Below are 288,358 nucleotides of genomic sequence, written 5' to 3' on the forward strand. Positions count from 1 at the left end.
TTCAGCAGCTGCAAATGCACAAACCTAAACCATGCAATAATGACAAAATGAGGGGTGAGGAAGTACCATTATCAGTAGCTCAGACCATGGAGAAAAGGGGAAGAATTTATTTATAAATGTATGCAAAAATGTGTCGGAATAGAATGAATCAAGAAGTAAAAACAGCTATAGCACCCCATTCTGCATGTCTTGATGCTGAAACAGCAAAGCATGGCTATGGCACTTTAAAATATTAGTTTAGCTGATGATTTTATCCAAAGGAACATACAAATAACAAACTTATGTACAATTGTCTCTAGATATGTACAAAGGGGGCACCCTGCAGTTAAGTGCCTTTGTAATGGTCACACAGGAAGTGAGTGGTGTGGTTTTAACAAGTAACCTTGTGGTTCACAGCCCTGTAGCTAGTAAGCCACACTGTCTGCAATACGTGTCACAGCACTTGCAAGCTGAGCAGCACCAGACAAGGTGCACTGGGTGAATGTTTGGAAACACTTGGAAGAGGAGTCTGGGTGGTACAGGAGTTAGTGTTGGATCTTCTTAACTCTAGTGACCCGGGTTCAATTCCCAATCTACTAATGGTCTGTAGAGAATTTCTCCATGCACGCTACTCAATCTTCTTCCCAATGCAGTCTGTTTTAGGTTGTCTTGGTGTTAACAACTGTGACTATGTGCTTTCAGTTTGCCCAGGGAACTACTGTCCCATCTAGGGGTAGTTACGGCTTGGTGCGGCTTCTTATAATGAATAAAGTGGTATTTTGTATAAGGGCCACAGAGTCTTTCCACATGTTGAACTTGCAAGGTACACACAATGATAACTCCACAGTCTTTTCTCATATTCACTATATGCCATTTGTAGGTCAGGGGGAGATTCTTTATACAGTAATTGCTAATTTGATTTCTCTACAATTGATATGGCTATGACTCTACATGCCGCTCTGTTTAAAAAAGAGACAGGTACCCAATCAAAATACTTTGTTACACAAACTTAGACATAACATTTATCTGCATGTTCCCCGGTTACAGAAGGTAGTAATCAGGGGATTAGTGGGGTATTCCCAGACTCAGGGAGGCTGATACATAGTGTTGTGCTGTTCAGTCTTTAAGATATAAAGCCTTTAAAAGTAAGCACTGCTACACCTCATTATGAAGGCAATTACTAACCAAAACCAAGTAACATTTTAATGTTTTCAGATCACATTGTGTGTGTGTATATGTAATTATGTATTTATTTATTTATTTAAAGGGTTTCTTTACAAAGTCAAATTTACCCCTGGGGACAAATAATGTTCTATCAAATGGTTAAAGACTGATATAGATGAACAAAGTTTGTTTGTTTATGTAGCATGTGTAAGGATGGTACATAGGTTAATATAAATCCAGTATAGGGTTACTATGTCAAACTAAGCTGTTGCTTCTGTGGACTTAATATGTTCTTTTCATGTCTGTGTAGGTTTTTCTCCCATCTGCCAAAAGATTTACAGATTAGAGTGGTTGGAGATTGTAATCTAAAGCTGTGTGAGTGTGTGTGGGCCCTATGATGAACTGGCACCATTTCATAAGCTGTTTGCTACTTAGCATGCAATTCTGCCAGAATAAGCCCACTGAATTGGGTTAAACAGGTTAAAGAATGCTCTGCTTTGTTTTGTTATGTAGAGCTTTAGCTTCTTCAGAGTTATGTTAAAACATGCCAAAAAGTTGAATTTTTTTTAACAAGAAAAAATGATATGTGTAACAGAAACATGCAAAAATGAAAACATCAACATAAATACAGTAGAAATGGTATGTCTAATGTCCACTGATATCTCATACGAATTTAGTAAATGTCCTCTGTGTGATAAGTTTTGAGACAGTTGCCAATACACAGCCGATGTAGCAATCAGTAAAGTAAAAGTATATTTCTTTACAAACTTTTCTTATAACATTTTTCTGTTGCTTGCACATGAAAGCGTAGAATGTCAGGGCCTGACCTTCATAATCAATGCACCTATTGTTTTTTTTGGCAGGCTAACTCAGCACAAGGCTTAGTGACTTACACATATCCCCTGGCAAGAATATTGACAGTTGCCACATTGTGAACAGTACTTAGGGGGCTAACATCTTGCTTATTCTTGCACTCTATCACAATTATTTTGCCCTTTATCAAGCAATGGTTAGTTTCAGTTCATTCTAAAACTGCATTTCAACTTTTCGTTTGCCAATGTGCAAGGCTCAGCCCAGCTCATGAATATTGATGAGCTACCTTAGAGAGGCTAAAAGCATAGAAATAGTCATGACTTTTTTTTAGCAGATGTTATTTCATCTGTTAAATGGGAGTAGAACACAGTCTCAAGCGATAGTCAGGCTTAAAAATATAAAGCAGATCATTACAAGCCACCCTGAGTCTGACTCATGGTTAACCGTAATTGCATACAATTACGAGCCTGAATCATGCTCATTAACACCAGGAGGTCAAGCAGTGACAGCTACCAGTTTTAGTGATTTTTGGAGAATCAAAACATGCCTAATCAATGACTGGTACAAATATCTACCTTTTATTTTATGGAGTATTTAGAGTAAACACTACCTCATAGTGCAGCAAATTGAACTTCTTAACACTAAAACTTGTGTCTTAATGCAGCAAATTTCACTTTGTACACATCTGAGTCATTTGGTCAACTACTCATATAAACGCAATATGCCCATTTTAGTTCATATCATGCTAAAATATTAAATTAGGGTTTAAAGAGAGACAAATAAGATCTAGTCACTGACTGAATTAAACACAACAAAAACTTCAGTTTTTTACATGGTAGTTTAGTCTGAATCCTGCAGTTGGTCACTTTGTATGGAGTTTGCTTATTCTCCCCATGTCTGTGTAGGTTTGCCTTCAGGTGGTTTGGTGTTCTTTTCACATCTTCAAGACGTGTGTATTAGGTTAACTGGACAATGTGGGTGAGTGTGGAGGGTGTGCATTTCCTATGATAAGACTTCCACCCCATTCCCATAGGATAGGAAGACTTTCTTCATGAATGGCTAGATGAAAGTATCCATTTGCAGCATATTTTCTTGCGTTGCTGTCTCATTGCTTCAGTTAACAGGCGGGTCACTGTTAAAAGTCTGCATGCCCCCCTTGTGAACATGCTCTGTTTTCTGTGCAAATTAAATTCATTGGTCACTTGAGCCAGTGTGGCTGTGTGCAAAGCATGCCCTGCTTAAAACTGGTGTCTGAAGTGGTGCTGGCTACTATTTAATTCTCCAAGCTGTTGAGATGGGCTCTGGCTCCACACAAACTTAAGATGAAGGCACAGGTTTAAAAAAAAAAAAAAACAGCACGTCCAAGCATTTACAATGTGTGTACATTACTCTTCATATTTCTGTTTAGAGCCTAAGTAATTTAAGTGACTTGCTCACATGATGTGTTATGAAACGGGGTGGAGATTCAAGCAGTGGCCCATGTGCTTTACAGCCCAAAGCATTAATGAGTACAATTTGATCAGACGTACCGTTGACTGCTTCTGCTTAAAGTTGTTTTCTCTCATCTGCCGATAATTTTCAATTTCTACAAAGGCTTCATCTTTGGCTTGCTTCAGGCGTTTCACTTTTCCTGCATGGGAAAACAAAAGTAGGAGTAAATGATAAAACACTTTACAATGTAAAGCAGGGCAGCGGCAGGTGGAGGAGGGTTCCTTTTTTTAAACCACTTATTTCCATTAAATCAAGTGCTGTTTCCTACCCTTTACAGTGCATGCAGCCAGCTTCCTCATTTTTTGTAGTGTGCAAGTCAATTTAAGAATGAAGCCTCTGATACAGCAATTAAAGGAAACTGTCATGACTTGCAAAGGTTTGAGGTATTATTGAGCTTTGCTGTATTTGTTTATATGTTAAATTACCCTTCCAGTGACATACCTTATTCTTTACCTTCTATTTCTTTCTATTTTGTAGCCATTTATATATAAAAATATGACAAGAGTGCAGTGTAGCTTTTAATGCGACAGATGGAGATCAGTTCTGGAGCACAGCAAATTTCACAAATGAGAGGAGCCCATTTAGTATGTTAGCCTTCATCAGCTAGCTAACAGCTAAGTTATCCAAACATCTCATCAAAATCATTTAGACAAGCATTAGTACAAAGCTGACTGCTCAGTCTGGATGCTGACACACTCGGAGGCACCTTACCTACTAAAAAATAAAGAAACGTGTGCTATACTTGGGGATAAATTACTATATAAAATACATAAAACAAGTCTGCTTGACTTTCAGTGCCCACTGTGCTGTGGATCTAGCTAATCAGGCATAAACATCTATGCTGATGCTTACGGTGGGGCAATGGCAAAAGCAGCTACCTCACAGCTTCAGTAGAGAGGGTTCAAGAAGCCAAGCCACTGTGTGCAGTATGCAAGTACTCCCAGAGTCTCAGTGAGTTTTTCTCTGGGTAATTTTCCTTTTCTCATCTCAAAAGAGAGCAAGGCCTTGTTTATTAAGAACATGTCCAGTTGTGGGAGTGTTAGCATGGCTTCATTGTTTCCTTGCTTTAGCCTGATATTACTGGGAAATGCTTAGGCTTTCTTTGACCCTAAATTATATAAACTGGGTATAAAACTAGATTGATTAATGGAGTAAGTCCATTACATTTTAAGTTATTAAACCACAAGGCTAGGGTTCAACCTCCATCTATGACCGACTGGTTGTCCAAATGTCTCACTTCACCAAACAGTTGTGTCAGTATCTAATACATTCTGCTATAAAGTTTGACTTATAAGCTGCACTAAACTACACAGGATTCTCAGGTCTGCTTAGTCCAATGCATTGTCATAGTGGGCCATGGCCTGAAAGGAAGGCAGGAAACTGCCACAGACCAAGTGTGTGCTGTTCTAGGACCTTGTGAGGATGCAGCTCCCATCACAACAGTTTAGTGGTAAAGTATGTGTACCCTCACCTGCTTTCCAGCCCAGAGGGGACTTGCTGAATATAATTAACTGCGCCCGGTTTGTCCTTAGTATTAGAAATAAAGATCTGGCACGTACCTGCAACCTTTCAGGTGAAGGGGTGTAGGACGATGTCAGCGGCCAACAAATGACGCGTCTTCGGAGGATTTTGGCCTGCATTTTGGGCGTCTCTCGTCTAAGGGCCCTCGGGGAGCTGAATGGGCCACCGCCCGTCCGTTTCTTTCGGAATCGCGTACTTGCTGCCGCTGGTTTAGAAGCGGCAAGACAGGGAAGTGCGGTAAGGTTTTATGAACTTCATTTTTGCGGCTTCTGTTGCCGGCTAAAGAGATACGTTTAGTGGGGCATAGGAAGCAGTTTGTAGATGTCGGTTATGTATACCTGAGCGCCATCTTGTGAACAGGTGAGCACACGCACGGGTGCGCGCGCGGTTAGAGCTCACTTGTTTGAAGGGGCCCGGTGCGCGTGACAGGGGAACGGGGGGACCTGGTCCCTTGTCAGCTGATGGCGGGAGAAACTTTATAAAAGCCTGTCGGGAATGTAGATGGGGAGAGAGAAAAAAAGCCGAGCAAATGGGAAGGATGTCCAGGTTGGGTTACGGAAACGAGCTGTTTTTAATCTTTTCTTTTTTTCTTTTCTTTTTCCTCTCTCCTTTTTTTGGGCTGCAGCAGATAGGCTGGATATCTTTTATGGCAAAAAACTTCACTAACCTCTGATCTTTAGTAAAAGGGATTACAAGAGAGCTTGTTAGGGACTGAATATGCCGGGAGCGAAATATTCAGACAAGATGATAATTATATATATATATATAATTATATATATATATATATATATAATTAGTACGTTTTAAAGGCAATTTAACTTTTTTTCCACCATTTTAGAAAGTGCACTTTTTGGAACTTATTTTATGTAGTTGCACAATAAATTGCACCTTTTTTTCCAAATCGCAGCACTGTGTCCCCGTCTCTTACATTTCCACTTACCTCGGTCCCTCTATCAAGGACCTGGGGTCTGCGTAATTTATCTGTTAAGGACTCAAGGACCTGACAGATCTGTGCACACTCCGAGGGGGGCAATTGGTCAACAGTTAACCAGCGGTGATGCTAGCCAGGGTGCGGGAGGAAAATCCTGGGCTAAAACAGCATTCACGTGCTAGGGGAGTTTTCAGAGTTCCCACTTGTGACTCACTTTCATCTTCTCATTCTGGTTGGATTTTTGGGAGGAAAACAAGGTTTCTGTTGATTTGCAGCTTGAGTAACATAAAAAGCAATTAAAGATAAACTTTATTATTGTTTTTAATAAATATTAAACTAAATGCATTAGAGGTGTATTTTGGTACTCCAAATCTAGATCAATTGCAAAAATGTCTCTAAGAGCTGACCAGGTATTTTAATTAGTTTTTAAAATTTTATATTATCAAATGAGATGAAAGGACAGCATTAAGTCACAACTCATGGATTTCAAGTAATATTTTCTGGCCACTCCCACTTCAAAGGGCCTGTCCATCCAGAAAACCTGAGTATTCTCTCTACTAATCTGAACTTGGCATAAAGAACAGCATCACCCAGAAAATATAATTTAAAAGGATGGTTTGGAGATTCTCCTGCCTTGTGCCCTGTGTTGGCTGGGATTGGCCCCAGCAGACCCCCGTGACCCTGTGTTCGGATTCAGCGGGTTGGAAAATGGATGGATGGTTTGGAGATTCCAAATAAACACTGTCAGATAAACTTAACATTGATTATACAGACTGCCTTATGCTCATACCAGTCTATTCGCCCATCTGGTTTAATGTGTAAAGGGGATGAAAAATAAGGCTCATGAAGCGTTTTCCCTGTTTAAAAAAGGTGCATATCTCTCATTGTTTGTGTAGCAGATCAAGTAAAAGAAATGCAGTTATTAAATTTAGTGTGTACAATCATTTTAATCAACTAGGAGGGTGTTTAAGTCCATTCAGACTAGGTTAAAACTCTTCTCTAAGTTTCTGTTCACCTGAGGTTCCTCAATAATAGTCTAACTTGTAAACAAATAAGCGCAGCCCCCAAAAAACATAACCAACATCAGGATTAGCCTTGCTGTCTGCTACCACTCATTTTCCTCAAGACTTGAAGCCTGGTCCTCGTACTCTTAGCACTGCTGCAGACAAGACCCACGAGTGATCACACTAGTTCAGCAGAATAACACCTTCAGCAACTGAAGCTGCTGGCATCCTTGTTAACTGCGGAAACATTGGCAACTGTGCAGTAACGGTTTCACACATGAAGCTCAGGCAAACTATTAATACACTAGTACTCAGATGAGTTTATTCAGTAAATGTATTTTAATACTCAGATATTGCACATTTTAAAGTAAGGTAAATATACTCAATCACTGTTGTCTTGAGGACTAGCATTTAAAGAAAGTGAAAGGTATCTAACTTTTGTACAAGTTACACATTGTCACTCATACTATACAATATATACAGTAGTGCTGGGTGGTATGACCTAAATTCTATATCACGGAATTTTTCAAAATTATACCGGTTTCATGGTATTGGACGGTATTTTTTTTCCAATGCATGAGTGGATATTAACCACATTTTCCACTGTAATTACTGGCTAAGAATAATCTATTCCACTGTCATGAGAATTGTACATTGTACAAAAAAATGTTTAATGTGCACACAAATATTAATACAGGTTTGCATGGCCCCATAAAGTGATAGTTTTCAAGGGGGTGGCACTAATAAAGAGAAGGAATCACATTGCATGACAGATGCATGTCTTATGATGCCTACAGCTTCTGTGAAATTAAAACTAGTTATAAACTTAGACCACGGATTGTTCAGAACTTAAAAAAAATATTCATTATACATGTTTAATTATGCCATCCATTCAGGGTTGCACACATCTAAGCAAGCATTGTGTGTGAGGCAGGAGCAAATCCTGAACAGTGCGCCAGCACATCGCAGGGTGAATACGAGCAATACATATACTAGCAGGGTCAATATAGCATAACAAAACCCCACATCCTACATGACTTTGAAAAAAACTGAAGCACGCTGAGTAAACCCACCAGAAATACATGCAAATTCAAGGCAGGGAACACCCGGGACCCCCTTGCTGCGACGCAGCAGTGCACCCTCCACTCCACCGTGCCCCCACATGATTAATACATGCTTTAATGCATTTCATCATGAAAATGATATCAAGTATTTATCTTAGCATTCTAAATGTTCAGGGAGCAGGAATATCATGAAATTAATGTGTTTTGTGTGGTGCTCGCTGCCTGCGCTTCCTCTTAGTTCAAGAAGAAGTCAGTTTAAGAAGCACGTAGTGATTAACATGGCTTCAGGAACACTTAACACAAAGCATTTAATGTGCTACATAACTTATGATGGGTTTGAGAAAATCTAGTAAATAAAATATTAATTTTAAGATGAAGTTTAGTTTTCGATGTTCTACATTAATGACAAATTACAAGAATAAAGTCAACATGTCGACTTTAATCTCGACAGAAACGGTGAGAATAAAGTCAACATGTCGACTTTATTCTTGTCATAAGCTTCGAGATTAAAGTGGAAATGTCGAGAATAAATTCAACATGTCGTCACACTATTACACAGTACCCAGGTACATTACACAGTATTGAAAAAAAAAAAAAAATAAAACAAGTATAACTTAGCTTGCAGTATTATCCAGTAGTATAAAAACAGTATTTACACATTTGAACATAATGGTCCACATCCGACCTTTTAAATCCAAAGTATCTCCAGACAACAGACACGGCTCCCTTTTTCGGCAAAAGTTGTTCTGTGTCATCATGTTCAACTTTATCGCCTGCTACAGCTTCAGTTTTAGAATGTTCTCTGTCCATTTTCACCATTCAATACCTCCACTAACACATGTACTCTGTTGCATGCGTGTTTATCGGTGCAGCAGTGAAAAAGGTCCCCCTTTAAACAGTTTCCTGCTCCGCCACGTTCCGAACGTTGTTTAGGCTATTTAAACTGGTGTTGCGGTATAAGAAAAATCCATATCGTAACAAAAATAAAAAAACATTTTTTGGTATGAACCGATATGCCGCCCAGCACTAATATACAGCATGCCTACATGCTCGTTGCATGCATAACAAATTTTCATTAGTCAACAAGTGCCTGTAATTCACTCACACAGAATTTTGGCATTTGTCAGCAGCATTAGAAGGCTCCTAATATAAACTGTAAACCTACACAATACTGTATAAGCACACACATACACAGATGGGTTCAGTGATGAAGCACATACATAGATCCTTCAGCTACTCTATGTTTCTATCTTTGTATAGAGTACATAAATTAAAAATTTGCTTTTCAAAAAATAGTTTTATGCTTTTACAATAATCTGTATTTTTTAATAGATAGATAGGTAGACTGGTCACAAGGCTGTTGGAAAAGGTTGCTGCCTACATAGCACCTGGAAGGATAATATAATACATAAACTCTTAATCGAAATCACATAAAAATGAACAGATCAAAAGTTAAATCCTTTCATTCTTTTTCATGTTAAAAAATAATAATCTAACATTACATTCCCAAACTCTCCTACTCCAATTCAGAGTTACGGCTGGCCAGACCATAACGCAACAGCATAGGTCACCAGTAAATTGTAGCGCCCAATCATGCAGTCCCGCAACCACCCACTAATAGGGCCAATTTATAATCACTGTTAACCTTGGTTTTCTGTAATATCTTCTAGCTGTGTGACTGAAAACGTAGACATGCACTTAAGTCAGAAGTGGCTGACTTGAAATAAGAATAATACCCTAGCTATCCAAGAGCAATCTGCATGTAAAAAGCTGTACTGTTTCTTACTTTTTTTGGCTTCATCAAGCTTCTCCTTCGCTTTCTTCTCTGCTTGCAGAAGGTGCTGAATTCCATGTGACTTGCTGGCCATTTTGTCTCTGCAAGATCACAGTGATCAACTGAAGGTGCATACTGCCTTCTATTTATTTATGTGTAGACAATACTGAGTTTATCCTACAAACACAAAACAAAATATTTTTTCCCTTGTAAAGAAACTGGAGCAATCTGGAAAAATCAGCTTCACAAATAGAGCACATGGGAGAAGGGGGTGGGAATGTTGCACTGAATGGGTGGCCACTGACTCACATTTAACAGTGAACCATCTGCACTGGTGTGATCTACGCTGGAAAAAACTGCCCTTTGACAATCAGCTCTCATATCAGGTCACAGAACCACAACAAAGCAGAATTAGACTGGGCCAGGTGAGCAGTCTCAGGTAGCTATGGGACTCACTGAGCATTCACATACTGCACATTCTCTCACTTCAAAGAGAAATACAAAAAAAGGATGGCAACCAAAGAAAATCAATCGCTTCTCTTAACATTTTGCATCTACTACAATGACACAGGTCAAACCTGCAGTCCATTCTCATGAATACTGGCAAACTTAATCGGGAACCAACCAGTTCAGGAAATGCTTTGAATAAATACACAGGTGGAATGTATTCAAATGAACCAAAAGTTCTTCCATTTATGCATTTTTTCACTCCGCTCTATCCATTGTACATTTCTAGAGCAGTCTGAATCTGTTCTATTCCATCCAAAGAAGTGATTGTATTAAAATGAAAACACAAACCAGGCAGTTACATAAATTAAGCACATGGGTGCTTGGAATAGGAGGATAAGCTCCAAGTCCAGCTCATGTGACCTGGCTTGAGGTAGCACAGTTACACTCCGCATTAATGTAAGATATTTTACATTGTGCCTTTCATATCTACACATTCTGTTCACAGTGTATTGAATGTAGAACCATTGATACCTATCTATACTGTATAACGTATTGTAATGTATTTTATATGATACCTGTAACATCTATCTATCTATCTATCTATCTATCTATCTATCTATCTATCTATCTATCTATCTATCTATCTATCTATCTATCTATCTATCTATCTATCTATCTATCTATCTAAATAAATAATATAGTGCCTTTCATATCTGTCTATTGGGAAGCACAGCTAATAGGAATAAAATATATGAGCAAAACATTTCATTCTATGAATAAAGAAATGGTTATTTGAACAGTTTAAAGCAAAAAAGCACTGACAAAAGTCTGCAGGTATGTCAGAATCTCAACCTCACTTACAATTATACTGTGGGGCTCTTTATAGCTGTGACTCTGGATAGAAATCTTTTCATTGCAGAGTTAGGTTTCCCTCATTAATCATTAAACAGCAGTTCCAGCTCCTTTTATACAAATCCTTGAGCTATTCTTGACCACACTGCACTTACTGCTACCTGGTACATCCCTGAGAAAAGATCTGTCTGTCTGTCTGTCATATAGTGCCTTGTCTGTCTGTCTATTCTGACCAGAAGGGCACCACTGAGCCCCTAAACTCCGAGACACAACTACAAGATGTTTTTTTTATTGTACAGTACCTTCACAGACGTCCAGATTCTCTTCCACAATAGTGCAATACAATATGTTTTCTTTTCTCCTTCCACACCTCCTGCATAGTCTCATACACTCTCCTCCTGACTCTGATTGCTCTATAGGAGAAGACTCACTCCTTTTATGCGGGACCTGGCAGTACTTCCAGTGCCACAGCATTGCACCTTGTGAGTAGTTCTAGGTCATGCGAAAGTCCCTGAAAGAAGTGGCAAGGTTCCTCATGGCCCCCAGGATCCTCAAAAACGCAGTCAACTTTGGTAGTTCCACCGGTGGGATTCTTCCACCAGGTGTTCAAGGAGAACACATAATCCTGGTCCACAGACACCTTCTGTTCTTCTGAGCAGGTGTCCCAGTCAAGATGTCAGGCCATGTTTATCCTTCCATTATGGCCTCCCTTCCAGACAAGGAACCATCATCCATTGAGGTCAGGACACAATTTTACATGACAACAGAATCGCGTGAGGGTACAAGTTGAGTGCAATATCATGATACTGTGTGAATCCCAATATTCTTCCTACATACCTTCCCACTAAACAAAGAAAGACCTTTTCCCTCTTTTGAAGTTAGATGACTCACAGTCAGACTGAGACAATTAGTCAGCAGTGCAGCTTTTTTAGAGATGAATATTAAAACAGACTGGAAAAGACTCCAATTTATACAGTAATTGTATGGGTTGTGTTTTCTAACTTAGTGCTTTTTGACTAACATCATGGTGAGCTAAACTCATCATTGATAGATAAGCTGAAACAATCAAGGACCGCTGTTGGAACACTATTGCTGGATCCACTAAATCCATAGCTCTATCACTGCTAACATGTTGTAGGTTTGCAGTTTATTGTTTTGTCACATTCATGTCGTCAGTTTTTTTTTGTATTTTTATTTGGCCAATTCATACAAAAATCTTTTAGAACAAAGAAACAGTACATTTCCTTCTGATTGAAGGTCAAATAAGTTAACCTTTGCTATTCAAACACACTCTCCTGATGTTTTAAAATTAACTCGTTTTACAATAAAAAAATAAACAAGCATATCGGATGTGGGCTTTTAATTCAGAAAAGTTAAGGGAAATTAAAACAGGCATATAAAATGTGCATTCCCAAACTAAAACTTGATTTGCTTCTCCAAGCCACAGGTTTTAGGAATAAATTTGTACAGCGATTGTCCATACTAAAATTGGATAAGAACATGCATATTGTCCATTGACAAACACATATAATTCAAAAGAAGATATTACAAGTGTAGATTCTAAATTACTATAAAGTGATGTTGCCTTCACATACAGTATTATAATATGCTTGTTATCAATCTGCAAGTGATAGATTAGCATACATGTTGCGGTATCAGTTAAATAGTACAGATTATTAAACAATGAAACAGAAATAAGTCTACAGAAGACATCCACCATTAAATGCAGATGAATATTTGTGGGCTAACCAATTAAACTTTATTTTTTGGATAGCATTTTATGTTGCTTAGCACTACTTTTCTGCATGCTTAATAAAGAGCCTGTCGATTGTGACTTCTGTGAAAGGAGAAATGGGTGACATGTTGTGTTTTGTGTTCCCTATGCAGGCAGATCCCCCAATTGCTAACTTCACTCTTATGTCTCAAGTACATGACACTGAGGTGGAGTTTTGCAGTGCGGTATATTTTGGCTGAATTTTCAGAAGTAGCTTGCTTTTATCTTTATCTCCCATCTATCAACTAGATAAAAGTTGAACATGTAAGACTAAACGTAACAAATCCTTTACAGAATAAGTCCTCTTGTTGTAAGATTTTACATAAATCTAATTCTGGGTGGTTTCTCTAAGGAAACACTTTTATATTGATCCTTTCAGAGAGTGATTTATGTTAACAAGTCAGTGAATACCATTCAAATTAAGCACATTTCTGTTCTTTTCAGTTTCTTGTCTTTCATTAATAGTTTAATAGAGTAAATGTGGATTATATCATTAGTGTATCTATTTTCTGAACTCCCATATTCCATTTTAGACAGGAATGCTTGAGCACAACATAGGAACCAACCTAGGCAAGGGCACTAAGTCCATCCTCAAGTAAAACAAGTCAGTTGCTTTATTGTTGCATGGCTAAAAAACAATGGGGGCGGCACGGTGGCGCAGTGGTAGCACTGCTGCCTCGCAGTAAGGAGACCTGGATTCGCTTCTCAGGTCCTCCCTGCGTGGAGTTTACATGTTCTCCCCATGTCTGCGTGGGTTTCCTCTGGGTGCTCTGGTTTCCTCCCACAGTCCAAAGACATGCAGGTTAGGTTTATTGGCGATCCAAAATTGTCCCTAGTTTGTGCTTGGTGTGTGTACCCTGCAGTGGGCTGGTGCCCTGCCTGGGGTTTGTTTCCTGCCTTGCGCCCTGTGTTGGTGCCCCGTGACCCTGTAGATAGGATATAGCGGGATGGATGAAAGATAATGGAATTGTTTTTTATTTCGAATGCCCTAAGTAAAGTAAGCAAGTATACACACTGGGCCACTAAATTAGGTCCACCTGCTCTTTAATGCAAATTGCCTGCTTCTTCAAATAGCCAGTTATGTGCCTGCAGCACAATCTGTAAAGCATGCAGCCATTGTCAGGACGACACAACAGTGGTGGGTCTCATTCGAGGTGACGGGCAGGGGGATTACAGAGAGGAGGTGAAGTCATTTGTGGAATGGTGTGATAAAAACAATCTGATACTGAATGTCGAAAAAACAAAAGAACTGGTGATCGACTTCAGGAAGAAACAGCTGATACACATCCCGGTCTACATTAAGAATACTGCTGTGGAAATTGTGCAGTCTACTAAGTTCCTGGGAGTTAATGTGACGAACAACCTCACCTGGTCCCTGCACACCTCCTCCGTCATCAAGAAAGCTCACCAGCGCTTGATATTTCTGCGGAGGCTAAAGAGGGCCCATCTCAGTAAGTCAGTCCTCACCACTTTTTACAGAGGGACCATAGAGAGCGTGCTAACCAGCAGCAGCTCTCTGTGGCAGGAGAGCTGCAGTGCTTCGGACTGGAAAGCACTGAGGAAAGTGGTGAGGGCTGCGGAGAGGATCATTGGAGCCCCGTTGCCAAATGTCCAAGATTTGGCAAAACAACGCTGTCTGGCCAGAGCTGTGCGGATTTCTAGAGACCCTACTTATCCTGCCTCTGAACTCTTTTCCCTCATGCCCTCAAGCAGAAGGTACCGCAGCCTGAAATGTAGAACTACCAGGTTTAAAAACAGTTTTTTTCCTACTGCCGTTCGTCTTTTAAATGAAGCATTTTAGTATTTTATTGTAGGCTGATTTTAACTATGTGTTTTTATTAATGTCTTGTGCATCGTATTTTCGTTTTGCAGCACATCTTGGATGTTCTGCTGAATGACAAATAAAATTGAATTGAATTGAATTGAATTGAAATTAGTTGTTTCTCAACCCAACATTGCAAATGCAGGATGCCTGATCTAAGCGACCCTGACCTTTGGATGATTTGTAATGCCGGCCATGGTAGAGTTAGCATCTCAGAAACAGTTGCCCTCATCTAATGTTCTGACTCTATTGTCTTCATAGTTTACAAAGAATGGAATGATAAGCAGAAAAAAAAACCTGTGACTTAAAGTTCATATTGGAATCAAAAGAGATCAGAGAAGGACAATCAAACATGTTCAGGTTAACATAAAAAAAACATAAATACTCAAATAAGAACTCTTCGAAACAGTGGTGTGCAGAGTGGCACCTCAGTACGTACAACAAGTCAGACCTTTAAGGGAATGGATAGCCTCCAGCGGCTAAGACAATGTGAGGTTCCACCAAACTGTGGTCCCAAAGTCTGTCTCTAGCATCATTTCAGGTTCCAGGTAATTTCTATGCTCCAGATCTGGCCACACCTTAAAGTTTATCACAATAGTAATTTTTAATAAATTCACTAAATATCATCTTTTAATTTTTTATTTAATAATATTATTTTTTTGGTGTGAGCTGAAGCTTACTTGAGCTCAAAGTAGGAAACAAAGTTGCTTAGGATGTAAATTGTTTGCAGGTGTCATGCACTAGTGCTTAGGTAAAGGCACCTCTTAAGATAAGCATTACCTCTCTTTGCCAAGAGGGGGAACGATTGCTAATGCATTCTCCAGTTTCCTCCACAGTTATGAAGCATGCTGAGAAGTCGAATAAGGTCACTTTCCCCATTTCCTGGAAGTCCTGCCTCTATTGGGCTCCACGATATATAAATCCTCCTGCCACCAGAAGATGGCATTCATTGTTGAAGCAGAGGGGACAGGAGACAGAGCTCCAGCTTTGTGAAAGCAGCTCAGCTGAGCACTTGTATCACCCAGCTGTGGCTGTTGATCTTTGAGTTTGTTTCTTGTTTATCATTTTGTTTTGTTTCTGCCATTTAAATGATGCTTGTTGTGAAGGTTCCCCAGCTCATTCCTTCCCTAATTTTGCAGTGTGTCACGGTAAACACACACACAACTGCTTTGGGCCAGCTTGGAGTTAACCCCTCTATTTCTGCCCAACATTGCAGTACACAACTTTGAATTAGAGAACGTGTCATTCCTAACAACTGCAGTTGCTGGGTTGCTTGTTGCCTTGACGATGTCAGATCACACCAATTGAAATCATAGGGGATTATGGATTTTTTATGCTTTAATTCTCCATTTTTGGCGGTTATATTGTTGTCTTTTTATTTTGTAATTGTGCAACATTCATTTCTTTTCTTTATTCCTTATTTTGTTTTAGTTCTGGGGGGTTTGGAAACTTTTCCCGTTATCACCAACATCATGTTGATTTATATGGATGCCAACATTTTGAGTGCTGTTGCTACGAACATTCTATGGAAGGTATGCAGTGCATGATGTCTCTCACACAATGATATAAAAGTCAGTGCCATTTACTTCTTGGTTGTCCAAGATTATGGATGCAATCAAAGACTTTTAGCATGTTATCTTGTATTCCTGAATTACTACTTTTGTTTTCAGCTCGTGATCATAATTATTTCTTTGTGTTTTGGTTTAGATATTCCGTTGCTTTGATCTGATGGTAAAGAACTTTGGCCTGAATAAAATAATGCTTCATTTTTTGCTTTCTTAATAATCAATTCTGTTGAGCTTATGTACCATCCTAATTTAAATTCTACACCTGGTTGTAGTCTTTTTAGAGTTTGTATGCTCTCCTTAAGTTGTTGAAGATTTTATTTCATGTCTGGTAGATGGACTGGCAACTCTAAACCAGACCCTTCTGAGTGTGTGTCTTTCTGATGGTCTCCTGCACTGTTTCCAGACATGTGCCCAGTGCTGCCCAGGAAAGGATGGCCCACCAAGACTCTGAACTAGATTAATCTGGTTTGAGAATGTATGTTTGTATGTCTATTAGTAGATAATTTACCTACTGTTACTTACTAGTAGTGTCTAACATCTAGCAATGAAAGGATTAAAAGGAAATACCCTATACATATTGTATAAGAATGGGTTGTAGAACTGAAGAACAACCTAATAATTTGGTGCTTTGAGAGAGAAGCTGGCAAGCCTGAAGAGTTTATTTAAATGTAAGTATAAGCCACCCACCCAAGTGACAGAATTTACTTTCTTTTGAAACAAACTTAAAAAGCTTGCCTGGAAGAGTCAGCTAACATACAAGTCCTAAATGTGCGAGAGTGCATTTGAGTTTGTGAGTGGAAAGTCACACAACTCATTTGTGAAGCATGTGACAAACACACACTTCGTACTTCTTGACTGCACAGTTCATCAATTTGTCATTCGTTGATGGTGTTAAGTGTGAGTATTAAGACCTCAAAAACTTCCTCCTACAATTTGCTAAAGCGATTATAAACAAAAATGCATCTGACAGAATAACAAAATGAAAGTGTTAGCCAGTGTCAAGAAAATGATATAACATTTTAAAGCTAAGGTTAGAGCTGTAGTTTTCATCAATGGTATGTGAGGAACATTCTCCATACTTTTTGAAAAGATTAATTTTTTCAAAACATTAAAATGGGTGGCTTGTGGCAATGACTGTCATTCACACATTTAATGTCATGATCAGCAAGTTTAGTATAGAAAAGAAAGAAGAGACCTACACCCATTTTAAAATTAGTTGTAAAAAACTGAAGTTAGAAATTAGCAGAAAGTCCCATCCCCTTATCTGATTAACATACGGCCACATCCAGTCATCTCTAAAAGACAAAGGTGGCCCTTTCCCTATCGTCCCTTAGGGCATACCTTACCTTACCTTCCTATTACACAAGGGAGTTATGGAGCTCTGAAAATTTTGTCCATGTATCTGAAACCCCATTTATGGCAATGGCGGTGGTAGCAACATTTTACCTAATTAATTTTAATATCTTACTTCAAGGAAAGAAATGTAGCTTGGACACTATAAAAGCTGAGAACTGAGAATTGAATTTTTAACAGCTAGTCATGATTAGTGCCATAATTATAGACTGCATTTAGCATAAACTAAACAACGTTTTCAATATTCCAGGTCCACATGGATTTGTGTTTTCTTCATTCTACGGTATGAGTCCTTAAGATCAGTCCTGGAGGGCCACAGTGGCTACAGGTTTGTATTCCTTCCCATTTTCTTAATTAGAAGCCAATTATGGATGTACAATTAATGACTACTCAAGCATCACTTGTGTTATGTTATTTTAGCTAACTTGTTTATTAAGATTCTCAGCTTTTAATTTCTTCTTTTATTTATAAGCAGTCCATTTACTGCTTTGTACAGGTTCTTGTTTTCTTAATTCCCTTCTACAGTATTTAGCAATGAAATACAAATGACAAAGGAGTCAGCGACTTACCATCTAATTTGGTCCAATTTATATCTGTGTGTGTTGGGACTGTTGTTTCTGTTGTAACACATTTTTTGAAAAAAAAAAAAGGAAGACAAACAAGCAAAGGAATGAGAACTGCTGATCTGCTCTGATCCTCAAATTACTTGGATGATATTCCTAGTATAGCCTGGTGTGACAGTGTTATGATTTGGTGTTTACATTTTGTATGGAGGTGTGTTTAGCTCCCTTCTCAATTTTAATGCCACATTGTGGATTTTTTCTGCCACAGATCTATATTCTGGTATGTATTTGTATTCCGCAGATACCACCTACACTTCTGAATAGGTCATCCACCTGAAGCTAAGCACTTTTGGTCTCGGCCAGTACTTGGCTGACAAACAATCTAAGAAAAGCTTGAATTGCTGCTAGGAAATGTAAATGTGTTAGTGAGGCCATCAGGAAGTGCTTACCTTGGGATCTGTGTTTGGATCATAATGCCCAAGTGTAATGACTGGGACACTGTGCTGTTAAAATTCTTTTGAATGAGAAATAAAACATAGGCCCCATAATCATCTCCTGTCCCTTATTGGCTACTGTCTGTCTCTCCCCTTCACCACCTAATAGCTAATGTGTGGTGAGCATACTGGCAGAAAAATGACTACAGTTGCATCAACCAGATGGATGCTACACATTAGTGGTTATTCAAGTGGCTCCCCACTCTATATGTAAAGTGCTTTGAGTTGGTTAGAAAAGTGTTATATAAAAGTAATTGATTACTGAAATAATCAGTCAATCAATTAAATAATTATCGACTTTATTTTTAGGTATTAATAAATTATTTTGTATCATTTTTATTATTTCACCTGTGGTGTTGCCATTTTGTGCCGCTATTATGAAAGACACAATGATGATTGCTACAAAGCTTGCTGCCGGTGCTTGCACAACTAACATCAACAAGGGACCACTATAAAGATCAATGCATTAGTTGCATTAGCATGCAAGCTTTGTGGATAATTAAATAAAAACATCTTTGTATGTGTGTATAGTGGTGCTATACACCTGACTTTTGGCTTCTGTTTCTTGGCTTACGATTTTTGATCAAAAGAAAGATAGTCTTGACTCTTGATTACAACTTCTGGCTTGCTTAACGTTTCCACTCCTGGGTTTTTCTTTCATTCTGTTTGCCTTTCCTAATGTTAGGCATAACTGGTAAAATGAAAGAAGTAACGAGCCTAAAATCTTAAGTAACACAGCCACTGCAGCCATCTAAGACCAATCCGGAGAATGTCTGTTGTAAAGTTAAGAGACACGCAGTCTGGTTAGCTGTCATTGCTAAATCAGTCTAGTCTAAGTGAACGTGTAATGGTGTTACAGTGTGCCCTGCCATGCTTGAAGCTTTAGGAAGATGCTTGTCACATTTAAATCTACTGAGATAATATTTTAATGAAAAGTTACTTTCATTTCAAAAATGTGTGAAAACATATGCAAATAATATTTTCATAGGTGATAATCATCATGTTAAAAAATAATTAAAGAAAAAGCCTAAGTGCTATACTTTTGAAAGAAAAAGAAAAAGAATCATAAATAAATGCTAATGGAGTCAATGCAAAAAAGAGCTGGGACATTGCTGTTCATGTATAATAGGGACCAAAAATGGAAGGATATAAATTTGATGAATTGAAGAAAAACATGAAACATATTTACTTTTTTTTCTCTATGCATCATGAAACTGAAGTTTAGCAGTGAAAGGACAAAGCAAAATTAAGAATGTGAAGAATTCTGTCACCAAACTGGTGTATACAACTTTCAGGGTGTCACAGAGGTTTTGAGTCTAGACAAGTTCACCTTGTCAATCTATGGACCCCAGTTTGATTCCAAGTTCTCTGTGAAATGTGCAATTTATCCCTGTGGATCTTCTCCAAGGTTTTCATTTGATAGATATTTCCAAACATTTTTGTCTATGGTAATAAATTGGTCCACTGGGTGCACAAGTGCCCTATGATGGAAAAATGCCCCATTTGCACCTGACACTGCCCCCAGTAAAGCTATAATGGGGCTTCAGAAAATGATGAATGGATAATACAGCCTGTGTTCAGAGTACCATTAAAAAGATAAAGAAAAGGCAATGCAAAAAAGTGGGTTAAAAAAATAACAAATGGGTTGGACTACAACTGAAGAAAGTCAGCCTGCATATGTAAACTGGTGCTCTAGTTCTACTTCCTGAGAAGACCCGGGAAGAAGCCGCACAGACTTCTTCAAAGGAAGGTACGACTAGCATCTGACATCATTCCCTGAAGCATGACAAGCTGATCGTGGTTAGAGTTTGGGTTGCACATAGAGGAAGCTGCACCCGTACTGATAAGCAGGCAAAGAAACGTACGTGCAAAATTTGGGTTATTTCAATAGAAATTTTTATTCAGAACAAGTCTTTTGTAGAAAATAACTTTTTGTTAAAAATTTTCCAATAGGACGCATGGTATTTTAAGAAGGAGTTTCCCAAAAATTTGGACGTGATGGGCATTTGTGGACTAAAGTTCGTGGCACTTTGTGTCGGACTGCTGAGTATTGTATATCAAGGTAAGTGTCAGAAGGCTTTCTTTTTGCTCTTAGACAGTCAAGCAGTCAGTTCATGTCTTTTATTAAAACTGCCGACACTAACATCTCTCAAGTGGCAACGTAGCAAGTGAAGATTCAGAGGTCTCAAAATTTGAGTCCTTCCTGAACATTACTGAACACTCTTCTGAGCTGTGCATTCATTAAAACTTTGTAAGGTTTGCCGGAACCACCTCCATGGTTGAACTCATTCTTTGTGATACTGTTTCAAATTTGACCTAGACTCGATTCAACAAAATAAAAATAAAAAGCAGCATAATTTTGATGTTGTCAAAATCCTCCATTATTTTAAGTAAAACAAACCTAATCACACACTCTTACCCCCAGGGTGAATACTAAAATAAAGATCAATGTCTAAATTTTTGCAGTAATGCCGAAAAGAACTTCACTACAAAGCACTCTGCCCAAAAGGTGGACAATATTGATGGTGACTAATGTGCACTTTTGGGATGATTGAAATATTTCTTTTTCTAATATTATGTTTCCGACTTAACAAGGGCCGACCACTCCCTGAGCCTCAAGTTCCTGTTTTAAGATTGCAGACTTTGTGCGATACAACTTTTACCTCACAAATTGTGCAACGTTTGTTCAATAAATTATTTTCCTAAATTCTACTGAAGAGGTGCTTCTCATGAAAATATCATTTGTCATAGGTTTATAGGGAGATTTATTTAATGTCTAGCTGTATCTATATTGAGTCCAGTGTGACGCATTTTAACTTTTGATTTGACACATGTGTGAAAGAACAAGAAACTGAATAAGAAAGATTTTTTGGCTCATTGAACAAAACAAAAAAAAAAAGAAAAACATGATATACTTGGTTATTAGGCCAATATAATGGTGTAGCCGTTAGTGATGCTACCTAATTGGTCTAAGGGTATAAATTATGATCCATGCACCATCTGTGCACAGTTTGTGCATTCTCTTCGAATTGGCCTGAGATTTACTTTCCTCTGGAGACTCTATTATGTGCTCATATTCTAAATATGTTTCTAACAAGCTAATTTGCAATTCTACATTGGTCAGGTATAAGGAAATGTGAGTGTGAATGCCACAGTGCCATACAATAGACTTACATTTCATTTGGTTCCCAAGTGGTGTTTGATCCTTTAAGGTTAGGGTCTACAGCAAAGCACAAGACAAAGCAGATTTATAAAATGAATGGATGGATAATTAGACCAGATCATCCATATCTGATCATAACTGCACTGAAAATGAAGGTGTACTTTTGTATAAAGTAACTACTTTAAATAAATAATTGTACATTTTTACAATAATCATAATAAGGGCTGATTTCTTCTAAAACCCATTAGTTGAGGTAGTATAATTTTCTCAATTAACATCATACATTGTACAATATATCGATTAAAGTAAATACTTTTGTGGTTGTAAGTGTATGTGGTGGGCTGGATTTCAGCTCCATGACATCTCTAAATTCAATTGAGATGTTTTCTAATGCTATTAGTTAAAACAATGTTTCTCAGTGAGAAGTGGTTTTCAACATTGCCTCATAGATTCAAGGACCTGGGTTCAATTTCAGTACTTAGAAAGACAGACAGTTTAATTTGTGACTCGAAGTAGGCACATGCTAAGTGAGTGTGGAAGGTGACAAGTGATAAGCAGATGTTCCATCCCAAGCTGGCACCTGCATCTTGCATCATTGTAATGGAAAAATAAGATAAAGTAAATACACAGATGGAGCTAAAAGGAAATTGACATAATTTAATCCTTTTATTCCTAACAAATCAGCCTGGTTGACTGCTTACATTACTTAATTGTTTTGTAATAGATACGCAATTAATTTGTTGACAAAATAAAATCTGTATCTTTGTGAAATTGCAGGTGCTTTATGAGAATAAAGGAATTATTTTCTGTTCAGCTTCTTTCCTGCCATATATATAATAACAATCACAGAAGAAATTGTTTATTCATAGTTTATTTATTTAAGAGGTGCTATATAGAGAAACATGAGGGAATCACACAGACATTGAACATTATGGCTGAGTAACATTATTTAAGATGGTGCATACACAGAAGTAGTCATTGCCAAAAAAAGGCATTTGTGCAGTATTTTAGTGTGCAAAAAATTTGATAGATAGATAGATGTTTATTAATTCTGTATTTCACATACACAGATACCAATTGTTATTTACGATGATGAGTGGTGTATTGTTTAACTCTGCCACCTCACAGATCAAGTGTCCTAGGTTAAAATCTTGTGTCTGGTCAGTTTCCATATTATCAAAGATGTGCAAATGCAGTGGACTGGTGACACCAAATTGTCCTATATGTGAGTGTGTGTGTGTGGGTGTGTGAATGTGAGTTGACCCTGTCCAGGGCCATTTCCTGCTTTTAACCCAGTGTTGCTAGAATGGGCTCAGCCCTCATTGAACCTAAGCTGGATTAAGCCATTTTGAGAGTGTTGCTATTTACATAGCGAATACTTTATCCAAAGTAACTCGCAAATAATAGAGCTGAGAACAAAAAAGGGAAAAACACATAAGTACCGCATTTCTTTTTTTAAACTTAAGTTCCTGTAAAGCAGGGATGATTTCATCATTCTGACTCTTTTAACTAGTACTTGATACTTTAAGAATTTTTGTCAATATATTTTACATTTATGTATGCTTTTTTTCTGCTTGCAGCATCACACTTTTACAAAAAATACATAAATCTGAAATTTTAAGACTTTAAGCAACTGTATAAGAAATTAGAAGAGTTTGATTTGACTGTTGGATTATGTTAGTTTGTTTCCACTATATTTGTTCACACTGCTTTGCAGCTTTAATTTTAACTCTCACAGTGTCTTATGCCTGCTATACGTGACATTTTCTAATTTCATTATTAAACCTTTTTTAACCCACACCTTTCCTTAATTTCCCCTTGCACGCATGCAGGCAACTCCCACGTCAACTGTTATTTGTGCAAGAGCTCGGCAGATGTAAACCATGATTGAATATGCAACTGATTGATTGAAAAGGTTACTACACTTCATGAAATAATAAAATAAAATAAATATCAGAAACACCTTTTCTGAACCTAAAACCACTTTTTCGTTATAGGTTGGCTAGAGAAGTGGAACTGATGCTGGTAGAATTAGTCATATAACAAGAAGTAAACATTTATTATTTAATGAAAAGACAAATCCTGAAGTGGGTGAGCGGCTTATAACCATATTGTCACTTCTTTACAATCCTAAAACAAATGTGTAAATTGGGATAAAATCCATTGATATGTGTAGAAAATTCATAATTATTAATAACAATGCTCCTGTGCATCGAGGGCAAGTACACATTTATAGAATTCCAAATAGCACCACTACAACCTTGATGAATTCTCCATGAACTCAATAATTTTCTTCAATATCATAAAGACACGCGTCTTAGGTTGAGTAACTGTTAAACTGTGCCTGGGTGTGTCCAGCAATGAACTGGTGCCCAAAGCAGGGTTGGTTTATGACTCACTTTTCTGGGATATTTACCGACTGCCAGCACCCCTACAGATGGACAAAATGGGGGTCAGTAAATGGATTGACAGATAAAACATAACTTTATGGAGTAACATTAACCAATGTTGGGAAATCAGAAAGCTATCGGTGGACCAGCAGCCTAGAGATTAAAGCTTTGAATTTTAGTCCATAAGGCCGCTGATTCTGTATCCATCTGTGTTATCTGAGTAAGTTAATTAATGATAGTGTGATTTATCTTAATCAATTTATTAGAAAACTATTTAGCTTGTAAAGAACCTTGGGGCAAAATTCCTTTCAGAAAGGCACTTTTTAAAATACACGGCGTTTAATTTCAAGAAATGATGTGTAGTATACTTTGTAATGAAACATCATGTGGTCTAACCTTAATCCAGCCCTAACAATAACCACTTTAGAAAATGTAGAAAATGTGAAAAAAGACATAAAAAAGTACAAAGTTTTGGATTCTGTTTTTTAATCATTATTGTAAACATGACAGTATACATTTTTGGACATTTTGGCTGTCAGCTTGAGTGCTCATAACTGCTTTTGCTATTATTGATTAACCTCTTAAACCTTCTAGGAGGCCCAGTAGAGACTTACTGATCTGAATCAATGTGACACATGAGGTTTATTCTGACTGACAAAAAAAATGAATGGACTCGGGTTAGAGTTTCCATCGTATATGGATTCTCATTTAGGTAAAGGGTTGATCAGTTAGCTTATAAGTTAACATGGTTAAATTATTTTCTGATAAAAATATAAAAAAAAATCTTTAATAATTCCAAGCTTTTTCTTAATAATGAGATAATTATTAAGCTGGCAGGATTAAAGCCGTGAACATGCTTATGTGTAACTTAATATATAGCATTTATATTTATACAGACTTAATCATACCGCAATTAAAATTATTGAATGTACAGTTATTATAAGAAGGAGATTCATGCTACCTGCGGTGGGTTGGCACCCTACCCAGGATTGGTTCCCTGCCTTGTGCCCTGTGTTTGCTGGGATTGGCTCCAGCAGACCCCCGTGACCCTGTGTTCGGATTTAGCGGGTTGGAAAATGGATGGATGGATTCATGCTACCACATAAACTTGAAAATCATTTTTAATAGATTTTATTAAAATGAAAACTTACAATGATATGACTTTTATGCTTGTATAAATCTAAAGCAAAAATGGAACAGAGGTATTTCACAAAGCACACGTTCACTGTTAGCTATGGTTGGCACAACCACATAGTGCTAAGAAATCAATCCATCAGGTGTACATGGAGGATTAGGAGAGATGAGCTGAGTTTGTTAACAATGCTTAGGGAACACAGAAACACCAACTGACCTTCAGATACCAGAATTCAACTCGTGAACGTGAGATGTTCAGGGCAGAGTGATATTTTATGAACATGGTCATAAAAGAAAAGAGCTGTACGCGATGAGTATCTTATCCTGACTGAGAATTGACTCTGGGCATTGGAACCCCAGTTATGCACAGCCAAGGTTTTTCAATGTAGAGTCACAGCAGGGTGGAGCCCATTGGTCACAAGTTGGGACCCAGCCCTGGAGACAGCATGAGTTCATATAGGTTATGTTGCACTCTGCAAACACTCATTCATACTAGAGCAGTTCAGAGAATCCCTGTAACCTAAGGTGTGTGAGCAAGGAAGTGTATGCTCCAGTTGGACATTAACCAGACTAGAAGTCAAACTCTGGTCCCAGGTCTGTAAGACAGCGTATTAAACCCTGCACCATTGTGCTACCCTGTGTAAAACAAAGAACTTACAAATTCTCCCATGATAACATATCATACCAGCATGTTTTAATTTGAGTAGCTTTCAGCTATTTTCTGTATATTAAAACTGAACAAATTCTCATTCACATTTTTTTCACAGTCCTACAGTATGAGAATACATATTGTGGTTTTCAATTACTAATAATGCATCAAACAATAATGACTACAGTATATATAGATAAGCTATTAATCAGTAACATAAACAAGACATTTTAGATGTACAAAGCAGTTTATATAACTCCTTGTAATGCTTCATACTGTTAATGGCATTATACAAAAAAATATGTCCAGCACACGAGTTTCCCACACAAAGCTGTGATTTTAGTAGTACCTTATTACAAGGTATTACAATTCTTTCATTTCATTCTGTATAAAAAGTATCTCATTGAAAGAAATTGTTCTTCCCCACATGTGCTGCAGTTGGAGCACAATAAAATAATTAATATTTACAAAGAGCATATATCTCTTGATATGCATTTATAATTCTAATAAGTTCACCAAATTTCATTTGGACTGAGTTATTTGTTTTTAATTTGTCGTGTTCACGGACTAAAATCCTAACACGCAGCCTGACAAAAAGACAGACCGACTTTACACTGAAAGTGTTTGACATTAAAGGGATGCCTACAATGTGTATGTCTTTTCAAAATTTGAAGTCATTATTTTGACATCATCAGGATACATTCCTTATATGTGAACTTACATTTTATATAGTATAATGATCTTTATGGCAAAAATCCACTTGCAGTGATTTTGTTCAAAATTAATAGGCTTGTAGAAGTTTACAGTGCCTATAAGGTGTGCCATATTTTATATTGATTGAGTATGAAGAGACAGTGAAAAGACATTAATGCAGAGTATTAAGATCTTTTTCAGAAATGCCTAAAATGTTTAAATCTGTTTAAAATTTAAAATCAAAGCTTTGATCTACCATAATATTTTCCTTATCTATCCACTGGAGAAAGATTGTTCAAAATTAGCAGTCTTCTACCGGTTTACATTGTTAATGTTCCATGCTTTATTTGGAGTGAGTGGATTGTTTTTGTGCTTTCATATCCATAGATTCATGTCCTGACACACACACATACATATAAGCATACATGTTTGAAGCATGTTCTGGGAACGCCTAAAATGGTAAATCTGTTCAGAAGCTAAAGTCAAAATTTTAAACCCATCACAATACTTTACTTAAATGACATATTAACCAACGATATACGTAGTTAGCAGTTGTAGAGCAAAAATCTACTGAAGCAATTTTGCTCAAAATTAATATGATTCTAGCAGTTTATGTGCAATGTTTTATCTGGACTTGGTGAGATGCTCTGACGCTATCATGTCCATGGTTTCACTGCCTGACAAACACACATACATGCATTCACTCCAACATCACTTTGAAAGTGTTTGAAACATGTTTGTGGATGCCTAGAATGGTAAATCTGTTGAGAACATGAGAAGAGAATCTGTTGAGAACGTGGCCCTATCTCAGTATTTTCCTATATATTAGGATAGTATTAACCTCCAGTATACTTAATTATCACTGTAGAGCAAAATCTATTGGAGCATTGTTACTGGCAAAAGAATAGGTTCCAAGCAGTTTATAGTTTTCGAGTTGTCCTGTCCACAAACTGACATCTTGACACACACAAACTGCACAGATGAAGACACATACAAGTGCAAAAAGTGCCTAAAAAGTTGGTCCAGTTGTGCCAAAGGAAGCTGAAAATATGTGCTTCCAACGACACTCAGAGAAAACATTTTTGTCCTTTGACAGTACTTTTCTTACTTTCTTCAACGGGGCATATTAATAGTTAGTTATCTGCTGATATTGTATCAACTTGAGGTCTTTATTTCATCTTACTAATCAGAGATTCACAATCCTCATATTGAATCATGAACCGTTGACAGGTGTATTTTATCCCAATTTCTGGTGACCTAAAACCTGGCCTGGGTCACTAAATCAGCCATCTCTGATCTGTTAAAGCAGGGGTGGGCAGTGTTGGTCCTGGATAACCACAATGTCTGCAGGTTTTTGTTTCAACCCCATTTCTCAATAAGAAGTCATTTATGGCTGGTGAAGCCATGATGATTCATTTTAGTGGTCTCACTTGTTAAGGTTCCTCTCCCTTAAATGCTTATTTCAGTCTTTAACAGCTGCATCCACTGTTTTTAATGGCTGCTTATTAGCAATATGATGCAAAAGACAAAGGAGTCAGCAGTTCTCCATCTAACTTGTTTCCATTTACACTTGTGTGGATTTATCATGCTCAATCTGGTTTAATAAAAACATTTATGAGAGGAATATGACAGACTGAAAATTATCCGCTTTAGGCTTCATAACATTTGGGTGATATCTTTGGAAAAAAAATATTTATGATATAAGAATCTAACATTGCAGACTAACAAGCCATAAAATTAAATAAGGTCTGATTGGCAAGGATTGGTTTCTAATTAAGCAATCGGGTTGGAACAAAAATGTACAGCCACTGCAGACATCCAGGACCAACATTGTCCACCCCTGGGTTAATTAACTCTCCTATTATACATATTTTGGTTACTTCTGAATTGTTTTGGAACATTCATTCTATTGGTAAAGCTTGTTCATACTTACTATATTAAAAGCAAACTTGGAGTCAGTAAACAGTTAATGGAATCTTCAACTCTAACAAGCTGGGTAACAATACTGTAATAAGTGCTGGCAATTATAAGGAGAACATTGCATTGTTTAATGTCCGACAATCTGAACAGAATCCTTAATTTTAATTAACAAAAATAATTTAATTTTTTGCAGAAAAGGAACAGAAATCATATTATCAAGTAAACATTAGTTAGATCTTGTTACACAGTGGAAAATAGCACTAAGCTAGTTCCTAAAACAAAGCATTACCTAAAACACGGCCTTACTTAAGCAATAGCTGGAGCATCACATGTCTCAATTTCCCAAAAGTTTCATCAAACAATTCACAATAATCTCAAATGCTTTGGGATGGCATTCATTATGAAGGGCAAATATAAAATAATGTTTATGGAGTGTTTGTTAAATAAGAATTTACATTGTCTCAAACAAAGGTAGAATGTCATCCTTTGTTAGGAAAGGCTCTACAAAGGCATTCATGTTAATCTCATATTCTTTGAAATAATTTATTGACAAAAATGTTTAATTTGGTGTTCACTAACAAAGGGGGATCTGAATAAGCTATACAAAATGTGTGCATTTATTCATCTCCCAGTTAAAAAAAAATAAGACTTTAGACTTCAAGCCATGAGGTTATAAGTTCAAGTCCTGCTACTAACACTGTCTCCAATTGGAAAACTAAAAGAAATATAACCAATTGTATCATAACTGTAGTAAGTTGCCTTGGATAAAGGCATCAGCCAAATAAGTAAAAAGAGTTAACGTTTATTTAAAATAATGTGGAGCTGCTCTTCCTGTATATGTACCAAATACGATGTCTGAAATACAGGATTTGATGTACGTATTTAATTAATGAGTAAAGGATCTCTGTTTGATAAACCATAATATTAACATGAATGCCTTGATTTTGAGATGGTATTGCATAAATAATGTTTTTAGTGTGTTTACTAAAGAAGAAACTATACAGTGTAGTGTAAAAATTGTGAGCACTGAAGGCTTTTAGATTTAGAGTAGGGTTAGTGTAGCTCTCAAGAGTTTTGGCAATGTCTTAAATGGCGCAATATAATCACATTTGGGGCATTTTTAAATTAAGAAAGTGTGTAACGGTTTGGCACGATGGCGAGTGTATGTTCCTCAAGTAATCAGCATTGTGAGTCCAATGTAATGAAATTTTGGGCAATTTTAACAAAACACAATGTGCAATAGAGTGGCATTGTGGTACAATAGGCAGCACTGCCGTCTGAGCATTTTGTGTCCCCAGCTCAATATAATCTATTTTGAACATTTTCATGAAAGGAAACTGTGCAATAGGTGTCATGGTAGCACAGTGGTTAGCATTGATGCCACAAATATCTAACATCCTGGGTGTGATACAATCAGGTTTTGACTATTTTGGCCCAAAGAGAGTATGCACTATGGTAGTACACTGGTTGTCACTGCTGCCTCAAAAATCCAATATCCTGGTTTTGATTTCTGCAAATGGTCATTTTCCATGTGGAGTTTGCATGTTCACATGTTTGTGTGTGATGCCCCCCTACATCTCTAAAGATATGCCTTAATAGGTTGATATGTTATTCCAAATTGCCCTGTGCGTATGACTGGCCCCACTGGTGGATTGCTACTCTGCCTTGCACCCAGGACTGCCAGAAAAGGCTGTTTCAAGAGGGTTTGACAATGTCAGGATATGTTTGCAGAACATTTAAAATTGCCATTAGAAAGGGAAATACATGGCACTAATGTCATGTGCCTTAGGTTAGTTTTCAATGTTAAAGGAGCTGTAGACAATGGAGTTTTTGGCGTATTTAATTAATAACAGTGGATCGGGACAGTGATGGAGTGGTTTGGCAGTGGTGGCTGTTGGGGAACAAAACTGCTCTGAGACAGGCTGAGAAAAAACGGTTAAGAGCAAAGGCCTAGCTCCAGGCAAATTTTTCATTTCAAAATTAAACATATTTATATTTAAACCAAATAAAACATAAACCTATAGCAGCCTAATCATACAGTATATATTTTTCTTTATTTCGGAGGTGGAGTGGCTTACGGTATTTCAAGGAATGGATTAAGACCCCACAAACTAGCTGGAGCCTCCCATGAAAGTTGATCTGAATTATCTGAACAGTAATGCAATTCACTTGTTAATTCCTGTAGAAAGAACTTTATAAATAAGGTTTGGTTCTTTTACTAAAAGAGAATGCTAATTACACAATTCTGAGATTAAGGCATTAGCATCAATACCATGTTGTCTGAGATGGTGTTAACTATGGATGACACTTCTTCAGAATTGTGAATTGCATGATTAATCTATTAGCTAAGCAATAACAGAAACACTCCCATTTTCTTCTTCGTATTAGAGGGGACTTTGAAAAAATATTAACATTTAAAGTGTAAAGGCACTGTATAAAATGCAACCTTTTTACTTTACTAGCATTTCTCTAATAATTGAAGCTCTGTAGTTCTTTTTTTCCAAGTAAGAAAGTGTGCAGTAGACTTATTAAACTTAATTCCAAACACTTTGGCATGCTGTTCACATTGATTGTTATTTACGAAAAGCTGAATGTTATTTTTGTAGATGTCTTATCCAAGTTGGCTTCTATAGAATAGGACTGACAGAATCACTCAAACTATTTATGTTCCTTCCTCTTATAGGAAAAAGATACCTGATCATATGGTTCAATGTAGCAAAATGGAGAGTTTTACTTCTCAACGTGATATTATTGTGGAAATGAGGGACAAAATGCACTTGCAGAGCTCTACTGGGACGAGGAGCTTGGTCTTGACAAAAACTATTGTGTGCTGTTATAACCACCATCTGCATGTGACTGTTACTGTAAATTGACTTAGTACAATAATCGAGGAGGGTTTTTCCCATTAGTGTTTTCTGGACTATTAGTAAGAGTGAAAGTCAGATTAAAGTAAGAAGTAGATATTATTTCTAGATTTTGTTTTTTTTTTTTACTTCTTTAGAATAGTCTGCACAACCTGCAGTTGTTTGAGCTAAAGAGGACCCCACATGGGCTTATTGTGTGAGGCTGCTGTGGTTAAGCCTACCTTAATAAAGCAGGTCATGAATATCTTAAAAGTGACTGTCATCTTTTCTCTACTCTGTTAATAGTATACACTTGGTCATTAAAAATGGATGCTGTCTCAAAATGTAATCATTTGTAAACATTTAACAAAACTGGGTTATCTTTGTTGCACATTTTTTTGAAAATCTGAAGATGCATTGTCACACATACAGTAAATATGTTTCAGTGTAAGCCATTTTTTTATTTCTGTAAGTATTGCAGGGAGAGGGAGCAGTCAGACAGACACCCAGCTTTCTACACAGTAAATGCACTTCTCTCCTTACTGTAAATGTGGCATTATAAGTCTTTATGCTTGCTTAGGGAGTTAGACAGACAGTGCTGGTGAGTGCATCTCTTAGTGTTCATATTCTTTTAAGATGTATATTTTAGGTATAGACATAAGAGCCAATTATTTTAACTTGCTTGGAGGGCCAGCATTTAAGGAAGTGGTCTCTTAAATGCAATGAGTCTGAATCCATTTTCAGAGAGTGAGTCACTTTACTTCCTGTTCGTGGTGCAAAACCGTGTTAAGACAGACAAAATGAAGAAAAAAAGGAAGTGACAGAGATGAAGATGGTAAAAATGGACAAGTACTTCTTCAAGTTAACTATAACATATTATAAAAGTGTAACACTGTCCAGTCCTTTCTGTCAGTTTATTAATTTCCTGATTATTAAACAAATCTGACAGGGACTTTTTCTGTTTAAGAGGACCATGTTGCTTTGTTATACTTTTCCAAATTTGCTGTATGTTATTTATCCCACTGTCCTATTTTGTGCATGTATTCTATTTTTAATGCATAGCTTCATAAAACCTTAAAAGCTTCACATATTAAAGCACTGAATACAAATGAACAAAGTGAATGAACACAGAAAGACTACCAAATTTTCTTCCTTACATGACAATCTGCTGCTTACCAATTTCAGGCTGGGTGTTCCCAATTATTTTTAAAAGTTTTAAAATATGTTTTGTTGCCAGTGAATAGTAACATCTATCCTTCCATCCATTTTTTAAACCCACATATCCTAAGCACGGTCCTGGGGATAAAAACAATATTGGTTAAATACAAACAATCAATATATATATATATATATATATATATATATATATATATATATATATATATATATATATATATATATATATATATATATATATATATATATATACAGTATAGCTAGAGATCCACAAAGGGAGAAAATGAGTCCCATATGTTTTCGTCTGTTCACATCAAACACCTACCCTGAGTTATTTATTAAAATATGCCCATATAGGAGTCGCCGAGACCTCAGCAGTCAACTCCAACTTGGTCCCTCATGGCACTTACCACTCCCTCCCTTATTATTGTGACGTGTCAGAAAGTATCGCATGCGTCCTGTCCAGATCTGATATCAAGATTTGTATTATAATGAAAATATAATATATAATATTTGTATTATTATTATTATTCCTCAAAGTTTTTACATTTTTCTGGAAGAATTAGAGATGGCTGAGAGGCAACTTTTCATCACCACTCAAAAATTGAAACAAACAATGGCAGAGCTGGAGATAGATATTTCATATCCTTCATCTGTACCGGACAGAACTGTGCTAGAAACATTAAATATTAATACTATCTATCTATCTATCTATCTATCTATCTATCTATCTATCTATCTATCTATCTATCTATCTATCTATCTATCTATCTATCTATCTATCTATCTGATCACATTGTTATTAAAAATGAAACAGCAGAAACAAAATTGACACAGCACAGTTTTGTTCAGAAAAGAATTCAATTACCAAAAATATGTCTACTGCTGCTTTCAACCCCGGCAAAAATTCCCAAACCAGCCCTGTAAATCATATAACAAAGAGCTTGATATTGTCAGAGGAAACTGTGGAACACAACAAATTTGGTTTCTTTTTTAATGTTTTCTGGCATATAAAAGTTTAACAGATTTGATGGCATTTAGAAATCAGTAATTTATTGCAAATTTCTTCAAACATATTTCAACACATTTTTCACAAAAAATGGATTTGTCTGATTTTGAAAAGTAGGGCCTCATTTATTTTACAAAAAAATAAAATAAACGTGAACAGAAGACTGATGCCAGATTAAATAAGAACTTTGATGAACAACATAATACAGGCCCTGGTAGAAAGGGAGTGGCCAAAATCACATAATTCAGTCTGTCAGCCTCAGAGGAGATTAAACAAGCAATTCAATTAAACGTGTGGAAAAAGCCTCAGGATAAATGATGTGGGTAGACTGAAATGCCAAGGGCTCCATTGCCTTTGAGAAGTTCAGGTGGAGACTCTAATTTTAAACAAATCTTTTGAATGTTAGAAATAGGGAGATAAGAAGCTAGGGAAGGTTTTTCTGTACCGGTTTAGAAGAGAGGCTGTCTGTATTGCATCACTTACTGCTGCATAGCAAGATCAATAGAAAGGCATCATTCAGTTTTAATAAGACATAAGACAAAATGCAGCACTAGTGAAAGGGAAAAGAGTGTTAGGTCAAAACATGGTGTTTGAAGTTTATTGTGGGCTAACAAATCTGCCTACCAACTCACTGCACTGTCAGGTACAAAAATCATTAATCAAATGCCATTTAGTTACTAGACTTCTATGCCTCTTTGCATGCCTTTTAGCCTGTGCTTGAGTTTATAAATGCAGGGTCACCTGCAGGTATCCTCAGTACAGATCACACTGTGAGCTCAGTCTACCTATAAAGCAATAGTGAGGCACATGGGTCACAAAGAGCCACATACACTGCTGGTTTTACTTATAATAAACTTCTAAATTCATAAGCCATGGTGAATGGAAGAAGTTGCTTAATGACATTGGTTACTCCTTAGCCTTAACATGTTTGAATGATTTTCAAGAGAACAGCAATTTGGCCCAACAAGTGTATCAATCCTATTCACTTAATTCCTCCAAACTGACAGCAATTCGAGTTTTGAAGGTCTGCAAGTACTGCTTTTTTCCACATTAGTTAGTAACTTGGTAACATGTGCCTGTAGCTCTATGTGTGAAGAAAATCTTTCTAATCATATGAATGTGCTAAAATCATGTTTTTGATCCAGAGTGGATTAGTATACCCAATACTTACATATTTTTCTCATTTCCTATTCTCTAAATATTTACCTATTACTGTCCTTTTGGAGGTTTATAGTTCTTTTGGGGGGTCATGTGTACAGAGTTCAGTGAAACTCTTACAAATGCTAATCAAAATGCAACACGTCACCACCTTTATGCTCAAAACACAAAGGTTTAAAGGTAACTAAAATAGATGGGCAGCTGCTGGCTACCTTTTTGTTTCCTTTTCATTTCTGAATGACTACTATCTAAGAAAAATAAACAATTAAGAAGTGTCACTTTTAACAAGTAAGATAACTTGAAAGGTGCAAAAAAAGTACAAATTACCACAAATTGAATATAGCATCCATAACAATGCCATGTGTATGCTTAAATTACATTGAGAAGGACAATTCATACTACTTTTAAATCGTAATGTTGTTGTCAGTGCAACGAGAGGAACCATGAAATTAATGATGTTGAATTAACATCAGAAGCTGGAAATGAATTTACTTACAGTGAATTAAAGTTTCAAAGTACTGAAGAATATCCATGAAAATAAGCCATGCTACTGCGGTGGGTTGGCACCCTGCCCAGGATTGTTTCCTGCCTTGTGCCCTGTGTTGGCTGGGATTGGCTCCAGCAGACCCCCATGACCCTGTGTTCGGATTCAGCGGGTTGGAAAATGGATGGATGGATGGAAGCCATGCTATCCCACTACAACATAGCCATTTTCTTCAGCACAATTATAGCATTATTTTAAAAAAAATAATAATGTGCAGTAGATCTCAGAGCATTTCAAGCAGTTAGTGTATAGTTTGTATTTGACAGAAAACATGTCCAGTCAGATTGGATAATAATTTAAAGAGCAGCAAAGGTAAGAAAATGTCTCCTTTTAGTTTAAGAGTTGTTTAAGCTGAATGTTGTGTTACATTATCATTTCAGATTATTAAAAACAAAAACAAATTAGGAGCCAAAGCTACTAAAATGCTCTAAAAAGCTTTAGGCAAAAAGCAAATATGCAATGCTTCATTTAGTCTATGAGAGGAAATAGAGAAGGTTAACAAGATGGGTATTTAGTTCCTTAAGAGACAGAAGACAAATTATGCAGCTCTTTTAGAGGCAGCCTAATTTGTTCTTAAGTTTTTATAGGTGCTGAACCTAAAATAATCTTGAGTTATACTTTTCTAACTATACCATCTAGTATGTGTTGTATTTATTACCATGTGTTAAGTACTAAAAAGCTGCTTTTTAATGTCTATTTTAATTTATTCTAACTATCTGCAACAGACTGACTGTTAAGCCGTGTTTCCTGTCTTGTACCCATTGCTATCAGGACAGATTCTCACCATGTGACCCTGAGTTGGATAAAGTGTGGTTTAAGAATGTGCTGTATGCATGCTGGTTACTTTATAGATTTATTTTACATCAATTAAAACAGGATGAACACATTTACAGATGTAGATAGATACTCTATATATTCAAATTAGAAGTTGTTCAGTTTTTATATAAAAACGTGTATATATGGAGCATATACTAACTTCTATAAAAACTTGTAATTTGTATAAAAACTTGTAATTATGGAGTTTTTAAAGTTTATCAGATACCTGCTTTGGGCCCTGAGTCAGAGAAACTGTTCAGGAGTAAAAAGATACTGCAGAGGTCCACAGGGATATGTATGCAAACCACCGACTTACAGTAAATGTGGTCAGATAGAGTATGCTGGAAGTGATAAAAGCAGATCTGAACAGTATATATGTACAGAATGATGTGTAATTTTATTTAATGCATCTGCTTCAAGTCAGTTTTAGAGTCTACATATATTTTACCATGATAAGCAGGGTAATTTGTACATAGTTACTAAATACAAATACTGTATCTGGCATTTCCTTCTTTTTATAATGTATATACTGTACTTCTTTTTCACATATCCTGGTCACAGATGGATATTGACAAGCCAGAAGGAGCAGTGCACTGTTCAGTACAACTGCATTACTGCTCCAGGATTTTGGTTTCAAATCTGTGGGAAATTTGCATGTTCTCCTTCATCTTCATTGTTTTTTTCTTGCCCTCTGGTTGCTGCTAACAATTTTTCTTAATTCATCTCAAGTCTCACTTACCTTAACACGAGTTGTTATATGTAGTGAATTGGCATCCTGTCTGGACGAGGTTAATGCCCTTTACCCAGGAACACTGCAACACTTCCTAACTGTTAGAGCCTAGTATGCATGGATTGGTACTTCTTCTGCAGTGTTCCTCAACACAGACACTCCACCGTGTAGGGTGATAAGCTCCACTGGTGTCCTTTTTCAGAAATCAGTGTGTGACTAAATACTGCCTCAACCTCATCATTAATTTTGCTGATGACACCACCATCACAGGCTTGATCATCAAGTACTTACAAAACAAAAGAATTGCCTTCTGACACAGTAGTGCCAGAGAAAACAATGTCAACCTTAATGTCAGCAAAACCAAGTAGCTGGTCACAGGTTTCAGGAAGCAAAAGGCAGGCTGATATACTCCCATTTATATTGGAAAAGACAGAGAACACTTTTACATTTCTTGGAGTAACCATCACTGATGACCTGAATTGGGCACAGTGGTGGCTATAGTCACTGACTACATAACATCTTGGCATTTCAGCTGCTTATGTAAGGATTGCAATTCATTGCAGAGGGTGGTGAAGGCAGTGCAGAATGTGTGTGGCACCCACCTGCCATCCATTTAGGATGAAGATAACACACAGTGTTAGTGTTAAGGTTGTGTCAGCATGCATATGTAAAGGAAATAATAAAAAGCTAAAGGCTACTGCCATGCTGAAAAGAAACAAAGGTAATAACACAATATGCTGCGTAGCAGTCATGAGTTGTGTGGGATATATATGTAACACACATTGACTTGAGAAATTGACATTGACATTGAGAAATGCAAGCAGCATTATTAATAGACCTCAACTATTCTGCACAACCAGTTTTCTCCGTCCTCTGTTGTGGCAAATGGGACAGGATCATTGGTGCATATGCCATACAATTCAGGATAAGTTTTAACTCAAATATAACTCAGTGGACATTCATAATGACAAATACACAAATACATGCCCTCCAATATAAATTGAATATTGTATATATTTGCTGCATTCAATGTCATATTGTATTCATTTCATAATTTTGGTCTGTTGTTGGTATTGTAATTCTGCCATGAGTCTGCTAGTAAGGATTTCATATACATGAAAATGAACTTAAAGACGGATAGACAATAAATATCAACTTTTTTGTCTCCATTCATCCAATTTCAGTGCCCATTTCAGAACTAGGTTGTGAAACTGAAAACTAATAAAGCAAAATTAGATCCAAAGCAGAAATCAGTCTTGGAGGGGATGCCAGTTCCATGTAGTACACACTCACACAGGGCCAAATAGGAGTTTCACAATTAACCTAAGCAGGCCATCAGAGAGATGTGGGTGGCACCAAAAGTACACTGAGCAAGCCTGCCATCTGGGGACAAAGTGTGTAAATGCCACACAGCGGGAAACCGGCTTGTGTATTGAAGCTTAGAGGCAGCAGTGCTGACCAGTGTGGCACAATTTTTTCTTACTTAAGGAAAAAGAGGTTGAGTGGTAAGATGGATAGAACACAATGGTCTATAGCAGGGGTCCTCAGTCACGGTCCTGGACGGCTGCAGGTTTTTGCTCCAACCCAGTTGCTTAATAAGAAGCACTTATTGCTCAAGTAACACTTCTGCTTCACTTTAGTTGTCTTGCTCGTTAAGATTTTGAACCCTTATTGCTTATTTTAGTCTTAAACAGTTGTTTTCTTTGTTTTAAAATTGCTCCTAATTGGCAATAACATGCAATGACAAAAGAAACCAGCATTTCTCCACTTAGCTTGTTACTATTTATACCTGTGTGTATTTATCATGCACTATTGGGTTTAATTAAAGAAGGAAAGTGAAGAGAAAAAAAGTGAAGGACTGAGAATTACTCCTCCATTTTAGCCTTCAAATCATTTGGATGATATCCTTAGAAAGGGGAAGAAAATCTAGGAAATGAGAATAAACTGACATGGCAGAGTTAAAGCACTAACAAGCCATGAAATTAAATTATTGGCAAGAATTGCTTTCTAATTAAGCAAGCGAGTTAGAATAAAAACCTGCAGCCACTGCGGCCCTCCAGGACTGTGATTGAGGACCTCTTCTATAGACCCCTCAGGTCTATAGAGATGAATCATCTAATTATTAAAATATATTAATGAAGTCATAGTATACAAATCACTGCTGATCTCTTTTGAATTTATGAAATTCTTTGAAAATACTTTATTACTTTCAAATAAAGTTTTAGAATGTTTTCATTAGTAAGTTAGTTGAAATACTGAAAAACTCCTTTTTCTCTATGTCATCATTTGGTTAATAAATGTTTCTTTATTACACAAATTGTAGATGCATTTGTTTTGTTGAGGTATGGTGGTACCATGGCGAGTATCACTGCCTTGGAAATCAAATGTCCCAGAGATATCCTGCATTTTATTGTCTGTGTGGAGTCTGTGCATTCCCCTTTTGCTGGCAGGAGATTTTACTCAGGGTTTTCTGTTTTTACTGCCACATCACCAAATATCCAAGTAATAGTTTAGTGGCGGACTTTAAATTGACCCCATGTGGGTGTTTACAAGAGCAGGCAAACAATGGAGTGGCACTCATTGCTTCATACTTGTCCTCTAGTCCCACATAGCCGTGAACTGGATCTGTTTTCTTGAATACAAGTTATTTTTAGATTATATTAGATTCGATTAGACATACTTTATTAATCCCCAAGGGGGAATTCAATCAATTCAGTTTATTGACATGGAGTTTTTATTATTGACTTAGCAGGCACTGTGACTTACAAATTACTCATTGTGGTGTTTTTTTTATTTTTATCATTCACATTAATATAAAGACATTCTCAACCCAACATGGGGTCTCAGGAGCTGGAACCTATTATATCAGCATTGGATACAAGGCAGGAAACAACCCTGGTAAGGCACTAGTCCATCACTTCAATCTAAATGTGCATATTTGTGCACTGGGAAGGTTAAGTGAGTGCTTCAGAATCCCTTTGTATGTTAGTAGTCAGTGTTGTGCATGAACTAGTTCAAAAGAGCACGTTCATTGAACAACCTCATTTTCCTAAGAACGGTGAATTTAACATAACATATTTGCAAGTGAAGTACTTGAATGTGAGCTAGTTCAGTTTTATGTGACATTCTGGATCTGGTTTAGGTCCAAATTAAATGTTTTGCCTTACCCTGTAATGTACGGGTGCAGCCGAATCCGAATACAGTATTTGGATAAACACAAATAGTAGATTTTTACAAATATTTCTTTTGTACGAATTTTTTGCCATTTATTTGTATTTGTAAAAAATAACATAAAATCAAATCAAAGGGACTGTCTGTGTCTGCCTACTTGTGCTTAAGTTGCACTCACCACTGACACGAGCAGGTGGTGAAGCTCTTCTTTCGCTTTTAGGAAAACGTTGTACTTCCCGAGGCCTCTTTATATTTTTCCCTGTTGGACATGCAATATGTGATACAAATTTTGACTGGCAGCGTAATACACCTACATGCAGGTTCCACAGTCACCATTTGTGTCACATGGTTAGAAATAGAGCGGTAATTTATATGTATACTTGCATCTATTTAATTTCTTTTTTGACCCGGGAGATATTAGCATATATGTTTATACGTGTTTGTTGCTGGGTACATAACTCAATAAAGTGTATTTAAATAAAAAGGACTTCAGAATTATTGTATTTTATTCAAGAACACTGTAATATCTCCTAATATAAGGCATGCAAAATTGAAAAAAGTAAACACATGGGTCATTTATTCTCACTCCTTAAAAATACAAAATGAACTGAACATGAAGTAGTTAAAAATTGAAATGGTGAACTATGAGCATGAATTTATTCATTTTAATCTGTGTGAACTGAACTTTGAGCTAGTTCTTGTGAGGTGTGAACTTGCACAACACTTTCAGTAGTGTTTGTGCTCTACTGCTCTACTCTTCAAAATTGTAGTCACTAGGTCACACTACTGACATTTTCCTTCTTGCTAACAAATCAAGGCAGCATTTTAAAGACATAGAGAACATCTCAGCATAGACAACAGAAGCAGCTTGTTGGTTAGCTATATATTCTTCTTACCATTCAAAGCAGGTTCTTCATTTTGAACATTAGAAAAATTTAAACGAGAACAGGCCCTGTCTTATCTACTTAAATTCCCCAAAATAATATCAAGTCGAGTTTTGAAGGTCCCTAAGGATCTGCTATCTACTACACTACATGGTAACTTATTCCATGTGTCTAACATTCTCAGTGTGAAGAAGAAATGTTCTGTTTGTGCAAAATTTACACTTAAGTTTCCAACTATGTCCCTGTGTTCTTGTTGAACTCCATCTTGCTCACATGGTCTGCCTTCTCTGTTTGAGAAACTGAATGCATTGTGCATGCTCATGAGAATGCTACATATAGTACAGCATAAAGAGTGTTAAACTGTACTTTGAAAAATATGCATGAATATTATAAATAAAAGAATCTACATTAAATCTTTTGTGGCTACTCATGAGTGTAAAATTAGACACATGATCATAGATGAAAAAGAGCTATTCTCACTTTATCTGCACTTCTCCTGTTTGGGTTAACCATGTTGTTGATCTAGATAAAGAGCTCACTGAATCAGAAGGAACTGTGCATTGGTTGGCATATATAGATTGTTTTATGTTTACTGAGTTATCTATCAACTTACAAAGCCATTTAATCTAAAACGTGGGATTTTTAAAAAAATTTTTTTTTATAACTTGGTGAAAATGAAATCTCTGAGAAGCACGTTGGGCATTGGCAGTCCACCCAAGGTTGCTTGCTCTCATCTACCCATGGCCGTGTTTCCCTAGACTCCTGACTAGAAGCACAGTGAAACTTGAAGTATTCCTCACAGTAGAATTATTTTTGATAGATGTCCACAGGGGTGGGTCGATGGTACAGTGGTAGTGCTGCTGCTTTCTCAGTAATGAGACCAGAGTTTGTGTCCTGGGTTCTCACAGTGTGTTTTCCTCATGTCTACACGAGTTCTTTCTGGGTGCTCCTGTTTCCTCCCACTGTCTAAAGACATGCAGCTTAGGTGAACTGGCAATGCTGAATTGCCCCTAGTGTGTGTTTGCTGTGTGTGTGTGTGTTTATTGTGTGTGTGTGTATTTGCCCTGCGACTGGTGCCCTGTCCAGAGACTGTTCCTGCCTTGTGCCCTGTGCTAGCTCAGATAGGCTCCAGCACCTTCCATGACCGTGGTCTAGATTATGTGGGTTAGAAAATTACATGATATGATGTGAACAGTAACTCGGTTTTAGCATACGGTAGGTATCATGATATTTAATTTATAACCCCACATAATCCAGTTAATGATCCTGGCAGCAAGCGGCACTATGCAGAAAACACTGTGAAATCAACACTAATTCATCACAGGTCCCACTCAGGCACACAGAAAGGGGTCTGTTTGGAATTACCAATTAACATAACACACCCACAAGTCTTTGGGGATAAAACAAGAATATGCCCTAACCAAGGCTTGTGTCCAGTGTGTCTGGGAATTAATCCAATGAATGTGACCATTTATTATCCAAATCACATTAATGGGATTAAGAAGGTTAAGAATTTTATGTGTTTCAACCAAATTCGGACATTCTCATCTGCTGTAGTAATCTGGCAAATCATGGGGATTCAGCATTTACAGTATCTTAATACTAACAAATTTTAATATAACTAGATAACACATGTCCATAACACAATTTGTATATATTCCTGTATGCAACATTTCCATCTGTTTTTCGTACATTTCTTCACTGCAAAAGATGAAATCCAAGCCAAGTGAAAAGTACCTAAATCATGACATCAAGTCTAATTTCCTTATTGTAAGAATTATTGACTTATCCAAAAATGTTTATTTACGATTATTTAGCTTATTATATGAAATCTTGTCAAGTAAATTTTGCTTACCCCTTTGGCAGATTTGTTTGCTAAATACAAGTAAAACAACACCCATTTAATGTATTTTTGCATATTCATTCAGAGTGTGGTGGGTGTGACAACATCTATTTTGGCAACATTAGGCACAGGATAGGAAGCAGTCCTGAAAGGCTATTAGCCCCAACAGCCACCTTTCATTAGATGTTTAACAGAAAGCATGTGTGTTTTTGTTTTATTTTATTTTATTTATTTTAATGATGTTTTTATTTGTTTCAGATAAATACATTACTGAAGAAGTTAAATAATATGTCATTCAAACATAAGCTTCAGTAAGGCAAAATTGCAAGTTTTAAAAACTCTGTTCAATCAAGACTACAAACAATCCCATATATGACTGAAACAATTAAAATATGTAATTATAAACCACACTAAAACTCCCATTCTTACCCAGAACAGAGGGCAAACTAATACTAAAATGAGAAAAACAGAGAAAAGGGAGGCATATTGTGTTACACGGCCTCTTGTTAAACAAAACAATAGGAGTTTAGCAGTGACACAGACAGGAGCTCAGCAAACGTAATTTAAAATAACATTAATTAAATCTTACCAAATTCTTAAGAAACTCCTCACAATTCCACATAAAGAAAATATGACTTTTTTTCTAGTTTTTCCTATTGAGTTATGGAGCGCACATTAGACTTCTTCCATTCGAGCAGAATTAATCAACATGCTACAAATGTAGTGCAGGAGATTGTGTTCCGTTTATCACCATATAGTCTAAGCTCATCTGAAGTAACTCCTTTAATATTTAATTATAGTGCAGCTTACCTGGAATAAAAACAATTTGTAAATAATAGTGTCAAAAGTCATAGATGTCTGTTTTTGGTGTATTTTTTTCATTCCAGGTAATCTGTACTGTAATGTATTTTGCAGTATTTTAACATAAAATATAACACAAAATATAAATAAATTATATTTTTTAAAAGTACAGAGTTATAAATTACTATATGATTAATAATATCATGTTAAAAGCAATTGAAAGAGTCATAACCCAGAAATTGTAGTTATTTTCAATTAGTCCACATTTTATATACAATACAACTTATTTTTGTATAGTGCTTTTCTCTGATTGCTGAGTTCTGTGAACAAATTCTTAGGTAAAATGCAAGTATAGATTATACTAATTATTAAATACAGAATTAGTACTTATTAAGATACAGACACACAAATAAAACAAAATAGAAACTGATTCATATAATTTGAAATCAACAATATCTATCCATTAATTAATTATTGGACATTGGACAGTTAGAAATAGAGGAGATTAAAATTGTAAGAGAGAAAATCAAAGAAAAAGTTAAACACAGTCATTGTCAGCTAATCAGCATAATATGCTAGCTGCCTACCCCCTGCTGGTCGTTCTATAATGGAGATTGTGCTGGGCAGTCCACTCTGATGACATAATCTTTCCAGTCAATAATACCAAATCTCCTTTATCTGAGATGGCTTTTCCATAGGCAGGAGAACAGCCTGACACAAAGTACCACAAAAGATACTAAGAAGAGAAACAAAATAGAAGAGGGATAGGAATGTTTTATAAATATTGTATTACTTATATCTTTGTACAAGTGACTAACAAACAGAAATGCAGTATGCATAGTTAGTCAGCAGCTCTAGTCAGGGTATTCTAAACTAAAGTTGTGAGTTTTCAGGCCGAAACTGAAGGGGCATCTCTTATAGTAGCAGGTAGATAATTCCACAGCATCTAAACCCTGTAACTACAGTAAAAGATTGATGTCCCGCTGTTATTTTATTAATCCTTGGAATCTAAAGTAGGTAGGCATCTTGAAATCTTAATGTGTGCATTGGTGTGTAAGTAGTGATAAGTACAGCTAACTAAGTAGGGTTTTGGCCATTTAAGGCTTTATATGTTAAAATTAGGATTTTGAGGATTCTGGTAATAATGCCATTAACAGTATGTAATATGACAAGGTTCAAGCACCATTATAATAGAGTATCAGATATAATCATCAATCCACACAATACAAAAGTGCTATGCATTTTCTTTAGAACACATTATTTTATATTGTGTGTGTGACTGTGTATGAGAGACTTGATTGTGTTTTGTTCTTTTAAATAAAAAACAAAATATGCTAAACACACAAATAGTAAAGCAAAGCTAACAACAGCAGAATCTTTTTATACATTTTAAAATGACTTTATATTTAGAGATAACAACTACCCAACATCCATCCATCCATCCAATTCCCAACCCGCTGAATCCGAACAGGGTCACGGGGGTCTGCTGGAGCCAATCCCAGCCAACACAGGGCACAAGGCAGGGAATCAATCCTGGGCAGGGTGCCAACCCACCGCAGGACACACACAAACACACCCACACACCAAGCACACACTAGGGCCAATTTAGAATCGCCAATCCACCTAACCTGCATGTCTTTGGACTGTGGGAGGAAACCGGAGCGCCCGGAGGAAACCCACGCAGACACGGGGAGAACATGCAAACTCCACGCAGGGAGGACCCGGGAAGCGAACCCAGGCCCCCAGATCTCCCAACTGCGAGGCAGCAGCGCTACCCACTGCGCCACCGTGCCGCCCACTACCCAACATTTATATTCTTAATAAGTTATAAAACACATTATATATCTTAAGAAGAAAGCAATGGTTTCCAGTTGTATTAACTTTGAACAGAAAGGTTTGCACATAATAAACTAATTAAAGTCTTAAATATTAAAAAAATCAGGTCACTACTGTTGACTCCATTGCAATGTTGCATCTAAAGATGTCAAAAGAAAGCAAAGCCATGGTGCCCTCAACAGATGATGTCCTAAATTGTTTCCCAGTATCTCTTATTGTTTTGGGACTGGGCCCATCCATTCCAATCTAAAGTACATTAGTGATATTGTGACAGAACACACCGTTCAGTCCAACAAGCTTGTCTATCTTATTCCCCTTGACTCTCCAAAATAATGTCAAGTCAACATTTGAAGACACCTAATGCCCTACGTTTTACCACATTACTTTGTCTTTTATTCCATGTATCTATGATTTTTTGCTTTAAGAAAACTTTCTAATATTTATGCATAATCTGTCCTTAACCAGTTTCCAGCCATGTCTCTGTGTTTTTGTTGCAGGATCTATTTTAAAGTAACATCTGGGATTCACTGCACTAGTTCCCTTCATAATTTTTAACACTTAATCTCTGTTTGCTTAAATTGAAAAGGATCAGCTCCTTCAATCTCTCCTAATAGCTCATACATTATTAGTCTAATCTGGACTTTATCTAGTGTTTCTGTGTCTTTTTTGTAAAAAGAGATCAAAGCTACACATAGTGCTCAAGATGATATAACTTAAGCATTGTCCTCCTTTACTTTTACTCTGCACATCAGACTATATAACCTAACATCCAGTTAGCCTTTGTAGTGGATTCTGTACACTGTCTTGTTGCATATAGTGACAAGTTTGTTGGCTTCTAGATCCCTCTCATAAGGTGTACTTTCAAGTTTCTCACTTTTCATTGTTTTTTCAGGTCTAATACTTTTACTTCCTACATATAACACCTTACATTTATTTACGTTAAATTTCATCTTCCATAAATCTGCCTACGCCAATATGCTGACCAGATCCCTCTGTAACAATTTAGCTGATTCTTCATTATCTGTCCTACCATCTAGTTTGGTATTATTTGCTTATTCCTGATTATACAATACTTTATATTAAAATAAAGATAATATAAAATTAGGCATATTGATTGCATAAATATATTAATTTAATCACCAAATTCCTCTTCAGACTACTTTGCCTGAGGAACCTGTATAATAAAATAATTTTTCAAAGATGCTTACACCACATCATAGTATATTATCAGAATCCTATAGGCTTTGCACCTAATCCATGTAATAGCAATTTAAAGAGTCTCATAGACTGAAAAATTAAAACTACATTCAAGGCCTCACATTTACACACAAAAGCCCTGCAGTAACACACATACAAAAAACAGACACTAACAATTAATTGATTTTGGAGCTAGGCAGCATAAAGTACCTTATAAAGGTTAATAGCATGTAACATTAAAAAGGCACTACATATTAAAAATGGTTATAATATAAACACAAAAAGTCAACTGGAATTGGCCTGTTTCTGAGGACAGAAGAGTCATGACTGAGTTGATGGACAACATGGGTTTTTAAAAGATGTACTGTAAATGATGAGGCAATATCAGTAAAGCGAGATGGAACAGGTGGGTCGTCATTGTGGATCTGAATATAAAGCCAAATGAAGCAGCAAAAGCAGACCTAGGAAAAAGGATCTAAAGAGAAGGAACTACAACAACAACAACAACATTTATTTATATAGCACATTTTCATACAAAAAGTAGCTCAAAGTGCTTTACATAATGAAGAAAAGAAAAATAAAAGACAAAATAAGAAATTAAAATAAGACAAGCCTCTGGGCATTCTACCTAACATAAATGAAATAGTCCTCTTTGTAGTTAGGGTTCTCATGGAGTCACTTGATGCTGATGGTCATACAGACTTCTGGCTTTTAATCCATCCATCATTGTTGGAACATCATGGTGCTTTGAGTAGATGCCACCACCAAAAAGATACCGGAAAAGGAACAGAAGAGAGAGTAGGGGTTAGTACAGATTTTAGAGCCACCATGAATAGTTATTCTAATGAATTGGATATACAGAGTATCAGGATTTAAATTACAGTAAAGTTACGAAAAGGCCATGTTAAAGTAATGTGTTTTCAGCAGTTTTTTAAAGTGCTCCACTGTATTAGCCTGGCGAATTCCTACTGGCAGGCTATTCCAGATTTTAGGTGCATAACAGCAGAAGGCCGCCTCACCACTTCTTTTAAGTTTTGCTCTTGGAATTCTAAGGAGACACTCAGTTGAGGATCTGAGGTTACGATTTGGAATATAAGACGTCAGACATTCCGATATATAAGATGGGGCGAGATTATTTAAGGCTTTATAAACCATAAGCAGAATTTTATAGTCAGTCCTGAATGACACAGGTAACCAGTGTAGTGACATCAAAACTGGAGAGATATGCTCAGATTTTCTTTTCCTGGTTAGGATTCTAGCAGCTGCATTCTGCACTAGTTGCAAACGATTTATGTCTTTTTTGGGTAGTCCTGAGAGGAGTACGTTACAGTAATCTAGTTGACTGAAAACAAACACGTGAACTAATTTCTCAGCATCTTTTAATGATATAAGAGGTCTAACTTTTGCTATGTTTCTTAAGTGAAAAAATGCTGTCCTAGTGATCTGATTAATATGCGATTTAAAATTTAGATTACAGTCAACAGTTACCCCTAAGCTTTTTACCTCCGTTTTGACTTTTAATCCTAATGCATCCAGTTTATTTCTAATAGCCTCATTGTATCCATTATTGCCAATCACTAAGATTTCAGTTTTCTCTTTATTTAACTTGAGAAAGTTACTATTCATCCATTCTGATATACAAGTTAGACATTGTGTTAGTGAATCAAGAGAATCGGGGTCATCAGGTGCAATTGATAAATACAGCTGTGTGTCATCAGCATAGCTGTGGTAGCTCACGTTGTGCCCTGAGATAATCTGACCTAATGGAAGCAAGTAGATTGAGAAGAGCAGCGGACCCAGGATAGAGCCTTGTGGAACACCATATGGAATATCATGTGTCTTTGAGTTGTAATTACCACAACTAACAAAGAATTTTCTCCCTGCCAGGTAGGATTCAAACCAATTTAAGACGATGCCAGAGAGGCCCACCCATTGACTAAGGCGATTTCTAAGAATATTATGGTCAATGGTGTCAAATGCGGCACTCAGATCTAAGAGGATGAGAACAGCTAAATGACCTCTGTCTGCATTTACCCGCAGATCATTTACTACTTTAACGAGTGCAGTTTCTGTGCTGTGATTTGTTCTAAAACCTGACTGAAATTTATCAAGAATAGCATGTTTATTGAGGTGCTCATTTAACTGCATAATGACTGCCTTCTCTAGAATTTTACTTAGGAAAGGCAGGTTAGAGAGGGGTCTTAAACTACTAAGCATTTGACAAAGTTTCAAAGCAGTAAGAAGGTCAGAGTTGTCTGACTTGTTTCATTTGCTTGTGTGAAAGGAAACGCCTTGACACAGGAAAAAGGTTTACTTGAATCATGGCAGGAACAGGAAGTGATATCATCATGGCCAAAACAGGAAGTGACATCATCGGGGCCGGAGTCAACATCATTGGGTCTAGGCAGAATTTCCCATGTTTGGTCTGCAGGAATAAAACAGAGGTTTCCTGCAGTCCACCACCCACTGGCTTGGTGTGGCTTCAATTGGACCTTTAAGCTGCCACGCATGACACTTGTTTTACATGTTTTAGTAGGCAATAGTCAAACGTTACAGATAGGATGCTAATATAACTCTTTCTCAGTGTGTAAATCTTTGAAAACCGAATAAAAAGGCAAATAATTTTGACAACAATATTTCAATCTGTGTTACTTTTATTTAGCAATTCTCAGAGTAAATACTAGCACAGGGAATTCTAAGCATTAAGATTGTTAATGTGTGCGCCACAGTAAACGGTGTCCTCTACAGGGCTGGTTTATTCCCCACACTTGATGCTGTTGGGACTGGCTCCTGATCTCTGTGACCCTATATGGGAGGCAAGGTTCAAAAAGAAAATGCATGGATGGAAATAGATAGAATGGTAACTGTAATACAATTGTGCACTGAATGTGGAAGGCAGCAGAATTCTGGATTTCTACCTTGTCACTATCAGGGGGTGCTCCATTGTCTCTGGGGGTACTTGGGTTTCCTTCCATATGTGAAAGATATATAACTAAATGGACGACTCTAAAACTTGCTTTTAAGAGTGAGAATGACCAGGAATTAACTGAAAACTCATTCCTAGTGCAGTTGAAATAGTCTCTTATCCTTTACAACCTGTGAAATTGAAGCAAAAGAATAAATAAAAGAATGATTGTAGGGCATTGAATGGAAGTGTCCTAAAAATTGTCTTGTGAAATAAATGAGATTGCTAAGGGCAATAATGATGACACAGGGTGGATAAAAAAACAGTTTATTCAATGAAAAAGGAAAAAAAAATTTAGACAAATAAGAGTTTTTCAAAAGAGTTTCACAATTATTCAAATATATTACCAATATAATTTGTTAATCTGTCTAGAGAATTACAGCAGCTTTTCTACTTCTAAGTGTACTGTATAGCAGGATTCAACAATGCACTGATGTAGGAGCATTTATTTAATTGTACCTGTTAAAGTAAGCTAATCATAGTAAGGTGGTTGTCAGTCAATCTATATTTGTTTAGCAACTTTAACAATGATTAGAATCACAAAACACCTTATAGCATATACAAGTAAACAACGTCAAGAACTAAAAACAATGAAGGAGATAAGAAGATCGTGCGTGGGAGATGAACTGGTTGCTCCTTTACAGGAAATGTGGTGGTGTTTATCATAATTGAGCTTGTTTAGTTGGGCACTGTGCCCTAGCAACTGAGGCCTTGGACTTGATTTAAACCTTGTGGTTGGCCCACTGTAATATATAAAGCCTCTTTGTGTTCGGAATGGTACAAATGCGTGTCACTACGAATTTACCATACACTAATGTGTAAAGTGCTTGTGGATAGCATTCTTCATGATAAAAAATCTTTAAAGTAGAAGAAAGTTGTACTGCCTCTTAGAATATTAGAATGTAAGCAATTTTGTAGGAACAGACATGTCATACTGTCAATCTAATTTAATCTATTGTGAGAGCAAAACAAATGTAAATGAAGTTATAAAGATATTCAGTATAAATCAAATGATAAGTTGGCCCCCTCTTTGACACTAGTAAGTCTTTTTTCTGTTGATCAGTGTCAAAAAGCCAATTAAATCCACTGTGATTCAATGTAAAAAAACAATAAAATGTGAAAACTCCCAGGGGGTGAATAATTTTTATAGGCACTACATCTACTTGGAGCAATTATAGGACATTGGATGTTTTTACACACACACACATATATATATATATATATATATATATATATATATATATATATATATATATATATATATATATATATATATATATATAATATATATTCATGTGGTCTTTGGGACTTCTTAACAGTTTTACTATATTTGTGAACTTGGAGAGGCATCAGCTAACTCTTAAGAACTGCCCAGTGCAGAGGACATGGACTCACTTGTGTTTGCTGCCCTACTGGCTTTCGTAAGAAGACACTGGTGATACCATATCTTAGCTGTATCACTGGCATATGAGTCCTATTTATCTTTGTCTCAAGAAAATATCTCCAGAAAGACAATGTTTTTGTTTCAACATTGTGTCTCTTCATCTGTGTTGTAGTTGTGCGGCGGCGTTTGTGGCACACATGACTTTCATAGAGAGAAGTGAGGTGCATGCAGGTGCCCTAAAATTTTAAAGTGCATGCATGCGCCATCTAGTAGCTGTGGTTGAGCGTGAGCAGAATGGACTGCTCTATACAAATACAGATCTTTCATTTATATATGTCTAATATCTATATATATATATATATATATATATATATATATATATATAAAAAATCCAACATCTGTATGTCTGTCCGCTTTTCATGAGAGAACTACTTAACAGATTTAGATCAGGTTTTTTTCTGCAATTTGAACATTCCGGTGATTTTGTGACTTCTCTCATCACGCTAAGTATCATAGTTTGTTTGGAGAAGCGGTTTATTTGTGCTAATCTGTGACAGAGACTGCGGGCCGAGGGGAGAGGCAAGCGTGACGTCAGGAGTGGGGAGCCGGGGAAGGCCCTCCTCACTCACGCGCCAGCCTATGTTCGAATCACTCTACCTCTGGCCATGTTTTGGGCTGGACCTTGCCTCCGCTTAGCTAGCAATAGTTGTTTGTTTATTGACTTTTAAAGTCTGTTCCTAGTGTATATATATAAATATATATATATATAGTTACCATATACACAGTAGTTGCATCACTTATAATATCACAAGGAACTGAATGTCATCACTTTTTTTCTCTGCAATTTTTGAGTAGTACTCGGATCTATCTATCTATCTATCTATCTATCTATCTATCTATCTATCTATCTATCTATCTATCTATCTATCTATCTATCTATCTATCTATCTATCTATCTATCTATCTATCTATCTATCTATCTATCTATCTATCTATTACCATTACCTTTACCCTTTTGTGTGCTGTAAAGCAGGGGTCCCCAACCCCTGGTCCGCGGCCTACTACCGGTCCGCAGCCGTCTGACAGCCGGGTCGTGAGAGAACTGCTGGCAACGGCGACTCACTCAGGCTTTTCAGAACGCTTGGCGGGCGGGGCTTTGCAGCGGTGCAGAGATAGGAGAGAGACCGAGGTGAGAGAGTATTACAACAAAGTATTTTTATGGTCCCGACAGTTTCCCCATATGACATGAGTCTATAGAAGTCACGTTACTACGAAGTACATTCAACAGATGCTTTCATTACAACGAAGTGACCTTGAAATGCTTGAACGAATCATCCACAGAGCAGTTAGATCTGTGGTCGCAGCTCAGTTGTGCACGTTTGCACAACGATCCCCAAACAGAAACATTGTAAAAAAATCTCTTTCTTCGAACTTTCCTCGTACAGTTTTTTTTTTTGCTGTTTTTGTTGTCTGTGGTTTTCAGTGATTCCTTTTGCTTATTGCTTGTCAACATTTGAAAAACATCCATTGGAATTTAACTCATTGTCACCCTCCTATAGAAACGGCAGACACGAAAGAAAGATAGCAGTGTTAATGTTTGTGATGTGCAATCTGTTGGAATGGCAAATGCAAAGCATATGTCTTTGTTATATGCAAGAAAAGAATAAAAATCTCAGGGTTGGAAACGTATGCGAACTGCTTAATAACTTTAATAATAATAGAAATGTTATGTAAATTGTGTATAAAACTGCCGTACCCTATATAGATAGATAGATAGATAGATAGATAGATAGATAGATAGATAGATAGATAGATAGATAGATAGATAGATAGATAGATAGATAGATAGATAGATAGATAGATAGAGTCCAGAAAATAGAGAGTGGAATTGTTCATTGCTAATCAATTATCCACTTCAATTTATATATGGTTTATACATGATTAGATTTTACTACAGCAACTGCTTCCCTAATTGTTCTATTTACTTTTAATCCCTGGTCACATGGGTACACCCTAACACCTGTTCTGCATTTAAAGAGTAACTTCTTGGCTGTTTAACCTCTTATAGAAATAATACATTTTATTTATATAGCACCTTTCCCATACTCTTGAACCTTGTGGGATCTTAATTGAGTAGTGAGAATGAACCTCAGCCTGTAATGATTGTCCCACATTTTAGGTTAGGTACACAGAAATTGTATGTTTCTCTGGCCCACAAGTCACTAGTGGCATAAACCCAAAACAATATTTGGGCCATTTTAAGACATAGCTCCAAGTGTTGGTAATATTACAAGCTGTAATAGACCTAGCGAAGTAGCTCTGACAACACCAAACTAGGAGTGGAAACCATACTCAGAGACATGTAGCCCTCTTAAGCACTCAATACATTTTTTAGCAGAAATTGCTAAACTGAGTTTACTTTCATGGCAAGATTAATTCTTAAAGAACAGTGCATACATAAAACTTGCATGAAAGTGCAAGCAACCACATTTTGATTCTTATGAGATATGTGCATTTTCCATTTTTTTACTGTTTGGATATCGCTATTGTGAGATTTATTTATATTTATCATTATTTTGGTTATATTAACGCCATTTTGTAGGTAGTTTTTCCCATGGGCGCCACCAATGTCTGTGTTATTTTCATGGACAAGGCTCTATTGTTATTGGCAGTGATGTCTATTGCTGGCCACATATATTTTAACATTGTTAGATGCTACATTGTAAAAGATACCCACAGCCTAGCATCCAAGTTTTGGATTTGCTATAAAAAAACACAAATTAGTGTTAGTTTGGGACAGGGTCATAAATTAATATTAGGATCTTTTGTTTCTTGATAACATTTTTGGTTTTGAATTTTGACAATAGCTTTTTCTGTTTTTTATGTTTTGACTTTTGGCTTAAGAAAGCCCTTCATTGCCATTTTTTAAAGTATAAAGTCCTTGTAATATGACCGAAGATTTATAAATGGCGAGTCCACAGGACTAAATTATATGTGAATTTAGGAATTTAAATCAGGGGATGACAAGGTATAAGCTGAACAACAGAAACCTAGTCAAATGTAAGGCAGGGCTCTGATCATGTAATTTTTTTACATCATGCATTAGAAAAAGATTGTGATATTAAAACTGTGGTCCAAAGGACAAAGCCAAAAAAATTAATTTCCATACCCAGCAAAAGTAATATTCTGAGGTATTTCTATGTTTATCATAAGGTTATAAAAGCTGGGATACAAACTGCTGCCCAATGCTACCTTAAGTTGTCACACTACAACAAACAACACCCAGGTGACTTCATCAAACACACCCTTTTGCCCAGTAATAGCAGACATTACCAGCAACATGGATGTGTTAATAAATCAAGCACACATAATGGCACTGACAATATAAAAAAAAATGAACCACAAAATGGTGACATCAAAATGACACTGTCATAAGACTGAATGCTAGTTAAATGAAAGATACAGTAGTTCATACAAAAATATCAAAGCAAAAGCATAATAATAAAGTTGGTCATAACACTCAGGACCAAGATGGTTATAAAATATCGCCTCTAGCCCTACCCTTAGCATGTGTACCTGGCCGGAAAACATTTAGATTTCATTTACAGACTATAATCAAATACAGACTGAAATAACATGGAAATTTTCAGTTTTTATCATTTAACATTTTTAAGAATAACAAAATGTTTAATAAATGGGAAGAGATGATTCAACTAACCAAGCTTTTCAGGCTTACTTATAACTAATGTATAACAATATCTGATCCAGATACTCTTAAAAGCTGTAAAGCTTTCTGCCTTAAGGTTCGTTGCAAATAGAATTTTTCCACTCCGATTTACAAAAATATATTATTCTGTTATTTAGAGGAAAAACACAGCTTCTGAAAAAAAGAAAACTGTCTACAGATACCAGACCCTCAGCACTTTAGTTTTCATACTAGTACATACAGTATGACAGACATTACTATTTATTATTGACAGAGGTTATAGTTGCTAAACCAGAAACAGAAAATAAAAGAAGAGTGGTTGGTATGATTTTAATTTTTGTTTAAAATTATTTTGTTATTAATTATCATGTTATTAGTATTACTATTTAATATAGGGTATTATTTTTGCTTCAATACCATTTACTGTTTCTTCATGATTGCAGATATGTTATTTTGGACAATGGACTGGTATCTAGAAACTTGACCATTGTTGTGTGTCATGCCATCACAATGAGTGTACCCGTATAGAAGACAGCGGTGCACATACATCAGTACCCAAGGTTCTGGCTAAACTAAATCACTTCATGAAGAATCATATGATTATTTCAAATATGAAAAACAGTGCTAGTGAATGTCTGGACCTGCTTTTGACTCATTTTTTTATTAACCTTTTCTGCCTTATGGTTTGGTCTTGGTTGCTGGTACTTTTCACCCTTTTTACTCCCACTTGTTTCCTCGACGACTCTTTTTCCTAGTCCTTTTAAAAATCTTCATATTGTGGTCTCTATTTGGGTTAAAATAGTGGTGGGGTTGATCAACTGGACAACATTTGTTAGAGGGCAGTAAAAGAGTAATAGCTGCGATATCTAATAGTCAGGAAGTAGAAATTGTTAAACACTTTTTATTCTTTTAAAAGATCAAGTCTTTCCCTCCCTTTATTTTATTTTAAATTCAGCACATCTCGTGCCCATAATGCATTGCTTTTATTAACAAAAAAAAGTAAAAAATGTAAATAAAAATGAATAACAATGAAAAAAATATTTTAAACATGCCAAAATGAATTAAAACACAGGTGGATCCTAAAACAGACAGACAAAATATCTCCCCATCTTCTGGACTTCTTCTTTGCACTACAAGGGTATTGGGGTCAAGGATGTTACCCAGGCTTGAATGCTGGACCATTGCAGTTTACGTTGTCACATACCTGGGCAGATTGGAGTCTCTAGTAAATTTAATATATACATCTTTGAGATGATCCTAAGAAAATTAAAGTAGAAAAGGGAGACTGAGCTAATGCCAGACAATGGCAATGGTGGAAGCTGATGCCAACTATTAAGTGTCATGGTTTTGCATGGATTTTGCCCTTGGCTTGTGTTTTTCAATTCTTTTGTATTCTGTCATTTCTTTCGGTTAATTTATCTTCCTTTTGTTATTTGTTAGTTATTTTTTTTAATGAATCATCTTTTGCTAAGCCTTTGCAATAGTTTAGCTATTTTCCTCTGGGTTCTGTTAATATTATAATTAAATCTCAAATTATTTTGATGGTTGTGCAGTCTGACCACAGTTAGTGTTACGATGACTCCAATATAAAAACAGACAAAAAGGCCTCAAAATTAACCAAAACTTGACCAAGACTTCACAGGTCTTCCTCAGAAACAGGCTTTATCCCAGGTACCCTGACCCCAAACTCAAATGGCAGGCTTTCTGGCCTGTACAGGCAGAAAATAAGGCCTAGTCTTTAAAGGTTCACAACTCTCAAGATAGTCAAAGATGCCATTCAAGGGAGTGGATAACTGTAAAACCTGTGGCTTGAAAAGACAAAGTAATGTAAATCATTTATTAAATAATAAGAGAAGGGATCTAGGCATAGAGGCTGAGGACATGCCCTTAACAGTGATGGCGTGGAGGCCCCTCCTCTTGGGGGGTTCCACCCATAAATTACAAGGAATGTATTAAAATAACATAGATACACAAAACAATCTTGCCAAATAACATTTAAATAGCACAATATTAAAAAAAGACGTATGGAATAAAAACAACACATTAAAAAATAATGATTCAAAAACATGACAATAAATAGGAAATTTAATATAAGCCAGGTAACAAACCTTCTGAAACATACAAAATAGGCTACAAGCCCCAAGTGGTGTGAACAGGCCACTCAACAAGCAGCAGGGGTCAGTATGTAATGTTAGACTTGTACGGAAATGCTGGGTTCTTTCCTGTGTTCATTTACTTCCCTTATTCTTTTGTGCTTTTGCCTTGTGGTCTTTCGATATCTTTTTTGGCTTTTAAAATTTTGGTTTGTTTCTGGATTAATTTTATATTACAGTTTTGGTTTTGTTGCTTGAATTTTTTTTTTTTTTTTTTACATTTTGCCTTTGTGTTTATTTTCTTTTTGTATTTTGTAGCCTTGTATTTCTAATGTATTATTGAATGTTATGTTCTTTTGGATTTTGTTTTGTGTTTGCTCTCTTGTTTCCTTATTGAAATCTCCTTTTGGCATAGACTTTAAGGCAAATCATAACACCAAGTTATGTCAGGCAATAGTGCTAACCACTGTACCATTAATTCTATTACTGTATTGTGAAGTAATCATGTATATGATCAATTTTTATTAAACTAATACGAAAATACATTTTAGTGAAAGCTGTAAAATACATCATTAAGAAAAACAGCCAGCCCACAGTACCATATAGCCAGGAAGTAAACTCAGAGGAAGGAGTGCAAAAGAAAATGAAGAAAAAAACTGTAGACATCAAAGAACACCTCCAGTGGATGATTTCTAAAAATCGGAAGACAGATAATCAGGGGATTTCCAACAAGAAGCTCAGGCTAACGTTGCAGTAATTTGACCCAAAGGGGGCAATCTCTGCTAGAATGAGGAAAGAGAAAAAACAGAAAGATCTAGGAAAAGGAAGACCAAAGGAGTAAAAAAGAATATCATAGCAGAGGATAGAATAAAGAAAGTGTGACAAAGCTTGCCAAAGGGGTGATACTTTAGGACATTCTCAATACATATGTCAAAAAGTGCCTAGGGAATTAGAAGAATGACAGGAAAGTTCCATAATGAAATAGTTATGGGGGTGAGTTGCAAGCAATGTTTAGATTTAAATTGGGTATGTTAATGATTTGCGTTTTAAGAAGCAGAAGTGATGTTCATGAAAATCAGGTCCCAGTGGAAAATTACATTCACAGACAGATAAGCCCTAGTGCTTAGAATAGTATATGTTGCTGAAACAGGTTTCACCTGAGAGGACAGAGAATGAAAGAAAGTTAAAATAGGTTTAGAAGGAAGTGAAGAAGACAGACCAACACCACAGAACCTGAGAAAAGACCAGATTTCAAAATATAAAAAAGATGGATGGAATAGAAAATATGGATCTCAGTGATTTGAATGTTCTGAGCTCTGTGTCATCAAAAATATCACCAAAAGCAGCAAAGTTGAATTGTGCCCAACCTTAAAATTCTTGGGACTAACTCCTATGTGGACACTATGGTTAATAAAGAGAGGTTTGGGAAAGAACCTAACCAAAGTACTGTTGTACCTTTCTCTAAACAGTCAGAACATATGAGATTAACAAGCCTATATTAATACAGTACATTGCTGTTCAAAAATTGACTGAAGTAAAGTAAGCCAGTGGAAGATATCAGTGGTGAATGAGTTTAATTTAAAAAAACAGAACTTATGGCTTCCAGGAAGTTCCAGCCAAAACTGAACATATTTAAAAGAAAATGCAGAACAATAAACAATATAGGATTTATAAAAAAAAAAGCAATTCAGGGGGGCTGTTGTATTGTACAATTCATTATTTTAAACATGCTACCATCTTTAGGACACAAGATCTTTGTTATTCTTTGTCAATGGTCGTGGTCTTCATTTTTAGGGAGTTACATTTCATCGTGGTGTCCATCTACCTTAACTCTTTTTGTTTTTACCTTTGGTGTTTTCAAGCATCAGTGCCTTCTTATGATGGGAATGGAATATGTAGCTTCAGCGTGACCCTAGATGATTACAGTGTGCAGTCAAAAGCAGACTCCTGAGTGTGTGGGTGCTACCCACGCAACTTCAGTTGTAACTGCAGACTCATCTGCCAGTACCACATCCTTGCACAGGGCAGATGACAAAGCATCACTGAACTTTGAAAAAGGTGGGCAACAGGAGAAAGTTGATCCATGTAATTTCAATCTGGGACAGATGCACTAAGTGAAGCATGAATATTGCCACCTTTAAGGTAGCAGTCAGCCCCTGACCAGCCTCAGAAGTGCTACCACCCACTCACCCTGCCAATGGAGTTACAGCACCTTGCAGGTTTCACCACACATGGAGGCTGGGGGATGATTTTGCTAAATAATGCAGTGCATGAAAAACGTTTCACTCTCGACTTCGATCAGCGCTTGCTCTCAAGTGCAGACAAAAAAAGCAATAAAAAGTAAATGTAGAGACAGAGCAACCACATCCTGTGACTGTATATTGTTCTTCATGTGCTCTTTTTTACATGAACAGGCAATGTTTCGTTTAACATCACAATGAGTAAATCTATGTCATAATATGCAACAAAGGAATACCACAAGTTGGCCGTGGACAGTGTAAGATGATAGCACCTTGTTTCTTGTGGAGATTTACCTCTGATGCCCAGCCCTGTGTATCTACAAGAATCTAAAAATAGCCAGTGCTAGATCTACCTCTCCTCCCTCATTCAATGATCAAGAGTCCTATCTTCAATTCTAAAGCTCAATCCTATGCGAAATTATGTTTCCTGTTTATACTCGGCGCTGATTTTTCCGGAAGCATCTATTTAACAATGTTTTAGCAAAAATGCATGCATTTAGCAGGTTGGGAGTTTATGACAAGATATATGACGTGTGGATTATGGAACATGAGTAACGTACTTTTTTGCATAGACATTTCTGATATTGTTTGCTATGATCCAGCATTATTCACCATAGAGTACCATTCCATTATAAACTTGTTACCTCTGTTCTCCATAAAAGATGAGATTAAAAAGTTTTCTCTGTTATCACTAAAAAGCACATGGGATAAGTAACATATAAAAAATATAATTTTTGGGTGGTTTGTTCCTTTAAGAACAAACAAAAGTAAAGAAAGATATAGAAAATCAGCCCCAAAGGTACATGAGCACAACACCTAACATAACTTCCTAAAACTCACTTAATCGAATTTAAGGATTTGGTGTTTGAGTCTGTCAAGGCAGCGCTGGAGCAGAGCAGTAACAATAGGCCATCACAGGGCCAAGCTGAATGAGCTCTCACCACAGTTTAATATTTGAATACTGCTGTGCACCGCTCGTCTACCACGTTATTTCTAAACATATTTGTAATAATTATAAATACATAGTGAGACATGGTTCTAAAAACAAGCACCTAGTTAAATTTAAGCATCAATTGCCAAAAATGAATTTAGTTCACTGCTGATTTTGACTTTACTTTTCATATTAGAGCCCTTTTTGTTTGCAGGAAAGAGAAAGAGGTGCCATCAGAGTCTGCTATTATTAATTTTGTATGCCATTATTTTGGGTTTGCTACTTTTTTTAATTATGTTGTAGCAAACTTTAAAATATACTCATGACAACACACAAACTCTACAGATACAGCTAATAATTTCATAACTGAAGTACTTTCCGTAGTTATAATTTGGTGTCTGATTATTGTATAAATTTAATGCCTCCCAAGTAATATACTGAGTAGAGGATTAAATAAAATAGTGGTATGTGTTATTGAATTTTGCTGACACTTTTATTCAAGGCACCTTACAAGTTCTGGTGATGTTATGATGGCACAGACAGATTGAGTGGTAATGTTGTTAAAGGCTAATGTCTTAAAGACTATACTTACCTTAGATAAAATACCTATACATGGTCTACCTGGCTAAAAATCGCACAGTTTGGTTAATTTATGTTGGGCTAGTAGGCCTTACATGCTAGACACTCGCTTAGCTTCCCTGCAAATACAAAAAACTTTAGTCTACTTCCTGCCGCCACACAGTTTAATGCAGCAAGTGGTCAGAGGTTCAGTTTGCAGGCTGATTTTCAACTGACCTCACCACTTATTCACCATCTTGTTCAGCTGGTGTACTCAAGCATCCTGCTTATTTTCAGTTCTCTGTCTAGTATGGCATAGTACAATTTTTATAAAGTGCATATTGACAGTTTAAGTCTGTGAATGTTAAACTACTTCAGGTGAACTGTTACATCTCCATAAACTCACTACAATAACTCAGCGAGGACGATGATTCGCCTGCTGGCAAATTCATGCTGTTGATATCTGCTTAGCTTGAAGTTAACTATTCAGGATGAATTATTTTCTAATTGCCTCAGGAATCACTGTCTTATCCCAAATGTTCATGTCATACAAGTGAAGATGTATATTTAGTTAAAAAGAGATTTTATTTTTTTATCTTCCTGTTTTTTTCCTTTGCCCTTTTCTGAAAAGTTGCTTCTTGAAAACCTGGCTATGGCAACAGAGAAACACCTTAATTTTTAAAAACGCAATTAAGGAGGCTGATGTTTCATTGTGGATCTGAGCTCTAATGCTCAAAGGTTTTGTTTGTTTATAGGAGATATTAAAGGCAAAAACTGTCAGGGTGTTTCAGGCAGAAATTTGTTAAAGGTTGAGCCTTAGAGAACATTCTAAATGAAACAACACAATGGCCAGTGTTAAATTAACTTGAACAGCGTTAAAGTAATCCTTAAAATTCTATAAATACAAATATTGTTTCCATATACTGTATATTTTACACTTTATGCATAAATTTAATACTGGTGATTTTTCTACACACAAGTAAGAGTGTTACAGTAATATAAGTAATTGAAGCAGACACCTACGCCAAGTTAGGCTCAGTTTTGTTGTTTATTAACAAAAGAATAGCAAACTGGGTGACAGATGATTGACACTGGTATAGATTTTGGTCTTTTTGACAGATAGAAGTTGCTTCAAGGAAGATGGGGGGAAAAATATCCCCTTGCTTCCTTCACTTTAATTCACACCTTCCCACATCTTAATTTTCACACTTAAAGTCTAACATCATTATTGAATTAAATGTTACACAGGTTGAAGATACTGAAATTCAAAAATACTGTTGCAGCTGTACATTAGTAAAGATGTTAAGCAAAATATTAGAGAAAAGAAAGTGCTGTTTTTACAATGTACACGTTGAATAGCATATACTGTATTGTATTATATTCAAACTTTATGTGGTGTGGTCCCCAGGGGATGTTGCAGCCGCCCAAACTACCAACATACAGACTCAGACACAAGTTCACTATTTACAAAGTCTTTTATTTGGTGTGAAACTTTTCCCAAAGTAAATGTTCTGAATCGTAAATAATTACTGTAAGTCTGCTATGGAATACACTGGTGTCCCATAAAGTGTTGGTTCCTGCCATGTGCCCCAGAGCCGTACTAGATTTGTTAGATTAATAATTTACCAGATTAAGGGGATCATGTTATTGTTTGGTTGATGTGCAGCATGCCCCATATTAAACTGACATCCATCCAGGACTGACTCCCGCTTTGTGTCCATTGCCACTTAGATATGTTCTTTTCCTACTATTCTGTTCTCTGTTGAGTAGAGATCTACACATTTATGGTTGCTCACCTTGTAGACAATGAGGGATAATGGCTAAGATGTGTGGAAATGCTGCCCTTTCATTACTTACAGCTAACTCTGGGTTGGATGCTACCATGCTTCAACTGATAAAGAAGGAAATATTACATATATTTAAAATTCAGATAAACAAACAGATAAATGTAAGAGTATACAACATTTAGGCAAAAATCCTAGGAGAAGAATGATTAACACAAAGGTTCAGAGCTAACTTTTAAAAAAATCATATAAAGCTGTAGTCAATGTATTCTTATGCAGCTAAACTGATTGTATCTGTGCCTACAATTAAACACAGCAGGCCTCAAGGCTGTTTCTTTGTGTGCAGTGTGAAATGATTCGAACAGACACCACAAAAAGATTTGGGCAGCCACCCCGAATACATGGAAAAATTGGCTGAAAAAAAGGCAAAATTAGCAAACAGGTCTTTACAGGTTCGAGTTCAAGACAGAACTGATTCATCAGACAAAACATCCATCCATTATCCAACCTGCTATATCTTAACTACAGGGTCACGGGGGTCTGCTGGAGCCAATCCCAGCCAACACAGGGCGCAAGGCAGGAAACAAACCCCGGGCAGGGCGCCAGCCCACCGCAGGGTGGGCACACACCCACACACCAAGCACACACTAGGGACAATTTAGAAATGCCAGTGCACCTAACCTGCATGTCTTTGGACTGTGGGAGGAAACCGGATGAATGGATGGGAGGATGTGACATCACTGAGACAGGAACCAAAAGTGATGTCATCAGGCCTGGAACCAGAGGTGATGTCATCGGGCCCAGAACCGGAAGTGATGTCCTTGGGACCAGGTGGAATTTCCTATGGTTGGTCAGCAGGGGGAGAAGAGAAAGGATCAGTGAGCTCTGCTATTCCTTGGCCCAGCATGGAATTACTCTCTTTTGAGCCCTTTAGCTGCCTCCCATGTGCACGTGTGTGACAGCAGCTATATTGAGGTAGCCACCCTGTCATTGAAGCAAAGACACTGAATGGAGCGTTGGTCGGCTGCTCAAGAATACTCATTGCCTGGCACCTCCTGGAGATAGACTTTTTAATTTTTCTTTAACTTTAACTGAAAAAAAATGTATATTGTGCCTTTCAAAGAGTGAACTATTAGAAGGAAACAAAATATATTTTATAGTGTCAAGATCAATTATATGTGATAAATTGCAAATAAACAAGCCAGAAAGAGCCTACATAAGTAAACATAAAATGATACATACATACATGGTGGAGATTAATAGTATAATGTAGCAGAATCACCATCAGCACAGTGAAATGGAGAATCAGATGCATGTACAGCCAATTAAGAACAAGTGGGAAAAGTTTTTAAACATGATATGGATATGACCCCTGGTGGAGTTTCATGCAGAAACATGTGGAAAACGTTCTTTAGAATAAAGAATCATATGTTTTAGGCCTATCAAAACTAAAAATACTTTTGGGAGAAGATCTATCTGATAGTGAAAGATGTATGATCATTGTAAATCCTCTTACAGCAGTGCTTGGAGTTATTTTAGGTGAATCTAGACTATCTAGTGAGTATGCTCAATTTGAAAAATCCTAACACATCCTCCATAACTCGATGGGAATATAATATATTATTTAAAACTGGAAAAAAATCACATTTTCTACACATGGAATTTGAAAAAAATTCATTAGTGTTATTCTAAAATAACTTTCCTGGTAGCTAATTTCCTAAACTCAGATTGTTTTAATTAATATGAGGGTGTATAACACATTGGGCCTTTTATTACTGTTTAGCTCTTGGGTTTTAATGTGATTTATGATTGCACATCTTAAACACTTTTGAGATATATGCGATTGATTATATTTCTGATTGAACAGACTTAAATATCTTAATTTTGTTTCACTGAAACTTATATTTTGTTATATTGTAGAAACTCTATTGTAATGTATATTTTTGGAACAAACAAAATAAATAGTATTTGGAATACTGAAGAAGAGTATCACATCTTTCACAGGGTGATATGAGGAAATTAATGATTTCAGATAATTTCGGATGTTAAAATTATTAGCATTAAAAGTCAGTAGCCGAGGTCTGAAATTAATTAAATGTAGGACAGTTAGCTGGTGAAGTCAAACCAGTTGATAAGTGGCCTGACTCAACCTGTAATTCATTCATTTCAAGGCAAAGTAGCTTTGATGGACATGTGGTGGCAGGCTTGTTGGCCAGATAACTGGCTGAACCCTCAGTTTTTCATATGGGCTGTACTATTCATTGTAATAGCAATCATATCATTACATGTACCAGGTAATGGCAACTACCCACTCAAGGGCAGGCACCTTGCATCTTTCCTGACCCCCAGAAAACAAGGGGAGAGGTGACATACTGCCATGCGTGATCTTGAGCTCTCAGTTGCGGAGTGTACCCAGATGCTTTTGAGTACAGTTGGTAGTGTCTTTATGCAACAGGTGGGAGGTTGCTCTACCAGCCAATGAAGTTCTATAGCATCATGATTACATATGTATGAGGTTGATTAGCATGCTCCATATATGGATGTTATAGGGTGGCATTCCAGGCACCTTCACATATGCTCATTTGCAGGTGATTGTAATGTATAAAAGGTAAATTATTAGGAATGTGTGTATACTAGGTTTTATAAATCTGATTTTTTTTGGCATACTCATTTTCCTGTTTTTTGGTGTTGCTTGAATCTATGCAAAGTTATTGGAAATGAGGTCCCAGTACTGAGTCACTTATACTGCCCATGCTCTGAATGCTGAAAAAAGTCACACATTTGTGTTTTTGAATTTATAAAATTTCTATATATACCCTGTGAATTTGTGTTGGAATTAGAAAGAAGAATATTGTATGTATAGCTTGGTCTCCCTGACAGCCTGTCATGAAAAAACAAGATTTAGAAAATGTTGAATAGATTCGTCAACATATATATAGTAGGGATGGGAATTGCTAAGGACTCTACTATATAAAATCATCATGTAACACAAATATTAGTATATTGTCTAATCCTAGCTCTGGGTGAATAATTTACAGACAGGCTGTTATTTTTATATTAAGCCTTTCCACAAATGATTACAATCCAATGGAGGAAAAATGCTTTCTTTTCTTCTGATTTAGTATTTTTAAAGAACATGGTGCAGTTCATGTCAAATTTACATTTCACATTTACCTCAAGCAGCAGGAGAAGTGTACAAGCGGGTACAAGTGGCTTGCTCATGCACCACTCCCAGTGTTTGACTACCTTGTATTGAGGATTCGCTTTGCTGTCAGGATCGGTTGTCAGGCGAATGAAACAGAAAAATATACAAAATATACAAGCTGAAGTGACATCTCTTAGAGTAAATTTGAAATAATAAACTAATCTGTAATTGAAGGAGCATATATTTATTTCAAAAGAGATGAGCATGCAAAATTGCCAATGCTTTTCAATGGGCGATTTTAAAATTGCAGAACTCTGTACAGTATTCTCTTTTCAGGATATTCCAACAAAAAAAGGACTTTCCTAACAAATTTGCTTGGAGAATAAGTGTGACAAATTTTAATAAAATTGGTCCCCTGGGAAGCAAGTTATTTTATGTAGACAGACAGATATTACTTGGAAGCACAACTAAAAATAATGAAATTATTCATAAAAAGTGCACATCTGCTAAAGAAAATTTTAAAAACTTTTTGTATCTATTCTAGGAAAGGCTTGCTCTCTTTAATTAGTTTACCATAATGCAATACATATTTATTATGTGGTGCTTATTAAATGAAATACAAAACTAATAATACACTCAAATAACATTGATACATTTCTGAGTTTCAGGATATAGTTACATGCATCAAATGTTTTGTAATTAATTGCTTTTATAAGTTTATTTATGTTTACATAAATATCTTTTGGCTGTTAGCACTACAGCTGGATGTAAAGATCAGCCCTTTCTTGAAATATATATTTGTGAATGGGAGTGGAAACTTTTTCTTAGCCAGTCTGAGTTTTATGGAGAAAAACTTAATTTCAGTAGACAGAATCAATTAATAATCTCATATGCAATAATAACCCGCACCACCCAAAGGTCTAAAAAACTGGCATCTTAAGACTTGTAACAGAATAAATGAAGAGCAATTTTGCTTTCTCAGTTCTGACACAGTAGTCTTGTTGGAATACTGAGTAGGTTCATTTAACAACCTAAAAGGTTTTCAACAGCTTACTGTTTTTTTAGTGAATTTGGTTGACTAAATGAGTTTGGGAAGTTTGGTTTTCACTAACACAAAATAGCGGTCTCAAACTTGCTTAATCAAGGAACGAGGGGGGCTGCAGCTTGCCTCAGCACTATGAGGGTGGGTCACTTTAGATTCAACAGGTAACCAAGTACACATTTCTGGAACAGTATATAGGACTACAACTAGTCCTTCTGCTTTTCCAAAGCAAAATATATATATATACTGTAATAGCAGAAATGTGTTTGTCAGTTATCACTTATTTATTATTTAGCTGATAAACATCCTCAAAGTTAGGGTGGTATTGGTGGCGGGTTGGGATTATTTTTTTTTTAACTGGCTTTCACATCTTACAGCCAGGTACACCAGGCAGGCTAATTCTGATACCTGGTATAATAACTTGGATTTGTTTTATTTAATTGAATCTCAGTGATGCATTTTGCCAGAATAACTGTATTCCTATATGGTAGATTGTCTTACTCAATAAGTTTGATTCTATTGTGCTTTCATAACACACCCTAGACCTTAATTAAAACAAAAAGACATTTTTGATGAGATACGGCTGTTTTGTTTAACATATATTAATTTTTTTTCTATTTACCAAATGTTAGCAGAACATTTTATGCTTTTTTATCTTCAATAGGCATAACCATTGTACACTTTTCCAGAAAATATAGTTGCATTGAGTGCATTTTAAAAGAAGGTGGTGCAACACAGTGAAGCTTCAAGACTTTGACTAATCAAAGGAACATCTACATTAAAGACCAGTCCTCAAATGCCAAGTAAAAAATAAAGCACTCCATTAGAGAAAGTGTTTCTGGTTTTGAGTTGTGTTTCTTTTATGGTTTTGACTGTGGTTTCATTACATTGATAAGAAATGAGAATAATAATGAAGTCCACAACCCAACCTTGCTAAATGTTCCCACCTATTCTCTTGTCTTCTAAACTGAAGTCTTTAAAATCTCTGCTACTCATAAACAAAGTAAATATATTGAGTATACTGTATATATATATATTCTTTGAGACTTCATGCCAAACATGTGATGCTTTTCCTCTAAAAAGTCTTCATTATGAGCATGACATTGAAGGTTGAGATTTTCCCTGTGTTAATGGTATTTATACTATTTAGCGACTTTTTAATGGTATCTGTAGTTCTCTGTGTGAAGTAATATTTCTACGTTATGTGTGAAATTTACTATCTTCCATCTGTGCTATTAGCTTGTTCAAGAGCTCAGGTGTAAACTGAAAAGATTCAGTTTCATCATTCTTTTCTCATTTTGCACAATCCTTTAATTACTCTACTTGCTCTTCTCTGAACTGTTCTACTGCTGTTATGTCCTTTTTTGTAATAGTGAGGCTGAAACATTATACAGTGTTTTAGAGGTGGTCTTAAATTGGTGGTATGCAAGTCAGCTATAGCTTTTCTTGAGTTTTACTCTACATATTCTTTTAGTGTTTCCCCTTCTTCTTCTGTTGTTCATTTCAACACACTGGTTGTGGACGGTGATGAGTCCACTGTGAAATACAGGTTCTAATTTTGTGCCATTTGACACCATCCATGCTACTTGTAATAATAATAACAAATCTTTGCATTTAATAGCGCTTTTTTCACTACTTAAAACGCTCAGCAATTGCAGGTTAAGGGTCTTGCTCAAGGGCCCAACAGAGCAGAGTCCCTATTGGCATTTGTGGGATTCGAACTGGCAACCTTCCCATTGCCAGTGCAGATCCCTAGCCTCAGAGCCACCACTCCGCTTTGTACAATGAATACACTCTAAACGTCACGCTTACCTTTTACAGGCAAGAACATACTGCCAGAGAAAAGTATGAATGGCTTACCTTCATAAGACTGGATGTTGTTAACCAAAATATAAATTGTAGATAACAGACAAAATAAAAGAATAATCAATTAACACAAGCTGAAAAGTAGAATTAGTTAAGCGTCACAACATTTTGGCTATATAGTCTTCATTACATGTGTAACCGAACAGGAAAAAGCAGGTTATATACTGTATATGTAAATAGGGAAGGACCGAACAATTGTACAGTGGATTAAAGAAATGAAAGAAAAGAGTAAGTGAAAAAAGCTGCCATTGGAGAAGATGAAGGGAGAGCTTAAATTGTTATTCAGTCATTAATAACTGGAGGAATACGTTATCCAAGGCTGAGAATGAGCTTAGCTTCTTTTATCTTTCTTTGAAAAATATATTTGAAACCATTGTGAAATAACACATGTCAGAGATCAGTGTGGTTGTGGTCAAGAGAGGCAAAATTTTCAACAATAGGTTTCATAAATTCTTTGTTGTTAAGTAGTTGAATGTGTTTCTTGAACTGATTTGTCATCCAACTCCATGTTTCACCTTTGTAGATGATGGGACATTTTCTATAAACAATAGAGTAAATAAGGTTTTTGCACTGGTATGGGCCTGTTGTTTATTTTTATACTTTCCATATACAATTGTATCTTTGTAACATATTTGAAAATGATATATACTGTAGCAGCTGCTGTTATAACACAGGACACACACAAACTCCTCCACCTTATCAGAGTTTTAAGTCTTGTTGATGCTGATATGTAGCCTTCCCTCCTTTCTGAAGTGGTGGAGTTTTTTTGATTGAAAGTTTACCTTATTGCAATCAAGAGAGGGGTCACTGTCACATTCTGCACTTTGGTAGCTGCAAGTCAACTTGATGTTTTTGAAACTGCTGTATCATTCATCTTTCCCATTCCAAAATAATCTAAGAAGGTTGGCCAACTGTAATCATCACCGCTAACTTGAACATTAAAATCTTTTAAGACAAACAGTGATTTCTGATGAGGTACTTCACTGATGAGTGCACTGAGATCTTCATAAAATTTGTCTTTGGCTTCCAAGGTAGAGGCTTAGTGTGGGCATGTAGGTGCTGATTTTGCTAACCAGATCCATAATGTTTGAAGCAGAATCATTAGCAGCATTTCTGTTTCACCAGTTTTTGGTATGATGGAGGCAATCAGTCTATTTCTTGTTGCAAACCACACAGTATGTTCTCTGATCTCCTGTGGTGGATTGGCCTGCCAAAAGAAGGGTAAAGTCTTTATCCAAAAAATTTTTGGAGGAAGTAAGCCATTTTTCCTGCAGAGCAACAATACCCATTTGTTGCCTACATAAACTATTATTGATGACACAGTCTTGCATATGTCACTTATCACTTGTTAGATCATCTGTACATCCAGGTGTCATATATCTTATGTTCCAAGTGCATATCCTGAGAACATGGAGTTTCTGAGATTGTTTTGTCTTAGCTGGTGTAAAGTTAGATATCCACCTGTCAAGTTCCACACACCTAGTAGAGCAAGTGGACCATGGTGGAGCAACACATAATTGACTGGGGACTGCCCAGCTTGAGGTGGGTGATAGTTGCCCAATGAGTTCAGAGAATCCTTCCCTCAGACGAAACCTCTAGAACCTCACTCACTCTACACCAGTGATCACATAGGCATAGAACTGGCAAAATGCTGCTTCCTGTGTTAATGCTGAAAAGCCAACAGATGGCACTTTTCTGAAAATTCACTTTAGTAAAAAAAAAAAACTCGCCCCCCAAAGTTACCTCTTGGGCTACAGTTTTGGTTTTCAAAATAGACTATGATCTGATCCAATCAAAGTCGAAAATGTGCAAAATTTTGTTGAGAAGATGTTTAGGCATTGAAGAAATCAAGTGATTAAGTGTTGCAGGTGTTAGTTTGTCCCATTCTTCCTGCAAGCAACGTTTTAGGTGCGCAACAGTACGGGGTCTTCGTTGACGCATTTTTCGTTTCAAAATGCGCCAAACATTCTCTATATGAGACAAATCAGGGCTGCAGGCAGGCCAGTCAAGCATCCGCACCCTCTTCTTACGCAGCCATGCCTTTGTTATGCGCGTAGTATGTGGTTTGGCATTGTCTTGCTGAAATAAGCATGGGCGTCCCTGGAAAAGACATCGTCTTGAAGGCAGCATTTGTTCCTCCAAAACTGAGATGTACTTCTCAGCATTGATGGTACCATCGCAGAAGTGCAAGTTACCTTTGACGAAGGCACTGACACAACCCCATACCATGACAGACCCTGGCTTTTGGACTTGTATCTGGTAACAGTCTGGATGGTCCTTTTCCTTCCTTGGTCCGCAGCACACGGTGTCCATTTCTTCCAAAAAAGATGTGAAAACCGATTCGTCTGACCACAATACGCATTTCCACTGCACAATGGACCATCCCAGATGCCTCCGAGCCCAGAGAAGTCGACGGTGCTTCTGGACACTATTTATGTAGGGCTTCCTTTTGGCACAGTACAGTTTTAGCTGGCATTTCCTAATGTAACTACGTACTGTAGTGCTTGAGAGTGACTTCCTGAAGTGGTCCTGAGCCTACGCAGTTATATCATTTATTGATGAATGACGGTTTTTAATGCAGTGCCGTCTGAGGGCTCGGAGATCACGGCCATTCAGTTTAGGCTTGCGCCCTTGGCCTTTGCGCACGGTAATTTCTCCAGATTCCCTGATTCTTTTCACTATGTTATGCACTGTAGAGGGAGAAATGCCCAAATCTCTTCCTGTCTGTCTTTGAGAAACGTTTTTCTTCATCATTTCAAAGATTTTTGCCCGCACTTGGTGGCAAACTGGCGATCCTCTGCCCATCTTTGCTCCTAAAGGAGTAGGCCTTTCCTCGATGCTGCTTTTGTACCGAATCATGATTGCAATCACCTATTAACATCACCAGTTTCAAATCACATCATTATTTAGTTATTATACCTCATTACTACCCCTTAATTGCCCCCATCCCAACTTTTTTTGAAATGTGTTGCAAGCCTGAATGGCAAGAATGGATATTTATTTACAAATCAAATGATGTTGACAAAAAAAAAATGAATTATTTTGTGTTCTTACTGTCTGCAATGAAATAAAATTTGAGGAGAATTTATAACTTGCTTTTTTCTTTTTTTATTCACATTTTCCACACTGTCCCAACCTTTTCTGATTTGGGGTTGTATTTGATTACAGTAACACATTTTCTGAATGCAAAATAAGAGAAGAACAAGTCTAGCTAATTAAATAATTAGATCATTAATAGTAAGACTAACCCATTGATATGTGAAATTGGCTTAAATGAAAGCTTGCAGACACATTTTGCAGCTATTTGTTTCAGCATTGCTGCATACAAGTCTGTATTTAGACTGTGCCTGCCATTGATTTTCACCTGTTGGCTCTTTTTGAAAACTATTATTGAATTCACCAACAGCAAGTGTCACTCACAGCTTGGGTATTTGTGAGCAAGGCGGCTATGCTTTCCAACCAAGAAGGATGCTTCTACCACATGTATGTAGCAGTTTTGAATTGTGTGGCTTATAGGCAATGGGTTTCATGAAAACAGAAATGGAATCAACAAAGGAACAGACATTTTCTAAAAGTTGTGGTAAAAACTAATTTTTATTTAATTGCATGGCATCTAAACAAGAAAGCCTTTACTTTGTCACACACATGATGAAAGAAACAAAAAATGAAAGACGTATCCACTTTCTGAAAATTTCACTGGGAAGTAAAGAACATGGTATAATACAACTGACTCTAACAAAATGAAAATCTCTAAGAGATTTTATACAAACTGTAACAACATGTTGAAACACCACCTGATACAAAAAAATACACTTAAGTTTCATAGCAACAGTTCAAGCAATGCATCAACTGCCATACACTCTAATGATAGAAACCCAATAACACATCAACTGCTACAGAAAATAGAAAATGTCATAGCACCAACTTTCAATAATAAGCAGAGCTCAGAGAAAATAGGCATACACTAAAGATGGATTGCTGTACAGTGTAACAGCTAGTTGTAATTGGGGTAACTTAAATTCTCAAATGACATAGAACTGAATGGTTTGCTCTCTTCCAACTTGTTATTGTATGAAAAAACTAAAATTGTTTTAACTTTGGGAAGCAATTTGGCTTAGTGTTTGCTGATCCCTACAGATTCAGTTTCTTCTTCTTCTTAAGTTTTACAATAGTTCACGTTCAGTTCTCGTCACTGACTCACTGCGTGACCCGGGTAAGTCACTTAACATATTGCAGAGTCTACTGTAGAAACCACTGCAATACTGTGTAGCATTACAGAAAAGTGCCAGCTAAATGTGCAGATAAATTAGATTTTTATGTTATCCAGATACGTATTTAAGGAGCTGATTTCTGTACTTGAAGCTTTACATCATTTCTGACAAATGGTGAGATGGTGGAATAAGCTGTTTTATCTTCTGCTCATTTTGCAAGAAAGTGCATGAACTGTTGTCATCACTGGCTTTTTGGCCCCCTATCTGTGTTGCTGGGAGCAACACATGGCAGTGCTCAGAGATTCATTATTTTTATGTTCAGAAATAGAATGCTAAGCAGTACAATGCAGTCACTGGACTTGTACTTATCTGCAACAATTTGGCAAAGATGGTACTCCGAAGTGTAACGCGAAAGTCATGTCTGTGTTTGGGGGAGACAAGATGAATGTAAAACAGCATGCACGTGGCAGCAAGTTTCATTTGTAAATAAAATTTTGTCAGTTGCTGAAATGTGCTCTCTATCTATCAAACACATTTTCTTCGTCTACTCGTTTCAATAACCTACCACCAACTCATTATTATCTGAGCCAAACCCTGACTGTCTGTAGGCAGAGGAACACTGTGGACTGAATTATACATGTCAATATTTAGTTATTGTTCTCAAAAAGAAGAATTGATGAAGTAACATGCTCTTTCTCCATTTTAGTCAGCAGAGCATATTCTTATTTCTGCTACTGCAAAATATCTAATTTCCTCTGATATTCTCAAAAAACATAATTTTTAATGAATGCAGTTTGATTTTTCTTGAAAGATATGAATCATAAAATGTAAATGTAAAATAGACAAACATTAAACAAAGCAAAAGAAAGACACAAAAAGAATGCATGCAGCACTGTTGGCTTGATCTTTTATAAAATAATCAAAGCCTTTCTTTGCCCCTCATAAGTTAAACATTCACTATGTCTTGCCATTTTATCAGAAATTCACATCATATACAAGTGGAAAATATATTAGGGAATCACATCCCAGTTTGCAAAATAAACCCAACTCCTTTGGCTTTTGCTAACCAAAAAAATAAGTCTTTGAATATCTTCTCTTATGCAACACATTTTTCCTTTAGTTACTATAGAGTATCTATCAGAACCAAAGAGGGTAAGTCAAAAAGTCAGATCTTCCATAACTGCTCATACATTTTCCAATGCTTTCCCAAATTGGAATATCTAGTAATTTGTCAAACATAATGGAAATGATTATTTCCAACAAATTTTGACTATGATAACAATCATCATTCTTCAGTTTTCTCATCATGTTGAGGGTTGCATGGGCAACCAGGTAAGCTGGGCTACCTGGCCACCATATCTCCACACCTTATTTTACCCCTTACTAGAAATTTCAGATACTCCCAGGTCAGCTGACATATATAATAATTCCACCTGACCTAGGTCTGTCCGTCCCTCTTTTCCTAGTGGGCCATATCTTGAACACATTATGAGGGTAGCTTTTTGTGCTTTAGCTTCCTCTCACAATGACCTACTGTATATGTAAGATAATTGGTGACATCAAATCACACTCATCTTTCTGCACAATGCGAGAGCCTTAAACACCTATACTCCTGAATGAACATTCCCCTGTGTTGTCATCTTACCAACCCAGAACCCAAGCAGAGTGTGCTATAGAGAGCTACCATTCCAAGAATCAAGTGCTATCCACCCAGCCAAATATTTAAAAAAATAGTTTTCTGAAAATTTGGACAGACTCAAGTGTGATTTCATATTTTGCTTTTAACACTGGCCTTCACTAGAATCAAGAGCAACCCATCCAAATTCAATATGGTAACATTCCGAGAATTTTTGAAATGATGCAAATCTTTTACCACATGCAAACATATTTAAAAGTAACTTAAACTGAAATAGAGCCTTTTCTAATGGTTGTAACTTTATGTGCTAAAGAGGAACTTGTAATTCACATTCGGGAAACTGCGGTTAAATGATGAAAAACAGTGAGCAGGCTGCTGCCATGGTAACCTTGTTACTACACCATTTAGAGAAAGAGAGCTTTTTAACCTCGGTTAACAACACCCTTTTCCTTTTGAGTTGAGTTCTCAAGTAAAATGAAGAAATAAACAGAAGCAGGATTAACCACAAGTGAGAGCATGGGTGCAAAAGTAATTGTGAGAATATGGCTCCATGTGTAGCCCATTTATACTTAAGTTTTTAGCATATAAAACTTTCTTTCTTCCTCTCTTCCAAAGTAATTTTAGTAATCATTTTTATTGATTGTTCCTATTTTTCCTTTTCCAACCAAAACATGATATCTCAAATAAGGCAGGATAAAATAGCTCAGCTTGCTCACAAAGAGTTACTATTTTAACTAACATGCATGATTTTAAAATGTTGCAGAACCACAGAGAAATGGAAACCTTTGTGATTGGGGATTCAGAAAAGTCTGCACACCCCAGATAATACACATAAACATGGGGAGGACATGAAAGCTGCACATAGACAATGACCAGGTGTGGATTCAAACCAAAGTTTCCTTTTTGATATTATACCTCATATATTAATACCAAGCATGGATTTCATCACAGCCTTAGTAGCTTATGTCATGTTCTGCTTGCTGTGGAGAACTCATAAAAAAAGAGGGAGGGAGTCCATGAACAAATGTTCATGGACACACAGTCTGTATCTAGGTTAGTTTGTTTTTACAGTAGATTTACTCCATGTTGTCAGCTGTGGCTGGTGCTTTCCTTGGCACTGCAGTCTTGCAGGTCCAGCACCATGGGTGTGAATGCCATAACTGTGTGGAGTTTTCACATTCTCCCAGTATCTGCATGTAGTTTTCTTCCTGTATCTCTAAAGATGTGCAGGTTAGATTAATTGGTGATTCTTAATTGGCCATGTGAGTGTGTATGGACTGGCCTACTGAAAAATACAAAATACAGAGTGTTACATTTCTAATTCTGGTGTTTCTCACAGTACAATAAAATATTAACTATCAGATGAATGCATTTCTACACCAGAAAAATGATGATTCTTGACACATGTTAGTAATAAGAAGAACACAGGAAACAGAATAACCAATTAAACTAGTAGTAATATTAGAAAAAAAAAACATATAATTTGGAATTTCCATGATTAATTCTTGTAGCAGTTCAATTTCTAGCAATAATCCTTCCAGTTTCTTTTTTCTCTTATTGTGAAGTTTTGTAAAATCTCTTGCAACTAGGAGTTGGTTTAAATTAAAGATTTGTAATTAGTGTGGCTGCAGTGGGCTGGTGCCCTGCCCGGGGTTTGTTTCCTGCCTTGCGCCCTGTGTTGGCTGGGATTGGCTCCAGCAGACCCCAGTGACCCTGCAATTAGGATATAGCGGGTTGGATGATGGATGGATGGATAATTAGTATGGACAGTATAGGGAGCCCTTGGTTAGTCGTGCTGCTACATAGCTCTAGAGCCTTGGGTTCAGGTCTTGGTCCAATAACTGCCTTTTTGAATGTTATATAATCTCCCTATATTCTTGTGAGTTTTCCTTGGGATACTCTAATTTCTTCACAAAAACACAAAAATAAAAAGTAGTTTGACTATCATCACTACTGTGACCATAGATAAAGGAATACACACCATTTTTCTTTAATATACATTATTTACCCCATGCAGTTTGTAGTGATTGCTAAGACATTTTAATGTCATGTTTTCATTTAGAATGGAGATAACAAAGGTTCTGAATATGGTGTCTATAGTGAGCAATTCTGGTCAACAGCAAACAACATCAAAAAGCGTCCATGAAAAAAATGTCATGTTACTTGTGCTGCATAATCTAAATGTCAACTCATTCATTAGTATGCTCATAACATCCCAAACACACAGATTTTTATTGAAATATTGTTAAATAAACCACTTCATGAATATGTTATTGTAAATGGAACGCACTCGGATGCAAACAAACATCTGAATTGTTCACCAGCTTTCCATCCTTACATTTATATTTGCAGTACTGAGCCAAAACTGGAGTACCCTGGGATTCCTTAGTGGCACTCTGTAAAAATGAACTGGTGCATTGACCTTCTGCTCATTGAAGCATCATGGACATGCACAAGTCTAAGACATATTCTTTTCCTGACAATGTTTTCACTTGATTTTCTTAAACTTTTAATCTTTAATTTTTAATGCATAATTTTGTATAATAGTAGATCTATTAATCAAAGCAAATATTTAACTATATCAGAGTTTTGACACTCACAGTATGTGGTTAAATGTCATGAGATATCTGTTGTCCAGAGTACCTAACCCTTTTTTATGGTGTTAATTTGTTAAGTAATGAACACTTACTAAGCACAACTAAAAGTGAAATTTCTTAACTTTCACTCATTCCTCTAGTATTGCATATGGGGATTTTAACAAGGGATTGCAGAGTTTTTTCATTGTGATGTTTATTCCTTCATATGTACTCCAAAATGCTTCTTTAATTAATTATTTTTTTATTTAAATACAAACAGTAGCATGGTTTGATAAGGAATAAAAATTTGAAAGCCTAAAATTTCAATACTATTAATTTACAAAAATTATACAGTTACATATGAATCCTGATCAAAAGAAGTAGGAAAATAACTCAAGTTAGATATGATTTCAAGTCAAAAATTAGAAAAATAAATCAAAGTCAGTTGTGAAGGTTGAGTGTTTTATGTTTTAAAGGTTCATTATTGTCAATGTTAGGTTTGAGTTTTGGTAAATGTAAGTGCAGAACTATTCCATATTTCAGCCTAGTCCTGGATTTATTTTTATGGATGGACTTTGGCTACTTTGACTGAAACAAAAGCTTTCAGATGTTGATTAATATTAATAACACTAAAACGTAATGTTAAATATGTGTATTTTATTAACAATAAACATAAAAAACAAACATATTAAACACCATAGCAATAGAAATCATGATATTACATAAATACAAGCACAAAATGAATTATTTTTCAGAATTAATAGCATCATATTGAAAAATTATATTTAAATAATAACAGAAAAGATTAAATAAACCATTATTAAACTTGAACCAGGGCAGCAACTCTGGTTGTACCATAACTAATGCCATATGCAGACACAACCCACTGGCATTTTCAGATGAAAACGTTCGCTGGCTCAGTGTACACACTTTTATCTAGTGGGACAAAGCAGTATTTCTGCTTTCAAACATAATCAGTCTTCCTTAACTTTGTCAGGTGGATTGCCCAGTAGGGTAAATGAGTGCGAGAAATTTCAGTTTTACCTTTTCTTATCACTGCTCACCAATTTCCTGTTTGCTTATCAAAATAATTGGCAGGTCTTTCTCCAATAAAATGTCTCAGTTCCTCAGGTTGTCAGCTTTCAAATAAGACCTAGAAAATATGAAACTTAACCCGCAGTAGTTCTGTTTACATTTATATAACATTTGTGCTAAAGATGTAGTGTGCCATCATGTCCCAAGCTGGACACTAATAGCATTGTCTTTTCAGCATTTTAAATATTTCAATTGTTTAAATATTTTTTCTAATTTATAATATTAAATTTCAGGTTTTGCTGCTTTAGAAAATCAAGACTGGTTGTGGGTCTCATTTAAATACATGTTGTCATTTTACTTTTGCTAAAGCTATTGTTTGAAAATGGAAATAGCAAATTTAGTTGAATTTTACTTGTATGAAGGCAGTAGAAATAAACCAAAATAACTCTTGAGCCCTGGTGTAAAGAGGCCTAGTCATTTCGGTGGCTGAAGGTTCAGCCCTGCTATTGCCTCACTCTGTGACCCTTATGCAGTAACATAATCATTCTGAGAGCATCAGTCATAAAATATTTTAAAAAGTGTAAGTTTTCACTTGTGATTTCTAAGTTTCTTTGAATCAACAAATAAAGAAAATCAATTTGGTTGCCTATAACAGAGATTTATGCATATTGAACACCTGTCTTACTTTAATTTTGCTAATTCTATTTTATGTGTCATTTAAGTTGCTGCATAAGAAATGCATACTTTTATGCATTTTATTTTTCAACAGGTTTCCCCCAAATAACAGATAAGATTATTTTCTGTTTGTAAAGCAAATATTCAGAATACCCCATCCAGGTCCCAGGGTGCTTGTGGGTAATGTTGCTATTACAGTCAGCTGAGAGAATTTTTACAGTAAATATTTTTTAAAAACTAGTTTTTATTTCTTTTGAAATCGACTTTATTCTAAATCTTTTCTGAATTTACAGGAAATTCTGACAATGGAGAAAATGACCAGAACGATAAAGGTAATGTTACTCTTACTTCAGACTCATTGGATAGATAGTGCTCTGTATGTGCTGTATGACAAGTCACTATTGCTATGTTTGAACAAAAATACCAGAGAACAAGAAGTTCCTACCTTCCCATTCTGTACTGATGAAAAAGATTGCAAGAGCTTCTGAAAGTGTGCAGATGAAAACTTTTACAAGAAAATGCAGATTGACAAAATATCTTTTTTTAAGCAGGTGTGGTAGTCAACATTCATTCTTCTTTGGTCTCAGAAACTGATATTTTGTGATGGAGGCTTTTTGGTATATATTAGAGCTTAACTGAACAATCAGATTAATAAACAAAAGCATTAATATCTATTTTAATAAACAAAGGGGTTTCTACTGATGTCTCACAGCTCCAGGTACTTGGATGTAAGTCCCTGTTTTGTCCCTCTCTATGTGGAGTATATACATTATCCACCAAGTCATTATGATTTTGTGATTATTTCAGTCTTCTTCTTTTGTTCATAGATAGATAATGCTTTATTTGGCTCAAGAGGAAATTTAGCTTTGCATTGTTTGACTGGCATTTCTGAAGTGACCTATGAAATGCATGAGTGTCAACTTATCTGTGGTAGATTTAGTTCCTGTCCTGCATTCAATATGACTGGTATATGCTTTACTACCCTGTGATGAAAGCTGTAGACTCAGCAATTGGATGGACCAATTGAAGTGCATACATGATCAAATATCAAATAAATACATGCAGTTGATATATGTGTATTTATTTGTTATGGTGATGTGTGATAAGAAAATTATATTAGGGGAATCTGAACATGACATGATATAAGAATGCAATTCCAAATTGAAAAACACTATGAAGTAATAAAGACATGATCAGAAGAAAGCGCAGCAGTGCTATAGGTAAGCCTTAATTGTACAAATCCCCTTTTTTCATTCTTATCTCATCCTGAACATAGACATGAAAGTATGTATGTCACTTGGTTCCTCTTCTGGAGCTGGAGCCATCTGATTATCATCTGACACCATAAGAGACAACCAAATGGATTTCAAAGATTCAAAGGAATTCAAAGAAAGCATTCCTTTGTTTTTCTGTAATGAAAGGCATTTTTATTTCATAGAAATGTAGTTTTCTCCCCAATTCTCATTTTTGTATTATATAGCATAATGTCATCATGTTTAAATGTAAAGAAATTTAAAACAAAAACCAAAGCAGGAACATTACTCTATATACTGTACGTAAAAGGAACACATTGGTGAATCGGTAAGTGATCCTGCCTCATAGCTCTATAAAACTTTCTTTGAATCATAGTACAACAATTATTTATGCAGTGCCTGCACAACCTCCATGAGTGTTTTCTCTGGGTACTCAGTTTGCTCCCACAAAGATAAAATGTGCATGCTTAGTGAACTTGTGAGTCTCCCTTAACCTGCTGTGGAAGTGTGCATGTGTGTGTGCGTGATCATGTGTGTCGTATTATTTTAACCTTTGCCTACTGTAAACTTCCAATGATGAAGCTGAAAAGCACAAACAAGCAAGCTGTTGCAGTATGACCTTCAAGAAACTGATGTGGCCATTCTCAGCAACTATTTCACGAGTGAAACAAGTTGTTATAATAGAGCTAAACATCAGAACAATAGACTGAAGTGTTATTGTGTTACTAAAGAGAGCTGACAATGCTGTCCAAACATTAACGAGCAGTAGAAGTCTCCCTAAATATAGTAATGTCCCTTTAACTCAACAGGTTTGTTCTCCATTTTTCACAAGTGCAAGGGAGAGCAACAATGTATTTTTAATGCCAGGAGGGGAATGGTCACTTTAGCAAATCTGCCACACTGTTACACTCGTATTAACAGCAGAATGTTTTGTGAAATGAGGTGAGGGAAATTGTCACACGGCTATATGATTACTATATATAGTACTTAGAAGTGATTTTGTTAAAATATGCATGAATTCAAGATAAATTCTTTTATTTGAAAAGGTCAAACACTATACAGCACAACATAATACTTCCTTGCAAGTATGCACTTATATAAGAAATCACACATTTATGAAATGCTATATTCAGGATAATATTATACCCCCAATAAATTTATCCTATTAGAAGGAAGATTTTTCAAAAAACGTGTTTCTTGAACCTCAGGTGAAGTATGTGAAACTTCCAGACTAAGACAGAAACAGAAACACACATAATGAGAAGTTGAATATATTTATGGATGTTAGGAACACAATAATATTTGTGCCATTTGGTTTTATTACATTTTTTGGATTATGTTTATTGCTATTTGTGTTTTGATCATTTTATTATTATTACATTAATTTTTTTTTGTTTGCTGTTTCTCTGAGGACATTACAACTTTCTGTATTGTTTTTCTTGGGTGCCACTACGTTTGTAACAATGGAATCTATTACTAGTTATGTGTACTGACAACACACAACATGGGATGTTATCATGTCACCTCTTATAGGGTGAAGGTACACTTGGTAATATGTTCCAACCTTTAGAAAGCATAGAAAACAGCCTGAGTAGGACTAGCATAGTTCTTCAACATTTCACAAAAATAAAAAAGTAATTAGAGATTTGGTTTTAACATCTTATTTTTGACTGTGAGTTTCAGATAACCACTTGCTTTAGGTTATTTTGTGACTCTTCATTCCTGTGCTTTTACCTGCCTAGTAAGAAAGAACACAGATAACTATGAAGAGTTGGGGCACCCCCAGGTAAACCCCCAGATATTGAAGTCATCAATCTTAAGGTCTGCAGAGAGAGGAAGAGATAAGGTATTAGTCAGCAGCGCCCTCTTGCGTTCTGGCAGGAAATTACCATTATCTGAACCTTTAAGCTGCCCCCAATGCGCACACACCTATAGATGAGTCAGTAAATTGTAAAAAAAAAAAAAAATTTATAACAGATATTATTTCAAAATGTTATTTTTGAAGACCATTTTTATTTCACAATGTGACTTTTCCGAATGACTTATTTCTAATGGCTTTTTTATTGCCAATGGTATTTATTTCAGAATACCTCTTTTCATGAAGGTTTTGTCACATATAAATCAAGACCAATGGTCTAAACTTGTTCATATTGGTTAATTGTTTGCTGTTGATTATTTTTGCCTGATTGTAGATGGTAGACTACTAAACACTTTTAGTGCTCCTTTTCTCACATTAAAACTGACAAAACATTAAGATAGTAAGAGTTGTGATAGCTAGTTTTACATACAAAATAAACTAAGAAAATTTACGATATTGTTACTGTACCAAGCAACTGGTGCATACTGTATATCAAATGAAAATAAACTGTGCATTAAAACCACAACAACCTAGTTACGTATTCTCATTGTTCAAGGTAAGTGCCTGGCAAAAGAAGACTCACTGCCATCTCACGCCGTCTCCCCTCTTGAACATAATACTAATGCCAGAATCTCTTATCGCCCCTTAACATTAATATTCTATCTCTCTTGCAATCTCCCCAATATTTCTTTCAGTTTCCCCAGTTCAGCAAGAATAACCCACAACTCCTGCATGAGGCTATTTATTCTCTCTCTGAAAGTCAATACCTATTGTCTTGAATGTTCTCAAAGCTTTTGGTATACAGAGGTTTCCTCCCTGCTCCGTTTTGAATCGGTTAGTGCCCCAGCAATCTGATGAACAGTGTGTTGGCCAAAATATGACTGTAGTTTAAAATGATCTGTTAATGTTCAAATGAACAAATGCTCTTAAATATTCACGTTGATAAAGAGGTCCCCAGTATTTTATGCTCAAATGAATGCTAAATCTGCGCAGAGGGCATCAGGGAGCTTTTCACCTAGAATTTCCAGCCTCGGAACATTCAGCAGGAATGTGTGCGCATGTGATTTCTGTATGGGCATTAACTGTATTGCCATGATGTTCTGTCAGTCCTAAATTTCTAATGACAACTAATGATAACTTCAACATCATCAGCATTTTCAGGAGCAATTCTGTGTGAGCATTTCCAATAGATTGTTAATTTGTCTTGGAACAGCCACATGTGTTGTATGATCTTTGTCTATTCAAACTAACCACTTGAACTTATAACTGCCACTGTGTATTTGCCAGTTGGAATTCAAGTACAAGTAGCTCTAGATCTTTTTGCAGCCTGCCTCCTACAATTATTGAAAATATAATCAACAGCAAATCATTAACCAAAAGAGAAAGGTTCAGCTAGGTGGTCTTTGTCTTGATAGACAAGTAATGAAACCATCATGAAAAGGCATTTTGAAATAAAGTGCATTGACATTAAATGAGCCATTTGGATATGTTACATTTGGAAAAGTCACATTGTGTCCAGTCAATCCAACTAATCCTTATTTCACTACATGTGAATGAAAATTGTGGATAGTGGTGTAATTTAATAAATGCATAGAACACAAAAGGCTGGCTAAGCGTGTAGTGGTTTATTTATCACCACTGAAAGTAAACAAGTCCTTTTTTGACTAACTGCACTTTGAATGTAATCTTAACATTGACTATATTGTTGAATTGGAATCTAAGAAAAAGATGTTTTTCTAATGTAGGATGGGCAACATGTATCAAAAGAAATATATAAACTTATTTCCACAACCCCATAAAATATGTGCAGAAAAAATCAATTTACTTAAAGTCTTTAAATTTCTTTCCGAATATACAAAGGTGTGGGGGTCCTTTAGAACATGTTGTCAACAAAACGGGGGACTCTTTATGCAAAATATCACACTTTGTCCAAATCTGGGATAGTCATGTACATAAAACTTAGTTATTTTAATTTAATCAACTTAATTTAACTAAGTAAGGGGTAAATGGGAATATCGCATTTTGAGGATTAGAAAAGTATCAATTCTGAGTAACATAAACATGAAATAAGTGAGTAATGACAACAGTCCCTGATACAGATTATGCTACTGTTGAAAGAAAATGTTTTGATTGGTTTGTTTCAACACAAATGAATTATATTAGTATGACATCTAAAGTACTAGGGTGTTGTACCGTGTTAGCCATTATGAATGTAGAGAAAAGCCAAGCAAAATGACACCTTTTATTGGCTATGTAGTAGCGGTACATGCTTGGCTTTTCTCTATGACATCTAAGAAATTTAAGTCAGTGTAGCTAGAAAAAGTTAAGTAATGCCAGCAAATATAACTACTTTAAACTAAAGTAACTTAAATACATAAATTGAACATTCTCAATAGTTCATTTTTTGAGTGGCATGTAATTATTTTATAATTGCCATTTTATTTATGTTATTTTGGTTCAAATGGTTTTCCATAGAGTATTCCTTTAATCTGTTACAAAGATGTTAGAATTAGGGAATCCATTCCCGGGCTCCTGATTACCGGGAGCCTGGGATTCCCGGACATTTTTCATTCCCGCATTCCCGGGAATGAAACTGGTATAATTCCCGGGAAAACGGAAACGGCAAAGCTCGCATATATAGCGTGTAATAGTGTAAAAATCAATCAAGAAATAACAGAGTTATAGTTGAAAATAATTAAGGAGGCGCCATTGCTGCAGCTTGCACTTCATCAGACCACAGCTTTGAACAGCAACTTGAAATTGCAATGTGTCAGTCTGTTGCTTCCGCATTATCTGTGCTAAGAAACTTGCCATCACAGAATGATGACAAAAAACTGGATGCATCAGTAAAAGCTGAAATGGCAGTGTTTCAGCTCAACAGCAAGCGCGGGCATTGTTTAGAACAAGTGTATCAGTATCTGATGATTGTGCCGCCTACTTCAGTAGGCGCATGGACGACCGCATGCTGGACACGTTAATAATAATAAATTACATTTATATAGTTTTCTCAGTACTCAAAGCACTATCCACACAGGGAGGAACCGGGAAGCGAACCTACAATCTTCCACAGTCTCCTTACTGCAAAGCAGCAGCTCTATTACTGCGCCACCTGTGAGGATGTTGTGCTTTCTATGCTCTTATTACCACAACTAAATATACATGTACTTCTATGACAGCATGAACTGCTTGTAGATAAGGTTAGTCTTTTATTTGTGTCAACATATTGCAGTAGGTTTATTAAAAATAAGTGTCAGTCGTTCTAAAACCGTTCACATGTGAGATGCCCGGGAGCCCGGGATTCCCGAGAATGAAATGTGGGATTCCCAAATTTCTGGGAATGGATTCCCTAGTTAGAATGTGATAACAATTTACCAGAGTGAGTGTGCTATTATAGAAAGTTCGGAAGTTATTACCATAGCACTAGTGAGCAGTAGAATCATCTCAGGCCACATGAGTATCCCTTTATTTCAGTAGGCTTAATACTCATTATTTCAGTCATAGTCCAAAACATTAGCAATTGCAAACCTCTTACAGTATTTTACTTGTTAAAGCCCATTAGTTTCAGCTGAGCTCTCTTCTTTGAAAAAGCCAAGTAAGTAAACCACTATAGCCTTTCAGTGCAGTGTCATGGATACATGAGAGTAGCATAAACATCTGATTCCCTCAGCTAAAACGTTTTTTAAAAGATGTACAAGGATTTCTATGTGTACTGAATTGGGAGTATTGATTAAAAACAAGGCTGCTACATATGTGAACTGTATGATTTCTGAATTATCAAGTGTGATGAATAAAGTAGATAATACCCATTTCTTTCATACTGGTAAACATAGTCATCGCTAAATTTTTCTCATTTCATTTTTACAGCAGTAACCACCTCACCTGCACTCTCCACTTCACTTTCAACCACAGCTAAATCTTCTGAAAAAGGTAAGGTGCACCCGCAAGCATAAACATGCAAAATAAAACTTACAACTTCATTCTGTCAAGGCTGGGAAATAGGACACTATGGATGCTACCTGTGGTGCTTTGATTATCAACGCAGATATAAGTTTAAATTTGGTCAGAGTCTAAGAAACCACAGGTGTTATGTTGGTGGTTCTTCTGATGTCACACCATCTTTTTAAGGTAGGGCTTCAGTGAAAACAGGATATGTTGGAACCTTGAGGAATCTTCAGTTACACATAAGCACCTTGTTCAAACTGGGTATTGCTTTCAGAGTTAATAGCTGACAGAGTACATTTGTTCTATTTATATTGTCTGATAATGTTGAAAATGCTGAGGCTCAGAGATCTCCTTAGTACCCTATTGTCAAAAGTGTACAGGCCATAGACAAAACACTACTTGAAATCAAATAATGTCACTGTGGAGCTAGTTTCTATTAGTGCTTACAGAGGCTGGGTATACTCATCGCAGATACTTTCACAGACATGCTATCAAGGTTGAGTGGAGTTACTAAATTACTGTACATTTGTACAACACATGGGTTGCTGTGTTTCCACATGCCCTCCAATGGGCTAGAGTCCTATGCATGATCAAAGTATGAATCCACTCCATATACTGACTCAGAACTAGACAGTAAAAATTTTAATGAAAGGGATCAGGAGATCAGAACATAGTCAAGAATTTTGCCACAGTCATCATGGAAGATGCAAACAAATCAATAGTCAAATTCAAAATGCAAGGCAAAATGAAAGGTCAAAAGAAACAAAGCAATTTAAATACAACAAAGTATTTTCACCACACCAGAACTCGTAAACGCAAGGGGTGTACAAAACGGTCTTAATGTAGTTATTTTGATGATGTCACGGATCACACATTTCTCAGTGGTTCTGCAATAGATTGCTTTGGTAATGGCCGACCTGACAGCTCCAGAAATTTTGGAACACAGAACAAAGCAAATATACTGTTGCAGCAAAATAACAATTCTACTTTTTCAATTTGAAACAAAATGAAAAACTAGTGTTATATTTTGATTTTTGATGTTCTAAACATCAAAAAATATATAGCGTGGTGCTTATTTGTATGACAGATAGGTGAGCCAGACCTTTTGTCCTATCTTAAAGATGGATGCTACCTTTCTCCAATAGTCCACAAACCATTTACTAGCAATTCCAGTTGTGCACTAGATGCCATATTATCATAACCACTTTGTATGTATTCGATCAAGAAAATATGAGTATGCCAAGAGAAAAAAAGGGTAACTTTTAAGACTGCAAAATAGAAGTCCTCATCTCTGAAAAAGAGGCATGCAAAAGAATTTTATTACCGTATATACTCGTGCATAAGTCGGGTCTTGAAACCCAAAAAATCAATCATTAAATCAGACCCGGACCTATATGCCCGTTCAAAAGTTATGGCGCTTAATTTTTTTTTTTTACATCTTCTTGCCTCCTCCCATCTTGCATCAGTTTCTCAGACACATTGAATTTTGTTGCAGCTGTGCAGTTACCAGTTTCTTTTGCCACTTCAATGACTTTTAATTTAAAAACAGCTTCATATATTCTTCTGATCGAACGCTCTATTGTAGATAAGGGATGCTGTTATGATAAAGGTGTATGAGGGTGGGAGATATAAAAAACACTAAGCAGTGCAAACATCGCTTTGGAATAGTCCGGGTATTCCCGTGTGGTCAGAAAGACACAATGCAAAAAAAAAAAAAGGCACTGTGCTCCGTGGTTACTCTCTCAGGTACGGAAGGGTATTAGGGCCACGGAGGAGAAAAAAAAAATATGGACACAGTGAAGAAAAGAGTATATGTCGAGAATAAAGTCGAAGATTGGAAGTCAGTTTAAGAAGCATGTACAGAGTAACATGTGTCAGGGAACACTTAACACAAAGCATTTAATGTGCTATATTACTTATGATGGGGTCTGAGAAAATCTAGTAAATTAAACATTGATTTTAAAATGACATTTATGATGTTCTACTTTAATGACAAAATAAACAATCAACACGTCGACTTTAATCTCAACATAAACATCAAGATTAAAGTGGAAATGTCGAGAACAAAGTTTTCTTCACTGTGTCTATATTTTTTTTCCTTCTCCGTGGCCCTGATATGCTTCAGTTCTCAGGTGGGCTTAAGCATATCATAATCTCTTGGACCAATAGAGCGAGTTTACCGCATTCGACTTATACGACCGACCGGAAATTATACGGTAAAATCAAGCCCCGACATCCATGGGAGAACTTAAACGCGAGTATATACGGTAATTGGTTTAAGTACGGGTGTCACCAGCAAATGAAAATATGCGGAACAGCAACAAGTTACTGCTGTCAAGAATGCAGTTAGCTCTACTAGCTGCATTAAAGTGTATTACAGAGAACTGGCGGAAATTGGATAAACCTGACTGTTTTAATTCTGGGTGAATTCCATCATATTGGAGCAAACAGAGACCTACTACAGTGTGTAAAAGAGACAGCATGGGGACTGGTCATCTGTGTGAATGAGGAATGTTGTAAAAGGGAGCATATTGTAGTAAAAACTAAACTTTGTAAATCAGACATTGAAATTCTTGCTGTTGGAATTCATCCAGGTTATTTGCTCAGAGAAATAAGTTACATGATCCTTATTAATGGCTATATTCCTCCTTTTGCAAATGGGGATTCTTAAACAGAAATGATTCAATCAGTTACCAACACTCTAATAATGAATCATTCTGACCCTGCAGTTATATGTAGTGACTTCAACCATGTGACTTTGAAACAAATGACTAACTTCCATCAATTTGTGCCATGTACCACTCAAGGAAAAACAAGCTTGCTCTGCTGTATTCAAATGTTAAAGGTGCATTTAATGTAAACCTGTGGCACTGGCAGCTTTGGGCAGATCTAACCACAATCTGATCCACCTACAACCCTTTATTAGATGGCCATCAGGTAGCACCAGGGCAGTTAAGAAATTGAGCATGGATACCGAAATGGCTCTGAATAATTGCTTCCAAAAAGCATTTTGGGAATAACGTATTAATCACATGCAGGAGATATCATGGGACTCATCACTGCATCACAGACTATATTAACTTCTGTGGCATAGACTGGGTATAATTACTGGACTCAAGCAATCCAGGGCTCAGGTGCTGGAAGGGAATTTAGACAAAGTTAACTCCCTGAACTTTTTTTTTTTTTAACATATTTTCCTTTTTGTTGTCACCACCATCTTCTCTCAATGAGCAGTATCCCCACATCATCCCTACAACATCAACATGTATACCAGTTCAATCGGTACAGCACATGATGAGTCCACTTCTGAGCATCGACTTTCATGGGGAGACGCCTGAGGAGCCTACACACAAGAAAATGGAATCCAGATGGAGTCAGTCTTTGAGTTCTTAAGACCTGTGAGAACTAGCTTTGTGCTATCCTCTGTTTCTGCCATGGAAATCAACCTTTATTTTTCCAGTTATAAAGACGTCAGACACCTCTTTACCTAATTATTTCAGACCAGTGGCAGTTACATCCCACATCATTAAGACTTTTGAGAGGCTTGACCTATACTATATGAGCCCTCTTGTGAAAGACCACTTGGACCTATTGTAGTTTTCCTGTCAAATAAAGATTAGAGTGGAAGATGCAATTATCTGTCTGATCCACAAGGCTTACTCCCACCTACACAAAACTGGCATCACTTTGTGAATTATCTCTATTAACGGGTAAGCTCAGAGATATGCAGATGGGTGAGCCTATGGAGTCCCGGATAATGGACTATCTTTTGGGAAGACCATAGTTTATGAGGCTCAAGAACGAAATTGCTTATGTGGATGTGAGCAACACTAGAGCACCACAACTAACAGTTCTGTCTCATTTTCTCTTCACCCTGTACACTTTGGACTATAAATACAACAACAGGTCACCTCTCTGCATCTCCTACACTAATGAGGTGTATTGTCAAGAGAGATGAGACAGAGTAGGGGAGTCAGGTAGGGAACTTTGTTTCTTGGTGCAGAAAGAATTGTCTGGAACATAATATCATAAAATCAAGGAACTGGTTATTGAATTTCACCACCCCAAAGAGCCTCTACATCTGTTCACTCGTTATTCAGGGAGCGAGCGTAGAGGTGGTGCACTGCTGCAACTACTTAATAATAATTCATTACATTTATGTAGCGTTTTTCTCAGTACTCAAAGCACTATCCACACAGGGAGGAACCGGGAAGCGAACCCACAATCTTCCACAGTCTACTTACTGAAAAGCAGCAGCACTACCACTGTGCCATCTATGAGGACCTAAAACGTATGCAAGGCCTCAGTGAGATACTTGGGGGTCCACATCAATGACAGGCTGTTCTGATCCTGTAATGCAGAGGAACTATACTAAGTTGACAACTTAGCTGACAAAAACAAAGCATACAACATAATTTACCTAGACTTTCAAAAAGCATTTGATATAGTCCCACACCAAAGATTAATTCTGAAACTAGACGCTGTAGGTGTCAGAGGTAACCTGCCAAACTGGATTTCTAGTATCTTTAAAATTGTCAAAATATTTTTTTTTCTTTCATTTTAATTGTTCTGAGATTTTAAGGAAAGAAGATCACTATAGTTGGCCCTAAAATGAATTCAAATGTGACATTTTCTTGTATGTTATGTTATTATGCACATCTTTGTGCTACTTTAATGCTAAAGGTTTACTGACTTAAAACTGGTACTGTTTATGTTTGATAATTTTAACATTGTGAAACACATTTTTCTTTTGTCTCTTGCTGACAAAAATGAGCAATGAAAGAGTATTAATAAGTGTGCTTCACGGCTCACTCCCCAAGTCTAAATACAGTAAAAATACAACTACAGTAGATATAGAGAATAATTAATAAATCCATTATCCTACTCAGAAAAATAGTGAGATAAAACTCCTCTTGTATAGTTACATTTTTTTTTTAATTTTAAAAAGAAAATTTAAATTTCACCTTTTTAAGAACATTCTGATCCACATCTGATTAATGTAACAGGTACTAAACAATGTCAGATTTGTAGGAATTAGGAGCAATGCCATGTAATGACTTAATATTAACTAATGGTGTGTGATATAGTTTGTGAAACTACTGCAAGTGAGCTTTTCAACAAACTCATTGGAGCTGGCTGTAAAGGATGTCAATTTATAACCCTATTTATGTGAAACTTTCTTACTGTGAAGATCAGTAGTCAATGCTGCCAACAGAAGCTAATTTCTGTTTATTTTCTTGTCATCTATTTTGATTTTGAAACTAACAGTTATGTGCTGGTCATTTTTTTAGGTGAAGTCACAGTGCAGCCATCACCCCCAAGCACCTCTTCTCAGAGTTCTCTACCCCCACACATTGCAGGCAATGTCACTCCTTCAAGCACGGACAGCAAGTTGATTGGTGTCATCAGTCACTCAACCAGTGCAGAAAGTAATGCAATGCATGTTTAAGGGATTTCATTGCTACTTTTCTGTGGCAAGAATTATGTGTTTAATTCTTTTCTAATGTATTCAGTTTGATTTTTAAAAAGTTGTTCTTGGCATATAGAGTTCTTCACAAGAGAAAAATACAAACTGTCCTAATGCAAAATAATTGATTTTTAAATGTAAATTCTTCCAGATTGTTGGTATAATGGCACAAATTGTACCTTTTTGTAATCTTTCAGCCTTACACTTGTTACACATGTTTGTTTGTCTTTTTTGGATGTGTGCAGTTTGTTCTGTCTCTCAAATATGTGTGTGTGTTGTGTTTCTTAAAATTCTAAATACACAGGTATGTATGAGACAGTATGCACTGTGATGGAGCACTATTCTGTCCAATGCTGGCTCCTGTGTTGCCCCCCAGTGCTGCTTGGCTCCTGTTTGCTTCGTAAAGGACTAATAAGATTTATAATGTGAATGCCTTTCTGGAAAAGTAAAGACAGAAAACGTAAGGAGTAACAAGATACAAAAAAATTAAAAAGCAAAAGATTTTTCAAACATATGTCATTCCTAAAACCACTTCATTGATTCTCAAAAATCAAACCAGACTATTTCCATTTGCATAGATATGTGCTATATCTACTCATATTTTTATGTCATTTAAATTACAAAAATGAAACCAGGATTCATACTCTATTTACAGTATGCACTTCAATAAAAGATAGACATTTATAGATGTTTATTCAAAACTTTTTGAAAATTTTAAAACCTTATTAAAATTATATTTATACTTTCAAATAATGTCATTTTGCCACAGCAACCGTTTTAACCATTTTGTAATAAAGGTTTAAGGTTGTAAAATATAAGTGGATTAACTCTTATTGAGGGTGCTGCAGAGAAGACTCCAAATCTCAAAAAACTCAAAGAGGGGCTCAGAAGTACCAAAAGAATGGCATTTTATTAATCGTATAAAATGCAAATGAGGGTTGAAACTCAGGGAGAGCATAAACAAAAAAATAAAAGAACACAATAAACCTAAAGCCCCTCTCGGCCTACCTGTACAGGTTATTCCCTGTCTATAAGGTGTGTTTCTAAAGCTCTTACCTGTTTCCCATACCACAGAAATACTCTCCTTTCCCACTTCCCTGAATCTTCTTTCATTACCGTTTCCTGATCTTCTTTTTGTCTGGCAAACCCCTACCTCTACTCCACACCCAACTCCCAGCACTTTAAACTTCTTGCCTGAAGCAGTTTCTAAGGTCTTTGCTGGGACTACTTATGAGTGCTTGAGTAATCATTAAGAATTAAGAATGCCCCATAGAATTCCTGGGTCATCCATAGAAAAGTCCCCCTGGTGGCCTGAGGTGCACCTGCAGTCATGAACAAATAATCTATACTGTAAGGGCCAGTCTCCTCTGCAGAGGGGAGTAATGCCATAGTATAAGGTCCCTTTCAACATTGCTGCTTACTGTCATTCAGAAGGACTACTAGATTATTATTACTGCCTGTTCTCCAGCCCCTTTCTTTTATCATGTAATCCCCAGTATAGTTATTTCTGGGGGTCATTCCATTTTTGCACACTTGGCATCTCTGACATGACTGTTCCAAAAGCTATTCCATCTAGGAGAATGTATGACTTGTTGCAGTCCAATTCTGTGGACTGAGTCTGAGCTTGAGATGTCTGCCCAGGCAGTTAAAGCTCATGTTTACTCAGCACCTTAAACTTGCAGGGGTCCCTTTTTTGGTTGGGGGCTTTTTGTGGAAATGTTTACTAATGAAGCTTTCCTTTTCTAATTACAGTACAAGTGCCTAAATTACATGAAAGCTAATAACTGTTCAACCAAAAATTATCCAGCTGTACATGAACAACATGAATGAAAAAATGACCTAAAATATTAAATTTAATTTTTAGACTGATTCACCTGTAATCTTAAAGAATTCTGTCAGTCATGACTTTCTTTAATAACAAGAGCATATTCAAAATAATCCTTTCTAATTGGGTGGGCAAAGCTAACTAACTGGATTCAGATTCAGAGAGTCGCCATCCATAATAAATAATTTGTTTGTTTTTTTTCTGAGTTTCAATACAAATAATTATCACTCAGTTGATTTGGTTTTGAATTTGAAATTAACAGCATGTTTTGGTCATTTTACAGGTGAAGATAAAGTACAGACATCACCCCCAAGCACCTCTTCTCAGAGTTCTTTTCCCACACACACTGAAGGACCTTTCACTCCTTCAAGCACTGAGAGCCAACCCACTGCTGCCATGAGTCACTCAACCACTAAAAAAAGTAATGTGATGCATATTTTAAAGGATTTCATTGCTACCTTTCTGTGTATAATCCCTTTCTAGCATGTGCAATTTGACTTAAGAAAAATGTTTTCTTGGTATGTACAGCTAATCACAAGAAAGTAATACAAACTCAAAATGAAAAATGATTGACTTTTAAATGTTCAGTTTTCAAAATTATTGGTATAATCACAAAACTGAACCTTGTGTAATATGTCAATCTATATACAGTATATCAAGTTCAACTGCACCTTTATTTGTATGTTACAAGTTTGGCCTTAAACTCTTGACTTCCTTTAGGATTTGTGCGGTTTCCACATTATTCCCCGTAATGTTTGTTGTCAGTCTCCAATACATGTTTATGTGTATTACATTTAGTAAAATACTACAAAACCTGGTACAGTATGGGTGAGTCAGTGTGCATTCTCATGGACAACCACTCCCTCCAGCACTGGTTCCTGTATTAGCACAGGTGCTGCTTGGCTCTCATTTACTTTGTAATGGACCAATTAAATTTAGAAAATGCTCACCTTTCATGACAAAAAAAAAATTCAGTACCTAAAATGAAAAAAATCACGTTAGCTATGACAATTAGTTTCCAATATTTACACATCAAATCAAACAGTGATCATTTCCATAGATATGTGGTATTTCTTCTTATAGTTTTTATGTCTTTTAAATTACAAAAAAACGTCACCAGGTTTCACCTATGTGAGTAAGTAAAATAATCCAGCCACTATATTTAAAACACTTCAATAAAAGAAAGAAATTTATAGATGTTCATTTAAAGTGTTTTGAACAACCTCCTAACTGGATTCATATTCAAAGAGTCAGAATCTATTAAAAGAACTTCTGTTTTTTTTAAATATAAACACTAATAATTATCACTCAGTCACTGTCTCAGATTAGTAAGGTAGCTAATTAAAGATGTAATTTAAATAGTATTTTTTTTTATTGTAACTGCAGCTGAGTGTAATCAAGATACAAATGACTATGAATATTGTGTTGCTGAATTAAACTTCTGAAAGACACATTAAAAATAAACCTAGTATGAACATGAAATAAGCCCATAGAGAATGGAACTATTATTATTTGTGGCAGAGAAACTAGAACCAGTGAATATCAAGGAAACAGACACTATTTCAAGGAAAGAGACAAAGAATAATCTTTTATAAGGCAAAAGTGAAAAAAACAAGGAAAAAGTCTTGAAAAAACAATCTCCAAAACTATAAAACTAGGAATCTTAGGCCAAACATGCTACATTTCTGGTCTAATAGCATCTCCCTGACTCTTAATGCAAAAATCTTTGTGAAAAAAGTTATCATTGATTCAATTTGTGGATTCTTGAAACAGCATAGTGCTAATTTTAAATAAGGTGACTCACAGATGTAAATAGAATAAACAAGAACTAATAATATGGTATCAACAGCTCCGAGTAACCATCAACAAAATGGTGGTGACCAAGCCAAAACACAAAACAGTGGTGTTCCATGAACAACAAGGAAGCAACAAGATGAAGTGCACCATTGCAGCGCCAAAGTTAAGACGAATCAAGTGTACTGAAAAACAAACAACCACCTCATAAGTCTGACTAAATTCTCAAGCCTGTGTGATCAAAAATATCAAAAGCAGTACTTCAGGTTAAAAGGAGCTGTGGAGATTAAAATATCATTTACAACATAAGCTAAATATTAATAAATTTTACATTTTCAGATAACATTAATCTTGTATGGTTACTATTTTCTGTACATAAAATATTATAAAGAAAATATGAAGTAGAACAGTTTTATCCAAATCTGATTCCTTTAGTACAAGCCAAAAACTGTAACCATTGCAGTAACTGGTAATTTAATGACTTATAAAATGTTTAATATTGATTATGTAAGTGCTGCTCATGGGTTTTTCAGGTTAGCTAGTTAGAGCATTGTCTAAAGGATACATGGAAAGTTATATTTTGGATGTCATATGCATGATTGCCTGTAATTTAATCAGTTTAAATTTACTAGGGAGGTTGAGCTGATTGCTCAGCCTGTATACTTACGTTATGTTTTCTAGTTTTTATTAAAGAAATTCATAGTCTTTTTTTTACCAATATTATGTGGAATTATATTAGTCAATATCAATTTCTTATTTTCAAGTTATATGTTTTTCTAAACAAATCTTTGCACTTACAATTTTTTCCATGCTAATCTTGAAAAGTAGAGAATTTTGTTAATACTTTCAGTCCACAGAGACAGTTAATTTGCATCTGTTTATAGCTGTCAAATTTAAAAGGATTGGTTATCTCATTAAACCAAGGTGAACGTTTTGTGCTCATAAGAATTACTTATGAACCCTTAGAAGTCACTTCAGTTTGTTTTGTCTGGCCCCTTCCATCTCACTGGTACAAGAAAATCCCCACATATGTTCAAGTCATCTTGATGTCTAGCTTTGGAAGACATCATGTTTTTCTGTCATTCCTCACTACTTTTGGTCCTATACACTGGAAATATTCTATTTTTAAACCATTGTTGGACCATATTTTGTGCAGGGAATTACACCTTTATGATTAAGAGTAAACCAATAGGTGTCTTCGGGAAAAATGATCAAGAGAGCTTGAAGCTGTGCCTGCCATATCAGCTGACCCAAGGGGCTCATGACCTAATGGGATACAAGGGGCAAAGTTACTTCTTTTCAGAAAACTTTAATAAGGCATGTGTCCATAATACAGGCCTGTTAAGTGTCATTTTATGCTATTTCAAAGTTGCTGATCACAAATATGATAATATTGTTGATATTTGAGTCTTTATTTGTGGTCCTACCCCTCAGAAGGTTAACAAAATAAGCATGTTGAGTATCATTTTCAGCTATCTCAAGGTCAGTGATTATAAATACTGTATAAAGTTAATTTGATTTTTTGATCCTTTACTAGGAATCTAGTCCTCTATGGACCTCTGTTATATAGTGGAAAATGGCAAATTTCTGTTATAATTGAGAATATTTAGATTTCAAAAATTTAAACTGAAGTATACGTCAAATATTTGACACAACCATTCTTGTTTATTCTGTACTTCTACCTCATGAAGTAAATCATTACATTTCTTATAAAAAACTCCAGATTAGGTGTGCTTATGCTAATTCAGACTTTTTCTCACTTTGACTTGTATTAAGATGAGCATCTTTATCTAAAGACTTTCATATATAAAGTTCATTTACAAGTTATATTTATTGGATATTTTGCCGATGTCAATTTATAATCCTTTTCAGTCATGTAAAACTTTGTTACAACTGTTATGAAAATCAATAGTCCATGCAGTCAACAGAATGGGATTTCTGTTCCTTTTCTGGACATATGTTTTGATTTTTTAAATTAACAGTATGTTTTGGTCAACTTTCAGGTGAAGTTACAGGGCAGATGTCACCCAACAACACCTCCTCTCAGAGTTCTCTTACCTCACGCACTAAAGGACCTGTCACTCCTTCAAGCACTGAGAGCAAACCTACTGCTGTCATCACTCCCTCACCCATTACAAAAAGTAACGTGATGTACCTTTTTAAAGGATTTCAGCGCTACTTGTCTGTGTTTAATGTTTTTCTAGTGTATGATTATTCAAACAAAAGTTTTTTTGATATATATATAGCTCTTCACAAGAGAAAATTTCATACTGTCCTAATGCAAAATAATTAATTTTATATGTAAAGCTTTCCACTCTGTTGGTATAATAACACAAATCCACCTTTTGTAATCTGTCACTCTTTACATTTTAATTTTATTTGCACCTTTTCTTCTATGTTACAAGTCTGGCCTTAAAATCTGGTCCTCTGTTTGAATGTAAGCAATTTGTACATTATGCCTGTCCTGTTTTTGTTTTTTGTTTCAGTTATGTGTGCATGTGTTTTGAGGTTATTAAAATTCCAAATAACCTGGTATGTGTGAGTCAGTGTGAACTGTAATGCATCACCAATCCGGTGTTGCTAACTGCATTGCCCCCAGTGCTACTCAGCTCCCATTAACTTTGTAATGGACCAATAAAATTTACAAAATGGATCGGTTCCTTTCATGAAAAATAAAGAAAAATATATAAAACTAATGGACTAATATGATTCAAAAACAATTGAAAATAAAAGCTGTTTGGGAATTCATTGCATTCTTTAAAACAATTCAGTAATTCCATATATTTATAAATCAAACGTTAGTGTTTTCATTTTCATAAATATGACCTCTATCGTCCCAGATTTTATTAATCTCAATTTCTAAAATAGCTCAGACACAATATTTAAATAATTTAAGTACTTAAATGAAAGAGACATGTGTACATGTATTTACTGTAAATTGCCTACATTATAGTTATATTGTAAAATAACTGTCAAAGAGTAGTTTATCACATTTTTGTTTATTAAACATTTTTGTAGCGGTGAAAATAAGAATGATTATAGAATGCAATAACATGTGTCAGTGAACTACATTATTTTTAAAATTACTTTACAATGTCATGCTTAAAAAAGTGCACAAATATTCTTGTGGTGGAACAAGAATAGACAGCAGATTCCAATTCATACGATGGGAAAATGGGATTGATTAATGTCCTACTATTAGTTATTGTTGTGGGAGGCCTTTGACTAAGTACAGTTCACATTTAACATTTATGAAAGAAATACACAATAGAGAGTTAAAATAAGCGTTTAATTCTCAAGGTTAAATTGTTGGCTTTTTGTAATTTCTCATAGTTATTGTGATGGTGCAGGTAGGCTTCTTGAACCTGCCACTGTCAATACTGTAACCGAGGTGAGCCTAGCAGGTAAAGACACATTCATCCAAACAAGCGTTAGGTGCATAAAGTGCTCAGTGCTTTTATTTAAAACCAAAGAAAACAATATTCCAAAGTGCAGTGCATCAAACGTTCAATCAATAAATAATCCACAAAATGAATTGCTGGTGGAGGTTTAACAATTCATAATGAATAAATATCCATAAAATGAGGTTAAAAAAAACAGTAAGCTGTCCTCTAAAATTCTAGACCCCTAGTGCATCCCTTTATAACCAACGTCTCTCTGGCTTATCCTATTTGGATCTTCCAGCACTGAGAGACATCATCCAACATGCGCATACAACCTTCAATTCCTGTTCATGCCCCTGCCACCCATCCCATGATATTCCACGGGGCACCACCGAACCTCTATTTCTTTGACTTACGCAGCCATCTCCAGCCTTGCAGGGGATGCCTTTCAGAGGCTCAGCAGGAGCAACTCTCAGCCCCCTTTTGAGCACTGGCCACACGCTGTATCCTTGAGGTTCATTTCCGTACTTTTCCATCGCACTGGTTCTTTCACTCTATCCCTTTTCGTTAACCTCCATTCTTTCTTTCCATCTCATCTTGTCATTGTTGGATGTTGACTATTTAAATTCCATATTTAGCATAATGGTTAACATTTAACCACTTCATTGGGACATTTACTCTAAGTTAAATATTTGCCATTTAAACAAGTAATTTCACATTTTGTACCTCTAAAACACACACATTTGAGAAAAAAGAGAGCATGTTTACATATGGCATGTTGTAAATATACAGTAAATGATGGTGCAAAAAACAGTGGCCTTCTGCACTTCATGCTGCTCATGTTGTTGAGTTACCAGAGGTAAATTAAAAAAATACAGTAAACCAATATGTTTTATTCAGATAGAGAGTCCACCTTTATGCCATTTTAAAGATTTACTTACTCTCATCAGAAACCCTGCTTGGGAAAAAAATGCAGTTGTAGGATTTATGTTTTCCCTATCTCAGTAAGTAGTTATAAATAATCAAAAGTATTTATGTGCACTTTCTTAGAAATTAACAGCTTGTTCCTGTCACCTTTCAGTTGCTCAAACTAAACCTACCACACTTGAAAACAACTCCTCTTAGAGTCTAGAACACTTAAGCACAGAAAGTAAAGTCTCCAATTCTTCACCCACAGAATCTACAACACCTACTATCACAGTTACCCAAATTCCAGGTCAATTATTACTGCTGCTTTGTTCATGTATGTGGTACATACAGTTTGGAAAACCTCATGTCAAAGACTGAAGGCATCATATGTTAACAGTCGAGAATGTCCATACTCTTGGACACTACATGAGTAATGAAATATGTAATCCTTCCCCCTCACTACTACTTCTTCTACTACCACCACCACCACAATATCTGCAAATAGCTGCACTTCCATTATTTCTTTTGTATTTATTTAAAATTTGCATATTTTTGCCTACTGTCATGTTGTTTTATAGCCCTAAATTGGCTGATTTTGTAAAGAAAAATAAAAATAAATTCACAATCAGTGAATATTCCCAAAGGGAATCTAGCACACATTCATGTGTTTATGGGAGAGGTATTTTGTTGAGTAGTAAATCTTCTGTAATGCAGTAGAATCACATTCAGCTGAATTCAATAAATAATCCACAAAATGAATTGCTGGTCGAGGTTAAAAATCCATAATAAATAAATATCCATAAAATGAGGTTAAAAAAAGCAGATGAATTGACAGATCTGTTGTAAAATAACAAATTGCACATTTTTGAAATAAGTGAGACAAGTTATGGCCCATTTCCTTTTCCAAAAGACACTAAGCAGTTTTCCAAATGTCTATATATATATAGTGAAGAAAACATTAGAGACAGCACACTCATAAAGATTTGGGGTGGAAGCCACGTATAATTGAAGGTCCAGAGCAGCCTTTCCAGACTGATACATTCAATAAATTAATTGAACAGAGGACAACAAGTCGGAATTTGAATTGATTTTTATAGTGAACTAGCAGGAAATTAGATACAGAGGGAATGCTGGGAAAATGGAAGTACGGAAATGATGTGGAAACGTGAAGCCCAAAGTGCAGTCATCAGGTGAGATCGGAAGTAATGCCTTTGTTATTGTGTGTGTGAGATCGTCTGCCAGTGTTCAAAATGGTGCATTTATTCTTGTTTTTCTGTTGAATAAGAGAGAGAAATAATATTGTCTTATACAAAACCCACTTTCTTTGTGTTATCACACTTCATTGAGCCCTACAGCTGCTCCCAAAGCCCACATGTGTGACAATATATATATATTGATTGGGAGAACTCCATGGTACCTGGGTCTCAACACTGTCTGTGGAGTTTTCCTCTTCCATTTTATCCACATGGATTTTCTGTAGATATTTTGTATTCCTGCATATCCCAAATGAAAGTTAAAATGTTTAATGTTGTAAACTGACCAAAGTATAAGGATGGAAGTGAGTTTGTTCTAAAGTTAATTCACGTCCAATTATGGCTTGGTTCCTGCTGGGATAGGTTTAGAGACTAAGCAGTGCAATGACTAAACAAATTAATGGAAAATCAAAATGAAAGATGTGACACACTAGATTTGACAGGTAAGTTCAAAGTCACTTTTGATTTTCCTATAATGCTAAAATGCAAAACACACACACTATTCACCTCTGCTTTCAGAGACAAGAGGTTGCCAACTAAACAATAAAACTGCCAGATATCTGCAACCTACTCTTGCCTTGACTTGCATTTAATATGTCAAAGTATCGTTCTGTTTATCTTTTAACTCATTTTCTCTTTGTTTTGGTTAATTTGCATATTTATATGCTTTGCCTTTCCTGCCAATCTTCCGCTCATGAGAACCAAAGTGTGCTAAAGGTGTTTCTTGTCCCAAGTGACAACTCTCTTACACACACACATACAAACACAGTATATAAACATATATAATATGCATTTGTATGTTTATTTATTTTTTGCTTTATATGTGTTTGTGTGTGTGAGGAGTTATTAAAAAAACATATTCTACAGTACTGATTTTGATCTAGAGAATAGTTATCAGTCATATCATAGTTATCAGTTATAGTTAACAGTTAATAGTTAGTAGGTAATATAGTTATATGGTTATAGTTAATATAGTTATCACACAGAATAATTATATAGTTATCAGTCATATTTAATATTTAATAGTTATAGATAATATAGTTATATAGTTTAATTAATATAGTTATATAGTTATCAGTCATAGAGAATAGTTATTAGTCAATTGAATCAATTCTTCATTAGCAATGAAATACAAGAAAAGCTTGTGGCCATTAATGTTGATTTCTGGAATGAAGCAACACTGTATCCAATGTTCCAAAGAGATTCTAAAGCTAATGAACTTTTATAACATTTTATAACTGGGCGTGAAACCTAGTTATATCAATATGATCAAACAACAATCAAAATAAAGGATGTATGGTAGTTCTCCAGCACATGTGATGTTAGAGCCAGTCATGGAAAACTCAAGTTAGATGTTGAAGGTGCTGTCCATATTCATTATTGGTCTTTAAAGCCCCATTTGTAGCTTTGGCATTTGTGGCAGTCAGTCATTGAAAAGTAGTGGGGAATGCTTTCGACTATCTTCTTTCTACTTCAAAATGATGTTTCTGTTCATACTGAATGGGCTATAAGGGCATCTTTGGAAAAATAGATCTAAAGACATATCAGAATGGTAACACTTTATAAAACTTTTCATTTCACTGGCCTAGAAAACTTTTGTGAATGTGATAACAAGTATATAAATGTTCACTGGGATAATGTTGAGAAGTAAATCAGGTTTTGTTTTACTGTTGTTTCTTTTAAGAGGCCAGACTTTTTTTTGTCACCACTTGTCTTTGTGTATGTGTGTGCGCTGTATTAATTTAAATGCATAATTATACATATCATACCTTTATATACTGTAAGTATACCCTATTGTAACAAGTGCAATATACTGTTTGACAACTTATTTTATATGAAATATATCATTTATGGTGATTTGTTTATTTTGAACATTTACATTTTTCCAGGTTTACATTTGGAAGCCTTATTTTTTGTTTATAACTTGCCCAAAGTTTACTGTATTCTAGTAACATACCAGTAATAAATAATATGGACAATTATCTTTTAGCGATATAAGGGATATGCGAAATAACTCTGAGAACTCACTTTTTCACAAAATAAGAAATTTAATGAAGGTAGCCTTAAAATATGTTAAATAATTGCTGTAATCAAAAGTGTTCATTCACATTGTAGTGATCAGCAACTCCAATTTTAAAGTTTTAATTGCATTAGCCCTTATTGTTTTAGCAACAGATTAAAGAAGGAATATATCATTAATAAATAAAAATGTTTTTTAGAACAATGCATAATTAAAAGGACATGCAAGAAGTGCAGTCACATAAAAATATAACACTTTGAAGAGTATGCTGTGCAAAGCTATAATTATTTAGTATGGGAGTGTGGGTAGCTGCTAATTAAGGTGATTTTAGCTATTGAAGATCTTGGAGGTAAAAATGTTTAGAAAACAAATGTTAGGTTACATCTGAACATCTACAGTATGCCCCATTCATTATCCTGTCATAAATCTGGCACTTCTTAGAAATATAAAATATTTAAAGGTTTTGCATTTTAAGGATTGTATTTTGTTATAACTATATTAAGCCTTATTAGAATGCTGTCTAATGCCTCTTTCTCTTTCTCAGATTCCACGGAGGACAAATGTGGTAAGTTTGATTCATTATTAAAATTCACATAAAAGATTAAAACTTATTAATGAGGAAATAATGTTCACTAAAGAAACAGTACAATCCAATTATCCACACTAAACAACCTCAAAAGACCTTAAAATACTTAAGAAAATCTGGCATATGAGTCTCAAAGCTCCAACATTTAGTCTGCTCAATGTCCTCAGGAATCTCACTTCTTGTACTTGCTACATGATTGGCTGGTGTACTGAACTAATCAAGTTTAATTTTGCAAACCACAAAGTTTCTGTGACCATTACATTCAAGTGTGCCATAAATCATAGTTACTGTATATCTTTATTTTAGAAATGCCATTTTTTTAAATATTAAGCATGCTACTGAAAGTCTAGACTAAATTTAATTCCCTTTGGGGAAAAAAGCAAGAACTGCAATGTTTTAGCTTTTGTTCTATCATCAGGCTTGTAGATCATTTCAGAGAACATCTAAGACTTCTTTAAACCTGTTGTAGGTTGTTCCCCATATCCTGATCATAGCCATATTGATCTGTCTTTCGGTGTTCTGTCATAGCAATACAGAGGCACAACCTAAAAGCGCCTCCCCTTAAACTCAATTCATATATTCCAGAAAAACTTTGTAACCACACGCTTTACCTACTCAAATGTTTCATACTCATTCTAATTTATAGCTTTTATCTCCAATGACTGCATTTGGTCTTCTCTGTTCCTCACTCACTTCTACATGTTTGCTTATTCCTCTTCAGGCAGTAAAATTTAGCATGAATATCTTGTTTGTTTTTGTTGTCATTGCCAGCAATAAATCCATGATCTTCAATAAATACACTGCACAACAATTTTTTTGAAAAGACTTGCTTCTTGAAAAGTCTTTGGTGATTGTGACAAGTACCTACTGGTATACACAAATATAGTTTTGGTTTTACTGCATCACGTAGGTACTCTGAGAAATAGACATTTATATGTTTACTGACAGTAATGTATTTAGTCACGTTTATGTTTCGCATAAGCTATTAAATTCAACAGAATTAAAAGTGTTTTGCTCCTGATTTTCATTTGTATTCAATGTCTGGTGCATCACGTTGCAGTGTCCAACAGTAGTCAGCAAGCATTGACGGATTCCAGTTGCCCTGGTATCATTTCTCCATCGTAGCAATGTCCTGGTTAAACCTTTCAGCATGTTCGTCACTGACAGCACCGAGATTTGCGGGGAAGAAGTCCAAGTGTGAGTGGAGAAAATTAATCTTGAGTGACATGTTGCACTTCATTGTCTTGTATGCTTTGAGAAGTTTGTCTACCAGCTGAATGTAGTTTGGGGCTCTGTAGTTGCCCAGAAAACTGTCAACAACGTCTTTGAAGGCTTTCCAGGCAATTTTTTCCGGCCCAACTAACTGATCTTCAAACTGCTTGTCACTCATAACATATCTGATCTGGGGGCCAACAAAATTGCCCTCTTTGATCTTGGCGTGAGTTATTCTTGGGAACATCTGTCTTAAATAACGAAAACTTTCACCTTCCTTGTTCAGTGCTTTCGCGAAATTCTTCATGAGTCCCAGTTTTATGTGAAGAGGAGGCAAAAATATCTTTGCCGGGTCGACAAGCGATTCATGTGCCACATTTTTCTGTCCTGGAACTAACTTTTTACAGAGTGGCCACTTCTGTCGAGAATAGTGCGACTCTTTGGCACGGCTGTGCCATTCACAGATGAAACAACTGTTCTTTGTATAGCCGAGCTGCAGTCCTAGAAACAGAGCAATACTGGACTTGCTTCAGCAACAGCTCCATATTCTCATATGTTTCTTTCATGTGTGCTGCATAGCCAACAGGTACTGAAGAATAAACATTGCAGTTGTGTAGCAGAACAGCTTTCAGGCTTAACATTGACGAATCAATGAAGAAACGCCACTCTTCCGGATTGTGATCACAACCCAAGGCTGAGAACAATCCTTCAATGTCACAACAGAAACAGAGACTGTCGACTTGTGCAAACAATTGAGTTATATCATGATGTCAGCCTCGAAATACAGAAATTTTCGTACCTGGTGACAGCAAACACCATTCCTGCAGTCACAAACCCATCAGCTCGGCTTTTGCTTTTGACAGACCCAAATCTCTGACCAAATCGTTCAATTCGGACAGTGTTATCAGATGTGGATCGCCTGATGAGCACAGTTCAAAATCCGGGTCAATGTCACTGTCAGTACCCTGAATTGCAGTTTCTTCATCTGGTTTGTCTCAGGTCCAATCCTCTGGTGGTTTTGGAATTAGAAGACTGGCGTCATGTGGCACGGGTCTCATTGCTGAAAGCAGATTACGATATTCAATTTACTTCTTGGCAGAGAAACCAGACAGATTAATCAAACAGAAGTAATAGTCATGTTACTCACATGGTCTTTCTGTTCTCGCCATATCATCAGAACAGCAAACGGCATCGTCTTTCGAGTACCTTTGAGGCAGGCTCTCAGACTGACAGCACATGTTGCACAGCAAATGTGAGGCGCCCATTCCTTGTCTTGATCACCAATTTTGCAGCCGGAATACAGATGATAAGCTTTCTTCACAAGAGCAGCCATCCAATGTCTCTGAGGCGCAAGTGTATATTCGCCACAGATATAGCAGAATGTATCGCGGCTGTTACGACATTGACAAGACATATCGCCCGACACCAAAATGTCTATAGCATCAAGCTTACTTGCTGTTATATTGCTACAGATACTATATTTTATTATACTGATACTATACATACACACTGACTATCTATATTAACCAAATGAGCAGGATCGGTGTATGCAAGCCACCTTTATAGCATGCTGAGACAGCGTCAAGCTCGTTCAGACCTGCCCAGGCTTGCCCAGGATGTCAACTTCCACAGAACAGCTTCCAACCTGGCCTGATTCCATGCCTGGACGTGCCCAGGTTGCACAATCCGTTGTTACTAAGTCACTTACAGGAGCGAAAATGTTTGGATACAAATATTAGAAAAAATCATGACAAAACTGAAGATTTCTCTGAAACAGTAAAACGTAAATTTTGATGTGATATTCGTGATCAGCACCCAAAAATCTATAAGAAACAACCAACAGTGTTTAAGAAGCAAAAACTTTGTTGTGCAGTGATATTAGAGGCAAACATTTGAAGTCATGTGGCCCTAAATATTTAATTTCTTAGAAACATTTTGAAATTCTTAGAAACATTTATCATGACTACATGTTTGGAAATCTTAAATTACGAAAATACTAATAAATGGTTTGTGATTGTTCAAATATCAAAAAAATTAATATTTGAAAAAGTGGAAGTAAAGAATGAAACACATACAGTTAGGTCCATAAATATTTGCACAGAGACAATTTTTTTCTATCTTTGGTTCTGTACATTACCACAATGAATTTTAAATGAAACAACTCAAATGAAGGGATTGTGTTAAAAAAATGCTTTAGTTGCCTCACATTTTTATGTAATCGTTTTGTTCACCCCACTGAATTAAAGCTGAAAGTCTGCACTTCAACTGCATCTGAGTTGTTTCATTTAAAATTCATTGTGGTAATGTACAGAACCAAAATTAGAAAAAAGTTGTCTCTGTCCAAATATTTATGGACCTAACTGTACTTAACAGTCTACTAAACAGAAATCAGTTCAGAAATATATTATAGCAACCCAGAGCCCATGGGTGTTAAAGGCAGAGAAATAGAATCAGCACATTACAAGGATAAGTAGCTGTGAAAATGACCATTGGTTTATTCAGTGGTGGGACCTGCTTCCACCTTTTACCGCAGCTCCTTAAAGGTCTTCTGCAGCCCTACATGCCCCCAATTGCTTTGTCCCTATGGATGTTCATACACACCACAGGCTTTGTCTCACTCCACTCACCTGGGGTCAGCATCTCCCACACTATCCGAGGCTCACCAGTGGTTACTCATCTAGGCCAATTAGCAGCAGGGAACCATATTGCAAAGTGCCTCTTGGCATCCACTGTAGGCTAACACCTCACCCCCCCCCCCCCCCTTCATGCGTTTCATAATCCTAATTTTATGTCCAACTTCTCCATTTACACCTGTCCCTTCTGACAATCCCCAGCTGCTTGAAGAATGTGTCTCTCTTAGGCTTGTATCCAGGGCAATACACTGCCCACCTCTCAAAACCCCTGTCCTCAAAGTTAATCCAAAGTCCATCTACCAGTATATTTAAGGGGTTCACAATCATCTGGTCTGCCTAGCCTGAAGTGAGCCTTGTGTGAGTGGTCGAGGGATCTGCCAGCATTAGTGTTAAAACAGTTCTTTGTATTTGATCATTAGCTGGTTCTTGACTCACTTATTCCACCAATGTAATGACTCCCTGTAAGAGACAGAATTATGGAATCAGCACTATATGCAAGACTGGTGGTCAATGGCCCTGAAAAAAACTATTGGTTTCTCCAGCAACTGTACCCATTAACTCCTTTTATGACTGCTCCTCTACACCACACAGGTCTTCTGGATTCCACCCTCCCCTGGTTAATGCCTCCCTGTGGCTGCAAATACATGACACCCCTCTCCCACCCAGAATCTCAGTTGCTCCTGACTCCATGAGCCGACAGAAAGCCAGGATCCACATTCCTGGTTTGTGACGGCCATGAACCCAGGCCAATAGAGTTTAGAAGTGGGTAGTTTAACAGTGCTCTGTCTATGGCCCACCCCCAATTAATTCAGTTCAAAAACATGTTTTTATGAGAAGCATTTAAAGATAGCCAAACCCATACTGACAATCCAGGTACCCAATGTACAATGTACAATAAAGCCTTGATGGCACAACTGTATTAACATGATAATGTCTGTATATAATGTACATTCTAATATAATGTGGATCCTTTGTGAAAAGCATTAGATTGTTATTTTTTTTTGTCTATCTTACTATAATTCTTCTTCTATATGTCTTGTGCATACTGTATATCTTTTTAATTATTTATTTATTTTTAATTCTACAGGCTATATCATTACATCTGGAAGTTATGCTGCATATATTACCTTCTTTAATTTATCAATCTCCAGTCCTTTGCCTAAAGTAGATCTTTCAGATGATAATGGGAATAAAGTACCTGCAAACTTACAACCTGATAGTAATAATAAATATAAGCTTCAATATCTTTCCCCTTGTTCTAAATATACAATCCATTCAATTGAAAACTGCACTTCTAAAAACTCTTCAAATACGTTTCAAACAGGTGGAATTGGTAAGTTTTTTTTATTATTTAGACTCATGTAATTTCTATCTATAATGTTCACATAATATTCAGTTCACTATCCTTCTTACCTATGAATTTTATCAGTTTTTAGCACTGTCTGCATTTCTTATCTCCTTTTTCTCTGCACCAAGAGTGAATTATATTTTTAAAGTTGACTTTGCCATTAACTTTAAAGGACTTTTACCATAATCCATGACTGCAGCCTACAATTCCATTATATGGTATACCAGTAAAGATATCTTTAGGAGGAAGCATTGTGATTTAGGACAAGCCAGTCAAGTATATTGCATAAAAAATAAATCAGTCAAAGACAAAAACATAAAGACTACTGAATTATATTTAGTATTCCCTTTTAGGTAGTTATTTCCGCTTTATTTATAAGCTTAAGATTACATCATTGCAGAACCAACCATTTTCTAAACCTGCTTATCCAAGGTAGGGTCACACATTGAGTTTAATACAGGGGTGTCTTAACTAAATTTTATTGAGGGCCAAAAATAACATTTTATATATAAATGTGGGCCATAATATATTAGCAAACATCCATCCATCCATCCATCCATTATCCAACCCGCTATATCCTAACTACAGGGTCACAGGGGTCTGCTGGAGACAATCCCAGCAAACACAGGGCGCAAGGCAGGAAACAAACCCCAGGCAGGGCACCGCAGAATTAGCAAACAACTACCACAAAATTTTCATTACAAAGGATACACACAGTTGCTTCTCTGCTCTTTACAATCATATTATAAAGACGAGAGAGTGCTAAAAAAGGAGAAACAGACTTAACAATTTATGTTGCTGATGGTGGCTGGCCCTGAAAAGGGCGATTGGTGTCTTCATGTTCAAACCTGCTATCTGCTTTGACCACTCGCAATGCTGCTCCAAAGTAATGTGGTTCAATGCTCTCCAAATTGTCTTGCCCTGTATCTGCTCATGCAAATCACGAGGTCGGCCTCACACTGCTCACCAGCTGTCAGTCACAACACCGCCTCTTTTCCTTCCTCCATGAATGTTTGTCAAGGCCAGGGTCTTACCCAAAGCTCACTGATTACCTTGCATCCTGGCCAATGGACTTTGGTAGCTTTACAGAAGACTTTAGTATGTCTTCTGTAAGTGTTTCTCTTAAGTGCTCTGTCCTCACCTACAATTTCCTTCATGAGACTGCCGTATATTTAGCATCATGCTACAACATTAAAGCTCTTTATGATAATAGGGCATGTCACCTTTTTTCTTTTTCTTTTTGTGTCATTAAGCATGGGAAGGTGCTATATAAATAAAATGTATTATTATTATTATTATGGTTATTATTATTATGAACAGCCAGTTCATGATAGTTGTGATTTGTAGACAAACACAAACAGATACTGGAGGTATATTTTAATGTCTGGTGGTAATGTAAATTGTATACTGATAAAATCTATATAAGAAATGCACTTTTTAAGGGGTTTATGAAAAAACTATACTGTCATCAAGACAGTTTGTATGACTTATAACTGCTTCAGAGTCCAGCCTTGCCCCTAGTCTTTTATTTTTAATGTCATTTTCCTCTATAGTCACATGACAGTGAGGATGTATGCTGTTGAAGTCCATCTGTAATGATTCAATGGATTCTAGATTATCTGTCAATCTACCTATCCTGGTATCATCTACAAACTTAACCAGCTTGTTATTTATATTCCTATCCAAATTATATGTTAATATTTAAAATAACAGTAGCCCTACAACTGAGCCCCGAGGGTCACCATTCTTACATTACCTAATTCTGATAAGGTTCCTCTCACCATAACCTTCTGCTTCCTTTGTCAGAGCTAATTCTTCACCCATCAACACACTACACCCTGAACTCATATCTCTTTTAGTTTAATGCCCAACCTCTTATGTGGGACCTTATTAAATAGTTTCTGAAAGTCAAGAAAAATAATATTGTATGCACCATGTTGATTGTATATGTTTGTTGCTTCCTCATAGAATTCTATCATATTAGTAAAACATGATCTCCCTTCTCTGAACCAATGCTGACTGTTCAGAAAAACTTCTGTACCTGCCATGTATTGCTCAATCTTATCCTTAATAATTCTGTCCATTAATTTACCTTTGAGGCATATTAAGCTTACTGGCCTATAGTTACTTGGATCTGCCCGGTCACTCTTTTTGTATAACGGGGTAATATTTTCCATTTTGCAGTCCTTCAGAATTTCCCCATTGTGCAGTGACTTCCTGAAAATATGTGTCAAGGGTTTATATATGTATTCACTAACCTTGTTAAGCACTCAAAGATAAATATGTTCTTGTCCTGGGGATTTGTTTGATTTCAGCCTATTTAATCTAAGCAGTACTTCTCCCTGTACAATTTACACATCTCTCACGACCTCCTTAGTATTCCCTGTTAAAACTGGGAGATTATCTAATTCCTCACATGTGAAGACATCAGAAAAATGTTAGGTTAGAGCATTTGCTATTTCACAATCTGTACTGTATATTTTAATTCCCCTATATTATTCCTGATAAACTTCACCTCCTCCTTGACTGTTCTTTTACTACTAAAATACTGAAAGAATCTCTTTGGGTCCTCTTTCATCTTATCTGCTATATTCCTTTGTAACTGCTTTTTAGCTTCCCTAATATCCTACTTGATGGTTGCCCTCATGTTCTAATATGCCCTACAATTCACATTGGAGTTATTAGTCTTATTTGCCTTATACAGCTGTTTTCTTCTTTTGCAGCTTCTTTTTCAACTTTTTATTAACCTAGTGCAGAGTTTTTTAAATTTACTATAAATTCCAAATTTAAGTATGTCCTGCATTATGTGTAAAACATTTTTAAACCTGCTCCACTGCTCCTCAACTGTCTCATATGACATATGCTATACATATTTATTTTTACACTATAGTTTAACCCTTCATGTACAATTCTAAACCTGGCCTATCCTAAACTTCCTGGACAACCATTCCATGGTTTAAACAAACCTACTCACATAATAATAATAATTCATTATATTTATATAGCGCTTTTCTGAGTACTCAAAGCACAATCCACAAAGGGAGGAACTGGGAAGCGAACCCACAATCTTCCACAGTCTCCTTAATGCAAAGCAACAACACTACCACTGCGCCACCTGTGAGGACATGTAACCCATCATGGCATATTCCAAAAGTAGTCCCAGTGCCCAATAAACCTATACCCTTCTATCCTACACCAAGATTTGAGCCAACATTTTAATCTCCTCATTCATAGATAGACTGGCGTGGATACATGTAAAACATGTATACTCATCCTGGCACCTAACTCTTTAAATTTGTATTGCAGAACTGATAGACTGGCCCTTATTTATGTCATTTGTTCCAACATGGACAATGATAACTGTATCCACCTCTGATTTGGCCAATGGTCTTTCCCTAGGGATGTCTCCCACTTGTGTACCTAGAAGGCAACACACTGTGCAAGACTTTCTATCTCTGGAGCAAACTTGCAATTCAATCCCCTTAATGACTGAGTCCCCCACTATTGCAACTTTTGACATGTCAGTTCCTTGGTTTAATGTCCTAAACAGTGTACACTCTTTGCCTTGCATCTACATGTGACTGTGACTCACCTATCTCTAACTTTCTGGTTTGGAGTTTCCTCCCGTGCCACCTTATTGTTGCACACCTTCTCCTTAAAGGACACCTGGGCCAAGTCTGCCAATTCTCTACTACAACGCAATCCAACCAATTCCTCCTCCAGTTCAACAACCCTGAGCTTAAGGTACTGGATCAGCTGACACTCTTCCCCATGTAGCCTTCAAGGAGTACTGACTTGTTCAAGCCACTCTTTATAAATTCCAACATCTAAAAGGACTTGCATTCTACTGGTCTCATTTTTAAATTTAGCTTTGAATTACTGAACTGCTCAAACCCTTTGTATTAAATTTACATGATTTAACATTAGATTAAAGAACTACAGCAGTTATTTAACACCTTCTCACTCCCTTATGCTCCCTTATGCTTCTGTAATACTCTCCCCCTTGATTGCCTGCTCTATGTCTTTCTTTCATGTTATTAAACATTACTTTCCATTGTCTATTTTTCTAACTTTGTGCCCCTCTTATTACTTTCTTACTTTGAAGCTCTCTGCTTACACCCTTTCCTATTAATGAACCCTTATGCTGTTGCCATCTTAACTGTGCTAACTTTCCTGCACACTAGAAAGTATTCTATCGAGTTAAACTTTTCACACTATTTCCTTCTTCCTTTCATCGTTCCTACTAAGAAAACTCACTTACTGAATATCCATCCATTTTCCAACCCGCTGAATCCGAACAAAGGGTCACGGGGTCTGCTGGAGCCAATCCCAGCCAACAAAGCAGGAACCAATCCTGGGCAGGGTGCCAACCCACCACGGGACACACACAAACACACCCACACACCAGGGACAATTTAGAATCGCCAATCCATCTAACCTGCATGTCTTTGGGAGGAAACCCACGCAGACACGGGGAGAACATGCAAACTCCACACAGGGAGGACCCGGGAAGCGAACCCAGGTCCCCCAACTGCGAGGCAGCAGTGCTACCCACTGCGCCGCCCTACTGAATATCCACTGCTAGTTATTTTTTTATTCACTTGTCTGTTTATACCACCGCTTGTCCCTGATCCTTGCTCCCTCGCTGGATGCCTTTCTACCTGACGTTAAGCCCCTCTCTTTACCACTTTTAAGTCAACCACCTACCTTTCCTTAAAATAAGTGCATTCTTCCTAAGGAATGAATGTGTATGACTTTGCTTTCTACTAGCGCTAGTGTGTAACTGTATGTAGTATCCTAGACAGACTTACTGTAAGTAAGCCATGTTACCCATCTGCATTTCCAGTTGATATCAGTAGGGGTGTTGCTATGCTACTCTGTTACATGGTTATCCTGGGAGTAGGTGGTGGTTTTGTCTGGTATAGGGGACAGGATGTTTTAATGAATGTGTGTACTGGGAGTGTGTCACACTCCTCAGCCTCCCCGGTAAGGTCTATTCAGGTGTGCTGGAGAAGAGAGTTCGGTCGATAGTCGAATCTCGGATTCAAGTGGAACACTGGACCATCTCTACACCCTGGCCAGGATCCTGGAGGGGCCATGGGAGTTTGCCCAACCAGTCCACTTGTGTTTTGTGGATTTGGAGAAGGTATTCGACAGTGTCCCTTGAAGCATCCTGTGGGGTGTGCTCCAAGAGTACGGGGTGCAAGGCTCGTTGTTACGAGCCATTCAGTCCCTGTACAGAAGGAGCAGGAGGTTGGTCCGCATTGCCGGTAATAAGTCGAGCTCGTTTCCTGTTGAGGTTGGACTCCGCCAGGGCTGCCCTTTGTCACTGATTCTGTTCATAAGTTTTATGGACAGAATTTCTAGGCACAGCCAAGGACCGGAGGGGGTCTGGTTCAGTAACCTCAGAATCTTGTCTCTGCTATTTTTTTACGGTTGACATGCTTTTGTTGGTTTCATTGGACAATGACCTCCAGCTCTCACTGGAGCGGTTCACAGCCGAGTGTGAAACGGCGGGGATGAGAGTCAGCACCTCTAAATCTGAGGCGATGGTTCTCTGCCGGAAAAGGGTGGAATGCTCTCTCCGGGTTGGGAACACATTACTGCCTCAAGTGGAGGAGTTCAAGTATTTCGGGGTCTTGTTTACGAGTGAGGGAAGAATGGAGTGAGAGGTTGACAGATGGATCGGTGTGGCATCCGCAGTAATGCGGGCTCTGCAATGGTCTGTTGTGATAAAGAGAGAGCTGAGCCAAAAGGCGAGGCTGTCGATTTACCAGTCGATCTACATTCCTACCCTCACCTATGGCCACGAGCTTTGGGTATTGACCAAAAGAGCAAGATCGCGGATACAAGCGGCCGCAATGAGTTTTCTCCTCAGGGTGGCTGGACTTTCCCTTAGAGATAGGGTGAGGAGTTCAGTTATCGAGAGACTCGGAGTAGAGTCGGTGCTCCTCTGCATTGAGAGGCGTCAGTTGAGGTGGTTCAGGCATCTGGTCAGGATGCCCCCTGGATGCCTCCCTAGGGGGGTGTTCCGGGCATGTCCCACTAGGAGAAGGCCACGGGGCAGACCCAGGACACGCTGGAGGGATTATATCTCCCGGCTGGTCTGGGAATGCCTCGGGGTCCCCCCAGAGGAGCTGGAGGAGGTGGCTGGGGAGAGGGAGGTCTGGGCTTCCCTGCTTAGGCTGTTGCCCCCGTGACCCGACTTCGGATAAGCGGTGGACAATGGATGGATGGATGGTGTACTGGAAGAGTTTAAGACCTTGTTCACATGTTATTGGATTTAATAAAATAATTAATTAATAATGCAGTCAGCAGGTGTCTGTCATTGCTATTTACACAAAAAGATACACTGTACATGTGCTATATGGGGCTCTATCTAATTATAACTTCTTCCCACTAAGAAATCACTGTTTCTTTTAACTATTTGTTGCTATGATGTGTAGCAGTAGAGGTTGTTATCGACCTCTCGAACCCTCAGGTACCACGCCAAACACGAGATAAATGTACAATTATTATTTATTTTATAATAATACTGTGCACTAAGCACCCTCCACTCCACACTACTCATACAATACACTACAATAATCACTACAATAACCAATCCTCCTCTCCCAGACACTTAGCCACCCTTCCTCCCAGCTCAGCTCAGTGTCTGGGCTTTCCCACAGTCCTTTTATACCCCCTGACCCAGAAGTGGTTCCTGTCCAACAATCCACAAGTCCTCATTACTTCCGGGTCAGAGTAAAAGTCCTTTTCTTCAACCTGGAAGCGCGTTGTTTCTCCTGTTCATGTGACCAGGACGTACTTCCAGGTTATAGGGCACATAGCAGTCTGAAAGCCTCCCTACAGTGGCTCTCGGTGGCCCCCATGGTATCCAGCAGGGCTGCGCATACAAACTACAAGGTCCATAAGGCCCTGCTGGAATTACGGGAATCTCAGTGCTGTTGGGAGAGCTCCACCTGGCAGCCTGGAGGTGTGGGCCGGAATATTTAGCCGGCCATCCATCACAGATGCCAGTTATCTGCTTATATACTTGCTGGTTTGTACAACTACTTTCTGCTCATCCTGCCCTGCTCCATGCTGTGCTTTACCTTGCAGATGCTACAGTTTTGAATACAAGAAGTGACCTTTCCAAACACTCAGATGCCTTTGCTCCTTTTTAATGGGAAAAAAAAGCTTTATCTTGTTATTTTAATTTTTTTATGTGATGGGATTTTGCTAGTGTAATTTTGTACTTAACTTTATTTTTAGAAAATACTTATCCTGACTAGACAGTTAACTTTTTCTTCTGTTTTTTTTTTTTTTTTTTTTTTAGATTATAACAACTTTAATTTGAACCATTCAGATGCTAAAAGTAAATCTATAAAAATGTGCTGCAACGTGCCACCCAAAGCAAAGCCATTTGTTAATCTAACATTAACATGCAGTGACCATCCTGAAACATATTCATTTAGTGACTCTGGCTGCTTTACGTGGGAGAACTTGGAGCTGTGTAAAAACTATTTCTTCACACTTAACATAATGAGTAAATGTGGGAATGAGATACAGAAGAGTGAGTCTTTACAACCAAAAGGTATTTATTGAGTATGTTTTTGTTTTGTTTTAAACAGTAAACGTGAAACAAGGCATAGTTGTTGCTTTAGCAGTTTTACAGATTATTTAATATATTTCATGAAAAAATAAACCAATCAATTTTAATAAAATATACTGTCTTCTACAGTAATATGGATCTATGTGTTCCTTTCAATTGATTTTTTTCTTTTTTGAATTTGAAGCGGTCAGAAACTTTACTAAAAAAATCAGTGGAAAAACTTCATATTTCTAGTTTTATTTAAGAAGTATTTTTGGAAAAATAAGTGGCAAGCTGATTTAGGGATGGTAATGCGGCCACTTATAGTCCAAGGACTTTGGTTCAATAATTGCCCTTATCATGCTTTGTGTAGATGTTACACCTTCTCTGTATTACTGTTTTTATTCCGGTTCCTTCCCAGATCTGAATGACATTAATATTAGTGGAGTTGATGTCTCTCATTTTGACAAGTGTTTGTGTGTACTCTATGTGTTTGGAGGTTTGCTCTGTAGTGGACTTGTGTTCCATGAAGGGTTGCTTACAACCATTTCTGCTAAGACAGAGTCTGACTCATTGTAGTGCTGTACTGTATAAAACAGATTCACAATATGGATGAATAGGTAGAATTCTGGAAGATACTTTTAAGGGAAATATGTATGAAAATAGACAACTGACTGAAGAGAGACTAGCCATACATTGTTTTAATAGAGCATTGGAACACCAAGACTCAAGTGAGTGGCTTTACTATGCCATGAGGTAGATTCTTTAAGTGTGTGGAAATTTAGGAGGGATATATTTTCTATTTTGATTGTAGTGATGAAAAATAATAACTTAAATTTATCTCCTGAAACTTCTATAAATACTTATTTTGGTTTCTACCCAGATGGAAATGATTCACCACCCAGAGCTGAATTTAAGGGATATGGCCAGGGTCATTGTCAGTGGACCTGAACAATTTCAATTGCACCCTACACCATAGCAGAGCACAAAGGACCCTTTACTGTGAAAAACACACATTCTGACCTATCCATTTCTTTTGTGTGTAACACATGTATTTATAAATATGTTCAGAAGAAGGTCAAGGATGACTCTTCACATCATGACATTGTTCAGTACTCGTGTATTATAACACCACCACTGAATCCAGATAGCGCTTGGAGAGAAATAAGCCCAATGACGATGACCCTTTCGATGTTATATTTAACAACATTAGAAACTTTGCAACAGAAGTAATGTTTCAAAAGCCATTAAAAATCAAATTTTACATATTCTTGTTTTGTTTTGTAAATAAACGAATGTAAAAAATGATGAAGTTTTTCTCTTGCCTGTGCCTGGGTTATAATGCACGAGTACTCATTTTTCTCATTGTTCAGTAGACAACTGCTCACATTCTTTACACCTCTTTATCTGCATTTTTAATAGTAATTATTATGTTATGGAAAATAACCTGACCATTGTAATCTCCCCTGTGACATTTTTAATGGACTGTTGTTGAAGAAACTTCATTTGCAATTAAATGATCAATAAATTCTCTGTCTATTTCAATTTAATGCGCAGACAGCACAACTAAGGCATTTAAACTTTACCTGACAATTTCCTTTGGCTGATGACGACTTCCCTCTTGATTATCTTACTGACTTCACTTGACTACCCTTTTCTTGTGAAACATCTTCAAGATGTGCTGTCTTTTTCATTGAAACTCATCAAATGTGTCCCAATAATCAGCCTTCTCTCCTTGTCCTCATTGTCATCGAGATCTCTTTCTTCTAACCTTGGAAACAGCATAATTAGCAATTGGGATAGCCCAGTAATTTTTTATAAATGTCCCAAGTATGAAGAAGCTTTTAAGTATTTAATTATCTCATTGAACTGTATGGAAGCACCTGCTTTTGATGTAATTTGTATCCCTCATTTACTCAGTGGCTTTCTTTATTTTTTCTATAACCTGTGCATTGGGATGTTTGTTCCGCACTTTATTGATTGATTGATTGATTTAATGAAAGGTCAATTCACGTTTTTTTTTAATTGAAACTCTTAACAGCAGCTTATTGTTTAGTTTCACGTAGGTTTAGTTATACTATTTACTTTAAAATACAAACTTTACAAAAAGCCATTAAAGATATTTTGATTTGCTAATACCTAAGATGTTTTAATTTTTCATGGACATCCTTCTAAAACCATTTAATCACAACACTTGGCCTACACTTCTTAAGATGTTTCATAATATCTCTTTCAGTTTTAGACCAAAGTCTAATAATAAATCTCTTCAGCCCTACTTTTCTAAAATAATAGTCCATTTTTCACATTTGCCCATATCTTATATCAGCATACAGATATAGTTTAACTGTAATCTACTGTAGTTTGTTTGCATGCATGTTGTCCTATTTTGTATATGTAGATGTAAAGAATGTATGAAGATATTTACTGTGAAAGGCACTATATAAATAATTATCAATAATCAAACACATCTTTATTCAAGCAAGCAATCACTTTTAATTAAAGGGGGCACCATGTCTTTTTGATACTCTAAGGCAATACACAAGAATTAATTAGTAACTTGCATCAGATTTTTTCTTTAACTTTTTGTATTTTGTCCATCATATAGCAGATGTAACTGAACTCATATTACAACAAAATGCAGATGATTCTTCAGTTACTCTTGAATGGAAGAATTTACCAGAAACCTGCAAAGATGTCCTCTTTGAATACAGCTATTCTGCAGGTAATGAATTTTTTGAGTTTCAATTCACTTGTTGTTGTCACATTTCCTTTTTCCAACAGTCTTGAAAAAGATCATAAGATACTTATACCTCTCCATTAAGGGCATTTGAAGTATTTGGACACAGCTCTCTCTGCATTCATATAGGGAATGAATAGCACACAACAGTGGCTGTGTTACCCAATATCCCTGCAGTACCTCCCATAATACATGTCCTCCCGCAATACATGTACTTACCATAGCCTACACATGTCAAGGAATAAAGTCATATGCTTTTTCCAAATCTACAAACACATCTAGACTTCATACTCACATACACCCTCCAGAAGGAAGAGCTGGTCAACTGTCTCACTGCCAGGATGGAATTCACATTGTTCCTCCTGTATCTTTGGCTCAAATTAGTGGCTGAGGAGTATGATCCCTTTGTTGTTAGAACACACTCTCTGGTCACCCTTCTGAAAAAAACTTTGGGATTACACTTATCTCATATGTATGTGAAAATATCTCTTATGTACAGGATATTTTCACATATGTACAAGATACTTACATGTAAATTCAAGATAAAGTTAGATTAAGAAATTACAAACGTGTGCTTCAGGACTACCTAATTATGACTTTATCAAGGCCACAGCACTTCAGTTTAATGTCACTTCTATCGCATGTAGCATAGTGATATAAAAAGCAGACAGGTGGGCTTTTATTTATTGAAGGAGTGTGGGATGGTTTAAGCACATGCTTTATGTTTACATTTAGCAGTTTGCACACTTGTACAGAGCACCTTAGGGACATGGTGTAATGTTTTTTCTGGGAAACACTTACTATCTTGTGCTCACCAGTATTTCAACATAGCTGCACTAAAAACATGATTTTTTTCCCTAAACAACACCTCATAACTTACTATCTTGTGCTCAGTACTTACCATAGCCTGGACACCAGGTACTTTAAGGTTGTACCAGAAAATATTTTGTGGGTGCTGCATACATTCAGATAAGCACCAAATGCCATTGTGTGCGACTGTATATCATTTACTAGAAATAGGACATATCACTTAACAGTTTGATGATTTACTCACACAGTTACACTCCCCAGAAATGGATTTTGGAGCGTCTTTTAGCTATTCATTCAAGCCCAGGTCATTGGATATTTGAAGCAGCAGAGCTAAACCACTGCACTAATGTGTAGTAAAAGGAAATGACATTAGTTAGGTAACCACTCACATCTACTTACTAGCTCACAGTCAATTTCTTCCTTCTAAGGGAATTCATATTTCACATATTGATTGCATGTAAAGTTTGTCTAGTCCAATGTGGGTACACTATCTTAATTATCTGGTAAACTTGGCACTCTCGCTTATCTAAACCATTGGACTGTGATATTTAACATGAATCTAAAGAGTTAAATCCAAATTGTGCTACTTTAATTCTCATCGTTTTCTGACAAGAGATATGCCCTTGTTATAAAGCCAAACTTGAATATCCTAATCAAATCCACTGGTAAACCTGGCACACTGGGTCATCTGAAGAAGCTGTGATTTTTAAAAGGAACAGCATAAAATTAAATTGTGTTGCGGCCATATTTATTTTATTGGTTAAGATAAAACCAAAGACAAAATGTTGCATGTTACTTCTATTATATACACTCACTGAGCAAATTCTTAGGACCACTGTCCTAATATTGGGTAGGGCCTCCTTGTGTTTTCAGTACAGACTCAATTATTTGTGGCTTGTGTTCTACCAGATGTTGGAAACATTAATTTGAGAGTTTGATCCAAGTTGAAATTACTACATCACGTATTTTCTGCAGATTTCTCAGCTTCATATCCATGCTGTAAATCTCCCATTCTATTGGATACCTGCTACAAGTTTCTACTTCAATCACAAAAACATGCATGTTAATTAGTAAATGTACATTGGCATCCATATAAGCAAGCAAAAGTGCACTTGTATTGTGCAAGTGATGCAGTGGCTCTCGATCCAGAGTTTGTTTCTGCATTTCATCATATGTTACTAGTACAGACTCTAGCCTACAGCAAACCTGTAATTAAAAATGTCAGCTTTGGGGGGCAAAATGGGGTGCAAGTTGTCTTGTAAGCTTCGTAGTTAGAGAACCAACATATTTTTATTCTATTTCCCCAGTTTTTCTCTGATTAAATCCAGCAATCTATTGTTTGTACATATTTTGCATGCTCCGTTTTCCTACCATATGCCCATAGATAAACAGGTTAGGTCAGCCAGCAACATCGACAGAGGGAAAACGCAACCCGATTAAGGAAAAAATATTTTTGTGAAATATCCACATTTACATGCACAAGTAATCCTCTGAAGTTCTCCTTTGTCAAAATGCTCCAACGTCACTGAACTGCACAACAAAACACTTAAAATGTCATCATCGACCAATGTAAATCAGAAAATAAGCATATCACATGTAGAAATTTTTTGTGTTTAATATATATGTTTAGTCAAACTGATGCTTTGCGACAATCTGTTTTGGACAGGTTTGGACTTTGTGGCTCCATTAGCATCAATCTGGATAAGGCCAGGCATTCTGCGCTCGTTTCAGTTCAGTACCTACTTCACAAAGGTGCAAACATCCTACACTGCCAATTTAAACCAGGACATCAAAATAAATTTAGAATCATTTCAATAATGTATTAACTGATATCTCTGTGTTTAAGTGCCAAATAAAAATATGAAAAAAATAAGAAGGATGTTTTAAATAAACAGCCTACTTGAATCCAACAACTTTTTTAAACGTGTCATTTAGTTAATGAACAAAGTAACCCAACACTTTGGAAAAAAGTCATTACTCCCTAATTAAATCAACCAAATTAAAGAGATATTTTGAGTCAACTAATTAAACATAAACAGTCCTGCTCAGTACAGGTCTTGATTATGTTTATCCTTACTGTGGCTCAGGTTGCCAGCACAAAGTACCACAATCACAGGACAGTGATGAAGAGATCGGAAATCTTTTAGTCTGGAAAGGGCTACAAAGTCATTTCTAAGGCTGTTTGACTCCACCAAACCACCATCAGAATCAGAATCTCCACAGACGAACACTTGAGGGAAGATTTACAGTAATCCCTCGCTACTTCGTGGTTCACTTTTCGCCGGATTCACGACTTCGCGGATTTTATATGTAAGCATATCTAAATATATAACGCGGATTTTTCGCTGCTTCCCGGGTTTCTGCAGACAATGCGTCTTTTTACTTCTGGTATTTGCTTCCTCAGTTGGTTTGCCCAGTTGATTTCATACAAGAGATGCTATTGGCGGATGGCTGAGAAGCTACCCAATCAGAGCACGCAGTTAAGTTCCTGTGTGCTGCTGATTGGCTCAGCGACGGAGTGCTGCATTAACCAGGAAGTCTCATCTCACTCATTCAAAATTAACGTGCTCTTGCTACTGCATTCAGGGGATTATCACCTTCAATCGTCATCATTTTTACTGCGTAGCATATTCATCACCATCATTGCGTCATATATAGCTACGTGTACTTCGCTATACAGTAAGTGTAAACTTATCTACCGATTTCATATTACTTAGCAGTTGTCCCTGTTATTAATAGAGTAAAAGGGTGGGTTGTAAACAATACAGGGAGGGTTTAAAAACGTCCAAATACACGTTAAATAATTAAATAAATATGGTGTCCCTACTTCGTGGAAATTCAGTTATCGCGGTCGGCCTTGGAACCTATCTCCCGCGATAAGTGAGGGATTACTGTACTACTGTTTCAGGTGGTTGGCCTACCAAAACTACTCCAAGGGCACTGTAGGAAAATCCTTTTTCTGGGAAATTTCAAAGGATCATACACAAAAAATGTATCCAAAGATCTGCAGGTTCTCTTTCCTTAGCAAAGGTCAACTCCCAAATCAGATAGGCACAGGGAAAATGTGCATTAATGGAAAGTATCAAGGCTAAAGTTGCTGTTAACTAGGAAAATAAAGCTTGTCTCTCCTTTTCCAGGACACATCTGTATGATCCTCCAAGCCATCAGAGAGAATTTGCACATGAAAATAGTCAAATGTGATCATATGACAATGTTCTTCTGCTTCTGTACCTGGCCAGGGTTAGGTGGGTTCCCTGACCACCAGGTGCTTGCCAGTGAATCCAGTCCTGAGGCCTGGCACTGTTTTTTAATGTGTACCATCATGAGGGTCATTGTGAACTGTTCTTTGTCTGACCTTTCAACATTAAATCTGTTCACCAAGGGATGTAGCTCTGAGAGTCTAAGGTGCACAACATCTCAAGGTGATGATCAAGGGTGGTCTAAAATAGCAATTATGAAATATTACATGAAGAAGTATGGTGATATTTATTTCAAAATTGACATTTTATTTATTTCACAACTGGCATTCTATTTTTTCTTTCGTCAAGGCTACTGAACAAAAAATATACATTTTTATGTGAAATGACCCATCTGATATAATTTTTTCATTACTTTATTTTATGTATTTATTTTTTTATATAGATCATTCTCAAATACAACGTGTAAATGAATCAAAAGTTACTATTTTTGATTTGGAATTATATAAGGAGTATAATTTCTCTGGATCAATCATCTATGGTATTAACAAAAGACAAATCAATGGGAGTTTCAAAACAACTTGTGGTGGTAGGTGTTAATTTTTAATTTTTTTTAAACATTATTTTAGAAAGGTGTGTAATACTTAAAATATTTGATAAGAAATGTAATTTGTTGTATACACTATATTCAATAAGAAAATTGTAGACACTGCAAATCTCAGACTGGAATAGTGGATTAAAGATTAAAAAGTATTTGTTTGCCCACAATGATGTGTTCTCCTTTTCCTCACCAGTGCATTAACTATAATACAGTAATAACATAAGGAGTTCATAATAGTTGTGTTTTATTAAAAGTAGTAGTTTTAGTCAGTTAGTCAGTAATTTTCCAACCCGTTATATCCTAACACAGGGTCACAGGGGGCCTGCTGGAGCCAGTCCCAGCTAACACAGGGCGCAAGGCAGGAACAAATCCCGGGCAGGGCGCCAGCCCACCGCAGGGCACACACACCAAGAACACACTAGGGACAATTTAGGATTGCCAATGCACCTAACCTGAATGTCCTTGGACTGTGGGAGAAAACCGGAGCACCCGGAGGAAACCCATGCAGACACGGGAAGAACATGCAAACTCCATGCAGGGAGGACCCGGGAAGCGAACCCAGGTCTCCTTACTGCGAGGCAGCAGCGCTACCACTATGCCACCATACTGCACTAGTAGTAGTTTTAATTTAACAATAAATACAATTCTATCTATCTATCTATCTATCTATCTATCTATCTATCTATCTATCTATCTATCTATCTATCTATCTATCTATCTATCTATCTATCTATCTATCTATCTATCTATCTATCTGAACAAATTTAATATAAAAGTTGAATGGACCTCAATTAATTAATAGAAACCAGATTTAAAGGCAGCAGAAGATTAAAAAATGAAAGCCTGAACTTGTGACAGCAACAGCCACTAACAGTATCCTGAATTGACTACTAATAGTGCAGATTACTGTACTGTATAAGATATTGTATTATTCATATCATGGACTGAACTAATAAGATTGGAAAATCATTGATTTATATTACAACGTTTGTCCTGGGTGTTTTATTGTGCTCACATTCATATTGGTCATTATGTGAGAGTCAATGCAAATGACACCGATTGTAAGCTATTTTATAAGTCTGCTGTTATTTTAGGCCCAACCTAACATATGTTAACATAATAAAAAGGATATTTGTTATAAAACACACAGTTCTAATCAAACTGACAGCTACATTAGTGTGTGTGTGTGTGTGTGGGTGTGTGTGTGTGTGTGAAAGATACAGTGGTGTGCAAAAGTATTCAATCCCCTTGAAAATCATCATAATTTTCTGCATGACAAAAGATTTGTACACATATTTATCCATTCAATATTTTTAAATGTGAACTCTTCAAGCTCAGAACGTGTGCGTGTATGCATCATGGCTGCCACACATTCCCAGCGTTCATTGGACACATCCTCTGAGCACATCCACAGAAATGAACATGACGCTTATGCGAGTTGCAGTATCAGGGGTAAGGGCGCAGTGTGTTCAAGCTGGAACGTGACGTCACAGTCTCTGTTTAGAGCAAGCCCCTTTGCAGATGGATCCTACAGGATCAATGTTTGTGCTTCAATGGTTAATGAATCATTCTATGTGGTAAAGTAAAATACTTTCGTGGTGCTTTTATATTCAAGAATCACATATTCCCCAACATAATGACACGATACATGTTAAAGTTCTCACATACCATCTTCTGTGCTGTCTTTTTTTTTTTTTTTTTTTGCATCTTCACAACAGCATCAGAATGTATGGCAGCATTTTTGAGCCACAGAGAAAAAAATAGGGACACAGTGAAAAGGTCTATCTTGTGATTAAAATGGAAATTTCAGCTTTAATCTCGAAATTTCCACTTTAAACCCATAGTTTGTTTTATTATTAAAGTAGGCCGTTGTAAATGTCATCTTAAAACCGACCCACTTGTTAATCGTTATGTGCTTCTGGGGCTCTCTCCTGAACAGACAGCAGTGGCAAGCAGCAATTGCCACACAGCACATTAAATTTTAAGATATTCCATCCCTATGTACATTTAGAATCCTTAGATTTATACTTAATAACACTTTCATGATGAAATGCATTAAAGTATGTATGTTACATTTTACAGATAATCATTAACTTCATTTAAATAATGAATACTGTTAATTACACATGTCAGGGCTGCATGGTGGCGGAGCTGTAGCACTGCTGCCTCACAGGGAATCACGTCCCTGGTCTTCCTTCCAAAGACATGAAAGTTTGGGGATTTAGTGACGCTAAAATGACGCTAGTGTATATGTATGCTTGTATTCACCTTGCGATGAGCTGATGCCCCGTTCAGGGATTGTTTCTGCCTCGCGCCTGATGCTTGCTGGAATGGGTGCATCCCTGGATTGATGGATGTAATCATTAAATATCCATCTTTTTCAGAGATATTGTGGCAAGGTGTCCTTGAAATTTAGTGGATGTTTCGGGCAATTCACAACACAGTGCAGCCAAATGTTTTCTCACCGTAATAATATGTCACACTGCCACCTGGTGGAATCTTCCAGATTTACGTAAAATACGCACACAAGTATAAACAATACAATGCTTGGTGTCAAGGAGAGCAATGCAGAAGGTTAGATGGTAGTGGATTTTTTGAAAAGGGTGGATGTGGCTGTGGTGAATACGTATTTTAAGAAGAGGGAGGAACACAGGGTGACGTACAAGAGTGGAGGGAGATGCACACAGGTAAATTATATCCTATGCAGGAGGGTCAGTCTGAAGGAGATTGGAGACTATAAAGTGGTGGCAGGGGAAGGCATAGTTAGGTAGCATAGGATGGTGGTCTGTAGGATGACATTGGATATCAAGAAGAGGAGAAGAATGAAGACAGAGCCAAGGATCAAATGGTGAAAGTTGAAAAAAAGACTGTAAGGTTGAGCTCAGGGAGGAGGTAAGAGAGGCAATGAGTGTCAGTGAAGAGTTACCAGACAGCTGGGCAAATACAACAGAAGTAGTAAGAGTGACATCTAGAAGGGAGTTTGGTGTGACATCTGGACAGAGGAAGGAGGATAAGTTAACCTGGTGGTGGAATGGGGGAGTACAGCAAAGTATATAGAGGAAGAGAATTTTTGAAGAAGAAGTGGGATAGTCAGAGAGATACAGAAAACAGAGAAGAGTACAAGGAGATAAGGTGTAAGATGAAGAAAGAGGGAGCAAAGGATAAAGAAAAATTGTATGATGAGGTGTATGAAAGGCTGGACACTAAGGAGGGAGAAAAGGATCTGTACCGATTGGCTAGACAGAGGGACCGAGCTAGGAAATATCTGCAGTAGGTTAGGTTGATAAAGGATAAAGATGGAAACATACTCACAAGTGAGGAGGGTGTGTTAAGCAGATGGAAAGAGTACTTTGAGTGGCTGATAAATGAAGAGAATGAGAGAGAGAGAAAGAGAGAGAGAAGGTTGGATGTTGAGGAATTAGTGAATCAGGAAGTGCAACAGATTAGCAAGGAGGATATAAGGGCAGCTATGAAGAGGATGAATAATGGAAAGACTATTGGTCAAGATGACATACTTGTGGAAGCATGGAGGTGTTTAGGAGAGATGGCAGTAGAGTTTTAACCAGATTGTTTAAACCAATCTTGGAAAGTGAGATAATGCCTGAGGAGTGGAGAAGAAATGTACTGGTATGGATTTTTAAGAATAAAGGGTATGTACAGAACTGTAGTAACTACAGGTCAGGTCAGGTCAGGCCAGGTTGGGGAACTTGCACTGGCACAGCTCATTGCCGCACCAAGCACATGATGAAACACCTTGGGATCCCAGCTGGCATCCCCCCAGGCAGAGACACAGTCCACGGTTCACATTTGCACTCGATAAGAACCCTCAGTGCTAGGATGCGGTCGATGGTAGACCTCTTAGGAGTAAAACCAGACTGCTCTGGTTGCTGGGAATAGAGCAAATGAATACGGATCCTATTGAGGATGACCCTAGCAAGGACCTTACCAGGCACAGAGAGCAGTGTTATCTCCCAGTAGTTGCCACAATCCAGGCAATCACCCTTCCCTTTCCAGATAGGGATGACAAGTCCTGTTTTACAGTCAGTTGGGATGATGTCAGTCTCCTAAATAGAAGCAAAGATTGCTTGCAATGCCAGGAAGTCAGCCTTACCACCAGCCTGGAGAAGTTCACCCCAGGTACCACAGATCCTTGCAGCCTTTCCTAACCTCAGCTGGTTCAGCACCTGCAATCTCAGTGAGATTGGGTGTTTCACAGCAAATTAGAGAATCAGCCTGAAGAACCATGTATCCAGAGATGTCCAATGTACTAGGCCAGAGGATCCACTTTAAACAGCTCCTAAAAGTTGCCAGCCCAGTGGGTCACAACTGCAGTGTCATCCGTAAGGACTGTTCCATAACCTGCCCTGACTGCGACCCTCCAAGGAACAGATTTGGATGTGCATAATACTTCAATTCCTGTGTAAGCAGGATGTGGGTCATTCACTCACAGATTCCTCTAACAAATGCTTCCTTATCTGCTCTCAAAGCCCTCCCAGCCATCCTTCTCAGTTCCCGGCACAGACCAGAGTGGCCATTACGCCATACACTGTGACTCCTTTCGATGTTATTCAGGGTACCCTGTGAGATGAAACATTTCCTTCTGGAAACACCAACACAACCCTGAGCAACCTTCACTGTCTTGTCATGGAAGGTCTCCTTGATCCCATTAATTAACAGTTGCACCCAAGTCTGCAAGTTCTTCACACGAACTGTGTGCAGACTCTTTAGAAACAGTCTGACCTTGGAGTTTGGCCAGGTCTAGCCTCATTCTCTTAGTAGGTGGTATCCTACTGGACCTAAACTGGGTCTTCAGAGTAGCAACAACAAGTCTGTGGTCTGAATTCACAAGACCAAAACTAGGCACTTCTGTAGACCCTGCAGTTCTATAGAAGCCTCCCACGAGGATGTGATCGATCTCCTTCACAGCACCACCAGTATTGAAGTACCCAGTCCAACCATGCAGCTCAGGGCACTGAAACCAGGATCCAGAATTCCGCAGCCCCTGATCTTTTGCAGAGTCATGGAACATGGAGTCACTTTCACCATGGTCTCCAGACCTATGGGGACCTATACAATCCTCATAGCCAGCCCTGTCAAAGCAAGTGGTTGCACTGAAGTCACCCATGACCAGAAGAGTGTCACCTTGCAGACACCCATCAACCAATGAGCATAGTTGTGAATGAAATGTCTCCTTTATCACTCACTGCAGTCAGAGCATACACTGAGACAACAGAGAAGGCACACAGAGTAGGTACTACTGTAGTAACTACAGAGGGATACAATTGATGAGCAACTGCATGAAGTTATGGGGAAGAGTAGTGGAAGCTAGGTTAAGAAGGGAGGTGATGATTAGTGAACAGCAGTATGGTTTCATGCCAGGAAAGAGCACTACAGATGCGATATTTGCTCTGAAGGTGTTGATGAAGAAGTATAGAGAAGGCCAAAAGGAGATGCATTTTGTCTTTGTGGACCTACAGAGGAGTTGGGGTATTTTATGAGGAAGTCGGGAGTGGCAGAGAAGTATATAAGAGTGGTAAAAGGTATGTACAAGGGAAGTGTGACAGGGCTGAGGTCTGCGGTAGGCGTGACAAATGCATTCATGGTAGAGGTGGGATTGCATCAGGGATCAGCTCTGAGCCCTTTCTTATTTGCAATAATGATGGACATGTTGACAGATGAGATTAGACAGGAATCCCTACGGACTATGATGTTTGCAGATGACATTAAGATCTGTAACGAGAATAGGGAGCAGTTTGAGGAGACCCTGGAGAGGTGGAGATATGCTGTAGAGAGGAGAGGAATAAAGATCAGTAGGAACAAGACAGAATACATGTGTGTAAATGAGATGGAGGTCAGAGGAATGGTGAGGATGCAGGGAGTAGAGCTGGCGAAGGTGGATGAGTTTAAATACTTGGGATCAACAGTACAGAGTAACGGGGAGCGTGGAAGAGAGGTGAAGTAGAGAGTGCAGGTAGGGTGGAGAAGAGTGTCAGGAATGATTTGTGATAGATTTGTACCAGCAAGAGTGAAAGAGAAAGGAATAGAAGGCGGTAGTGAGACCAGCTATGTTGTATGGGTTGGAGACGGTGGCACTGACCAAAAAACAGGAGACAGAGCTGGAGGTAGCAGAATTAAAGATATTAATATTTGCATTGGGAGTGACAAGGATGGACAGGATTAGACATGAGTACATTAGAGGGTCAGCTCAGGTTGGACGGTTGGGAGATAAAGTCAGAGAGGCGAGATTGCGTTGGTTTCGACATGTGCAGAGGAGAGATGCTGGGTATATTGGGAGAAGGATGATAAGGATGGAGCGGCCAGGTAAGAAAAAAAAAGAAAGGCCTAAGAGAAGGTTTCTTGATTTGGTGAGAGAGAACATGATAGTGGAGGGTGTAACGGAGCAAGATGCAGAGGACAGGAAGATATGGAAAAAAATGATCCTCTGTGGCAACCCCTAATGGGAGCAGCCGAAAGAAGAAGAAAAAGAAGATTTTAGCACCATTAAAGCTTTTCAATCTCCACTGCATGTAACTTGCTCATTATGTGTCCCATGCAACAACGTCCACCGAGCACAAGTATTAGATCTCTGAATGCAAAGCTCTGCTACAGTTATGTTGTTATGCCTGTGAGTTTTTGGAAGGTTTAGCTATAATGAACATGTTTGTCTTCTGCACGGATCATCATACCCTTATTTCTCTCATTGACCAGCACAAGCCTCAGTCCAATCCTCTTTATAATTACTGAAAACAGACAAAGACCTCTAAATTTCAAGGTCATTCCAAGGACTGATAAGGGATTGGCAGAGTTTGTTTCTCATTCAGATTCTGCAAATATGGTTTGCTGCCCTCTGCCAACACCAGAAGCTGAACTAACTCAGTCGCTGCATTATAGGCGGTGCATGCATTACAAGAACCACTTAACGCAAGTTTGGATGCTTATGTCAGTGAATGTTAAATGCTTTTGGCTTCCATATTTGTTTAACCATTTGACACCGTAATTTGTGTGTTGACATGATCCCGTCATTAGAATACACAACCCCACTATAATTCCTGCTGACCTGCATTTTAGCTCTCTTGCATGTGTACCTCCTAGGATGCTGTGAACGATGATGCTATAAAAGAGTCTAATATTCCAGAACTGAATGAAACATTGAAGTTCCACTCAGGAATGGTCAAGGTTATAAAGCACACGTCTGATCTTTTGCTAACGTCTAGTCTAGCCTTCTGCCCATGGCAAACAGACTTTTCCCCATGTATGTTTATCTCTGAGTCCAAAGATTTACAAGTTGGGTCACCTCATAGTTCTAAATTTGTTTACTGTGTGTGTTTGTAGGCAGGTGAGCTCTGAAAGAAAAGTTTTCAGCCTTGCATCTAATGCTTCCAGGATTGTCTGTGCCTACCCTAGACCCTGAATGAGATTACAAAGTTTTGAAAATTCTGCATTATTTTACATCATAAAATGGCATTCAAGCCTATTTAGCCCTCCTTTTCATACAGCACTCAAATGAAATGACTACTGAGTGACAAGATATGGTGCAAGGAGTAAATCATGGCATTTATGATGGTTGGGGAAGAGCTGCAGCTCTAATGTAAGTGTATAATTAGATACACCAGAGGTCCTTGCCATAGCCACAATATGTTCTACATTCTGCAAAAGTATACTTCATTTACAGGTGTTTCAGGGGAATGTCTCATATTATTTGTAACTTTCTAGTACACCTGAACACCCACAACAGAATGTTAGCCCTGTTGGACTGTTGCATTTATAGTGGCAATGTCAGGGGTGTGAGGGTTAGACATAGAGTGTTCATCTGGCAGCAGAAAATGGAGCTAAATGTTTGCTGCCCTGGTCATCAAGAAGTCTCTTGAGTTTCATTGCTTATTTTATTGAACGATTCAATTTTATGAAATGTACAAAAATCTTTTTTGTTTTTGCAGAGTCACGGCTAATAATCACAAATGAAACAACGAATAATTCAATCACATTAAAGGAAAATTTTCATACTAAGTACTGTGCAAAGTATAGTTTTACTTATGAATATAAATGTGGAACAGGTAAGTGTTAAACTATCATTTAAATGTGTTGTGCAGGCAGCAGCGTAGTTTCACAATGCTATGTGACTAGCATGAGGGAGTCTGACATTCACAAATCACATAGGATTACTAGAGACAGCAGTGCAAGAAAAGAGACATGTGTGAGTCTGCAAGTCCATCTCCGCAGGTGTAGCTGCTGGGGTCTTTCAGAGTGGTAATTTTTTCCTCCCCTCCTTACTAATTATTTGTCTGCCAAAGGGAAGAGAAGCATCCCTCTTAATACAGTTACTTTTTAGCTACACCAAAGTCACATTTTTTCACCTAATTATTGGCAGCATTTAAAAGTCTAGTGAGGTCTTTGTTTCCAAGTTTCCTATTCCAATTAATGAGACATTTATCAGTATCACAATAATTTCATGTTGAATATGCCAGCTATTTTCGAATTACAAGTCGAATTACAAATTTGGTCCTGACATGTCACACATCCAAACATTTGGTAAACAGGGTGATGAAAACAGATTTGCACAAGATTCTATATAAGAATAAGAATTTGGTCTGCGTAGGCCCATTCTCAACATTGTTTCCTAAGCCCTGCAATAGTACCTCTAATTTTTGGCAACATATGTGCCATTGCTTATCTCTTTTCATTTAATTAACATTCCAACATGTTTTTGAAATCATCAGAATTACTTATTCAATAATTTCCAAAACCTGCACATATGAAGTGTACAAATACAGTATGTTACTGATACTTGACAATTAAAATGTAATATTAATGTAAAAGAAAAAAACAACACAATTTGTATTAAATGGTCAAGCTCAGGACAGGTACTGTCCATCTGGAAAGCCTTGCAGCTGCACTGCATATAAGATAGGAGCAACAGCAGAAAATAAATAAATAAACAAAACCCATCTGGTTTTTAATTGCTAACTTTGCTGCTATGCTCAAGAACAGAATTTGTGTTTGACAAACAAGGTCCCTGACGGTTGAATTGGCCCTTACATATAGTGACCATTCAGAGATTTGTTGCATTGCTGTATTATATTTGTAGTTTTTTATAGGTCGACTAGCTGTGCTATGGGTTGAAATGTTAGCAACATAGACTTCAGCATGAATGTTTACGGTGCACCATGTATTGGAATGCATTTTGTAATGCATGAAGTAATAAAATGTGTTGCATGTGTCATTCCAACTGATGGCAGGTCATGAACATACAGTATGTAGTAATAAAATTCATTTAGTTTTTCATTTCAACAGATGGTGCATCATAAACATTAGTACCGCTCTGCAAACATTAGCAGTGTACTGCAAACATTAATGCTGAATGCGTCCTACAGAGAGTATCTGCTGGGAGGACATAAATCAGCTTATCCACCTTTATAAAAGAACAAATGTCTATGTGTCTGTGTATCTGTCTGGTTGTTATGTCTCTGTTATATGTCATTTGGTATGGGATTCGTTAAATCAGCGTTAATGTTCGTGTTGAACCATCTATCGGATAACAGAGACATATCAACTGGAAGGATGCACAGATGCAAAGACATACAGACACTTGTTCTTTTTTAGGTGGATTACTGTCACATGTATGGAATGCAAAGAAATTCTTATTTGCATATGCTAATCAATATGCTAGTATATCACCACTCTCCGGTGCTATAAATAACAGAAACAAACCACAGCTATAGGAGCCACAGAAGAATTCTTCATTCCTTAGAATTTTATTTAAAATTTAAGTCAAAATAAAGTTCAATCTTAAGCCCATTGAATTATGCAAGATTCACATTACATAATATTTATATAAATAACAATGGAAGCAATTAAAAGAACTATCATTTAATTTTATTAATCAAAAATAAATAGCCTTTGTTTTTATTTACTGTCTCTCTTTAGTGAACACCATCCGAGACACTTGACAACCATGAAAGGAACAATGATATTGGCAGATATTTAAGTATGTGTTGACAACAAGGGGCTACAAGTCAAGTCAAGTAGCTTGTATTGTCATTGCAACCCAAAACAGTTAGCACAGTTACATAATGAACTGAAATAACATTCCTGCAGGACCTTGGTGCTACATAGAACTCATGACTACAGAAAAAGCTACACATTAGAATGTATAGTGAATGTACAGAAGCATGTGCAAACATTGCAGGACAGTGTAAAGACAGACAGTGGTACAAATGAGGACAGTACACATTTATGATAACTACAGTTACATAAAAAAGAAGCAGATTGTGTCAAAATGTGATAATATCTTAATAGAAGGAACAGATGTAAACATGACACTGGATGTAGGAAGAAGGTAACAGTATATGACTTGGTCTTATAATACACAACAACTCATTAACCGAGCACACAAAAGACTGTTCTTTCTGAGGAAGTTGAAAAAATTTGGCATGCCAACCAAAATTCTCACCAATTTCTACAGGGTTACAATACAGAGTTTTATCACCTGCTCTATTAGTGTATGGCATGGTAACTGCTCCGTGCAGGAAAAAAAGGGACTCCAGCGTGTAATTAAAATTGCACAGCACATCTCTGGTGCAACCTTCCTCTCCCTACAGAACATCTACACTAGTAGGGTCATCAGGAGGGCACGCAACATAATTAAAGACAATACTCATCCTCAACTCACACTTTTCACGCTGCTTCCCCAGTTTTTTTCCACAAGCAATCAGACTCCTCAACAATGCTAAAAGTTAAAGTCAATCTAAACCACAACTCATAGCCTCATAAATGGTACCTTCTGCTGCAGTATCAAATTGGGCACTGTGCACCTTATTTTGTAATCTTATAATTGTAATTGCTATTTGTTTTTTTTTACTTTTTTTGTCTTTCTGTCTTTGTATATGAAGGTGAGCACGCAAAATAAGAATTTCATTACATGGTTTTAACATGTGTTTTTACTGTGTATATGACAATAAACTTCTTGTATCTTATAATAATAAATATAAAGGCATGATCTAGTTGAGTGTTTGCTGTCAGTCTAGTCCCTGAGTTTTTAGGAGTCTTATGGCTTTAGGGAAGAAACTATTACACATTCTGGTAGTGAAAGCCTGAATGCTTCAGTACCTTTTTCCAGATGGCAAGAGAATGAATAACTTATGTTAAAGGATGCGTTTGTGTGTGGTGTACATATCTGTAATGGAGGGAAGATAGATTCTGATGATCTTCTCAGTTGTCCCCACTAACTACTGCAAGGTCTTGCAATCCATGCTAGTGCATTTCCCAAACCAGACAGAGATGCAGCTGCTTAGGATGCTCTCAATAGTTCCACTTTAGAAGGTGGTGAGCATGGGTGATGGGAAATGGGCTTTCCTCAGCCTACACAGGAAGTAAAGACGCTGCTGCGTTTTCTTCGCTATGGAGCTGGTGTTGAGGGACCAGGTGAGGTTCTCCACCAGGTGAACACCAAGGAGTTTGATGCTCTTGATGATCTCCACAATTGAGTCGTTGATGTGGAGCACGTGGTCGCTTGTAGTTCTTCTGAAGTCAACAACCATCTCCTTTGTTTTGTCTACGTTCAGAGACAGATTGTTGGCTTTGCACCATTATGTTAAATGCTGCACCTCCTCTCGATATGCTGACTCGTTGTTCTACACTTATGCATAGTTAGTTTTTTTGCTAAATAGTATGCTGGCTAGTGAACCATCCAAATTATTTTTAACCACATCAACTTTATTTTTCACACTAATGTTTCTTCACAACAGATATACAGTATCTTTAGCAATCCACTTTTCTTGGTAAAGATAGTGACTGGTTGCTTTTTTACATTAAGCTGGAGAAATGTTGAATGACTCCTTTTTTATTTTATTACTTTATTTTTAACTTCTTGCCTTTTTTGGTACCTTTGTATAGAGTGGCCTTTCACTTTTTGTGTGCACTTCCTTCGTTGTGCCAGCTTGTTTGTCTTTCTATGGAAAAGTCATCTCAGATAAAGGAGCACTTGAAGGGTCCTTTCATGACATTGGCTGGCCCAGCATTGACTCAGCTGTAGAATGGCCAGGTTGTGTGTGTGTGTGTGTGTGTTTGGGTGGGGGTTCTTGTTGGCTGAGGATTCTGACTCTCTGACTTGTCTGACTCTTTTTCTGCAATCTGGCTATGGTTCTGCAAGTAGCTGATGCATTTAAAAAATCTATATCTTTATATGTGATATTTCTGTATTTAGTGAGTGGTATCTATTCTTGCATTTTGTCTTGTACTTTGTACTATTAAATTTCTCAGGTGGCAGTTATAGATTTTCCATATAGCTCTGTAAAGAGGATTACTTGTGTTCTGTTTTGTATATTGTATTTACCCTACCTTTTGATACCCATTGCACTCCCATCCTACCTGGAAAGGATGTCTCTATCTGAATTACCTTTCCCAAGATTTCTTTCACTTTTTTTGTCTTCTTGGGCAGTCAAAGGTGGACAGCTGTCAAAAAACAGGGCCTGTAAAATCCCATTGTGGCATTCCTTGTGTGATTTTGGGCTGCACAAGGAATAACTTCTTGTTGCAGAGCTTTAGGGAACTTGGTCATTCTGTTGTAAGACCTTTTTTCTTGCTAGAGTCACAGAATTTGCAGTCTTTATGCAGTGTTTGGTCTTCCCTATGATCTTTAACTTTCTTTTTGAACACTATGTCTGTCTTATGTCTGAGTCACTGTGTAAAACTATTAAAATGTCACATATAATCTTTTAATTTAGTATATTTACTATAGAATGGTTGCCACATTGCTGTCATGGAATAACACTTAAATTGCCACAAGTGGAATCCTGTAGATGATTTACAATTACATGTAAGAGTATGAAACTCAGTTTTAAGATGAAGAAATTCCAGGTATCTGGACTTAGCATAATGCATATGGTTCCATTATACCTACCTAAAACATAGCCTGTTGCCCAAACTCTTCTCTCAGTCAATTCCACTCTAATATTTGGCAAATTCTATTGCCACCCACTGACATTACATGAAAGCATATTCAGGAACAGTCCTAAAATGTCACTTTAGTGTCTGTCTCTCTCCCTCTCTCTCTGTCTTTCAGCAGTAACCTGAATATGATGGATGAGCATTAAGCTTATTTTTGTGTGTTTAGATTGCTGATGAATCCTATTCTTAATTCACAGACCTTCAGAAAGTATGTGCTAAGAGTTTGGAATTTTAAGCCATTTTTCAACATTCAAATGCTCCTTCTTCTCCTCTTCCTCCTCCTCCTTCGTTTGCCATTTTTTGTATGACTTTTTCGAAAAAGAAGGTCATTCTGAAGGTGAAATCTTCTTTGATTAAACTTGTGTTACAGGACATTATCTTGGCTAGAGATGATTCAATTCTATTCAGTTCAGTTTTGTTCTTGTATAGCGCTCTTAACTGAGTGTAGGGCACTGTAACAAGTTCTCAGGTAAAATGCAAGAATAGATTTTACAAATTATGAAATACAGAATTTGTACACATAAAGACACAGATTTGTTAAAACAAAGTAAAAACTGATTGACATAAATGGAATCCAACAATATCTGTCAATTAATTAATTATTAAACTATGGCTAGTTCATAACTGACGAGAGGAAAACAAAAACTCCAGTCAGTAGAATCCCTGGAGAAAACTAACATCTGTGAGTGTCCACAGTCAATTGTAAGAGACAGAATAAAAGATAAAGTCTGTCACAGTCATAGTCCCGGTGACCTAGAGTATGATGATGATGACTTGAGATTTTCCAAGGTAGGCTTCCAGGGTGTCTTAGACCTGCTTCCTTCTTTCTCCAAGGGTATTTGACCTTGACTGAGCTGGGAGTAGAGGGCTTGTCTCAGGAGATAGGGCTCCAGTAGTTCTACTGAAGAAAATGGCAGCATCTCGATTGGTTGTTCACCTCTGTGCTCTTATATTATTTTAGTAGTAACTTTAGTTGGGTCTTGCGTGAACCACTGCCTAGGAAGCCAGGTACAAATGCCATGTTCTCCACCCTCATGGTCCTCATATTCGTTTAAAGGGCTGTGTTCCTAATACTGCAAGACTTCATTTAACATAACTCCACTCTTCCCCTTTTGACCTCTGGTTATCTGTTTCCCTCTGCCATACTAGCAGATACAGATAAAATAAGACAGCCAAAATTCTTGCTTTCATTCGGGTTGTTTCAAGTTTAATATATATACTTAATTACATTGTACAACTGAAAATAAATTTCTGCAATTTATGTTAAGATTAATTATTTCATCACCTGCTACCTATACCTGCTTTAAATTAGTTCCTATTTGGAAAAAATGTTCAATGCCTTTTGAGATTAACTATGGTAAATATAAACTGTTTTCTTTGTACTTTTAGGTGAGAAAAGAAGTGGAAGTACATTTCACGACCTGGAATCTTATACAGTTTATAGTTGTTCTGTATATGTGTTGTATAACAATCAAACAATTTTTAATAATGAAACCTCAGTGCAAACAAAAATGGGAAGTAAGTGTCCAATATTGATATTTGTGTTTTTTAAGTATGCATTTGCTGTGATAAAGAATATTATCTATAAATTGTATAATAATAATGAAAACTGTCTGAACATATTTTGAAAATGTTATTTTAATGAAAAAATGTATTGCTTTGTAAGGGTTTAAGAACTGCTGTGTTATGAATGAATTTATTTTAGCCTTGCTCCTTCTAATTCAGATTTTTTTTGGATATACTTTGTCAATCCCCGAAGGAAAATTTACAGTACTTTTTGCCTGACCTTTGGAGGTCATAGTGCAGGGTCAGCCATTGTACAGCACCCCTGGAGCAATTTTCAGAGTTCCTTGCTCAAGGACCCAACAGAGTAGGATTCCTTCTGGCAGTAATGAGATTTGAACTGGCAAACTTCCAGACACCAGTGCAGATTCCTAGTCTCAGAACCATCACTCCAGCCTTACTGCCAATTATACAATTAATAGGACAATACATAACAATACTTATACAGGATTTGTTTTTTATTTTTAAGAGGGAGATGGACAATACTAACAGAAACTAAACTTTTAGTTCTAACCAGAAAAAGAATAGATAAAAGGTTTTCTCAAAGATGAAATAAAGGCAGTAATATTGAATAAGTTAAAGACTAGTAAAATGGAAGGAGTAGACTTCACCAGGTCAAAAAGAGTAATGCTTGAAAAATAATAATAATAAAAAAGCTCAAATTGAATGCACACGTCATAAACTGTCTTACTGTTTACATGAATATCAGTGTAATTATTTAAGAAGCTGTTCAGAAGGTTAGGCCAGAGGACAGTCTCATTTCATAAGTAAACATTAAGTTAAAGAAAAATGTCAAAGAAAGAAGACATTTTCAAGAAAAAAAATCAATTAAATGAAAGAAATTGTTTGAATTTTCAATTAAAGATAGCAGTTACACTAAGAATTTGATGAGTAACTATCCTGTATACTTCACAGACTTTGGTAGAATCTAGTATAAATTATGAGGATAGAATTGTTGGGTGGAAAGCATTGGAAGTTATGAAGTAAATCTTAGAGATGAATAGAGCAGGGGGACCAGATTCATCATTTTGGTTTGTTTTATTTCAAATCGTAAAAGGTTTGAAGTGCTAGAAACTGCAAAGGCAGTTTCACCAGAAAAACCGAAGTGTTCAGTAAGTGTGCATAAAGGTATTTCAAGACGAAAATTATTAGAACACTATACATTAGACTGAAGTAACAGCAAGAGGTTAGGGGGGAAATTTTACTGAAAGGAGTATATTACAGCGCAAGGGAAAAACAAGAGAACAACGAAGGCCAATTATATGAAGCGACCTAGTAAGAAGAACTATTTTACAGAAAACTAGAGGCAACCCCATTACGGAAAGAAGTGGAGCAAGTAAATGCCTTGAACCTGTAATTCAGAGACATGTTGAACCTTAGGTAATATTTTGAACATAAAATGTTAGATTAAATTATAAGAGATAAACTGTTTATAGATATAAGGTTCCCTGCTATTTAATGTGCTGTATTTTTTCATTTCCTTTTCACATTAGAACCAGAAACTGTCTCCAATGTTAAGGCTCACATTATAGACAAAAATTCAGTGAATATCACATGTAATAATAATACTATGCATGGAGACCCGACACGCTTTGAATTAGAACTTGATTCTCACAAACAAAAACAAGACAAATGTGCATTTGTAATAAAGGACCTCTCCTACCTAACAACCTACAATTTTAAGGTAAAAAACAGTTTTCTTTGTTTCATATACTGGACTAATGCTGTGCATTTTCATTAACAGAAATTATTTCAGATTACTGAAATCTTTAAAAATCCAGTGTTTAATACACTTTCAAAATTTCAAAATACGCATTATTATATTGGTTAGATTTTTAACTTCCATATTCAGAGTTGTAGATTAACTGTCTTTGTATAGTTAGAATGTTCTCCCAGTGCTCAGCTGCGTTTTCTCGAGGTAGTTAGTTGCATGTGAGCATGCCTTGTGACAGAATGGTGTCCTTTGTAGAGTTGGATCCTGCATTGGTAAACCTGTATTGAATTATTTTATGTTAATTTATTTTGTAATATATTTAAAAATATACATAAGTTTAGTTTGTTCTTTCCAAAAATGTGAAGAGGACCAGGAGATGAAACATTTTTCAAACCGGAAGCGAATCAATACCATAAAACTATTCGTAATATTCAAATCAGAAATCATGGTCAGAGAAACCAGAAACTCGAGAAAGAATATGTATGTCACTTGTTAAGAGTTTTTAACCAAATCACAGATACTGAAAGTATCTTTGTGCTGGATTTAAAGGGTTGCACTGAAGACACAAGATGTGCTATCATGCTACACAATTTCTTTGGCAGCTGGGAACCGCATTTTGGTAATGGGAATAGTAACATGGCGGCATTCCAACTGTAAACAAATAATATCATAGCACTTTGTATACTTAATCATTACTTTCAGGAAACATATAACTGTGAAGAAACCACACAGAACATCCAAAATACTCATGTATATTATTGTTCCAAAAAAGTTTAAGAGAGAAAAAAAGGTACTAAAGTACACATTTCATAATGCAGTGTGGTTTAAGTCCAATTTCCAACTGTCTCAGGTCAGCTGAATTCTAAAAATGATCTAGGAAAATAATTCTAATTTAATTTGAATAGAATACAACAGAAAATAAGTTCTGATATAGGTGTGAATGCGGACTGGAGGGGAAGATATAAAAGAACATACCCACACATCCAAAATAAGTAATTAAACAATTAGAAAGAATATAAGAAATAAAAGATTTTAATGAAAATGACTGGTAATCATTACACAATAAAGCACAAGACATATCAAGTAAATGATTTCTCAACCAAAGAAACCAATAAAAATAAAAGGAAATTTTTCAAGAACAAATATTGAGAAAATTTAAACCGATTAAGCATAAAATGGCACTAGAAATAATTTACCATCCCTATAATTGTCCAAAGACAAATACCCCCAAAGATGGAAAATAATAGTAATAAAAACTGAATAGAGAAGAGACCAAATAACAAAGAATAAAAGGTAATTAACAAAACTGAAAAGTAAACAAAAATATAAAGCAACAAATAAATACTGCACCAAAGGAAGAAATAACATGTACTTGTCAAAACCTGACAGAGAGCCCCACATCTGAATGTTGACAAGCTTCTCATGTGTGTTCATGTGTCCACTTTATGGCAGACCAAGTGCCATCAGAGACTTCGAGAACAGAGAGCATAAATCGAAACAGCTTAGCCATGTAAAATAATCATTACATTCAATATGATAATCTAATGAAAACATGAAAGGTCAAAGGAAATTAACCCCTTTCATAGGTACTATGTAGATGGAGAGCATTATGTGGTCTTACTGAGAGGCAAACACTGGTCCAAAACCAAGGATACTTACATATTTTAAGAGAGGATAATTAACTTGGGTAGTGATAGCCTCGTGTGGTGACCTTTGACTTCCAAGTTTCACCAATAATTGGAAAAGGCACAGTGATACATTGTTTATGTGCTGGGCTTATTTTGTTTCCTGCTTTGCTTATTGCCTTTTTTGTTTGAGCATTTATATCATAAAACCCAATAGTTCTTTACTCACTGTGTGTACCTTTGTGAAGATTTTATGAGGCACCTTGTTTATGTATTCCTTTAGCATATCAGTCGGACCATCTTCATAGTCTTTTTCTTTTTATGTTTTCTATCTAGTTAACAGTGTGTAATGCTGAACATTGCAGTGAGTACTTCAAAGAATCATTCAGTACAGGATGTAAGTTATGTTATATTGGATTTCTTAAGTAAAAAAGTGTTATTTACTTCTATGTTCTATATAGATGTGTATAAAATTTTAAGATATAAAATGTTAAGTGAGAGTGAAAACATAAAGATAGAGCAGTAAAGCCAACAAAGTTTCAACCAGTGTGCCAAATGTGTATACCCTTTGAATTCACTACTGTAGATGAAAAATGTGAAAAAGGCAAAGTAATTAAATCTGTCAGTTCATTAATAATACTTTAAATATCTGCCCATCTGAACTTCTCACATAGTTGTCATTCAGGAATGACATTGTATGAGCTTCTCAGTCCAAGTACTAAAAAGTTAGAATGAAGGAAAAAAGCTCTTCAGAGTAAAAATCTTTCCCTGGATAATTTATAACAAAGCTGTAGTTGACGTTGGATTCAAAATCTCTGTGTCTCACTTTCTGGATCTTGCTGAGTCCACTTGTTGGTGACTGAAAGCTCTTCTAAAAGCCAGCTCCCTCTGTGGAAGGTATTACCAATAAAGAGGTAGCTCAATATATTACATTTTATAATTAGCACAATGAAACATCAAATCAGAATATTTACGTATGGTGTAACATTCAGGTTCTTTTAAAAGTTTGTTTTTAGTCATATTTAAAAATAACAGATAATAGAATGTTATTTCCTGTGTTAATAGATCACATAAAATGCAAGTTTTTAATAACATTTTACTATATCATATAGTTAAGTCTGATTTGTGGTATACAATCAGAATTGGTTTGTGGTCACTGAAATAGCTGTCAACCACCAGATTCCAATGCAAGTCATTTGAAAATTGCATTGATTGATAAACTGCTGTTGGTAGCTGGTTGTGGATGGCCTAATTGTACTTAATTGCAATTCATATTTCTAAATTTAACATTTTTCAAAGATGTACTCAGAGAAGAGTCAACTTGGGAGTTCACCATCAAGTCGATTACCTTTAATGACGTTTCAATAACTTATACTGGGTATTTGTTTGCTGTTAGGAGTGCCTATTGTTTGTATAAAATGGGAACACATAAATTAGAATTACCTCTATCAAGTTAAATTTGAAAGAGTAAATAAATCCGTAATTAAGTCTGCAAAGAACATTTCTTTGTTTTACGATGTATGAACATTTGCCAGTGCTTTTTAAATGGGAGTTTTTGAAAATTCAAAAACTTGGTGTAGTGCATTCTGTTTGAAGCATTTGAACAAAAATTGAACAATCCCAAAAAATCTGCTTGCGGAATAAGTGTGGAAAATTTCAGCTGAAATTAGTTCACTGGGAGATGTTTCATTCAGACAGACAGACAGCCATGAAGACAACAGTAGCTGCTTTTGCATTTTATGTGAATGCACCTAAAAATGAATGGATAGAGAAATATTATGCAATAAACACAAGCTATACAGATGAACTCACAGCTAAGTAGCCATCATGTGTCTTTGCTCATTCTCAACATGAATGCCAATTAGCACAGCTTTTAAACAAATGTTTATTTAGCCGAATTCTGCAATATTTAAGAATACATGCAATAACTTTAAATATCAATTGTTTCTTTCTTGCAGATAATGAAAAAGCTTTAATTGGATTCCTGGCATTCCTCATTGTATTGACAGCTTTAGCTTTGATGTTTGTACTCTACAAAATATACCTTCTTCAAAAGAAAAATAATGAGTAATTATGTTTTTTTCTGTCTACAATGTAATCAGTTGTGCAGGGGTTAATTGAAAATAATGAAGTACACAATACACAGCACTGAGAGAGCTGAAAACCTGAAGGGCAAATAAATGAGAGCTCGATGGATCTTGCCTACTATACTTTATTCAGGCAGTGTGATGGAGTGGCTAAGACACTGAAACTGAAGGTTTCTGGTTCAATTACCACATCTGGATCACTAATTGACCCTGAAGAACTGTGAAATAAATAGATATTAACACATTTTGTGAAAGATGATATTGTAAATTTCCTTGGATAAAGGTGTGAGAGAAATATGACATGAGACTGCGTACTTAAAACTGTAAAATCCATTTCATGTTACTGGTGGGGGGTAGGGCCTGTAGCCCATCCAAGCAACACTGGGCACTAGGCAAAAAATACCCTTGAACATAGCCCATTCACACACCACTACACTCACAGTCATATGGGTTTATTTTAGGATGTGGGAACCCAACCAGCACATCTTTAGGGATGTACAGGGACAACCAAACTGCCTGAAGGAAAATGAGCAAAGAAGTGGATAGTGTGCAGACTGCACATGAGCAATGACTGGGCATTCAAATCCAAGAGGCTGGAAATGAGAGATGGCAATGTAACCCATTCCACACGCTTGTTTATCTAATATGGTAATATAAAATAAAAATTTTATATCATAGATGTTAAAAATATACAGGAAAGAATTACAAAAATAAAAAACACCTGTTTTCTTTAAAGTGAAGACTATAAAGATTTCAGGTAACAAGTGTGTGCTTTTACAATGCCAAGAGAAGCAAAACTCTTTCCTTCAGCTTTGGATGCAAAACACAAAATTACCCCGAATAGGACAATAGCCCACTTCTAAACTTGCTCTGACCCAATTTGGATTTGTGATTTAACCTAACCTGTGTATCTCTGGGAAATGGGAGGTGATTTGAGTGCACAGACTGAAAAAAATGTGAATACTGGTAGGAGGCACAAACTGGGAATGGAAAGTGAACACATCAGTGTCAGCCACTGCTCCACCATACTCTGTCTATTAGTTTGATTAGTGATTCTAAATTTATTCTAAATGTGTCGATTTGCACTGTAATGAATAAACATCCCAAGTTTACGTTCTGCTGTAAGGACAGTGTTGCTGTCCAGCACCCCATTATTTACAACATAAAGTAAATTTAGAAGTGGATAGGTTTCATTATTCAAACACAGATTTAAATAGGTTAAGTTCAAATTTAAATATTTTATCCCTTAGTTACCAGTGGGAGAATTGAATTGCACTACTAATTTCTTCATGTGCCCAATATCTCACAAACTTGTTGCATATCAACCAGACATTTAAGTAAGTGTGTAAGGAAATGCAAGAGAAAACAGAATGCCTGCTAGTCACGGTGTTTTTTAAGAGAAAGCTGCCAACATTGTGTTAGTTTGGTGCTGTCTCATAATTTTGTGAGTAGCTCTGCAGTTGTTTTATTGGTTGATTACAAACATGAAATATTTAGTTACCAAAACCACACAAACTGAAACTTTAGTTACAAAAATACTGAAAATCAGGGCATCATCTAATTATAAGACTCACATTTTGATCAACTATGATTCATATCATACTGTACATCCGAAACCAACTTTTATAAAACACAAAAGACAGACTTACACAAGTTTAAGTAGATGATAGGGGGTTGAGGTGCTGCCAAGTTTAGGGACTTCAAGTCATTATAGGCCTGCACTGTCATTCAGGGCCAAGAAAAGCTTTTCCTCACCATAACCTTATATATTAATTCACTTAACCTAATTCACTTAATTTAATTAATTGTATTAAACCACTTCATATTAATTTTCATAAAATTATTCATTCTTTAAAACCCTTTCATTTCCATTGAATGCACACTGGGAGTTATAGTTAATTCTGCCAGCATCAAGGGCAAGGAATGAACCAGTGGCAAATGGTACTGTCCCATTCATTGGTAAGCATATTCTCTCTCACTCTCTCTCTCTCTCTCACACACACACACACACATACACACACACACACACACACACCTGGCTCATTTAGGGATGCTAATTAAACATCTATGGAATGTGGCAGGAAACTATTTTTTGGGGTGAAAGCAGAGCCTTTCGTTTGCAGTGCTCAGACCCTGCCTTTAATGTGCTTTGCTGTAATGGTATTCATTGACAATGCTATTAGGTGGTAGTATTGTATGCTACCAACTCCTTTTTGGTTAAAAAGTTCTGAAAGAAAGTTTAAAACATTGTGCTCGCTTTCGGTTATCATGCCTTGCAATATTTTGCAGTTAAGTACCAGTGAAATAAAATGCCAGCACTTTCTAAACAGTTGGTGACAGCATCAAAACCCCATTTTAGAACATGATTGCATAGTCATTTGGCGCATTAACTTGAAATTGACATTTTTTAACTCTACTTAAACTTTTTACATGGTTAATTTTCTTTCTTCAGTCACTTAGGCTTTCATTTTCTTTCAAATTGGTCTGAAAAATGCACAACATTAAGATGACATATTGTCTCTTTGTTTGCAGTTCTGATGAATCTGTAGAGCTCATTGGTAGACCTGGTAAGTAACTAGCCTTTGATATTCTGCTTGCTATTGATGTGTTTTTTTTGTTTTGTTTTTATCTTGTATGTAATATAAACGTAATACTTTTGATTTTATATGCTTGTGTCATACTCTTGATTTACATAAAGTGCCCAAAACCAATCTCTTAACAAAAATATTTAATTTATTATACAAAGAGATAATTGGATGAAGATAAAGGGGGACAGATAATAATAAAACAAAAAAAGCAACTAAAGAGCCAAATGATACAATACAATACAGTTTATTTTTGTATAGCCCAAAATCACACAGGAAGTGCCGCAATGGGCTTTAACAGGCCCTGCCTCTTGACAGCCCCCCAGCCTTGACTCTCTAAGAAGACGAGGAAAAACTCCCAAAAAAACCTAGTAGGGAAAAATGGAAGAAACCTTGGGAAAGGCAGTTCAAAGAGAGATCCCTTTCCAGGTAGGTTGGGCGTGCAGTGGGTGTCAAAAGAAGGGGGTCAATACAATACAATACAGTACAGTACACAGAACAATTTCTCAATATAGTAAGAAATAAAAAATATAAATTTTAGAAGTACAGAGCAGAATTTAACAGCAGATGATATATCCCATAATAAGATTTGGATTTGTATAGAGTCCTGGAGACCTCATCCTTCAAGCTGCCTCCCCCATTTGGCCATTCCACAGCTGAAACAGTGCTGGGCCAGCCAATCCGATGAAAGGACCCCTCTTTCCCACGATTCCCGCGATCCTCCATCTGGGATGACTTTTCCTTAGGCAGGCAAATCAACTTGGCAGGTGGGCCGTGGCACCAAGTGCCACATTTGAGTACCGAATGATAACAAATCCCTTCTCATTTTCTGGGCATGAGTCCCTGTCAGTCTAGATTGGCAGCTTTTCCTGTTTTCTTGATTAAAACAATAATGTTGCATCACTGCTTTATATCTTCATTCTGATGCTGTTTCTGGTGCAATCCTTGACTGCTTTCAGTATCCTGTTTTCGCTCAGAAAGTCTTGTAGTTTCCCTTTCAGAGCTCCCTCTGGCAGCCCCAGGTTTCCTAGCCCTCCTGAGATCCATTACATAGTTAACGGACAAGTAAAAGGGGCAAGTATCCATAGTTTTCATGTTCCTGTCTGTTCTGTGAAACATAGTGTGCACAGGTCATATAGGATTACTCTGTAATGATGTTTAATGATTTGGGTAATTCCTACGGTGCACTATTGGTTCCTGATACTTGCCTACTGCTCAGTGAGTAAGACATCCCTGACAGCCACTGTATTGACCAAATTAAGCATCCTTGAGCAGCACTGCATTGGGTAGCATTGAATGCTTGGCTCCAACTACTTTGAGCTTATACCTCTGTTGTTATGAACTTGAGAGTTCCCAAACACACAGTCCCAAAAATACTTAAAATACCCATTAGAGGCAGAAACCATTATACTTGGGCTAGTCACCTAAAGGGCAATGATGAATCTTTATTAATATTTTTTTTTAACAAAAGCTCTGTTGAACAAAAATAAGCACAAAGGCTCAGAAGGCAATGTCTTCAAAATATGCAAACAAGAGTCAAACAATGCCCAAATGTACAATCTAGAAGGTGAAGTCAAAAAAACAGAGCAAGGGGTCTGAATAATAAAAAATCGCAAAAAGCACAAAACTCACCCCACCACGAGGAAATTCACAATGAACCACAAGGGACTATGGGCTATCTCAGTCTTCATGGGGCAGAGGGAAGTTCCTTGACAGTAATAGGAAGCTGTCCCCGCCACACTTGGAGGACTACCCACAAAACAACATGGCACATAGTAAAAGATGCTTAAACATAAAGAAACTAAATAATCAGTAATTGTATAATAAGCAGTTAACAAAATAGACATAAAAGAGACATTTCAACCCCAGCAAGTGGAGGAACCCAGGCTGAAATATTACATCTCTCTAACTGTCCATTGGAGCCCATCAATCTGCTGGACATACTTCCTTCTGTCAGCTTTTACTCCACACTGACATGTACTACTATTACTGAAAGTTCTTTTGGGGCCCCGTTTCTCCCTGGCACCTTCTTGCCACTCCAATAATATTAAAGAAACAAGGTGAAGACTGCTTCTGTAATGTAAAAAAGTATAATTAAAAAAAATTTAAAAAGAGAAGAATGATAGAGACCCATTCCTTCAGCTGTAAAGCTTTCATCACAATTGATACATTTGATGAAGGCTAAAGTATATACCTGAAATATTATCTCTAACCCTTTTCTCAAGTTTTTTGAGTGTAAGAATAGCCTTCCACTTTTCTTCTTTGCATATAGATTGTGACCGCTAGGAGGTGTGCCAACTCCACAACATCCGACACAACAGACACAGGCACAAGTCCAGCACACACAAATCTTTTATTAAAGCGTGGGAAACACTTTCCTTTTTTGGTTTCCCACCTATGCACAGTACACTAAACACAATAAACAGTCAAACACACATTACACAGCACGTCTTCCCTTTAATCTTTCACCTCTACCCCTCTTCAGGCAAACATCGTCCTCTTCATCCCGACTCTGGCTCCCAGAATGGAGTGAAGTGGCTCCTTGAGCACCCGGAAGGTGTAGTGGCAGTCCTGCCTTGAAGGGCTTTGCCATTCTCAATGCGCCCCCTGGTGGTGACCACAGGCCCCAGCAGGGCTGAGCTTTCAAGCTGCACACCCATGGCACTGTCGTAAACCAGGGGGGCTGCCTTCTGCCATTCCGGTTCAGGTATTCCCCTGGTCCTTCCTTTATGAAGGCGTCCCGGCTGGGTAGAAGCCCTGGCTGTCCGTTACAAGATATACATGAATATGAATATAATATAAGCTGATCTCTGTCAGGCACATTAACTGTTATCGTTTGCAATGTACCATCCATTGGAATGTATTTTGTGATGCATGTGGTGATAAAATTCATTGCATTTTTCATTCCAGTAGATGATACATTGCAATCATTAGCACCTCTGTTGAGAATCCTATACTAAATTGCAATCATTAGCACCTCTGTTGAGAATCCTATACTAAATGCCATATAACTGCGGCACACCTGATCTGACTCTATAACTTAATAAACAAAAATTTAAATAAGGAAAAATATAAAAAAGAATGAAAGAGGGAGTACTAATCTCATTCGAGTCTATTAAGTATTCTGGTGATCTGCCCTCAAATAATGTAGCAAAACGAGAGCAGGAATAAATTGTGTAAATAAACAGCAAGTTTAATTAACATCAATAAAGAGGGCATGCTGGCCTCCTATGACCTAAGTTTGAGATCCCCACAGGTAGAACATCAGCTAACTCCCTCTGGGTGACAGTCAATAGGCTCCAATTAGATTAGTACTTCCTTCTTAGCTTTTTTATTTTGCATCATTTTTTTCTATTTAAAATTTTCTTTTATAGGCTATAACATTTGTTGTACTGTATACGCCTTCTGTTGGAATGCAAAATGCAGTGCATTTTATTAGTACAAATAAAAAACGCCTTGGAATAGATCAGTAGAGGATGACGCCCTTGAGAGACCGTGTCACATGTGACCTTGTAGGAATTGCAGACCACACTTACACTGTGTTGAATTCCTTTCATTTACATAACAGTTCTGCACTTACATTTAATCGCTAGACCAATACTTATCATAAACTAATAAGCACACTAATATATACAGTAAATAAAGTGTTCATAATGAGCTTTTATTTTACAGATGATGATAAACAGCTTCTCCATGTGGACCCCATTCCAGCAGAACAGTTACTGGAGACATATAAACGGAAGATTGCAGATGAAGGCAGACTTTTTCTTGCTGAGTTTCAGGTAAACATCATAATTTCCCTTACACTTACAGATCAAAAAATTAGAAAAGCAGACCTATGGGCTCATTATGACCTCTGCCTGGGCTTGTGTCTGTGGAAAAAAGCTAATACTTTAGTACTGCCTTAAAGACAGAAAATAGGAAACAGATCAGTCGCATGCAACTAAACAGGTTCATAACTTGTACAATAGACAGCAAACCCACATTGGAAGTTACACATAAACGTATGAGGAGCCTTGTGTTCAAACTGTGTGTTTGTTTTTGACCAACCATTAATACGGTAGAAATCCAATAACAGTTTACTAGTTGAATTTAGAGCATTTAAGCCATTCCCTCCAGTGTCAAACATTTAGGTATTTTTGTCATTTTTCCACCAGTGTTAAAGTCTTCCTGCAGGGTTCCAGAGCTGACAAAAACATCAGATTAGCCAGGTCATTCCTATAGGGTTAATTTGCCAAGGTTAAAGCACACCATGAGCACAAGGCTCTTGACAACTTAAATTTAAGAATCATTGCTGCACAAAGGCTCTTCCACCATCCCAAATGCATGATTCTAAATCCTAAGAAGTTAACTGGATGCTCTTAATTTGCACCAGAATGATTAAGTAAGATTATGCTTTGTTATAAAACACCAACAAGTCCCGCTTTGGTTTTCATAGAAAATGGAGCTGTAAATGTTTTATTTTTAATGATTAACATTTAAAATATTATTACAGCTATTATGTTAACTTACTGAAGATTATAGTACAATATTAGAGATATATAAATGAAAGACCTGTGTGTGAAGTGTGTGTGTGTCTGTATGGAGCAGTCCACTCTGCTCATGACAGCCACTAGATGGCGCTTCAAAAGTTTTTTGCCACTTGCATGCACTTCAGTCCTCACTATGAAAAGTGTGTAGGTGTGTGTGTGAGGAGTAGTTCGCTCTGATCACACTCAACCACAGCCACGGGGTTTGGTGTGAATTCTACGAAAGATGTAGAAGCTTATACAAGTATGACTTGCATCTGGTGAGATGGCTCATGCATGCACTTTTACATTTTTTCAGCACTTAACTGATATTTTTGGTGTCATGTGTTTCAAACCATAAATCAAAGATTCACCAATGAGCTGCACCACTCTAAAGGCTAAATTTAAATGTTCTTTCATTAGGCTATAAAAATGTGAACAGTTCCACTTTGAGCATCGAACCCACTGTCTTCACAATGGCTGAATAACCAAGATTGCATTTAGATGCTTATATGCAAACAGCAGTTTGTAAAAAGTCGAGGGAGACACTGAAACTTACAGCATACATAAAGGTGACTCTGTAGTATTATGGACACTTCTCTGAGCCACAGGGTTTTTTTGTTCCCTTCATTGCACTGTCAGAGAGTGTTATGGTGGTCCTTTTCATTTTGGCATTGCTCACTGAAATAAGGTCACTTGTGGTAAGAAGCACCTCTTGGGGTCTTTTCAGCCCACTGCTATCAGGCAATTCAGTGCTTCCTTCCAGTGTACTTCTTAAGTTCATTTTGAAATATCATTTGAAATATCTGCTCAATATACATTTACTTATTGATTAATTGATTGATTGATGGATTGGCTTTATTATTTGTCCTGTGAGTCATATCCTTGTTTTTTATGTTTTTCCTGCTTTATGCATCTGAGTTATGGGATTATTATGGATTTATTTAATCTAATTCAATTTAAGATCTCAGGATGCGTTCCTGGGTCCACACCCTCCCTGAAGGTCAGAAAGTAACAATTACAGAAATGACTAATTGGACTTCTGACTGTAGTTCCATTTGAACTGAGCTGAGTTACACATGTCCTTCACATAATCTTAACTTCTGCAGCAGGCTGAACTTCATTCCATTTCCTTTTAATGATTAAGTTGTCATCTTGTTCTCCCCTTGGGATCCTGGGTCCACACTTGAGCAAAGTACAGAAAGTAGTTTTTATAGCCAGTTGAGCCAAAGGAGAATTCCCTTGACTGAAATGACCAAGCTGACTTATTCTGACTGTGAATGTGTCTCATCTTCTTAGTGAACTCGTTGGTTTTGAGCCTTGCTACATTTGTACATTATTTCCATATCAGAGTGGGTTTTCTCTGAGTACCTTGATGTCCTTCCACATCACAAAGATGTGTCTAAAATTAATTAGCAAATCTAAATTAGCATTGTGTGGCAGAGTGGGCCCTGTGATGTGCTGGTGTCCCATAGTCCAATGCAGAAAGGAGACACTACAGCCTAATAATAACAAATGGATAAATTTGTGAATATATTTTTTAAACTAGTGTATATTGAAAATCACAATGGTATATACTTTACCTTTGGAGAATTACTTTATGGTTTAAATTTTTATTTGTAATTTGTGTTTTGATGACTTTTCAGCAAACTGAGTAAGTTTGATTTGTTTTCAGAATGGTTTAGTCACTACAAAGAGCTTAGAAAGCAAACAGACAAGCAGACGATTACAAGTTGTATTTTTTGTCCTTTTCTTTTGCATACAGGTTGTATATACTTCAGTGTGTCAATATGGGTCCCAATTATTATTGTTACAATTGTGTGTTTTGTATTTTAGAGCATTCCAAGAGTTTTTAGTAAATTCCAAATCAAAGAGGCCCGCAAAAGCTGCAACCAGAACAAAAACCGCTATGTGGATATTCTGCCTTGTAAGTAATTGATACGCTTCACATGAACTACGGAGCAGCATCATGAATGTATGCCAAAATATCACCCAATGAATTTCCTTCACAGATGATCACAATCGAGTGCAATTGTCCCCAATAAACGGAGAAGTAGGATCTGATTACATCAATGCCAGTTTTATAGATGTACGTATGAGACCTTTCATTTTTAGTGCCTTATTAAAACTTGTGAATAAAGATCAGAATGGTGTAACACAGTCTTTGAAAAATAATAAGGTGTATTCTTATTCAGGTCTTTGCCTACATGAAGAAAAGCACTATGAACTGCTTGTGAAAAAAAAATTAAAAATCTCTTTAGCAAATTGTCTATAAAATTAACCTTTAAGCCTTTGCTTTTCATGAATACTTATCTTAAAGACAGTGGTTATAAACATGTGTTTAAGTTAATATATTAAAAATAACCCCAAAGCTTGTACACTAATAATGTAATATTTTATATTAAATATATAAAAAAGCTTGTACACTAACAATATATTTTTTATTAGTGCAATATAAATTAACACCATTTTTTTCTGAATGCTGCTTGAACGTCCTTGCTGTTTAAAGTGCCTTTTTTTCTTTGCTGTTACATTAAGAACAATTACAGGTATGTTTCTGCCCATAGCTTTTACCAAGGTTTTTTGCATTTCCTGTAAGTGTAAAATACTGCACATAATCCCACCCTTCTCTGTGCTATAATGCTTGTGGACACTAGGGGGTGCTGCAGCATTCATTTGGGAGCTATTTTATATAATTTGGACTTCAACGTTTTTGCCTTGCCTCATATATTAATGGAATATATACAAAGAGAAATCTTTCTCAACAGTGATGACATTTGATTGCTGCATTTAATTAATCAGCTCTTATTTTTACAGGGTTTCAAAGAACCAAGAAAGTACATTGCTGCCCAAGGTACTGTAAATTTTCCAGAATAGTGCCATTTTACTCCAAACAGATTGTCATTAATGAAATTTAGTCTGGATTATTTCAAGTAGAGGGTGGATTGGCAATAGCTATTACACCTAGACAGTTATTTATATTTCAAAGAGAAGGTTGATGTTCTAAAAAAAAAGCAGTTAAACAGTTTTAATTTCTTATAATGCCATTAATAAGGTGTAATTAAGCAAAAAATACAATGGTAAATATCAAAATTGATCATCCACCTATTTCAGAAGCCACTTAATCCAATTCAGGGCCATATCATAGGGATACGTTGATGAGTAAAAAAGAAACTTCAAAACCTGCAAAGGTAATTAAATGTAAAAGAAACACAGACATGAAATGAAGTGGGGTGCAAGTGTTGGTATTGGCCTGGCAAATGGCTGCCACTCAAACTATGATTACTGTTTCCTCCCTGTAAAGTAAGGAGGAATTAAATCTAAACTTAAGACTCAAAATCTATGAATATCAGGAAGGTGATATGCATACAGATACTAAAGAATTTATTTCATATTTTTGACATTTTTTGTTAGAAAAATTAAATTATAACAGCAGTTTAAACTGCAAAAGGAAAAATCCAACTGTCAGCATGAGTGCAATTGAGCAACCACTCCAGATAGGATAGCAAGTCAATTCAGGGCATATTCATACAAGGGCATTTTAGATATATCTGTCAAAATAACTTTCATGGCTTTAGTTTATTGAGGGAAGCTGGAAGCATTTGGCAAACATTCATGTGAACACTGGGAGAAAGTGAAAAATCCCCATATATATCAAGAATGGACAGTATGGCATCATGGCTAAGGCACTGGACTTCCAACTTCTTGATTTCAGGTCCTGTCCTTTCCTCTGACCAACTGTGAGCTCAAAAGCCACTCTCTTAACTTGCCTGTGCTCCAGCTCATAAAAAAATATATCAGTAAGTAGTTGTCATGTATCCTGAAAGATTAAGATCATTAGCCAAATATAACACAATAATCAAATTAACCGGGCTGGACCTTTGGAAGTCTGAAGTTGTACCATAAGCCACTCTTGAAAAGGATCCAGTGTTCTCAGTGCTTATTCATTCTCCTCCAGAGCCATCAAAGTGACAATTCAATTAATCAGTCTTTCTTTTATATTAGTGCAATTAACAACATGCACCACGTCAAGGCTCTTTAAAGGCTCAGAAGAAAGCAATACATTTCAAATAAAAACTGAACAATACATAAATGACAAAGACATAGCAACATTAAGACTGTTGTTGTTCTAAATTGAAAACATTTTAAAAAGGGAGAAGACCATCTATTTTTTATGTTCTACATCATTTATTTCCATCAGGTCCCAAGGATGAAACTGTTGATGATTTTTGGAGAATGATTTGGGAGCAGCAGTCCTCTATTATCGTAATGGTGACCCGCTGTGAAGAGCAGAACAGGGTAATTAGCCTTTTCAGACACTATCATTTCAATTTTGTAATTAAAAGTGAATGTGAAGTGAAGACTAAAGCTGACAAGTTGTTAGAGAAATGTAATAAATACATGGGAATGGTTAGTTACACTGTAGTTGGGCAAGTAATTACTGGAAGAAAACATGCATAGCCTAGCTTCCTTCTTTGTTATGTCTTTAAGTAGATAAACATTTCTTATTGCAATGCAGCACGATAGTTTTCTGGTACATTTAGTATATATGAAAATGACACTAAAATTGGAGGGGTGGTAGAAACTGAGGAGACAACAAAAAACAATTTAAAAAGAACTGGATAATCTTAAAACTGGGTGAACACTTGGGAATAAATATGGATGACACTGACCTAGAAGAAATAATCCCTAAAAAAAATAGGGGTCCAGATTGACATTTTCATTGTTTAAGCAATACACAGAAGCAAATAAAATGTTTGGTTATATTGTAAAAACTGATTATTATAAATATGAAGTATTCCGTGCTTGTGATTGCTGCGCAGAGTGGAGGCAGAACCTGTGGGGTTCGTCAGGGTTGTGTTCTTGCTCCTACTCCGTTCAATGTTTGCATTGACTGGGTGTTGAGCAGAGTTGTGGGTCCAGCAGCCGTATGGCATCTGTTGTTGAAGAAAGATTCACTGATCTTGACTTTGCCAAAGAAGCTATGATCTTCGCAGAGTCAATGTAGGGTCTCAAAAGACTGAGTGAGGAGTCTGAGTGTGAGTGTCCTGGATAAAAACCAAGCTCCAGGCCTTAAATGACCTCTTGGGCACAGCCATCAGCAGTGTGTCTGTCTGTGTAGAGAATGTCAACTGTGCCAAGAGGTTTACTTACCTCACCAGCGACATTCATGTCTCTGGTGACTCTTCCAATGTAGTTAAATTAGGAGAGCATGGGTGGGGGATGTATGGCGCTCCCAATATCTTTGTAAAAGGACGAAGGTCCAAGTCTTAGAGTCCCTGTGCTTCCTGTCTTGCTATATGGCTGAGAGAGATGGATGCTATCCAATGACCTGAGACTAAGACTGGTCTCCTTCGGTACTGTGTCTCTTCAGAGAATCCTTGGATACTGCTGGTTTAACTTTGTGTCAAATGAGCGTTTGCTCACGAAGTCCCAAATGAGACACATTACCTGCATTGTGAGGGAGCATCAATTACGGGACTATGGACATGTGGCATGATAACCCAAGGGTGATCCAACTTGCAGAATCCTCATTGTTGAGAACCCGAGTGACTGGACCAGGCCAAGGGGGCACCCACATAACTCCTGACTGCCTCATATAGGTGGTCATTCCTGATCTTTTTTGTCATGTGGTGGGTGCAGAACCAGTGTATGCTCCCCAACCTCACCTGACCTGATTTCATGCTTAGACCATTTAACACACTTCTGAGATCAGGTCTGGAGTTCTGTGTGCACTTCTGATCACCCCTTAAATTGCCCTTGTGACTTTATTGAGGCAAAGTAATTGCTCTCCTCTTTGTCACATTTAGTTTTATGTTTTCAGTCTTGCCTAGCAATTGTCAAAATGAACATTGTCCCTTCTTTTAATTTTATCAGTGCCATGATTACACAGCTAACAAAGTATGTTGTCATAGATTTAGAATCACCTTTCTTAAACAGTGACATTTATGTAGTGTAATTACTCAGTGAAGTCCAAGCACTTACAGGTATTTGATTTTTTGATCATTTTCCCCAAGTCTTCTAAAATCTCATAGGCTTTAGTAAAATCAAAACACCTTGTAGAAACTGTGGGGAAGTGCATTTAATAATAGAAACCAGAAAGCACCTCTACACTCAAAGTGTTGAGCTAATCAAGAAAAAAACACTGAGTCATGCAGCTGAAGTGGAAACTTCAGTAACTTCAAAATGCCTAAGTGATATATTGGGAACACTTAACTCTTAGCAAAACAGACAAGCGTAATGAACAAAATGCATTCCTGTAGTTTGTCAGACTTTGCATGTTTCCTATGTTTGCTATGTCCGTTTCTTATGTTTCTCACTGAAAGTCTGCCTTGGGAATCTGTTTGTGTTCCTGGTGATGCTTACAAAGACAATAAAAACGCCCCTAAGAGAAAACATGATGAACTCATTTAATATTTTAGGTTACAGTGTAATTCATGGTTTGTACAGTGTTAGTTACGAAAGGAACTATATCAAATAATGAAGAATGTTTATATGTTGCATTGTTCTTTTTCATTTTCTAGAACAAATGTGCTGAGTACTGGCCATCCATGGAAAGAGAAGCTGAAATTTTTGGTGATTTTGCTGTGAAAATCACTGATGAAAACATATGTCCTGATTATATTATCCGGAAGCTGACTGTGACAAATGTAAGCTGCTTCTGAGTTCCTTTAAAATAACAATTTCATTAAGACTATTTTATAATTGTTAGATACTGATTTTGTCTTTACAGTCTTGCTTAGCAATTATCAAAAAGAATATTGTCCCGTATTTGGGTGTCATAGTCATAACTGTGGTTAGTCCTGGTATCTGACAGCTCCACAGTCATTATTTTGAATCTCAGTCTAGTTGCTAACTATATGAAATTTGCAAGTATTCCTCATGCCTGTGTGTGGGCTTTCCTAGGGGTTTTCGTCTGTATCCCAAAGAAGTGATTGACACACACACTAATTATATCTGAGTGTGAGTGTGTATAGTGCAACAAAATGGAAACCCATCCAGTGCTGGTTGCTGAATTGCACCTGATGCTACCAAACTGGCCTCCAGCTCTGTGTGACTATAAAACTGACAGGCACAGTGATAAACAGATGGAAGGAAGTCAAGGGTTAATAAGCATTTGTTTTCTTCATTTAATAATAAACACTTAGTAACATACTTCTATTTGATATACATTGATAGAAAAAGGAGAAAAATTCAGAGAGAGCTGTGACCCACATTCAGTTTACCAGCTGGCCAGATCATGGTGTGCCTGGAGATCCCCACCTTCTTCTGAAGTTACGCCGGAGAGTTAACACTTTTACCAATATCTTCAGTGGTCCCATAGTAGTGCACTGCAGGTAGGAGAATTTTTTTCTTTTTAGTCAGATTTGTAAGGATTTAGAAATTCCTATGTGCGTTTTCAATGCTTAATTCGGTTTTAAATGTAATGGCCATAGTTTGAACTCTGCTGAACCATATTTGAAAATCGTATTCAAGAAAATGGATTTGAAGAAATATATTTTATGTGTGTATGTTTTTCACTTGAAATAATATATAATGAATGATAAGGGGTGCTCTTTAGTCATACCATAATCTAAAATGATTACTTAGATGGCTGTAGTAATATTAACTCTTAAAATGTGTTTATTTGCTGACCTAATGCTGTACCCTACAGGCCTTTTTGACCCCTTTCTAGATTCCCTGGTCAGTCAGTTTTTCAACCCAAACCTATCATATATTGATTGACCATCTTAACTTGCATGTTTTCAAAAAGATGACATTTAGGATGGTTTTATGGGTTGTGAACAAAGAAACCATCTTAAATGAAGAGTAAAATCCACTAAAGTATATGCTGGGTCAAAAATGACCCAAAGGACATGGCAGTATTCACAATGTGTAGGAATTGTACAAAATATTAAATGTGTAATCTTTTTAAAGGCACTTAACCAGATGTCTCCACATTTCTGAGCTAAAAAGATTACTTTCAGGACATTTTTATAGGTGGTGAACAAGCAAACTAACATATACTGTCTGATGAGTAAAATCCAGTAAAGTCAATAGTGGGTCAAAACTGACACGGCAGTGTTCAGAATGTGTAAAAGCTGTAGAAAATGTGACATTTAGAAACTTTTTTGCTTTGTGTAAAGTTAAGGCATTTTCATTAAAACCTTCACATTTCTGTGCTGAAAGTCAACATTTTGGGTGGTTTTTATTATTATTACACGATTTTATCCAACTTGCCCTCTCTGTTTGTCTGAGTCAAATTTTGCAATCAATTTTTTGCCCACTTTTACCAAACTATTTCCTTCAAACTTTGCATGGATGCTGATCTCTGGTAACAATGCAATATATATATATCTATTATAAAAAAAGATCTTGATTTTCTCTGAGACACTTTAACGTCCTGCGAGACAAGGCAGTGAGACAAAAGAACAGCTGCTGCACAGGCTTTTAAATGATCGACACGCAGCGCAACAAGCAGAACATGCAGCTATTGCAGCTCATCTTCTGACTTCAATTTCACCGGTGGCCTGACCAGTCAAGGACAACATCGTGGGTCAGAAACTCTGTAACTTCTCCTACTGAGTCTCAGCATAATCTTGAAGGGCTAGGCTTCCTTTAAGTAGCCTGGTTATTATAATACAAGAGAGGAAGCTGATCATACTGTGACATATTTCCCTGTATGCCACATATAACTCTGGGGATCATCATTTAGTAGGTTAAAAGGTCTCCATAGTCTTATACCTATCTTTGCTTCTTTAGCTACCTCTGAAATACTTACTTTTCGAGCAACCTTGCAAACACGTCCTATTTCTTGATAGTGTTTATAAATATATATATATATATATATATATATATATATATATATATATATATATATATATATATATATATATATAAATATTATAATAAAAAAATCTTGGGAAGAGACACTTCCAAGTTCTACGAGACAGAGACCATAGTTTTTCAGAGAGATAATTTAAAGTCCTGCGAGACAGGAGACTTAACCATGCCCACAGTCCACTCACCTCTCATTTGTATGAATGTTATTGTCACAAACAGTTCCTGTGCTCTCAGTTCTTATAAGGTGCAAGCGGAGTGGAAATAAAAGACAAAGAGTAGAAGACAAAGTAAAACATCGTAAAGAAGTCCGAAAACGTTGGCTCGGTACACATGCAGAGCAGGTTAGAGATTATGAAGGTACTAAAATTCAAAAGTCTTAGAAAAATTATAGTAAAGATCACATTAGCTCTAACGAACGGAAATTATTACTCGGTGAGATAGCGGAACAGCGAAAAGAGATTGAATATATGGACATATTCGGACCTTATTTTTATTCTATGTTAATTAGTGTTCCTTAATTCTATTTTCTTATTTATTTTGTCTTTTTTCTCTTTCTTCATCATGTAAATCACTTTGAGCTACATCATTTGTATGAAAATGTGCTATATAAATAAATATTGTTGTTGTTGACATAGGTCATATGTCAGAAGTATGTAGATATTGTTTGGCTTTAAAGTTCGGAGACTTGTAGATCATCTAATTTGTGTTGCCATCAGGGAAGAGTAGTGTTTCTTCCCAATGAAGAAGCGTATCCGCGAGAAAAAAAAACTTGTTATTTGGTGAAAGTGAAATCCACAAATACTTGTGGTGTAGCGGGTCCACAGCTCAAGTCAAACAGGCCACTTTTTAAATAAATAATCGCCACACTCGCGGCTTAGAGTTGGGGCATGGTATGTGTGGCCGAGCGGTTCCCGCGTGAGACATGATGCGGATGGTCCTCACTTAAGTGAGGAGTCGTCCACATCCGTAAATGGTGCCGGGAGCTGCTAATTGCCAGCTCTGATCCATGTCCCAGTAATAAATAGAAGTACGAGGCGGCTAGGAAGGGAGAAGAAAAGAGGAAACAGAGGGGAGAAGAGACAAGAAAAGTACCTGAACGGAGGTTAACCCTTTGCAGTCGTATTTAATTTTCAACGTCACGCTACATTAGTCGTAATTAATTATTGAAAAAACGCCAATAATTACAGCAGTTATTTTTTTCAAGCACGTAGGAATAACACAGGCCACTTTTCTCGACCAGGCGACTGTGCAAATCAGTCAGAAACTTGCAGGGCCACCAGCGGTGGCCTGACGACCTATAGCGCACTTTTTACTAAGGCCAGTTTTCTGGCCTAACGACCGCAAAGGGTTAAGGGTGAGGAAGGTGGCAGGAAGCAGGATGGAGAAAGCCGGTAAGAGCGAGTGAGCACAGTCTCGCGGATGTAAGCAGGCAGCTGGGAGAGACGAGCCCTAGCAGGTGTATGGCCAACACCTGGGGCCGATGATTGTGGTCATACCTACTGAGCATTTGTTGGGAGCAGGAGTGACTGGGAGAAGGTTGGCTCACCGCAGCGAAGGCAGCGCAAGTCAGGGACTTGGGAAGTGGAAGCCCCAGCGTGAGCGTCCTGGTCACTGGGGTGCCCAAGTCTCGGTCTAGTGAGAGCTGAACGGAGCCAGGGACCGAAAAGCTTCTAGACCAGTCAATTGAAGAAGTTCAGCTGCAGGTAGGGTGGCTCCCCTGATGCATAACCTGGATGGGAGAAGCAGGGGAGTCACCAGTAGAAGAATGCACTGGGTTTTTGTTAAAAAGGACAGCTTCCAACCATTGTTTTAACCTTGTGTTTTAAAAGGATTTATTTATTGGATTTTTAACCTCCACACTTTTCACCAGCTTTTATTGGATTATTTATTTGACTAACTGCACTATTTATTTGAGCACTTTTGATTTTGCTGATTTTAATAAAAGCACTTTGCACCTTTTGCACCATCTGCTTGCTTCATTGTTGTGCCTCACTGCCTAGCTCATCGGTGACATTACCGACGGTATCGGGTTCAGAGCTCCCAGAAGCCAGATGGGAGCATGGAGTGGAACCCGCATTGTCACAACACTACAGGCAAAATATTCGTATCTACAATAATCTGTTCGCGTTCACATCATTCAATGCTCAAAACGTAGATTTACACGATTCAGGACCATACGCTATGAGAATCTGTGGTCCCACAAACAATTAAAGCTAAGACAAGTTTAATTTCAAAGAAATCACACATCAGTCAGGTTTATATTTATGATTACGGAGAAGCAATGCAACATAGAATTGAAACAATCGGACGTATTAGAAATTCTACAGCCAATAATGGATACAAATCTGTATGTCCAAAAGCATTGCACTTTAGACGAAATTTATCTGAATAACACAGACAAAGAAGTTTTCTTGGATTTCTATATGAATCCAAAAGATCATGGTCGCATTTATAATAAACCAACATGTGACGAATTGTCAGCGATAATAGTTTCGAAAGACAGAGTTATCAAAGACAGAGTTGATATCCGTGTTTAACAGAAAGCACAGCAGGATTCGTCGCAAGCGGCAGATCCGGGAAATGAGTAGTGTGTAGGGCCTAGCAGAGCCCCCTAGTATATATATATATATATATATATATATATATATATATATATCTAAAACAGTACAACACATATCCCTATGTTTGCCCTACCAGTCCAGCTAAATCATCTACTGTAACTCCATTAAAAGAAGGTATCAGAAAAAGTAAAAAATAGATGAAAAATGGCAGAAATATTGAGTTGCTAAATTTTATCAGTTCACCTGAGAAATAAAAGCTTAAAGATGCTCAAGAATAGGACCATCCTTCTAGACTCAGTGTGTCAAGCCACTGGGCATCTCTAACTCTGAGAACAACGTGATTGAATTTGACTCCTGCCTGAGTGAGGAAGCACCTTTTGCCGTGCAGTACCTTTCAGAGTTTTGCTGGGTTGCCGTGTGTTTTCTTCTATACTGAAACTTGAAGCTCCTCCTGCCTTTCCTGCTCCTCTGTTAAGTTTAAAGTGAAGTTTAAAGTGTAAAGTAAACAGAAGTTACATTCAAAGTATTTGAAGTCAATGTTGCTGACTCATCTAATTCTCAGTCCCCATCGTTGTATCACAAAATGCTCACATTCTTCTGTGTCGGATTTTTCCCTATGTCCAGAGATCTTATTAAGCTTATTGTAGTAACTGTTTTTTATCCAGTTGATACTTCTGTGATTACAAGTGTAGTGTGACTTGTCTTCTCAGTATCTGGTCCACTGTATTTACCAGTGTGGTCCACAGGCTGAGAAGGTCAATCACTTATGCCATATATACATATTGTATACAGTAATCCCTCCTCCATTGCGGGGGTTGCGTTCCAGAGCCACCCGCGAAATAAGAAAATCCGCGAAGTAGAAACCATATGTTCATGTGGTTATTTTTATATATTTTAAGCCCTTATAAACTCTCCCACACTATTATAAACATTTCACGCACAATTATACAGCATAAACCCTTTGTATTCTCTTAGATATTAGGTAAGATTCGTTGAAATTATGTATGTAAACACAGTTTACATACAGTAAAACCTAAATATTATTTTAAAGATATCGAGCGTCTCCGATATCACATATGTTACAGCCATTACGACAGACAGGCCACCATCAATAAATACGTACAATGCAAGAAAAATTGTATACAATAAAATGTGTGTACAGTGACACTAAACTATGTACATGTAATAAGTACTGTACGTAAATAATTAATTATGGTTACTCACCAACAATGACACGACGACTTGTCCGATAACGATGAGTTTAATTTTACTGCACAACAAAGGATAGCGTTACAGCTCTTCTAAAGGAGCCTCTTCAGGCGACTGTTTAGCACCACCGTTGTTCTTCTTCCAGACTACTGCCTTACAACATCCACTTGCAACTCGTTTTGCGCCCTGGTTAAAAGACACTGCGGCCGTAGATCTTATATGATTTTTCTCCTTTTTAAATAAAAAGAATCGTGGACTCATTTATGCTGTAATGGTGTCCTGCAGCAGTGTAGCTGTTTCCTTCCTTCAACATATTCAAAACTTTTACCTTTTCTGCAATCATTTGCATCTTCTGTTGGCGCTTGTGCACGTTAATTCTGAATGAGTGAGATTAGTACTTCCTGGTTAATGCAGCACTCCGTCGCTGAGCCAATCAGCAGCACACAGGAACTTAACCGCATGATCTGATTGGGTAGCTTCTCAGCCATCCACCAATAGCGTCCCCTGTTTCAATTCAAATGCGTCCCTTGTTTCAATTCAAATGGGCAAATCAACTGAGGAAGCACACGTACTGTAGACCGCAGACATCCGCGAAGCAGTGAAAAATCCGCGATATATATTCACATATGCTTACATTTAAAATCCGCAATGGAGTGAAGCCGCGAAAGACGAAGCGCGATATAGCGAGGGATCACTGTAATATGAAAAGGTGGAACCTGTGAGTGTCCCCTCATGTCAAAATAAGCACATTACAATTTATCAAGTGTATCATTTTCTTGTTGACTTGATGAGACTGCTATAATGTGCTTTGTGTTTGTCTAGAAGACAGGAGAGTACAAAAATGAGATATTAGCATTTAGCTAACCAAAACAGGTTTGATGGTCTGAATGGTCTCCTCTCCTTTCTCAAACTTCTTATGTTCTCCTTATGCTCATATAATGCCAACTCCATGATTTACATTACAGCATGTCTTTCCTAGTAAATTGAATTATAGGAATGGGAGTGCATTTAGGTGCTGAATAATAAAATGTGTGCAGTAAAGGTGTTGACTTCAACTTTTACCAATACCAGAGTCTTGTAACGAAAGGACTTTTGAATATTTTACCCATAATTTTTCATCTTTGTTGATGTTTTGGAACATTCTGAACATAATTTTCTGAAAAAAAAAATCATGTCTGTCATGTATGCTATTTTCAGTTGTATTCAAATAAAACATGTGAAACAAATACAGGTACATGATCACTCTAACATAAAAATAATGGAAAAATATATCCATTATGCAAAATATATAATTAATTATTTTGTCTTTGTCTACCATTAAAAATATTTAATGAGTGTGCTTATTTCAAATGATACCAATATTATTGGTAAGATGCTACTGCATAGGCATCTTGTCCACTCCACTTGGACTTGTTTTAATAAAGAGAACAAAATCTTCCATTGGTTTAAATAAAATTTACTGAAATCACTGAATTCACAAAGCTGAGTACTGTTTTCAATGAACATGTGCTTCTGATGGAGCGGCCATAGTTGACTTGTTTGTTTATCTTTGCAGTGCTGGCGTTGGCAGAACAGGCACCTACATTGGAATTGATGCCATGATGGAGGGCCTTGAGGCAGAAGGACGTGTCGATGTTTATGGCTATGTGGTCAAACTTCGTCGTCAGCGTTGTCTCATGGTTCAAGTTGAGGTAGGTTAAATTTTTTTGTAGCATTTGTAACCTGCCTGTCCCTTGAATATTATGTTATGTATTATCTTGTAAATAGATAGACAGGGGAAATTTGGCTCTTCCTAGAAGCTCATTAGATAGATAGATAGATAGATAGATAGATAGATAGATAGATAGATAGATAGATAGATAGATAGATAGATAGATAGATAGATAGATAGATAGATAGATAGATAGATAGATAGATAGATAGATAGATAGATAGATAGATAGATAGATAGGTAAAAAAAATTAATTATATACATACACACACACTGTGATCTGAACACACACCAGAATGACTAAAAAAAGAAAGAACACTTCTGACTTGACTGTCACAATCTAAGCAAGGCCTTATGCAGGCATGTTGCTGTTGGTATAAATGAGCCCCTGTAATGTTTCTTTACGCACTTCTGCTGAATGATTCGTTGGCTGAAAGTCCTCAGTGTTGCTCTAAGAGAGAGAGGATGTGCATCATTGATGTGCAGCATTGTCCATACTGTAATGGCACTCAGTTTTGTTTTAATTCTCTCCTCCACTACTGCCTCCAGGGGGTCCAGAGTGCATCCCAAAACTGGACCTGTCCTTTTAATCAGTTTGTTGATCGGTGGTCCTCTCTTGAAGTGATGTTACTAGTGCAGGATCACAGTGTAGAAAATCACACTTGCCATCACAGAGTTGTAGAAGATGTGCTGTAAAGCTAATTTATCAGGATATTAAGTATGAACTATTTTGAAAACCTCCTATTTTAACAGTCTTATTTGAATGAATTTGTATTTCTCATTAGTTTTTAGTTACTTTCTTGTGAAGAAGTTGTGAGTTCCTGTGGTTGGATATTTCAAAACAGAGTTACCATGAAATGTACAGAGCAGATAGATATTCTTACTTGCAGATCGGACTAACATGTAACACATTGCCACTATCTAGAATTATAGACCCTAACTTAAAACATCTGGATTTTTTCTTTTCTAAATGGTGATTTACAAAGAAAACTGATAATTCAAAGTTAACACAGTTTATTTGCAATCAAGAATAAACACCAGCAACACTATTCCAATATTTGTGGCAATAAAAGATTCTCCTTAATCATTTGAGTTTACTTCAATACCATTTTTATATTTCCCTCTTCATTTTTGCTATTTCAGATTTCAGGAAGGAATTTCAAAATGTAAAGAAGATTTGCACTTAACAAACTGATAATTTGTAAAAATGAATTCAAATTCTGTACTTTTAGCATCTTTTTCAGGTAAATTCAAGATCACATCTTTCCACAATTGAATGTTTTATCATCATCATTTTACTATTTATTTTTTAGGCCCAGTACATCTTAATTCACCAGGCACTCATTGAGCACAACCAGTTTGGAGAAACTGAACTTCCTCTGTCAGAACTTCATTCTTCACTGAGCAACCTAAGCAGGAGGGAGCCTTCAACAGAGCCTTCCCTGCTCGAAATTGAATTTCAGGTCTGTCCTCCTTATATCAAACCTATAAATGAGCTTTACTAATTGTTTGGTAGATTTCTGTCAATGTAGTTTTGTTTATTTATGGATACCCCAAAATAAATGTGTACACTTCCATTCATTATCATTAGATGTGTTTTGCTTATATATAGTGAAATGCTGCTGGCACAGAAGTTACACCACAGTCTGATTCACCACTAGTCGGCTTGAGTGTCCTCTTATATTCTTGTATATTATATTGTAGAAAATATTTGAATTTTCTAGGCCTTTAATGACTGGACAAGTTAATTTCTATTCATCCAAGCTGTTCACTTGTCCATGGGAAAAGACACCAGGAATGCTTGGGAGCCTTGACATTGAAAAAAAATAATCCAAAAAGTAAAGGATTCTGTGTTCTTATTAGATTGTATAGTTTGTAATATTTGTAATTTGCATATTATCTGTTATTCAGTGTTCTTACCCTGCACATAGTAAGGATAGCTCTCAACAAAAATAAATTCAACTGAAGCTGAGCTGGATTTTTAGGAGGCCATTCACATTCTGCCCCAAATGTCAATGTCAATGTCAGTTTATTCATAGAGCACATCTAAAACAACATCAGTAATGCTGTATCCAAAGTGCTTAACATTAAAACATACAATGAACATAAATAAAATAAATAGACATAAAGTACAGTATTGACTCCAGCAGACCCCCATGACCCTATGTTAGGATATAGCGGGTTGGATAATAGATGGATGGATGGATAAAGTACAGTAAAATAAAACACAGCCAGTGGTGAGTTAAAGAAAAAGAAATAAGATGACCAAGAGTAGGGAAACCATCGGTGTCAGTGAAGGTCAAACTTTCTCACCCCAACCAAAAAACGAACAGCAGCATTCTGAACGAGCTGCAACCTGCATATCAGGGATCTGCTGATCCCAGAATACAACGAGTTACAGTAATCAAGCCGAGAAAAGATAAAAGCATGAGTCGCTTTCTCAAGATCCCTAGGAGATAAATTAGGTTTGACCTTAGCTAAAAGACAGAGCTGGAAAAAGCAACTGTTGACTACAGAGTTGGTCTGTTTCTCAAAAGAGAGGTTACTGTCAAAAACGACACCAAGATTATGGACTGGAGGTTTGCAAAAGTCAGTGAAAGAGCCGAGAAGTTCAAGAACAATTTGAGCAAATATCTAATGATCTTCATAGATCAGAAGCTGCAATGTACTGTCTTCTTTTATTTACAGTCAAACTAGCCTGATATTTAAAGACACTTATGGTCACGGCATGTAAACAAATCATATATTTTGGGTGGTAGTCACGTAACATCAGCTTGTCATGTTATTCCAAATGTTGTCGATTTGGATATAATAACTTTGAAATATTTTATTTTCAAAAAGCCATCTAGGGGCAAACAAACAATGTGTTATTTACATATAAGTTGCCTTTTTAAATATGTACATATTTTTTCTTTATAGAGACTTCCAAAGTACAAAAATTGGAGGTCACAAAATAGCGGCAATCATGAAGACAATGCGCCTAAAAACCGTGACTCTAGCGTGATTCCATGTGAGTATATCTCCTTGTCATTTGATAACATTTTAAGGGTACTTATGAATAAGAAGTTCAAAGAGCTTGCCATAAGGGTATCTTATAGTGACTTATTTGAAGCTGTCTTTTTGCTAACTGAATAACAGATGCACTGTCGGGCGACCCTATTTTTAAGTGTGCTGACACAAGTGCTTTGTGTGTCTTATTACGGTCAAACAGGGCATTTCTTAAAGTCTTCTTCCATAGCAAGTGGCTAATTGCTGCACCATAGGTCGCTGTTATTCTGATGTGTCATTGGTGCTTTGTAAGTCTCATTAAGACCAAACAAATTGTCTGGTAAGTTCTTACCACATAGCAGTAACTGACTAATAGAGGCACTATTCAAAGTCCCAGTTCTAAAGTGTTGGCATTGGTGCTTTGCAAATCTTAAGACCAAACAAAGTGTTCATCAAAGTTCTATTACACAGCACTAATTGATTAATAGATGCACCTAGGTAGCCTCTATTCTAATGTTTTACAATGTGAAGCCCAGGGACGAGTACAGCCGCCCTAACCCCGACACAGACAGGCTGGACACAAGTTTCACCACACAGCTTCTCTCTGCTCCCCACAGCAACACAATAGCCCATTAAAACACAGTCCCTTCTCTCAACCAGTCCTTCTGCCTCCAATCCTCCTCAGAAGTGGCAGAAGTGCTGCCAAATAGGGCCCTAAAAATGTCCAGACGCCCCCTGGCGGTGGCCACAGGCTCTAGCAGGGTTGAGCTTCCATGCTCATAACCGCTGGAAGCCAGGGGGGCTGCCCTCTGTCAGTTTGGAGGAGAAATGGTCTTGAAAATACTCTCTCCCCCGCTCCTTCAATGGTTGGGGTGTCTCAGCTGGGTAAGGACCCCGGCTGTCCGCCACCACCACTTTATGTAAAATACTTTCAATTTGATCTGACAGATTGCTTGAACATTATAAAGACTGACACTTATATTTCTAAAAAATACACAGATAATTCTGTTTTAAATATTTGACAATGTTAAACACATAATTCTTAGACATTTACTACTTGTTATGGGTTTTGAGAGATGGAGAGTTCAATTTTGATAACAGTTTTTGTATTCAGCAATTATTTCCATTTGTTGAAACTATTTTGTGCTGCTTTTGATGCTATCTTGTTTTGTAAACGGGTGCTACGTGATCTTAGAATTAACCTTTTACATTGTTAATGTGAGAGTTTAAAAGGACACCAGTACTGTATATTTTTCATCCGAGATTGCGGATAACTCAACCTTTGCTTGCAATCCTTTTAACAAAGAAATATTTCTGGTTATTGATTATCAAGCCCTGAGTGTTTGACTACAATTTCTTTGATATTTAAGTTACAACCCCAGCTTTGTTTTAACTGTGTCTGTTCTTTTGGTTATTTTCTGCTTTACTCTGTTTTCCATTTCAAAACAACACAAAAGTGTCTAGCAGTGGTAGACTTTAGGGGGTGCTGGAGAGCTGACTGTGAACCCAAACCATAACACAGAAGTTCTAAGTAACAAAAGAAATTGGATTATTGAGACATGATTGAATAATTACAGCAAAATGTATACACAAAAGAGTAAAAACAACAAAGACTATAACCCCAGGACATAAGTAAACAATGAGGACCCTAACTGCCCCTTTGTGTTGCTGGCCCACACCCCCATTCTCCTTTTTCACCACTGACCCCCCCCCCCCCTCCACTCACCAGCTGATCCCTTGTCTGCCACCACTTCCTAATTTCAAGCTCAAAGGCTAAGCATCTAGAAGAGTATTTTAAGTCTGGGACCATAATCGTTTCCCAATAACTCCTGGTAAACACTTTGAAGTTATCCAGTGAGCACTCAAAATCATGTGTCAGCCTATCTCAGGGGTGGGCAGTGTCCGTCCTGGAGGGCTGCAGTGGCTGCACATTTTCTTTCCAACCTAATTGCTTAATTAGAAACCAATCTTTGCCAATCTCAGATCTTATTTCATTTTATGGCTTGTTACTCTGCAATGTTAGGTTCTTATATCGTAGATTTTTTCCTTTCCAAGGATTTCATCCAAATGATTTGAAACCTAAAATGGATCATTTTTGTCTGTCTCATTTTTCTCTTAAGTGTTTTATTAAACCAAATAGGGCCTCATGAATCCACACAGGTGTAAATGGAAACAAGTTAGATGGAGAACTACTGGCTCCTTTGTCATTTGCAACTTATTGCTAATAAGGAGCCATTAAAACCAGTGAATGCAACTGTTTAAGACTGAAATTCGCAATTAAGTGTGGGAAACCTTAACATGTGAGACCACTAAAATGAAGCATCAAAATGTCACTTGAGCAATAAGCACTTTATCAGCAGTAACTGACTTCTCATTATGAAACTGGGTTGGAACAAAAACTTTTAGCCACTCCGGCCCTTCAGGACCGACACTGCCCTCCTCTGACCTATCTGAATAGGACTCCCCCTAGTGGTAGTAGATGTTCTTGTCTGTTGCTCTCCTCACAAAGTTGTACTGGGGAGCATCAGACTGGTTGTCTTCTCAGTATTCCTGCAAGGCTGCAGAATATTGCCCTGCAGTGACTTGAGGACCCAAAACAGAACGAGTAAAAGTTTTTCTATTTATTTCTGGGTCTAGGACAGCCAAGGACTGCATTAGTAGAGCCCCATGATGGTGATAAATTGGGTTGCTACCTCCCACTACTCCACACAACATTATACTCCTGGTAAAATAGGTTAAGGCACTGGTCCTGCTTTGAATAGTTTTGTTTTTTACATTTTCTGGTATTTCTGCAGGTGACACTTTTTATCCAAATTATTAACATTGTTTTACTCTTGGAGGTTAGCTGGCACACTCACAGGAAACCTGAGATGTCACCTTGTGCCCAAGCCAGTGGGCCACACTTAGCATGACTGCTGATAACATTCAAATGTTTTCTTGACAGTTACTTGCAATTTAATTCATATTCTTTCTTCAAAATGTCTAAAAAATGTGTATACTTGCATATTGGATAATGTTATATGAGAGAAGTACTGTAAATGGAATATGAGACAAGAAAAGTAAATCTTTTGCCAAATGAAAAGATGTCTGTTAAATGTGGCGTATGCTTAATAATTCTTAGCTTATATTGTCTTGACTGTTTCACGTTTTGTTTTCAGATGACTTTAATAGAGTGCACATTAAGATCAATGAGGATAGCAGCCAAGAGAGTGAACAAGAGGAAGACTCTGATGATTCCTCTGATGAAGAGAGTGATGATGATTCTGATACCAAATATATCAATGCTTCATTCATAGATGTATGTAGTCTTTCTTTTAACAAGTTATTTCAACTTCCATTAGAGGCTCTGTAATAAGTTGCAATGTGGAAACCAACTGTGAAAAACGCAGTCTGCTTAAACAAATATCACACAAACAATTGGATGAATTCTTGTCGATAGTGAACAAATCATTTAAATATTTACGTCATTTTCCATACTGCAATTGTAAAATCAATCATTGACAAAACTCACAAGCGCAGAGAAATGGATAGAGTGGCAATGTAGATGATGGATGGGACAGCCAGAAATGACAAAGGGGTCAAGATTAAAAAAATGCCTAAACATTTGCTTTGTTACATTAACCCATTGCACAAATATACCAGGACATTGCCCAGTACTTTAGCTAGTTCTATAAACATGATGAATTATGGGAGCCACTACACAGAATACATTTTCATTATTATTTAAGGAAGACAGCTTATTTGAGGAGCAGCAAATCAGCACTCCAGTGACCCAAGTTAGATTCCTGGCCGTGTCCACTGTTTGTGTGAAGTCGGCACGTGATGAGCTTTGCTTGGGTTTTGCTGTCAGGTATCCCGAAGACGTGCAGAGCAAGTTAATTGGTAAAACCAAATTAAACCAAAATGTGCAAGCGTGTCTTGTGATGGACTAGCATCCCATTCTAAGATGGGTCCTGTTTGCATCTATAGCTACCTGGTTAGTCTTTGGTTTTTTGCAACCCTGTAATGAAGAAAGTTATGGATAGATGCATATTTGTAGTCTAGCAGTTTAATATTCATTTTTCAAAGTACTAATAGCCTTTTATGCTATAGACATTCTGGCTGTCTGTATCTATACGTAGTAGAGTAAGTGGATTATAAGGGAAGGACATAAAAGGTGTGCAAAATGCATAAATTCTTATGAATGCAAAGAGCAGGATGTAAATATTTAATAACGTGATATATCCTGGAATTATCTTCCCAACATGTGATACAAATCACACAGACATATAATGATGAAAATATGTAAATGTTTAAAAACCACTCTTTTCTGTTCATTCTTAACAAATGGACTAAAACACGCAACACAGTTTTACATTAGAAGAAAAAAAAAAACACTGCTCTCCAATTCCATTTGCAATTATGTATTCTTTAAGTACAGTAATCATGAAAAATGTGATCTCAATTTAAATTCATGAAAATGCTTGTGAATTTTCAAACTTTTCACTTATTGTTATTTCAGGGTTACTGGAGCAAGCGAAGCCTCATTGCAACTCAGGGACCCCTTCCTGAAACCACTGAAGATTTCTGGCTGATGGTCTTCCAGCGCAAAACAAAAATCATTGTGATGCTTTCTGAATTCAAAGAGGGAGAAAAGGTTAAAAAATGACACAAATTATTATGCTTAAGCTTACCTGCCATAGTGGCCATTCAACACACAGAGCATTAATGTTGCTGTACACTGCCCTCTAGTGGCACATCTAACGATTCCCTTTCCATATTTTCTTTTCTAAATAACAAATGACTGTTTTTGGCAAAATATTTATTTTCCATGTATGTATGTATGTATTCTACTGGTACTCACTTGAAAAACAAACTCATATTAAGTTAATAAATTTTAAATTTTTGTTAGCATAAGCATGCATTTAAATACAGGATAAAAAAATTATTGCAGCTGTTATAAAAACATCAGATTAAACTAACTTGTAATTGATGCTTCTGTCATTTGTAGGAATTCTGCTCCAAATACTGGAATGATGAAATGACGACGTATGGGAGTATGCAAGTAAAAGAAACAGGATGCAATACATTCCCTGGCTTCACAGTCCGTGCAATTGAAGTTAGACATTCAAAGGTAATGGATTGTGCTCTTTAAACTGAATCTGAATCTGCAGTTAATAGTGATAAGAACAAAAGATAGGAAATGTATGTGCAATTTATTGTTATATGTTACACATCACTGTTGAGCATTTATGTAAAGATACATTAGTAAATAAAATGTCTACCTGGGTGGAAGGACACACATTGGAAGAGAATGCATTTTTAAGCCCTGATAGAATTCAGCACAGGACACACAGTATGCCTACACATGAGTATTTAATTTAATCAGAGCACAAGAACAGTTGATGTTGAAGCTTTTCTTTTGTAGAGAACATAAGCCAATACTGTCAAAAACATAACACAAATAATAATATATAATATATAGTAATGATCTTTATTGGCCCATGCAACCTTCTAGATCATCAGAAATCACAAACACAGCTCAGCATGATCTGCCTGAAACTTGTAAATTAAATATTGAAAGCAAATCCTTCTTATATAGATACTGCATATTCAAGACTTTATAAAGATATTTATTTAGTCATCAATTTACAGTCCCCAAATGTTCAATAAAAACAGTCCATTAAACCAAATCCGCACCTTCAGATTATATAGACATCCACAATAAGGTTGGATGCCCCACATTCTGACGCCTTACCAGACCCTCAGTATCTTCTTCGGAGTCATACATTAAGAACTGTTTGAATATGTACATATAAACAGTATTACCACTACATAAAACCAGTGCGTAGCTTACATCCATACAGTACTGTTGCATGTTGCAACCACCTCAATATATGAAGGTGAATTGTTGATATTCTGTTACCTGCTGGTGCTATTTATTTTTTTTAAAAATCCAGTTCATTAACCACATTGCGGCCAGTGTCCTCATGTTATAAGTTAAACTTGCCTCACGATGGAGGATTTACTTATTGGAATCTGACATTTTTCAACCCTGAATATTTTAATTTTTCCACCATATGTCCCGTTATGAAATATTTAGCTACTGGATATTTAATAATCCCCATTATATTATTATTTTTATGCTCATTAATTTATGAGTGTAATTTACCATTTATTTTCTCTAAATACTGTTTGTGCAAAGGCACATATACGACCCCTTTGGAACTGCATTTCCAACGTGCTGTGAATACAAAAGGCACAAAAGAGTTGAAGCAAAAATAAGTAACAACAACTAGTGCTGTCTGGTAACATCTTTTCAAATGTGAGTCCAAGTTTTGACTGCCATGTTAGGTGGTGGCGTCCTATTTAAGGTGGTCTCGTAGGAAGGAGCAGGTTTAAGGTCACCAGAACAGGAAGTGACATTTAGGAGTTCCTCACACCATCTCTTTTCTAATCTGAGGGCAAGGAGAAAGAAGAGGCAGTAAGTAACAGTGCCATCCCTCGACTCGGGGTGGAATTACCACAATAAGAAGCCCTGAAGTTGTCTCCTATTCTTGTGTGTGTGTGAGAATGTTAACAAAACTGTGAATTAGGAGCACTGTTGTTCCTTTCAAAAACATTGTTGCAGCTTCTTCACCTTAAACAGGGAACATGTTCTACTTTCTCTATTATCATGTAAGCCCCCAAAGTACCTGTATTTATATAAGTAATATTATGTTTTACAGTGAAATCCTTAATATTCTTATTGTGCGTAAACCCAAATCTCAGTACATTTTGGAAAAAGCTGAAGTTCATGCCTGTGTTTTCTTCTGATATATTTAATTACATTTGAACATGAAGAATATGTTAAAATACATACAAGTTTATTTTGTTCACATTTTTGGTTTTGTGTTTTTAAACAACTCTCAAGATAGGAATACAATGCTCTTTTATATTCTTGTTTTATATCTGATTTTTTAGATCCCATTTAAATAAAAGTCATTTGCAACCCTTGTGTATAATGTGTATATGTGTGTGTGTGTGTGTGTGTGGGTGTGTGTATTATACGGACCTTATTCAAACAGATGTGCTGAATATGCATAAATTGTGATACAGGTAGATTACTCATCATGCTTATATCTTCATCTGCTTGATTGCATATCTTTAAAAGGTTCAATCGATAACAAGCTAAGAGTGGTAGACCAGATTTTCAAAGCTAACAGATTCTACTGCTTCTGATTCCTGGGAAATATGCAATTGTTTCCAGATATCTTGTTACATACAATTTTTAAGCAATACTCGCATCACCTCTTATTCAAATGAGAAATAGCAAACACATTTTTTAATTTTTTTTATTTATTAAATAATATTTGAACCAACAGTCATGTGTTTAGAGATGTGTGCACCCTTATCAGTTTTTTTTACCACCTATTCTTGTACTGAATAGGCTGGCGTCCTTCAACATCTGCACTAAGATGCTGCAGATGTTCTATCAGACGGTTGTGGCGAGCGCCCTCTTCTACACGGTGGTGTGCTGGGGAGGCAGCATAAAGAAGAGGGATGCCTCACGCCTGGACAAACTGGTGAGGAAGGCAGGCTCAATTGTAGGCACGGAGGTGGACAGTTTGACATCCGTGGCAGAGCGATGGGTGCTGAGCAGGCTCCTGTTAATCATGGAGAATCCACTGCATTCACTGAACAGTATCATCTCCAGACAGAGGAGCAGCTTCAGTGACAGACTCGTTCCACCCCCACACTATGCAACCCTTCAATTCCACCCGGGGGAAAACGTTAACACTACGTTAACCTGCCTCACACTCTCCCATTTACATTTTTTAACTTGCACTGCATTTTTATCACTCTTTAATTAATATTGTTTTTATCAGTATGCTGCTGCTGGAGTATGTGAATTTCCCCTTGGGTATTAATAAAGTATCTATCTATCTATCTATCTATCTATCTATCTATCTATCTATCTATCTATCTATCTATCTATCTATCTATCTATCTATCTATCTATCTATCTATCTATCTTTATCATTTGCCAATTTGAGATCTATAAATCATTAGGTTACATGTCAATGAATATTTTTGTGTTTTTGCAGTTTTATGCTTTATTTTAGCTTGACTGTGCTTGTAAAGGCATATAGCATGCTGAGCATATTACAACAAATTGTAACTGAAGTCAGACTATTGTTATTATTGTTCATACATTAAATATTCATAGATTGTTAGCATTCCTGATGTTATAGGTGCTATATAACTAGAATGTATTATTATTATTGAATACAAATTGCTGGTATTATTATTATAAATTAATTATGTTGTCATAGATCATCAGTATGACTGTTATTGTTATTAAATATTTTTTTTTTTGGTGACACTAAATTGGCCCTGTGTGAATGTGAGTGATTGCATTAGCGGGTCCAGTGTTGGACTGTCACCCTCTTCAGGTCTGTTTCCTGCTTTGCACCCAGTGTGGCCAGGGTAGACTACACCCCCCCCTTGACCCAGGACTGGTTTGAGAATGTTGTGCTAATAATTGATTTTCATGTTGTCTAAATAATAATCATATAATATTTTATTTTGTGAATTTTTAAGGGTTATGACACTTTTTTGGCATCTTTTCATTGCAGAGGAAAGAAAGTCGAGTAATTTCTCAGTATCATTTTCACAAATGGACTGGTCAGAATCTTCCAGAGAAGCCAGAGGAGTTGGTTGACATGATAAGAAAAATGAAAGAGACCATGCCAAAGAGCTGTGTTAATGAGAATTCCAAGCAGAGCAGCAGTGGGCCAGTAGTAATCCACTGCAAGTAAGTAGACATGATGCTTTTGAAACTCCACTGTTAGATGTTTTTATTTACAATGTACATAAAGTCAAGATTTAAACTCTGAAATCAATAATGATTCAAAAGTTTATCAAATCCATTCCACTACCAAATCATTTTGTTTTCATCATGTAATTGTTAACACATCTTTCCAAAAAAACAGAAGACTTGAAATAAATCACTTTATTTCCAAAGGTTCTTCATAAGCAGGGCTTCAGACTGGTGCTGAGTATCCCACTGAAGCTTCCCAGTGCTTGCCTTTGCCTCAAAGTTTCAAAGTCTACAAAGTCCATTTTCTCCCAGAGTTCTTCTGCATTTTGTCTTTTTTTGACTTCCTCCCATAGTGTAAAAACAGTGGGTGGTTTGGCTGGTGTCTCTATGTCCAGTCTGGCCCTCTTTGTGTGCTTTGCTAAGCCTTGATCTGACTGAATGTCTGCTGTACACCCCGCCTCCCTTTGCTCACATCAGGTAAAGAGAACAAGAGGCTCCATTTATTTTTACACCTACAGTATTTCTATGTTAAGAAATTACTACAGACCTACAAGTCTAGACTACTACTGTACATATAAGCATCCATCAACAAAATATTATGATGAATTTAAGTTAATTTATTTTTCTCTTTTCCTCTTCTTCTTAGTGATGGCGCAAGCAGGACAGGTGTGTTTTGTGCCCTGTGGAATGTACTAGACTGTGCCAATACGGAAAAAGTGATTGATATTTTCCAGACTGCAAAAGCTTTGCGAAAAGAAAGGCCTGGAATGCTGATGTCCTTTGTAAGTAGCATCTTGTTTGTTCAAAATCCCAGTATTGTATTGGTGCCAAGCACAGGCACTCTGGCCTGAATAATGAATAAAAAAGCCAAGGTTAACACATTAATGATGCAAATGTACATGTAATGCACACCAGCATACTACTGTATCATTAAGTACACTCCCAGGGAATTTCAAATGAAAAAGGTGCGGCGTAATTTCATCACTGGATTAGCACTTGAAAATGCATAGCTATTTCATTTTCAGTTTGATCTTATTTGTTCTAATTAACATACTTAAGTCAACAAAATAACAATTTTATTTTCATGCATAATTTTCCACATTAAGCCATAACTCAAAGCTTTGAATAGATCACTATTAAGAACAAAAGAAGCAGGCACAAAAGTAATGAGTTTAATGATGGAGTTCAGGCTGTACTGAGAGAAAACCATATAACGTTACAAAGAGAATGTGCTAAGCCTACGTAGATTGTGACCTGGCATTTGATTCCAACTCAGGACACTTAGGATGGCATGGTGGTTGCATTACTGCCTTGTAACAGGAAGACCAGGTATCGCATCCCAGGTGCTCTCAGCTCCATTTTGCATGTTCTCTTCGTGTCCATGTGGGTTTCTTCCCACAGTCCAAAAATGTGCAGGTTAGGTGGACTGGTGATGTTAAATTGGTCCTAGTGTTCAGTGGTGTGGGAGTGTGTTTACTCTGCAATGGACTGGTGCCCCATCCTGCCTTGTGCCTAATGTTTGTTGGGATAGACTCTAGCAACCTCATGACCCTGCTCTAGATAAGTGGGTTTGTAAGATGGATGGATGAATGAATGAGCACTTATTGACTCACCTGCTTGTGGATCTCTTACATTATGTAAATTTGTGTTGGGTAGTTTAATAAAACGACCAAATCCTTCCATTTTTGGATCTCAACGTTGTAATGTATAGTTTGTAAGTAAAGAGAAGTTCATATAAGTCAAGTAAGGCCTACAGAAGACCATTTAAGGCTTTATATGTATGAGGAAGAATATTGAAATTAATCCTAAACTTAACTGGAAGCCATTGCAATGACTTAAGGACAGGAGTTATGTAGTCATACTTTCTAGTTCTAGTAACAATTCACTGAATTAATTAATTAACTGAAAGCTTCAAATAGAGTAAATTGAACAGTCAGTGGATAACAAATTGGTAGCAGTCAGTTCCAGCAGGAGTAAATGCATGAACGGATTTCTAAGTATCTTCCATATTGAGAAACTATGTTCATTTTTTTATATTTTAAGCTGAAAAAAGCAGGTTTAGAGAGTGATGTAATATGTGTTTGAAATGACAGACTGGGGTCAAATATGACTTGTAAGTGATGTGTTGATTTGATATTCTAGCATATTTAAACATTACAAAATAAAAAATCCACCTTTCCTAATGTCCAAATAAAGAACCCAGAATGTTTATCTATTGATATGAAGCTAACACACACTTTAGACACCTCTCACTTGGGAGTAGTCTTTCTTATGTGTTTAGAAAATAAGAAAAATGAACTAACATTGAGTGACGTTATCAAGTTATTATTATTATTAGTAGTAATAGTAGTAGTAGTATTAGTAGTGTGTGATGATGAAGCTTTTCAATTAAGTATTCATTTTGATGTGTCAGTAAAGAGAAGCCAGCAAATCTCTATTTCCCAGTTAATGCTTGAATTCATTTCACTGACAAAGGAAATTCATTGTGTTACAGAAATGTCTTGTTCATATTTTTCTTCTGTTTCAAAAAGGTACTTCAAACTGTATATATTATGAGAATGTAAATCCTTCAGCCTGTGTAGGTTTACTTATTCAAATATTACGATACTTGGAGTACCTCTTCATTCTTTTCCTATTGATAGTTTCTTATATAGCAGTGCAACTGGAAGTAACAATCTTGCATCGTTCTGTGAATAAAGAATTTGCCACCTTTTGTGCTTCTTTGCATATGTATTTAACAGTCAATGGTAGACCAGCTATTCATGTCATTTCTACTATTAGAGAAAGGTCACTAAGTTGTCCTTTTTAACATGAATAAGGTAAGATGATGAATGAGTAATGCATTATAACAGGTTTTTACGATGCAATATTTTTCCTGTGAACACTGCTGTTAAATGAGTCCATTAGTGTCCAACAGTTATGCAAGTTCTTTCCTAGTGTGGTCTGAGGATGATAAGGCCCCAAAACATGTGGCTAGGCAGGGCAGGTATCTGATGACATCACTAACAATTAGGGTATTAAGGTGCACTTGAGTCGAGATAAGTGAGGTCAGTTCATGATTTTTGGTTGAAATACCTCTTTGCACAAATTGATGAGGAGTTTATATTCTCAGTGACTAATTTTTATCTGTAAGGATGTATTCTTAGTACTCTAATGCTCATGCTATGTACTGTACACAGATAGATATTTGATTATATATAGTTAATATAGGTAAGCACAACTGTTATTACTGATAGCTTTCAATAGCTCACCCCAGCCTGTCACCTAATTTTACACTAAATTCTACAGTAAAATAGGCTCAGCTTGTTTATGAATGGCAAGATATAAGGCCATACAGTACATCTGTTCATTATGAATATAACAGATTTAACATAATAAATATGACATAGATATAAAAGCCTGAAACTGAGACTTCACAGAGTAGTCTTTTCTTTTTTTGTTATTAAGTTTCCCCTTCATTTCTTGTGATTTGTTTTAGTTTGAATTTTATTAATAGTTTGAAAATGAAGTTGCTTGTATCATATTTAATGCACCTTTGCTATGCCGGTATCTGTACTATCATGGAAAATTTGAACAAATGCATCTATACAATCCTCCATCTTTTTAAACTCTGACTGAAAACTCGCTTTTCTAATTCTGTCTCAAGATATCTAAGGTTGAACTTTTTGAAAGAAAATCGTATATTGTCGTGTTAGTTTCTATCACCAATACTGAAGGAAGATTCTTGAAGCCTGGCTGATCTCTTTTAAAAATGCTTCTGACTTGTATGTAATAAGTGAGATGGGTTGCTGAAATATTCAGTTTAACATTTAAATTGTCCAAAGGCCTATAGTGCTGTCCCGTAACAAGGAGTTTAGGTCCCAGGTGCTTTCTGCATGGTGTTTGCATGTTCTATTGACGTCTGTGTTGATTTCCACCCAAAATGCAAAAACGTGCAGGATAGGTGGAGTGGCGATGTTAAACTGGTGTGTGTGTGTGTAGAGTGTGTTCACCCTGCGATGGACTCACAATTTGTCCAGGGATTATTCTTGCAAAGCTTGCTGGGATAGGCTCCAGCATCCACCGCAACTCTGCTCAGGATAAGTGAGTTTGAAAATGGATGGATGGGTGAGTTAATATTAAAAAGATATAAACTATACCAGCTTGGTTAGCTATGGAAAAGAAATCTTGTTCCAGCTCCTCTGTGTATGGCATTGCTGACTACCATGAATTTAGCAGATAAATGAACACTCACACAGAATATCCACCCATCCATTATCCAACCCACTAACTACAGGGTCACGGGGGTCTGCTGGAGCCAATCCCAGCCAACACAGGGTGCAAGGCAGAGAACAAACCCCGGGCAAGACGCCAGCCCACCGCAGGGCACACACACACCAAGCACACACTAGGGACAATTTAGGATTGCCAATGCACCTAACGTGCATGTCTTTGGACTGTGGGAGGAAACCCACACAGACACGGGGAGAACATGCAAACTCCACGCAGGGAGGACCCAGGAAGCAAACCTGGGTCTCCTAACTGCGAGGCAGCAGTGCTACCCACAGCGCCACCATGCCGCCCCTCACAGAATATGACACCAGTATATTCAAGTCCATGACGTTCCTGTTCATTATGCCTGCATGTCAAAAATCACCTTTTTTAAATGCACGTTATTTTTTTCTTTTAGCTCTTTATACAATTTTTATATTAGGAATTTGTTGGTGTTCACATACCCCTTGGGGTTGAAGCGTAGGGTCAGCCATTGTAAAACAGACACTGGAAAAATTGCAGGTTAAGGGCCCAGCAGAGTAATATCTCTTTTTGGCTGTGACGGGGATTCGAACCAGCAACCTTCCAGATACCAGCACAGATCCTTAGCCTCAGAGCCACCACCCCACCCTAAATACATAATGTACAAAGTGTTCAATTTGTGGAATATTTCTGGAGTTGTTACCACTAGAGATTTTTAATTTTGGCCCCCATTAATGCTGTTCACATTGCACTGTTGCCTGTGTCTTCTCCATACGTAACAGTGGTCCACAGCCCCTTTTCTTAAGATGTCTGCAATTAGCCAAGTCAATCAGTGAGTCAATAAGGAACATTTAGCACTCTCTCTACTGCATATACACTAATATAAATAAAGGGTTTGCAATACCTCAATTTTTCTTCATATTTAATCAGCTAAAATGTAGTGAATGACCTGAAAAAGGTGAAAAGGTAGGCAGTAAACTGGCAAAGGTTTCAATTTATAGTTTTCTTTAACGAAAACTGAAAAAGAGATAACAGAATATTACAAATAGGCCTTCTTCAGGGAACAACTAATATTTTACAACCTACATATATTCTGCAGCAATTAAAGTAAATTAAGCCTTGCAAGTTGAAGCAAACAATTTGAACAGGTGTCCCAACATCTGTTGATTACTTAAAACCCTCTTTCTGTCTTAAAGCAGAGTTGGAACAGACTGTGTTACTACACACTTTACACCCTAGACATTTGTAAATCCCAGTGACAATGGCAAGAACATGACAATTGCCAAATGAAATGAGACGGAGTGTTGTTTCCCTTAGCAGTGTAGGCTTTCATGTATGGAAACTGCTTTGATAATTCCATCCATCCATTTTCCAACCCGCTGAATCTGAACACAAGGTCACAGGGGTCTGCTGGAGCCAATCCCAGCCAACACAGGGCACAAGGCAGGAACCAATCCTGGGCAGGGTGCCAACCCGCTGCAGGCTTTTTAATGATTCTTTGACTTAATTTTTACTTGCCATTGTTTATTTGTTCTATGCCATGATTTCATGAAGGAATAAGACATTAAACTGCATGCATTTTCATAAAAACATAATAATAGTAGTTAAAAGAACATGGACATCCGCTTTTAATACATAAAAACCCTTCTATCAGACACCCTAAACCTCATATATTCCCCTTTCCTGTGTGTGTTGATTCGAACTGTTAAATCTTGGCATGAAAGATTAATATTTAATTCACTAATTGTTGCTTTTAAAGTGTATGTCCTCAACCTAATGCCCTTTGGTGTGGCCAAAGTTTGCATTAATTACAGAAATTGTCATGCAAAAAAGCACCATTATAATCTTTACGAAAGTATTACTGATTATATGTTATATCTTGTCTGCAATGGAGTGCATACTTTGCACTCTAAAGTTTAGGAATCTTGTAATAAAATTATTGATTGTTTGTATCCCTTTTTTCCTTTTATAGGAACAGTACAGCTTTCTCTATGATATAATGGCTCAGACATTCCCTGCTCCCCAGAATGGAGATATTAAAGCAAGCCCTTGCAACGCAGAGGACAAAGTTGAAGTGGTCAATGAGCAAAAACAAGAAAAACCTGAAAATAAAACCAATTTAGAAAAAAAGCAATCAAACAACGAGCCTGCTTTAAATCAATCCAATGCCCATCCTTCAGCATCACCACCTCCCAAGGATGACGCTCCCAAAGAAACCGAAAACCCAGCCAATGGCCCCACCGTAACCTCAGAAGCTCAGTGATCTGACAATTCAAATTCACGTGCACACAGTGCACCAGCATGTTTGGGCTGCAATTCTCTGAACAACTCTACCCTTGGAGCAGCCAGTAGCAGATGCTGAGCGAGGGTGTGAATGTATTGTAATCTGTGTGATCTGTGCCATCGTCCAGTTCCACTTATGAGCCACACATCACAACTGGGAAGGGTTAGGTATGGAATGGCATGGCATGGGACATTTTCTTTCAGGTAACTTTTTTGCACTTCCCAAACGTGCTTCCTTTGTAACAAACTATTTTTTTTTCCTGTTTTTGCACATTTTAAAAGCTTTTCTTTCTAAAAAAAATATCAAAGAATAATCATGCTGACCATCATTGTTTTTTTTAATATAGTGCCAAATAAAATATTTTCTGTGTGATCCATGAAAACACAAGTTTCAAAAATTCGCAAATCTTTATGTGTGTTACAAAATTATTTTCGGTACTTAATGTGAGTAACAAACTGTTTCTACCAACATTTTTGAGCATTGTATATATAGGTTTAAATGTTTTATATGAAAATTACATTTTTTGTGTCACGGTATATGATAAAGTTGAAAATTGCTTGAATTGTAAATTATTGCAAAATTAGATTTACAAAAGTCGGTGTTTAGTGAGAAGCAAACGAGTATATGAAGGATGGACTTTCTTTTACCTGAGTATGAACTGCCAAATTTTAAAGTCTTCAATAAACATTACTTTAAAAATTGAATTGAATGAATACATTGATTTGATAGATACTGTAAATATGAAGGGCACTATAAAATAGATAGATAGATAGATAGATAGATAGATAGATAGATAGATAGATAGATAGATAGATAGAGTCATGGCCTTTCATAATTATCTATCTATCTACAGTCATGGCCGAAATTATCTGCACCCCTGGAATTTTCCCAGAAAATGCACCATTTCTCCCAGAAAATTGTTGCAATTCCAAATGTTTTGGTATACACGTATTTATTTCCTTTATGTGCATTGGAACAACACAAAAAAACAGAGAAAAAAAGCCAAATCTGACATCATGTCACACAGAACTCCAAAACCGGGCTGGACAAAATTATTGGCACCCTCAACTTAATATTTGGTTGTACGCCCTTTGGAAAAAATAACTGAAATCAAGTGCTTCCTATAACCATCAACAAGCTTGTTACACCTCTCGACTGGAACTTCCAACCACTCTTCTTTTGCAAACTTCTCAAAGTCTCTCAGATTTGAAGGGCGCCTTCTCCAAACAGCAATTTTGAGATCTCTCCATAAGTGTTCAATCGGATTTAGATTCGGACTCATTGCTGGCCACTTCAGAACTCTCCAGCGCTTTGTCTTCAACCATTTCTGGGTGCTTTTAGAGGTATGTTTGGAGTCATTGTCCTGTTGCAACACCCATGACCTCTGACGCAGACCCAGCTTTCTGACACTGGGCCCTACATTGCGCCCCAATATCTTTTGGTAGTCTTCAGATTTCATGATGCCTTGCACACAATCATGGCATCAAGTGGCAGAGGCAGCAAAACATCCCCAAAACATCTTAGAACCTCCACCATGTTTGACTGTAGGTACTGTGTTCTTTTCTTCGTAGGCCTCATTCCATTTTCTGTAAAAAGTAGAATGATGAGCTTTACCAAAAAGCTCTGCCTTGGTCTCATCTGTCCACAAGACGTTCGCCCAGAAGGATTTTGGCTTCCTCAAGTACATTTTGGCAAACTGCAGTGTGGCTTTTTTATGTTTCTGTGTCAGCAGTGGGGTCCTCCTGGCTCTCCTGCCATAGCGTTTCATTTCATTCAGATGTTGACGGATAGTTCGAGCTGACACTGTTGCACCCTGAGTCTTCAGAACAGCTTGAATATGTTTTGAAGTTGATTGGGGTTGTTTATCCACCGTTCGGACTATCCTTCATTGCAGTCTTTTATGAATTTTTTGCTTCCGTCCACGTCCAGGGAGATTAGCTACAGTGCCATGTGTTGTGAACTTCTTGATTATGTTGCACACAGTGGACAAAGGCACATGAAGATCTCTGGAGATGGACTTGTAGCCTTGAGAGTGTTGATATTTTTCCACAATTTTTGTTCTCAAGTCCTCAGACAATTCTCTGCTCTTCTTTCTGTTCTCCATGCTTAGTGTGGCACACTCAGACACACAACAGAAAGGTAGAGTCAAGTTTTCTTCATTTTAACTGACTTCAGGTGTGATTGCTATATTGCCAGCACCTGTTTCTTGCCACAGGTGAGTTCAAACGAGCATCATATGCTTGAAATAAAACAATTTACTGGTACCCACAATTTTGAAAAGGTGCCAATAATTTTGTCCAGCCCGGTTTTGGAGTTCAGTGTGACATGATGTCAGATTTGGCCTTTTTTTCTGGTTTTTTTGTGTTGTTCCAATGCACATAAAGGAAATAAACAGGTGTATACCAAAACATTTGTAATTGCAATAATTTTCTGGGAGAAATGGTGCATTTTCTGGGAAATTTCCAGAGGTGCCGATAATTTTGCCATGACTGTAGATAGATAGATAATTATGAAAGGCACTATATAAAAGATAGATAAACAAGTGTGTCTGAACCATATCACTGTAATTCAATTGGTCATTTTTTACTGATAAATGTGCCTTCAGTGCTCTAAATGTGCCCCACAATGAACCGGTGGACCCGTCCAGAGGTGTCTCTGCCTATACTTAGCACAGTCAGGACAGGTTCTGGCTACCGTGACCACGACTTGGACGTGCATGTGTTGAATACGGAGATGCAGACTTCTGCCCTTGTAAGTATGGTTCAAGTGTTCTCAATATAATAAGTAATTACAGTAGATGATGCATAAGTATTATTACAATGTTTGTGTTGCGTTACTTGATGCAGACATTTGTCTGGTGAAAAACAAAAGGGAAGGTGTTACGAGGCCGGCTGAAAACCTGCAAACTGTGCTGAAATCAGAGCGAGTCAAATAAGTGATAAGTGATTGGGAAGCTCTGAGTGTGTATGTGTGATTCATTAACCATAAATTTGCAAATATAAAACTTGTCAAGCACCTGGAAAGTAACTTTTTAGGAGACATCACACTGGCGATGAGGATGGTAACAAATGGAAAACTAAAACACATCTGACCTAGATATAATAATAATAATAATAATAATAATTAATTCATTACATTTATATAGCGCTTTTCTCAGTACTCAAGATATGCACAATTAGTTGCAGTATGTAGAACATCTGAAAGCTGAGTTTGAAGCTAATGATATTGGTAAAGACAAACAAAAGAGCTCACGTTTTTCTTTTTTTTTCAAAAAGTCCATCAGAGTTTTGTCTGTCTGAACTTTTAGATAATTGGAATAACCTTGATGCCAACTCGTAATTCAGAGCTTTTAATTTCATTTGAAGGTGTGTTCTTTTGAGCAGACACTTTCATTATGTGTAAGTGAGCTGCCGAGGCTGAGAGAATTTAGTGAGTTTGGCAACAGTGTTGGTTGACTTCAGATAGATGTGTAGAATAAATAATGAGCATGTTGAAAGATGGCCACTTTCTGAATCATGCCTGATCTCTAAAAGGTGCAACAGACTTACCGAGGTCAATGGCGACTATGGGTATGACAGAACTCCAGTTGCAGTCAGAAACAGAAAATCATGTGCAAAAACTCCATTACCTTCTGTTAGCCAGCAGTGCCTGGTAATGGAAAAAAGTTATTGCTGTGAACTAAATCATGTCACAGCTACTCGAAGTTAAGGTGCAGTTAGCCATTCATGCTGAATGTGACAGTGCTGCGGCAGAACTCCCAGGGAAACAGCAATTCAGAGACAAAAGGTGAGTGGAGTCCATTAACTTGAGAAGGGGAAGGAAGGGGAGATGGAACACAACTACTCTGTAAAGGTCAGGGACTTAAAGTGAGGCGTTACAAAGTGGACACAAGTGCAGAAAATGGGGATGGAAGAGTAACTTTACTGAATGAGGAAAACCTCAGGACAGCACAATAAATCTGATAACATATAAGTGTAGAATACTACTGGAGCTCAGCATCAGATACTGGAAGAGGTGTGCAGGAGAGAAGCCAGAAAGCTGGCTGCAGTACACTAATGGGTAGATTTGCCATTTTTTTTGCCCATCAATCCACACTTTATATCCCATAATGTCAAAGTGAAAACATATTTTCAGAAAGATTTGCACATTTTTTAAAAATTAAAAGCCAAAATCTCTCTTTCATGTAAGTATTCAAACTCTTGGGATGGGAATCTACAGTGGGTACGGAAAGTATTCAGACCCCCTTCAATTTCCACACATACCTCAGTGCAAGACACATGACAGCCCGCATGGAGTTTGCTAAAAGACACCTGAAGGACTCTGAGATGGTGAGAAATAAGATTCTCTGGTCTGATGAGACCAAGATAGAACTTTTTGGCCTTAATTCTAAGCGGTATGTGTGGAGACAACCAGGCACTGCTCATCACTTTTCCAATACAGTCCCCACAGTGAAGCATGGCGGTGGCAACATCATGCTGTTCGGGTGTTTTTAAGCTGCAGGGACAGGACGACTGGTTGCAATCGAGGGAAAGATGAATGCGGCCAAGTACAGGGATATCCTGGACAAAAACCTTCTCCAGAGTGCTAAGGACCTCAGACTGGGCCGAAGGTTTACCTTCCAACAAGACAGTGACCCTAAGCACACAGCTAAAATAACGAAGGAGTGGCTTCACAACAACTCTGTGACTGTTCTTGAATGGCCCAGCCAGAGCCCTGACTTAAACCCAATTGAGCATCTCTGGAGAGACCTAAAAATGGCTGTCCACCAACGTTTACCATCCAACCTGACAGAACAGGAGAGGATCTGCAAGGAGGAATGGCAGAGGATCCCCAAATCCAGGTGTGAAAAACTTGTTGCATCTTTCCCAAGAAGACATATGGCTGTATTAGCTCAAAAGGGTGCTTCTACTAAATACTGAGCAAAGGGTCTGAATACTTAGGACCATGTGATATTTCAGTTTTTCTTTTTTAATAAATCTGCAACAATTTCAAAAATTCTTTTTTTTGTCTGTCAATATGGGGTGCTGTGTGTACATTAATGAGGGAAAAAATTAATTTAAATGATTTTAGCAAATGGCTGCAATATAACAAAGAGTGAAAAATTGAAGGGGGTCTGAATACTTTCCGTACCCACTGTATATATATATATATACATTACATAGTATATATATATATATATATTACATCTTGCCTGAAGAAGGGGCCTGAGTTGCCTCGAAAGCTTGCATATTGTAATCTTTCTAGTTAGCCAATAAAAGGTGTCATTTTGCTTGGCTTTTCTCTCTCTCTCTCTCTCTCTATATATATATATATATATATATATATAAGCCAAATACCACTGACTCACTCGTCACGAAATCTCCCGAACCATGAGGACTTGGGACTTGAATTTTGGAATGTAGGTTACCCTTGGCCTATAGGTGCTCTCAAAAAAGAAACGGTTTTAAAAATGCTATGATCCAAGCCCGTTCTGTCTGTATGTCTGTCCGCTTTTCACGAGAGAATTACTTAATGGATTTAGATCTGGTTGTTTTCTATAATTTGCTTGAACTTTCCGGTTGATTTTGCAACTTCTCTCATCGCGCTAAGTACCACAGTTTGCTTGCGGTACCCGATGTATTTATACAAATCCAAGAGAGTGACGGGGGGCGGGGCCTTCCTCATTCACTCGCCAGCCTCTGTTCGAGTTGGTCTATGTCTCGCCATGTGTTGGAGTGCACCTTGCCTCCGCTTAGCTAGCGATACCTGTTTGTTCAATCATCTACAGATTGTTAAGGGGGGAGTAACGTTTTACGTTTTTGAGAGAGAGATCAGAGCCCCATGTGTTTCAGAGGGTAGCTGCTGATTGCCAGAGATATCACGGCCATGTGCTTTTCTCCCCACGTGGGGACAGCTCTCCCGTCAGAGCTGAACACGATCAGATACAGTGCCAACGTCTATTGGTTTTTAAAGTTTGTCCTGTTTCATTACTACCACGGGGTACAGCTAGTCTATACGTATAATAAAGTGTGCAAAACGCAAGGGGGTATGAATACTTTACAAATCCACTGTAAATACAGTAAATTTATTTTATTATTGGAAAAACATATTCTGAAGGGATTAGGCACCCCAGTGGGAGCAACTGCAAACATATACTGTATGTGAAGGCAAATGCTAAGCCATGATATATCAAAGCCACACCTTCCATAAGCTTTGACGGTCAGATTTACAGTAAATGGAATTCAAAACGCCTTATTCAGCTCCAAAGGAGGATTTTTTTCTTTCGTGAAAATCCTTGGGTACGCGGTTGCTTATGGAGTCCCAAATGAGGCACATTAGCTGTATTGTGAGAGAGAGTCAGTTACGGCACTACGGCCATGTGGCGCGTTTCCCCGAGGGTGATCTGGCTCGTAAGATCCTCATTGTTGGGGACTAAAATAGCTGGACCAGGCCAAGGGGTCGCCCACGTCACACCCGGCTGCGGCAGCTAGAGGGTCATTTCCAGAGTGTGTGACTGGACTGTGTGTCTGCCTGGGGGGTTGCCAACCGGGATCCCGATCTGTTTCATCATGTGGTGGGTGTGGCAACGTGCTGTACCAGTGCATGCCCCCAACTTGACTTGACTTGACTTATTCAGCTCACTCAGCATGGGCTGCTCAAATCGAGAGCCAATAAATAAGGATATGTGGGGACAACATAGTCACAATAAAGCAAATTTCCAAATTGGACAATGACTGGGACTATGACTCAGGCGCCACCGTGAGTGGCAGTCTTTCCAGCAGCTTTACCTTTCTACCTTTATATCTATTTAGCTCACTGTCGGGCAACCGGTGCGCCCGAATTTTCTATGGGCGCCGCGAAAACTTTTGTAAAATATTTAAAATTGTTAGTGTTTTTGAACTTTTGGAAGCTCTTATCTCTGTGAGCAAGGTTTTTCAACACTTACGGAAATGAAGTCTAAGAAACGCGAGAGACTTCAAATGATCGACAAGGAAATGCACGTCGTCTTTCGAAAATTGTATCCTCGTATCAATCTCATATGTGCTGAAAAACTATCTCAACGTTCACATTAATTAAGTTTAAGATTTATCCTTTGATTCCTTTATTAATAAAATGTCTTTCAAACTTGTAAAATGGACTGTTTTTCTTGGCGATTGTCCATAGATTGTGTCGTCACGACTTTATTTATGGGCAGTCCCTCAGGTGCGCCGCGAAAGAAAATTTTTGGACTCGAAAAAGGTTGCCTTTCGCTGATTTAACTGATCATTCCTACCACTTTCTTTTATGCGGACTCGTTCCCTGGACACTTTGTACTACTGTTTTACTACTTGGAGATGGATTTTTACACGCAGAGACTCGTCTATTCAAGTAGTCAATTTCAAGCGCTGAGAACAAATGCCCGCACCGGTGTGGTTTGCTATTTACCTGACGAGGTAAGAAGGCGGTGTCATGGCAGCAGAGCCGGTGCTAAGATAAAAGGCGAGGCGGCTTGTGAGAAAGTGGCGTTACAAACCTTCGGTGCCTTCTGTGATCCTGGGAAATGTGAACTCGCTACCAAATAAGATCGACGAACTGGCCACGCTGGTGAAAAAGGGTTCTATTCAATAAGGGCGCGCACAAAAAGGCGACCTTCAAAAGGGCGACCTCAATTGAGCGCCGAATAAATGTGCGCGCAGGTCAGCCTATTCCAAAGCCAAGGAAGACCTACAGAGACACTTCGGAGCGAATTAAATTAATTGTCCTTGATTATGCTAATAGACCACATCTCAAATATCTACGTGGCATTGCACATAATCTACAGTTTCAAGTGTAACTTGCTTTCACCTTTTTATACATTCAGTCATTGCCTTAATCTAATTTTCTGTAATTTTGAAAACAACGAAATATAGAGAGCTTTAGAAGTAGTTCGTTAGAAGTTCATGCATTAATTAATTGGATGTTTTAATATTCTTGCTTTCACCTTTTTATACGTTCAATCATTGCCTTTATCTAATAAATTTTCTGTAATAATTTTGTTGCGTTTGCCTTTATTCGCTGCACCCAATTGACGTCACCCTTTTGAAGCACTCCTTTATTTATGTGTGCAGTTATTTGGCGCTCAATTGAGGTCGCCCTTTTGAAGATCGCTTTTATTTATGTGCGCTTTTATTCGCCGCGCCCAATTGAGGTCGCCCTTTTGAAGGTCGCCTTTTTGTGCGTGCCCTTATTGACGGATACCAAAAATGTCAGGACCTACAGAGAAGGTTCTATCTATCTATCTATCTATCTATCTATCTATCTATCTATCTATCTATCTATCTATCTATCTATCTATCTATCTACTACTCTACTCCTCTGCAGGAGGAAAATACTCATAATAATAATAGTAATACTAACTTTTTGTTCAGACCAAGGAAAACCCAATAAGACATGGGAGACATTCAAGCGTCACAAGGATAATAACAGGACGCAGAGGACAAAGTAAATCCATGATGCAGCAGTGCTGATCTATCTATCTATCTATCTATCTATCTATCTATCTATCTATCTATCTATCTATCTATCTATCTATCTATCTATCTATCTATCTATCTATCTATCTATCTATCTATAAGAAATGTTGATTTTGTAGAGGTTTTAAGTTGAGGGGAGAAGTCAACAAAACTAGAGACGCTTAAAGCCTATCATCCTATCACAATGGTAGAGGTCTGTACTGCTATAATAGGCTGCATTTTGGGGTTTTCTAAGCTCCTGGTGTATTTCAGCACACTATGGATAATTTATTACAAGCTATCCCACCAGCAGTGGTGAAAATGAACGATGTTTTAGTGACAGGAAGTAATGATGCCAGTCATCTTCAGTACTCAGGGCAGTTGGGAACCTTTACAGGTGAGGTAAATGTGCAGTCATAGTGCCCTTATTCACTTACTTGCCCTACAAAATGGATCATAAAGGGATTCATTCAGACTTTAGGTAAAGTAATGACTGTCAGAAATGCCTGTAGGCCCACCGGTCAAACACAGCTGAGAGCTTTATTAGGTGTGCCACATTACTATCAAAGATTCTTACCAAATATCTCCACTATTTTGTAAAGTATACATGTGCTTTGAGGAAGAGGGCTACTTGGAAATGAGACAAGGCTGAAGAGGAAGGTTTTGAGGCTTTGATAACACTTCTTTTGCCATGTGAGGCTTCACCATGCAGGATTGGGGCAATTTTGTCCTACCTATGCCTACTGTAGGTGACTCAGAAACCCCAATTAGACACACATGAGGATCAGTGACAAGCACAGGAAGAGACTCCATGAAAACATCATCTGCCTTAAGAGACAGCACAAGGACCTGCCCGGGACATGTTGTGAGAAATCATAAACCCTTTACTTGGACTGTTGGGAGAGAAAGCGGACAGTTCAGATAAACTGGGAAGTGTTTCAAGGCATAGTACCTGTTGGCTGATGCAGAGAAGCTAGCAAGGTAAAATAAGGATTTGACCACCTGCCATATTAACACATTGCTATATGTGTACTTGTGTGTATTTAATTTTATTTTCACACAAGGATTCCATGTGACGTTATGGGTTCCATTACCTTTTGGGAGCTTTTGAACCCGACACCGTTGGTAATGTCACCGGATGAGCTGATCAGTGAAGACACAATGAAGCAAGGGGATGGTGCAAAGGTGCTTTAATTTAAAACAGCAAAAACAACAACAGGGTTCCAAATAAATAGTGCAGTGTATCAAAAAGTCTTTAAATAAATAATCCATTAAAAACCAAGTGAAAAACGTGGAGTTAAAATAATTCCAGTAAAGAATGAGGTTAAAATATAGCTGGCTGGAAGCAGTCCTTTTAAAATCAAAGTGGCTCCCCTGCTTCTCCCATCCAGGTGTTGCACCTACCTGCAGCTGTCCTTCTGTTCCTGCTGGTCTGTTCTCCTTCCAGACCCTGGCTCTAGTGGGCTCCTCACACTGGGGCTTTCACCTCCCTAGTCCCAAACTCCCGCGACGTTATGCGGCAGGCCCACTACCTTCCGGTCACTGCTGCTCCTCCAAAGCACTCAGCAGGAATGACCCCTTCTAACTGCCCCCGAGTGTCGGCCTAACACTCCCAGGGGCCTCTCCTTGACCTCTCTAGCGAGCCTGCCTTCACTCGCTCTCACGCACACACCGGCTTTCAGCTTCCTGCCGCCTTCTTCTCCCATAACCTCCCGCTACTTTCTTTTCTCCTTTTTCTCCCCCCTCCGCACTCGCACTCCTACTACAGTAGAACCTCGGGTCACCACCATAATTCATTCCAAAACTCTGGTCGCAACCTGATTTGGTCGTGAACCGAAGTAATTTCCCCATAGGATTGTATGTAAATACAATTAATCCGTTCCAGAACGTACAAACTGTATGTAAATATATATTTTTAAAGATTTTAAAGCACATACAGTATATAGTTAATTATACCATAGAATGCACAGCGTAATTGTAAACTAAATGTGAAAACATTGAATAACACTGAGAAAACCTTGAGAAAGTAACATTGCAAGAATTCACGCTACAGCCTTACGAACCGCTCGCTAAAAACACTTTTTTTTAAATGAGTTTTAAGCACAGGCAAAAAAATGAACATTTGAAAAATCCGTAATTTAATAAACAATCAAGTAAAGTAACATTGCAAAAATGCACACTACGAACCACTCGCTGTAAACACCATTTTTAAATGAGTTTTAAGCACAAGGAAAAAAAGGAACATTTGAAAAATCCGTAATTTATACAAAAACTAACCATAAACAACCAAGAAAACTAACCTTTCATGAGTCAAATTCTGGCATGAAGGAAGTGAGGAGGAACTGGGTGGAGAGGAGATTACAGTTTTGAGGTAAAGTCTGTGACGATGCGGGTTCGCTGCATCCTCCCATCTCGCTTCCGGGGTCCCTTAAACCCGTCACCGTCTGTAATGTTACCGATGAGCACAACAGTGAGGCACTACAATGGAGCAAGGGGATGGTGCCAAAAGTGCCAAGTGCTTTTATTAAAATCAACAAAACAACAATCAAAAACAAAGTCCAAATTAAATAAAGTGCAGTGCTTTCATAATCCTTCAATAAATAAATGATCCCATAAAAACAGAAGTGAAGTGGAGGTTAAAATCCAATAGAAAAAAGTCTTCATTAAATACAACGAGATTTAAACAATGTCTCTTTAAAAACAAGCCCGGTGCATTCTTTAACTGCCTTCTCGGCCTTACGCGGCCAGCCGTCCTTCTTCTGGTCACTCCAGCTCCTTGATCACTCAACTGGAGCGACCGCTTCCTTCTGCCCCACCGAGTGTCGGCCAAAACACCCCTGCTTGGGCTCTCTCTCTCACTCGCTCTCTCTCTCTCTCTCACTCGCTCTCTCTCACTCACTCGCTCTCTGTCTCTCTCTCACTCACTCTCTCTCTCTGTCTCTCTCTCTCGCTCACTCGCTCTCTGTCTCTCTCTCACTTGCTCTCTCTCTCTGTCTCTCTCTCTCTCTCTGTCTCTCTCTCACTCACTCTCTCTCTCTGTCTCTCTCTCACTCACTCGCTCTCTGTCTCTCTCTCACTCACTCTCTCTCTCTGTCTCTCTCTCTCGCTCACTCGCTCTCTGTCTCTCTCTCACTTGCTCTCTCTCTCTGTCTCTCTCTCTCTCTCTGTCTCTCTCTCTCTCACTCGCTTTCTCTCTCTCTCTGGCTCGCTCTCTCTCTCTCGCTCGCTGCACAGCGAATGCACAGGGAGAGACTGAACACGTGTGGAAATCATCGGTGCGTACGAACCGGAAGGAAACTGGCTTGTTCGTCACCCGAGTGTGTGGTCATGAACAGATGCAAAAGTTTGGTGAACTTTTTGGTCATAACCTGATTTGTACGTGGACAGAGACGTTCGTGACCCGAGATTCCACTGTATATATAATGGGGACGTGGCTCAGGTGTGGCGATTAGCAGCTCCTGGCGTCAATTACGGATGCGGTCGACTCCTCACCTGTGCACTTAAGTGAGGACCCCCCTGCATCATGAAGCGCCCGGGAACCACTCGGCCACACTACCACGCCCCTTCTATAAGCCGCGAGTGTGGTGATTATCTATTTAAAACTGGGCTTTTCTTGCGAGAGCCGTGGACCCGCTATACCACATTCCATTTCTGTGGTTTATATTTTTTATTTTCATACAGGTTTGTTTTGACTCACGTCTTGTTTTTGCTGTTTACATGAAACTGTTGGATGATGTCACATGACCACAATTGTCGTACAGATGATGTCACAGAAATCAACCTGACTGTTACAGTCTGCATTATCCCCCAGCGGATGGTCCGTGTACGTTTTGGTATTTGAAATTTCGTTTAAGAAAATATAATTTAAAAAAGAAAAAGAGACACTTATTTAATTTTCAACTTAAAAGGGGAAGATGAAAAATGCAAAACAATAACTTTTTTCCTTTTGTTCTTTCGGACATCAGAAAAGAAAAATGCAAGAAACGAAAACAAGAATATGCCCTTTATTTATTTTGCAGTAAGTAACAACAATAGCGTTCATAAAAGATCAGCTACATCAATGAAGCAAAGTTTACAAAGCTTGTATTTTTACCTGAAAGATGTGACTCATTTTTTCTGCAGTCATGTCATGTCCTCGTCCCGGAGTGTCACTCTTTTACTGTTCCGAAAAACAACATACCGGTCCATCCTCTGCTGATGCCATGCAGTGTAACTTCAAGGCCGTCGGTTGCACAGAAGAAGTAGTTCTGGTTTCAGACAACAAAAATGCGTCTGTTTTGTTGTCTTTGAGCTATTATACATTCATTATTTGAATCACAAATAAATCCAGAAAAATGTGTGTAATTTTAAGTTTGTCACTGCTATTTGTTACCATAGAATTAAAAAATACCTTATTTTCCCTCATTTTATTCTTTTAATCAAAAATCAAAATCTGAAAATTCTTTTCATTTTCGTTTTTTCGTTTTTGCTTCCAAAATGAAATTTCAAATACCAAAAAGTACATGGACCAAGAGGATACACAACTCTCTCCAACTTTCATTAGCGTAGTTAGTTTCTGATTCAAGTAGGTTTCGATTTTGGGTTTCGACCTACCTCTTTGCCCCTTTGATTTGTGGTTGCCATTACTAAGTTTGTTCCATTGGCTTTGATTTGTGGTTTTTCTGAGCAAGACTCTATTTTTCATAACCATCTCCTGGTTTCTTTATATTTGTTCAACAATCCTCAACCAAATTCATTGTCTGAATATCACCAAAGGCATCATCAGCGGCTGAAAAAAAAGAACTTGTGGTACTCCTGGTTGTCTGGCTGATAAATATTGAAACTCTTTCAGATTCCGGGTCTGATCTACATAAACAGTATGAGAGCTGTGATTGTCCCTGGAGGTCCGAAAGTGCACTGATACTCAGAAACTGCGTTGGAGAGTGCTAAGTATGGGCTCCCTTTAGAAGTGCAAAAAGCTCGGTGAGAGGAGAAAGTGTGTTTCTCAGTACAGGCTGAACACGTGGAGTGAAGTCTCAGTACGCATCAGAATGCATACATTAACGTCCGGTACTCATAAGGCCAGAACGGTGATGCGGCTCACTCCAAACACTGAGAACCATCACAACAAAACAGAAGTCGGTGCCTGAACTTATGACAATCAAGTCATCGTTTTTGAAAAGCTCCATTTTTCCCATCTGCACTGCTACACAAGATGTAATATTTTCAAATTTGTGTTTTCGATTAAGATTCATTTTTGGTGGTTGAAAATTCCCTTTCAATATGAATGGAAAGCCAAAACAAACATGTGACTTCATGTTTTTGTTAGTGTTGACGAGCTGTTAAGGACACAGGAAGTATATTAGGGTTGACACCAAAATGCAACTGAAAGTAATGAGGTGACCAGGGGCCTCATGTATAAATGGTGCGTACAGACAGAAATGTTGCGTAAGAATGTTTCCATGTTCAAATCGCGATGTATAAAACCTACACTTGGCGTAAAGCCACACACTTTTCCACGGTACCTCATACCCTGTCGTAGGCAAGTTCTCCGTTCGGTTTTGCAGACTGGCGGCACCCAGCGTCAAAGCAGTGCTACTGTTCCTGTGTGGTTACCCTTTCTTTCACTGAAATTAACCGCATATCGTTCATAAATTTAATGCATCTGATTGTAATTAACCTGTAACAATATAGTGGTCCACAGAATGGTCAAACTATTCTAAATACCATAGCTACTTTAGCGTTGTTACTCTCACTGCACCTTCTTCTTCTTCTGTCAGCTGCTCCTGTTAGGGGTTGCCACAGCGGATCATCTATTTCCATATAACTCGCACTGCACCACTCGGAGTATTTATATCACTGTATCTGAGTGTGAATCACAGATCTACAGCGATTGGAAAGAGAATTATCGATATACAGCATCAAGCACTCGCTGCCTCAGCCATTCGCTATTTGAACTGCTCTCATCCGACCAACGCTTCACAGCCTTTCCTGTTCGGACCTCGCGGTTCACAAACAGTTTCATCCCAAGTACTATACACGCACTCAATCAGTCCATCAAGTGCTCCTTGTAGAACTGTTTGTACTTGCAAGTTACCATGAGGTAATTGTACTTATGATACAGTTATAATATTGCACAACCTGAGCCACTTTATAAAGCGCGTATTTACATATGATGACAAGATCATTTTTAAGATGAAATGCAGCAAAATATGTTGATTATATTATACAGATAACACTTTAACTACACGGTGCCGCAGCGCTAGCGAGCTTGAGCTTCATTCACAGATTGTTTCTGCCTCGCGCTGTATTCATGCTGTGGCTGGCGCGACACTGGAAGGATAGATGGATAGAATAATTAAACATTACGAAGATATTTTGATGTTCCTTAAAAGTTTTTAATAAATAAAGCTTACAGATGGCTTAACGTCAATTACAGAGCTGATTGTGTGGCGATTGGGTATTTGGAGAAAGAAAAGTAAGGACAGGAATTGGGGGTTAGTACATTTGAAAAAGACAGTACTTCTGTAATAAAGTATTTCATTGAAGGTCGCGCATGGCGCAGTAATCATCTTGTGTAAGACATGAGCAATCACTGTGCCACCGTGTTCCCATGTTTAATAACATGCTTTAACTCATATCATCATGAAAATAATATCATGTATACTTCTCAGTATTTGAATTATTCAGAGAGCTGTAATATTATGAACGTAATGGATTCTGTGTCCTGTCAGAGGAAGAGCACGTAGTGATTCAGGCACATAGCGCACATATAAGATCAAATACACAACAAAGCATTTAACGTGCTACCTTAGTTACGATGGGATTTGAGAAACTAGTAAATTAAACAATTTTAAGATGAAGTTTGTGATTTTCTACTTTAATGACAAAATAAACTACGTGATTAAAAGTTGACATTTTGTGCTTTTTTCAAATTGTGTGCCTTTTTTTTCACTGTACCCTAATAAGCTTTCATATGACACTCAGATGGTGGGCTACGAGTCGCCTTTTCACGCCGACTTTGATATGTGATGACTTCTTTTTTATTTTGGGCACTGTGCGACTTTGTGAACTTGAGCTTTCGAGTTTCTCCGACACGCTATGTCACTCGATCAACTTCCTTTTGTTGCTTATATAACTGTTTAAACCAACAAATAGTACGTTTTTCTTTGCCTCCATTTGGTATTCGCTGAAATTCTTCTATGTTTCCTCGTTCTTTTGCCATTGCCTTTTCACAGAACGCTGAGCTTAAGGGCTATTTATATTGCTTTGCATATTCAAAGAGGCGTAATTCTGGGAGGAGTTGGGGCAGAACAGCAAGCGTATGCACGTGTGTTTATTTCCATGTTGAGCGGGATTTTTGTAGCGGAAGAACGCGAAAGTTGGCGAACGCACAGATTCCTGCATCTGGATTTTTCTGTGCATAAGTACATTTCAGCTTTTGTGCTTACATCATGTTATAGTGCGAATTCTACGCACAACGTTATGCATGAGGCCCCTGGAGAAGAGGTGGTTAACAAACAGGGGATCGTAACTAGAAAACTAACAGATTGTTGTCAGGGAGATGAATGTCTATAATAAAGAAAACCTGAGACCACAGTTACCAGTAGCTCCACCAGTAGCTGGTCATCCTTTATTACAAGAGCCTTGAAGGAGCCCCAGTATTTAATTAGTTGAGTTCTGTGTGACAAAACTGGAGAATAAAACAACACAACACTCTCAAATACGTGAGGTTCATTTGCATAATTGGGTACGAAGTACATCCAGTTTGCTCCAATCAGAATGCAGATCAATAATAATATTCAATTCAATTCTTTATTGTCACGTGTACAACTACAGGTACCATGTACAATGAAATGCTTGCTTGCATGTGCCCCCGCAGACAGTGAACATAGACAAAAACACACAATAAATAAATGAATATAAATAAGTAAATAAATAAACCCAAAATCCTAGGAATAAATAGAGACAGTGGCAGAAGTATATGTGCAGGTAGCACTGGAGGTGACACAAGGTTACCGATTGTTCATGAGTCTGATTGCAGTTGGGTAGAAACTGTTCCTGAACCTGGAGGTGCACGTCCGAATGGACTTTAGTCGCTTCCCAGATGGGAGGAGGGTGACAAGTGACAGTACAGGGTGGCTGGGGTCCCACCTGATACGGTTCACTTTCCTGAGACAGCATGTAGTGTGGATGTCATGGATTGCAGGGAGCTGTTTGCCCATGATCTGCTGTGCTGTGTTCACCACACGCTACAGAACTGAGCAGTTGCTGTACCAGGATGTGATGCATCCTGTCAGAATGGATTCCACGGTACACCTGTAGAATTTGCGCAGGGTTGTAGGGGACATCCGGGATTTACTCAGTCTCCTGATGAAGTAGAGGCGTTGTTGGGCTTTCTTGACTACTGCCGCAGTGTGACTTGACCATTTAAGGTCATCAGTGAGGGTGACTCCGAGGAACCTTAAGCTCCTGACCTGCTCCAGAGCCTCACCTCCGATGTACAAGGGGCTGTGCTCTGTTGCCTGTTTGCGGAAATCCACAATCATCTCCTTAGTTTTGCTAACGTTGAGGGTGAGGTTTTTGTCCTGACACCATTCTGCCAGGAGTCTGACCTCCTCCCTGTAGGCCGTCTCATCGTCCTCACTGATCAGACCTATTACAGAGGTATCATCAGCAAACTTGAGGATGGTGTTAGAGCTGTACTTAGCTACGCAGTCATGGGTATAGAAGAGAGTAAACAGGGGGATCAGCACGCTGCCCAGTGGGGTGCCAGTGTTGATGGTGATGATGGAGGAGGTTTTTCCACCAATATGCACTTGCTGAGGTCTGCTGGTGAGGAAGTCCAGTACTCAGTTGCACAGTGAAGAGCTAAGCCCCAGATAATAATAATAATAATAATAATAATAATAATAATAATAATAATAATAATAATAATAATACATTTTATTTATAGATTGCCAAATGGTATAATTTTTAACACACCTACTGTAAATGACCGCAAAATCATTCTGCACGTAGGGAACATGACAACGTAAAATACCGGAAGTGTGAAGAAACAGTGAGGACTAACGCTATCTCTGAAACGGTGACCTTTAGATTTGTTGCACCCCTTGGTAAGCAGAGCAAGGTACACAATTAATTGTATGTTGTTTCGTTTGTTCATTTGTTCTGTTACTTTGTAGAATGTTAAAAAAATTTACGTTTATATTTTTGTTTATAGTTTTCACGGTGCTCGTGACGATATACCAGGGAAACAATCAAGACAGAACATTCTGAAGACAACTTCCCTGTTGCTAAAGCAGATCAGCACTGTCCTGTTAGAGGGTGTGTAATGGCGATTACAGACAAGTATCTTTAATCCAGGGGTCTTTCTTAAGGTTTTGTGTAATGATGGAATTGTATGGATGGGTAATGCAAGTGTAAGCATTTGTAAATAATCTGGAGCTTTGAGAAGCTACGTAAATCAAATGAGGGTGAAAATGAATTAAGAAGTTCAATATGATAGGAATACAAAGGATGGAAATGGGAAGCAGGAATGGGTGGAACTTGGTTTGGGAATAGCCCACCACATTTAAAAACGTAACAAATCACCTCCAGGGGGATTTTGGAAGGAGATCTTCATTTGAAGCTATTCACCTGTAGTTGGAGACTTTGCTGGAAGACCTCAATATGTCACCACCACCGTTTTGGGATAAATTTGACCAGCAGAGGAAGAAGATGACACCTAGTAGGGCTTTAAATGGACAGTTGTTTGCTCTAAACTAAACCGTAGAAGATCATTAACTGTAGTACTGAACCATGTTGTCTTAAGATTCTAAATTGTTTTTTCATGTACTTGTTAGACATGTGTGACTGAGGGACATCTTCAGGGCTTTTGTATGACCCCTGGACTACCAATGGTTGGCATTGTCACTTACATTATTGGATTGTTGACAGGAGGAGCTCTGATGTCACTTCTGCCTTTTGCCCTCAAAGTCCCACTTCTTCCTACCAGGGTCTTCTATAAGAACCACCAATGGAAGAAGTCATTCATTTTGAGACTCATCACTTCAACTGTTGTTGACAAACGCCTTCTTTCTTCCACTGGTGACTGATCGTCCACTTAAACAAGGCTCCCCTTTTTGTCTCAACCCTTTATGTTTGTCTTTTGCCTTTGTTACACACTATTTGGCCAAACGTTTGTGGACACCTGACCAACTAACCTATATGAGCTTGATGGCTGCCCCATTCCAAAACCTTGGGAGCTACTATGAAGCTGGATCTCCCTTTGCAGCTATAACCACCTCCACTCCTCTGTATCTGTGGGAAGTTGTGCCCATTCCACCAAAAGAACATTAGTGAGGTCAGGTACTGATGTTGGATGAGAAGACCTGGCTCACAATCGGCATTCCAATTTATCACAAAGGTGTTCAGCAGGGCTGAGGTCAGAGGTCTGTACAGACCACTCCAGTTCTTTCATGTCTTTGTGGGCCTAGCTTTGGGCACAGGAGCCTAGTCATGATGGAACATAAAAGGGACTTCCTCAATCTGTTGCCATAAAGTTGGATTTGCAAAAATTTCAAAAATGTCCTTGTATGTTGTAGCAATAGCTCTACCCTTCAGTGGAACCAGGATGATCTATCCCAACCCTGAAAAATGGCTCCAGACCATTATCCCTCCTCCACCAAACTTTGCAGTAGGCACCATGCAGTCCAGAAAGTAGGGTTCTCCTGGCATCCTCCAAACTCGGATTCACCCATCAGATTGCCAGATAATGATCCATCACTTCAGCCGACACTTGGCATTGTACATAGTGATCTTAGGCTTGAGTGCCATGGAAACCTGTTTCTCGAAACTCCTGATGCCCAGTTCTTGCACTGATGTTGCTTCCAGGGACAGTTTGTAGATCTGTCATGAGTGATGCAACATAGGATAGGGGATTTCTACACACTTCCCCAATTTGTGAGTTTGCATGGTCTACCACACAACTGCATGTCTGAGCTCTTGTTGCTCCTCTTCGCAATGCGAGCACTTACAGTTGATGGGGCATAGCAGAACTTTTCCATTCTGACTTGCAGCAAAGGTGGCATCTTATGACAGAGTCACGCTTAAAGTCACTGACCTGTTCAGTGTGACCCAATGAGATTCCTCGGCCATGTCGTTGAGTTTATGCACCTGTTAACATCAAAACAACTGAACTCAATCATCTAGAGGGCTGTCCACATACCTCTGGCCATGGAGTGTATATGTGTCCTGTAATTCATGTGACAGAATAACTTCATTGAATACTGATAATCCGAGGTGTGATCAAGAAGTATGGTGAACGTTGATGCAGAGCACCATCCAAGAGCAACGCAAAACGATTCAATGCAGGTTCTGACAGGTCCATCCTAGAGCCAAGTTTGTGACAAGTTTCAACTGGTTTGATCCTGTCAGTCGTTTGTGAGCCACCGTTGAGTTCCAGTGTGTTTTTCAAGTTTGTCATTAATAATGGATATCAAGCAATGCATTAAGATGAAATTTTGTTTCGAATTGCAAAAAGCTCATGAAACCCATCAGGTGTTAATATCGGTTTATGCTGACACTGCACTGACAATTAAGACTGTTTACAAGTTGTTTGATCGATTTCGTAATGGATCTGACTCGGTAGAAGACGAAAAAAAGATCAGGACGTCCTTCAACATCAATAATTGAGGAAAATGTGGAAACGGTTTCATTCTTCATCATGACAACGCTCCTTGTCACATATCCCTTCTAGTACGACAATTTCTGTTGAATAAAAACCTTACGAGGTGTCCGCATCCACGTTATTCGCCGGAATCTGGCACCGTGCGAATTTTGGCTGTTCTCTAAATTGAAAATGACCATGAAAGGCAAACGACTTCAATTCATTGTGAACATCCAGGCAGGCACGACAGCCCAACTAAAGACACTCTTGAAAGGAAACTTCCAGAACTGCTTCACAAAGTGGCAGGAGCATTGGGATAAGTGCATTCGAAGTGGAGGAGAGGATTTTGAGTAGTTGTAAATCTTTTACTGCAATAAAACATTCACCGGATTTTTTGATCACACCTCGGAAGTTACAGTAAATTCCTAAAACTTCTGGATCCGGCTTGGCCGTATGCACAAAGAACAGATGGATGAGGATTAAGTTTGGTCGATGAGGCTCATGAAGCTTCTTTCTATCCGGTACTGTAGTTTAAGATTTACAGCTGTGCTGTGTCTGGGACGACTTCCATTCAGGTTGTTAGCAAGTCTGTTACAATAGGAATGCACTCAAACAGCTGAAAGATAAAGTGCATGCAGGAGTGGAACAATCCCCTTGGGTGTCTCAGAGGTGGGCTGTCTACCCACTACTTCTTAGCTAAGAAAAGAGGAGGAGGAGAAGAAGAAGAAGAAGAAGAAGTTGTTGAATTCATGGGTCTTTTACTTACGAGTACATTGGTGGCCACAGATCTGTGACATGTTTGGTTGTTTGAATGCTTGTGCTTTGTTGTTTGGCACGGATGTTTACAGCAGTAGCAGCAGCAACGTGATGCGTAAAGAGTGCTGAGAATCTCTGACGTGCGTGTCTGACCAACATGCAGCACTCTCCAATATCATGATGAACACCTTCATTGTGGATACTTCAATCTTAGTATCCTGCTATCTTTACCAGCCCTGTTTCAAACCAACAAAGATGCCACAGTTGCCATGTCCTGAATGTGCACACATACCAATGTTCTACACAGACATCCCCTCCTTCTTGTTGGCGCTCACGCCTCGCCGTTCCTGCCTGCTGAACACCTGTCTCCACCTTATCTGATGCTGCCACCCAGAATGTGCCTGCCGTCTACTAAAGAGACGCCGTGTAGCAGAACAGTGTGTGGAAACGGGCAGCCCTCGGCTTCCTGTGCACCTGCCGTGGTCACAACCGCATGACACATGAGCCTCAGAAGGTGCAGGCGAGCAAAAGCGATCATCACAACGGGCTGGACCGTTAGATCACAAAAGCAGCTCTTCTGTTGGTCCTTGTGTGGTATCTCTGGCACTTCTCTGCATTTACCCTTCAACAGACACAAATCATGACATGCCAACTGGCCACACATTTCAACGATTTATTAATGGAGTGGTATTGATGCTTTCCATTGATGTTAGTCAGTTTCTACTTTGTTTTCAAAAGTCTGTGCCTTTTATGTGTACTAATTCTGTAATTAGTTATTTGTAAAATCTGTTCTTGCATTTTATCTGAGAACTTGCCAGATCACTCTGTGCCTGCACTCATTGAAGAACACTACACAAAAATAAAACTGAATTAAATAAGACAATGACTCTTAAAACCATGTAATGCAATTCTGGCTCATGGAGCTCTGGCAGATGTTGCAGCTCAGTTGGGTACAAAGCAGAAGTTGTTGCTTCCACGGCCCACTCACACTCCCGCTTAGCCGGTTTAGCGTCACCAATCATTCTAAGGCCGGGTTTATACTTCACCTGACGTGACGTGTGCTCCTCCGGATTCTACTGCTATGACAGTGTTGTACTGTTTATACTTGCGTGTGTACTTTATGTAAATCTGGAAGATTCCACCAGGTGGCAGTGCGAGATGACATCATGGTGAGAACAGGTTTGGCTTCACTATGTTGTGAATTGCCTGAAACATCAGTTAATTCTGAGGACACCATACTGCAAAATCTCTGAAAAGGATGTTTAATGATTAAATCCATCAATCCAGGGGTGCACCTATTCCAGCAAACATCGGGCGCAAGGCAGAAACAATCCCTGGACGGGGCATCAACTCATTGCAAGCTGAATACAAACACACACATACACACACACCCTAGCGTCATTTTAGCCACAGCAAATCCTCAAATCTGCATATCTTTGGAAGGAAACCGGAGCACATTGTGGAAACCCAGCAGGAAAACATGCAGGCTCTAGCCGGGACCACCAGGGACGTGACTCCCTGAGAGGCAACAGCGTTACTGCTTCATTATTGAAATGAAGTAAAATGTAACATACATACTTTAATGTATTTCATCATGAAAGTGATATCAAGTATAAATCTAAGGATTCTAAATGTGCAGAGAGCTGGAATATCATAAATCTAACGTGTTCTGTGTGTGGCGATTGCTAATGTCAGGTCAAGAGGAAGCTCCAGAAGCACGTAGCGATTAACAACTGGGTCGGTTTTAAGATGACATTTATGACGGTTTACTTTAATGATAAAGTAAACTACGAGGTTAACGTGGACATTTCCAGATTAAAGTTGAAATTTAAACTTTATTCACAAAATAGACCTTTTCACCATGTCCTTAATTTTTTTCTTTATGGCTCAGATAAGCGTCCGTACATTCTGATCCTGTTGTGAAGGTGCAAAAAAAAAAATATATGGCACAGAAGATGGTATGTGAGACTTTTACATTGGGGAATATGCGACGCTTCAATATAAAAGCACCACAAATGTATTTGTATGTCGGCATTTCGTTTCACCACATCGAACCATTCATCGAACATCGAAGCGCGCACATCCATCACGTAGGATCCTCAAAGCAGCTTTCTGTCACAGGTAGAAAGTAACCAGAGACTCCGATATCACATTCTGACTTTTATCACACTGCGCCCCCCGACTTTTTGCTGGGACTGAAATTCGCTCAAGCGTCTTGTTAATTTCTAAGTACTTGCTCAGATGACAACACCAACAACAACAACATTTATTTATATAGCACATTTTCATACAAATAATGTACCTCAAAGTGCTTTACATGATGAAGAAAGAGAAAAAAAAAGACAAAATAAGAATTAAAATTAGGGAACACTAATTAACATAGAATAAGAGTAAGGTCTGATGGCCAGGGAGGACAGAAAAAACCAAAAAACTCCAGATGGCTGGAGAAAAAAAATAAAATCTGCAGGGGTTCTGAGGCCACGAGACCACCCAGCCCCCTCTGGGCATTCTACCCAACATAAATGATCAGTCCTCATTGTTTTCAGGGTTCTCATGGAAGGACTTGATGATGGCAGTCATGTGGACTTCTGGCCTTTAATCTATCAATGTAGGGACATCACGGTGCTTTGATCAGGTGGTGGTGGCGCAGGTCGCCACCACAGAAAACCGGAAAAAGAACAGAAGAGAAAGTAGGGGTTAGTATGGATTTTGGAGCCACCGTGAATAGTAATTATAATTAATTGAATATACAGAGCGTCAAGATTAAACTAAAACAAAGTTATGAGAAAGCCATGTTAAACGTGTCAAATAAACGCTGGGAACACATGGCAGCCATGATGTATGCGCGTACGCGTTCTGAGTGTGAAGTATAAACGAGCCCTAAGACAGTTCATATTAGGGAGTGTGATGTCCAGGGTGGCTGCAGCTGGCATCAGTTCCTTGAAGCTGGGACATCAATCGACATAATCAACGATGGACACATGACAAGCAAGGGCTGGTGCAAATGTGCAAAGTGATTTTATCGTCCACAAGGTACAAAAATGCAGTGCAGTCTTTTCTTCACTAACTTCATGAACTCAGTGATGAAAATGGAGGTTAAAAATCACAATAAATTAATAAACAATCCATGAACGGTTAAAAAAATACAGTCAGGATCAGTTTTTTAAAATTCCTCATGAGACACAATGCCTCTTTCTCCAGATGATGTCTCCTCTGCTTAACCCGTACAGCATGAGGAGATGCCCACCGACAGGTGCATTTATTCCGTATATCTGTCTCGTGTCCCTGGCTGTCATGGCACCCCTTGAGCCCTGCTCATCCCTAGGCCTACAGTGTGAGCCCACATGGTGTGGTTGGCTGCTCCTGTTCCTTGGACACTTAGCAGGAATGACCTTACTTCATAACCGCCATCCGCTCACTCCAACCATGGAACTGCTTTCCTCCTCACTATAGCATCAGCTCTGCCTCAAGCCTGACTCTGTATCTTATTCATTTAGTCTCCATTTAGCCTCCAGTCTCTTCTCTCTCTTTTCACTTTCCAATCTATTTTTCTATCTTTTCTTTTAATGCTTGAGTGCCTCTGGTGCCTAATTGCACACCCCAGAGTCCTGATGAGGACATCGGCTGAACCGCACATGTCTACATGTGAATGCGAGCTCACCGTTTCCCTCATCATCACCCCGAGACTACTCTGCCAGGCTGCCGTGTGCACCTCTACGCCCCTCTGACCCTGAGCTTACCATAGCAGCGCCACTTGCCCCACAAATCCCAGCAGCCTCGGTAGTATTACACCATTGGGCACCTTCAGAGTAGCGTAGGGGTTGCTGGGAAGAAGGATCTTTAAAAAGGACCTGAAAGACGTCGAAGGGGAATTGAGATCATCTGTGTCTGTTATGTTATCCACTTCACACTCTGTTGGATTATAAATACAACCACCGGGGATTGCAGTTTTTTTCTGGATGTATTTGCTTGTCCATCTTTGTTGGATACATCTTTGTCTGGGGAGCGCGCCCAATGACGCCAAATCTTCATGCAACAACTGGAACCTGATTGGTCACCACTGTACATGTGATTCCAAGGGCTGTTCACAGGGGCTTTTCATTCTACGGACTGGGCCGTGTTTGGATTGTGCCGTAAGTGTAATCGGTTATCGTGTAGTGCCTAGTGTTTTGTTTGGTAAATCATTTTCACCGACAGGGAAATTTGGGTGGGATTTTGCATACATGTTGTTTATTGCTTGTTTTTTGTTTTCTTCATTTAGTTAATATATTCCTTATCTATTCATTTTGAGCTGCTTTGTCACTTGGCTGTGTTTGTGAGGGTCAAGGCTGAGTGCAATCTTGGGGTCTGTGGAATAAAATTAACAAATTACTGTTTAAAAACAGTGACGATCTGAGCATCTTCACAGTCGCTACAGCACTGTTTTTATCTACAACACTGTTGTTAAGTAAAACAGGCACATTGCTATGGACCATGAATTATTATTCATTATTAATTATATATTACTAGACAAAGAGCCTGTTTCGACAACGTAAGATGAAACGGGCATGAGTGAAATAGTAATAAGTATAAGCACCACAAACCTGATATAGGTGTATTCAATGAATGCATAATTAGGCCTCGAGCTGTAGTCGAAATCACCTTTCAGGCCTCTAGAGCTTTAATCGAAGTCGCCTTTCTCTTTGAATTTTCGCGGCCGTAAATCTGCTGTCTTCTGTGATGTCGGTCTCGTAAGGTTTTTCGGGCAGCTGCACAGAAGGCGACTGCGCATTCGTCTTCGGGCAGACGTGAGTGAGTGAGTGAGTGAGGAGGCTGGTGAATTATGTATTAAGATTAATTATTATTCGTAATTTTTGGGCGGCACGGTGGCGCAGTGGTAGCGTTGTTGCCTCGCAGTAAGGAGACCTGGGTTTGCTTCCTGGGTCCTCCCTGCGTGGAGTTTGGATGTTCTCCCCGTTTCTGTGTGGGTTTCCTCCCACAGTCCAAAGACATGCAGGTTAGGTGGATTGGCGATCCTAAATTGTCCCTCGTGTGTGTGTGTGTGTGTGTGTCCTGCGGTGGGTTGGCGCCCTGCCCGGGATTGGTTTCTGCCTTGCACCCCGTGTTCACTGAGATTGGCTCCAGCAGAGCCTCGTGACCCTGTGTTCGGATTCAGTGGGTTGAAAAATGGATGGATTCATAATTTTTAATTATGAATTAGGAGATTATTCCAAAGGGAGATCATGCAAGTCCCACACAGAAGACTAGAAGAGAGATTTGGAGGCCATGGATCCATGAGGCAGCAGCGCTAACCACTGCACCACCATGAAAACAAAATTATAAATCATCCCAGTTCACTTCAGGGTGTGTGTATGCGTGTGTGTGTGTGTGTGTGTGTGTGTGTGTGTGTGTGTGAGTAGACCAATGCCCAGTCCAGGCTTGGGTCCTGCCTAATGTCCACAGCTGTCAGGTTAGGTACAGGCTCCCCGCACCTTCATATTCAAAAAGTGCATTTATGCATTTAAGCCAATGTCATTTGGACCAAGTCAAGAACCAGCCCTAGACGGGACTCCAATCCACCGGATGGCACCCTGCGCCAATTCTGCGTCACCGAGAAGGCAATCCTGCCAGTCTTTAAGGTCTGGGAGGAACCAACAGTACCAGATGGAACAAAAAAATAAAATGAAATGAAATAACTGATTCCTCACAGCGAGTGGCCCAATGGGGATCAAAGTCGCGGTTTAGGGAGTTCCATGCGTCGCCCACAAATGATTCAAACTAATTAAACAACTCATGGCTCTCAGTCGCACCCTGATGAGTTGCAGTCTCACAGTTAATCCCCAGCTCTGGATTTAAATCTGTGGAAAAAGATGGAATTGCTCAGCAACATTACATGCTTTAAATACATCAGATTTATTTCAATGGTTTGAAAGTCAGCTTTCCTTCATTTAGACCCCCAAAAAGAGTCAGATTTTCCAAAATCGCATAGCAGCTGCCCACCTAGCAGTGAGACTGAATGAAGAGAACCCACCCAATCCCCAGGCTAGGTGGCAGTGCCCACAGCCTGCCCTGACTTTGCACTTTCGGTTTCCACTTTTAGACTTTTTCAAAAGAGCAGACCACTGGTTTTAAGTTTTATTTTGTGCAGCTACCAGAGTGGCACAGCGGTTAGTGCAGTTGGCTGGTCTTCATCTGCATAGCCAGCTCTTCCTCTTTTGATGTTTAAATTTTTACATTTATTTGCTTAGCAGACACTTAGCAACAGAAATTCACCAAACGATTGTTTCCAAAATCTTCTGAAAAACACATTGAAGGAGTCAGAATTATGAATGGAGTTGGGCAGCTAGGAGCTACACATGAAAAGAATCTGGACTGGGATTTGATGCCACACAAAGGTGTCATCATGGAATGCTGTTCATCACAGACCTATGTGGACCTCACAAGGGTCTCCTTATATTCTGTATGTGGGGGCTCATCCATTCACTGCTCTATAGGCAAGTGGCAAGGAATTGAACTTAATATGTGCCGCTTCAGGTGCCAATGTGTGACCTGAAATGAGGAGTGGCATGGTGTTGAACGCCAGACGTGCGGCTGCATTTTGAGTCATCTGTAATGGCTTGGTGACACATGCCATTTGCTCCTGCCAGTAGAGTTGCAGTAGTCCAGACATGACAAGGCCAAAGCCTGGACCAGGAGTTGTCAGGTATGGTCTTGTTTAGAGTGAATCTTCAAGACTAAGAGACTGTTAGTACATACAGTAGTCAGTGAAGGACAGCTGGTCATCGATGAACGCCCCAAAGTTGCTTACTGGCTTAATTGGCGGGTGTTAGCGAGTATGAGCCTTGCTGAACAGAGATGGGGTGCTGAATAGATAGATGAGCTGGGATAACAAGAAGGTCTGTCTTGGCCAGGTTGAACTGGAGATGGTGCTCCTTCATCTGGGTTGTAACATCAGTCAGACATGCAGAGATTCTCGCTGATACTGTGGGGCCTTATGGGGTGAACGACACATACAGCTGTGTATAGACAGCATGGCACAGAGAAGAAAAAATATAGGACATGAGGTTAGGGGCTAGTGATGAGGTGCAGAAAAACAAGTGCGGAGGACCCAGCAGAGGTTCTTGGGATACCCCTGTGCTTACTCTTGACAACAGCAGCAACAACAAAGCATTTCTTGATTACATCTTGCCTGACGAAGGGGCCTGAGTTGCCTTGAAAGCTTGCATATTGTAATCTTTTTAGTTAGCCAATAAAAGGGGTCATTTTGCTTGGCTTTTCTCTTGTATAGCCCAGGAATGACAGGCTGAGTTGGATGGACTCCTTAAGGGAAATATCATTGAGCCTGTAAAATTCTGTGAACGGGCAGTGCCAATGATCCCTCTTTTAAAGCATGATGAGGATCCGCGGAGACTACTAAGTTACCATCAATTTGGTGTCCAGACTAGAGCAGAATCCAATTCTGAATAGATATATTTCTAGTGGTGAGAAATTTAGTAAGCTGGACTTAAGTGATTGTCTACCAACAGATAACTCCGAATGAAAATTCTAAACAAATATGTCGCCATCAGCACACATAAAGGATTACACTGGTCTACAAAATAATATGCTTTGTTTGCTACTGGGAACAAATAAAGAATGGGAGCAAAACATCCTGCGAGAGCAACTTCTCCCAACCATCCATGAACAGTTTGGTGACCAACAATGCCTTTTCCAGCATGATGGAGCACCGGGCCTTAAGGCAAAAGTGAGAACTAAGTGGCTTGGGGAAAAAAACATCGAAATTTGGGGTCCATGGCCAGGAAACTCCCCAGACCTTAAACCCACTGAGAACTCCTGAAACAAAACACCCACAAATTCTGACACACTCCAAGCATTGATTATGCAAGAATGGGTTGCCATCAGTCAGGATTTGGCCCAGAAGTTGATTGACAGCATGCCAGGGTGAATTACAGAGGTCTAGGGAGGGCCAACACTGCAGATATTGACTCTTTCCGTAAACGTAATGTAATCCTCTTTAATAAAATCCCTGTGTGCGTCCATGTGTCCGTGTATGTGTGTCTTCTGGTGAAGTGCGCATGCACGGGGCGCGGTGCGACGCTTCAAAGCAGATGCTTCAAAGGCCGCCTGACGCATCACACAAGACAGAGTGGGCGGGACCCATAAAATATTGCACGGCCGATCCAATCGGATTGCGGTAAATGAGGTAACACCTAAAACATAAGGCACGAAAAATCCAATCGGGTACTGAGACGCGGAGACCAGCTTCCCCAAAGTGGTGGGATTAGTGTGTGTTGTTGTGCAAGTGTTCACTCTGAGGATGTCAGATTTGCGATTAAGAAGCTTGGCCCGGTAAAGCGTAAAGTGTCAGTCGTTGAAGGGGTTTTCCTAAATATACGAATTTTCATGATATTACAATAGGATGACTTTTAAAAGTAGATTTATTTTCGCGCACATAAAATCCGTTGCTGGTGAAACGCCACACATAAAATAATCAGCTGCACGCCAGCACAGATTAAAATACTTGCTGGGGAGACGCCACAGCAAGCTAAAATAAAGAGAGGCAGGATAGGAGATCTTCAAATGGAAACAACTTATCAATCAACAGCCACAGAGGAGAGGATAAATGTAATATTAATTATACTTACTGTATTGTCATATACGTTTCTATTTTATTTTTATTATTAATTTATCTTAAGGCTTCTTGCAAAAATATTTTTGACAAAAAAAAATTAAGACAAGAAACAGAATGAGGTCAAGGTCCCTTGCCATTTAATATAGACTGTTCCTACTAATGTTTATGCACTACTGTTCTAGCACCCGTTATTGTAACGGGCTTAGTGTCTAGTTGTCAATAAAAGCATTTGAAACTTATGAAATGCTTCTAATTCTACTTCAGTGTACCACAGAAACATTTGACAAAACGATCTAAAAACACTGAAGCAGCAAACTTTGTGAAAACGAACACTTGGGTCATTCTCCAAACTTTTGGCCACAACTGTAATACCCCAACACAATATCTGGAGTCTGGATTATGTCCCACCAAGCTTGTTTTGATGTGTTTATTCTGAAAACAGACCAGAAGACGATACCAGAGACACATTAACACATATTTAGGTCAATTTACCTCAATATAAAAACGAGGTCCGCATGCTCAGAAATGTTCGAGGCCCTCGCTTTTGCGCTTGTACTGCACATCTGTCTCTCTTTGCAAGAACCAACAGTAGTCACCCATCATGCTCGGAGTGAATTTTCCCCGATATCGGTTTTCCATCACCTTTATATCTTGATGAAATCTTCCCCCAAGCTCATCGCTGACATCATCCAGATTTGGTGGAGAAAAAAAGTCGAGATGAGAATGTACAAAATGCATCTTCAGTGATCTTCTGGCGCCCATGAGTTGATACGCTCTCGGCGTGTTCTCCTCAAGCTCAGTATTATTCTCTGCTCTGTGGACAACCTGCACGATTGCTTCCCATGCTGCTCATTCAGTTGGCTTCCATTTCCTTTTGGACTCATCCTCAAGCGTTAGTACATGAATTTAAACACCTTCCATAATTTTGGCTTCACTTTTCTCAAGACCAAACTTATTTCTTAAATGCTCAAACGCATCGCTGTGTGGTGAATCTGACTGTCCTGACATGTGATGTTATGTTAAGGAAAACTACTTACTGCACCGTCATGTCAGTTGTGTCATTTTGCTTTAGAGTCATATAAAACTTGGCAATCAGTAAGAAATATTTTTTCTGATAACTAAAAATTTACGTTTCTTACAACAACTCACAGCTGTTAGTAACGTGTGGCGAATTCGTTTCTCAATGGCACCCCTAGTGGAATTACCGGTATTTGTCAAAATGGTTATCCGCCTTTACTGTCCAGTCACCCTAGTTGTCCAAGACCTGGAACATCATAACTAAAAAACAGGACGTGCTGGACGAAAACGGTTTTCAGATTTGGAGTCAGCAAGTGAAGTTTGTAAAAGTAAAGGTGAAAGAATCCAGCAGCGAAAGGCTTGTTGACCAGATGTTATTATTATTTGAGGCTTCCTCCAGTCTTGCAATTATTCAAAGAATCATATAGGGACTTGAACACGTAGCCCTTAATCTGGACGATATCCTGGTGACAGGCTGTAATGATCAGGAGCGTCTGCTAACATGGAGCCAAGTATTTAGGAGGCTAGAAGGAGTGGGCTTATGGCTAAAGAGAAGTAAATGTGCGTTTCTAAAGGGAGAGCCGTTGAGTTTCTGGGACATCAAGTGGATTCTACAGGGCGTCACCTCTTCATTTCCAAGTAAAGTAGAAGCTAATCACAGAACCAGCTGCACCAACTAGTGTAACTGAGCTGAACTCATATTTAGGATTACTGAACTGCCACAACAGATTTCTGCCAAACCTTTCAACTTTATTAGCCCCATTACATAAGCTGTTGAAGAAAGAAGTTAAATTGTTTTTGGGGGAAAAAGCAGGAAGCTCCTTCAGTCCCCCTCTGAGGTCCTGGTACATTATGACAGTCAGAAAGATCTCCTTCTGGCTTGTGACACATCACCTTATGTGGTGGGTGCAGTCCTGTCACGCAGGATGCCTGATGGACAAGAAAGACCCATAAGTTTCATGTCCGGAACTCGAACACCAACTGAATGGAACTATCCATCCTCAGCTTGACATATACGACCTGGCAGTGAGGTTTGATGTTTCCACGAGTACATCTATGGTAGGAAATTGACCATTTGCACAGACCATACACCTCTTCTAGCCCTTTTTCATGAAATGAGGTGAGCAGCAACCTTACGAGCTGACGAATATGAGATCATACAGTGGCCTGGTAAGGATCATGGAAATGCAGAAGCACTAAGTCATTTACCCTTGCTGGCCGCAGGTCCACTCAAAGACCAGGACGACAGGGTCCTGATGATAGAAGACATTCTGCTGATATCGGCAGCAGAGTTGTACAGATGGCCAGGCAAAGATTTAGTGTTGGCAAAGGTAAGGGGGTTTATTTGAAAGGGTTGGTCACAGCCCAAATTTGCACCATATATCAATAGGAAGTCTGAACTGAGTGTACAAGATGGTTGCATTTTATGGGGGGTCTCGCATCCTTATTCCAAAAAAAGAGCCATGAGGCAGTGCTAGCAATGTTACCCCAGTGTCATCCAGTTATATCGCGAGTGAAGGCCCTGGCTTGGCGAGATTTAGTTTTGGTGGCCAAACCTGGACAGGGATGTTGAAGCACAAGTTCAGTCATGGGCCGAGTGTCTAAAACACAGCAATGCTCCGGCCACAGCTCCTCTCTGCATCCCTGGGAATGGCACAGAATGTTAACATTATGCAAAGTTATTGTCTGTTTTACCTGCATTTTTATTACTCTTTAATTTAATATATATATTTTTTTGTTTCAGTATGCTGCTGCTGGAGTATGTGAATTTCCCCTTGGGATTAATAAAGTATCTATCTATCTATCTATCTATCTATCTATCTATCTATCTATCTATCTATCTATCTATCTATCTATCTATCTATCTATCTATCTATCTATCTATCTATCTATCTATCTATCTATCTGTCTATCTGTCTATCTATCTACTAAAGTGGCCAGAGTGCTGTTCAGCTATAGGATTACACGTCAATCCACTAGTGGGTTCTCTGCGGCAGAGAAGATACAGCTGAGGTCAGCACTTCACTGGGCATGTCCTGACCTTAGGAAAAAGGTGGAACACAGACAAAGAAAGCAAAAAGGAAATCATGACAATCACTTGAAGGGTCGAGGGTTCTCTGAAGGAGACTGGGTGATGACAAGAAACATCAGAAGTGGGTGAAAAGGGTTATAAGTAAAGGGGACTGGTCCTGTATCATACAAGATCAAACTTGGGGATGGCAAAATTGTGAGGAGACACGGAGATCAGCTTCTTGAGATCATTAGGTTGGAGGACATTGGGGAAGATGTGTCTGTAGGCATATGCCAAGCAGCAGAGGCTGCTAATATACCTAAAGGCATTTCTCCAGACTCTACAGATATGGTGATGGACCCAGTGGTCTTGGATGTGGAGGGACCTGGTGTGATGGGAACAAGTGACGTGGAGCACAGCTATACTTACTTGTTGGTCCCAAAGGACTGTTAAGAAAGCAAGCTGCCTTAGGGACTTCGGGCCAAAGTGGTATCACACAGATTTATCTATTTATATAAGGGATGCAGTTCTTGTTTATTTTTGCTTAGTTAAGTATACATTGAAATATATATAAATATATCTCCTGTGGCTCCACCCGCGTATTAGTGAAACAGGACGGTGAGGAAGGCCCCGCCCGGCTCCCCACTCCTGACGTCACGCTTCCCCCTCCCCTCGGCCCGCAGCCTCTGTCTCAGATTAGTGTGAATATATCACTCCTGCAAGCGAACTATGATTCTTAGTGTGATGAGAGAAGTCACAAAGTCAACCAGAATGTTCAAGCAAATTATAGAAAAAAACCTGATTTAAATCCGTTAAGTAGTTTTCTCGTGAAAAGAGGACAGACATACAGACAGACAGATGTTGGATTTCACATATATATATATATATATATATATATATATATATATATATATATATATATATTATTGAGTTTTCTTAGTGAAATCATATCAAGCGGTTACTACATACGAAGTTTAACATAAGAAGTGTATTGCTTATGGCAGGGGTTTCCAACTCTGGGCCTGGTGGGCTGCAGGTTTTCATTCTAACCCTTTTCCTAATCAGTGACCAGTTTTCACTGCTAATGAACTCCTTTTCCCTTCATTTTATTAGCCCTGTTTTTAAGGATTCAGTCCTCTGAATTGATTCATTTCTTCATTAAATGGCAGCCAAACAGAAATGAGATGTGACACGAGCCAACAGATGACCAGCTAAATTGGGTCTTCAAACTCCAGCCAGTTTCACTCCAACCAGTTTCTTAATGAGAAGCCAATTCTTGCTGTTAAAGCCGTTATTGAATATCAGGACTTGTTGCTGCTCTCATTCTGCAACAGCAGACTGTTGATTTTCTGTTTTTTCTAAGACCACCGTCAAGATGTTTTGGTGACCTGAGCAGACCAACATGACCGAGACCTTCACCTTTCTGTATTTTCAGGTTTTAGCTGGTCATGTGGTGGTTTGTTTTGTGTCTCATTATTGTTTGGCTGCTCTTTAAGGAAAAAGAAACAACTAAGGAGTCTGAGTCACGTCAATTAAAACGAAGGCAAAATAAGTTAATCAGCAGCAAAAACGGCTCACTAATTAAAAAGACGGTGAGAATGAAAACCTGTAGCCACTGCGGCCCACCAGGCCCGGAGTTGGACACCCCTTGCTTAAGGCAGTGGTCTCAAACTCCATTTCTGAAGGCCCCCGGTGTCTGCAGGTTTTCATTCTAACTCTTTCCTTAATTAGTGACCTGTTTTTGGTGCTAATGAAGTCTTTTGAATTAATTTTAATTGCTTTGCTCTTGAAGACTTCGACCACTTAATTGTTTCTTTGTCCTTGTTTAGCAGCCAGACAATAATGAGATACAAAATGAGCCAAAACAACATGTGTCCATCATACAATATCTGAAAATAAAGAAAGATGAAGGTCTCAGCAATGTTCATCTGCTCAGGTCCACAAAACATTTTAGCAGTGATCTTAGAAAAGAGAAAATGAACAATTTTGGAAAAGTCTGCTATTACACAATGAGAGCAATGAAACTAAAGAACGGGTTTAATTAACAACAAGAATCGGCACCTAATTAGTAAATGGTTGAAGTTGAAGGCCCTGATTAAGGTGGTCTTCTGTTGGCTCACTCACTTCACATTTCATTTCTGTTTAGGTGCCATTTAAGGAAAAAAACAAATAAGCAAATCAGGGGAACAAATCTTAATAATAATAATAATTCACTACATTTATATAGCACTTTTCTCTTAAAAAAGTCAATTAAAATAAAAGGAAAAGGAGATAATTAGCAACAAACACTGATCACCAATTAAGAATAGAGTTAGAATGAAAACCTGCAGCCACTGCAGCCCTCCAGGACTGAAGTTTGGGACCCCTGGCCTAAGGGGTGAGCAGTGTAGTATTATTAAGGAGGATTGTCACTAGGGGGATTGAAGTGTAGGTGTAATAACAGACCATTATCTGGATTTGCTCTTTATTATTCGGGGTTTGTCCGTTTTATTTTGGGGGGTGGGGGACGTGCAGTAAAAGTTCTTGTGTGGTTGAGTATTGCTTGGGAGTGCTGCTGTGTTAATGATAAAAAATAAATTTGCTGAAATCCTGCTGGTGTCTCTTCATCGTTTGGCTTTGTGGAGGATATCACACATAGCATAAACATTGGTCGATTGATTGGGTATTTCATAGAAAGAAAAAGCAAAAACACACAAAAAAGTGAAACGTTTTACGGAGCATGCTGCCATAAGCGAGCTGTTGTGATCTGCGCTTGCGCTTGAAGTAGACGAACAGCAGGGGGCGCGCGTGCTGCGTCACTCCGGCCTTTTTATTTGCGCAGCTGGCCGCGTGCTCGCTAGTCTCACCATGAAAGGAGAGAAGCCGCTCGAAAGTGGAAACAGCTGGTAAGGATGGAAATTTACCGGATCGCAGTGCGGTGGGCTGAGCAGACACAGTAGCCTGACATAACCCCGCAGTCGCTGCGGAGCTCCAGCGTCATGGAGGATTCTTTAAGGCACTTTGAAAAGCTGCTGCGCACTCGAGAAAAGTGCGGGAAAACTTTCTAAAGGCGGCGATCGGCCGCAGGCAGAGATAAGAAAACAGCAAGAAGTCAGTCAGGCATTTAACGAGAAAGGGACGAAAAGTAGGAGAATAAAAACAAATACATTAGAATAAAACGGCAGGGGCGCTGCTTTTGTTTAAAAACTCCTGACTTTTTCAGATTTCATATAAAAATAACTCCAATTATTTCAATTAAAATAGAAATACTATGAAACACATAATGAAAAGAAAATGAAAACAGTTACATGTATTTTTGTCCGTAAGTTCTAGAATAGGCTGACAGCTGTTCTTGGTTCAAATCCTCTGCTTATGTGGGATTTGCATGTTCTCACAGGTGTGGTTTTCCACTGTGAACTCCTTAGTAATAATAGTTATTATTACTTACATTTATATAGTGCTTTTGTAAACTACTAAAAGTAATTTATGTGGAGAACCTGAAGCTCCACCAAAGGGCAGCATCCACCTGAATGATGTGATGACAGCCATTATTGCGCCCGTGTGCTCCTCACCACACATTAGCTGTTAGGTGGTGAAGGGGTGAGAGATAGTTAGCCAATAAGGGATCAGGGGATGTTTAGGGGGGCAGAATGACCAGATTGTGGAGGGCAATTTAGCCAGGATATCCAGGGACACCCCACTCTTTTTTGAAATATGCCCATGGATCTTTTCTGACCACAGAGCATCAGGACTTCAGTTTAACATCTCATCTAAAGGACAGCATCATTTTTACAGTCCACGGGGTAAGCACCCCCTGCTGGCCTCACCAACACCTCTTCCTTGGGGGGGTCTCCCATCCAAAATTGGCCAGGCCCAAACATGCTTAGTTTCAGGTGGATGACTTGTTCTGAAGTGCTTGTGGTATGGACGCTGTGCCCACTACCTGGTGAGTGGCGCCCCGTGGATTGAGTGCTTTTCACACCACCCAGTCAGTCAGTCAGAGGCGTGTAAATGAGCTCGCCATAAGGGCTCAGGAGCAACAGCGGACGTGTTACAGCAGGCCCTTGGACTTCTCGGGGCTTCACTCAGACTTCTTGTTTTTCCAGTTTCTGCTTTCTGCACGCTTCCTGATTTGAATACTCATCATTTGTGTTTTCAGTTCACGTGTTTTCTTACCTGATTCTCATCAGTTAAGATCTCAGGAGGCTGGTGGAGCCTTTCTTGGTAACTGTGGGTGTAAAGGCAGCAGACATCACTGGAAGGGATAACAATGAGGCCTTTCAGAGTGCTCTGTTCAGCAGATGGCCCACCTTTGGAAGAAAAATGGAGGAAAATCACCTGAGCAAAGTCCAGTGTGGTAGTGTGGCATAGCAGTTAAGGACTTGGACTTCAACCACTGAGGTGGTGAGTCACTATGTGACCCTGAGCAAGTCACTTCATCTGCCTGTGCCCTGATGGGAAAAGCAACCATAATGTAACCAAGTGTGGCTTGCAAGTCAGCCAAATAATAAGTGATGATGGTGATGATGCTGCCCGGTCACAAAGTAAACTGGAGTCCACTGGATTGCCACCTAGTTTTACTGGCATTTTCATTTACCATTTAGCAGATGGTTTTATCCAAAACAACTTACAAAGGAGGTCAACATATTGAAGTAAACATCACTCTGAGGAACTGTTTAGGGACAGGTGTGACAGTTACAATATTGACCACCACCAGTAAAGAGCTCAGAACAAAACTCAGGACTTGTTACTCATACCTTAGCTTCTACGAACTGAGCATCAAAAGCATTTGTCAGTTAGACAGATAGTCACAGAATATGAGAGTCTTCAAATTGAACCACTTTCATTAAAGAAGTGTCTGTGTGTGTCCAATTGCTATGTTTCTGTCATTCCAACACATGGCGCATCGCAAACATTTGTAATAATGAAATGCATTGCATTTATTATTCCAACAGTTGGCACATCACAAAGATTTATAGTAATAAAATGCATTGCATTTGTCAATCCAATAGATGGCGCATCACAAACATTAACACTGGTGTTATAAATCCCATACCAAATGACATATAACAGAGACATATGCTTTGCATTTGTCCTTCCAGCAGATGGTGCATGCATAAAACATTTGAAATAATAACATGCATTGCATTTGTCATTCTAACAGATGGTGCATCACAAACATGTGCAGTAATGAAATGCATTACTACAAATGTTTGTGATGTGCCATCTTTTGGAACGACAAATTGGATGACTATGTTTCTGTTATATGCTATTTGGTATGGGATTTGTGAAAGCATTACTACAAATGTTTTGTGACGTGCCATCTGTTGGAATGACAAATGCAATGACTATGTTTCTGTTAGATGCTATTTGGTATGGGATTCGTGAAAGCATTACTACAAATGTTTGTGATGTGCCATCTGTTGGAATGACAAATGCAATGACTATGTTTCTGTTATATGCTATTTGGCATGGGATTCATCAAAGCAATGTTAATGTTTGTGATGCGCCATCTCTTAGAATGAAAAATGTAATGTATTTTCTTACTACAATTGTTTGTGATGTGCCATCTGTTGGAATTGCAAATGCAATCCATTTTATTACTATAAATGTTTGTGAAGCGCCACCTGTTGGAATGACGAATGAAATGTATTTTCTTACTACAAATGTTTGTGATGTGCCATCTGTTGGAATTGCAAATGCAATCCATTTTATTACTATAAATGTTTGTGATGTGCCATCTGTTGGAGTGATGAATGCAATGCATTCTATTGCTACAAATGTTTATGAAGCACCATCTGTCGGAATGAAAAATGCAGTACATTTTTTACTACATGTTTTACAAATTACAATCTAGTAGATGGTGCACTACACACTTTAGAGCTGAGGTCTATATTGATTACTGATATTTCAACCCATCTTAAATGGGTAGCACTTCTAGTTTATTAAATACATTTTTAGGGGATTAAATGTAAAAATAAAACATGAACAAAAAGATTCAATTCAGTTGCTACCAAGAGCAGAATTTTTTATATCCAAGGTCAGGTTTTCGTATTTCTGGTTGTGATGGGTGTTGACAGGGTGGCCCGTCCCATGTGTCACTTCAACATCAGGGACTCCCCAGACATCATCCTTCACTTAGCCTTTGTCACATTTTATTATTTTTGATTCTGTCTCCTCTGTCAATATAATGCCAAGTTGTGACTTGCAGGTCCTCAAGGTACAGGAAGAATATATTTTACTTCTGTTTAATTGACTCCTAAATGTAGGCATCTTCATGTCTTCATTAAAAAAATCAGCCAAGAACAACTTCATTTAACCCCCAGTACTGCTGCATCTCAGCTTCAGAGTCCTGGGTCCAAGTCCTGACCCACCATGTGACTGTGTGGAGTCAGCATGTTCTCCCTGCGGCTCTGTGGATGCTTTGGCTTTTTTCCTCTCCTCTGCACATGTTTGGTAAAATGGAGACTGTACATTGTAAATGTAAATGTTTAATGCTTAAATACATAAATGGTAATTGATTATGTATTTTTCTTGTGTAGCGCATATTTAACACCATTCTGTACATTAAATGTGATATAAATAACATGTATTCTTCTTCTTCTTATTATTATGCTCAACTATCCAGGGTTGGATAGAGCGTTGACGCACCCACCACACTACAAAGCACCTGGCTTGGGACCTGAGTGCAGAGGATGACACCTTAATTCTTCTAAAATAACATCACGTCGAGTTATGAAAGTCCTTAAAGTCCTACTGTCTACCACACTACTTGGTAACTTATTCCAAGTGTCAATGGTTCTCCGTGTGTGAAGAAAAACTTCCTAATGTTTGTGCAAAATTTACCCTTAACAAGTTTCCAACGGTGTCCCCGTGTTCTTGATGAACTCATTTTTAAAAAACAGTCTGATCCACTGTACTAATTCCCTTCATAATTTAAAACACTTCAGTAATGTCTCCTCTTAATCTTCTTTTGCTTAAACTGAAAAGGCTCAGCTCTATTAATCTTTCCTCATAACTCATCCCCTGTAGTCCTGGAATCAGCCTAGTTGCTCTTCTCTGGACCTTTTCTAGTGTTGCTATGTCCTTTTTGTAGCCTGGAGACCAAAACTGCACACAGTACTCCAGATGAGGCCTCTCCAGTGTGTTATAAAGGTTGAGCAGAACCTCCTGTGACTTGTACTCCACACATCAAGGTGCTATATAACCTCACATTCTGTTAGCCTTCTTAATGGCTTCTGAACACTGTTGGGAAGTCGATAGCTTAGAGTCCACTATGACTCCTATATCCTTCTCATAAGGTGTACTCTTGATTTTCTGACTGCCTATTGTGTAATCAAACCTAACGTTTTTAATTCCTAAGTGTAGCACTTTACATTTACTGACATTAAATGTCATCTACCATAAATCTGCCCAAGCCTCTGTGCCGTCCAAATCCCTCTATAACGATTCAGTGGATTCCAGATTATCTACCATTCCACCTAGTCTGGTATCATCTGCAATCTTAACCATTTTGTTATTTATATTCCTATCTAAATCGTTTATATCTTTTAAAAATGTTTGCTCTGAGGGTGTTGATGGAGAAGTATAGAGAAGGCCAGAAGGAGTTGCATTGTGTCACTGTGGACCTGGAGAAAGCATATGACAGGGTGCCTCGAGAGGAGTTGTGGTATTGTATGAAGAAGTCGGGAGTGGCAGAGAAGTACGCAAGAGTTGTACAGGATATGTACGAGGGAAGTGTGATAGTGGTGAGATCTGCGGTAGGAGTGATGGATGCATTCAAGGTGGAGGTGGGATTACATCAGGGATTGGCTCTGAGCCTTTTCTTATTTGCAATGGTGATGGACAGGTTGACAGATGAGATTAGACAGGAGTCCCCATGGACTACGATGTTTGCTGATGACATTAAGATCTGTAGCGATAGTAGGGAGCAGGTTGAGGAGACCCTGGAGAGGTGGAGATATGCTCTAGAGAGGAGAGGAGAGGAATGAAGGTCAATAGGAACAAGACAGAATACATGTGTGTAAATGAGAGGAAGGTCAGTGGAATGGTGAGGATGCAAGGAGTAGAGTTGGCGAAGGTGGATGTGTTTAAATACTTGGTATCAACAGTCCAGAGTAATGGGGATTGTGGAAGAGAGGTGAAAAAGAGAGTGCAGGCAGTGTGGAATGGGTGGAGAAGAGTGTCAGGAGTGATTTGTGACAGACGGATATCAACAAGAGTGAAAGGGAAGGTCTACAGGACGGTAATGAGACCAGCTATGTTATATGGATTGGGGACGGTGGCACTGACCAGAAAGCAGGAGACAGAGCTGGAGGTAGCACAGTTAAAGATGTTAAGATCTGCATTGGGTGTGACAAGGATGGACAGGATTAGAAATGAGGACATTAGAGTGTCAGCTCAAGTTGGACGGTTGGGAGACAAAGTCAGAGAGACAAGATTGTGTTGGTTTGGACATGTGCAGAGGAGAGATGCTGAGTATATTGGGAGAAGGATGCTAAGGATAGAGCTGCCAGGCAAGAGGGAAAGAGGAAGGCCTAAGAGAAGGTTTATGGATGTGGTGAGAGAGGACATGCAGGTGATGGGTGTAACAGAACAAGATGTTGTGGACAGAAAGATATGGAAGAAGATGATTCGTTGTGGCAAGCCGTAATGGGAGCAGCCGAAGGAAGAAGAAGAAGAAGAAAAAGAAGAAGAAGAAGAAGTGGAGCAAAAAAAAGCAAACCAATCCAATAAACTCCAGCTAGAAGCAGAAACATTGCGAGAAAACTGGGGTCCAAAGCCAAAGATTCCAACACACAAAAACAAAATGGATAAGCACTACAATTATACTGAATCATTAGACGACTCTAAAGCTTTGGCTTAAGTGCTGCTGGAGTCAGCGCCTCAGCTGTGAGACCAGGTGGCCCGACCCCCCTAGGCTCCACATACAACAAACAACACTACAAGGAAACACAATAACAGGCAAAATCATAAAAGTACCAAAATACAGAGACAAAATCAGATGTAATAACATAATATAAGGAATTAAATAAAAAAAAAATAACACAAACACTAAATGAAGAAGAGAAAAAGAAGCCATAGCTGTACCATGACAGCACCCTGCTTTGGTCTCAGTGCTGACAGGCTGGGCTTTGGCTCTGTGTCTCATAGTTGCAGTTAGCATATTCAGAAGAGTAATAATAATAAACATTACCCTTCAACTAACAAATCCAAAGTTCTATCCCGAGTATTTTTCTTTTATGCTGTTTTCTGCTCCTTGTGTACTACAGACTCTCATTATAAACAGCGCCAGAAGAATCACAGGACCACCGCGCTCTAATGAGGCTGCGAGCACCTCGGCTCTTTAAGTCTTCGTCTGGTCTGCTTGAACTGGTCTGACAGGAGTTGCCCCCATGTGCCTACCCTCCTTATCAGAGAGTCTTGTAGCCTTGAAGACAAAGAGAAATGCAGGAGTTGTGATAAACACATTTCTGACAGCAAAAAAATCCCGAGCTGCAAAAGATGGGAAGGCTTATACAGTGCCATGCAAAGAAAGGCCCTGCAGTGGCAGAAAGGCAGAAAGTGTGGTCTGATAGTCATGGCGTTAGACTGAAACCACAAGGATACGAAATCATCTGACCAGCCTGAGCCCACAGTGTAGAAGGTGTGTGGAGCCACTGCACTGATATCCACTGTTTAAAGGGCCTTGGCATGACATTCTTGGTTTAAAAATAAAAATACACAATATAAAAATAAACTGTTGACTTCAATATGCAGCTAAAGTGCATATGCTGATGAAGTTACTAGATAACGCATGTAAATGTAAAGTATTACATATGGGAATGCACAAACCAGTGTGTTTCTTCGTGCCGGTCCCAAGCCCGGATAAATGGGGAGGGTTACGTCAGGAAGGGCATCCGGTGTTAAATTTTGCCAAATCAATATGCGGACTCCGCTGTGGCAACCCATAACGGGAGAAGCTGAAAGAGGAAGAAGAAGACATGTGGGACATAGAATTGTTTGATTTGAATACACAATGGGAGGTCTCAAACTTGAAAGTGCACCTTGTGAGAAGGAGCGAGGAGTCATAGTGGACTCATCATCATCATCAATCATCATCTACATCAAGACATTGTACAGAGGTGATCAACAAGACGAATAGGATGTGAGGTTTGATATCACGATATGTAGAGTACAAGTCAAAGGAGGTTACTGAGTACTGAGAAAAGTGTTATATACTGTACACATGCTCATGGGAGGCAGCTAAAGGGCCTGAATAAGAGCAATACCAGGCCAGACCAGGGGGTGGCCGAGTGCGTTAACTCTTTCTCTCACTTCTCTGCAGTCCTGTTATGGGAAATTCCATCTAGCCTCAATGACATCACTTCCGGTTCTGGCCCCCCTGTTGATGACATCACTTCCGCTGCTCTCCTTTAAAGCCTTTTTACAAGCAAATCAGTTCTGTGTTGGACTCAAACCTGTACACATCTGTACAACCAATTCATCCTTTTGCAGCCAGGAATATCATATGGATGGCTGCCCCAAACTTTTTTTTTTGGCTCCTTTATTTGTCTTATCCTTGACAAAATGTAAAGAATTATTATTATTATTAAGTTCTTTTTTTAGCATTTTATTGAATTCAGTAAAATCAAATAACATTCCATACAAGCAAGTCGAGTTTAACAAAACTAAGTTTGAAGCATTAAGTTCTAAAACACACCAGTGAGGACTTACCTGGTGTACTGTGTGCAGTTTTGTTCTTCATATGACAACAAAGACACAGCAGTGGTAGAGCAAGTCCAGAAGACAGCAACTGGGCTCATTCCAGCACTGAGAGGTGTGAGCTGTGAAGATGAGTGAAACAGTTTGATTTTTTAGTTTACGCAAACAGAGATTAAGAGGTGACACAATCAAAGTGTTCAAAATCATGAAGGAAGTTAATACAGTGGATCCCAGTGTTTTCTCTTAAAAATAAATTCTTCAACATAATCATGGGGGCAGCACGGTGGCGCAGTAGTAGAGCTGCTGCCTCGCAGTAAGGAGACTGGGTTCTCCTTCCGGGTCCTCCCTGTGTGGAGTTTGTATGTTCTCCCCGTGTCTGCGTGGGTTTCCTCTCACAGTCCAAAGACATGCAGGTTAGATGCATTGGCGATCCTAAATTGTCCCTAGTGTGTGCTTGGTATGTGTGTGTGTGTGTGTGTGTGCCCTGCGGTGGCCTGGCGCCCTGCCCGGGGTTTGTTTCCTGCCTTGCGCCCTGTGCTGGCTGGGATTGGCTCCAGCAGACCCCCATGACCCTGTAGTTAGGTTATAGCGGGTTGAATAATGGATGGATGGATAAATCATAGTGATCAGAGTAGCAAAATGGTGTACGCACGATCTGAGCCCTGGTTTAATTTGTAGCAAGGGTACCATGTATGTAACATTTTCAAATTCCCGTCATTTTTCCCTTGGAAGATACAGTATCTTAGCACAGTAGTGCCTTATCTATCTATCTATCTATCTATCTATCTATCTATCTATCTATCTATCTATCTATCTATCTATCTATCTATCTATCTATCTATCTATCTATCTATCTATCTATCTATCTATCTATCTATCTATTATATAGTGCCTTTCACATCTATCTATCTATCTATCTATCTATCTATCTATCTATCTATCTATCTATCTATCTATCTATCTATCTATCTATCTATCTATCTATCTATCTATCTATCTATTATATAGTGCCTTTCACATCTATCTATCTATCTATCTATCTATCTATCTATCTATCTATCTATCTATCTATCTATCTATCTATTATATAGTGCCTTTCACATCTATCTATCTATCTATCTATCTATCTATCTATCTATCTATCTATCTATCTATCTATCTATCTATCTATCTATCTATTATATAGTGCCTTTCACATCTATCTATCTATCTATCTATTATATAGTGCCTTTCACATCTATCTATCCATCTATCACATAAAAATGAGAGAAGATGCAAACCGCGCACAATGAATGAACAAGAAGGCCACGATGGCAAGTCTCCGGTGGTACCCACTGTGCCAGCGGGCCGCCCTCAGACATATTTATTTATACTTTCACATGGACTTATGTAAGCAGTGCTTCTCTTTCCACCATCTTTTCTTCTCTGTTAGGTCTGAATGCGCAGTGCTGTGTGCCACCAGATGGTCATAATTACAGCGATTAAGACTAAAAGCTTTTCTTGGCTCGGACACAATGTTTTTTTTTTTCTTTCTGTTTAACCCGAGTTAAACATTTTACTTTTATGCTGCAGCTTTTTCCTTTTTTTTTTCTTTCTTTTTATTTCTGTTTAAGGAGCGGTGATTACAACCTCAACCAACTACTGCCACAGATGTGTGCAAAGATTCCATTGAAATAACACACATGTAAAGTGAAATGGCATGTGCTGTAATTGTGAGGCACATAAATGACAGACTGAGCCATCAGCCAGCTGGGAGCGTCGCACGCAACGGCCTGATAGAAGAGACCCCCAGACTGCAGAGGGTCCAGCTCAGTTATGATTAGAAAGAAAATGAATCAGACTTTTATATAGCACCTTTAATGGTGACCCCTGCATGGCTGAGTGCTTTTCATGAACTGTAGAGCACTTCTCATTTATATTTATTATAACAAATAAATATGCACAATTAAGGCACGCAGCTACTCAGGTGGGCCCTGACTTGTAAACTTTTGCTTTCCAGGTCTTTATTTTTTGGATTCTGGATGATGTACTTTATGAATAAATAAAAATAATACAAACTAAAGTTCAGCAGAGGGTTTATGTTTCTTGTAACCTGTTTTTAAATATCTGAATGCTTGCAGGCTTTTGATTACTCCATGATAAATGAATTAATCAATCAAACAATATTATTTCATACAGTGGCGTGATTTTTATGACACTACATTTTATTCTGTAAGCAAACATTCATTCTGGAGTCCACCTAATCCAGTTCAGAGGCCAGAGTCATTCCTAGCAGCACTTAGTGCAAGGCAACCCTGAATGGGGCGCCACGCTATTGAAGGGTCCACTTACGGGCAGGAGGTGTTGGTGAGGCCATCAGGGGCCACTTACCACATTGCAGTGACAAGGACACTGTGCTGTAAAAGTGATGCTGTCCCTCAAAGGAGATGTAAAACCAAGGTCCTGACTCTTTGTGGTCATGAGAGATACCTGGGCATCTTTCGAAAACAGTAGAGTGTACCCTGATGTCCTGGCTTAAATGCCCATGAAGGCCTAGTCATTCTAGTCCCCTCATCATCCACTGTCTCTAATTGGTTCTAACTTCACTAACTAATAGCTAATGTGTGGTGAGCATATTGGTGCAAAATGGCTGCCGTCGCATCAACCAAGTGGTGGTGGTTGAAGTGGCTACCTGCTGTCAATTTTGAGTGTTTTGAGTGTCTAGAAAAGTGCTCTATCTATCTATCTATCTATCTATCTATCTATCTATCTATCTATCTATCTATCTATCTATCTATCTATCTATCTATCTATCTATCTATCTATCTATCTATCTATCTATCTATCTATCTACATTTAGAGAAAACCCCACACAGAAGTGGGAGTCACTAGTGAGACGACATCTGAACCCACCACACAACAAAAAGACACAGCAGTACTTGAAGCTGTGCAGAGGAGAGCAATCAAGCGCATTTCAGGACTAAAGCATGTTAGAACCTTAAAACATTAGACTTGTGACAAGAACAGGCCATTTAGCCCTACAGGGTGGTCGTTTCTATTCACCTTGATTGTCCAAAATAACATCAAGTTGGGATTTTAATTTATTTTTTTGAAGTCCTGCTCTTTAACATAATACTTGGTATTTTATTCTATCTGTCCATGGTTCTTTGTGTTTAGAAAAATATTCTGTGAAATTTGCCCTTAAGAAGTTACCAACTGTGTTTTTGTTGAGGAATTTATTTTAAAGTCATCAAAGGGATCCACTGCACTAATTCCTTTCACAATTTTAAACACTTTGGTCATGTCCCCTCTTAATCTCTGTTTGCTTAAACTGAAAAGGCCCAACTTCTTCAGTTATCTTCATAGCTCATACCTCTCAGTCCTGGATCAGCTGGGTCACTCTTCTCTGGCCTTTCTCCAGTGCTGCCGTGTCTTTTTTGTGATGTGGAGACCAAAACTGCACACAGTACTCCAGGTGAGGCCTGACTAGTACGTTATATAACTTAAGCATAACCTCATTTGACTTGTACTCCACACTTCCATGATATCTAGCTTCACCTCTTATTTGCTTTCCTAATCACTTCTGTACACTGCCTTGATGTAGATAGTGATGAGTCCACTACGACTCCTCACTTCTTCTTATAAATGTGCACTTTAAAGTTTGAGACCTCCTATTGTGTATTTAAATCAAATAATTCTATTTCCATGCATGATATCTTACATTTACTTACACTAGATTCCATCTGTCACAAATCTGCCCAAGGCTGAATGTTGTCCCTTTGTGATGATTTAACTGATTCTCTACTATTCTGCCTTGTTTGGAATCATTATAACTTTAGAACATTAGACAAACTGTGATGTGAAGGCCATTCTTCCTAAAGAGCTTGTCAATCCTATTCACCTCGATTTTTCAAAATAACATCAAGTCGAAATTTGAAGATCCCTAAAGTCCTACTCTCCACCACACAACTTTGTACTTTATTCCTTATGTCTAGGATTCTTTGTTTGAAGAAAACTTTTCTAACATTTGTGTGAAATCTGCACTTAACAAGTTTCCGAATTTGTCCCTGTTTCTTTTTGCAAATGTTTTTTTCAACAAACCAAATGTTTTTTAACAACCAAAATCTACTGTACAAATTAATTTCAGAATTTCAAACACTTCAATCGTGTCACCTCTTAATCTCCGTTTGCTTAAAAAATGCTTGCAGGTGGTATCATCTATATAAACATAACCACCTTATCGATTATATTTCTGTCCAGATCGTTTACGTATAGAGAAGGGAAAATAAGTTTTCAACACGTCAATGTTTTTCTCAGTAAATATATTTCTAATGGGGCTATTGACATGAAATTTATACCAGATGTAGGTAACAACTCAAGTAATCCACACATACAAAGAAATCCAAACAAATAAGTCCATAAATTAAGTTATGTGTAAAAAAGTGAAATGACACACGGAATAAGTATTGAGCACATGAAGAAAAGGAGGTGCAAAAAGGCATGGAAAGCCAAGAAACCAACTAGAAATCATTCCTGTCCTTTATTAGTGCAAATGAATATCAGCTGGTTTGGTCCTAATTGATGGCCTATGAAAAGGTTTCTCATTATCAAGCGTTAGGGTTAGGGTTAGGGTTAAAGGTAGGGTTTGGGTGTAAAAGCAAAGAGCTCTCTCAAGACCTTCGCAACCTTATTGTTGCAAAACATGATAGCATTGGTTACTACAGATGTACTGTATTTCTAAACTTCTGAATGTTCCTGTGAGCACCGTTGGGCCCATAATCTGCAAGTGGAAAGAACATCATTTCACCATAAACTGGTCACAACCAGGTGCTCCTCACAAGATTTCTGACAGAGGAGTCAAAAGAATAATCAGAAGAGTTGTCCAAGAGCCAAGGACCACTCACAGAGAGCTTCAGAAAGACCTGGAATTAGCAGGTCCAGTTGTTTCAAAGAAAACAATAAATAATGCACTCAACCATCACGGCTACTATGCACACTCACCGCGCAAGAGTCCACTGCTAAAGAAAAAACACGTTGAAACTCATTTAAAGTTTGCTGCACAACATTTGGATAAGCCAATGAAATTTTGGGAGAATAGAGTCTGGTCAGAGGAGACCAAAATTGGACTCTTTGGATGTCATTGCACACACCACGCTTGGAGGAGAAATGGCACTGCACATCACCCCAAAATACTGGCACATTTCATATAATTGAAGGAAGGATGAATGGAGAAATGTACCAGGACACTCTTAATAAGAATCTGCTGCCATCTACCAGGATGCTGAAGATGAAATGAGGGCGGACATTTCAGCAAGACAATGATTCCAAACACACAGCCAAGGAAACTCTCAACTGGTTTCAGAGAAAGAAAATAAAGCTGCTAAAATGGTGCAGTCAATCACCCGACTGGAATCCAATTGAAAATCACTGGAAAGAACTGAAGATCCGAGTTCATAGAAGAGGTCCCCAGAACCTTCAAGATTTGAAGACAGTTTGTGTGGAAGAATGGGCCAGAATTACACCTGAGCAATGCATGTGACTAGTTTCTCCATATAGGAGGCGTCTTGAAGCTGTCATTACCAACAATGGCTTTTCTACTAAGCATTAAATACATTTCAGTAATCGTGTTTAATACTTATTCCCTGTGTCATTCCACTTTATTACACATAACTTAATTTGTTTTAATTTCTTTGTATGTGTGAATTACTTGGGTTGTTACCGACATCTGGTGTAAATTTGATGTCAATAGTCCCATTAGAAATATATTTACTGAGAAAAACATTGACGCGTTCAATACTTATTTTCCCCACTGTATTATTATTAGCAGCAGCCCCAGCACTGACCCCTGCTGGAAGCCACTTTTAAGGTCACCTAATTCTGATTCCGCTCCCCTCCCCATAACCCTCTGCTTCCTGTGTTTAAGTACTCGCCTGTGGACTGCACTCTGAATTTCCATTTCTTTTAGTTTGACATGAACACCCTGACTGGCACTCATGTAGTAAACATCGTGGGCCAGGAGCAGAGGAGGCTACTGGATGGGGGTCCTACTCCAGGTCTTGCAAACTCTTAATAGTATTGATAAGTTTGATCCAGAAAAATAGTTGAATTTAAATACTGAATCGCATACTGGAGGATGGGGTTCCAAATGAATGGGAAGTGCATTTAAGCCTGAAGCCAGGAAGCACTTCTTCAAACCCAGAGTCATGGTAGTTTGAAATAAATGGTGGAGTCATTGTGTTGAAGTGGAAACACTAAAAACTTATAAAAAGTAAGTCGAGGAGATGCTGGGACGGCTTAGCTGTTAGCAAACTAATGGTCTGCTCTCATTTGTCAAGTTCCTTATGTAACATGTACACTCCACTAAGACAACAACCAGGCATGAGTCTCGCATCCATGACACTGGATCTGTAAGGCAGCAGTACTGCTCACTGGGCCACCTTGGTCATCTGGTGTTATAAACGCCACCATCAACTCATAAATAACAGCAAAAGTTACAGTTTTAAGAGATGATTTTTAATCACTGTTATGATTTGTCATGATGATGGACAGTTAGGGGTCCGTGGTTGTGCACTGCTTGTTAGCTAGAACTAGTCGAATGCGTATTTTACAGTTTTTCTTTTCCCTGACGTAGCTGCCATTTCTTTGACTGCGGCAGTACGGTCGTTGCTGAGAGTGACAGACTCCACATACAGCCGGCGGCAGTTCACTTTTACTACTAGCCCAGTGACGGCTTTGAATGCCAAAGTATGAGTAATTTGGTGTTAACAGGAAAATTTTTTCTTTGCAACAGGTTTTGTTTATTTTTAACACATGTAAAGAGTTCTCTGCACACACGACACACAGATGATTATTCATCGTGACCACAGGACGTCTATCAGACGGACCAGGTTAACAGAAGCACATTGCCCTTTGCTGTTTAAACCATTGCTCTTCTCTGAACTCTGCTTTAATGAGGAGTTGGATTGGTTTAGAAACTTCAAACTGAGCAGACCATCTAATTGTCCCCCCCCCCCCAATTGGTCACTTCATTGTAATGTGACATGTCTGCTTCTTGATGTTCAGCCTTCCTCAGTCCATTGCTTGGGTCATCAAAGCCTTTTTATCGAATGTTATAACCTTGTGGTGCCGTTGGATGAGCTGCGAGTGATTGAGCTGGCAATGAAAGGCAGATTAAGACAAAATAAAAAGATACAAGACAATATAAAAACAGATGCACTTATTAATTGCAGATGGGCAACATAAAGCACAGTGGCTGGGGTCACTGAGCCAACGAACTGAAAACCTCCACTCAACAAAAAGTTGTCACTTGTCTGCTGACAGATTCCGCCAGTTCCACCTACTGAAAGGCCGTCATCAGGAAGGATTTGCTTTGCTTTTTTTTTTTTTTTTAACTAAAGAGTGTTTTGGCTTCCAAATGAAGAGTGCAAACTCCTGTCAACCTAAAAAAAACCTACAACACAGCCAGAATTGGGGGCACTTCAGTCATCACTCTCTTATAAAGTGTATTTAGCAAATAAAGGGGCTGCCAAGTTAAGACTAGAAAACCTGTGAAAAGATGAGAAATGAAGCCTAAGAGCCCTGCTCCTGCTCTAGTGACACCTCAGAGGGTGGCCGTCACAGTGTCAACGGCTCTCGGATTTGTTCAAATGAGGCTGCTGGTCAGGAGAATCAGATCACTGCAAAACAACACTTACAAGTTATTTCTAGTCCAGTTATAAACACTTTAGTTTTCATCACCTTCTCTATGCTCTCCATTTCTAAGGGCAGAGACTTGAAAGATATACAGCAGCTCCGCTTACTTCAGGACACACACAAAAATCACCTTTCAGTGAGTAACTCCATTGTGTGCCCAGGAACCGAGAGCAATGCAAGAATAACCGACTCAGAAGTGGACTGCCTGCAAAACTGTGTCCACATCTGGATAAAGAGCAATCTTCTGGAAGCACTCACTCAGTACTCCCTACTGGATATGCAGCAAATATCACCGAGTCTTAGAGCGATCTCTGAAAGATCTGATAGATAAAAAAAGATATACGTACAAAAGGTGCTATATTAGATAGATAGATAGATAAGAAAGGCACTATATTATAGATAGATAGATAGATAGATAGATAGATAGATAGATAGATAGATAGATAGATAGATAGATAGATAGATAGATAGATAAGAAAGGCACTATATTCTAAATAGATAGATAGATAGATAGATAGATAGATAGATAGATAGATAGATAGATAGATAGATAGATAGATAGATAGATAGATGCATAAGAAAGGCACTATATTCTAAATAGATAGATAGATAGATAGATAGATAGATAGATAGATAGATAGATAGATAGATAGATAGATAGATAGATAGATAGATAGATAAGAAAGGCACTATATTATGGATAGATAGATAGATAGATAGATAGATAGATAGATAGATAGATAGATAGATAGATAGATAGATAGATAGATAGATAGATAAGAAAGGCACTATATTATAGATAGATAGATAGATAGATAGATAGATAGATAGATAGATAGATAGATAGATAGATAGATAGATAGATAGATAGATAGATAAGAAAGGCACTATATTCTAAATAGATAGATAGATAGATAGATAGATAGATAGATAGATAGATAGATAGATAGATAGATAGATAAGAAAGGCACTATATTATAGATAGATAGATAGATAGATAGATAGATAGATAGATAGATAGATAGATAGATAGATAGATAGATAGATAGATAGATAGATAGATAGATAGATAGGAAAGGCACTATATTCTAAATAGATAGATAGATAGATAGATAGATAGATAGATAGATAGATAGATAGATAGATAGATAGATAGATAGAGTGAATTCAGAAAGTATTCAGACCCCTTCACTTTTTGCATACTTTATTATGTTGTAGATTTAATTCCAAGTGGATAAATTTGCCATTTTCGCTCTTCAATCTACACTCAATAACCCATAATGACAAAGTGCAAAGACGTTTTGCAAAATTATATAAAATCAAATTTCTCATTCATGTCAGTGTATACTGTATGTACAGTATACAGACCGTTTTGGTGTGGCTCTCCATACTGTGCTCAGGTTCATCCTGGTTGCTTTCATTCTCCTTTAGATGTCTGAAGAACTTCTCCTGTGACAAACTGAACTGAGTGGACATCATTTAGAAAGCCACACACCTGTGAACAGAAGGTCCCACAATTCAGAGTACATATCAGGATGAAAAATCAAGCCCATGAAGTCCAAAAAGCTTGCTGCAAACCTCTGTAATCAAATGTTGATGAGACATAGCTCAGGGAAAGGGGTTAAAACAATTTCCAAAGCTTTGTGTGTTCCCAGGAGCACAGCAGTCTCAATAATTGTGAAATGGAAGATGTTTAAAACCACCAGGACACTTCACGGAGTAACCAAGCAAAAAGGGCCTCAGTCAAGGAAGTGACCACAACTGTGCAAAAGAGCAACCATCTCAGCATGCAGTTTTCCATATGGTAGGGTGGTTAGACAGATGAAAATATTTAAAGGACACTGAGAGCATGAAAAAAGAATTCTCTGGCCAGATGAGACACAAACTGAACTTTCTGGGCAGACCTCCAAGCACTATGTTGGTGAAGACCAGGCACAGGTAACCAGTGTAGTGACATCAGAACTGGAGAGATGTGCTCGGATTTTCTTTTCCTAGTTAAGATTCTAGCTGCTACATTCTGCACTCGTTGCAATCGATTGATGTCTTTTTTGGGTAGTCCTGAGAGGAGTGCGTTACAGTAATCTAGCCGACTGAAAACAAAAGCGTGAACTAATTTTTCAGCATTTTGCAATGTTATAAGGGGTCTAATTTTTGCTATATTTCTTAAGTGAAAAAATGCTGTACTGGTAAATCTGATCAATATGTAATTTAAAATTTAGGTCAGAGTCGATAATCACCCCTAACTTTTTTACCTCTGTCTTGACTTTTACGCCTAATGGATTTAATTTATTTCTAATCCCCTCATTATATCAATTTTTGCCAGTCATTAAGATTTCTGTTTTCTCCTTATTTAGTTTGAGAAAATTACTACTCAACATAATTGGTTAAGTGAACATCGTACTACTAGAACACATCTGTTGACTGAACAAAATGTCTACACGTAACAGAAAATCAGCCTGGTGATATTTTTTTTTAGAGTCTTTATTTAAATGCAAAATGACAGGCAGACTCATGAAGAATTATTGCAGAAAAACACTTCCAGACAATTACTAAACACCTTTGTTTTTGCGACTATGACAGATTCTGCTGAAAGTGAAATGCCATTTGTTTCACATTTATTTAGCAAAGTGAAAAGCTGAGTTTCACTGTGAATTTAATTTTGTGTGAATCATTTCACTACTACTGTAGCCTCATCTTTCCATTCCTTAGTAGACAGGACTGGATCCCAGTATCTGGAGTAGCCCACCCACATCAAGGTGCGATACACTGTACGCTCAGAGATGCCCACCTGCGCACCACTGTTATAAAGAGCTTTTATTTGATTGTTTGTAGCCTCTCTGTTAGTTTAAGTCTGCCCATTTGCATGTTCTCTCATTCACCAATGACTTTGTGTGAGGCAGCCCAGTAGCATTGCTGGGATTGTTAGCCTTTGTATAATTTGCAATTATGTAACACTATGGCAGCACTACTTAAATTAACTACAAATTCCAGCAGCCCCAGTAGTACTTCACCATATGCTAGCTTCAGGTGTTGCCGCTGGGGTTGCTGGGGGAAATAAAGTATGGCGCTGACTTCAAAGGAGCCAACAAAAAAAAGGACATTTGTCTGAGTTATGTGTTTCTATGCTTCATCTCAGGTCTGGATTACAGGTCAACCACTGGATTGCAGTTTCATTTTGGATTCATGTGCTTGCCCTGTGCCTGATTGTTTGTGTGATTTCATCTAAATGTCTTTGTCCGGGGAGCACTCCCAGCTTCTACAGTGCTTCACTCAACAACTGGAACATGGTAGAAGAAAACTTACAGAACATTTTGGAAGTTATTCACTTGGCATCTCGATCCATTTTCTCCACTGCTGCATCTGTGGAACTGGACTTTTTGTGGACAGTATTGTGAGTGTTTATCATTAACCGCTTGGTGTTTAATGTTTTGTCAGGTTTTATTTCGTGTTAGTTAATTAATTTTCGCCATCAGGGTATTGGGGAGGGCTTATGCAAACAACTTTTAATATTTTTTCTTCTTTATTTGCTTAATATATTCTTTATAATTTACTCATTTTGGGCTGCTTTTCATGTTTCTGTGTGTGAGTGTATAAGCCGGATCAAGGCTGGGTGTGTTTCTGGGGGTCCCCATAATAAAACAAACAAGTCACCGTTTTCGGATAGTGTGAATCTTAGTGTCATGTAACCACTACAAGACTTTATTTTAAAGTGTTGTTTCTAACCACACCAGTTTCCTGGCATGAGACTGCTTAATGGCCACAGCCAGAGGAGTGTATGCAACTCTCTGCTTCTTTGGATGAAGCCATTTTGTGTGTATTTCTGTGGGGCATTTGGCTCCTTGTAGAAAGTAAGAAGACAATGGTGTCCCTAATTCTTCTGAACCCTCCTTTTGTATTTATTTTCTTCTGACATTAGGCTGATAGTCAATAACATGACACACTTTTGCTCTCACAAGTCTTTGGCCTTCTTCAGGTTTACACTTATTAAAATTTCAGAGCTATCTGTTTCACCACTTTCTTCTCACACTAGAAGTTTAATTTTCAATGCACTCAGAGCTGCTTTTAGTTGTAATCCACTACCTTCACATGCTTCTACTAAAAGTCTTGGCCAAGGTTAATCCAACCTGTAGGGACCAAGATATGACTTGACAGTGCCACCCTTGACATCCCACACTGGTTAGACAGGTCGGTGTTCCACTTCTGTCAATCAGATTTAGAATGAGTGTATTACAGTACCTTGGAGTTAAATACTAAGAATATGTGAAATACTTCACTCTTTAGTCAAATCCAAATAATTAGAAAAAACTTTGACTGTTCAGTTGTTTCAATTGGATGGGCTATTGTCTGGGAAAAACATTAGAATTACTCGAAAATGACGAAATGTGGATCTCTTGTCTCAAAAGCACAGTGAAGACTGTTGAGTACATTTACGATGGCTCTTTACCGAAGAACTTAGGCTCAGATAAGAAGTCTTTGTGAATTTCCCCCTGGGATTAATAAAGTATCTATCTATCTATCTATCTATCTATCTATCTATCTATCTATCTATCTATCTATCTATCTATCTATCTATCTATCTATCTATCTATCTATCTATCTATCTTCTTTTCATTCATTAGAAAATCTTCCTCAATAAATGATCACAACATAAAACAGGTGAATGGACCAGTGTGCATCAAAGGCTGTCTTCTGGGAATGGGTTGGCTTTAATATGCGATCTGTTCCAACCATTCTCTGGCCATCTCTCAATCCAGTTTATGGTCATGGGGGCCACAGTAGCACTGAGTTCTAACCCTGGAAATGATGCTTGTCTTTTCCTTGGCACACTCACACAACCACTCTGAATCTTCCAAGAGTTGCTTATCCACCCAACCAGAAATTACGAAGGAATACTGAAGTAGATGAACAAAAACTCTAATGGGCCATCATACTGACAATTTGCGCTTTGTAAACTGAGAAACATTATGTCATAAATGCACCGTGGTGCCGCAATAATGTTAATCTGCACCAGTTCCTTTCTGAGTGGAGTATGGACACTCTACCCATGTCTGTGCTGGCTCTGGTGTACACTCCAAAAGAAATTAGAAGTAACTGGTGACTCTATGCTTGCCCAGTACAAGTGCTGATGTGCCCAGAATTGGCTCAAACTTGTATCAGGAGGTAGCCGGGATAGGCTCTGACCTCTGTGGTTAACCAAGTGGGTTACTGACAAACACCAGAGTGACACAATGCTTAGTGTATCTGCCACGCCAACTCCTAGGTTTAATTCTTTTAATTAGTTCTTTTAACACTTCTAAAGAATTCCTAAACAATCTTAGACTATGATGTTTCTCCGTCTGTCTGTGTTTGTGTCTGTGCCACACATAACTCATAACTGAACCACAGCATTTTGTAGCGGACTAAAAATCCCAGCTAAGATTCACACCGCCTTGGATGGCGATTTATTTATGTTTTTGGAGGGGATCCCAGGAACACACCCAGCCTTGGCCCGACCCACGCACGCTCCTTCACAGAGACAATAAGCAAACAGTAGTAAAACAGAAATGGCAGAATGTATTAATCAATAAATAACGAAATATGACTACACAAACTACAACAATCCCACCCCAGTTTCCTTCCAGCAATTATACAATAAACACAAATGAAGCAACCACAAATTACTAAAATATACCACACACAATGAAGTCCATGAGAAACGGCAACTGACGGAATGATGCATATAGCTAGTTCGGAGATCAGCTCGCTGTAGGCGGAGTGGTGGCTCTGAGGCTAGGGATCTGCACTGGCAATCGGAAGGTTGCCGGTTTGAATCCCGTCAATGCCAAAAGGGACTCTGCTCTGGTGGGCCCTTGAGCAAGGCCCTTAACCTGCAATTGCTGAGCGCTTTGAGTAGTGAGAAAAGCGCTATATAAATGCAATAAATAATTATTATTATGTGAATGTAATACCGGTAATTCCTGAAGATGACAATGACCTTTCTTCAATGGTCGACACAGAATCCAAATCAGTCCTCACTCAGCAGACAGACACCAGGCACTCCATACACACGCATAGGAGATAATCCTGGAGAAAACAAGAATCCGCAGGTAGTAAAACGGGACAGACAGGCAACTCTAGACATGAAACAACAAAAGACTTCTCTCTTTCTCTGTTTAACTGACACACTGTTAAATATTGCACCAGCCTCCTTGTCCCCAGCAGGGGGTGCAGGGGCTGCTGGGAGTTGAAGTGTCTTTACCCAGTAGCGTCGCTAGAATGTGAATGCAGCATTAATTGTGAGAATGGCTGAAACTGTGATTGTGCATCAGCAACATCCAGTCCCACCTCAAACATCCAGTCATATCTCAAATATTTAGTCCCACCTCAAACATCCAGTCCCATTTCAAACATGAAGTGTTTTGTTCCACTAGCTATAACGAGGTGTACATGGGAAGGCGGTGAAAAAAGATCATCCAGTGATGTGTCTTTGGCTGTATTTCAGATGATACTGAGGACTTTATTGGACCTTCCTATGTGCTGGAAGCAGAGGCAGCTTTGGATCAAAATTGTTCTTCCATGTCATTTATCTCCTGACAACAAGGGAAAGTGACAGGTAGGGATCTGCTAGTGAGCACCGCAATTCCAACTAATCCTAGTGTTGCACTTCTCAAAAAATTTTGTGAAACAAATTGTGTTTTGTCACAAGTGAAATATGCGCCATTAGCACATGCTATATATTCTAATCTTCTCTGCAACCTCTCTCTCTCCGAAAGCATAGAACAGTTTATTTTCTTGCAGAGAGTGGAAAGGAGATGGAGCACGGCTAGAGAGATCTTCACACCTGATCAAGTCCATTGGCCAGATGGCTTATGGAGTTGGGGAAATGAGTGCAGATGATGCTACCTCTGACCCAAATAAATTGTGCAAGGTAGACCTGGCAGCGTGAATGTGCAGTCAAGCAGTGTGATGATATTGTGTGGAGCCACATGGAAGGAGCTGCGGAGTATGTGGGCGGCACTGTAGGGCAGCTAAGAAAAGCAAGTGATTGCGGCTGCAGTAGAACCCTAAGGGAACAATATTCCTTACTTTCCACTCCATAAAATCTCTTTTTAGTGAGTTTCATGTTTTGCAATTGCAAAAATCACATGCCAAGTACATTTTAGGAGGGATATTGTGATACTATGCGAAAAGAAATTCTGCTCTTTCACTCATCACTACTGATGAATTTTTTATTTAGAAAATACTTGCCTGAGGTCTTATGATTTATACTCTCCCATAGAGGTCAATTTTAATGCATTTTGGAGTTCTTCAACTTTTTAAAACCCCTGCCCTTGTTTGGGCCTGTGCAGGGCAGGCCTATGAAGCCTGCCGTTTGAGTTTGAGGTCAGGCTGCCTGGGATGAGGCCTATTTCAGGGTCATACTCAGTGATGTTCTGGTCTGACTGGTGGTATTTGGAGGCCTACTCACAATCTTCGAGCTGCTAACTACAGCAAATTATTTTGATGAATCCATGATTTTGACTTTGCTTATCCAATTTGTTAAATTTTTGGAATGTCTGTATGTCTATTTCAGTTGGTTTATTAATTTTATCATTATTCTTGTGAAGCCATTCCGTATTCTGATTTTTGTTTAGTTTCATCCATTTAGTGACTATCATCGCATGGCTGTGGCCTCATTAATTACTATTGCTTTCGATTTTTTTAATTTTGACTTTGGCTTCTCTGTAGTTTTTTGGATCCAGATGATTGATTTTGTTTGTTTCTTATGGATTAATGACCCCGACCTCTTTTAAGTCTATGTATTTGAGAGCTCCATTTGCCATCTCATCTTTCTTGGACACAAAGTAATAATTTTGACCACCCATCATTGCCAGATGTTCATAACAATATTTAGCCAAAGTTCAGGTGATCTTCAGTTTTTTAAATGGCAGTGGTTAATCTGCCAAGCATTGTACTGTGTTATCGCTCTACTGCACAACTTCCAACCTTTAGGCTGCCATCTCTTCCACCAGGGCCTTGTCATCTTAGGCAGTATAAGTATGTACATCTAAAAACTCTCATGACCTCCAGGCCACACTGCCATCTGTGGACCACTGGCACCATTGCATCGATCGTTTCATTTTTTGAGACCTGCTAATTCTAATTCAGGGCACGACACAGACTCAGTCCCATGTGTAAACTCCACACAGACAGTGCCCATGTCTGGAAGTGAGCACAGTCTATTGGAATTTTGAACCAGCAGCAACACTAATGACTGCACCACTAGACATTATCTCATTGTTTCTGAAGTCATAAGAACATAAGAAATTTGACAAACAAGAGGACACCATTCTGTTGATCAAGGTCATTTGTTTAGCTTATAGCTAAGTCATTCTAATCGCTCATCCAAATACTTCTTAAAGGTTGTCTGGTCCCACCTACTTCTCACTGGACTTCCACTCTGTTGTTTCTGTCTGCTAAGGTCAGTTACTAGGGTCTTGAGTAGCCTGGGGTACAGCTTCCAAACACTTGAAGCCTACCGACTCCCCTCTAGATATTGCTTTTGGACTGGCTGACCCTTTATATTTAAGTCCCGGGTTTAGATTTTAAATATCACTTTGTTAGAGAGTTATAGTGAAAGTGTTGTATGAATATGGGGGAACAATGAGGAAAGCATAGATATCCATTGCATGTTGTATGGGAATTAAGACGATAACAACGTAAGATGAGAGGAGACCATTCAGTCCATCAAACTTGCTTTTTTAGTCAATAGCTAAGCTGTCCCAATATCTCATCTACTTCCTAAAGGTCTTCAATGTTTCAGCTTCAACTACATGTCTTTCCAGTTTGTTCCCAACTCCCATAATTTTTTGCATAAGAAGTTTCCTGTCTTCAGTCTTAAATGCACTGCCTCTTAATTTCCTATAAGAACATAAGAAATTTGGTTTTAAATAATAAGTGAGAACACCATGGCAATGGTTTCAATGCACATCCTTTATTGAACAGATCTGCCATACGGAGCTTGAGTTCTGTATGACACATGCTAACCAATATGAAAGTGGATAACTATTTGGGCTGATGATGTCTGAGATAATTTAAATAACACAGTTGTATAATATTTTAACAGTTTGAAAGTGGCAAAACATCTTGTCATTGAATAGATTCTACTTATGTAGATACTACAGTTAATTTTCTTCTTCTTCTTTCGGCTACTCCCGTTAGGGGTCACCACAGTGGATCATCTTCTTCCATATCTTTCTGTTAAATAGCATCCATTTTGGCGGAGTGGTGGCTCTGAGGCTAAGGATCTGTGCTGGTATCCAGAGGGTTGCTGGTTCAAATCCCTGTCACTGCCAAAAGAGATCCTACTCTGCTGGGCCCTTGAACAAGACCCTTAACCTGTAATTGCTCCAGGGGTGCTGTACAATGGCTGACCCTGCGCTCTGACCCCAAGGGGTATGCAAAAACTAACAAATTCCTAATACAAGAAATTGTATAAGGCGAAATAAAGAAAAAAAAAAAAACCTGATATCATCATCTCCATCTTGGATATGGTGGACAAGAAATGTAATGTTTAAATATATTAAACAGAAAACTTTCCTCACAATATCAATCAGTTATTTAATGAATCAATCACAATATCAATTAATTATCAATTCTCAGCCTGCTTAGTTAGAGTTCAGGGTGACAGGGCTAATGTATCAAACAAGCAATCGGTTATGCATCCATTTTAGGTACGTCTGAATATAATGGGAAAAGCACCAAATGTAATAGCCATGTCTGTCTGTCTGTCGGCATGAAATAATTCGGCTCCCAGTGGACTGATTTTGTTGTAATTGCAACACATATTCGGTCAGGAAATTTGTTAGGGCAGTTCAGGTTTTATTGACTACGGTGCACTCTACACATTTTTGAAATTTCAAAATCTCCCATTGAAAATTATTATACTGGGTCAGTTTAACCTTGAGACTGGTTACTTCATCTTGTACATTTTATGATATTTTTTTCTTTTACTCATTTGACAGCTGCTCTTGACAACAAAACAGTAAAATGCCTGGCAGAGTGGTGGCTGTGAGGCTAGGGATCTGCACTGGCAATTGGAGGGTTGCTGGTTCAAATCCCGTAAATGCCAAAAAGGGACTCTGCTCTGTTGGGCACTTGAGCAAGGCCTTAACCTGCAACTGCTGAGCGCTTTGAGTAGTGAGAAAAGCGCTATATAAATGCAAAGAATTATTATTATTATTACACCTCACTTCAGCACACGGTAGGAGGCAGGGCTGGTGTGTCTTCATATAAAAAAGGTATGATGTTAAATTTGTTTTTATTTATTGAGTCCACTAATTATGATATTCTTTATTGATTTAATACAGACATAATGATATTGTTTATTTGTTCAACATTGTCCTTTACTGTACAATGCAGTGATAGGTCTTGTTATAAGCTGTTTTGTATTAACATGTGTTTTAATGTTTTTACTTTCTTTAAATTAATATTTTTAGGATCTTATGTCATTTCTGTTATGTTTGTCTATGATTTAGTAATTTTGCACCATCCTGTGAAATGTTCTGATGTTCTGTGTGCTTTGTGGGTGGAGCCACAGGAGGCGGGGCCACCCTGACATCACAGCTACTGGATCCTCCCTTTCACTATAAAGGGCTCAGAACAGGCGAGATGCAGTAGTGAATTATTGAGTCCTATTTGGAGTATTGTATTTGTTTGTTTTTCTTTTGGATTGTGTTTTTTGGGACTTGTTCACTTATCATTGCCTTTTAAGCAAGTTCTTTTTGCACTTTTGAGCATTCTGTTATATTTTTACGTTTTGTAAATGAAATCCTAATTTTAAAAGATTTTCTGTTTGCCCTTTTATGTAGAAGATGAGGATTTACAGTCATCCTTCTCCTTGTAGGGCTTTTAGATTTATTTGGGGACCGTTCTATTTTGTCAGCTCTACATCTTCAGGGGCCTGCTAGGCTGGAAGCCAGCAGTTACAGTGAAGAGTAGCTGGATCTGGGGTGAGTCTCCTCAGGCAAGCTGGAGAGATGCCTGACTTGCCTTTATTATTCTTTTAGGAGGCCTCACACTCGTTCTGTCATGCTTGAGACTCCATCGCACCACTCTAACAGTCTGGCTTCTGCCTCCAACCCATCCTGTGCTCATTTCTGCAGCTGAACAGCATCTCGCACGAAGCTCTTTGAAACTGACACGGGTAAGTGACATTAAAAGTAAAAACTTGCAAGCAGCTTATGTAAAAATGTATGAAAGATGACTCGGTGACACTTTACATGACAAAACGTGTACTCAGTATTTCCATTACACAAAAAACATCGACATGGCTACATTATGTAAATATTAAATTGGTTCAGTATTTCTTGACACCACAATTTATCAGCAGAGCACCACAATGATCCGCTGTCTATCATGTTTGGGTGCAGCCATCAATTCTAACTTGAGACTTTAGCACTAATTTCAACTCTCATTCAGGTACTGCTTTGAAACATGTTGTGCTTAAGAGATCTGAACGACAATTAATTGCAGACCTTCCACACTCCGTAATTGATGAATTTTTAAATCATGTGAGTTGGAATCTGCAGTCTGTGAAAGTGATTTCAGCAAATTGATATTGAAAAATGGCACAAAAAACATTTATCTTCACCATTACTACAGTCATTATCATTGTTATTTTTGAATATGACTCATTGTTAAACAAAAATGTAATAAACATAATTGTGCAAACAAACTTTTTGATGAAGTGGCTCTCAAACCAGTTAGCCAAGTCTCTGAACACACCTGAATATTAAGCCATTCGGACATTTTCATACTTGTTTAGTTTACTTACTCCAAGCCCATAAGTCGGAGTGCAAATCGGTCAGTCAGAAGTTATCAGTTGGTCAATCGCTCAATCAATTATCCATCCATTTTCTAAACTTAGGGTAAATCAATCAATATTACAATTTTTTTTTTTTTTAGCATACCAACCAATTGTTATTTCAATGGAAAGCATGTAAAGCTTCCATTCGTGTTCTGAGTTTTCTTTGTTCAATTTGCAGTGACCCTGTGCCTTTCCAGATGGCTGAGCCCACTTGTTAACAGAGCCCCTCCACTCACACTGCACTAGATTTATATGCACAGCTCACACGGGCACTGACCAGGCCTAGAAATGAACCCATGTCTCTTGAGCTATAAGCAAGTGCCCTGTAACAAACTGCAGGGTTTACATGGTAGCACATAAAGCAAAAAGGCAATGACAGCCGAAAGTGTCCAAAGAACAAAGGTAAAAAAAAAAAAATAAAAAGACCAAACTTTTGTGTAAGAAGGACAGTTTCAGAAAGAGAAACCATAAGCCTGAATGCAAATGTAAAGATGGCACGAAATTCAAGGACAGAGACAGTTTCAGAGACGACACATCACAATGCATAGTTGCTCTCTAATTATACAGGAAATTACAGAGCAATTGCTATGTAACTGCACTGTCATTAGAGAGACCTAAAGTGCAGCTCAGCACTTCAATAAGTGAGCAATCGGGGACAATTAGTGCAAGGATTGAGTTCCGCTGGGCCTGATACCCTGGGGACAGAAAACACGAAGAGCAGACTGAAAGAGTAAAAATCCTAAGGGAGCAAAACAAGATAAGGGCCCACTTTGGGGTCCTTTATCCACCCCCTCCCCACCTCATGCTACGTCACCTGCACCTCTGCTCCTCCTCCTCCTCCTCATCTGAGTGTTCAGCCACTGACTGATCCTCTCACTTACAAGGCACACATTTTTCTGAGACGCAGTTTTCCCTGAGGTTTCAATTATCCTCACTTAGGAAACGGCAGCGTAATGACAATCTGTTATCCAGCTTAACCAAAGGTGACATCAGTCACAAGAGCAGGCAGCTGTGTGCTGACGCATATGAGAGTGAAAGATGGACAGAAGGAAAAAAAGAGAGGGAAAGACAAGCAGAAAGGGAGAAAGGTGGATGGGGTGGGAGTACAAGACAGACATGCAGACAGAGAATGGGATAACAGAGAGGGCTTAGTAAAAAACAACTGTAAGTGGCAACAGGTTTCTTATTTTGCCTTTCATAACTCAAGTGCTTTCCTATTTATCCCTAGCTATTGAGATTCCTTATTATTGTGTCTGCTGCGTGAGAGCCTCATTTTTCAGAAACCCACATGGGTGATCATTCCTTTACCACAATTTTGACATCCTGCTGAGCCTGTGTCTCCAGGTAGGTATGCCAAATGAAGTTAGCACTTTGGTCATAATGAACGTGATCTTCATTTTACTGACAGGCTTACAAACACTAAAAACTAGAGAGAATATAACAGAAGAGGACACTTCCAATGCTGAAGAAGACTTGAGAGTCTACATTGACGAATTCTCCGTGCATCCTTCCATTATCTGTGTGCAGATTATCCAGTTATTTGAGTTGTGATGTCTGAATGGATTTGTTTAATTAAAACACCTGAGAGGTCCTTGACATGAAGGATGGCACTTTGGAAGAGCAGGTAGCATTACCACATGAGAGCACAGAGATCCCATGCCCAGCAATGGGTTTTGAGTCCCACCATGCTTCCTCTCTACACTGGAACTGTGGCTGTTATTCCAGCCTTAGATTATCAGAGTTCTGGCTTTAAACCCTGTGTGCAGATCACACGTTTTCCCTCTGTGCGTGTGTCGGGTTTTTCAGGGTAAAGAACAGAAAGACATGTAGGTTATGGTTAGGGTTATGGACTATTGAAATCCCATTCAGAACTGGTTCCTGCCATACATCAGATGTTGTTAGAATATTGTAGCAGTGCTGTCATGGGGAGAACTTCACTTCCCATCAGCCCAAGGGGGTTACCCGCAGAGGATGTCAGGAACGGAAGTAGGGGCTGCTGGGGACGAACAAGGCCAGCAGGAAAGTTAAAAAGGGAGGCCTGACGGAGCAATTGGAGATTGGTGTTTTGTGTATCTTGTTCAATGTGTCTTCTAAAAAGTCAATTGTGCCCTGGATCGTTTCACGTTAGATGAATGGACTGTGTCACACACGTGCAAATTAGAGGCAGCTGAAAGGCTTAAGAATACTGTTAACACGTCCGCCATGGGGACTCTTTTTTTAAGTCTCCTGCAGACCTTTCCCGGGAAATCCCACCAGTAACTGGTGCTCAGATCATGTCACTTCTGTCCCTGGCCCTAAGGATGACATCATTTTCTGTCCCGAGCCGAGGATCACATCACTTCCGGCTCTAGCCCTGAGGATGACATCACTTCCCCCAGACTCCCTATAAAGCCTCTCTCCCCTCCTCTGGATTTCAGTTCTTGTTTGGACTCAGTCTTGTAAACTCCTCTGGTCTTACAATTCTTTACTTTTGCAGCCAGGAACATATTATACTGTATGGGTGGCTACCCCAAACCTTTATCATGTCTGGAGTCTCGTTTTGTCACAACTGTCTCGTGCCTGCCTGTCGTGTTACCGAGGTGGATTAAATGCTGTGTGTCTTCACAAGGAGCGCTCCTGGAAATCTCACCCCTTGCTGCTCAGGACTACCAGTAGGACTGTTTCATTCATTTTCTACGGAAGCTGCTCTCGGGATTCTCATCTTCACACCATACCATTTCACCTGCTTTTGCTGTATTGGACTGTATAAGGACATTGTCTTGAATGTTTATTTTTGTGGCTTGTTTGTGTTTATTGCACATCGCCATAAGGGGACTGGGGTGGGATTATTTAGCGTGTAGCTATATTTTGTTTATTAGTGTTTAATACATTCTTTAATTGCTTTATTACCTGTTGTTTTTTGTCTCTGCTTGTGAGGGTGTGCAGGTCGGGCCAAGACTGGGTGCGTCCCTGGAATCTCCACCACAAAAATAAATAAATGTGTGAATCTTAGTGGCACCGGACCATTACAATATGGTACGTCTCCCCAAGATCAAGTAACAAATTAACATGTTTAAGATAGTCCACAGCTAGACGCATCCTACTCTCAGCCAGAGGGTTTCCCAAAAGTTTTTAGCACACATGTTGATTTAGAAGAAGAGTCTGACGTGGTTTTCAAAAGTCTCAGATACTCTCAAGGCAGAGAAGAGCCATGGCATTAGAGCACATTCCCAGCTCGGCACTCCCGCCAGTGCGGCCTTGAATATTGATAAGCATGGTGGAAGGGTGACTGACTCTCTGAATGTTCTTCAAGGAATCCAGTCAAAAACCTTTCAAGTTATCATAAAATCATGAAAACAAACATCACTTTAGTTCAAGGAATGGTCATAGGTTTTTTGAACCACTCATCAGCAAATTTTTAATTTAGGCTAAAATTAAGCCCAAGGGTTGTAAATAGAAGTTATGGGAAAAAAATGAAAACTACAGCAGCATCATAGTCAAGATGGTGGACCTTCACTGTCTATCCACCCAGTTACATCATCTTATGTATGTATGTATGTATGTATGTATTTATTTATTTATTTTCCAGGGAAATGCCGGAGAAAAGCCTAATACAGTCTGCAAGAAACCTATGCCTTGGGAGGAGATTTGTTTTCCAGTAAGACAAGGACCCCCAAGCCTTAAGGCAAAGCTATAGATGAATGGCTCATAAGCAACAATGTCAATGTCTTAGAACAGCTGAGTCAGAGTCTCGCCGTCAGATTTTTAAAACCTAAGCATGCACAAAAAAAGAGTCTTGAAATGTATGTATACAATTTTTCACATAAACTGCAAGATTTATTAAAGAAGAAAACTTCTTATTGGGAGAATGTGTGTATATGTATGCCATCTGGTGCCTATGCTACGCAACATTTCAGACAAAATGAGAAATGATGAAACCCTAAATCAAGTAGGAAAATGCAGCCAAACCAACTAAGTGACAACTCATGCGTATAATAATTAATATCACTGGGAAATAATTAGAATGTGTTGAAGTGACAAACATATTAAACGTCAGAAGTGATGACTATGATGTACAGACTCTATTTAAGTTGCCCTTTAAGTGGGCCAGTGCTGCATATTTACAGTTAAGACCTTTGGGGTTTTCGCCAGATTATGTAGATTTCTCACAGAACAGGCCAACAGGTCAGGAATATCACAGGCGAGCTTCAGCTCCATCATGCCCTCAATGCTGGAAGCATTTAACCGACTGATGAAGCACTACATTGAGTTTCCATATGGTGTGGGCGTGCAGGCCAACATAAAAAAAGGAAATTTGCAGCAGTGCCCGGATTTCCTAATGTAATCAGAGCAATCGACTGCACTCACATTTCAATATGTGCATCAAGTGAGAATGAAGCTGCTTTTGTTAACCATTAACAGTGATATTCCAATAACACTAAGATGAGGCTGACAAATATTGTGGCTCAATGGTTCAGGTCAACCCGTGATTCACTTATTTTGAGGCAAAGTAGCGTTGACAAACATCTTGCTGTACTTGATGGCTGGCTTGTTGGTGAGGTAAGTGGTTGAACCCACAGTTTTTCCCTGTGGTTTATACTCCTCATTAGTGATAGTGGCCTGGTGATAGTGGAGGCCTGCTTAGATGATGGCACCTTATGCCTTTCCCCAACTCCCAGAACACAGAGAAGACGCACCTTTCCCCAATCCCCAGAGGTGCTATAATGCTGCTCATGCTCTTCCGAGCTCAGTTGCGAAGCACAGTATATAACTCCTCCAATGCAGGTGGTGGTGTCTTCATGCATCAGGCAGTGGGCTGCTCTAGCAGCGAATGAAGGTCTGCAACATTGTGACTGCATATCTATGAGATTGATAGGCCTTGTCCATATATGCTTGTTGCAGGATGGCAACATTTGCGGGTTTCACATGCATTAAAATATGCAACTTTACAAGATAATTGTGATTTATAAAGATAAATTGTGCAGAAATGTGCATATGCCAGTTTTTTTTAATCTGATGTTTTTTGTTGTGCACGTTTTCCTGTTTTTCTGGCTTATACACACTTTCATGGTTGAATCCACGTAAAGTTTTATGAATAAGAATTTGAGGTTGGACTTGACAGAGGCTGTTTACGCACAAGTTCTATGCAACCCTGACAAAGCTTCGCAGTTTTGCAAAGGAGAATGGGGAAACTTGGCAGAATCCAGATGTGCAAAGCTGACAGAGAAAGAGACCTGTGGACACAGACTGAAAGCTGTCATGGCTGCCAAAGGTCCATCTGCTAAATACTGACTTGAAGGGGATGAATGAGATTAATTGTTTTGTGTTTTATTGTAATTAATTTAGTCCACTTTGAAAACATCTGTTTCTATTCTGACATTAAAGAGTCTTTTTCTGTTGATCAGTGTCAAAGAAGCCAAATTAAATTCATTGTGATTCAATGTTATAGAACAATAAAATGTGAAATCTTCCAAGATGGTCGATTCTTTTTATAGACACCATATCTATAAAGCAGTGTGTTTGCTCTCTCTCTCTCTCTTTTTTTAGTTTGCTAAACCCTTAGATCAATTTATTTTGTTAAGAAGAGGACTGCCTGGCAAATTTTCCCAGTGGAGAAGCAATCAGCACAGACGGCTAAAGGATAGTCAGCCACATGTAGCTCGCGGCTAAGGCCAGTTACCTTTGCAGGATAACAAGCCCAGCTGTATCTCACTAATGTCACGTTTCATTGAGACTTGATTAGGGACAAAAAATGTACATAAAAATAACATCTGTGCAAAACTTCTCTTTCCCAGGCAGAGCACAACACGGAGTATCTCTTCCTGCTTTCATTAAGCCCAAGAGTATTGCTAGTCCTTATAAACGTATTGTACAGAAAAAGGGTGGCAACAGTGGGATGTGAGGCAAGGCACCCTGGGAGATTCTCAATTGCTGCATTTATTGGGCTTAGAGACAATAAAAAAATTAATGAGTTCAAAGGGGGCGGCACGGTGGCGCAGTGGTAGCGCTGCTGCCTCGCAGTTAGGAGACCAGGGTTCTCTTCCCGTGGAGTTTGCATGTTCTCCCTGTGTCTGTGTGGATTTGGTGCATTGGTGAGTCTAAATTGTGCTTGGTGTGTGTGTGTGTGTGCGTGCCCTGTGGTGGGCTGACACCCTGCCCGGGTGTTTGTTTCCTGCCTTGCACCCTGTGTTGGCTGGGATTGGCTCCAGCAGACCCCCATGACCCTATAGTTAGGATATAGTGGGTTGCATAATGGATGGATGGATGGATGGATGAGTTCAAAGGTCTGAAGTTTGGGCTGTGGCTGGCAGAATTTCAATGGACACTGCTGACCGTGATGTTTGCTGTTTTTTTAGAGTAGGTGGTTGTATTCACACAGCATCACTTTATGTCTTCTTAATCATGCGTGCCTTATACAGATAGTGCTATGTACAGTATATTTGAAAGATGGGCAACTTTTGTAAAATTACACTTTGAGTCTACCTGGTACAGAAAAATTCAGTGTGAATAATTATGAAATAAACCAGATGCACAAAATGAACTGCCACCTTCTTCAGCTAGGTACAACAACAAGGGCCCACTCTCAATAAGATACGTTAGTTACGGCCAAAATGGAAAAATGGCAAGCCTTCAAGGACATTAACATGTTTGTTTAGAGGAAATGGACTGGGAAATAATGGAGTTTCTGTAATGTCAAATGAAAGACGTAGTAACAGCCAGACGGAGGTCAAAACCACAAAAGGAACTCAAGAAAACCGAGCACCAAAATTCAAAACAGAAGGGAAACTTCATAGCCAAAAAACCGAAGCTGACATTCCTAATGTCATCGGATTTCCTTTTGCTTTCTCTCCTACAGTTTGGTTATTTGTTTTTTAGTAGCAGGTCCAAAGCTTTGCCATATTCTGCTTTTTACAATGGTGGCCTGATGTTGTCATGCTGATATTTATGACTGGTTGAAAGCAATCATGAAAGAAAGTAGACTTGTCTTGCCAGAGGCGTAGCTAGGGTTTTCAGCGCCCGGGGACAATTGAAGATTTCGCGCCCCCTCCTGTTTGCCAAAATGCAATGGGGAAGGGAAATTTGGCGCCCCCTGGATGCGGCATCCGGGGACAGATGTCCCCCCTTAGCTACGCCACTGTGTCTTGCTCAACTGGATGAATCCTAGCCCACCTCTTTTAAGTCAGTGAGTAACTGATGTTATATAATATATGATATTGGAAAAAAATCTAATTCTCACTTAGAGGATCTATCCAAAACATTTTACAACAAACATTTATATTGGGGAGAAGAACTCCTTTCCCATTTACTGCTCTCAATGTTCTACTCTGGCTGTTGGCCTTCCTTTCTTTCTCATGGGTGGAGGCTGAACTATAATTAGTTTTGTTAAGTTTGTCTCGATTGTATGGAATGTTATGTTATTTTAATAAATTCAATAAAACATAAAAAAAGTTATTTCAGGCCTTTTTTCAACCTGAATCTAAACAGATATGGATCAGGAACAGTGATGAGCAAACGCCACAGAGTTCAATTTGCTGTGAGTTCAGTGAAATCCTGGAAATATTCGGGAATTCTGCCAAATCAATGTGGAAGGATGAACCAATCTATTTGTGCAGATGTTTCACACTTTTTCTTTCATCAAGAAGACAGAAATGTCTTATAAAGATAGATAAATCTTTTGTTGTGATTATTATTATTTCACAGGATCTCATGTGTGTCCTGACTTGGGGAGGGGAAGCCCCATTTAAGGCTTGTTTTAACTCATAGCTGCTGGATGTGGCTAATTGCACATGCGTCTTGGATGCCATACAAAATTAGCAATGTGTCGTGGTGGCATCGAGAGAGTACTCTGGGATCAGGATTATGTATTTGGTGGCAGTACTTAAAATATTCACATTATTCTCTGCTAGTGTACCACAAACGAAAATACTGCAAGTGTTTTGTTTTTATTTTTTTTAAGATATGTGGGGTGCTTATCCAGCTGGAGTGTAGATTGGGTAGTGACATCATGAGTGTACAAAGCAGATCAAGCAGAGATGTAATATATGCAGTGAAGTACGGTGTGGTGTGGTGTGCAGTGATGTCACTCTGGTCTTAAAAAAGCATCATGGGGCAGTGGGAAAAAAAAACTGTTCATCTAAGATGGCCACAACCACAAATTTCTAGGAAAATGTTTGGCAAACAAGTTCATCAGTGAACATAGCATATATTCACTGTGAAATACACTTTGTCGAAGTTCCCCAATCCATACCAATTAGGAAATGAAAAACTGCGACAGACAAAGGTCAAAACCAGAGAACCAAGGAATTGAGACATCAGACCAAATCCCTAAACTAGGATTATAGTCACAATGCACAAGCAGTAGAAAAAGAAGAAGATAAGCACTAGAGACTTTCTGAGCTTTTACCCACAACATTGGATAAAGTGAGTACTGAGCTTCAGGGTTATAAATTGCCATGTGTGACATCATAGGTCAAGACCTCTGGGGGACACACCCCCCAATACATCCCTGATAATGGGAGAACTAAATGGTGTCCGACACCAAAAACAATATGGCACCCTGGGAAAAAAAAAAAAAAAAAAAAAATGACGTTAATAAAATTTAAAACAGCAAAGAATAACTAAGGTGCCCAAAATAATAATCAACTCTGAATCAATGTGATATTTACTACATATAAAAGTACCTCAAAATGTGGAAAATAATGTACTTAATGCATGAAAAAATCTTGCTGTATTGACTAGACAAATGCTATGTTGTTATCCAAATCAAGTCCCGATCTTTATACCATTGCACTCGATGATGTCACCAATACGGAGATCGCCACAGCAATGGAGTATGCCAGCCTCTCTTGTATCTGAAAAGGGCCAGCTTGCTGCTGCCTCACCAGGTGGAATTCTCAAGCACCTTTGGCAGGGTCTCCGATTTTCTTGGCTTTCCAATCTCTGGCTCTTTGCTGCTAATGTCAGCTCATGCTGTGGGTGACTCATCTGCAGGCTACCATTACAGTACTGTAACTCTTCCATGCTTCAACTACTTAAATGTTAGGAATTCAGATACACAAGTGTAATCCTATATATGCAGAATTTTAAGGAAATATAACTTAAATTACACTTACTTTATTAAAACACGCAAACTTCCACATTTAAAGAATAGAAAAAACAAAACTGTACTCTGCTATTTAAATGCTGCTAAAATACCTGGGACAAGCTAACTAACTACAATGTAGAAGATAATTGATTCCATTTCAACTTAGTCAACATTAAATTCTAATTCCACTGGGATACTTCAATTTCTTAAATGAAAAGAACACTTAGGGGGTACTTACACTAGGCATGTTTGTTACATACTGTGCCACACCATGATTGTCCCCCCCAAGTCCCCTGTAGGCCTGCACTCACACTGTGCTTTAACTTTCTGGGCCTGGGCACCCTTTCATCATAACCATGCGACTTTGTATAAAGTGTGGCAGATGGCCGGGACCCATGCCCGGTCAGGACACCCCTTTGAGCAGTCATGGGATGCACACTCCTTCCCCCAGAACACTTGTTGGCAGCCCCCCTGGGTTGCATCAGGGCCAATAGTTTGGAACACCGGAGCTCATTCCTGTAGGGCTCTGTGGCCACCGCCAGGGGGAGCTGCACAGTTTAACGAGCCCATCTGGGCGGGAACACAGCCACACCCGGAGGAGCAGCCAGAAGTAGGTCAATGAGCACCTGCAGCCTGTGGGCTATAAAAGAGGCTGACAGTCACCACTCTGGTAGCCAGAGTCGGGTGGAGGAGGACAAGGTTGCAAGTAAAGAGTGGAGGTGGCAGAAGAAAGATGGAGTATTGTGTCTGCTGGAGCACTGTGTTGTGTGCAGGACCTTATTGTAAGAATAAAACGTGTGTTATTTTGGACATTTTGAGTCCGTGTTTGTCTGTGTCCGGGCTGATCTTCTACAAAAATTAAAACAAGATCTGAACATGAAGTGACAGAATGCGTGTCAAAATGATTTTCCTTATTTTGTGGGAGACGTGTAGGGTAGGATAACTCTCTACCCTCTTACAGATTTACTGAGTGTGCAGCGTAGCATTTTGCTGTTAATCGTGCTGCACACAGGAGAAGATTTTTACAGAGACAAATGATGTTAAGGGAGGAATTTATAGCTTTTCTTGCCATTGACAATTCACATTCATTTGTAAGGTGGGAATAAAAACCTTTTTTTAACTGAAATTGTATTGAATGAAATGAGAATTGCACTAAGACTCGTCACATCATTGACGTCATGTCTGTGTTCCATGCTCTGGCACTTTTAGTGAACACGCTGTTCCTGAATCCTACTGAATGGTGCCCAGGCCCACCTCTTCCAAGACACAGTATGGTTGGCTCAGAACAACCTGCTAGTGTGAGTACACTATTAAAGAGTTCCATCCATCCATTTTCCAACCCGCTGAATCCGAACACAGGGTCACGGGGGTCTGCTGGAGCCAATCCCAGCCAACACAGGGCACAAGGCAGGAACCAATCCCGGGCAGGGTGCCAACCCACCGCAGGACACACACAAACACACCCACACACCAAGCACACACTAGGGCCAATTTAGAATCGCCAATCCACCTAATCTGCATGTCTTTGGACTGTGGGAGGAAACCGGAGTGCCCGGAGGAAACCCACGCAGACACAGGGAGAACATGCAAACTCCACGCAGGGAGGACCCGGGAAGCGAACCCGGGTCCCCAGGTCTCCCAACTGCGAGGCAGCAGCGCTACCCACTGCGCCACCGTGCCGCCCCTATTAAAGAGTTCCACTATCTATTTCCTTTTCAACATTTAATTAGATAAAGTCAGACTGCACCGAGGCTGTTAAGTCAAAGTTATTCAGGTTAAAACAAATTCAAAGGCAGAATGTTAAAGCGCTGAACTTACCATGTGAAGAGGTGAAGTTGGTGAGTCCAAAACTGAACTTACTTCACGTATAAGTCCGGTCTTGAAACAAAAAAAATCAATCATAAAATCAGACACCGACTTATACGCCCGTTCAAAAATGCAACACTTACATTTTTTTTTTTTACATCTTCTTGCCTCCTCCAATCTCAGTTTCTCAGACGCATCGAATTTTGTTGCAGCAGTGCAGTTACCAATTTCTTTCACTACTTCAATGACATTTAATTTAAAACCAGCTTCATATTTTCTTCTGATCGAACGCTGTTACAATAAAGGTTCATGAGGGTGTGAAATACAAAAAAACACAAATCAGTGCAAATGTTGCTTTAGAGTAGTTCGGGTATCACCGTGTGGTCACGTGGGCACAATAGAGAGAGAGAGAGGTTAGGATCACCCGCTGATACCGCGCATTGCCACACTCACATAGAAAAAAAAGGCGGTGTGCTCTGTGGTGACCACTAGTGTGAGTTTTCCACTTTCCGACCTTATAAAACACCAGAAATTATACGATAAAATCAAGTCCCGACTTAATCGTGGGAGAACTTATCTGCGAGTGTATACGGTTTTTAAGGTAGAGTGATATCCTCCGCTTAATAATTTCCCCATTTCATATGATAGATGCATACTTTATTTGTCCCCAAGGGAATATCAAAACTTTACAGAAATTCAAGAAAAGAGAGAAAAAAATGTACATATAGAATATTTAAATAATATGACAAACAGCAACCCTCCAAACACATAAGAATGCCTTGCTTGGATAACAGAGAGCTGCTGCTGACAATAACAGACTTCTAAGTCACAGTAAGATAGTCAGACCTGTCCAGATGTACATTTGAAGTTTGCTAAGGAAGACTCAACATTAGAGTCTTGATATCAGAGTGAATTATATTTCAGTTGCAGAGTCTGAAAAAAAATCAACAGGATGAGGCAGTAACGTTGATAAATTCAGTCTGGATCACATGTGTCAGCTTTAATTGTATTATGTTTGCATCTTATATTTCTCATTTACATAAGTTTCCAGACCCGCTCCTGCTTTGACCACTCCATCTGATCATACCAGATGAACCCATCCATCCATTTTCCAACCCGCTGAATCTGAACACAGGGTCACGGGGGTCTGCTGGAGCCAATCCCAGCCAACACAGGGCACAAGGCAGGAACCAATCCCGGGCAGGGTGCCAACCCACCGCAGGACACACACAAACACACCCACACACCAAGCACACACTATGGCCAATTTAGAATCGCCAACCTAACCTGCATGTCTTTGGACTGTGGGAGGAAACCGGAGCGCCCGGAGGAAACCCACGTAGACACGGGGAGAACATGCAAACTCCACGTAGGGAGGACCCGGGAAGCGAACCCAGGTCCCCAGGTCTCCCAACTGCGAGGCAGCAGCGCTACCCACTGCGCCACCGTGCCGCCCCAGATGAACCCATCCAGCCTGAAATAGCATGAAACAGGAGGTTTAAGCCGGTTTGCCACCAGAAACACAAATGCCACACTACTTGAATTTGCTGTAACTCTCCATGAGATATGATAGTCCTTTCAACACAGAAACCGATTGAACATTTCTCATTATATGAAGGTTGGCCAGTTTGTCCACCTTACTTTTATCCTTGCACTCTAACCATTCTAGGATGAGCTGCACCTCCGATAAGGTATGAAATAACGTCTTTGGCAGTAGTGATCACAGTGCTACCAGCTGAGTATGAGAATATTTAAAATATCCAAGTTTATGTTCCTCAGAGTCTTACATATTTAGATATTGAAGTTATAAGGTCTGCGGTGGGTTGGCACCCTGCCCGGGATTGCTTCCTGCCTTGTGCCCTGTGTTGGCTGGGATTGGCTCCAGCAGACCCCCGTGACCCTGTGTTCGGATTCAGCGGGTTGGAAAATGGATGGATGAAGTTGTAAGGTACCCTTAGATCCACTGTGCTCACCCTGTGACATCCCTCAAGTGCGCAGCTCTTCCAAAAAGGCAGATGAGCTTGGGTCTGCAATGAAAGCAGTATATTTTCAATTCAATTTAGAAATCAATAAACATTATTAATTAATAACACAAAAAAGAAATTTTATCAAACAAAAAAAGAGAGAGAAGAGAGAGAGAGAGAGAGAGAGCGGGGTCGTGTCAAAAGGCTGACACATGATGCGGCACCCAGAAAAATAACAGTACAATAGACATTTAAATATAATTTCAATTAGTATGTAGAAGCCTCTTGTGAGTAATGCTTTTACCATTGAATTATGTACTAGAAAGATTTTAAAAAGATAAAAATGAAAAAAGAAATGCATTTGCACAAATAGAGAAAAAACACAGAGCTATGTAATAACAGGGCGGCTGTACTGTCGGTGGAATGTTTAGTGGCCCCTTATGTTCAGTTCCTCTCAGAAAGCTCCATATTAACATGCGGGTTGTGATTAAGTGCAACGTCTTACGATTTGTCGCATATGATGGCCATTAAATATAAGGTCTGATGAGCCTTTAATGCTCCAGCACAAACTACTCTCCTCTGGGTAGCACTTTGTACTGGGGGTGTCTTTGGATTTTAGGAGAATGGCTGGTTCAGAGCTGGTATGATATATTGCTGGATGATTTTGTATTAAAGTTACGTATGCATGAAAACTGGAGTCGATTTTGTTTTACAATTATTAACATCTTGGATGCAGGGAAACATGTCGTTCACAAATGACAGTATTTAACATATCTAAACAATTATTTTAAGATTTTGTTTTGGGGGGCAAATGTGTCTGGATGGGTGGGCCTGGTCCATGCAGGCCCCCTCGTGGCTCTGACCCTGAGCAATGGATGTCATTGCTGACAACAATATGGTGGCACTCACAAACATAATATAGAAAATGGTGGCTGCTGTAAGAAAAATAAAGGTAATATAATAGTATAGTGATGACACAAAAAAATAGTGAAACAACACATAAAAATCATAGCTCCTGTTTAAAGAAGACTAAGAGAGATAAAGGTTTGGGGTGACACCGTGAGCCCTTATACTGAAAATACTAACTAATAAAGGACTTTTCAGCATAATAGAAATGTCTCTGTTGACGTGAGTCTGAAAATAGACTCCTGAAGATGGCGACACTTCCGATTAGGTGGACGGACACTGGAAGTGACATCAGAGGTGGTAAGATTGTCAATCATCTGGTCTGCAGAGGGAGGAAGTTAATATCCAGCATCACCCTGTGGATCAGCGAGGAATTGCCACCACTGCCTTTAAGCTGTCCCCAATGTGCACATGTGTGACACTTCATAGAGATGGTCTAAAATGTCGGCCTAATGGAGTATCCCGATTCTAGCTGATAGTAGTTTGTAATTATTAATATTTTCTGTTTTTTTAATCTCTTTTTAATAATTGTAAACTAGGGGGCTTCTCCGACTGCTTGCTTCGCTCTCCAACCCCTTCCAAAGCGTTACATGCCATTGTGAAGATGGGGGCTGAAAGCACTCCAAGGAGACGTGGCCGCTCCTCCAAAACCCCTCTTAAACGGTGATACAATGGGAATCAAATAACAGTTGTTTTTTTTACCTCCACTTTGCTCAGTCAGTTGCTGGCTTGCTGCTGCTGCTGCCATGCCATGTGAACTGCATTTCGTGCGGCGCTTCAAATGTTTAAAAGCCTGTACAGAAGTGGTCCTTTCGTCTCACTGTCTTGTCTCTCTTCTTCCCCAGACATCCTCAAACACTATTTGATCTCTATTTGCTGTTCCGTTATTTCACCAAGTAATATTTTCCATTTGTTTGCAATAATGCGATCTTTAATCTAATTTTTTTTGAGACTTTCAAATTTTCCTACTTTCGGTATCTCTAACCTGCTCTGCATGTGTATCACGGGACTTGCTTCCAAAGGTTGTAAGTATGACGTGACTTGACCGTCTCGTGGGGCGTGAAAGTGTCTCTCTGTCTCTCTTCAAAAGATAACAGTTGGCAGAGGCGAATTTCTGTGTACTGAGTCTCCTTGTGCAGAAAACACAATAATGTGAACATCAATGCGTTTTGGTGTGACTTCATGTGGAAAATATGCAGCATGTCAAATTTAACAAAAAAAAATGCACTGCACCTTCCTGGTAATGCGAACAAGAGGAGTAAAAAGAACAGATTATACTGGTGTGCAGTGGATTACATGTCATAGATACCACACGGGCTGGACGAGCAGACCTGGAAGGAAGGACCAGAAAGGGTGGATGGACAGCCCATTAGAAAGAGAAAAAGTTGCTGGAGGTTTTTTAATTCCCCAACACACTAGACGGCAGCAGCCCCGGAGGTCGGTGTACAGTAAGAAGCCAGCAGGGCATGCTGGGATATGTAGTCTGGCAGAGCAGCCCTGCTGCGGTCACGGGGTGCCACGAGAGGGTGCTGTAAGGAGACAAGCTCCCTAGTATGGACTTCCATGGGACTCTGAAGTGCTTTCATCGGGCAGTCGCCCTGGCACCGGAACTGCCCCCGGGTCTGTAATAAAAGGGAAAAATTTAGAGCTGGGAGGTAGAGAGGCAACACTTCAGTGGAGGAGGGTAGTGCAGTAGGGATAAAGGAGGTATTGTGAGAGGAAGACCTGTGTTTGTGCTTGTGTTACATTTTGGAGGTATTTATAATAAAAACCTTCCATTTTTTGAATCCAGGACTGTTCAATTGTGTTCGTTTTGGGGTTTGAGGCTCACTGACCCCCTGGGTTTATCACAATATACAGTATAACGCAGTTGAACAAAAGTAACCAGGTAAAAAAGGAAGTGAGACTGAGGCCTAAGGAAGCAATACTTCTTGTTTCCTACAACCAAAAAAAAAACTGTATTACCCCCAAAAAAACCAATTGTTAATAAGTTTTGCATTTTACCTTTGCTATATAGCCTGTGAAACAAAGTTTAGTGTCTACGAATTGAAACTTACCTGCTTCGCCCATCACTACTGCCCAGGCCTGACTCCAAACCCTGATCTCTGGAGCAATAGGAGCTACCACTAACCCTAACCACTAAGTGACTGGCTGACTGGATGGATGAGCCACTTTATCTCCATGTGTGTTAAGTGACTTGGTGACTATGTGAGTGTCCCTAGAAATGGACTGGAGAGAGCCTGAGTGTGAATCGAACTGGACTGACATCTCATTTGGGTGTAAGTATTATCTTACATTTCATGATACCAGAAGAGACTTTAGTACCCCTGCAGCCCTGAGCTGGATGACTGAGTGTAGAAAATGAATGAAATTAAACACACATTGAAATAGTGTAGTAGAATGTTCCTCCTGGCCACAAGATGGCGTTAGTAAGAACAGAGTGGTGTTTTTAACATGACACTCTCAAACTACTGAATCCAATTCAAGTTCATAGTGGATTGGCAACAGAAGGTGCGAGTTTAGAACTAAGCCTCAGTGTCCACTCACACTGGACAAATTACCTTTGGAGAAGACAAATCCAAGACAACAGGACAATGTGCCCACTCCACAAAGACAGTGGTTGAGCACAGGATGAGGAAGGAGTGCTACTACTACATCAGCATCCTGCTCACAAGAGAGCTTCTCTCTGGTATTGAAGTAAGCTTTTGTAAGTATTCTGATGGAGAAACTCAAAGTAACTTTAAGAAAGTTAGACTGGAGTGAAAGTTGAGTGTAGTGTGAGTAAGAAGCCAAGTGACATGTGATCATGATCCATGTCAATGGATTAAACTGAATTATGACAGAATAAGGGTTGCAAAAACATGAAGGACTAAAAGGGAGAAGGTCATGCCATTCCTTCTGAGGTTGTGGGTCTAAAATGAAACACTGGACGGGTCCTCCAAAGTAGCACCGAACCAGTGAGCAAGCCAGAAAGAGAGGCTTCATCTCATCCTGCTACTCAATCAAACATCATGTAAAATCCAGAAGGTCTCAGAATGTGTGTGTCATGTAACATGGAGGAAGCTTACGTTCAGAACTGAGCTGCCATTAGCTGCACACTGCCAATTGACATCATGTTTCCACTGTCACGCACAAACACCACCTTACCAAACGTCAGTCGAGGTTGTCTTTGTTGTATTTCAAAGAACCCACATGCAACTGTTTATCTTCTCTCAAAAGACAGTTTAAAGAACAAGCAGCTCTCTCTTAATGTTTTAGCAAATCAAAAAGCAGCTGGCATACAGTATTAATCAAGCCCATCTTTCATCTTTATGCTTTACAGTGTAAATACAATGAGTCAAACACCCTAAAGATATAACTGAATGCAACAAATTAAGGACATAAACCCACATGCATGAGTGATAGGGAATGCTCGCGAGCTGCCCCTGAACTCAAATAAGAACCAGAGTCAAAAGAGCAAAATAGAACACACTCGATCTTAAAAAAGCGCTGAAAGACAGTAATACAATAATACTACTAATAAAAAATCAACAGCCTGCTGCCCAATGGAGTTTCTAAACAGTGTTTGCTCCTAAGTATTATATTATGTGCCAAGACAATCTCCCATAGCTCCTTCTCCACTCCAAGCTCACCATAATAATAGCTCTTAAACCTTATCTGGGAATAGCATTAAAGCTGAATTCTGGACCACCTCCAGGGTCAGAGTGCTTTCTGGAATTTTTGGGATCATTCCCTACAGCCCCCTTGGCAGTCCCAAGTGTCCCTACAGTCCTGACACCCAGTCTATATTTAAAGGCTCAGAGGTTTAAAACATAACAGGGAGACATGCATAGCACAATGATCCTTCATTCTGGCATTGACTGGACTTGTGGACTCCTGCTCGGTAAACTAATGTACCCCAATCTTCTTGTTTTATTTTAACAGCCCCAGAACATCTGTTTGTTGGAAAGCCCAATATCAAGTTTAGAAATGGAGTCTTCATTGACACTGCTGGCAAACCTTATGACTGTTCTGAAATACGCTAAACCATGATTGTGATTGGATCTGTCTTCAAACATGATAGATAGATAGATAGATATTAAAGGCACTATATGATAGATAGATAGATGGACCGCAAGCATTTCAGTCTGGCCGGGATGTCCCTGAACAAAAAGAAGGAGGAGGAGCAGGTTTTTTAGGACACTGCCTCCCCCGGGACACTAGATGGCAACTCCCCTATATGGAAATGGTTCCCCGGATTCCATCAGGGCATCATGGGACATGGAGTCCATTTCCTCAGCCCTGTTGGGTGCCATGGGTGCTCACAAGGAACCTGGGGACTCCTACTGTTATTAAGACCGGGAAGTACATCGGAGGCACGAGGACGGAAGCCCGCAGTACTTCTGGGCTATTTGAGGAATGAGGATGTGGCAGTTGACCCGGAGAAGAAACACTTCCAGGTCATGGACAATTTAAAGGACTTTGGAAAACCCAGCAAAGAGAGCCGGAGTTAGGAGGTTGGGTGACTAAGCTGCTGGGAGTGCAGGATTGTTGTTGTATTGATTATTGTTTATTATTATTGATTATTGGAGAATTGTGGAGCATGTGGTGCTTTGTACACTGTATTTGAAGGAAATTATTATTAAATTCTTCTTGGTGCTTTTTATAAGTGTGTTTTGGACGTCTGTCTGGTGGGTTTCACGGGGCAACAGCGCCTCTAGCGTCCACAATAGATAGATAGATAGATCAGCACTGCTGTATCATGGATTTAATTTGACCTCTGCATTCTGTTATTATCCATGTGACGCTTGAACATCTCCCACGTTTTAATGGGTTTTCCTTGGTACTCGAAGGTGTTATGTGAACAAAAGGTATTAGTATTACTATTACTATTATGAGTATTTTCCTCCTATATCCATCTGCATATCAGCTTTCATTTTTCAACTCTCTGTGTAGTTCTGGATTTAAGGACCAATGTTATATTTTAGAATTAATTGATGCAATGTTTAGCTCTGTTGTTAAATTTATTAATGCTTGTAAGTATAAGAGACAATATGATATGATTGTTCACTCTTAGATCTGGAGTCTGTCTGTTACAACTTCATTATTTGTTCATCAAGTTCAGTATTAAACAAAGTCATGAAGTTACTGTTATTCAAATTAGATGGAATTGGTTCAGGTTTGTCAAGTTTACTACTTTTCTAAATAAGGATTGTTTATGCTTCTATCCTTTATTTTATGGAAATCAGCCGAGGTTGCTTTATAGTGAGCTTTCCTGTATCTCTCAATGCTTTCAGTCTGTGAAGGCTAGCAAACCAACATCCTAATTTTTCTCCACTTTCATTGTAATCTTTGGCATTATAAGTTAAGGCAGTGAGTATAAAGATGAGAGTGAAGAGTTGGTCCAAAGGACAAGTATTAACTGTGAACCAGGAAATGAAGGTAATCCAAAGGAGTGAGGTCTACAAATAGTCAGAGAGGCAGGCAAAGTCAAATACCAACAGCTCGACAAAACCAATCAGGCAGTCAGAACACAAAACAAAAGACAAGCTAAAAATAGCAAAGATTCCTGGCCAGATGAAGATACGTTCCTTAAATGACAAAGTCACATGCAGATAATGATGTTTGTATTTTTTCCAGTACTTGGGAATCAGTAACACTGCACTGCCATCTTACAGTAAATACAGCCACATAAAGTCAAAGAATGAACCATGGTGCCAAAAACTAATATTCATAACAGCACAGGCAGTCTATCATCAAACCTGGGCGAACACCTTTTCACTTTCATTGCCAGTGTTTTGAGGAGAGCTGCTTCATCGAAAGCTCATAGTGTATAGGAGTTGCAGTTGATCTTCTTTAATGGGAGTCTCAAAGCTCACATTTGAGGTCCTTAGAAAGTTAAGAAATCTTGACCCCCTTATCTGAGGCCTCACTGCTCTGACTCTTAACTCAAGAGCCTACAAGTAAGGGGCAGGAGCAGATCAGATACGTTAATAATGCTGTGAAACAGTTTAGTTGACACATTTTGAATCTTTGCCATGCCGTGACAGAGTGCGACTCACAATCATATTTCAGAAATGTGTCGGACTCAGTTCTTTTTCTGCTTCCTCCGTAGAGGTATAGATGTAATGCTTGTCTTGAATATCCACTTTCAGTTTGGCAGGATACAAGAGGCTGTATCTTATGGCTTTCCATAAGTGCTGTTTAATGTTGTAAAAAGCGGCACGCTTAGCAGCTGTTGAGGGTGAGAAATCAGGGAAGATACGAATGTGGTTATTTTCAAATATAATCTCTTTTTTCTGTTTGATATGTGACATTACATTAAATTTAGACTGTAATTTCTCGAAGCTCATGACAAGAGTCCTAGGTTTAGAGATATTTGATCCCCATATGCAGTAAGCTGCTGCTATCTTGGTGTCTGATTTAAAGTCCTCTCCAATTATTTTTGAGAATAGTTCAGCTACGAATTTCAATGGGTTTGGACTTTCACAATTCTCAGGTAGACCTTCGATTCTAACATTATTCCTTCTGCATCCATCTTCCAGAGAAGCAAGTCTGTCTCCAAGTTTTTTGCATTCGAAATTTGCACTTGTTGCTTTTCCGTCAGCGGTGAATGCCAGATGTTCAGCTGTTTCAATTTGAGTCGTGAATGTCTGCTAAACGTCTTCCAGCTGATCAACAAGTGCTTTCAGCTTATTCTCAAACTTAGACACATTTTCCTGAATGTGTTCCTCAATTTTTTCCAGCATACCTTTAAAGGCTGCCTCAAAGCAATTATATACACTATATTATATACACTATTATAAGACACATTTCTCCAAGTCTTTATTATCCTACTGCAGCTTCTGCAGCTCCAGCCACAGCTTCTCGTTTGTCTTGAGCATACCATTTATTTCTTTCTTTATATCTTTCTTAATATCTTTCTTGAGCTCATTTATGGCCGTGGCCATTGTAGCGATCATTACCTTCTTTTTGGACAGATTGTTTTGGCTTTCGTGCTCCACAGGCGAAGCGGCAAGCCCTATTACAGCCGATGCTCCCAGCTCACGAGGAGTAGATGAAAGCGCAGACTGCAAAGCAATTTCCAGTTTCAAGTGATCTTCTAGAATCGGCAAGCTATCGTGACTTGCATCACTTGCACATTCGCTCCCATTTTCGCTCTCGACTGGAGACGATGCAGCGGAGCGGGGTCCTGTGTTTTCGCCTGTCTGTTCCAGGTCAGTCTCTGAAAGGCTGTACCTTGAACTTGGACTTGATGCCTGTCTAGGCTTGGATGTAGCTTTAGATTTCGTTTCTTTCTGAGCCCCTTTCTTGCCGCTCATGTTTATATATGCTTACATGTACTGTAATAGAAGCTCCTCGGGTTGGGTAGATACAGGATACCTTGGGATGATAAGAAATAAGAAAAAAAATAACACCGCTGCTAACGGAGCTCCACTTCAGATGTCCATCTCCTGTAATGGACAAGACCAACAGTTTGAATTTTAACACGATGAGCAGTAACAAGGCTTTATTGTTTCATATTATGCATTGTGTTAAACCCTTTCATTGTTTTATCCATCATTAGCTGATTAGCTACTGTAGATTCCATAAACAAATATCAAAGAAGCAGCATTTATATGCCAGTGTCTGGTGCCATTCCTTATTTTTTATGGATATGAATATACTGTATAAAAATGAAACGGGCAAAAACAGCTGAATGGCCAAGGGATTGTTTATACAGCCAGTGATACAAAACATTCATACACATTTCACTCCCTAATTTCTTTACAACTAATGCCAACAAATCAATTATCATTATGTGTCAATTTTTTCCTTGCAGTATTAACAACCAGAGTGTGAATGGATTGTTAAGAGCAGTAATGTCAGAATGATTGCACTGCAGCCAATATGTACTGTAACTGATGCAAGCACTTATCTTTACATTAACCTAAACACCATTAACTCCTTACCCAGGTTGTCTCACCAAGGATTATGGCATTACTTCTAAATTCCTGAAAGACTATTAGTGCTGGTGCTGCTTCTGGCCAGTGGCCATACGCTGTACATTGTCTTGATCTAACAAAATAAAACACAAATCAGATTGCTTGAATTATATTCTATTTGTTTTGGAGGAAGAGATTGATTATTTCAAAACACAACACTGCCTCACAGTCCAAATTCTTTTTTAAACTCCACCATCAAACGTCAATTTAAAAATCAACCTACATAAAGTAAAGGAAGAGCTACCTTTTAAGGTCAATAAGAAGAAACAAGTCAAAGTCCTCAGTTATTATGCTTTCTCCCATTTCTTTCTTCAATGTGTGAAATAAAGAAGACAACATGTACTCACTGGCCACTTTATTAGGTACACCTGTTCAACTTCTAGTTAACACAAACATCTAATCAGCCAATCACGTGGCCAGTACCTCAATGCACTTGGGCACGTAGACATTGTCAAGATGACCTGCTGAAGTTCAAACCAATCATCAGAATGAAAGGTGATTTAAGTGAACTTGGCATGGTTGTTGGTGCCAGACAGGCTGGTCTGAGTATTTCATAAAGTGCTGATCTACTGGGATTTTCACACACATCCATCTTTAGAGTTTACAGAAAATGGCCTATAAAAGGGAAAATATCCAGTGAGTGGCAGTACTCTGGGCAAAAATGCCTTGTTGATGCCAAAGGTCAGAGGAGAATGGCCAGACTGGTTTGAGCTGATTGAAAAGCAACAGTAATTCCAATAACCACTTGTTATAACTGAGGTATGCAGAAGAGCATCTCTGAATGCACAAACCTTGAAGCAGATGGGCTACAGCAGCAGGAGACCACACCGGGTGCCACTCCTGTCAGCTAAGAACAGGCAACTGAGGCTACAATGCACACAGGCTCACCAAAATTGGACAACAGAAGATCAGAAAAACATTGCCTGGTCTGATGAGTCTCAATTTCAGCTGCAACATTTGGATGGTAGGGTCAGAATTTTGAATCAACAACATGAAAGCATGAATCCATCCTGCCTTGTATCAATGGTTCAGACCGGCTGTGGTGGTGTAATGGTGTTGGGGATATTTCCTTGGCACACTTGGGCCTCTTAGTACCAACTGAGCATTGTTTAAATGCCACAGCCTACTTGAATATTGTAGCTGACCATGTCCATCCCTTTATGACCTACCTCAGTGTATTCATCTTCTGATGGCTACTTCCAGCAGGATAACGCACCATGTCACAAAGCTCAAATCATCTCACACTGATTTCTTGAATATGACAATGAAGTCGCTGTACTCAAATGGCCTCCACAGTCACCAAATCATAATCCAATAGAGCACCTTTGGGATGTGGTGGAACAGGAGATGTGCAGCCAACAAATCTGCAGCAACTGTGTGTCAAAAATGGACCAAAATCCCTGAGAAATGTTTCAAGCACCTTGTTGATTCTGTGTCACAAAGAATTCTGGCAGTTCTGAAGGCCAAAGGGGGTATTAGCAAGGTGTACCTAATAAAGTAGCCAGTAAGTGTAATTTATCAACAACATGAATAAAACGAATACGTTACCATCATAAACAAGTAAGAAAATGTATAGATTAGCATTCAGGTGCATTTGGAGACTTAGTTAACTGGAAAATTGAAGCATATTTACATTTTCCTGTCACTTAATCAAAGAGTTACTTATGATAATTTTGTTGAATACATTTTTTTGTAAGAGTGAGTCTTTTTTTTTTTAAATAATAGTAATAGAATGTAACTACATGTGCTAGAGGGGTACATAAAATGTAAATAGCACTTTACAATATCATGTAGTTGATTGCAAATGAAGCCCAAATAGGCTTGTGGTTTGCTCAGTAGCTTTCAAAGAAACTCAACTCAAGTGATGATAAAATTACATCACTCCATGTGCTGATTGTTAGTTGTGGATTATGGAGGGTCTACTGTTAATTGTAAAGTCAGCCCTCCTTATCCGCGGGTTCAGTATCTGCAGATTTAACCAAACAAAGATTGAAAATATATTAAAAAATGCAGAATGTTCCAAAAAACAAAACTTGAATTTGCCAGGTGCCAAGCATTACACTGACTCCAAACAAATGAAGTAATGTGTGGGCGTACCCTGCTGTAGCCTCCTTCCATTTCATAGATCCTCAGGGCCTCTCCAGCACTCTCTGCTTGAGCATCATTCACCTCACATCTCGTTCGTTCGCTCGCAACTTGTGTGTAAAGATGAGTAAGGGAAAGAATTTATGTTTTGTCCATTTATAATTATATCTTCTATATGTACTTGTATTTTAAATATTCTGTGTTTTAATCTGTGTATTTCTCTTTCAGGTCATTAAATGAAAGCATTCTGAAAGAAAACGTTTAATTGTTTGTGATGTGTGCTGTGTAATTAGGCCAAGATAGTTGTGTCTGTACTGAACATGTGTACATAACTTTTGTTTGTTGTCATTACTCCTTAAACAATACAGCATGACATCTATTTACATAGCATTGACATTGGATAAGTAATCTAGAGATGATTTAAAGCATACAGGAGGATGTGCATAGGTTATATGCAAATATTACACCATTTTAAATAAGAGACTTGATCATCCGCAGATTTTGGGATCTGCAAAGGGTCTTGGAACCCTAACCTAACAAAGGGGTATATCCAAGGAAAGATTTCCAAAGGAACACTGTTGTCCAAAGCTAAAAAAACACAAACCCCAACTCTTGCAGATACCAAGGGATAACTGTAGTTCAATCATCTTAAAAGATTTTCAAAGAAGTAGCCAATGGAAATTTAAAATTTGTGCTGAAGTCTCAAGCTGCATTTGAATCTGATGGACAGCAGATCAGTTTGATAATGTGCTGATAAATCATAGTGTTGGAGAATAATGGAATCATTATAATGTACAGCTAATGCAGAAGAAAGATTGCATCTAGGGAAACGGAAATGATGAGTATGTATTCAATGTAGAACATTAGAACATTCTAGACGAGAACAGGCCATTCAGCCCAACAAAGCTCGCCAGTCCTATCCACTTATTTCTTCCAAAAAAACATCAAGTGGAGTTTTGAAAGTCCCTAAAGTTCTACTGTCTACCACACTACTTGGTAGTTTACTCCAAGTGTCTGTCGTTCTTTGTGCAAAGAAAAACTTCCTGTTTGTGTGCGAAATTTACCCTTAACAAGTTTCCACCCGCGTCCCCGTGTTCTTCATGAACTCATTTTAAAATAACAGTCTCGATCCACTGTACTAATACCCTTCATAATTTTAAACGCTTCAATCGTGTCACCTCTTAATCTTCTTTTGCTTAAACTGTATAGGCTCAGCTCTTTTAATCTTTCCTCATAATTTAACCCCTGCAGTCCTGGAATCAGCCTAGTCGCTCTTCTCTGGACCTTTTCTAGTGCTGCTATATCCTTTTTGTAGCCTGGAGACCAAAACTGCACACAGTACTCCAGATGAGGCCTCACCAGTGTGTTATAAAGGTTGAGTAGAGCCTCCTTGGACTTGTACTCCACACATCAAGGTGCTATATAACCTCACATTGTTAGCCTTCTTAATGGCTTCTGAACACTGTCGGGAAGTCGATAGCTAAGAGTCCACTATGACTCCTAAATCCTTCTCATAAGGTATACTCTTGATTTTCTGACTGCCCATTGTGTATTCAAACCTGACATTTTTACTTCCTAGCCTAACATTTTTACTTCCTATAAATGTATAAATAAAGTGTGTAATAATGAAACAGAAAGATTATAAATCTTTGGGGCACCATGAAGACCAAACCTGTATATTCAAAATAAAATACGTGGTCTCTGTAAGACTGATCAAGATGGTATTGCTTCTGGTGACAAAGCTCCTGGGCAGGAAGAGGCAGGTCCAGGCGGGCAGAAACTGGATGTGACATCAGAGGTGCCATGGTTGTCAGTCTTCCAGTCTGCAGAGTGAATGAAGAGAAAAGGCATTAGTTGACAGGGGCCTCTGGCCTTCCATATGAATATTACAATTATCTGAGTCCATAAACTGTCCCCTATTTGCATGTGTGGGACAAGTGTCACTGAGCCATGGTCAGGGAGCTTGTTTCCTTTTTCATTCAATTCTATATAAGCTAAGTTGTTCACATTTTTACTGTTATGCTCATGAACATCATGTCACCTACCCTTTAGAATTTCAAGAAGCATGAGAACTGAGCAGCTGTGACAAAGGTTCACATTCACCACCAGAGCTTTTACTACCAAACGGGATACCAAACACAAGCTGCTGCAGCATGCAGAACTCTTCAGGTGATTCACTGTTTTGCTGTCAGGAGCAGCTGTCAAATGAGTACAGGAGGAAATATAAAAAATATACCAGCTGCAGCAACCTCTCTTAAGGTAAATTTGAAACAGTAAACTTAACAGTCACACAGATGTGTTTTCTGTTTTAAGACAGAAGAGTTTGAAAATTTGATCAAATTTTTTAATGCGAAAACTTTCACAATGTTATACAGTGTGATCTAAATTTCAGATACCCCAAATGAAAACTGAAGTTTTTTTGCAACTTTCCCTGAAGAACCAAATTTCAACAAAGTTGGTCCACTGGGGGCTGAGTTTTTTCATGCAGACATACGTGACAACTGCAGTAGGTGCTTTTTGCATTACACTGCAAATGTGTGATTGCAGCTAAAAATGACAAATATAGCCCACAGCAGACCTTAACATTTTTCAGAAGCTGACATAAAGTGTACAAGAATGTGTCCTCACCCCAAAAAAAAGCTTTACTGTCACTAGTAGGATTTTGTTTCTCTTATTTACATCCTCCATTTTATCATTTATTTGCATGGACAGCACTGCAATACAGACAGACCACCCATTTAGCACCTCAAAGAAATTAATTATATTTTCAGCATGATTTGTTATTTGTTTTTTTCCCAGCATGCCAAGCCCCACTAGATGATCTGCACAGGTATAAAAATCTACCCACTATGCCTATGAGGTGAGTTGACATGAGGTTAGCTATGCAGGCCACAAAAAGTGAAAACCGGCAAATGTTTTTTTCGTGAACACCCAGACCTTTTCTTTTAGTAGTAGTACTAGAAGCATTCTCACGTGTACAGAGTACATTGAAACTCCACTGAGCATGTCCAACCAACATGCAACACATCATCACTCTCTGGTGCCATATGAGTGGTGACCATAAAGTTTCGAGCCTGATCTATTAAGAGAAATACCAATAATGACAAACCAGTTTTATTTTTCAACATTTTCCTTGTGAACACTAATACATTTGTTATATTTAACATAACAGTTTTAAACTTCAGGTTCCACCAAATCAATTCTGCTTCCACTTTGAGATGACATGAAGTGGATATCAGTGGAGGAAAATCTTGACCACATCACTGCAAAGACACATATGGTTAGCATTTCTGGAAGATGTGTAATCTCAGTTTGTTATGGAATGTTGCATTTATCTGGAACTATGTGAAATGCATCATACAATGTGCTGTCTTCTATTCTAAAGTGAATTTTGCTTAGGTATGGTGCAGAAAAAAGGGATTTTCCTAACCTTTACCTAACCTAAATGTCTACTGTGGAAATTATATTTTCTAGCACTAATAAAGATAAGAGTAGCAGGCCCAAGTTTTATTAGTACTTTAAGCAGAATGTACCTCAAGATAAAGATGTAAAGTAATGCAGAAAAAGAGACCTTTTAATGAGATTTTTCATGTAATGAATGAAAGTAAGGCCTGAATAAAAGAGACAGCTCATCAGTTTGTGTAGAATATGGTCTAATCCTATTCAAAACTGTAATCATACACATCATTCTTGACTTGAATTCGTTAGAGATGTTGTTACTATTAAGATCTTTCTTTGTTAGCGCACACTGCTTGAGAAAATCACTGCACAAGGCAGCAGCAGTATGGAGGAAGAAATGAAGTCAGGAGATGGTTCTGGTAAGATAAACTTACTAATTGAGTTCGAAACGAGGAGAGCAAGAATCGAGTAACAGATCCCTGAATCTCAGACAAAAATTGTAGTCAATGTTCAAAAAAATAGAGTTAAAGTCAAGAATTTCAAAACATAAACTGAGCCAAATTATAAGTCAAAGATCATGGTCAAAGGGACAGAGAAAGGTTAGTTAAAATAAATGTTAAAGAAAATAATGCTATGCTATTTAGGTTGTATCCTCTAACTTGGACAAACTTGGAAGAGTCTTAATTCCTACAATCCGAGGATACCATGCGTCGCACACTTCCTGTAGCAACAGAGACACAAAGAGCACAAAATGGCAACACACTAAAACAAAATGGAACCGCAGGAGGAAGTAATTTGTTTTTAGCATAATGAAAACCCCTCAGACCTGAACATAATTGGAACAACTATATTCTTTGGCCTCTGAATCCCTCCAAATGATATCTCAAATATTTTCAAAGGCAAAGGAATGACTACAAAAAAATAAAAACAACGGCTAGATCATGATAGTCACCCCTGCCCGTATATATAAAGCTCCTCAGGGTAGCAAAACTTTCCTAGCTGGCTCAAAAAAATCTCACAGAGGTGCAAAGTTGGTACTGATCTTATGAGTTGGAGTAACAGTATTTTATCAGATTTCCAATTTTAGGAAATTAATCGTTAACTTCAGTAGGATTTAGGAGAACTCCTGAACTGTCCTAACTTTCTAAAAGCTGCCAGAAGATGGCACTCAGGCAGAGATCGACACAAATATCCCGAGTAAGACAGATTGTTTTGGAACCACCGGACAACAAAAATAACATCAAGTTGAGATATGATGTTCCCTAAAGTCCTACTTTCTACCACACTACTCCATGTATCTATGGTTCTCTGTGTGAAGAAAAACCTTTTAACATTTCTGCGAAATCTGCTCTTAACAAGTGTTCTTGGTTCAAAACTGATTCTACTGTAGCTGGGATTAACTACTAATTCCTTTCATATTTTTAGACCCATCAATAATATCACCTTGTTTATTTATGCAGACTCCTTCAGTCTCTCCTTATAGCTCACACCTCTCAGTCCTGGATTCAGCCGAGCTGCTCTTCTCTGGACTTCCTCTAATACTGCTGGGTCTTTTTTGTAATATGGAGACCAAAACTTCACACAGTGCACCAGGTGAGGCCTCGCCAGTGTGTTACAAACAGTCAGGTCCATAAGTATTTGGACAGTGACACAATTTTCATAATTTTTGGCTCTATACACCACCACAATGGATCTGAAAAAAAACAATCAATATGGGATTGAAGTGTAGACTTTCAGCTTTAATTTAAGGAGTTTACCAAAAATATAATCCATTTAGGAATGACAGACATTGTTCTACATTGTGAAAATTATCTCACTGTCCAAGAATGTATGGACCGGACTGTAACTTAAGCACAACCTCCTTGGACTTGTACTCCACACGTCATGAAACATAACCTAACATCCTCTTAGCCTCCTTGATCACTTCTCTACGCTGTATGGATGTTGATAGTGATGAGTCCACTATGACTCCCAGGTCATTCTCATAAGGGCTACTTTCAAGTTTTAGACCTCCCATTGTGTATTGTGTTGCTTGGTCTTTGGCCCCATAAAGTGATTCCTTACATTTGTTTGTAGGTCATGTACAATGGATGTATGTTATCAACTTCAAAGCTACTCTACTTGACTGAAAGCACCCACATTGCACTGCCAAAGTCTGTTTAGGAATTCTTTAAAGAAAACTTGACTCAAAAAGACGGTGGCTCTGACATTCATAATGTCATTCCACAATGAGTAATTAGTATGAGGGCCGGTTGGCTGTGAGAAGCCCCCATGAACTGGCATGTAAGGTTTTCCAACATAGCCCCCCACTACACACACAATGTAGCTTACCTCTGCAACGCATTCTCTAGTGATGGCTGCCATCTCTTTCTGATGACTGAAACCTCTGCTGCTTTGTGCCCTTTGAGTTTGCTTCAATTCATGACATAAGATGATATCCAGACATCATATTTCAGTCAAAAAAACACAGCAATTACAAAGTTAGAAACATCATCAGATTAATTACTCATAGAGAAATTCCACACTGTTCTGCTTACAACAGACAACAAATTTTAAAAAGTGTTTTCCATTCTTAACAGAGTTAGCTGTTGGAACACGATTAGCTTGCTGCATTGATTCTTACTGTTAATTATGAAATTATTTAAACCCCTAAGGGGCTTCTGTTTTACAGATTTTCTCTGTTTTATGACATGTTAACTGTGAAAACCGCAAGTTTCATCAAACTTGATAAAACCTTTATGTAATCTCAAAATATTAAAAGGATGCATTAATCAAGTAAGAAAGGCAATGCAGACAGCAGAGTGCAAGTTTCTTATATTATCTGAAGATTTTCAAAGTACAAAATTTTAAGAGCTGCAGCCAATTCACACATCAAGTGCAAAACAACAACTAAAGAAAGTAAGCGGTTGAATAAAAATGCACACACATTTGGCTATTGGTGCCACATTATCTCTCCTGCGTTCACTCTGGATCATACAATAAAATACAATATAAATTATTTTTGTATGGCCCAAAATCACAGAAGGAGTGCCTCAATGGGCTTTAACGGGTCCTGCCTTTTGACAGCCCCCCAAAGCCTTGACAAAGAAAAACTTTAGTAGCGAAAAACTGGAAGAAACCTTGAGAAAGGCAGTTCAGAGAGAGACCCCTTTCCAGGTAGGTTGGGCATGCAGTAGGTGTCAAAAAGAAGGGGGTCAATACAATACAATACACAGAACAGAACAAATATAATAGTAAAATAAAAATAGTACAAGTACAGAGCAGATGGTATCACATAATAGGATTTGAATTTGTCGACATCTAGACATACATTATCCGTTGTGCTTTACTCCAGAAGGTCCTCACAGATCCTGTCCTCTCCCTTCTGCTTCACCATCACTGTTATGAAATGGAATCACAAACAAGGCAAAAGGGTGTGTGAGGCTTCCAGAAGACCCTTAAAGCTGGCCCAGACCTTTACTAACCTGTCCAGCAGAAGTCTGATCGTAACCTGGTTAGACCCCCAGGCACTATCTGCTGGCTTCAGCTGAAGCAGGCCCCAAAAATTCAGAGCTGAATTTAAAAGTTCAAAATACGAGGAAGATCCCATAATATGTCAAAATTTCTCAAAAGAGGGAGAACAAAACAGCCAAACTCTGGCTTGTAAAGAGACAGGTTTTACAAGAATCTTCATAAATAAAGATGTATTAACAAAAACAGGATATAAAGTAAAAATGCTTAGCAAAGCAGACCAGGTGAAAGAAATCAGTCAGAAGGATTACAGAGAGTACAAAACCAGAGAAATAAAACAAAGAAAACTTTTAAAAAGGTTTTGGAATCGGTATAGTCGAATGAGGAAGCACACCTCAAGTTGACCTCGGGAGTAGTAGTCATGACCTCGAAGGACAAGCCCACTCAGTCCTTGCAACGGGAATCAACAAGAAATAATGACCCAAATTAAAAGCCGAAGTATAATTCAAAAATATATGAAACCTGTGGATTTTTTAGGGTTACACAAAGTAGGAGACCCTGACACTGATGATGCGCCCCAACGAAGCATTACACAATGTATTAAGAACAGTTATGGTCTGTTGTGCTGAACAGTATTATTATTATTAAACCCACTGTGCAAGTCACTGTTATTTGAACAAAATGGGGGTAACACGTACAATGTTTTCTATTTAGTTGAATTATATTTAGGCTGGAAAAATTCATTCTATGAAGGGGTTTTCAGGAATGGATGAGCTCCTTCTTAAACCAAGAGAAGTCTTTGCTATTAATGTGTACTCCACTGAATTAAGATACCATCGCTAAGATGTCCACTCACGCTGCTTCAAGTCTCAGTTACTTGGCTCATAGTTTAGGGGTTGTCATATGATTCTTGCAAAAAAAGAAGGCAACCTGAATTGTTCTAAGTTTGTAAGAACTTTTTCTTGACTGCATAAAACAGAGTGGCAGCACGGCTGTCTCACAAGAACGAGACCCCTGGGTTCAAGTCCCGAGTGCTCCTTGCTAGACTCTGTGTCTGTATGGGTTTCCCCCCATCGTCCAAAGGCATGCAGGTTATGTGGATTAGCGATGCTAACTTGGCCCGTGTGTGTTGGACAGGCGCCCTGTTCTTGCCTTGTGCTCAATGCTTGCTTCTCCAACTTCCCTGAGCACCTGCTCTGGGTTAAGTGGATTTTGAAATGGATACATGGATTGATATAAAATGGGGTGCGATTCCTTCATTTACTTGTCCTTAAGTACACATGATATCAAATACTTTAAAATGTGTACTTGAGTAGGGTAGATATCACTTTTACTTGAGTAACATTTCAAAAATGTATCTACTTTTACACAAGTATGACTGCTGGCGACTTTATCGGAATATCAGAATATCTTCATTGTCATTGTAACAAATACAACAAAATTAGGTGCAGTCCCTGCGGTGTCAAAATATAAATAAATATAATTACAAAAGGATAGGAAAGGATATCAAGAAATAGAGTAGAACACAAACATTCAACATAAGACCTTAATTGCACATGAACACTATTGCACAAGATCTCATCTATTGCACTACTGCATTGGAGGTGATTAGGTGGCATTCAGTGCCCTAATAGCAACAGGGTAGAAACTGTTATTCAGTCTATTAGTCTTTGTTTTGATGCTCTTCTATCATTTGCCTGATGGCAACAGTTGGAACATGTCATGAGCGGGGTGTGAGGTGTCTTTTAAGATATTTTCCGCTTTCCTGAGGCAGCGAGAGCTGTGCAGTTCATCCAGAGAAGGTAAAGAGCAGCCGATGATCTGCTGGGCAGTCTTTATGATCTGCTGAAGTGTTTCCCTCTGCGCTGTTGTGCAGCTGGAAAACCCCACGCAGAGGCAGTAGCACAGGATACTCTCGATAGAGCAGCGATAGAAGGACACCAGCAGTTTTTGGGGGATGTTATTTTTCCTGAGGACTCTCAGGAAATAAAGTTTCTGCTGAGCCTTCTTTGCCAGCTCAGCTGTGTTCACACCCCAGGACAGGTCTTCCATAATGTGGACTCCCAGGAAGCGGAAGTCTGACATCCTTTCCACACAGTCCCCTCCGATGTAGAGTGGTTTGATGTCCGTTTTCTTTTTCCTGAAGTTAACAACGAGCTCCTTTGTCTTAGTTGTGTTCAGGAGCAGGTTGTTGTCAGTGCACCACGCTGTCAGCTGCTCCACTTCGTCCCTGTAGGCGGATTCATTCTCTCCAGAGATGAGCCCCACCACATTGGTGTTGTCTGCAAATTTGACAATGGTGTTGCTGTGGTGGGTGGGGGTGCAATCATGTGTGTACAGCGTGAAGAGCAGGGGGCTCAGTACACACCCCTGGGGAGAGCCAGTGCTGATGCTGATGGCCGAGGAGATGTGAGGGCCCACCCTAACCCTTTGTGTGCGGTCTGTTAGGAAGTCTTTAATCCATAGACAGGTGGAATATGGGAGTCCCAGGGCCAGCAGCTTGCAGACCCTTCAATGAAGTCTTTTTTTGCCCAGCAGTCCTGAACACCGGCCATTATTGAGGCAGGAGCGAGCGGCCTGTATTAGTTTGGATGATTTTTTAGTTTCTTTCTGAGCTCCTGGATGATTTGTTTTTGCTCTCAATTCCTGCTTCCAAGCCTTTGTCTATCTACCTTGGAACACAATGCTTATAAAAAAACAGTTCTTAACCAACTAAAAAAATAGCTGATATTTTATTGTTTTCCTTTATAGCTTTTTTTTTCCAAATGCCTTTACTGGGGGAAGCAAACATATTTTGATAAAATGCCTTGGCATAAACAGTCAGTGACACATGAAGTACACGTTCACACATGTTTACTGCTTGTAAATACGTATAATTACAGGAGTCTGGACAGTCGCTGGAGTGCTGGAACACTTAAAATAGTAATTTTTGTGTGTAGTGTAAATAATACTTAGACACACAGATTTACGAGCATCAAAAGATAGGCTGTTGTTGATCTGCATGAGTCATCCATTTTCAAAAAATGCAGCCTTTGAAAGTTATAAAGAAACTCAGTGTTGATACAGGTTCTCCTGGAATCCATAAAAACATGTGCTAAACGGCCTCGCAGTAAACGTCTTCCCAAAGGTGAACTTTGTGAACTGAATTTCATAGCAAATGTAATTACAATGGAATTATGGAGTAGAGATGGCCACATCTAGAGATTAAATACAGAGGACTGAACTACAATGAGGCACAATAAGAAAAAGGGAAGGAGAGAAGTAAGTAATGCCACTCCAAAACAAAGAGTCACCTACAGAGGGCAGCGTGGAACAAAAGGCTTTAGCCAGAACATTAGAAAAGCTGTGATGACAGCAAGCAATTCGGCCCAATGAGTTTGTTCATCCAGATGGTCCAAAATTCTGATCTGAAGGTCCCTAAAGTCCTTCTCTCCACCACACTGCTTTGTAATTTAGTCCATGTGTCTATTGTTCTTGATTGAAGAAAAACTTTCCCCATGTTCTTGTTGACAAATTTATTTTAAAGTAACACCTGGGGTCCTCTGCAGTAATTCTTTTTATAATTTTAAACATTTCAGTCATGTGCCCTTTTCTGTTTGATTACAGTGCTCAATCAATCTCTCCTTGTAGCTCATACCTCTCAGTCCCAGAATTAGCCTAGGTGATCATCTCTGGTCTTCTGCTAGTACTGCTATGTTTTTGTTTGTAACGTGGAGATCCAAATTGATTACAGTACTCCAGGTGAGGCCTGACTAGTGTGTTGCATAACTTTAGCATAACCTCCTTTGACTTGAACTCTGCACGTCATGATATCTCAACTGACATCCTATTAGCCTTCTTGATAGCTTTGGTACACTATCTTGATGTATATAGTGAAGGGTCCATTATGACTCTTGGTCCTTCTCATAAGATGCATTTTCAAGTTTCAGACCTCCCATTGAAGCATCACTATAGTGTTATATAACTTAAAACTTTGACTTGTACCCCATACCTTGTGCTATGTAACCTAACATACTATTAGCTCTTTTTATCATTCCTATACACTGTCTGGATGGGAGATAGTGATGAGTCCAAATACAATATTACACCAGGTCATGACACTTCTCAGATGATTCTGCACTTATGGGGGACGAAACCAAGTATGGGAGTCAGGTGGAGAAGTTTGTTTCTTGATGCAAGCTGAACTGTCTGCATCTTAACATCAGCAAAAATAAGGAACAAGTTGTTGACTTTCACCACACCAAAGAGTCTCTTTGACTGGTCACTATTCAAGGAGTGGATGTGGAGGTGGTCCCCTCCTACAAGTACTTGGGGGTCCACATCAAAGACAGGTTGGACTGATCTAAGAAAATAGAGGAACTACTGTATATAAAAAAGGCCAGAGAAGACTGTGTTCCTTAAATAAGGGAAGTGACATTCTTCACATCTTCTAAAACTCTGTGATGGCCGGTGTGATTTCCACACTGTGGTGTGCTGGGCTTGTAACATCATGTCAAGAGAGGCCCACTGATTCAACAAGCTAATTAAAAGGGCAGGCTCAGTTATGCACTCCGGACCCTCTGGAAGTTGCAGTGAATGCGGAAACGAAAAAAAATTGAGTGTCATTATGAACAATGCTGCACATCCTCTCTCTGACACACCAACACTGAGGAATTTCACCCAATGAAATACTCACTCAGCAGAAGTGTGTCAGGAAACACTATGGGAGCTGCTTTATACCAACAGCAATAAGTCAGCATAAGGCCTCACTTTTCTTGCGTCATAGTCATTCTACTGTGTGTTCAGATCAAAGAGTGTGTATATTTATTTATTTATTGACCTATTTATTTATTTAAAGAGCTTCCATAAAAAAGTCAAATTTCCCCCCCTGGGGACAAATAAAGTTGTACCTTTGTTTTATACTGAACTAGATGAACTAAAAATGAAGTTTTAGCAGACAGACTCCAGATCTAAGAGTGAACGATCACATCATGTTGTCCCTTATATTTACAAGCATTAATAAATTTAATGACAGAGATGAACATTGTATCTTTTAAATATAAAATATAACATTGGCCCTTAAATCCAGACCTGCACAGAGTTGAAAAATGAAAACTGATATGCAGATGAATATAGAAGGAAAATACTCATAATAGTAATAGTAATACTAATACTTTTGTTCACATAGTGCCTTCGAGTACCAAGGAAAACAAATTAAGACATGATAGACGTTCAAGTGTTACATTAATAATAACAGGATGCAGAGGACAAATTAAATCCATGATGCAGCATTGCTGATCTATCTATCTATCTATCTATCTATCTATCTATCTATCTATCTATCTATCTATCTATCTATCTATCTATCTATCTATCTATCTATCTATCTATCTATCTATCTATCTATCACTAATATGTTTTACTCACATAGCACCTTTGACTTCCAAGAAAGCACATGGTATAAACGCTGAAGTGTCATGTGGAGGTCAAATTAAATCCATGAGGCAGCAGTGCTGATCTATCCATCTCTCTATTCATCTGTCTAAAAGCACATTTGTGAGGTCACACTGTTGTTAGGATGACAAGACCTGGCTTGCAATCAGCATTCCAAATTCATCCCAACCCTGTGTTTAATAGAGATGAAGTTTTGGCTCTGTGCAGGTCACTCAAGTTCCTCTGTGTCTTTCTGTACCTGCCCTTGTGCACAGACATGCTGGAACAGAAAAGGACCTTCACCAAACTGTTGCTATAAAGTTGGAAGTGCACAATTGTCTAAAATGTCTTTATATGCTGTAACATTAACAGCAGCTTTTACTAGAACCAAGGGGTCTATCTTAAAACAGCCCCTGGCCATTATACCTCCGCCACCGAACTTCACAGCAGGCACTATGCAGTCCAGGAGGGAGTGTTCTCCTGGCATCTGTCACAACCAGATTTGTCCATCACACTGCCCGATAGTGAAGTGTGATTCATCACTTCAGAGAACGCTTTCCACCACTCCAGAGACCAATGGAGACCTGCTTCTTACCAGGACAGCTGACACTTTGCATTTGGCATTATGATCCTAGACTTGTGTACAGCTGCTCAGCCATGGAGACATATTTCATGAAGCTTCCAATGCACAGTTCGTGTGCTGAAGTTGCTTGCAGTGTCAGTTCAGAACACTGTTGTGAGTGTTGCCACAGAGGATGAGCAATTTTTACGTGCTATGCGCTTCGGCACTTGACGGCCCTGCTCTCTGAGTTTGTGTGGTCTACCACTTTGTGGTTGAGCTGTTGTTGCTCCTCAATGCTTCCACTTTGCAATAACAACACTTACAGTTAAATGGGGGAGATCAAGTAGAGCAGAAATTTCACGTACTGACTTGTGGCAAAGGTGGAATCTTATGAGCGTGCCGCGTTTAAATCACTGAGCTTATCAGTACAACTCATTCTAATGCCAGTGGAGATTGCATGGCTGTTTAGTTCATTTTGTGCATCTGTTAACGATCAATGCATTTGAAACACCTAACCTCTGTAATTTGGGGGTTCTCTACATACTTTTGGCCATATATTGTAATTCTTCTCACGTAGATAGATTCAGACTGGCCTTATAACTCCTGACAACCTGATGCACAGTGACGATTCTTTTTTCTAAGATCACTGCAGATGTCTTTGGTTCTTGTTATGGTGTTACCACAGACCTGACTGAACTGCCAAAGGTTCTGCATTTTCATATACAGTAGAGATGGCAGCAGTCACTACAGGTTTGTATCAAAAGAGTAGGCCTCTCCTCCTTAGGAACCTTGACAGGCTTACGGCCTGCACAGGCTCAGCAGTGGGGCAAAGTCTTTAATAAGCAAAATATGCATAAGAAAATGTATGACAAACCCCTGGGCCAATGAAAAAATGAAGTTCCTTTAATATTTACATATATTATTTGAAAAAATGCAAGGCAGGAGCAATAAATAGGAGCAAAAATTTAATATAAACTAACCTTACCAGTACCTTAACCGGACCACAAGGTCAAAACCAGAGAATCCAAATTCATAAAAAGCACAGCCTGAAAAAGACAAGAACAATTGCAATGCTAAAGCAGTCACTGCACATAACTAGAAGGACAAGCCTTGAAAATAATAAATACCAGACCAGGGACCTTATGCTTAATTGCCAAATGTAGAATTCACACTAAAACATGGCGTATGGACAAATGTCGAAATGTGCATACACACAAAAATATTCAGATGCAGAAAACAATGCATAAGCCAGCTTTCACGCACTTCTGCTACATAAATCCCGGTCAGCGTGAAATGTAACATTCATGCACGCGCCAGCCGCCCCTCTCAGACTCCTCCCAGAAAAAAAAAAAAAAATAATAATAAATACGATAAAAAAATTGAAAAATATACAATATGAAAGCATAAATGGCTCAGGCTGTGCAATATTACAACTGTAATGCAAGTTTACAGTGAGGCAATTGTACTTATAAGTACAAACAGTTCTACTGGGAGCACTTGATGGAGTGCTTTTATAGCTCTTGGGATGAAACTGTTTCTGAACCACAAGGTCCGTACAGGAAAGGCTCTGAAGCGTTTGCTGAATGGGAGAAGTTCAAATAAACTGTGCACATGGATGAGGCAGCGTGGGCAAGAAACTCTATCCCGATATTTCTCTTGACACAATTTGCCATAGAGCTGTGATTCCACACTCAGATACATTGGGTTAAAATACTCAGTGGTGCACTGAGAGTAACAACGCTAAAGCAGCTATAGTATTTAGAATAATTTGGCCATTCCGTGCACCATTAAATGTTTACGTGTTGATTACAATCAGATGACTTAAAGTAAAAAACAATATGCGGTTAATGTCAGTGTATTTGATAAAGCCGCTTCAGGAATGTGAATCTAAAAAATAAAGGGAAGCTATCCAGGGACAGTAGCACTACTTTGACTCTGGGTGCCGCCAATTTGCAAAACTGAGAGGAGAACTTGCATATGCAATGGTTTGACCTGGTGTGAACAACTGCGTGGCTTTAAGCCAAGTTTAGTTTTTATACATCGCAATGTGAGCATGGAAACAGGCATACGCAACATTTTTGTGCATACGCACCATTTATACATGAGGCCCCAGGACTGTTGTGAGGATCAGACCTCACCCCACAAGCAGCACAGCCCCAAACTTAAACAGCAGGTTTCTCAATTGTATCTTTTAAAGTTAAAAATACTCAAAAATGTCCTTTTAGGAGAAAGGATGGCAATAAACCTCTGGAGTAAAGCATCCCTGCAAACAAGATCCCGTTATATATATTCAGAGTTTTTTTTTTTCATAATCAAAATAGGAAGCACAAAAAGGCAAGGCAGGGAAAGAAGCAAGACAACAAGGAAACTCAAAGCAAACATAGCCAATCTGAAATCTAATAAGAAATATTCTAAAACCAAGCCAAAATCCACACAAATGACGAAAATCCAAGCAGCACTCAAAATAATGCCCCTTACTTCTATAAATCTCAAAAGACTCTTTGCAGGACCCAGGCTCTCAGCCATAATAAATATGCTAAGGGTGATCCTTCAGTAGAGATGTCATGGTGGAACCACCTCTTTCATGTTCTACCTAAAAAACAGAAGGGATGTGGCAAAGAAACATATATATTTAATTCATGTATACTATATAATATTTACACAAAACAATATTCAACATAGATTATTTAACAATAGATGTAAAATAATAATTCAATAATAGCAGAAATGAGCAAAAACACATACTTAAGCCAGGGATCAGACACTGATGAAAATACAACAATTTGGAAATATTCAGCCTCTACTTATTTTTATTTATTTGTTTTATGACCGGTAGGGATCAGCGGGGAACATCCCAATCAGATGCTGTGAAAAATAAGCAATAAGCATCTCTCAATAGTTTCATTTTGTTCTTCCTTAGTTGGAGAAATGACAGAGTAACTATGTAAGGAACCAAAAGTGTAGTCAAGGACAAAAATTAAGTCCAAAACACAGAGGCAAAACAGAATAAGAATGAAAGTATATTGCTCAAAACTCCAATCCAAACTCAGATTTAATAAGTTCTTTAAGTACTATCTCCTAACCTCACAATCATTTGTTGCAAACGTTAAATCCAAAATCATTCATTCCAAGAGGAGTGGACAGTTTACCTTAATATTGTGATTCATTCACCTGAATTAGCCACAGTGGTGTGAAGCCTTCAAAAATAGCCAGGGAAGCAGGGAGGATTCCCATCAGCCTCGCGTCCCAATCCAGGTGGTTCATAATGTGGTGGGTGGGGCAATGCGCTATCAGAGCATGCTCCCAACCTGACCAGAAGAGGGGCACAAAAAGGCAGCCTAAGTTCCACTTGAGTGTTAGCTTTATTCTACACCCGGCTAAAAGGTCATTTAACTCTTAAAGATCAAGATATATATTCTGAAATGATACACAAAAAATGCTCCACTATGGAGGGTCAAACCATCAATCACTAGCTAGTGCAGCACAAGGCAACACAAATCTTAATAAAAAGAGAATCACTAACAAAAATTCAAGGAAATACTAACCAGAGTGAAAAAGGAGCAAAGGAGTTGCCAATATGGCAGTCCTAAACAAACAACTCCCAAAGCACTAACCAGAATTCAAAATCCCAAAAAGAGGAGCAAAATAGTCAAAGAGTCAGCAAACACCAAAAATAAAAATTGTTAAAAAGGAAACTCCCACCAACCACCATGTGCATACAATGTACCGTGGAGAGACTACAATCGCCATGAGACTTTATTGGGCTGGAAGCTGTAATGACAGATGCTGCTGATCTGTGAACTTGAGAGCTAATAGTGACGTCTGAATTAGTTTTACATACAGGAAGCGGTAGTAGGAATTAGGATGCGTGCAGGAGTGGTCTTACATGGCGTGTCTACGATGATTCAAGTAAAGAGTTACTCACTTCCAAACAATGTGCCATGGGGTTAAAAAAACAATACAGGAGCAGTTCTTCAGTGAGATTGACAGGTGGCCCCGCCTCTTGGGGAACCACCCACAAAACACAAAGGATATTTCAGAACAAATTTAAGCACATAGAGACAACATGATACATAAAACTGACATAATTAGGAATGTAATAATAAAAATAAACAACAATATTAACATAAACAATGATAATCAAGGAGACTTGTTAAGTTATGTAGCCAGATAAGGCAGATATGTTACTTGTGTGTAGACTCCCTTTTATTAACATGAAGCCGCAGTGATTTGAACGGCAGGTCTGGACCTTATCTCTAACCACTTCATATGATCTCTCCATGTTTGCATTGGTGATTCTCCAAGTACTCCATATTTCCTTAAAAACTTATGCAGTTTACTATTGCCTCTTTCTGAAAATGGAAAAACTAATAACTAAAGTGTTAATCGAAAAGAGAAAAATCACCACCATTAAATTATATCACAAGAATTAAGTTAAGGTTAACACAAAAATGGCTGAAACCTCAAACAGCTGTTTAAAAGAAGAAAGAATGTTACACTTTATTAGAAAAATTAGTGGAAATGCAACACAAAAGAGGCAACCTCAACTAGTGCTCCCAAACCAGGATTAATTATAATAAGAAATGGAACAAATCACATAATAAAAAGATGATTAACAAGAAAATGAGCCCAAAACCTTATAGTAAGAGGAGAGCTGGATGAAGAACTAGTCAATACCAGTCAAAGACTAAAGCGGAAGCAGCTTCTTTAATAAAGTCTCAGGTGACAGGCATAATTGGCACAACACCTGAGGACTTCACTATAATCATCGTCACCACTCCCCTGGGCTCAATTCTCAAAAAGGGGTAAGGAAAGCAATCACCAAATACATGGAAAAAGGGAGGAAAGGAGTGGAAGGTAAGGAACTGGAAGGCCCCAGCAAACCCTGAATGACATGAAGTTTGACTGGTGACTTTAAAATTTGATTGAAACGTGAGTGTGCTCTACAATGCCCTGTTGCCCTGTCTAGGTTTACATTGCCGACTACATAGTCTACATCTCCATGAACCTGAGATCAGCGACGGCTCCAGCAGGTTTGCTGTTCCAAGTGAAGCTGTAGATGCTTTACTGCTTGCTTTAGCCCTGCATGACCTCTTCTATGTCATAATAGCTTTGTAAATGTATGATTTTCAGTATTTTTCCCTTTAATGTACCATTATCTAGGGAACATTTTGTTTGTGATCTGCTACTTTGTATGCATTTTATATGGACTACAGGTGCATATTTGTTTTAATCAATTTCACAGTTCTTGGTAAAACTGAGGCTAGCAGTTTACTACAGATATCAGGCAAATGAATGTATATTTAAATTAGCATTTTTAGAATGGACTAAAAAATATGTAAACACAAATACAATGGTCTAATATTTAAAGTTTAATATGTGTATGTAAAGTTTAAAGGTAAGGTTTTTAAGAAAGTGGTAAGACCTGCAATATGGGGCTGAGACATGGGCAGTAAAGGGAGCGGTGGATGTTGCAGAAATGAGAATGTTGAGATGGATGTGTGGAGTTTCAAAGAAGGGCAGAATAAGAAATGAGACAATCCGAGGTGCAACAAAAGTGGGAGAGAAATCTAAAAAAGTACAGGAAAGTAGGCTGAGGTAGTATGGACATGTGATGAGGAGAGATAATGAAAACGTGGGCATAAGCAGGGATGGAAATGGAAGTCCATGAGAAGAGAAAGAATGGTGGATGAATAAAGTAAAAGAAGATCTAAACGGAAAGGGTCTGACTGGGGAGAAGGTGCAGGAGAAAGCTGATCAAGTGCATCGACCCCACTTCATCTATGCAAACTTAGAAACAACACCAATAAAGATGGGGAGAATTATATGAATCGTAACAAAGTATATTTTGTAATGAAACAAATGGTCGAGCACAAGTTCAAGGGTTGAGGTTCTAATGGCATAACCCCATTTAGTCATCAGAAAAAATAGAAAATAAACAGAAAACAGCAACTGCCATCTCTAACAGCAAAATAAACTTAGTCAGAGGACACGCAACTGGTGGCAGTGATTCTCCTTCTGTGGCTCTGGTTAAGAGATAATCCTTTATGGCATGAGCACCGTATTTGAACAAAGACTCTCCCATAATGGGCGGGGCTTGTAAAGAGGGTGGAGATTCATTCAGGCTTTTTCCCGGTCTGCCTGCTCAAAGCTGTGGGTGAAACGAGAAGATCATAAGTGACAGCTTCCCCCCTCGGAGTAGAAGTGCCTACCTCAAAAGATCCTTGTGTGGGTGACTACATGTACTGTATATACTAGCTGTCCTGCCCATCTAAGATGGGTTGAAATCTAAGCAGACAATATCCACCTCAGTGTATTCCGCTTTAACATTGGCAGTGTACCATCTATTGGAATGTATTTTATAATGCATGTAGTAAGAAAATGCATTGCAATTTTCATTCTGACAAATGGCACATCATGAACATTAGCACAGCTTTTATGATTTCCATATTACAGATATGATTTGGCATATAACAGACATATCCACCCGATGGACACACAGACTCAGAGACACAGACACAGACTCTTGTCCTTTTTGTAAGGTGGCTATACTATATAATATATATATATATATATATATATATATATATATATATATATATATATATATATATATATATATATATATACACACACACAGTACTGCGCAAA

At 38.3% G+C, this 288,358-nt stretch overlaps 2 protein-coding genes across 7 annotated transcripts in view; one reads left to right on the top strand and one right to left on the bottom strand.

Annotated features, from left to right (window-relative positions):
* The window catches only part of LOC114658924 (V-type proton ATPase subunit G 3-like), a 19,865-nt gene extending 9,944 nt beyond the window's left edge, over positions 1–9,921 (bottom strand). Inside the window, exons 1-2 of the mRNA XM_028811050.2 lie at positions 9,754–9,921; positions 3,486–3,586 (exon numbers count right to left, since the gene is read on the bottom strand). Coding sequence (XP_028666883.1) covers positions 3,486–3,586; positions 9,754–9,835 — 183 coding nt within the window. The 5' untranslated portion in view covers positions 9,836–9,921. The remainder of the gene's footprint in view (positions 1–3,485; positions 3,587–9,753) is intronic.
* Positions 9,922–20,338: 10,417 nt separating this feature from the next.
* Positions 20,339–183,144, top strand: ptprc (protein tyrosine phosphatase receptor type C). 6 transcript variants are annotated; one of them, XM_051932885.1, is made up of 34 exons: positions 20,339–20,478; positions 20,571–20,679; positions 78,715–78,753; positions 85,397–85,459; positions 90,766–90,903; positions 93,050–93,187; positions 96,564–96,701; positions 102,670–102,690; positions 107,644–107,889; positions 115,223–115,480; positions 118,083–118,199; positions 122,667–122,810; positions 130,760–130,876; positions 137,157–137,285; positions 138,824–139,014; positions 141,006–141,066; positions 142,628–142,736; positions 145,289–145,323; positions 149,014–149,123; positions 151,686–151,776; positions 151,862–151,938; positions 152,667–152,703; positions 154,051–154,148; positions 156,374–156,499; positions 157,029–157,186; positions 163,998–164,133; positions 165,467–165,616; positions 167,073–167,163; positions 170,300–170,439; positions 171,643–171,777; positions 172,132–172,254; positions 175,739–175,917; positions 176,570–176,705; positions 182,129–183,144. In XM_051932885.1, exons 2-34 carry the CDS (start codon positions 20,616–20,618, stop codon positions 182,417–182,419), a joined length of 4,086 nt encoding a protein of 1,361 aa, XP_051788845.1. In that variant the 5' UTR covers positions 20,339–20,478; positions 20,571–20,615; the 3' UTR covers positions 182,420–183,144. The 6 variants fall into 6 exon arrangements, with proteins under 6 accessions (XP_051788845.1, XP_051788846.1, XP_051788847.1 ...); XM_051932886.1 differs by lacking the exon at positions 90,766–90,903; XM_051932887.1 differs by lacking the exons at positions 90,766–90,903; positions 93,050–93,187.
* Positions 183,145–288,358: the final 105,214 nt, after the last annotated feature.

Source organism: Erpetoichthys calabaricus, chromosome 10 (assembly GCF_900747795.2).
Source record: "Erpetoichthys calabaricus chromosome 10, fErpCal1.3, whole genome shotgun sequence".
In the NCBI taxonomy this organism is placed as follows: domain Eukaryota; kingdom Metazoa; phylum Chordata; class Cladistia; order Polypteriformes; family Polypteridae; genus Erpetoichthys; species Erpetoichthys calabaricus.

Excerpts from the sequence above, each read along its gene's own strand:
- ptprc (XM_051932885.1), top strand. The coding sequence starts at position 20,616 with ATGGGCATTTGTGGACTAAAGTTCGTGGCACTTTGTGTCGGACTGCTG. Across the intron at positions 151,777-151,861 it reads CTATGTGGATATTCTGCCTT|ATGATCACAATCGAGTGCAA; the intron begins GTAAGTAATTGA and ends TTTCCTTCACAG. Across the intron at positions 157,187-163,997 it reads CCCATAGTAGTGCACTGCAG|TGCTGGCGTTGGCAGAACAG; the intron begins GTAGGAGAATTT and ends TTATCTTTGCAG.